At 38.0% G+C, this 231050-nt stretch overlaps 36 protein-coding genes, 1 long non-coding RNA gene and 1 pseudogene across 59 annotated transcripts; 23 read left to right on the forward strand and 15 right to left on the reverse strand.

The window, feature by feature from the left end:
• The first annotated feature begins 2527 nt into the window (after positions 1-2527).
• On the forward strand, positions 2528-5248 carry LOC140793114 (cytochrome P450 710A11-like). Its single transcript, XM_073144488.1, has one exon. It carries the CDS (start codon positions 3507-3509, stop codon positions 5022-5024), a length of 1518 nt encoding a protein of 505 aa, XP_073000589.1. The 5' UTR covers positions 2528-3506; the 3' UTR covers positions 5025-5248.
• Positions 5249-11773: 6525 nt separating this feature from the next.
• LOC140793056 (uncharacterized) lies at positions 11774-17900 on the reverse strand. Its single transcript, XM_073144401.1, has 8 exons — positions 17699-17900; positions 16879-16922; positions 16164-16248; positions 15878-15947; positions 15225-15564; positions 13975-15012; positions 13326-13475; positions 11774-12614 (listed from the first exon to the last, which is right to left on the reverse strand). Exons 2-8 carry the CDS (start codon positions 16903-16905, stop codon positions 12180-12182), a joined length of 2145 nt encoding a protein of 714 aa, XP_073000502.1. The 5' UTR covers positions 16906-16922; positions 17699-17900; the 3' UTR covers positions 11774-12179.
• A 3323-nt stretch (positions 17901-21223) lies between these two features.
• LOC140791976 (putative callose synthase 8) lies at positions 21224-44427 on the forward strand. Of its 4 annotated transcripts, none has more exons than XM_073142717.1 (41): positions 21224-21628; positions 22312-22412; positions 22774-22844; positions 22956-23037; positions 23141-23251; positions 23439-23558; positions 23701-23793; positions 23876-23967; positions 24103-24229; positions 30049-30186; positions 30267-30343; positions 30440-30515; positions 32826-32927; positions 33012-33129; positions 33885-34213; positions 34401-34453; positions 34531-34591; positions 35432-35513; positions 35601-35650; positions 35760-35846; positions 35970-36104; positions 36198-36292; positions 36360-36444; positions 36524-36684; positions 36809-36932; positions 37045-37139; positions 37219-37366; positions 37463-37614; positions 38408-38514; positions 38629-38727; positions 38832-38900; positions 39089-39272; positions 39344-39455; positions 40324-40443; positions 40514-40629; positions 40728-40811; positions 41036-41148; positions 41221-41450; positions 42721-43569; positions 43697-43882; positions 43958-44427. In XM_073142717.1, the coding sequence occupies exons 1-41, from the start codon at positions 21406-21408 to the stop codon at positions 44186-44188; spliced, it is 5688 nt and encodes a 1895-aa protein (XP_072998818.1). In that variant the 5' UTR covers positions 21224-21405; the 3' UTR covers positions 44189-44427. The 4 variants fall into 4 exon arrangements, with proteins under 4 accessions (XP_072998818.1, XP_072998821.1, XP_072998820.1 ...); XM_073142720.1 differs by having other exon boundaries at positions 34143-34213; XM_073142718.1 differs by having other exon boundaries at positions 21266-21601.
• A 594-nt stretch (positions 44428-45021) lies between these two features.
• LOC140791977 (basic leucine zipper 19-like) lies at positions 45022-46603 on the reverse strand. Its single transcript, XM_073142721.1, has 4 exons — positions 45912-46603; positions 45703-45793; positions 45472-45598; positions 45022-45396 (listed from the first exon to the last, which is right to left on the reverse strand). Exons 1-4 carry the CDS (start codon positions 46397-46399, stop codon positions 45233-45235), a joined length of 870 nt encoding a protein of 289 aa, XP_072998822.1. The 5' UTR covers positions 46400-46603; the 3' UTR covers positions 45022-45232.
• Positions 46604-50777: 4174 nt separating this feature from the next.
• LOC140792608 (probable pre-mRNA-splicing factor ATP-dependent RNA helicase DEAH9) lies at positions 50778-63924 on the forward strand. 3 transcript variants are annotated; one of them, XM_073143700.1, is made up of 23 exons: positions 50778-50963; positions 51078-51222; positions 51777-51851; positions 52546-52635; positions 52808-52887; positions 53232-53301; positions 53393-53478; positions 55454-55523; positions 55661-55756; positions 56176-56281; positions 58257-58303; positions 58425-58508; positions 58591-58644; positions 59011-59111; positions 59800-59902; positions 59976-60140; positions 60822-60911; positions 61010-61081; positions 61508-61606; positions 61696-61782; positions 62149-62202; positions 63053-63132; positions 63624-63924. In XM_073143700.1, the coding sequence occupies exons 1-23, from the start codon at positions 50857-50859 to the stop codon at positions 63769-63771; spliced, it is 2109 nt and encodes a 702-aa protein (XP_072999801.1). In that variant the 5' UTR covers positions 50778-50856; the 3' UTR covers positions 63772-63924. The 3 variants fall into 3 exon arrangements, with proteins under 3 accessions (XP_072999801.1, XP_072999802.1, XP_072999803.1); XM_073143701.1 differs by having other exon boundaries at positions 50779-50963; positions 59812-59902; XM_073143702.1 differs by having other exon boundaries at positions 50811-50963; positions 52550-52635.
• A 4361-nt stretch (positions 63925-68285) lies between these two features.
• Positions 68286-73129, forward strand: LOC140792386 (sodium/calcium exchanger NCL1-like). Its single transcript, XM_073143360.1, has 7 exons — positions 68286-68755; positions 69605-69793; positions 70432-70613; positions 71265-71410; positions 71486-71753; positions 71846-72148; positions 72725-73129. The coding sequence occupies exons 1-7, from the start codon at positions 68335-68337 to the stop codon at positions 72971-72973; spliced, it is 1758 nt and encodes a 585-aa protein (XP_072999461.1). The 5' UTR covers positions 68286-68334; the 3' UTR covers positions 72974-73129.
• A 746-nt stretch (positions 73130-73875) lies between these two features.
• Positions 73876-75950, reverse strand: LOC140792387 (uncharacterized). The gene is made up of 5 exons (XM_073143361.1): positions 75057-75950; positions 74862-74972; positions 74585-74742; positions 74301-74502; positions 73876-74215 (listed from the first exon to the last, which is right to left on the reverse strand). Exons 1-5 carry the CDS (start codon positions 75585-75587, stop codon positions 74078-74080), a joined length of 1140 nt encoding a protein of 379 aa, XP_072999462.1. The 5' UTR covers positions 75588-75950; the 3' UTR covers positions 73876-74077.
• A 3244-nt stretch (positions 75951-79194) lies between these two features.
• Positions 79195-79608, reverse strand: LOC140792129 (RING-H2 finger protein ATL2-like). Its single transcript, XM_073142969.1, has one exon. The coding sequence runs from the start codon at positions 79606-79608 to the stop codon at positions 79195-79197; it is 414 nt and encodes a 137-aa protein (XP_072999070.1).
• Positions 79609-82477: 2869 nt separating this feature from the next.
• LOC140792590 (E3 ubiquitin-protein ligase ATL41-like) lies at positions 82478-83362 on the reverse strand. Its single transcript, XM_073143669.1, has one exon. The coding sequence runs from the start codon at positions 83273-83275 to the stop codon at positions 82589-82591; it is 687 nt and encodes a 228-aa protein (XP_072999770.1). The 5' UTR covers positions 83276-83362; the 3' UTR covers positions 82478-82588.
• Positions 83363-84108: 746 nt separating this feature from the next.
• On the forward strand, positions 84109-87880 carry LOC140792190 (protein IQ-DOMAIN 9-like). 6 transcript variants are annotated; one of them, XM_073143041.1, is made up of 7 exons: positions 84118-84345; positions 84587-84670; positions 84883-84996; positions 85347-85514; positions 85866-86093; positions 86917-87030; positions 87116-87880. In XM_073143041.1, exons 3-7 carry the CDS (start codon positions 84922-84924, stop codon positions 87494-87496), a joined length of 966 nt encoding a protein of 321 aa, XP_072999142.1. In that variant the 5' UTR covers positions 84118-84345; positions 84587-84670; positions 84883-84921; the 3' UTR covers positions 87497-87880. The 6 variants fall into 6 exon arrangements, with proteins under 6 accessions (XP_072999137.1, XP_072999142.1, XP_072999136.1 ...); XM_073143039.1 differs by having other exon boundaries at positions 84257-84443; XM_073143038.1 differs by having other exon boundaries at positions 84320-84443; positions 84550-84670.
• Positions 87881-88826: 946 nt separating this feature from the next.
• On the reverse strand, positions 88827-90293 carry LOC140792554 (transcription factor PCF5-like). The gene is made up of 2 exons (XM_073143622.1): positions 89254-90293; positions 88827-89179 (listed from the first exon to the last, which is right to left on the reverse strand). The coding sequence occupies exon 1, from the start codon at positions 90093-90095 to the stop codon at positions 89304-89306; it is 792 nt and encodes a 263-aa protein (XP_072999723.1). The 5' UTR covers positions 90096-90293; the 3' UTR covers positions 88827-89179; positions 89254-89303.
• Positions 90294-92565: 2272 nt separating this feature from the next.
• Positions 92566-94227, forward strand: LOC140791693 (nudix hydrolase 15, mitochondrial-like). The gene is made up of 4 exons (XM_073142307.1): positions 92566-92969; positions 93048-93190; positions 93690-93809; positions 93898-94227. The coding sequence occupies exons 1-4, from the start codon at positions 92624-92626 to the stop codon at positions 94117-94119; spliced, it is 831 nt and encodes a 276-aa protein (XP_072998408.1). The 5' UTR covers positions 92566-92623; the 3' UTR covers positions 94120-94227.
• Positions 94228-95967: 1740 nt separating this feature from the next.
• Positions 95968-97767, reverse strand: LOC140793040 (magnesium-chelatase subunit ChlI, chloroplastic-like). Its single transcript, XM_073144372.1, has 3 exons — positions 97537-97767; positions 97339-97466; positions 95968-97245 (listed from the first exon to the last, which is right to left on the reverse strand). Exons 1-3 carry the CDS (start codon positions 97643-97645, stop codon positions 96196-96198), a joined length of 1287 nt encoding a protein of 428 aa, XP_073000473.1. The 5' UTR covers positions 97646-97767; the 3' UTR covers positions 95968-96195.
• Positions 97768-98057: 290 nt separating this feature from the next.
• On the forward strand, positions 98058-103070 carry LOC140793083 (protein SEEDLING PLASTID DEVELOPMENT 1). Of its 3 annotated transcripts, XM_073144447.1 has the most exons (10): positions 98059-98544; positions 98631-98845; positions 99322-99472; positions 100210-100401; positions 100612-100774; positions 100876-101120; positions 101820-101996; positions 102085-102207; positions 102353-102526; positions 102686-103070. In XM_073144447.1, exons 1-10 carry the CDS (start codon positions 98389-98391, stop codon positions 102740-102742), a joined length of 1653 nt encoding a protein of 550 aa, XP_073000548.1. In that variant the 5' UTR covers positions 98059-98388; the 3' UTR covers positions 102743-103070. The 3 variants fall into 3 exon arrangements, with proteins under 3 accessions (XP_073000550.1, XP_073000548.1, XP_073000549.1); XM_073144449.1 differs by having other exon boundaries at positions 98058-98544; positions 102353-103070; XM_073144448.1 differs by lacking the exon at positions 102686-103070 and having other exon boundaries at positions 102085-102259; positions 102353-102520.
• Positions 103071-111966: 8896 nt separating this feature from the next.
• Positions 111967-115501, reverse strand: LOC140792182 (small ribosomal subunit protein eS8-like). The gene is made up of 5 exons (XM_073143022.1): positions 115245-115501; positions 115054-115126; positions 114570-114906; positions 112452-112627; positions 111967-112369 (listed from the first exon to the last, which is right to left on the reverse strand). Exons 1-5 carry the CDS (start codon positions 115246-115248, stop codon positions 112282-112284), a joined length of 678 nt encoding a protein of 225 aa, XP_072999123.1. The 5' UTR covers positions 115249-115501; the 3' UTR covers positions 111967-112281.
• A 2037-nt stretch (positions 115502-117538) lies between these two features.
• On the reverse strand, positions 117539-120861 carry LOC140791637 (GDSL esterase/lipase At5g45920). The gene is made up of 5 exons (XM_073142237.1): positions 120563-120861; positions 120233-120457; positions 120079-120146; positions 118666-118824; positions 117539-117889 (listed from the first exon to the last, which is right to left on the reverse strand). Exons 1-5 carry the CDS (start codon positions 120659-120661, stop codon positions 117730-117732), a joined length of 711 nt encoding a protein of 236 aa, XP_072998338.1. The 5' UTR covers positions 120662-120861; the 3' UTR covers positions 117539-117729.
• An 888-nt stretch (positions 120862-121749) lies between these two features.
• On the forward strand, positions 121750-129626 carry LOC140792183 (transcription factor GTE4-like). Of its 6 annotated transcripts, none has more exons than XM_073143023.1 (5): positions 121750-123743; positions 123837-123873; positions 123961-124077; positions 124182-124258; positions 129132-129626. In XM_073143023.1, exons 1-4 carry the CDS (start codon positions 122160-122162, stop codon positions 124241-124243), a joined length of 1800 nt encoding a protein of 599 aa, XP_072999124.1. In that variant the 5' UTR covers positions 121750-122159; the 3' UTR covers positions 124244-124258; positions 129132-129626. The 6 variants fall into 6 exon arrangements, with proteins under 6 accessions (XP_072999124.1, XP_072999125.1, XP_072999126.1 ...); XM_073143024.1 differs by having other exon boundaries at positions 123964-124077; XM_073143025.1 differs by having other exon boundaries at positions 123967-124077.
• A 133-nt stretch (positions 129627-129759) lies between these two features.
• LOC140792186 (uncharacterized) lies at positions 129760-133261 on the forward strand. The gene is made up of 7 exons (XM_073143031.1): positions 129760-130795; positions 130875-131116; positions 131820-131916; positions 132128-132311; positions 132385-132466; positions 132548-132593; positions 132699-133261. Exons 1-7 carry the CDS (start codon positions 130394-130396, stop codon positions 132759-132761), a joined length of 1116 nt encoding a protein of 371 aa, XP_072999132.1. The 5' UTR covers positions 129760-130393; the 3' UTR covers positions 132762-133261.
• Positions 133262-133453: 192 nt separating this feature from the next.
• Positions 133454-137581, forward strand: LOC140792187 (malate dehydrogenase, mitochondrial). The gene is made up of 7 exons (XM_073143032.1): positions 133454-133926; positions 133997-134170; positions 134254-134422; positions 134495-134556; positions 134677-134801; positions 135907-136024; positions 137040-137581. The coding sequence occupies exons 1-7, from the start codon at positions 133711-133713 to the stop codon at positions 137178-137180; spliced, it is 1005 nt and encodes a 334-aa protein (XP_072999133.1). The 5' UTR covers positions 133454-133710; the 3' UTR covers positions 137181-137581.
• Positions 137582-138154: 573 nt separating this feature from the next.
• LOC140792185 (GDSL esterase/lipase At5g45910-like) lies at positions 138155-140608 on the forward strand. Its single transcript, XM_073143029.1, has 5 exons — positions 138155-138493; positions 138614-138829; positions 138916-139064; positions 139146-139422; positions 140141-140608. Exons 1-5 carry the CDS (start codon positions 138232-138234, stop codon positions 140359-140361), a joined length of 1125 nt encoding a protein of 374 aa, XP_072999130.1. The 5' UTR covers positions 138155-138231; the 3' UTR covers positions 140362-140608.
• Positions 140609-146249: 5641 nt separating this feature from the next.
• Positions 146250-149191, forward strand: LOC140791789 (GDSL esterase/lipase At5g45910-like). The gene is made up of 5 exons (XM_073142441.1): positions 146250-146595; positions 146741-146950; positions 147058-147206; positions 147294-147567; positions 148739-149191. Exons 1-5 carry the CDS (start codon positions 146361-146363, stop codon positions 148954-148956), a joined length of 1086 nt encoding a protein of 361 aa, XP_072998542.1. The 5' UTR covers positions 146250-146360; the 3' UTR covers positions 148957-149191.
• Positions 149192-152125: 2934 nt separating this feature from the next.
• Positions 152126-154663, forward strand: LOC140791788 (GDSL esterase/lipase At5g45910-like). Its single transcript, XM_073142440.1, has 5 exons — positions 152126-152541; positions 152611-152826; positions 152904-153052; positions 153136-153409; positions 154221-154663. Exons 1-5 carry the CDS (start codon positions 152304-152306, stop codon positions 154451-154453), a joined length of 1110 nt encoding a protein of 369 aa, XP_072998541.1. The 5' UTR covers positions 152126-152303; the 3' UTR covers positions 154454-154663.
• Positions 154664-157336: 2673 nt separating this feature from the next.
• Positions 157337-158974, forward strand: LOC140792130 (GDSL esterase/lipase At1g28600-like). The gene is made up of 4 exons (XM_073142970.1): positions 157337-157559; positions 157920-158275; positions 158378-158654; positions 158736-158974. The coding sequence occupies exons 1-4, from the start codon at positions 157337-157339 to the stop codon at positions 158972-158974; spliced, it is 1095 nt and encodes a 364-aa protein (XP_072999071.1).
• Positions 158975-161579: 2605 nt separating this feature from the next.
• On the forward strand, positions 161580-163467 carry LOC140792586 (GDSL esterase/lipase At1g28570-like). The gene is made up of 5 exons (XM_073143663.1): positions 161580-161912; positions 162117-162332; positions 162410-162558; positions 162693-162969; positions 163062-163467. The coding sequence occupies exons 1-5, from the start codon at positions 161588-161590 to the stop codon at positions 163316-163318; spliced, it is 1224 nt and encodes a 407-aa protein (XP_072999764.1). The 5' UTR covers positions 161580-161587; the 3' UTR covers positions 163319-163467.
• Positions 163468-165156: 1689 nt separating this feature from the next.
• LOC140791696 (GDSL esterase/lipase At5g45910-like) lies at positions 165157-167364 on the forward strand. Its single transcript, XM_073142309.1, has 5 exons — positions 165157-165516; positions 165619-165831; positions 165928-166076; positions 166150-166426; positions 166934-167364. The coding sequence occupies exons 1-5, from the start codon at positions 165225-165227 to the stop codon at positions 167137-167139; spliced, it is 1137 nt and encodes a 378-aa protein (XP_072998410.1). The 5' UTR covers positions 165157-165224; the 3' UTR covers positions 167140-167364.
• A 5294-nt stretch (positions 167365-172658) lies between these two features.
• Positions 172659-174496, forward strand: LOC140791698 (GDSL esterase/lipase At5g45910-like). 2 transcript variants are annotated; one of them, XM_073142311.1, is made up of 5 exons: positions 172659-173025; positions 173113-173331; positions 173418-173566; positions 173655-173931; positions 174218-174496. In XM_073142311.1, exons 1-5 carry the CDS (start codon positions 172788-172790, stop codon positions 174421-174423), a joined length of 1089 nt encoding a protein of 362 aa, XP_072998412.1. In that variant the 5' UTR covers positions 172659-172787; the 3' UTR covers positions 174424-174496. The 2 variants fall into 2 exon arrangements, with proteins under 2 accessions (XP_072998412.1, XP_072998413.1); XM_073142312.1 differs by having other exon boundaries at positions 172767-173025; positions 174018-174496.
• Positions 174497-179193: 4697 nt separating this feature from the next.
• On the forward strand, positions 179194-179971 carry LOC140791699 (uncharacterized). Its single transcript, XR_012109619.1, has 2 exons — positions 179194-179446; positions 179552-179971. It is a non-coding gene; the product is annotated as an uncharacterized lncRNA (long non-coding RNA).
• A 3506-nt stretch (positions 179972-183477) lies between these two features.
• Positions 183478-185350, forward strand: LOC140791697 (GDSL esterase/lipase At5g45910-like). The gene is made up of 5 exons (XM_073142310.1): positions 183478-183746; positions 183856-184071; positions 184173-184321; positions 184464-184740; positions 184919-185350. Exons 1-5 carry the CDS (start codon positions 183509-183511, stop codon positions 185140-185142), a joined length of 1104 nt encoding a protein of 367 aa, XP_072998411.1. The 5' UTR covers positions 183478-183508; the 3' UTR covers positions 185143-185350.
• Positions 185351-195452: 10102 nt separating this feature from the next.
• Positions 195453-197327, forward strand: LOC140792636 (GDSL esterase/lipase At5g45910-like). The gene is made up of 5 exons (XM_073143743.1): positions 195453-195754; positions 195871-196086; positions 196188-196336; positions 196479-196755; positions 196934-197327. Exons 1-5 carry the CDS (start codon positions 195517-195519, stop codon positions 197155-197157), a joined length of 1104 nt encoding a protein of 367 aa, XP_072999844.1. The 5' UTR covers positions 195453-195516; the 3' UTR covers positions 197158-197327.
• Positions 197328-199053: 1726 nt separating this feature from the next.
• On the forward strand, positions 199054-200356 carry LOC140792618 (GDSL esterase/lipase At5g45910-like). The gene is made up of 3 exons (XM_073143719.1): positions 199054-199356; positions 199532-199808; positions 199965-200356. The coding sequence occupies exons 1-3, from the start codon at positions 199192-199194 to the stop codon at positions 200186-200188; spliced, it is 666 nt and encodes a 221-aa protein (XP_072999820.1). The 5' UTR covers positions 199054-199191; the 3' UTR covers positions 200189-200356.
• Positions 200357-202144: 1788 nt separating this feature from the next.
• On the forward strand, positions 202145-204237 carry LOC140791815 (GDSL esterase/lipase At5g45910-like). 2 transcript variants are annotated; one of them, XM_073142476.1, is made up of 6 exons: positions 202145-202519; positions 202605-202820; positions 202901-203049; positions 203132-203408; positions 203760-203983; positions 204082-204237. In XM_073142476.1, the coding sequence occupies exons 1-5, from the start codon at positions 202285-202287 to the stop codon at positions 203972-203974; spliced, it is 1092 nt and encodes a 363-aa protein (XP_072998577.1). In that variant the 5' UTR covers positions 202145-202284; the 3' UTR covers positions 203975-203983; positions 204082-204237. The 2 variants fall into 2 exon arrangements, with proteins under 2 accessions (XP_072998577.1, XP_072998576.1); XM_073142475.1 differs by having other exon boundaries at positions 203760-204237.
• Positions 204084-205885, reverse strand: LOC140791814 (protein trichome birefringence-like 39). 2 transcript variants are annotated; one of them, XM_073142474.1, is made up of 5 exons: positions 205395-205885; positions 205146-205320; positions 204880-205055; positions 204639-204797; positions 204084-204378 (listed from the first exon to the last, which is right to left on the reverse strand). In XM_073142474.1, exons 1-5 carry the CDS (start codon positions 205688-205690, stop codon positions 204084-204086), a joined length of 1101 nt encoding a protein of 366 aa, XP_072998575.1. In that variant the 5' UTR covers positions 205691-205885. The 2 variants fall into 2 exon arrangements, with proteins under 2 accessions (XP_072998575.1, XP_072998574.1); XM_073142473.1 differs by having other exon boundaries at positions 204084-204384.
• A 541-nt stretch (positions 205886-206426) lies between these two features.
• Positions 206427-208275, forward strand: LOC140792509 (protein trichome birefringence-like 31). 3 transcript variants are annotated; one of them, XM_073143555.1, is made up of 5 exons: positions 206427-206952; positions 207027-207198; positions 207326-207525; positions 207610-207753; positions 207862-208275. In XM_073143555.1, exons 1-5 carry the CDS (start codon positions 206585-206587, stop codon positions 208208-208210), a joined length of 1233 nt encoding a protein of 410 aa, XP_072999656.1. In that variant the 5' UTR covers positions 206427-206584; the 3' UTR covers positions 208211-208275. The 3 variants fall into 3 exon arrangements, with proteins under 3 accessions (XP_072999656.1, XP_072999657.1, XP_072999658.1); XM_073143556.1 differs by having other exon boundaries at positions 207865-208275; XM_073143557.1 differs by having other exon boundaries at positions 206520-206952; positions 207658-207753.
• A 364-nt stretch (positions 208276-208639) lies between these two features.
• On the reverse strand, positions 208640-209971 carry LOC140792131 (fruit bromelain-like). The gene is made up of 2 exons (XM_073142971.1): positions 209554-209971; positions 208640-209226 (listed from the first exon to the last, which is right to left on the reverse strand). The coding sequence occupies exons 1-2, from the start codon at positions 209969-209971 to the stop codon at positions 208640-208642; spliced, it is 1005 nt and encodes a 334-aa protein (XP_072999072.1).
• Positions 209972-213134: 3163 nt separating this feature from the next.
• LOC140792132 (senescence-specific cysteine protease SAG12-like) lies at positions 213135-214486 on the reverse strand. Its single transcript, XM_073142973.1, has 2 exons — positions 214066-214486; positions 213135-213718 (listed from the first exon to the last, which is right to left on the reverse strand). Exons 1-2 carry the CDS (start codon positions 214484-214486, stop codon positions 213135-213137), a joined length of 1005 nt encoding a protein of 334 aa, XP_072999074.1.
• Positions 214487-216261: 1775 nt separating this feature from the next.
• LOC140792133 (fruit bromelain-like) lies at positions 216262-217558 on the reverse strand. Its single transcript, XM_073142974.1, has 2 exons — positions 216998-217558; positions 216262-216923 (listed from the first exon to the last, which is right to left on the reverse strand). Exons 1-2 carry the CDS (start codon positions 217329-217331, stop codon positions 216262-216264), a joined length of 996 nt encoding a protein of 331 aa, XP_072999075.1. The 5' UTR covers positions 217332-217558.
• Positions 217559-219191: 1633 nt separating this feature from the next.
• On the reverse strand, positions 219192-223312 carry LOC140792567 (uncharacterized). Its single transcript, XM_073143640.1, has 7 exons — positions 223206-223312; positions 221848-221947; positions 221340-221679; positions 221176-221262; positions 220974-221102; positions 219862-220043; positions 219192-219709 (listed from the first exon to the last, which is right to left on the reverse strand). The coding sequence occupies exons 2-7, from the start codon at positions 221914-221916 to the stop codon at positions 219530-219532; spliced, it is 987 nt and encodes a 328-aa protein (XP_072999741.1). The 5' UTR covers positions 221917-221947; positions 223206-223312; the 3' UTR covers positions 219192-219529.
• Positions 223313-225971: 2659 nt separating this feature from the next.
• LOC140792568 (protein transport protein SEC13 homolog A-like) lies at positions 225972-228557 on the reverse strand (annotated as a pseudogene).
• Between the last annotated feature and the right edge of the window lie 2493 nt (positions 228558-231050).

Here is a 231050-nt window from a genome sequence, read left to right on the forward strand (position 1 = left end):
GTTGATTTTTATTCATAAATTGTTACAATAAATATTGGTTGTTTAGTAAGAAATACGGAGGTGCTGTAGATTGATGAGATAAGTTAGTTACACTCACTTCTTAGACTCGAATAATTAGCTTAAATAGTAGATTGAAGTGATCTTTTTAAAAAGAATTAATATAAAATAATTCGATGGATAAGGAGAGGAGAGAGAATGATGGGTTTGAGTAGGTTCCCTCTAATCTAATTTTATCTTAAACTAAACTGTTCAATAATTTGTTATAAAAATAAACTTGTACTCAATCCTAATGAGGCAATTTATGAGTTTTAATTATTATTGTGTAGCAACTTAATTTTTGCTTATGTAAGGAGATTACTTTGGTGATCGTTCGCACTTTGTGAAATCTACTGATGATCTTGTTCCCATATGCACTTATTTGGTTTGCATTTGCACCATTACTCGTTAAAGTCTTCTATAATCTATGTATAATAACAGATAGTAATCAGATTAGGCATAGCAGTGGAAAGCAATCCACCATGTAATAGCAGTAGAAGGTAAACTCATTAGGTTATCATTATATTTTCAATCTCGGCACACAAGGATTAATTTACCTTATTGACAAGGATTCTTTAAAATCTTTTGAAGGTAAAGTTAGTAGACAAAGATTTCATTTAAACATCAAGTCCAGTTTGATAGGTAAACTAAGAAGAAAAATAGGGTGACAGTACTTTGATAAAGCTCCACACTTAGGATACACAAGTAAAACATCATAATGATGGAAAACAATGAATCAAACACTATGACACAAATATAATACAAAAAGTAGCACAGTCAAAATAAATTCTAAGCACAACAAATCTGTATGCATGATTGTCAAAGGAGACGAGCGAGGAAGGAGAGAAAGTTTTATTAGGTGATAGAAGAATGAGAAAAGTAGAATGAAGAGAAACAAGACGGAGGAGACCGAGACAGGGAGAGAAGAAGCTCGTCGGAAAAGGTCGGGAAGAAGGGAAAAAAAGTAGGAGAACTTTCAACTGAACCCTAGCAGACCGTAGGGCCGGCGGACTAGTCTTTTGTAGCATTCGTAAAGGATTTGTGTTAAACATCAGGCCCAGTCAACAACCTGTGTGCATCCAATGGAGTCCAAGGTGAGCTATGGGATTAGAAAACTTTGCAAATTTTATTATCAGGTGCAAGTAAACTGCTCCAGGTTTGTGCCAATATTAAACCACATGCCCCTAATCAAAATGAAATTTAATTGTCAGATTAAGGCCATCAACTCCATGTCATCAGCTCTGTATCAGTTGAATAGAAGCTCTTTGTGATGGGCCAATGGTCCCTCGAGTTGCCATTTAATTAGAACATGCATTATTTGCACAGAGGGGCCACCTCTACCAACTTCCATTACTTTCTCGTGATAGTAGTTGGATGCCACGCCAGCTCCAAATCGAAGAATATAATACTGTGGACTAGAAGGAATCCTAGATGTATGGGATCATTGGATCATTTGCATTTGTTCGAGAAAATAAATCAATTTTAATTATATAAATTAAGTTGGTAGAAGGTGTAATCGATCAGAAGAGCTGACGAGCAGCCACTTGAAACTTGTTATTATCTGAGAGAAGCGAGAATTTAATAATAATTACTGAAAATTTATTAAGTGCAGAAAATTATTCGTAATCAAACTTGTACTCCAAATAATACTTGAAAGTATTAGCTAGAATAAGCTTAGACGTCATGTTACATGCCCACGTCACACCACCTAAGCCTTTACGTTTGCTAACATTTTGCATTAATAATATGCGAATTGCGTATTCGTAGGAACAACTAAGAGGAAATGACTAATAAAAACAGAAGACAAATCTAGTGTCTTCTTGAATCCTTTTTTCTCTAAATGTAATATTATTTTAGTATTTATAAATCTAAGTTTTCTCTATACATAGGAGAGAGAATATTCAATACAGCACTTGTGTGACGGTCTTAGTTAAATATTTAAATTTGCTATTAAGAATAGAATTATCTATTGAAATTAAAAGCTAACAAATCGTCTTCTCCACATGGCCAGCAAATGATATGGCATAATTCCAAAATAGTTAATTATATGCATCTTAAGTAAAACCATATTACCAGGCAGAATTTAGTTTAATATTTTTCCCTAATAGTAGAGTTTTTAATTAAGTATGATTAAAAAGAAGAGCTTTAAATATTTATATTACCTTTTCATGATGAAGAATCTAAAAAGCTTAAAACAAAGGTGGCTAAAGAGTTACATTTCAATCTAAGCCTATGTAATGCATGCATGGTTGTAACTTTTCCGTGATTCTAAACTTAGTTATTAATTAGGAATATTAAAATAAATTATCCAAGCAAACACATAGTTGACACTTGACATCGTGCATGACGAATCTATTGGTCAAGGTTGCAAAAGAGGACTTTTCACTCAACCATCCACGGAGATTTAAAAGGTCGTCTCAACATTGGATGACTATATATATATATATATAATATGAGATGGAAACATGCGGTTATTTAGCAGAAAAGTTTTCACTTCTTTTTCTTCCTCTTTTTTTCTTCTTTTTGGTCTACGTTAGCTTCTGCATGACAGTCATATGTGAAGAATAATTATAGAAACTAGCAAAATGCCAATATACTTATTCTTTCAAAACAAACACATACAAATATATAAACTAATTATATGCTAGACATAAGTGTTAACTCTTGCTGATATATAAATTAAAGCATAGATTAGCCGAAGCAAATATACACAGATAAAATTTATACTGAAAAGTATGCTCCTACTATCTCCAAAGTGGTGCTCTTAGATGGGCCATTGAGTAACGTAGTATTCTAGAATGCTTAGTCGTAATATGTCATATAATCCTAAGATTATTTCTCACCCCAACATCCCTCGTGGCCATGGACCGGAGAATTAATCCGAGCCATCGCCAGCTGGCAGCTGCCACATGCAGCAAAAAAAAACATACATCCCAAGCTGCAGATGATTGTCTTCCTACTATCTTGTCCTATTCTTGGCTCTATCTGAAACCAAAACTGCCCATAATTTGTTTGGATTTTAGCCTTAAAGCTGTATACTATCCCCCTCTCAATCTTATTTTCGATCTCTGTTTCATTTGCCCAGGCATTCATCAGCTCTTTCTCTCTCTTTTCACTTTACGAATTTGATCCAATCGAAGCAACAAAATTTCAAGCCGCTTGTGTTTGAACACTGACCGGAGTTTAATGCATTTTGACTCCTCGGGTCCTCTCCTTCATTGGTCAATTTGGTCCCCATCATTAACTGTTGGAATCTAGAAACTACCCTCCTCCTCCTCTTTCGAGGACCCAATTCCAATTCCAATTCCAATTCCAATTCTTCTAGACTTTTTAGCCGTTTCAAACAAGCAAACGGAAAAGCGCGCGTAGGGTAGTTGCTAAAGCAGTTAGCCTATATAAAGGTAAGACGAGGAGGAGGAGGAGGAGGAGGAGAGTAGTCAAGTAATCGAGCAGAGTTGAGGAGTATACCAATGAAGACGATGGTGGGCTTGGCTCCCTACTTGGTTTGCTTCGTGGCTCTCCTCGTGCTTGTAGAGCAAATCTCCTACCTTCGCAAGAAAGGCCCGCTTCCGGGTCCTCGCCTCATCGTCCCCTTCATAGGAAGCGCCTTCGCCATGATCATGAACCCGACTCGGTTCTGGGCTCGGCAGGCCCAGCTGGCCGAGTCGTCCGGGTTCGGCTTCTCCGCCGACTACTTGATCGGCCGCTTCATCGTATTCGTCCGATCCACCGAGCTCTCCCACAAGATCTTCGCCAACGTCCGCCCCGATGCTTTCCACCTCGTCGGCCATCCTTTTGGGAAGAAGCTCTTTGGTGACCATAACCTCATCTATATGTTCGACCAGGAGCACAAGGATCTCCGCCGCCGCATCGCCCCCAATTTTACCGCTCGCGCTCTATCCACCTATACTACTCTCCAGCAGCGCGTTATTCTCGCCCATTTGGGGAAATGGCTGGATAAATCCAATACCTCTGGTGCTATTCCGATTTCTCTGCGGCTCTTATGCCGCGATATGAATCTGGAAACCTCGCAGACTGTCTTCGCCGGGCCTTATCTGTCTCCGAAAGCTCGCGAGTCGTTTAACAAAGATTACAACCTCTTCAATGTCGGCCTCATGGCGGTCCCTTTCGATCTCCCCGGGTTCGCCTTCCGGCGCGCCAGGTTCGCCGTCTCGCGACTTGTGAAGACGCTCGGCGGCTGCGTCGCAGAGAGCAAGGCGCGCATGAGCGCCGGCGAGGAGCCGAACTGCCTCGTCGACTTCTGGATGCAGGAGAGCCTCCGCGAGATCGCGGAGTCGGCAGCCACTGGATCACCGCCTCCGCCGGAGTACTCCGACGAGGAGATCGGCGGCCATCTCTTCGACTTCCTCTTCGCCGCCCAGGACGCGTCCACCTCATCGCTATGCTGGGCCGTGGCACTCCTCGACGCAAACCCCGAGGTCCTCCGCCGGGTCCGCGAGGAGGTCGCCACGATCTGGTCGCCGGAGTCCGGCCAGCCGATCCCGCCGGAGAAGATCAGGGATATGCGGTACACGGAGGCGGTGGCGCGCGAAGTGGTCCGTTTCCGGCCGCCAGCGACGATGGTGCCCCACATCGCCGGCGAGCCTTTCCAGCTGACGGAGTGGTACACGATCCCCAAAGGAACCATCGTCTTCCCCTCCGTCTACGAGTCATCCTTCCAAGGGTTCACCGAACCGGACCGTTTCGATCCGGACCGGTTCAGCGAGCAGAGGCAAGAAGACCGGCTTTTCAAAAGAAACTTCTTAGCCTTCGGATCCGGGGCCCACCAGTGCGTGGGCCAACGCTACGCCATCAACCACCTCATCCTCTTCATCGCGCTCTTTGTCTCCTTGATCGACTTCAAGCGGCATCTAACGGACGGGTGTGATGAGATCACGTACGTGCCCACCATCGTACCCAAAGATGACTGCCAGGTGTACCTCTCCCCTCGCTCTACTTGCTTATCCTCTCTCTCTCAAATTAGTTAAATTATTTTCTTTATTTATTATGTGATCCATTTTATTCATTTCATTGGAGAAAAGAGAGCAGTCTTATTTAGCGTCCGGCCGTAACTTTGTGTCTCTCTAGTCTCTCTTAATTCGTGGTGTTTTGTTTGTCCCCGTCATTGGTTGTTGTAATTAAACTTTATTTATTCAATTTGGCATACGATTTGGTAATGAATGCATAGTGGACCAAATCAAATATTGTTCTACTTCAAGTGTTGGACTTTTAAGTGACTGAAATGCATAAACTTAATATTTTAATTGCATCTCTTCTTAATCACTTTACTTTCTGGTTGTAGAGTAAGAAGAAGATGCACAATAGATATGGTTGTCTTTATATAAAGGCATTCTTTTTCATTGGTTTAGATTATGGAAACGTATATTACTATTGCCTTGGATTTGGAACAAGGTCCAGAGATATCTACCAACTTCATATATTATCCCTATAGACATGCAGTGACTGGTCAATTTAAGAGCAACAATCGTATGAGGGTTGTCTGCTTTATTTTTATTTTTTTTGAAATTTAAGAGAATGGAATTTTTGCTAAAAATAGGCGAATAGATTGCCTTGGAGCAGTCTCATTGTCATTCTTACTTCCGTTTAGTCCTAGCATATGGATAAAGATCACAAGAAGCTCTCCTAGGATAGAACCTTTTTGAGGGTGTATTAATTTACAACTTGATAGCAGTTGAGAACTTCCACTGTAACATCCGTATAGGTGAAGTCCTTCCCTCATGTTCTTCATGCCATTTGTCGGCTTCCTCGTTTGTATCAAGGGTTTAATGATTCTTGACCTAACTCCTCCGGTCCCGTTTTGTGCATGAGAAATTATTTTATTTGTTTTTCCTATTTAGTACCTTGCTTTATTATTGTTTAGCCTGTGTTCAACCAAGTTTAATACTCTCTGTCTCTCATTCTCCTTGTGTATCAATCAAATATTAAATATTTATATAATAATTAGTTTAGGGAAAGAAAAATAAATTTTGCTTTCAATGAAAACGTTTCTTTAGACGTCAAATATATTGGCACCTATTTCTCCAATTAATTTAAAGCTCACCTATTTGATTAATAAAATTTTAAAATAAATCTAATCTGCAATATATATATAACCTAAGCAATTTGTTGAAACTGAAGCAAGATGGGCCTGAGAAAAGGACACAACAAAGGTATTGGGCCATAGCCCATTAACATGGTTCGTCAATTTCAAGTTGATTAAAATTAAAAAAGAATATGTAATCTACTTAAATACTTAAATCCGCTCGGTTGTAAGTCCGAGATTTTAATTTCTTGATATTACATTAATAAAATAATTCCATCTGTGTAACGTATATTACTAATAAGTCCCAGACATTAGGTTAAAATTTATTTTGAGTCTAATCTAAACGTTCAAACTTGAACATATCATTTTTAATTTGAGTCTATTTCGGGCGCTAGCTAATTTTCAGCCATTTGATTAGTAAATTTAAGTCTATTCTAAATCAAGCCTGATTCAAATTTGAACTAAGCTTGAAATGATTCTTGGGTATTCCATACCTTATGAAAATCAAATATATATATATAATTTTTTTACTTTTTAATTTATATTTATATATTAATCGAGTTTTATTCAGATGATTTGTTGGATGCTGAGTGTTTTTTATTGAAGGAAGCTGTACCAAACTTAAATTAAACAACTCAATTGGTGGAGTTGTCAAAATAGATGAGATTGCATAAGTGAGTGGAGAGTTTCTCATCCAATCCCTCAAAACCCTGATGCATATTTATCCTGGTTGGCAGTCTAGTCTGTCATCCTATTCCTCTCTCGCCATGCTAAGCTCCACAAAGCTCTCACTCAGCCTAATACACTCGGTAAGACTTATCATTTTGATAGCCCTACTCCTACGTTATAATAACAATAACGGATTTCGTATCTTAATACCAAACATGATCTAGTGTGCACACCTAAACTGCCCATAAGTAAGTTATATATGTAGACATGGATTTCGGATCCTCTTTTGATCATAATTAATTTATATATAGCTAAGTTATTCATGTAACTCAACTTGCTCAATTTAATCATTACGCCTTGCTTAAATTAAAATAATTTGTGGGGTGGATATGAAAAGAGTTCATGGTTGATGCTTCGACAACCCACGGAATATCCATCTCATACATCACCAACAATTTGACTAAGATTATTTCATTTGGTTTTTTTGCATTTATGCTCTTGGAAAGCTCCTTATTTATATACACTTTTGAATTTTATACTATTATTCACCCTTCAAAACTAACGCTTTTTGTATGGATATCTTCTAGTTAATTTATTTTTTATAACTATACATTAAAATCTGAAACATTTAATAGATGATAAGATAAATTTGTCTTTAATTAAGAGTAGTATATACAAAAACAAAAACATAGTAATAGTTTTTTTTTTACTATTAAGTGGATCAAAATTTAACTGTGAGGCATATGATACATATCAAACTCTGAAGACTATACACATAATTTTTTTTTAAAAAAAACTTAAGCTTATTTCATTTTATAGTTGTCTTGGATCTCGGCCTTGCAACTAAATTCACGTGGAAACGATTCCTTAATATATATATATATATATATATATATATATATACCTATTGAATAATATATTATGCATGAGTTAATTAACACTACCATATTGAAGCAATTGAGTTGGCTTCACATGGCCACTACAATTTCTTCCGCACTATTTTACCTCTAAACTAATCACATACCTACTCAATTATTAAAGCAAAGTAGATGCAAAGCAAGAGATTAATTAAAAAGTGCAACATAAACAAATATACTCTCCAATAAATTGCACATTTAGTTGCACATATACTTCTAATATCTTATTAATTTCAGCAGTGGATTTGCCTCCATTAATGGCCATCTTGAGCTGGAATCCTGTTCTCGGTCCAAGATAATCAAGTGTAGGGTGCCCTAATTTCCAGACAAGCACTTGGTTTCTAGCTTTGACTAACCATCAAGCTAAAACCTTTTTAAAATAAAAAATAAAAAATTTGATATGAGTTCAATTGTTGTCCATTTTATCTATTATTCTAATTTTATTTTTTAAGACGTTTGAGTGGTGGAGGAGAGGTGCCTCGTCAGGATCCATGGCCATCATGGAGAGCCCACTTACAATTATTGGGATTCAGTGGTGGGTTTATTAATTATTTTACCACTTGGACCAAGGGTAAGATATCAAATTCCAAGTATATATTTTAACGTGTTGTTGTGTAGAATGCTTTAAAGTTTAAATATGAGATTAGATGTATTGAGCTTTCAAATCTGGGAGAGTTAGTTAACCGCTTCTAAATATAAGTTGTGATTTATATAAAAATCTTAAATCTTTTAAAAATATTATTAAATATAAATTTTTTTATATAAATTATTGATTTAATCAGCAGTTTATATTTGAAAGGTGCTGAATTATAATGTGAATTATAGAAAAAAAAATTCTAAAACTAGGCAAATTTTTTTAGATTTAATTTTTTTATAGTTGTTAGTTTAGTCAGTAACTTTTAAACACACTTGGTCTTATATTTAAGCTTTAAAGTAAATTAGACGCATGAAAAAATTAGTAGCAAATTTAAAACATATACTGTGAGATAAATAGAATAAAGTTAAATTAATAGATAGAGAAGAGAAAGATAGAAAGACGAAATAAACTTGTTCAGTATGAAAGGTGTGATTAAAATTTTCTCAACAATAGTGGTCGCAAGGGGAGAAGAAATATAAAAAAAACATTGCTTCTAGATGGATATTGTACGTAGGGGAAGTCAACATAACGTGTTTCATGCATGATATATATATATATATATATATCTAATGGTCATGAAGGCAAAGGAATTTTATCTTTTCTTTTTTTACCTCGCAAAACTATGGACTTGACCTGATGGCTGGATTCGAGCTCATTGATGTGAATCGTATTAGAAGCTAAGCAACTTGTTCTTCTCTTTCGTTGCACTTCTCAACTTGCACAGCTTGCTCGATGTTATGCCAGCTCTAGATATTACAATTTATTAATTAATATAAACACTTTTGACCGTAAGATATGTACGTAGGATGTGATTGATCTCCAACTCCTTAAGACCCACAACATAATCATGCATTAAGCCGTCATCTACTCTGGATTCGAGCTGATTGATGTGAATTAATTTTTTGGTTGGAGGCATTAGATGATGCCTGTCTCAATCCCACGACCATTATTATATACAGATAAGGGCAAGATCTAACTAAATCTAATCCCATTAGATATGAAGAATATCCAACATCACCCTGTGATCCATCACCACCCAAAATGTCCTTGGTCTTAGTCTACCCCTAAGCTCGGTCAGAACACGATCAGCCACACAAACCAAATCCACAAGCCACCGAATAGAGAACCTTCCTTGATTAATTTTCCCACTCAACCTCCATGTCTCCATCTCAAATAATATACTCTCCATCACCTCTTTCTCCTTTTTCCATCTATTATTGGAGACCTTAAGCTAACCTAAACAAGCCAACAAAGGGTGGAAATAGGTCTAATAAATAATCATTCTAATAGTTTGACCGTAATAGGGATAAAGGTTAAGAGTGAAAACAAATAGACACGGAATATTTACGTGGTTCCTTTAATTATCTACGTCGTTAGGAGAGATAGAGCTGCTTGTTTTGTTATTCTCAAGTTAGAAGAGTTATGATCGATAGAACATGAGTCACGAACACTAACTCATCTTGGCTTCTTTCCTTTTAGAAATAATGAAAACTTACGATATATGTTTCAATTAAACTAAACTGTAAACTATTCTGGAATCAAGTGTCTCAAACACTAACATGATTATCATATAGAGGTTATATAAATCCAATATCAGGGCGTTAAAACTGTTGAATTTTAATTCAATTCTAATTTAAATCAAAATTTATATGAACAGGATCAGAATCTAGTTCAGACCAGGTTAGGTAGCCAGTTAATCTAAAAACTTAACTTTTAAGTAAACTACTAATAATATATATTATGTCTTTAAACAAACCCACTTGCTCTCTCTCCTCATCCTCCACTGTGTAACCTTGTTGCCATACTAATATACTATGCCACATGCTCTTCTACATCCCTACATTTCCTCTCTCTCTCTCTCTCTCTCTCTGTTGCTTATCTGGGGAGTACGGCCCAAAGTTTGCCACCAAACCCACTTGGGACGTCCTCTTCTCCTTTTTTTTTTAATTTTAATTTCTTCTTCCAGAGAGAGAGACGTTTAAGGACTAGTAAATGGATAAATGCACATGGGCGGAAGTGCTGCACTTCCAAGTTATATCTTCAGATGCTCACGTAGACGTAGACACTCACCTTCACCCCCTACCTTTTATATATAGAGAGAGAGATATATATACCCCTTTCCTTTGAACTCAACTTGCGTCAAAATAACTTCCGACACCATCCATGGCTAGTGATGGGAGCTATGACTTGGATAGGATTGACGTGCCGGAAATCGATAGTAAACTCCTCATGGAGTTGTTAGACGAGACGTGCGCCGACGAGGCCGAAGACAGTAGGCTCGGCGACGTCATGAGCTCGTTCGAGGCCGAGATCGGCTCCGATGGTCCGATGGTGATCGGCGACGGCGAGCATAGTGATGACGGCGGGTTGGAGGATATATTGTCGGATCTCGACGGCTGTGATAGCTCGACGTCGATGACGTACGCTGTAGATGACCCGTTCAATTGGGCGGAGATGGAGGTGGGGCCGAGCTTGCCGGGGGTTGACGTGGGTGGTTGGTTTGCGGAGGGAGAGGGTGGTGAAGGGGGGATGGTTGGGTATGGTGAGATGAGAGAGTATACTGTGTATTACTATGGGGAGTCCGAGTCTTCCATGGAGCAAGTGTATAGTCCATTATGGGAGTGAATCGTCTTGCTTGTTTCTAAGTTCTAATTGGAGTGGAGAGAATATTATTTTAACTTTATTTTCAATTTTAGTACATATGAGTAAATAGATTTAGTTTCTTTTCTCTTCTCTTTTGTGCATTTTATTTGAAACTTCATCCAGTTAAATGATGAAAAAGATATAAATATTCTTATTCTCATTTACTTGCATTCTTTTAGGTTAAGAATATTTATGTCCTTTTGTCTATAAAATTACTTGCAAAATTCATAGTTTTGCAGGAGGGCTTTTTTGTTTGTATACTTATGTCCCTTTTTAAAGTTGATATTTATATGTATATCACTCAACATATGTTATTTCTTAGTTGTTTTTTAATTTTAATCTGAATAATTTAATAGAAAAGGTAAAAATATTCTTAGTTAAGAGAAATGCTTGAGAACTAGAATAGAGATATTTTTATTATTTTATATTTAAATTAATTAAAATTTAATGATTAGGCAACTCCAAGGAAAATTCACAAATAAAAGTTTGAAAAAAATATACATGCAAAAATTATAGGCACTAGATACTTTATAAGGGTATACATACAAATAAAGAACTTGAGTGAATACGTGCAGAAAAACATAGATTTGTTTGATGCTCTTTTACCAGCATATAGATGATGATTTCTGTTTTCTTAACATTAAGTTAGAGCAAGTATAAATACACATTCTCATTGTCATATTGGCAACAATATCGCCTTAATTGTTTTCGTCGATATTGTGAATAAACTATAAGGACTATAAAAGGACAGATGGATTTGCACAGAATATGAAGAAAAACTTTCAATCAACAAACCATCATTCAAGCCGTTCCCATAACATACGTCACTAAGAGCAGAGATCAGGGTTGAATTCATTACACATGAAAGCTGATAAATTTTTACAGAGTGATGTCTCTCCAATCCTATTATGACAGAAACAACATGAAGGTATCATCAGAAGCCTCAAATTGCAGGATTCTGAGATTTTAAGACGTGCCTTCTTACATGTATTGTATATCAAAACTGACATAATATACAAAGCAAAACTCAATTTTAAGGGTTTCCCTTTTGTAAAGTCCAAAAAAAGCTACAAAAATATATCGAGCCACATGTGGAACGCAGTCCTGCAAATGACTAGTGGTGGAGCAAAGTGAAAAGGAATCGCATGGAATTAGATTCTCTTTCAAGAGTCAAAATTTGGCTGGTAAAATAAATTAACCAAAAGAATGCTTCTGTGTCATGTGTAAGATATAATCAGCACTCTATTCGAACAGCACCACTTTCTGATGATATGAACTTGGGTTTCCTAATCACCTGCTCTAAGCACTGGATGATGTCCCCGATCTGGAAATCTTCACAATCCTGAATAACTAGACCACATTCATTACCCTTTCCTACAGCCTCCACATCCTGCTTCTCCCGCTTTAGTGATAAACATGAACCCTCGAACACGACCTCCCCACTCCTTAACAGCCTCATGGTCGAGGATTTGGTAAAACGACCATCAGTGATCCGGCATCCAGCAATCATCACATCTGGACCTTTGGATTTGCTACGGCCTTTGAGCTCAAAGATACTGAGAACCTCAGCCTCACCAGCAATCTGAGTCTCAGAAGTCCCTGGTGCTTTATCCACAATCAGCTTGCCCATTTCCTCCAAGAGGTGGTAAATTACCCGATGCAGGCATATCTAGATAAACAAGGAAAACAACACATCAATATATGTCTACCACTTCCTATACTAGTTAATAGACAATTAAACACAAGATGTGATTTCACAGTTGTAATGGAATCATGCTCACTATGTTAACGAGCTTGTTTATGGAGAAGAAAATCAAATATTTATGGGCACAGTCAGTTACTTCAGTTTACAGTTATACAAAATAATACATGTAAAGAAACTCTCTGTCAAAGCAGAATATAAAGAAGTTAGCCAATTATAAGAAGCTGTACAAAAGGAAAAGGAGGGGAGGGTATCTATACAAATTGGTTCAAATCATCTTGCTTACTGTTATCAGTTATCACATTCATACATGTTGAAATAACTAGAAAAGGAAAGGATAAAATTTAAGATGGATATTGCCTTGACATTTGAGATTCTTATCTCTATCCGGTTCATAAATTTCATTTAATGGTAGTTCTTGTTAGTCCGCAATTTAATTCTTTTCAAAAAGTCTCTAATACTTAAATGCAATAAGAACGATTCTGAATGTAAGACAAATTAGAAATGAGATAACCAAAAAAATAAGTGTAGCTCTGAGATAGCTGTTGTTGATCTTGCTATTAGTCCAACTTTTGTAACTTCTCCTTTTTCTCTGATTTCAGATTCCAGAAACAGTACTGAAGGTTAATTAGCAGTTGCAGAAAGGAAAAAAGTTTTGCAGCAAAAGTACATTAGTACCTTGATGTTGGCCTGATTAGCGGCCAAAGTAATGGCACTTGGTGGACTACGTATGTTAAAACCAACTATGCACGCACTGCAAGCTTGAGCCAGATCAATATCAGATTGAGATATTGGTCCAACACCAACATGAACAATATTCACCAAAACCTGGATAAGATGTGGAAAATGTCAGTGCATCGAAGAGGGGAACTTTTGGTTAGAGAGAGAATGGAACTTGAAATTACATGAGCAGCAATGTGATCAACATGCTCAAAGAACAGAAGGAGAAGACATGCTATGTTTCACAGTTCCATTACAAATTGAAATGCAGTTCCTACTTTACTAGTAGGAAAAGACATAATTTACTCCTATAGATTATTCTATTCATCAAAACTGATTAATTTTCATGACAATCACAAAAACTAAATGCATACATCTCTCCGTGATAGCATCCAATAAATTAAAAAAAAGTAAATTTATGGCGACTTTCCAACAGATGGGAGGGGATCCATTAAGACAATATGGAAAATGCCATTTCAGTACCTCAAAATTAATGAACTTAATGAGCACACTAGATGAACCTTATGGATCAGTTGCACTTCAATAAATACACCAAACACATGGCCCTTAAAGTAAAATCTCGAATGTTTTCTGAATGAATAAGTACCTGTTGACTATTCATACTTCTCAATGCATCTGTAACTGCTTGCACAGTACCTTGCACATCAGCTTTTATAATAATGGGTAATTCAACTCTTTCAGGTGCATCTTCTGAAGCTTTTGGCTCGTCAATCTTCTCTTCACTGATCTTCCGGAGCCTATCTTTCTCCAGCTTCTTCTTTCTCCCTTGGCTAAGCATCCTTGCTCTTTCCTCTGATTCCACAACAACAATATCATCACCAGCCATAGGAAGGCCCCTCAGTCCTTCAATCTCAACAGGCATTGCAGGCCTTGCCAACTCGGTTGTCTTTCCCAGCATATCTCTTATAACCCTTATCCTTCCCCACTCTGCTCCCACAACAATGTATTGCCCGCATGCTACTGTTCCAGATTTGACTATTGCCGTAGCCAAAGGTCCCTTGCCCCTATCAAGTCTTGCTTCTACTACATAAGCTTGGGCAGGTCCATCGATTCTAGCCTTCAGATCCATCATCTCAGCCTGAAGTAGCAAAGCTTCTTCCAACTTATCAAGACCAGTTTTTGTTGAGGCAGAGACTTCAACAACTTGAACATCACCACCCAAATCCTCTAACAATAATCCTTCCGAACCAAGCTGAATTCTCACCCTCTCTGGATCAGCTGCTGGCTTATCACACTTGTTGATAGCTACTACAATTGGAACATTGGCTGCCTTCGCATGGCGCATAGCTTCAAGTGTTTGTGGCATCACACCATCATCTGCTGCTACCACAAGCACAACAATATCCGTAACGGCAGCACCTCTAGCACGCATAGCACTGAATGCAGCATGGCCTGGCGTGTCAAGAAATGTAATAGAGGCTCCTGATTGCATGTCCACAACAAAGGCACCCAGATGCTGGGTAATTCCCCCAGCTTCCTTCGCTGCAACAGATGTTTGGCGCAAAGCATCTAGCAGAGAAGTTTTACCATGATCAACATGCCCCATAACTGTCACAACAGCTGGTCGTGGTTGAAGCACTGCACCTACATCAGAGTGTAACCTTCTGACATTGACCCCTAATTCCTGGCACAGGAGGAAGGATCAAAATGAAGCTTATGGTTGCAGTCCATAAAAGCAGAACGTATAAAAAGGAAGAAACATTTGTTTCACAAATCAGATAGATTCAACGATATGACGTCAATATATATATGACAATTCTTTTTTTTACCCATCTGTAAACATGTTTCCACTATTAGAAAACACTTATCTATATAACTAAAAGTCATGAGAAATACCATTGCAACCAACTCAGCGACGTCGATGCTGATAGGGTCAAATTCTGAGTCAACTTTCTCACCAACATTTATGAGCATGTCTTGTAGTGCATGAATAGATGCACCGGTTCGCTTAGCAAGCTCGAGTATTGTCATGCCTTCAAAAATTTCAACCATTTTATCTGGAGAAGTTTTGACAAATAATTTTGGTTTTGGAGGAATATATGGTGCTTCCACAGGTGCTTGATTCCTATTTTCTCGTTTTACTCGCTTCTCTTTCTCTTTCCGGAGAGCTTTTAAGCCAGGAGCTTCTTCCACTTTCCTTTTCCATGCTAACAGATCAACACTTGCATGAAAATTCCTGTACAAGATAGCACATTATTACCAAACATAAGTGAATCGCATATATCATACGAGATGAACAGTAAACCAGTAAAGTTCTTTAATAAATTACTAATTGAATTACGTAGGGCAGAATGACCATCTAGTTGAGGCCAGTCAATAGAAGTAAACCTTCACGGGGTAATCATATTATGACATCTAAGTTCAGGTGCTCAATACTACTTATCCAGGACTTAGAAGAACAAAGCACAATTTTAGCATGTGAAAAGAAAATGTAAGAAGAAAGATGGAAATATTAGAGAATAAAATCAATAGAAGATCAGTCAGCATACCTAACGATGTAGTGAGTTTCTGAACTTGTATGCTTCGAAGCACCTTCAATTATAGCACTGGGACAAAAATCTGCACCACAATAAGCATCCGTTAATCATAATTGACATGGCAAAAATAGATTTTCCAGAATATCATATTAGGTGATACTATGAGAAAAACAAGACTATATTCTGCCTATTTGCATTTAGGACTGACTGACAGAAAAGGAAGACAGTAGAAAATAGAGTACACCAGGTAGAGAATAGCTGAGTGAAACAATCTATAAGTGGAACCTTTGTGGCTAACCTGCTATCTTTCTGAGTGAATCAGAAAGGCATGTTGCTCTATGATTTGAAAGCAAATACACATTTGCGAAGCTGGTGTGGAGACCCTGCAAAATGTACAATGTAAAATGAGCTTTCCAAAACAAACAAGAATCTTTTGAATGTGTCACCTAAGTTAAAGCTTATGGAAGAGCAAGACGTGCTGCATCAAAATCAGTTCCCACTTGAACATTTCTGTAAGATATTAGATATGCTTCAAATGATTATTGTATAAGTCTGAAGTAATTTGAAAAATAACTCAAGTTCTTATATTCCTTCTTTAAAAAATTAACATACAGAAGTTAAGCATTTAAATATTTTTTTAAAAAATTGGTAGTGGTCCACATTTATCTGTAGGCCGAGCAGTGGAATATGCTTTATATAGTTCAGGTTGAGTTTTAAAAAAAAATCAGAGAATGGAAATGAGAATAGAATTCATACAAGTAAACTTTCCCTGTTGTGTTACTGTGCTAGTACCACATAGGGAGCAGGAGCAGAACTTATCTCTTCTAGACATAATGAACTAAAAAAAAATTAATTGTGAAATTCCTTTTGCCCATTTCAACCTTATCTGATGTAACAACAATTTGGTTTCCAAACAATATCATAGTAAATAAAATTACATAATAAGAAAATAGAAAGGGCATTCTATCAGCATATTAAATTAAAAAGGCTATGTGTCAAAAGAAACATCTAACCTTTTTTCCTAACACCCTCCACGCCATTAATGTGGGCGCACCTTCTGCTCATGGAAAATTAAGAAACAAAATGAACATGAAAACCGAAGTGACAAAAGCTGCAATGTTACTCATCATATGTTAAACGAAAGCAAGACTAAATATAAAGTCACAAGGGGGCGTTCTTTTCAAAGTAAAAAGAGGCAATCATTTATAAAGAATATCTCATTATTATGATCTTAGGATAGGATCTAAGAAATAATCATGGACAATTTAGGTGGTCTCTTTAATATAGCACCTCTAGGCAAGTTGCAGATTCATGAGATAGATTATTCATTATATCATACGGGATTAAGAACACAATGAATCGCACTAACTTAGAAACACTGATATGGTATGCATACTACCCATGAATTAAGGAGACTGTAACATATACATTATATCATAAACCGCCGTAAATGAATGAACTTTCTTGGCAACTACGTTCTGTCAAATAGGGCGGTTTCTGTGGTAACTGCGTCACAAGTTTTAAATCACTTGAAAGTTGAAACCCACCAGGGCTGCAACTCATGAGAAAAAAAAATGAATTCGCCACATTGTTATAACCAAAATTTTGCAAGAATCACGGGGTATATTGGCAATTAACCCAGTTCAAACTATATTCATGAAGTTCCTAGAACACACATCATCCGACGCCAAATACGGTACTGGAACACAAGAACAAGCAAACATAATGCCACTAAAGATAACTTTTCCTCCAGTAAAGTTACGATTCAACAGCAAATCACCACTAAATCATATATCAAGAGTCAAGACCACCTCAAAGATAGGAAATAAATACCGAATGAGGAACTTTGATTAGCTCCTCCACGGGCGGTGAAGACAAAGCGATGTTGAAGCCACCGGTTAGGGTTCCAGTTAGCGTCGGGGGCAGTGAGTACGAAAGCTATTCACGGAGATGGGCGTGCAGAGAGAAGGTAGAGACGTAGAAAGGGCAAGATATTATAGGGAGGGAATTTGGGTTTTCTCTAGCCGAGCCAGACAGGGTTCCATCCGGCAGGATTTAGTTTTGAAACCCGGACCAGATCTTCGGGTTTAGGAACGGATCGAGTCGACCCGGCCCGGTAAGATGTCCAAGGTCGGGGCGGGTCGGGTTTGTACGTTGGAACCCGAATCCGGAATGTTCTACTGGGCTAAGAACGATGAACGGCAGAACGGTCCATTAGCCTGACTCTCCGTAGTAAAACGGGTCGGGCATCAGATTGTGCGGATCGGGTCAGATTTTCTCAGGCCCAGCTTTCAGCATGCTCGTCGCTTTGGTGCAGCTTAACAAAGATAATTATTAGTAATAATAACTGGAGACCATTCAACAGTTATAAACATCTTTTCCGATGACAACCACTCCTAGCATTTCTTAGTTGTAACAGATCGGATACCACTCAACTACTATATGGATTAATATTTTTTTTTGTTTAAATACGAATTTAGATATGGATGTTGGATAGATAATAAATTTTAAAGTTATATCTTAACTAATCATATACGAATAATTTTTAGATATGAATCGAATATAAAATGAATCGATATCTATTAGAAAAAAATTGATGGATGGCATAAAAACTTAAACATATCTGTTCATCTATGTAATGCTATCAATTGGTATATTTTATTATCTATTAAGCAAAAGATGTCAATCCAAACATCCCTTTTGAAGCTCACAAAATACTTCACCATCATCCACCAAAAATTTTAGCATTATGAATTTGAAAATAAAATAGACGCCAAATCACATGATCTAGCGTGATGGATCTGATAATAGAACACCAATACTTAAAACAAAAATATGGAGATCATTGAAAAATTTCAATATTGGAACGACAACAGAGTGCAAGCAATACAGTATACAACTGTCATTAATTTCAAGCTCAAGCAATCCTCTCAGCAGAACAAGCGACCTATAACTATCTCATCAAGCAGACATAAAAAAAAAACATGACTTCAATAGCATAAACCATATGGAATATTAGAAAACAGAATTATGTATGACCAATTCCAAAAACATAAAGCTCGTATGGTTTAAGATTAATAGATTACTAAGTAATAAGTACGACCTAGAAAATAGACAAACGCCTTTCACTAAGTAATAGATCACAAAAACATAAACGCCAGAAACATAATACAGGCTATTCTGAGAGGCGATCAAGAAGAAGCATAATTCAAAGGGACTAAATACTCGATCCTAAAGGATTTGCTCCTAGATCACAAGCTGGAGCAAGCACCACCAGGTCAAGAAAGTATTGGCAAATTACAAGTAGATGTGATCATTGGGTGGACCGGGCTAGAATATTCTAGCATGTGTTATCGTTCATTAACCCATTAAATATTAGGCAGATTGAATATAATAACTTTAACATAATTAATTAAATATAAAAATATTATATTTTTATGGACGAGTTTAATGGGCTTATATAAAGATATTTTAATTATCTTTTATGGAAACATACTTATATATTGATATATAGTTTACTAAACATTCAATACGGGACTAAAAAAATTATAGAAATATACATGTATTATGGATTGAACTATAAATGAGAGTACTGGATCAGGCTTCCGGGCCGGGCCGAGCTGGGCGAGTAAAAGTTTAGCCCATGTTGCCCATTACTGTCTTGAGCTCGAGTTGGGCTCAAGCCTAAATCGGACTCAGGCCGAACTTAGCCCGATTAAAATCAGGTGGGTTCAGGTCAAGTTTTAGTGGGTCGAGCCTAATGATCAAGCATATAAATTTAATGCTTCTAACACGATGGCGTGAAGCCTGACAACAAACTAACGATCATCAGCATATAATAAATTGGGTAAGGGTCTATTGACCACCCCCAGTGCATAATCCCCTAATGCAGCCTCAATAACACTCTGGTTCAAAAGAAAGGTGAGTGTAACCGAGAGCACAAGATGAACAAATAAGGAGACATGGGTCTCCGTGCCAAATCCCCCTCTTAGGATTTAACCACTATGTTAGGATACCATTAATCAATAAAGAGATGGAAGGAGGCTGACATAGCCCTGAACACACACATACACCATTTAAACGGAAACTTCATGAGTAAAATGGTTTTCTAGATAGCTACCCAGCTTAGCCAATCATAAGATTTTCCAAGATCCAATTTAAGAATCATCTTCATCAGTTGATCGGAGACAAGTGAAAGCATGTTATGGTTAACTAAAATATGTTAGCTCTGTGGTTTATGGTTACGAATTTGCTTAAACTAATTCTAGAGTTAATTATGGTTGGAGACCAAACAAATAAAATTAACCTGCAAAAGATTGGAGGACGAAGTAAAGCAAAACAAAACTTCCCGAATAGCCCAACCAGAAATTATTCTTCGTTATTTAGTAAACGCCTTGAATTAAAAGCCAAAAGCCAAAGGCTAAGAAACAAGGAAGAGCCCTGCATATTACCCCAAGATACCCACCCACGCCCTATTCGCAGCCATTACATTAATTTACGTCACGTTCTTCTTCCCTCGTTATCCGAAAATTAATATTTTTATAACGAATGACTACTGCATGTTGGCCATTGGCTGCAAGTAAAGTGGATCTACTACCGTCTACGTGCTTTCAAAAAGATAGGAGCCAAAGGGATAAAGTAGAGTTCTGGCAACTAATAGAACTTTCCCTCTTAAAGCATACTGAGAGAGACCTTGCCAAAATCCTAGTGAGCTCCACTAGTGTCCCTTTTCTTCTTTCATCCAATATCCACATCCTATCTCTCCAATATATTTAATCTTGTCTTTTGGCTTATTCAAATGCTTTATACATCTGCCTTATAATTTATTTAGACACGAAAAGTTAGCATTATCTCTCTATTACTATTGAAAGTGACGAATGAACTCATTATTCTTCTAAAAGAAGGCTTCCTTAGCTGTATCCGTGCAATAATACTATCCCTGTAGAGCTTAACACCGCAAACTGAGTGCGATCGCGCGCACCGACGTAGTTTTGCATTAACCTCAAAAACTGTAAAGGGATTTCTTTTGTTATAACCCCTGCATTTTCGTTTATTCAATTTGACACTTTCTGTGAAGAAGACTAATGGAGGGTCTTTGAATAATAGTTGGTAGAAAGAGGTGTTAATTTATAGAGACAACAAAAAATAAAGGTCTGTATCAGCAATAATGGAAAAAGGAGGGGTTGAATAGTAAAAAAGAAAACCTTTTTTTTTAATATCTTTGAGATGCTGCGACAACATTCACAGCAGGTATATTCATTAGTACGAATTTTACGATTCTACCCTTTCAGCATTTTTTATTAAACAAATCTCCAGTTCAAAAAGCCGTTCCTCTCCTCCAATCTCTCTTCCTCTTCCCTTCTTCAATCCGAGAGCAAGAAGCAAAGAGAAAAAGCAAAAGCAAAAGAACTCCCCACTCATCGCAAAAGCAAAAGAAAAGGCGCTCTCGAGATTTAGTTTAAAAAGAGAGGCATGGGGATTGGTAGAAGAAAACCCCACGAGGCGTATTCTCTCCATTCCGGAGCTCGCACACCTCAACAATGGCGGAGATCGTTCCCGAAGACGCCTCCCAATTTCCGATCCGTGCCTCCTCCACGCCTTCTCCGTGGCATCCGTCGACGTCGACGTCGACGAGCGATCTCGAATACGTGGCGGAGCCATTCGACAGCGAGAAGCTGCCTTCGACGCTCGTGTCCGGGATCCGGCCCTTCCTCCGCGTCGCCAACCAGATCGAGAGTGAGTCGCCTCGCGTGGCCTACATCTGTAAGTGGATTAGATTTGTTGTCATTTCTTTCGATCTTGTTACTAGGGATGGTTCTGGATTCTTCTTTCTAGTTTTAGTAGTGGTATGAGGTAAGATGAGTTATATGGGTTAGTAAAGAGATTTGTATCCTTCGAGATATCAAGATTAGTCTATTAATGTATTTTAATAGGGGTTTGAAGCCAGTAAAATTATTTTTAGATGAAATGCGACTATGCGAGTCTCTGCGGCAACTGGTTTCTCTAATCAAGGACTCGGATCATTGGGCTCAGAAGACCAATCCTAAATATTGGGCAAGAGAACCTAAGATGAGGGATTATGAAAGGAAGAAAAATATATTTCCCATCATAGCCTGTGGACGCTGGTTCCAACTCTTCTTCATCCACTGCATTATAGTCTATAAAGGGTGACAATTGATCAAATTAGATGATAGTATGATACTATGATAGTATGATAGTTGCAAAGTGGTTGCTTGCCTTGGAAAAGAAAATGGTTAATTTGGAAATAAAAAAATTAAGCTTGAAAAATATCTTGAATCATGTGCTTCAATCCTTGATGAAAATAGCTGTTTTGATAACAAAAGTTCTATTAAGATATTTCAGTATGATAATCATGTAATTACCCATGCTATATTTGTTTGGTCTTAGTTCATTTATTCATCTAATGTAAATACTCTCTTCAATAGGTCGCTTCCATGCTTTTGAAAAAGCACACTTGTTGGATCCCCATTCGAGCGGTAGGGGTGTCCGACAATTTAAAACTGCACTTCTTCAGCGACTTGAAAAGGTGCTCATATATTACCATGACAAATTTGCTGTCAAATATATATTCTTTTCTGTGTATTACAGGCTTCTGCAGGTGTTGGGACATATCTTGTTTCAATTACATATTTAGCTATGTGAAGATTCTTGTTGGACATAGCCTTGCTCTCTTACTTTCCTCTTATACATGTATGGACATGGCATAAACAATGACATGTCTGATGTGATTGGGCAAATATAAAACTTGTCTAGCTTTAAGAATATTGTGGAGAATCTTGGGGTTTATGCATCTTCTTGCTTGAGCATGATGTTTGTGGCAATCTTCTTATACCGACTTGTTTTTTATCAATATTTTCTCTGGCTCATGTTTGTTTTGTATCTCATAGGATGACAATATCACTTTCATGAAGCGGAAGGAAAAAAGTGATGCTCGGGAGTTGAAATCATTCTACGACAAGTATGCCTTTTCTACTTGCATCTCTGATGATCATAGTTAGTTACTAGGGCTATTTGCCTGTGCAGTTTTCTGATGTTCCTCTAGCTGTTTCTTATTTTGAGTTGTCTACAGAAAGAAGCTAGCATACACACCTGAAACTGCATCTGTGCTGTTTGAAGTACTGAAGGCAGTTCTAGCTGGAACTGGTCCTGAGGTTACCGAGATATCTTTGTATTTGTTAAATATAAAAAGACCTTTTTGATCTGTAGAGCGTGCAGCTTTCTTTTATACTTATTATTCTTCTGTCAAATTAACAGATTCTTGCTTCTGGTGAGAACAACAAAGAAAATTCAGGTTTATATGGTCCGTACAATATTCTTCCACTTCATCCTAGAGGAGGTCAGCAAGTGATTATGCTTTTTCCGGAGGTTTGATGATTTTTTTTTTGGAATAGCTTTTAATAAATTATCTTATTGTCGATCATTCGTATGCCCAATTTGGTTGTAGTATAAAGTGTACATCTTTGGATATTAAGTTGCTAATTGAAAACCATTGAAGTCACACAAGAATATTTAGTTCCAGAATTTACTTGTAATTTCTAAATATGATAAACAGATCAAAGCTGCAGTTTCTGCTGTTTGTAATGTTCGAGGTCTTCCATTAGCTAATAGTAGTCACAAAACAAGCACGCATGCAGATTTACTTGAATGGCTGGAAAGTTGGTTTGGATTTCAGGTGAACTGCAAACTGCAATCTTGTATATTATGTACATACCAATTTTATATGGATATTAGATATATTTCTTTTTTCTTTTCCTTCATATTGCGTCACTGAGTTAAGAAGTTGATTGAAACTGTAATTATTTTTTTGTTCCTAGAAAGGAAATGTTGCTAATCAGAGGGAGCATATAATTTTACTGCTTGCTAACATACAGAGCAGACTAAATCCAAAGCCTACCTCTATGTCAAAGGTAACACCTATTGGAAGAGTTTTGTCAAGTTATTTCACTTTGACTGAAATCTAAAGCAATCGATTTGAACACTTTTTGTCAGCTTGATGATAGAGTTGTAAATGAACTGATGGGAAAATTATTTAAAAATTACGTGACCTGGTGCAAATTTTTGGGCCGGAAAAGCAACATCTGGTGAGTTTTTTGCCACACATGTCATGTCATGAGTTGTACAAATATATATAGTTCTATAATAGTTGTATGAATGATTACCTCCATAATATGGAGAGTCTTTTATGTTCTAGCTTATTGTGCTTCTTGACCCTGCAGGTTACCATCCGTGAAGCAAGAAGTGCAGCAATACAAAATTTTATATTCTTCTCTTTATCTTCTTATTTGGGGGGAAGCTTCAAACTTAAGACTAATGCCAGAGTGTCTGTGTTACATATTTCATAACGTATGTATACTTTGTATTCTTGTTTGCATGACGTACTTTATTGCAAATTTTCTTTGTTTAAATTTCATATTCTTGCCTCCGAAAATTACTATATTATTTAGAGGCTAGACAAACAAATTTTGTACATTTTATATTGTTAATTATCTCATTTATGATTATAAACCAATCATTGTTGCTCTCATGCTTTTGACATGGAAGATTAAGGTGTAAAATGAGATAGCTTGGCATACTTCCATACTAGGTTTTTGGTTGCACATCGGCCTCAAAGTCACCTCTCGATATGGATGAGCACACATGAATATTAGATCACCAATCGCGAACTCCTGCTCACGATGCTTGCGATCGTAGATCTGCTCCATGCTATTCTGTGCCTCCGCCATGTGGGTCCTCAGCCTCCACAAGGTGGCATCTCTATTCGTCAGCTTGAGGTTCGTCTCTATCCACACTGAAGATGCTATAGGGTCATAGGTTCGTAGAGTTGGTGGTGGCCTACGGTATACTGCGTGAAAGGAAGTCATCTAGATGTTAGTGTGAAAGATAATGTTGTAGGACCATTCTACCTACGGTAGATAATTGAGTCATATACTGGGGCGCTCTCCCACAAAGCATCAAAGGTACTACTCGATGCCCCTGTTCACTACCTTGGTTTAGCCATCAGTTTGTGGGTGGTAGGCTGAACCAATGTCTAACCGGGTCTTCTATAACGTGAAGTACTCCGTTTAAATGTCACTAATGAAGACCTGATCTTTGTTTGAGACTATGGAACATGGCATGTTGTGTAGCTTGCCAACGCGTACAAACACCTCTGCTATGGTCTTTGCTAAAAATAGGTGTGTCAGGACTGAGAAGGGAGTATATTTGCTCAGCCTGTCTACCACCATAAATATGATAGAATACCTCAGTACTACTGATAGCTTCTCAATGAAATCCATAGAGATATCCTTTCAAACTCGCTCTGAGATCGGTAAAGGTTGTAGTAATCTTGCCGTTATGAGGGAGTCAATCTTTACTTGCTGGCACACTTCGCACATCTTTATGTACTTTATCACCGCCTTCTTCATCCCTTTCATATAGCTTTGCGAAAGCCGTTTGTAGGTCCTAAGTATGCCCTCATGCTTGACCTCTAGAATGGAATGGAAATGGTCCATAAGTCTAGCTCACAACTTATCGTCTATGGGCACCTGGATGCTCCCTCTGTTCAGTAGTAGTTCGTCGCGGCCTCGAGCTTGGGGTAGCTCACTAGGTCGTCCGCCAGCTCTTGCAACAACCTCAATACCTCAGGGTCAACTATATCTGCTCTCTAGAGGTCCTCAAGAAATGAAAAACTTAGCATCGATATAGGTGCTAATTCCGCTAGTGGGCAGCCGGGATATTGTATTTGCTGCCTTATTCTCTGTCCCGTTCTTGTACTACATCTCATAGTCATATTCCAATATTTTGGTAATCCATTTCTACTATGCGGGGGTATATGTACGTTGACTTATGAAATAGGGGAGGCTTCACTAATCTGTTTGAATCGTGAACTGTCGTCTAATTAGATATGGCTACTACTTGGTTACCGCATGCAGAATGGCGAGCATCTTACGCTCATAAGTGGATACTTGTTGTGATCTCCCTAATAAGGCATTGCTGAGATAAGTTATAGGTCTTCCTTTCTGCATAAGGACGACACTAATCCCCGCCCAAGAGGTGTCACACTCCACCATGAACTGTTGTGTGCGGGCAATGCTAACATAGAGGTGAAGGTCATGGTGGCCTTTAGTTCTTCGAAGGCCCATGTCGCCTCCTCAGACCACTCAAAGGCATCTGTCCTCAGCAATGATGTGAGCGGGTCTGCTATTTTGTTGTATCCTACCACAAATTGGCAGTAGTAGCTCGTCAAGCCAAGGAAGTTGTGTAGCTCTTAGATAGTGCTCGGTCGCGGCCTACCGATCATGCAAGCAACCTTGCTCGGGTCAATTGCCACCCTCTTGGCTGAAATAATGTGACGGAGGTATTGTATCGAGCGCTCTCCCCATAGGCACTTGCTCTGCTTCACTTCATGAAATGCTTGGCTAACAAGTTCAGCACAACTCGCAAGTGCTCTATGTGGTCCAACCAAGTTCTGCTATACACAAGAATGTTATCAAAGAATACTAACACATACCGCCGAAGGAGTGGTCGGAATATGTCTTTTACTAAACCCTAGAACGTTGTCGATGTGTTCGTCAACCCGAACGGTGTGACTCGAAACTCGTACTACTCGTCATGAGTTCAAAATGCTGTCTTATAAACATCCTCTGCCCGAACTCGAATATGATGGTACCCTGCATGGAGGTCAAGCTTGCTAAATAGGATGTCCCTGTCAGATTGTCCAGCATCTCCTCAATGATCAATATGGGGTATCAGTCCTTGATGGTGATGACATTTAGTGCATTGTAGTTCACGCAGAAACGCTAACTCCAGTCATTCTTCACCAATAGGGCCGGTGAAGAATATGCACTTTGGCTCAGCTCGATGATGACTTCCTCCAACATCTCAGTGATCAGCCTCGAGATCTCTTTTTGTACATGTGGGTATTGGTAGGGCCGAATGTTAGTCGATTGGCCCCTGACACAATCTCAATCCGGTGGTCGACTAGTACTAATAGAAGGCAACCCCTCTAAATGGAAGCTAACAACACATTGACATCTTCTACTGTGTTTTGGTACTCAAAGAATTGCTCAGCTAAAAAAATCCAATCTAACAGGTTATCTTCTTTGAATGTTGGAAAGTCGAGTCGTGTAGTGTGCTCACGGATGCCATTGTCGTGGTTGGTGTCATATGCCATTTCCGTGTCATATGGAGAATTTGCACCCCCTGTTACGATGCCTTTGATCATCCCTATCATGATGTAACACGAAGTCCTTTTGGTTTAGCCAAGAGGCCGCCGCGGCGACGTCCTCTCCTTGATTCTAGTCAGGCCTGTGATCCATTCCCTCCCTTTCCGATTCATAGGTTGCTTGAGGATGGACCCTAGGATCTAGTGGAGGTGGTGGCGGGTCCCTTGGCCTCACTATAGCAGTCCAAGTGAAGGCGGAAGGAGTTGGTAGGTCGGTGACTGGTTCCGCCGTGTTCTCGCTCATGAGGGGGCCCATGGGTAGGCCCAGCGTCTTCCTTTGCTGTGGAGAGTGTGAAGGGAAGCCTTAGGCCTATGGGCTGCAGAAGAAGCAGTTCGTTGTGGCCGGTAGCCGCCCAAGCCTGGGTTGGCTTCGACGAGAAGCTATCTGAGCTGAATGAGTGCAACTGTAGACTTGGCAGTCTGCCGGCTCTCCTACTCGATTCCCCCTTCTCCAAGCTGTAGGTGGCTGGATGTTGAGCTCTCATGCTAGGCGGGTGAGGGAGAAGGGGGCTTGTAGAGAGAGGAGCCACCCATGCCGCTGCTGGGACAACGGTGGTTCTAGCGGCTGGCGCTGATCCTGCCGTTGGCCGTTGAAAATCAACGATTTCAGATCCGCCCTTAATTCTCTCATCTCTTCTTGTGATCTTTCTTCTAGCTCTAGCAACTTTTGGAGAAGAAGGGTAGTGAGAGGCTCTTGCTGGGGAGCTCCTCCCGTCGGCGGCATGCTTAGCGCGCTTGAGAACCCCTCGGCCTCCACCTGAATAGCACTGCTGGTTGAGAGTTCCCCTCAGGTGGTGCCTTTGTCGTTGATCTTGTGGTCGCCATGGGTTGAGGAAGGGCTGTGATACCACTATTGTGGGCTGAGGTGGGAGCTGATGGAGGTGAGCTAGGCTTGCAGGTAAAGCTACCTTTGATATGGGCTGTGGTGAGGGCTGATGGAGGTGACCGAGTGAGGCTCGGTGTGGGGAAGTTTGTGTGTGAGCTGGCTAGTGAAGTTGGGTTGCGGTGGTTGTAGTGTGGCAGGGAGATGGATAGGGCTGTTGTTGTGTAGTGAGTAGGGAAGAAGAAGATAGTGGTGAGAAAGGGGGTTTAGTCGAGAGGAAGCTACAATGCTGTTGTTGGCCTTCGTATGGGCGTTGCCTAGGGGTGAAAACAGATCGGATACGGATCGGATAGTGCTCAACTCATATTTGGATCCATATTTTTAGTCCGGATACGGATTCAGATATTGATATTGGATGGATAGCAAAATTTAAAACTATATCCTAACTAAACAGATACGAATAATTTTCGGATAGAGGATCGAATCTTAAATGAATATTGATTGAATTTAAAATAATTATAATATTTTATTTAGATATAATTAACACAAAATTATTAAGAGTTTTACGACAAATAATTTTTTTGTATGTCAAATTTATAAAATTAGAGAAATTAATCTCTATAAATAATATATAACGTATTATTAGTAACAATATTAATATTTACTATTTAAATAAGCAAACTAAAAACTATAAATCATTTAAAAAAATATGCGGGTAAACGGATATCCGATATCCATATCCGAATTTTTTTTAAAATTTTATCTTGTATCCGAATCCGTATCCAAATTGGATAGAAATTTTTATTCGAATCCGATCTTGAATCGGGTCGGATAGCGGGTCGGGTCGCAGTTAATCCGACCTGTTTTCACCCCTAGCGTTGCCAGTTGTTTAGGAGGGTTGAGAGAGAGAGAGAGAGAGAGAGAGAGAGAGAGGAGGAGGAGGGAGGGAATTACCACACCTCATAATGGCTACCCATACATAGGTGACTTGCCCTCCAAGTAAAAGCTGAAATGAATTAGACTAGACTCAAACCCAACCCACTAAGTAGTGAGATACATTACTCGACTAGACCAAGTGCAGAAATAGAAATAGACTCATGACTAAACCAATTAGACCCTAGACCCCTCCCAAGTTGGTTCACAACAAAACCCTAAAATTAAAGCTATCTAAGATAGTTCCACAACAGAACCCACAAAATTACATTAGTACATACCACAAAGTGTCAACCCGATTGACCACCTAGGTGGGCACTTCAGTTCATATTGCTTAAGTACCTGCCTACCATATAGACAAGGAATGTTGTTGTCTATCTGAAATTTGTGTTCTCGTTGTCAAGAAAAAAATGGAGAATGGAAGGGCACAAATTTTGGGGTTTGAGCACTATTGAAGGTGAGATGCTAAAGATGATTAGTAGCTACTTTGTTATTAAAATTTTGACTTAATCAACCTTTTGTTAGAATGTGATGTCTTCCACTTCCAATGGATTTACACGGGCACAAATTATTTGACGTGATCAGATGTGCCTTGATTGTATTGCCTTCATATGCTTCTCTTGTATGCATACATTGCTGTGAAGTAATATAACAGCAATTATTATTAGTTTATTAGGTATTCCATACTATAGTGCATCTTGTTAGTATGTAAGTTTCCATCTTACTTTACTGGTACCTTTTTTCCCTTTTCTTCTTTAGAAGATGTTTGTAGTTGCATCATCGCACATATTTTTTTCCATATTCTTCATTGGGTTCTATTATTTCTTTTATTAAAACATCCGACTGGAAACACCACTTTTGTAGATCAATGGCATGGTAAGAGGTCATTTTGTAGATCAATAGCATGGTAGTGTTAATCTGGACAGAGAATAAATTTTGTTGAGAAACATAAATAAATAGATGGTTAGGATGCTGAATTGGATTGAGAAAAACTAATACATCGCATAAAGTGAACTTCCAACTTAAGCAAACTGGTATAGCTCCCATCAAATGATGAATCTCACTATTGACACTACTGTGCTTGAGGACTAGGCAAGTTGTGGTGGTACCAAATACTGTATCATAGACCTGTTCTCTTTGGATTCAGTGAATTTTATTCCCATTTCGCTTCTATCCTTTGATAAGTATGACCTCTTATTTCAGATGGCATATGAGTTATATGGAGTGCTGTCTGGTGCTGTTAGCTTAAATACTGGAGAAAAGGTTCTACCAGCATATGGAGGAGAATGTGAATCCTTTCTTAAGAATGTAATTACCCCAATATACGATGTCATATATGAGGTATTTCACTTCTCTATACATCACATTCTTTCTTATTGTCCAAGTACTACTACTATTGTTCTTTTGTTGGTGTTATGAAGGAAGCTCAAAAGAACAGAAATGGGGTTTCTGATCATTCTATGTGGAGAAATTACGATGATCTGAATGAATTTTTCTGGTCAGGAATAACTTTTTATTTATTTAGCTTGCACATATTTTCTCATGTCAAGTTGTGTTGCTCAACTTTACTTTAAATTCTCTTCAACTTGTATAGGTCGAATGATTGTTTCAAGATTGGTTGGCCCATGCGTCTTGACAATGACTTCTTTTGCACATCATCTTCCTCTGAGGTCTTTCTTATCATGTCCCGTTTGCAATTACATATGGTTAACTCTTTTCCTTATGTGTGCTTTTCACTGAGTATCTTCTTCTTACTTTGCTTGGGAGTCCATGACATGTCTATGTGTTTTGCTGTAGTTGTTGCAAATTGGTTTTTGGTGTCCTGAGGTTTTGTTGCTGTTATATTTTATAAAGCTTGTTATCCGTTCATAATTCATTATGTTTTCTTTTTGTAAAATTGGTGACAACTGACAAAGGAACATAAGGCCACAAACTTTCCTCTGAGATCATTCAATAAATGCTAGATTAGTTAGTTCCTAGTAAAATCCGATTTTCTCATTTACTTTCACAGTTTCACTTGTGATGCTTATTGCCTATTGTTCTGACGCCTTGGAATAAAATGTTAAGAGATCACAATCATCAATGTCGATGACACTCATTGTCCCAATAAGATTTTGATGTGCGAGCTTAACTACCTATAGACTATGTGGAAGTATAAAACATATTATGAGGCCAACTGTTACCAAAATGAAGTCTTTTTAGAAACAATATGGTATCAGAGCCAAAGTGAAAGGCACATGCATGAGGAACTAAGGGCTCTTGACAAAAACTGCACATGGGAGTTGGTATTACTACCATCCAAAAAAAAGGCAGTTGGATGCAAGTGGGTTTTCACTGTGAAGCAAAATCCAAACGGGCAGGTTGAGCGCTACAAGGCACTCTTGGTAGTAAAAGAGTACGATCAGACCTATGGTATTGACTATGATAAGACCTTTGCACATGTAGCAAAGATGAGCACCACTCGAACATTGATCTCATTGGCAGTGAATGGTGGGTGGCAACTACACCAACTAGATGTAAAGAATGCATTTCTTTATGGGGACCTTGCGGAAGAGGTGTACATGGATATACCACTAGGATTTGGCACAAACAAGACGGTGGGCAAGGTCTGCAGGTTGAAAAAGTCTCTCTATGGGCTAAAGCAATCTCCACGAGCTTGGTTTGACAGGTTCAAGAGAGCTATAGTAGGTATGCGGTATCAACAGATCAATGCCGACCACACCGTATTCTTTCGACGAAAAAGGGGTCACATTACCATACTTGCAATCTATGTAGATGATATGATCGTCATAGGGAATGATGAGAGGGAGATTACCCAACTCAAGGTGAGACTAGGCAAAGAATTCAAGGTAAAGGATCTTGGAACGCTTCGATACTTCCTTGGGATCGAGATAGCTCAAGAAGCAGAGGGGATTGTTTTCTCCTAAAGGAAGTATACATTGGACGTCCTTACTGAAATAGGAATGTTGGGGTGCAAATCTGCGGTTACACCGATCGACCAAAGGTTCAAACTTAGTGCAGAGGCCGGAGAACCAGTTGATCGCGAGAAATACTAGAGATTGGTAGGCAAATTAATCTATTTGAGTCATACTCGTCTCGATATCTCGTTTGTGGTAAGTGTAGTGAGTCGCTACATGCATGACCCACAGAAAGGTCATATGGACGATGTGTATCAGATCCTGAGGCATTTGAAGAGTGCCCCTGGAAAGGGATTGATTTTCAAGAAGAATGGTCATGTGAGCATTGAAGGCTCTTGGTGACTCGATTGGGTTAGTTGTACCGATGATAGGAGATCCACCTCAGGGTACTGCATCTTCGTAGGAAGCAATTTGGTCTCTTGGAAGAGCAAGAAGCAGTCCTTGGTGGCAAGATCAACAGCAGAGGCAAAGTACAGAGCCATGGCTTTAGGAGTCGCAGAGTTGATGTGGTTGAAAGGTATATTGGTGGAACTTAGGTTGGATCAAGGGGCCAGAATGAAGTTGTGGTGCGACAACAGTCAGCCATAAGCATCGCCAACAACCCATTGCAGCATGACAGAACCAAGCATATTGAAATTGATCAGTTCTTCATCAAAGAGAAGTTGAACAATGGACTCCTGAAACTAGATCATGTCTCAACTAAAGATCAAACAGCAGATTGTCTGACAAAAGGGCTCAACTCGTTGGACCTAACTAGAGGATGTGACAAGATGGGTTTAGTGGATATCTATTGCCCATCTTGAGGGGGAGTGTTGAGATTATTGGTTTTATAGGGGCCTATGAGAGAATAGGCCATCATGTTGTAAGTGTATTTTGTAGGCTATATAAGCCAAGTCATTAGATCAATAAAGTAGGAGAAAAGGGTTTTTTAGAAACAATAGTGTCTATAATATGCATATATATGTGTGTATGTACATATGTACATATTCAGACAGACATGATCTTTTCACATAACTATTTCATAATTCTCATTTTGCCTTTTCCTTTAATATGAATTGACAGCAAGAATGGTTGGGAAAGACAAACTTTGTAGAAATTCGATCATTTTGGCACCTCTTCAGAAGCTTTGATAGGATGTGGACATTTTTTGTACTAGCTCTCCAGGTTAATATCATTTTCTTTGAATGGTTTTATATGTATTCAATCTCTCTCAGTGTGATCCTTAATGAAATTTTTTAGCCTTTTTAGGTGATGATAATCATGGCATGGCACAATTTGGAGATGCCTCTCCAGTTGATTGATCCAGTAATTTTTGAGGATGTTTTGAGCATTTTTATAACTAATGCAGTTCTCAGGCTCATACAAGGTTTGATTCAAAAAAATTTTTCTGACCTGGTCATTTTCTTATTTCTGAGAAATACATCATGTTCTTTCTGTTTAACTAACATAGATAGTAACTACATTTCTCAAGCATTAACTGGGTTTATATGATTCTTTTCAGAAAAAAGAAAAACTATCCAATCTTTCAGAACCTCTTACTATTAGCAGTTGGTGATGACTGTAATGATTCTAATGTCAAAATAGTAACTGAAAAGTGAATTGTGCTTCACTATTTGCTTTATTACTTTACTATGTTGTCTTTTCCTTGGTTTTGTTCAACAGCTGCTATGCCAGTTGACACGAGTCAGCTGTCAGCAACTCAGCATCATTCGATTTTTGTTATTTCAATCTTCTACTATAACTTTTTTAAGTTCACCCTCAAAGGTGATGCTGTTATTAAATCATGCATTAAAAAAGGCATGTCTTTGAACCATGAACTTCTAGCTGGCTTGCAGGTTGTTGTGCGTGATAGATCTGTCTGTATCATTTTATCCAAATCTCGTAGGGCTTGTTTGGTTTGAGGTTAAGCCTGGAACTTGAGTAGTTGGTCTTATTTTTTAGTCTTAATATTTTGAAGAGTGAACTTGATTAGGTATAAAAAAGATAAGAAGATGTTTGGTAACTGAATCAGGTTAGGGGACTCTGAACTAGTTTAGATACCCTCCTTGAACACAAACCAAACGGACTTGTAGTGTATGATAATTATTTTTTGTTTCCTAAAACTTCTCTTTTGTTATACAGTGACTCTTGATATTGCTTTTACTTGGAAAGCAAAGAACACCATGAACTTCAGTCAAAAATTAAGATTTGCAGTGAAACTCATTGTTGCTGCAGCGTGGGCTGTCACTCTTCCAGTCTCCTATGCCAATTCTCGGAAAAGTTCTGTTTGTTCAACAAAATATCCTAATAACAATGCTGGCCTATTTTGCTTGTCCCAGTATATGCTCGTAGTTGCAGTGTATTTAACAAGTAACGTAATTGGGATGGCATTATTTTTAGTTCCTGCAGCTAGCAACTACATCGAGACCTCAAATTGGCGAATTTGTAAAGTTCTATCATGGTGGTGCCAAGTAAGTTCATTTTTAAACACTATTTATTGGGATAATTGATAATTGAAATTGTAAGATTTTATTCTATACAATTAAACGTTTTACTTTAGAAAAGTTCCTTTGCTATGTAAGGAAAAGATGCTTACTAGGCCCATAATTATGAAAAGCTTTAATATGATGTTGGGTTTGATGACAATCTTGAATGCAGAATCAGTTATACGTCGGAAGAGGGACACAAGAAGGCCTAATGTCTTTATTAAAGTAATTATAATGTTACATGATTAATGTTCTGACCTCTGAGTAGTAAGATGCACTAAAATCACATTTTCCTTACACAGGTATACTATATTCTGGGTGATTCTTTTGTCAAGCAAATTCTTATTCGGTTACTATTTTGAGGTAATCAATTGAGTACTTTGCACTGACAACTATGGTAGCTCAATGATGTTACTCTCCACTGCTCATGCTAACAGGAAATTTCCACTAGATTAAAAGAGGAAATTGCTATTAGAAGAAAAAGGAGAATAGTGTTATAGTTTTGTTGTACTTCTCTTTGCTCTAATGGCTGAGCCGCTGAGGGATAATATATTGCATGTACATGTATATAGTTTTTTTTCTTAATGTGAAAGAACCTAAAGAGTTCTATCGTGGCTTTGCTACCTTTTTAACACACCAACTATGGTAAAAACTTAAGCTGTTAGATAATAGTAAATTTTATACTTTATATTCTCATGGTACTCCTCTCTTTAGAGGTTGAGATATTTTGATAAACCAAAGAAATGAATTTATCTAAATGGGTGAGCATTTTATATTTTAAACAATAGATGAGCCTGATAGAATTTGAGTTTAGAATCTCATGGTACTCCTCTCTTTCAAACTTTCAATATAATTGGCCTTTTCTTATTAAGAAAAGACTTATATACGTATACATGTGGTATATTATCTTTCGGTCATAACATATGCTATATATGTCAATAGTGACCATGGAATATTTCCGTTGCTAGATCTGCTTATTTTTAGGAAAAACGATATAAGTGGACCAAGTCACTTTTGTGAATGTGCAATTAAATATGAAATGTTTTATTTACTTGCTATATGATCTTGATTAATATATATAAATGATGTATTATCCTTTTTTTTATTTCTCTATTTGCTCCTTCAGCGGTTCACCTTGAATTTATTATCATTGTTGCTGTTTCTTCTTGACATGTTGACTTCTTGGACATCTAATTCATGCAGATAAAGCCTCTCGTAGAATCCACAAAGCAAATTACCAAAGTTGACGTAAATGGATATGATTGGCAAGAATTGTTTCCACAAGGTTTTTGTGATGTCTTATGTATAGCAGTGAACATATACATCATATGATCTAAGCTATAGTTAACATTCAATTCTTCTTTTGCTTTAGCCAAAAGCAATGCTGGTGCAATTCTTGCGATATGGGCTCCTATTCTTCTTGTGAGGATGTTTTGCTGTATTTAGACTTTAGAGAACATAATTTTTTTTCATGAAACTTTTAATTGTTAAAATCTAATGTGCGCTGCTTGTTTATCTGTGCTTGATACAGGTCTATTTCATGGACACACAGATATGGTATTCAATATTTTGTACAATTTTCGGTGGAATGTATGGCATTATTCATCATATTGGAGAAGTGAGATGCCATGACCTCTTTTTTATTTATATTTTTCATTTTTTGATGTACATGGAAGCTTAAAATAGATGTGTATAATTTGCTCGACATTTGAGGACATGTGCAACTTTTAATTTTATCCAGATAAGGACAATGGGAATGGTGCGAAGTAGATTCCATACATTACCATCCGCCTTTAATGATTCTCTTGTCCCTCATTCAAAACCAAAAGAAAAAAAGAGGACTTTGAGAAGTTTTTTAGAAAACAGAATTTTCAAGGTGAATGCTTCAATTTTGCATTCCGGTAAAGCTTGGTTTATCAGTGGACAAGGTGACTGACTGCCTTTCCACTTTTTACCTTTTCCACTTCAGGATTCAAAGGTTAAAGGAAATGATCTCACTAAGTTTGCTTTAGTTTGGAATCAAATAATCGACAGTTTCCGATCTGAGGACTTAATAAGCAACAGGTATTTAATGTAGTAAATCCTTTTCTCCTGCAAGCAGAAAAGTTACAATTTAACTTGTTGACAACAGAGAGATGGAATTGATGACCATGCCTCTATCATTGGACTTGAGCTGTGGCCCTGCTCGGTGGCCCTTATTCTTACTAGCTACAAAGGTATTTAGCTTTTGCTGCATTTTGGGAAGTCATCAAGACACGCATGCCATCTTATATGTTACTGTCCTTTATATGCCAGTTTTCAACGGCAGTGAACATGGCAGCGGCTTTTGTTGGTAAGTATGAGCAACTCCTCCGAAAAATTAAGAAGGATGACTACATGCTTTGTGCTATTGAAGAGTGTTACAATTCAGTGAAGAGTATCTTCAAGATTCTTGTGATTGGTGACCTAGAGAAAAGGTATCTTCTGCTGTCTCGTTTTGCTACAACATATTCCTGAATTATGGTCATCTATTTTTGAGTTCAAAGTTGGAAGTTTTGTTGTATATTCAGATATTATGATGTTTTATACCTTACTTTTCAGTGTTGTAGGTGACATATTTGATAAAGTTGAAACAAGCATCCAAAATTCAAGCCTACTTGTTGATTTTAAGATGAAGGCATTGCCTAGTTTACGTGATAAGTTTGCCCAGCTTGTTCAATTGCTGGTAAATACAACACTTAGCTGATCAGCCTTTTTTTACCTCATCTCATAAATATGTTGCTGACTTCTAAGTGATTTCTCTTGTACTGTGTGTAATGCGGCTTATCTTCATGAAGTTTGATAATAAACAAGCTCAGAAGGATAAAGTTGTCATTTTGCTTCAAGATATCTTTGAAATTCTGATCAAAGATATGATGATAGATGGTCACAGGTGAGCTATATATAAAACCTAAATCTCTTTTATGTTATATAGTAGTGTCTACAACTAGAAAATTTTGCACTTCTTCCAGAGTTTTGGATGCGATCAGTTACTCCCACATAATGAAGCGCATTGAGGATGATTTATTTGGGGATCACGAATGGGACTTGTTTGCTTCACTTGTTCCCAACTCTGTTATCCGTTTTCCACTTCCAGATAGTGGTTCATTAAAGGAACTGGTAAGACCTTCCTTTGACATCTAATGTTTCCTGAGTTTAGATATCTACGAGATAAGGCTCGTTTTCAGACGATAAGTAGTCACCTTTTTGTGGCAGGTCAAACGTCTTTACTTATTACTTACTGCCAAAGAAACAGCAATGGATATTCCCACTAATATAGAGGCTCGAAGGCGCATCTCATTCCTTGCAACTTCTCTTTTTATGAATATGCCATCTGCTCCTAAAGTTCGCAATATGTTATCATTTAGGTAACATTTTGTGCTTCAGTTATGGCAAATTTTGCAGCCATGGAAGCAACATAGAATCATAGATACATACTTAAAAATTCAGTCCTTGTCAAGAAGCTTTAATGGAAGAGCACATATGGTGTGCCATCATACTAATGTTACAATGAACTGATGAAGACTGGAAATTGCTAAATTAGATCACAAAACAAGCATATTGCTTCAGAGAGATAAGCATTATTGGTTAATGTGTTTGTTGCTCCATGAAATCTAGATTTGGTGATGCCTTTTGTTTCCAAAAAAAAGAAAAGATTCATGAACATCTATATTGACATTTCATTTCTTTTTTAATGTGTAACAAAAAAGATGAACTTCATTTCTCAAACTATCCAGAATTTTGTTATTTTGTTATTTTATATCTTTTGCCTTTTGTGCTCATGTCCTCTTGAAAATCAGTTTTAAGTGAATACTTCTAACTATGATTCAGTGTTTTAATATCCTTCCTGTACTAGCAGAGTAGCAGTTACACTATTCATAAATTCTGAGGAATTTATCAAAGTAAATCATTTTATGCTTCCTGCTAACTTATTTAGTCGTCATGCCTAATATATTGTATGTATTGCCATTAAAATCCTAGTTCAGCATGTTGAATTTTACTTGAAGAATGGATGCAACATACTAAACGAGAAATCTAGAAACTTAACATAAGACACTGATTTATTAGTGCTCCTATCTAGTTATTCTGTTGAGTTTTCATTTTCACATAAGAGAAGGACTTTTAATGATATTTCCTGGTCTTGCTCTGTCCTAAAATTAGTGTGATGACTCCATATTTCATGGAAGAAGTTAATTTTTCAGAGGAGGATCTTCATTCAAGTGAAGATGGAACATCCATCCTTACATATATGCAAAAGATATATCCAGGTATTTGGGATGACTAAATATTTGTCTTCCTCTTGATCTTTTCTGTTTCCTCCTCTTTTTCTTCTTTTTCTTGTAATTTATAGTTTTTCACTTTTCATACCTTGGTTAGTATAGATGAGTGGAAGAATTTTTTGGAAAGACTTGGTCCCAAGGCAACCAGTGAAGAACAACGATATTGGGCTTCTTTCCGGGGACAAACTTTGAGCCGCACTGGTAACTGTGGACTGTTTATGTTGGATTTTTCAAATTCTATTTTCTGAATATTGTAGTCACAAACAGTTTAACTCTGCAACACACTTTTGCTTCTATATGTAAAGTTCGAGGAATGATGTATTATCGGAAGGCATTAAAGCTGCAAGCATTTCTAGACAGGGCTAGTGATCAAGGTAAGTCTGTAACCATATTGCTTATATATGAAATGTGAAATCATCTCTTCAGTCATGATCCTTTCCAATTTCTTAATTCACAAAATTGAAGACAATATAATTTAAATGTTAACTAGGACATTATGTTTCCACTGTACTACTCGCCTATCTGTTGCCACTTCCACTCAATTGTTCTTTCTGATAACCAGAAATATGCAAAGGACACATTGCTATAGAGCGAGGACACAAGAAAAACAGTCAACAACCATTGTCAGCTGAATTAGATGCATTAGCAGATATGAAATTCACATATGTTATCTCTTGCCAAAAGTTTGCAGCTCAAAAATCTTCTGGTGACCCTCGTGCTAAGGATATAATTGATCTAATGATACGGTATGGATATCTAGGTGATGGAATCTATCCACTTTGAAGTGTATTTTGACTGACTTGCCTTCTTGCTAAAGGTATCCATCTTTGCGTATCGCTTATATTGAAGAAAAGGAAGAGATAGTGGGCAGTTCACCTCGTAAGGTTTATTCTTCAGTTCTAATTAAAGCAGAAAACAATCTTGACCAGGTAATGATCTTTCTTTTTGTTGCTTAATATATAACTTCTGATAGTTTACATTTGGTTGCAGCTCACACTTGTCATTGATGGTAAAAACATGAATAGGATGGAAAGTTATTTCTTTCATTAGGACTTAATGGAAAAGCTTGGATATATTTCATTTTTACTGTTCTGTGGTTACTTTTTAATTTAGAATTCTGGTCAAAATGGTATAAATTATATATGCAAATTCCAACAGTGACAGTCAGTTTACCTTGAGTTGATTATTCCAAGTTTGATCATACAAAAGAATTTTAGCTAGTCACTGTCTAAAATCTAAATTCAACTTATTATTTGTTCATTCTTTTGAAATGCTTCTGAGAAACTTCTTATGCAACTTTTTGGTATATCACTGCTAGCTGTGCTAAAGAGAAAAGGTCCTCACCAACATATCTAGATCTTGTAGAGTGGTGCCTCTATATTGGACTTATTAACTTGAAATAGAACGGCTAATAGCCCAACACAGACTAGCAAAGCAGCAAGCGGGCAACAGCTTGAAAAGGACCTTTAGGACATCTCTTTCCAAGGTGGTGGAGAGGCGAAGTGGGCCAAAAAGCTGTATGTAAAATTGACAATTAAATATCACAAAAGTTTTGCACTTCTAAAATTTGCTGTTTCGACTTGTACACTAGCCTACCTCATACTGTGGGAAAAGACTTTGATGATGTAGATAATAATGTATGCATATAGTTTCATGCATGCTTACTACTTTATGAAACCTGTAAGATTTCAAATTGACATGCATATTTATCATTAATTTCATATAATTTGAAGCTATTTTCACTGCTGGAACTTCAGCATATGATTGCTTATAGCTGCTAGACTGCTGGCACTGTAGGAGATATACCGTATTAAGCTACCTGGTGAACCAATCATTGGAGAAGGGAAGCCTGAGAACCAAAACCATGCAATTATTTTCACTCGTGGTGATGCACTTCAGACAATTGATATGAACCAGGTATGCTTATATTTCTTTTCAGTTCATTGCTGGAACTTCAGTGTATAACAGACATATATTTGATTTTCAGGACAATTATCTGGAAGAAGCCTATAAAATGAGAAATGTTCTTGAAGAGTTCCTTAGACGTCATGGCGAGCATGCTCCAACCATTCTTGGGCTTAGAGAACATATATTCACTGGAAGGTTCTGCTTATTCTTCTGGAATATGCTCAAATACTTGTCAATGTTAAAGTTTTTCTTTAGAAGCTGGATGATTCTCATATGGTTGGTACTAATTGCAGTGTTTCATCTCTCGCTGGCTTTATGTCCTACCAAGAAACTAGCTTTGTCACCATTGGACAGAGATTTCTTTCGAATCCTCTCAGGTGGAAGTCTGCTGCATGTTCACTTTTTTTAATTCTGATAAACAGTAATGAGAGTAGAAAGCTACATGCTCATTACGAGGTTTACACGAACAAGATTTCTTGAAGTTCAATGAGCTCTTCATTCTATATTTTATACGTTTTACCTGACCACAAGTCCACAACTGCTGTAAACAAAGCTCAGTAATGGAAACGGAACCATAATTTGGTCATTTTGTTATATGCAGGGTACGATTTCATTATGGCCATCCGGATATTTTTGATAGGTTGTTTCATTTAACAAGAGGCGGCATAAGCAAAGCATCTAAAACTATAAATCTGAGCGAGGATGTCTTTGCTGGTAAAGTAAAGATTCTTTTTGTAAGTTTGATTATAATTTTTGTCAAGAGGCTCTATTTGGATGGCATTGCAGGATATAATTCTACACTACGTCAGGGATGCATAACTTACAACGAGTACATTCAAGTTGGCAAAGGGCGTGATGTTGGTCTCAATCAGATATCAAAGTTTGAAGCTAAAGTAACTAATGGAAATAGTGAACAAGCTCTGAGTCGTGATATCTACAGGCTTGGACGACGTTTTGACTTCTTTCGAATGCTTTCCTGCTATTTCACAACAGTTGGATTTTACTTCAATAACCTAGTATGTAGCAATCTCTTTTCTATACATGCATATTTCACAATAGTCAGTGTCTAAGCTCCTGAAAATGTTCTATATCAAGTCAATGATGTGGACCTTAAATCTACATGGTTGTCTACTGATGGTATATATAGACATGATCATTAGGCCCAATGCGCCCAAATTCGGCCCGAACCCGCCCAGTTTTAATCGGTCTAAGCTCGGTCCGAACCCGATTTAGACCCGAGCCTGAGATGGTAGTAGTCAGCATGGGCTAACCCTTTACCCGCCTGGCCCGGCCTAAATCCCGATCTATTACTCTCGTCTATGGCCTGACCTATAATGCATGCATATTTCTATCATTTTTTTTAGTGACATATTGGATATTTAGTAAATTATATATTAATATAAAAATATTTTTCATGAAAGATAACTAAAATGTCTTCATATAAGCCCATTAAACTCGGCCTAATAAAATATGATATCTTTTATATTTAACCCATTATATAAGATTTATTATACTCAACTCAAGTCTAATATCTAATAGGCTAGTGGGCGTTAACGGGCTAAAATATTCTAGCCCGGCCAGGATAATTGGTAAATTGGGCTGTGAACAAATATTTAAGCTCTGTTGGCCCCAAAAGTCTAGTCTGATTCGTCCGATGATCACATCTAGGTATACTGAAGTTGTTAAAAATTAAAATCATAAAATACTTTGTCAGAGACTTGTGGAATATCAAAATGTAATTGATAGATATACTTAATTCTACACAGATTCTTATTTACATTATCTATAACTAGCAACGATTTCTAGAGAGTTCTAGTGTCTTTCCTCAAGTCTCATCTTATCTTAAAATCCTTAAATACTTTGTCAGAGAATTGTGGAATATCATAATGTACAGACTGTTCAGTCTACTGATAGATATACTTAATTCTATACAGGTTCTTATATACATTATGTATAACTAGCAACAATTTTCTAGAGAGTTCTAGTATATTTCCTCAAGTGTCGTTTTATTCTTAAAATCCTAAATTACTTTGTCAGAGACTTGTGGAATATCAAAATGTACAGACTATTTAGTCCACTGATAGATATACTTAATTCTGTACTGTCTTATATACATTATGTATAACTAGCAATAATTTCTAGAGTTCTAGTATCTTTCCTCAAGTTTCGTTTTATCTTTTATCTTCTATCTTCATTTTCCATGCGTGGTTCCTTGCTAACCAAACTAGGAATTTATCTTTAATTTTAATGTTTTCAGTTGGCTAATTGCTGTAAATTGTTTTGCAGATATCCATTCTTGGGGTTTATGTTTTTCTCTACGGACAGCTATATTTAATTCTTAGTGGATTGGAGAAGGAACTTTTAACTGAAGCTCGGACTCAAAATATGAAATCTCTGGAAACAGCTCTTGCATCCCAATCTTTCCTCCAATTAGGGCTTCTTACAGGGTTACCGATGGTTATGGAACTAGGTCTGGAGAAGGGATTCCGTGCAGCTCTGAATGACTTTATTCTCATGCAGTTGCAGATGGCATCTGTTTTTTTCACATTTTCCCTTGGAACAAAGGCCCACTATTTTGGTCGAACAATTCTCCATGGTGGTGCTAAATATAGACCAACAGGTCGCAAATTTGTGGTTTTCCATGCAAACTTTACTGAAAACTATCAACTGTACTCACGCAGCCACTTTGTCAAGGGATTTGAACTAGTCTTCCTTCTGGTCGTGTATAATCTGTTCAGGAGATCTTATGAGAGCAGAGTGGCATATTTAATTATCACATACTCGTCATGGTTTATGGCATTGACTTGGCTGTTCACACCTTTTCTTTTTAATCCTTCTGGTTTTGGATGGCAGAAAATAGTAGAGGATTGGGAAGACTGGAAGAGGTGGATGAAGAATCAGGGGGGTATTGGAGTACTACCAGATAAGAGCTGGGAATCATGGTGGGACGCAGAACATGCCCATCTCCGACATTCAGGACTGAGTTCTCGAATTTTTGAAGTACTTCTTTCACTACGCTTCTTCATTTATCAGTATGGGCTAGTCTATCACCTAGACATATCTCAGGAGAATAAAACCTTTGTGGTATATATGTTGTCCTGGCTTGTAATTGTTGCCATTGTTGCATTGGTTAAGGTACGTTGATACATTAAAAAGGTTTCATTCTGAACGCAGTTCGTTTCACTAAATGATTGTATAGTTGCAGTGTGCTATATTACCCATATAGTTTCACTATACTGAAAGCTGCACTACTTTTCTGCAGGCTGTAGATGAGGGTCGACGGTGGTTGAGTGCAAAATACCACCTGTTATTCAGATTTTTTAAGCTGCTGATACTTCTGGGAGTAATTGCTTGTATAATTGTTCTTTCAAGCATATGCAGACTCTCCATGATGGACTTGATCATATGCTGTTTTGCATTTATACCAACTGGTTGGGGATTACTATCGGTAAGTTTGAATAAGGTATCATCTGATTTATAATGGATATTCGTTGATGCTTACTGTCATTATTTTTATCTCTAGATTGTGCAGGTTCTGAGACCCAAAATAGAAGAATATGGAATATGGGAGCCTATAAAAGTCATTGCCCATGCTTATGACTATGGAATGGGTTCGGTACTCTTTGCACCTATTGCAGCACTAGCATGGATACCTGTCATCTCGGCCATTCAAACCCGTGTTCTTTTCAACCAGGCTTTTAACCGGCAATTGCAAATTCAGCCAATTCTTGCAGGGAAGAGTAAATATAGGTAATCTGAGGCTTCATGTGGTGCATTCAAGGTGTTGGTCTCTTTGCTGAAATGAAAACAACTAATGAAGTATATCATCGATCTCCGCCCTACTTTAACGTTGCAATCTTTCTGAAAGAGATGTGAAGATTTCACCTATTTATATTGAAAATTTTGCTGGATGGAATCCCCTTTTACCTCTGCAATCATAACTTTAATGATTGTCCAACACGAGATGGAATTAAAGTCTTTAGTTGCTTGTTAGTGTTGGATGGCATCAAGTATGGAGCTCTAGCCTGCTACTTTGGAAATAATATCATCGTCATTGTTTTGAAGGACATTCCACGTAGTAGTCCGAGGAATTATTTTCCCCTTCCACAATTCATAACCCCCAAAACAGCTAAAATTAGGTGCTAACGATCACATCGCATCACCAACAAAAATCAGCACAATCCGAAATCTGAAAAGTCCAACTCGACTTACAAATTTAGAGCTGTATATTAACTTTGTATCTCATCTTTTGCTTCATCTGAAATTTGACGCTTATATCTGAGATACAAATCTCAACAAATAAGAAGCAGTTATTGTATATAAATGTATATAACAGAGCACCTCATTATAAGAAGGAAGCCAAGAACTACAACGAGAAGCTTTAATATTTTTTACCTATTATGCCACCAAACATGTTGTATGAGAGTTTGTCTTATGAGCAACATAAATGACGTGAAACAAAGTTTAGCCTTCTCACTGTTCCTCTGTACCACTTTTATCTTCCCTTACCAAAGAGTCTTTCTTACCAGATAAGCATCTGCATCGCTACCAACCAAGTACCAAAAAAGGAAAAAGAACACTTCAATCGGCACACAAGAACAAAGCCAATCTTGATCCCATGCATCTCAATTACAATTCTTACCACCCACTTACACCCCAATTCCAGACCAAATTACAGATCAAGGCAGCAGAAGAAATAAGAATTAATAAATCAAATTACACAAAGAATACAACCACCGCCACCACTCCCCACCCCCACAATAGATCCTGCGGCCAATGAAGGATTCTTGTGAAGCCATCACGTGGTCGGCCGCAGCCCGTTTGCTCCCTCACAGCCGAGCAGCGCCTTCTCGCCGCGTACAGAAGGATCGGACGTAGGAGAAGCCGTCTTCTTATTAAGGTTTTGTTGGTGGTATACTTGCCTTAGCCTCTCTATCTCCTTCTTTAATGCCTCTTGGTGAGCTGCATAAAATTATTTTCCGTCAATTATATCATCGTCTGTTCGTTACAACTATCGTGTGCAATTGAAGCACTTACCATCCTTAAAGATCTTATCTTGCGCGAGAGCAGCTATCCGTTGCTTAAGATGGCTATTACCCACGGTTAGAAGTGAGCGTTGGTGATCCAGGAATGCAACGCGAGGAGACAACGCGGATACCTCCGTCTTCAATTCGGCATCGAAGAAAACAAACCAATGTTAACAATTTGAGTGATTTATTTAAATTTATGCCGACGAGATTTTTAAGAAGCTTAATAATTTGTTCTCACCTGTAACGACGTTACGCTGCGTTCGAGCTCGGAGATGTACTGCAGCTTCCTCACTCGTGATCTCTGCGCAGATTGTCGATTTGCCAATATCCTAATTAACGAACGACATGAACCCAAGAGACAAAGATTAATTGAGAAGGGAAATTCTAAGCTGAATGCGAGGTCGAGCATTAAAAGTTGGGATTCTTTAGTACTGCAATATTACTCACCTCTTGACCCTCTTTGGATCAACAACTGTTTCAGACCCAGAAGCCGGTTGCTGCGCCGAAGCCGGCGCGGCGGCGACCGTTTCCACCTTGCAATCGCTCTGAGCCTCCGACTCATTCCTCAGCTGCTGCTCCGTCGGCTTCTCATCATTAATACTATTATGGTCCGACGGCGTCGACGGGTTCGACGACGACCCCGGCGCCGGCGCCGCCGCACCCGCCCCCGCCGAAGGCGCTATCTCGTCGGAGAACATCGACATCAGCTGCTCATCGTCGAGGCGATCGAACTCACCGCCTCCGCCGCCGACAATTGGCGCCTCGAGGAAGGCGATCGAGTCGCTCGCCGACCGGCGGTGCGCGCCGCGCTTGGCAGCCGAGAAGTCGAGGAACTCGTCCACCCAAGACGCCTGGGCCATGGATGGGCTCCGCTGGTGGCCAAAGCTTGGCCAATTGGGTGCAATGTTGGGGATCTTCGGAGGCAACTGAGCCATTTTCCTTAAAACAATCCGATATAAAACCAACCAAACCGATGTTATATAGAAACCAACGCTAACATCCTTGGACTAAGATGTGTGGCATGGAACAAAACTGCTTTCCTTGTATCTCCTGATCGGTATCTATCTCTACTCCCAAATAACCAACCCCTCTCCCCTGCTATTCTTGAAATCGAGGTAGTTTGGATGTTTCTTTGTTTCTTTTTTTGTCAATGGGGGGAGTTTTGTTTGTATGAGGGGAGAGGGAGTAGGAGGAGGAGAAGGAGGTCACATGACAAGAAGAGAGGGTACAGCTAGCAACAGCTGGTGGTTAGAGAGAGAGAGAGAGAGAGAGAGAGAGAGAGAGAGAGCAAGCGAGAGAGGGAGTTGGGGCTTAACGGTTACACAGGAAAGTCGCAGGAACAGTTTAATCAACTGGCGGAATCAGCCACCACGTGCTGACGTGACCGTAGCTATTGGGAGGGGGATCTGGTTATATGGCTTTAGATCTACTACTTTAATACTATATATAATTAATCGGAGAATTTGCATGTAACGCCCTATATTTATTTTGTTTGCAGTTCAAACCCTTTATTTTGTGTAAAACGAGTAAAAAAATAGGAATATTTAGCCCTTAACATAGGAGCACGAGTTCAATCTGATTCTCCACCACCAATTGTCTATACTATTTAAAATGTTATTCCAAGCATTATCATTACATTATATAGAGAGAGAAAATAATTCCCTAGAGAATGGATGGGAGCTCTCAGAAAACTATTTTCCCGCCAAGAGCGTCATTTGCTCATTTTACCCCCCAAATTAACTATAACATAGGATGTTTTATGCAAAATTACCTACAAATAAAAACATAAAGCCTAGACTGGAGTAGTGGGAATGGTAGGAGGGGGGGAGAGAAGGATTGTGGATTTAAATTAATGATGTCTTTCCCATGTGCAATCCTCCCAGAAGCTTTTTCTCTCGGTGTCCCCAAACCATGATATGCAATCACATGCACGTCACATGCCTCCATTGCTTGCTCTCCTTCACCACTGTACTCCTACTCTTCTTAATGGCCTCTGTATATATATATATATTTATCCTTATTGCAGCTTCGACCTCCGTGGCCCTTCTGGTGCTCTACTGTTCTGAGAATTAAACAATGTACAGTGAGATGGTTGATACTTTGATGACAAGTTCCTAAGGGAATCAAAGGAGTACCGCCTCGTACTTTAGATGTAATCCAAGTTCTTATAGGTTAATCATCAAACGAATTAGAAGCAATTAGGCAAATTACAGCTCATCTCTTGTGGTTCAGAGGTAACTAAGTCTTTCACAGAGTGCGTAAGTTTGAATTATATGGAATAAGTTGAAATCGAACCAAGTAAACAGGAAGTAAACTGTAATTTATACAAAATTTATTCACATTTTCACTGCAGTAATGGATAAGGCAGTGGATCTAACATTAGACTTCTCCACTAAAATTTCATCAAATGATATTAAGTTATTAACCACAGTTTTCATATATATATATATATATATATATATATGTAATGTTATGGTGGGGAAACTGGTGATGCCACCGTACAGAAGAGAGAAGGCAAGGACGATTAATGGGGTACAACCAGAGAAGGAGACAATGCATGTGGGGATGATGGAAAAAAGACATACCTGGGACTCAATACAGAGCCCAATGGGCAATGGGAGCCACATACACGAGGGTGGCCACACCCTTTCTCGCACTCAATGTGGCCATGACATCCAACTGCATTCATTTTCCTCCCACTCTTAAACCTCGGTTAACTTTGCTAAAAAGTTGATGCACAGCAAGAGAAGTATGGATTGAATCTTAGAATGTGATTAAAAAGTTTAATATCAATGCCTGGATAGCGAATATGGCTGGACACATCTTAAGTTCCCTCTTTTGTAGAAGAGAGTTTTTGTAATGGCAATAGTGTCAGAACTCGATGACGTTCTAAACCCCAATATTAGCCTGGAATGATCTCATCCTTGCCTGATGGAAATCATATAAGAATGCCAGTCTCCGGACCCAAAGCAGATGCGGAAAAAAGTACACAGTAATTTGCATTACAACCAATTCCTGTTCAGATTCAGAAGAATAACTTAACTTATTCTGGTGTTGGATAAGTCTGAGTTCTTCCACAGAGGGGGGGAGGGGGGGAACACAAAGACTGGTCATTCCATGTTGCACGACAGCATCCAATTATAACTCGCACTGTAGTGTGTGGATCTCTACATGTGCAAAGCTCTGCTCCCATATGCTACAGCTGTATATCCAAAACCTCAGCTCATATTTTAGCACAAGTAAGTATGGTCCCTAGAAATACTAACTTCCACCATGTGCAACCTTCAGTCTTTAATAAAATCGATCAGCATCTTGCGACGCCAATGTATCGCATGTGATTAATGAGATTAGTACCACTGTCCTTCATCTCCGCTCAACATACACGTCACCTGTAATAGAGATATTAAGTACTGTGAGATAATTCTTCCACCTTCACTAGTATATCATTCAGCTCAAACTTCAAAGAAGTAACATGAAAGAGATGTTCTAAAACTATTTTGCTAATTTATCTGGTGTTACAACCTAGTATCTCTTCACTTGGTAAGATAAATTTATATCTAAGGTTACACATGAATACATGATAGGTACTGAAGTGAGACAGTAACAGTGTCATATTGAAGCTTGTCTGGACCACTATAGAAACACTTTGTAATATAGGGAGAAAATGCCAGGAGGATAGAAACTTCATTAGTAAATCTGGGAAATTTGGAGACGACACTTGAGAGATCATGAACCACTTGTGGGGCTATTCAAACCAAGTATAAGTAAATTGTAGGAAATACAAGAGATGAAAATATCTAAACAAGGGAAAACGCAAAGATTCTATAAGGTCTTAATTGGCTTGACAGAAAAAAGAAGAAGAAATGACTCAGATCTCCATGAGTTTAGAGGCCCAACCAGTTATACCTAATATGTATCACTTACAAGCCATCATACACCCCAATTCTCTTTATTAAGTCTTTCAGTTATGAAGTATATACCTGCTCAACATGACCAATAAATGAAAGAAAAATCCAAACCTCACTTTCTACTGAAGCCTCATTTCTTTCTGAAAGTAACTAAAATGGTTTACTACCAAATGGTCTTCTACTGAAACAATATTACACTACTTCTAGGGTACTAGTCCTAACAAAAGCTTTTTTGTTTTCACCAAACAGCCTTCTTTAGAATCTCATATTTCAGAGCTCACAAATGCCAGGTACAACATCGCAAGAGCACCATCAGTAAATAATCTTGTTTAAGCCAGTAAGCAAAACGTGACAATATATCACCATTGTGAAGTTCTCAAATCTCCAAGGCAAGTGGCAAGCTGAAGAGGGTAGAGCAGTTCATAGGTAGTGGCCAACTCATGCTACAGTACTGTGAACACAATTTCCAAAAAGAAATAGAGAAAATAGATAGTATTTGGTAGCATTCACATGTAACAGTCATTCTTAGTACAATAAATAGTAGAAAATGACTGTAGACACTTTGAATCCTTCATTGATCAAATGTTTAGGATTGATGTAAGTTTATGGAATTTATAATTAAGAGTATATTTTAAAATATCTTTGTATGAATCTTAGTATCTTGTTCTCTTCTCACTACAATCTATTCTTCTCATCAAATTATTATTTCGCTTCTCTTATCCTGCTTAAAAGATGTCTTCTCTTTCAGATGAAAAAGTTTTGTTTCTTTATTTTGACATTACCAAACAATTGTGAAGCTGGATTGGAACTGTTTCTCTTCTGATTTCCCTTAGATTATGAGTCTATACTATCCCTTAAACGGTGTGCAAGTCAGATTAAGGTCTCTCTAATCCTCCTACATTCTTAATTAAAACCAAAAGCAAGACTAATTTCCAATCTTTCTTCCTACAAAGATTGACAGTGCAAGTGCGAGAAGAGATGGTTATGCACTGTTCGGCCATCAATTGAAGATTACTACGGAAAATTTTGATGCATTTGAGAAAAATAAATAGGACTAAACCATGTGTAATCGCATTGATAAAAGAAAAGAAGTTGCATATAAAGACCACCTTTACCTTTGAATTCAGTAACACTTTGTCAAAACAAATATGATTTCCCAATCAACATCTTCTGCTCGCTCCGGCTCTCCCATTCATCTCAGGCACGAATTGCTCCTCAGTCTCGGAGAGACGAATGTCCACCAGGTTTGGGTGTTTGGTGGGCTTTCTTCCTATTGGAGTTGGATTGCGATTGGTTTTAGGGTCAATGGGCTGTGAATTTGGGCTTTTTCTAATGTTAATGTTTTGATCTTGAAATGAACCCAACTGCGGGTCGAGTAAAAAGCGCCAACGGAGGGTTTATGGGTTTATACTTGTACCTTCGATTCCACCAATCTCCCGTCTCACGGGTGACCGGACGCGCGATTCATTCAAGAAACAATCACCATGTCCAAGTTCTGGAAGCCCGGCTCCGACCGCCCTAAGTCCTGCCTCGTCGACGACGAGGAAGGCGGAGTCCTCTTCGTCTCAGCACCTTCCTCCTCCTCTTCCGGGTACTATTCCTCCCCTCTCTTGCTCTCCTCTAATCTACCAACTCGCACCCCATTTCCCACCGGCAAAACGCTTCTTCTTGCCCTAGTGGATTCAAGATACTTGAATTTGGACAGTTTTGGGTACGCGAGCCTGGAGAGGCAACGGCAGAGGCTGCCGGTGTACAAGTACCGCGACGCGATCCTCTACTTGGTGGAGCACCATGCCACCACCATCATCGTGGGGAGACGGGGGAGCGGAAAGACCACTCAGATCCCTCAGGTGTGCTCCTTGGTTTTTCCTTCTATCCTCCTTCCATTTTGGAGTCTCGTGTTCTTGATGTAGATGCTTTCACGGGGTTCTCTTGTACGTTATTTCCAGCTGTTTTATTTAATCTGTTTTGAGAATTTGAGTAATATATCGAGATGGAACCGAGTTGTATGTTGTTTTAGCTAGTAATCTTTTCTTGTCATAAAATTCTTTGGTTTGAGTTGAGGTTTTCCTGTTCTAGGAATGTCTCAATCTTATCGTTATCTCTATCTGTTTAGTTGCTCTGATATTAGTTGGAGTTATTTTTGGGGCTTCACAGAGGATCTGTTTATCCTCTTGTTTTAGTGAGTGAATATGTGAATAACTTTTGATTTTTTGTCCTCCTTCCGAGAATCATCCGGTTGATATAGTACATTTAGTTATACTGTGAACTGCGGATTTTGTGCAATTTCTTTGCGTATTACCATGAAATAAAAATCTTCCATCTTCATAATTTTATGATGATTTTTGTTGAGGGACAAATGTATTCCTTATGCTGGGTTTGCAACTTTAACTCTTTTCCTCAGTATCTTAAGGAGGCTGGTTGGGCTGAAGGTGGTAGAGTTATAGCTTGCACCCAGCCAAGGCGATTGGCTGTTCAGGTATCAACTGCACCGCACCCTAAAAACTATTCAAATACTTTCAGTTTTGTATTGAATTTTAGGGCTAAAAGGCTGTGGAATTTATTGAGCCTTGTATAATACCTATATGACTAATGTTTAGAGTGTTTTTTCGTAAGTTTATTTTTGTCATTTAATATTGTATGCTCTACTGCTTGTCTGGAGATGCTTGGCACATTTTTTTGTCATTTAATATTGATATCATATTGCCATTTCCTATATATAGATTGATAGAATTTGGTCTGTGCTCCGACTAATGTTCTAGCTGATTCACATCCATGATACTCTCATTCATGATATGTTGATTGATAGGATTTGCTTCTAAGTAGGAGAAGTTGTTCTGCAAGTTGACTTTTGAAAAATTATCTGATTCAGACCTGTAGGCTGTGTAATAGTCTTTGGAAATTGTTTCAGCATGATATACATCAATTGCACAATGAAATTCCGGTTACATGTCGGAGCTCTGCTAATAGTCCTATTACATAGTTATATAGGGACCTGTCAAGTTTCATGTTGTCGATTATCTGGGGATCTGCCAAGTTTCAGCCATTTCATATAATTTAAACATCAGTTAAATAGCCATTTGGTGATCTTGTAGTGTTCTTTGTCTGCCTTTTCCTTATTTCTTGGAGGTTCTTTTTTTTATTTAAATTAATATTTACTAGTGTATTTTAAGTCAGTTGCTTCACGGGTAGCTGAAGAGATGGGCGTCAAGCTTGGAGAAGAAGTTGGATATACAATACGTTTCGATGATCAAACAAATCCTGTAAGAAACATTGTTTGCTCACTTTCTTTGTTGGGGTTATCCTTTTTAGGATGAGGAAGTATGGAAGCTTCTGACTATTTATTGTTAAACTCTATAGCATGGACACAAAATTCTATTTTGGAGTTCTCTTCAATATTTTCCCTTGATTGAAATTTTATGCATAATAATCCAGGGTATAACATTGATCAAGTTTCTCACTGATGGGGTCTTGCTTAGAGAAATGATGGATGATCCACTTCTGACCAAATATAGGTATATCAGGATTGTTCCTTTCTAATTTACGGTTGCTAGTGAAAAGAGTTGTTTTACTGGATTTGCTTTAAATCTCCATTAAACATGTATAATTTATCTGCCTTAATAAGCTTTCTATCCTTGCAGCAATCTGAGAACTTTAGTGTGAAATAATTCTTTCTGTAGCTATAAAGTATCAAAAATTTAGTCAATACCACAACCATGTATGGCTGCCTTCTTTCTAATTTTGCTTACTTTACATGAGTGATCATGGAAATTCAGTACTTTAGCTACTTCAAATTACTTTTTTTATAGAGCTTACAGTTTACATACTCCCCTTTATCTGAACCACATATATCTACTAGTGTCATAATGGTTGATGAGGCTCATGAAAGATCCCTTTCAACAGATATGTTACTAGGCCTGTTGAAAAAGGTACTGCTGTTTTTTTCCTAGTACTTCCTTTCGTTATTGCTCCTCATTACTACATCCTCTGAAAGCTAATACTCTTTCATGAATATGCCAGATCCAACGCCGTAGGTCTGAGTTACGTATAATCATTTCTTCTGCAACAATTGAAGCAAAATCCATGTCAACCTTTTTTAATACTAGGTATTGCCCATATCCAGTAAGAATGGATTTTTTTTTGTCTTCTTTTGACTTGTAAGCTCTATTGGCATCGCCCATATGTGTATATTTATGAGTGTTGTCTTTATACTGTTTATGGATGAATATATATTTAATTGTAAGTATCAAAATAAATGTGGCTGCCCTGCACATGTTCGTGGCAGCATGCACTTGTGTTGACACTCCATTGTGTGCCTACTTTACTTTATACCGAAGAAACCTTGAATAGTCTGATTTATTTTTGAAGCAATTTTTTGTATTTTAGAGCATGCTGATGGTGCTGATCTTTGCCAAATAGGTTATCTGTTATTTACTGAATTGCAACTGATAGTATCAAGACTAATATTTTGTACCTTTTGAGTGGCTGCAAAGTACAAGTGCTAACTAGGATTTAAAGTTGGGAAAGTTGTGAGCCCTTTTACCTGTTGAAGGATGGTATTGTATTAGTGATAGCTTGAAGTAGCGGCCATTGTGTGTTCACAACAACTTTAAAGTCATCTTCTGTAATATTATAGTAAGTTACAAGAGTTGCAAATGTAGCCTAAAAGTTCTAATCAGCACTGTAGTCATGTTTGCACATTTTGGTTTGACACAAGAGCATACATGCAAGGATTGGGATGGTGATATAAAATTTTAATGCATCCACATTTAATTCTTTTATATATTTTTTAATATGCACCATTACTCTATTCATTCACTTCATTTCTCACATTTTCTTAAATCTACACAATTACGCATTAAAGTTTCTTACTTTAACTAGGTCTGCAATAGAATATTCGGAGAACTTTAACATTAGACTACTAGGGTTGTTGTTGTAGGTATTATACTGCAATTGAGGGACGAGTACATTGTTCATTTGGTAGACTCTAAAAATCTGGTGAGTTTTGTTATAAGTTGTTATTGCTGATGCTGTTTAGGATTCATTGAAGAAAGTAAGAGATACGGAAGCTATTGGAACTGAGAAAACTTTGCAACCAGGGGGAAACTAAAGGATGCTCTCTCGTATGTTTTTAGAAGGATAATTTATAACATAGGACTTTTGACTCTGTAAACCTTTTTAACCAGTTGACCTTCTACTAGTATCCTTATATAATTTATGCTAATAAAAACAGTACAAATTCGTATATGGTTATGTTATTTTGATGGTTGATTTCTCTGGTTGGCTGTATGCCTACAAGAAGATTATTTCTTCTAATGGGAAAATCTTGATATTCAATGCTTACTTTCTGAATGTCCAGACAGCTGCATCTAGGAACGGTGGTAAAGAGGGCCAAAACAAGCTCAAACTAATCACTACCATACTAGTTATTTGAAATACATATTTTGGAGCACCTTTTTTTTTTTCTGAGAAACAATCAGGAAATTTAAAAATTAAAAGTCTGAAAGTAAGGGCAAGCACAAGTAAGTACATAGGATATTAGTATCAGATCTTGCAGAGAACTCTTCATATTAGTTTCTTACAATTTCTGCTTGGGTTGCCATTTGTTGTCACTTGTTTCACGTTTGTTCCAGGTGCCTTTTCTCTTCTTTTTTCCCCATTTCATTGTACATTCTGCATGTAACTTTGTTGCAACTGTTTGCAAGACAGGTCTTGTTTTTAAACTTGTTGGAACAGGTGAGGTTCCAACTTTTTAGAGGACTAGGTTGGTGTTGAACCCCTTTTGGTGAAAGTAATTTGCTCTCAAAGTTTGTGCTTCTTCACTTGAGTGTTCCTCAGTGTCATTTTCATAAGTTGTAACTGTATTTAGAAAATTCTGACTTTGGTAGTGATTTACTTTCACCACAATCTGTTCAACCTATTCTCCTAAAAAGTTCAAACCATACCTTAAGTACCCTATATATGATCAACATACTGGTTAAATATTTCATAATGATGCAATGAAACTTTTTTCCAATAGATTTAGCATGATTTTTTCTGCATTTGCCCTCAGGTTTTCAAGTTATTTTCTGTTGCATGCAGAAGGAAGACTCTTGGGCAGTGTACTGGAGATTCTGCACCTAATCAGCTACCAGCCATACTTTCTGTTGAAGTATGTTTATGATGATAATCCTGGGGATAAGTGTTATATCTAACGAAATGGTTTTTTGTCTCAATTTTTTTACGACTTCTGACTTGTTCATTATTGTAGGGGGCGGATGTTAGAGCTAATTAATTTTGATCATACAGGGCAGAGGATACACTGTGGAAATTAATTATGTTGAGGAGCCTGTTGCTGACTACTTGCAAGCTGTCGTTAACACTGTGCTTTTAATTCATGAAAAGGTTGTACCTGCTTACTGGAATTTAGAAGTAATTAACTTGTCTTGACTTAGCAGATATTGTATCATAAGCCTTTGTGGAACCTTGTAAATCAAATGCCATAGAGGATCTACAATTTGAGTTTAGATTATCGCCAGATCCAGTCGTTTTCATTTCTGTATTCTTCCTCTGGCAGAAGACTCTGGGTTTTCAGTTTGCTGTTTTAGATTATAAAGAATAAAAGAAGATTCTTTGTTTAGTAGTGCACCTATCATCATAATTTACATTGGAGTTACTTTTCTCTAAAATCCAGACTGTGTGGGCACCTTTGTTCAATTATAAAGAGTTGAACTTCCATGTCATATTGTAGGATACTAGTGTTTCTGCTTTCATATTCAAAGTTAATGAAAAATTCATCTTGAGTTATATGTTGGTATTTGCAGGAGCCACCTGGCGATATTCTAGTGTTTCTTACAGGTCAAGATGATATTGATGCTGCCGTAAAGTTGATTGTGGAAGAAGCTCAACACCGTGGGGGTCGCTATACGGGTAATTTGGCATCTTGTTTAGGTTTATATGGCACGTCAAACCGAATATGAAATGGTGAATACAACTACAAAAGCACCAGAATGTGACTCCTGCTGAAGGAGGCTCCCACTAATGTAGGGTCTGGGGTGGAAATAATGTGCGCTTCCTTACCTCCAGGAAAGTGAGGTTATATCTGTGACTGGGTCCTGTTTCTTGGGGGGAGCATGTTATTATTGAAGATAACGGTCATTTGTGTCCATTTTTTGTAACAGGATAGACTGACAAAGTGACAAGTAAACATAAAATCCTTGAACTCCACTTATTTTTACCCCTGGCTTACTATGAGCAAGTTAGTTATTACTTATTAGAGCTGACCTGAGAAGCATAACACCTTCCTGGGTATGTCCAGCAGAGTAATGATTGACCTATAACTTTTTTGGCTTCACAATTCCTGAAACACAACTAGGATTGTTAATTATATCAACCTTTGATCCACAAAATGGTAAATCTCATTTTGGCCAGATCTTTTTTCCTCAGTAAGGTTTCTTAATATGGGTCTTATTCTAGTTAATTTGTAGAGTAATGAAAATAAGTAAGTGCTTGTTTAGATGCTCTGAATTTAGATTCCAGGTCTCCAAAAACTAGAGAATTTGGATGGTCATACAAATGACTATAGTAATTATTCATATGGTAATCATTTCAAATTTTAGTGTTTGGTATTATAAAATAGAAATCAATTCTAGAGTAATATTTTTGCTTCTTCCTTTTCCCTATTTCGCAACTCTTCCCTCACTCCCCTACTCCACCCATCCCGCCCACCTTCACACCTCACCATCTAACCTCTACACCAACAAGCTCATTGACTAGCATACTGGCAAGTCTATAAGCTGGTCTTGAAAGCAAGTGAAGTTCTTACTTTGCCCATTCTTCTACGGGCTTGAAAGCAGGTGAAGTTCTTTGCCAATGTTTCTACTTTCACTTGCTTCCATTCGGCACTATTCATTTGGCACCACCCTTTGCTTTCCTCTTCAAGTTGATGTCAATTAATAATAGGAAATGGGGTTGATGCCGTGTCAATCGTACCAAGGAATGGTACATTATGGGTTGTAGAGGTGGAGCCTTTGTATGATTTAATTTGAATTGTTGGGGTTAAAATGTACATGTGATTAGGATGTTGATTGGTCCTCCAGCAACAAATCCTTAGAATTCCACTTTTTTAGAGAAAGAGCCAATCTCCTAACAATGACTCATGAGTTCCATCTCCCACCACTGACATGTGAGCTTGATCCCCCACCTGTGATCCACAAGCTCATCAGAGAGATGGGTTGAGACCTTGCTGGCATTGTACTTGCGACTCGCATGGTCTCCAGCTAGAGAACACTCCAGGGCACCAGTTGATAGTATGGGTGGGGTGGGTTGAGGGGAGAGGTGTTGGTCTTTCGACAATCTCTGTGTAATAATTACAGAGATCAGAGTAGAGTTTGTTGTTACTTTGTTTTGACACCCAAACATGTGTTGGAAATTAGAACTTCCAGATTTTACAGAATTTTAGTCAATTACTCTAGAAATTCTTAGGTTGCAAAACATGCGCATTATTCACATAATCGGTTGGTTCTTATACATGTTTGATAATGCCCATATTGGACATGTATAACATGCCTTTATATTACTGACTTCCAGATTTTACAGAATTTTAGTCAATTACTCTAGAAATTCTTAGGTTGCAAAACATGCGCATTATTCACGTAATCGGTTGGTTCTTATACATGTTTGATAATGTCCATATTGGACATGTATAACATGCCTTTATATTACTGACTTTAGGTGGCATGTACTATGTAGTAAGCTCTGTTATATACGTGGCGCAGTCAACTTATTACTTGCACTTTTTTTAAATTTTTTATTTGTATGTAAATTGGGAATTAGCATTTCGTTCACCATGCTTGAATGAATAAATGGAGTACTAAAACAATATAACTAAATGCTTTATTTCCAGACTTGTTGGTTTTGCCTCTATACTCTGGACTTCCACGCGGAGAGCAGGTAAAGTAGTCTGGGCATAATGTGTGAAATCAACAGATACTTATTAGTTATGTAGTTGACAAAAGTGTCATTTTAGCTTGTATATTAGTAATTTAGTATTTCATTATTTTGTTGTTTTTAGGATCTCATTTTTGCTCCAACATCGAAGGGAAAGAGGAAAGTTGTTATATCGACAAATATTGCTGAAACATCACTGACTTTGGAGGTAATGCTTATTCTGTTCTAATAATTGTAAGTTTGTAACATATATAATGTAGATTTTAATCTATATTACCAATCTTTTGCAGGGAGTGGTATATGTTGTGGATAGTGGATTCTCAAAGCAACGGTTTTATAACCCGGTAATGTTTACATCCTTTATTTTCTTGTTGATGATTGTTTATCAAAATAGATATGTCAACATAATCGGCCATTCTACCATAAGAAGGTGTGATATCAGGCCATTGTAGTTGTCTAATGAAGCACCTTAAGAGGCCTTTCAAATATACATACTAAGAGGGCATGTGCTGTACATTAGAAGATCCACATAACCGACCCAAATAGTTGGGACTGAACTCGAAAAGCTTATGTTGTGGTATTTATTCACATACGTGTTTGTTAAGTTTTTATATTTACGCTTCTTTGTACATGAACTAGCTAAGGCTATAGCTGCTCTCAAACTCTATAGAGTTTCTTGTGATAATATATCAGTCAAATTTTCTTGTTAGATGTCTGATATCGAGAATTTGGTGGTAGCACCTATATCGAAGGCTTCTGCAAGGCAAAGGGCAGGGAGAGCTGGAAGAGTGCGGCCAGGAAAGTGCTTTAGGTATCTTTTGATTAAAGAGCTTAATCATTAGTAACATTTATGAAGTCATTAATGTCGTAAGATGTGATATCTCATACTTTTAGCATGTCTTTGTTTATAGACATACTTTTCCTTATTGTTATAAGTTTAGATATATGAATGTTTTATGATGATTCAATACTATTCTAGTTAGTTATGTAACTTTATCTAGCATTGAGAGAATCTTGGAGCACTTCATCCTGCGGCAGGAGCTTAGTTTTCTAATGGTCAACAAGGCTTCCTCCAGACCCCTTTCATGCTATTTTCCTCATCAAGAAACTTAAGCTAATATCCAGTCATCAGCCATCAGCCATTTTAATTTTTATGGGTTAATATTGTCATGCAGTATTTAATTGAATCACAAAAGTTGCCTCATGTTATTTCTCTTGATTTTTACTGGCCTTCAATACACATTACTCAAGGTGAACTTAGTATGTTAGCTTTATTTATCTTGATTGAAATAATATTTGATTGCAATTATTTGAACTTCTTTGCCTTTTTTGTTTCCTATTCTGTATTTTGCTAACTGTTTTTATGTGAATCAATGTTTTTAAATTTGGAGGTAGGCTTGTCTCACTGTCCTGCAGCTTCCTGAGCTTCCATGAAATGTCCAAAGCCTTAATATTATGGTTATGCTTCATTTTCTGCAATGTTTTTTTTTATTTGCTAGCACTTGTACCAGGCTCTATACGGAAGACTATTATGTCAAGGAAATGCAGCCAGAAGGAATCCCAGAAATGCAAAGATCTAATCTTGTCTCATGTGTAATACAAGTATGTCTGTCTTTACAATTTCTGATTTCCTTTGCTTTAGGCCATTGTAGTGATGCAAGGTTTTATTTTGCAGCTAAAGGCTTTAGGAATAGATAATATTTTGGGTTTTAATTGGCTGGCTTCTCCACCACCAGAGGCTATGGTGCGAGCTCTTGAAGTTCTTTACTCTCTTGGAATCCTTGACGAAGATGGCAAACTTACATCACCTGTTGGTTTTCAAGTTTCTGAGATTCCTTTGGTATGATTTAACCTCATTTCTTTGCTGATATATTTATCTTAAGAATTAAGGTGGTTACCTTTTTTACTTTCAATAGTTTGGCTCCTGATCTATTTGGGAAGTAATACTTTCAATTCAATCTAGGGAAAGTTAAACCTGTTGTATCTTGTGAAGTAACCTAATCCAATTGTAGGATATAGGTGGATACTTCTATACTTCCATATCATATCCCCAGACACATGTCAGACACTTCCTTTGCATATTTTCTCAGAATGGAAATAGAAAAGCCATGTGAATAAAATGAGACTCATTTGAGTCATTTGACTATGATTTTCTGAGAGGAGTTCTCCCTTCAATTGCTTATCTTCCTCTTGGAAACTTTTGGGAGAATAAAAATAAGTCAAATTAGATATCTCCTATTAGATCGGTTAGGTTCTATTATACGTTACTGAAGGCCCATATTAGGATTTCTTGTCACAATCCTTTCGAGCTTTTGATCATTTAGCACTCGATGTTTCTCTTACACTTGTTTTACTTAATTGCATTGTCATGCATCGTTTGATGCAATATATTTTTAGTTCTAAATACTTGCATATACTAGTTCATGACTTCATATGTCATTATTTAATAGCATTCGTTCCACTTTCGTTAAGTGCAACTCTTTGTATTGTCAGAATGTATAAATGAAACCATAATTTTCAGGACCCTATGATATCAAAAATGATCTTATCAGCAAATGATTTTGGGTGTTCAGAGGAGATAATAACTGTAGCAGCAATTCTGTCTGTTCAGGTTAATCTTATTGCATCTTCGAAATACTCTTTTTTTCCATTTAATATTTTCTTACATATAGTTAGCATCATTCTTTACACATATGGCTGCTCCTGTAGTCTATCTGGGTTTCTGTTAGGGGAGTGCAGAAGGAATTTGATGAAGTAAAGCTGCGTTTTGCTGCTGCCGAGGTTTGCAAAAATTAATGGATATATGACCATATCATACTTCAGTTTTTGTTATTTAACATAGTCAACTTTGATATCCTTCACAAGTTGGAGTTGAATCTTAAAATGTAGCACATATTGTTAGATGTTGACCTGTACTACTTTCATTTTTAGTTCTTGATGGAATGTTCAAGCAAGTTAAATGTATGAATCGGTTTTTCTGCTTCATTGAATATCAATTTATTATTTGCTCACTGGAAGAGGACTGCACCATAGCTACTGGCTTGCATTTGCATTTCTTCTGATAAAAATTAAGTTTTCCAACCCCTTTTATCTTCTGCATTTTTCATCTTCATATTTATTTTATTAGGACTTCATGTCTATTCTCATTGTTTTTCTTTTTTTCGTTTTCTGTAACCCCGTTAGTCATGTCTAATTGGTTATGTGCAGGGGGATCATGTTACATACCTGAATGTCTATAAAGGATTTCTTCAATCTGGCACATCATCAAAGTGGTGCTACAAAAACTTCATTAATTACCAATCTATGGTGCATATCATCGTTAACATTATATTTCATGTGTATGTCTTCCTTCTTCAGTCTTCACAGTAAAGTGATGAAACAAATTGCTTGTGCAGAAGAAGGTTGTTGATATCAGGGCGCAACTTGGCAGGCTATTGAAACGGCTTGGTTTAGTCCTTAAATCATGTGAAGGAGACATGCAGGTATTCTACTTGTTTTTCCATGCTTGGACATTTCTTTTTGTCAGTAAATGGCTTTAGGGTATTTACTAATATCAGCACTTCACTATTATAGTTTTCTCTGTTGGTGATCCTTCAATTGTTGCTGTGTAAGATCATCTTGATGGCTTGCATAGCATATTTGATGTCGAGTTTGAATTACTAACTCATATGTCATCTCTCTGTTGTTGTAGCCCCTTTCACGATATATGTGATGTGTGTTTGAATAAGAGCTTAAATATCCTAAATGATGTTAGACTGTTGTGTTATTGTCATGTTTACTGACTACACCATAGTAGTTAATCTTTTGCTTTGTCTGTACTTATGAGATTACTGCTGCATGTCTTACAGATACTGAGGAAGGCCATTATTGCTGGATTTTTTGCTCATGCTTGTCGTTTGGAGGTAAGTTGCCATTTGTATTCTTTGAAATTTTCCTCCTTTTGAAAGTCAGCCTCAGGTGCATACACACACATGTCCAAGAATCTAAGTATTGGGAGACTATCTTGTTTATATACATGTAGCGGTGTGTCCACACACATAGGTCTTTAAATATGTATAATAGAATAAGAAAAGGAGTCTGCATATCAAGCATGATATTTTAGTCTTTCGTGCTTTGGCATGTCAAACCGTTTTTGGCATTATCAATAATTGCCAGGATACCACCTCTTTTACTTTTCTTCTCATGTTACTTGTGTAACTCGGCTTCATTTAACTTGCATTACAATGAGTACCTAGTGCAGTCATGTATGTAGGCTCAAGCTAAGTGATTTTCAGCTCTTCTTTTTTCTGGTAATAGGAGGATAATTTGCATGAAGTTCTATTTTAATATTTTTCGCCTTAAGTTCTTTTATAGTTTCTAGGAAATAGCAACCTTTTCTCTGTATAAGTAGGAACATTGTGGAGCTCTAAATAGACTCCCCTTGAATTGGTGAACTTTATATATCTTCATACTTCAAAATAAACTCCCCTCATATTGCAGAATTTTACAATATCTAGAATTTGTACTATTCACCATCTAGTGCTTCCTTTAGAACCTCATACATAATAACGATTATTTCATGCAAGAATTTTGATGTTAGTTTGCTGAATTGCTTTCCTTACGTTTTTTGTGGCTTCAGATTTATGCGACATCTGTTTTATGTTACTTGCATATAATTGAGATTAAGAACTCTTTCATATGTATTGATTGTTTTTGACAATTTAAGATGGAACTTTTATTTGGCTTTGGTAACTTTGTGCGATACACCTGTAGGAGTACAGTCAGAACGGAATGTACAAAACTATTAGGGGTTCGCAAGAAGTCTACATTCATCCATCTTCCGTGCTCTTCAGGTGGGTTTGACAACTTTTTACGTTCAGTGCAGTTAGGCTCTTTACATTTGTATGTAGTTTTTGTATCCATATCTTATCATTTACTTGTTAAATGAATATGTCACCCTCTCTTTGGGTGAAGTATCCTTTCCTGCAATTAATGTGTTGCAATTTTTAAAATTTAAACAATATTTAGCCTTCAGAAAAGCTAACCTGGACAATTGCTTTCTTTTCATAGTGCTATGTTGATCTCTCATATCAAATGTAAGGAAATGTTATGCAAATTGACTATTAGTTTATTACTGGCTGTGACAATTGCTTTCTTTTCCTGAAGTGGGGTTTTAACTTTCATGTCTTAACTGATCATTTACTCGTTAAATCAAAGTACCATGTTTTCATATCGCAACAGTATCCTAAAATATAACATTGGCATATTATGCCCATCTTTCTTGTCATATTTTGTTTCATCATTGTTTTTTGGTGCATTACCGTCTGATATGAATTATATACAGGGTTAATCCAAAGTGGGTGATTTACCATTCTCTGATGTCAACTGACAAGCACTACATGCGCAATGTCATTGCGATTGATCCATCCTGGCTTACTGAAGCTGCACCACATTTTTATCACCTACGGCAGCCGAATCCTGTCCCCTACTGATAGAGTGATAGTGCAACATGTTAAGTTAATTTTGGCCCTTGACTTATTGTTGTACACTTGCATGCATCGTCGATGCTTTTGGATCAAACTTCTTAAAAACTACAAAATTGATAATTTAAATCAAGTTGCTGTTCAGGATAATGAAATTTTGCAGATGGTGCCTGTATATTATTACCAGAGTTTGATGTTGATATTATTTCGCATCGTGAATGACTTCATGAAAAATGTTTTATTGGTTGATCCATTTTATATGGCAGGGTATGGCATCATTGTTGCCCAACTCAAGATTATTTTAAGTGAAAAGTGCCTTTTGGCAGTATAATTTGGGCATTACAAGTCAACCTAGAGACTTTTCGTTATTCTTAAGTTAATTTTAGTTGGAAATAAATAGACTCCTATCACTACTCCGTTGCTGCTTGTCGTGAAAAGGTACTGTTTCATGTCTAGGCTTCTGTTCAGCGTCATATACTTCCAGAGATACTACTTGAACAGTTTCCAGCTCAATGAAATAAGCTAATTGAATAGGGGCAGTATCTGCGGGCAATTGAACTGGAAATTATCTCAGAGTATCACTAATTCTAATAATATGAGGTTACGGCCCCGGAGGGGGCACAACAAGAAATGGACTCAGTAACAAAAAGAGATGTGTTGCTACTTCACTCTGATTTTATTTTAATAATTAATAGAAATGTGATGTTTACACACGTTCATATGGACATCTTTATTATCAGGAGCAGCAGCAAGAGTTGCTTACGTTAGTCAAAGGAGATAAAAGTCCAGGAGAGAGCTCGAGCCATTCCCTCGTAGTCCTTCCCCTAAAGCTAATTACCAAAATCCTTTCCTTATAACTTTGGCATTTACAAAAGTTCCGGTACAATGCTATGGATCTCCAGGAAGCAATTTTTCTGAGGTTTGAGCAATGTCCATGTGGCATCTAGTTTCCAAAATGATATCTATGGCGTCGTCTCCTGTGAATTGTGATACGGATTGCATTTGCTCCACGCATCGAATCGTAGATTACGTGGTACGCTGCCATTTCCTGACTATTAAAATGGGGCATCCTTGGCTTTATTCAGCTAACTTGCATACACGTGTCAGTCCTACTGTATTTTGTCTTGTGCACCACCAGACCACTACCACTTGGGCAATAGGAAAGTATCTGAATAAGTTTGCAGCATGTGTACCCAGGTGGGCATCTAGACTCTCTCCTGGATAGACATGCCACGTGTGCTCCCCAATATGCTCGGAATTGGATAAAAGTACTCCATCCACGCAATATGAATAAAATTACGGCTAGGGATGCTTTAGATATTTCATGAATTGGGTTTGGTACTTAGGTGGCAAATAATTATTTTATAATTCATAATTTGAAGAGTATGTCAAATTGTTTCTTCTTTTTAAAAACAAAAAAATAGAAATAAAATTATAATTATGTACTAATTAAATCGGCGAGAATTGAATTCGAAAATATTTATGCAACATGGTTTAAAGAAAAGATAGGACCCAATTGCTCAATATTTATGGTTATTATCCTTTTTTTAACATTCACATCAAATAGATGTTTATTTCTTAGTTGATGATAATGATTAAGCAATAGAAGGCTTTCAATTCTGGCTGGCTTTGAACTGCTCACTTGTATATAATAAATCCACCATAGAATTTGTATATTGTTTATCGATTACTTTTGGAAAATTAATAATTTACTGCCCATATAGTACACGTGGACTTAAATAACCTATCAAATATGAGTGGAGCTCATGATTTAGCATTGGAATTTTTATAGTTATACTAGAACTAATTAATATGGTAGTGGTTATATCTCGTTGTTGCTGATCCCAGTGGCATCTCAAGACTATCGAATAGGTGTAGTAGTAAGTATAAACTAATGGTGGATGACATTTGTTTGATGGTCAAATTAATACTATGTGGATCGACATATGGCAGGACACCTCAATGGCTGATGTTTACGGTGGGAATGCATGCTGGATGAGCTTTCTCAATTTTGAAGAGATCCTACTCGATAAATCTGGAAGTTGGATTAGTTGTACATCTCATGAGGTAGCTTCGTTGCTGGATAAGATGTTACAATAACTAGCTTTTGCGGTTCTTTGAAGAGGATAAGATGAGTCACAGAATTGCAAGTGGGAGCACTTCCTATTTGCTTCCTTCACGTAATTCAAGGAATAACACTTTTATCGTGCATGCATTTCTTTCGTTGTAAATCAATATTTATCTATCACAAAGGTATCCGTAGAAGTGCTCCGGAATCATATCCACATTATTGAACTAGTGGGGTGTACGAAAAGTGCATGATATTATATATAAGATAAAGAATAAAGTTAGCCTTTTTGAAAGAAAAAAACTACAAAAGGGCAGGAATAATGCACCAGGATTTTAAGGTAAACCACGATAAATCCAGTTAGTTTATCATCTGCCAGTGACTCTACACGGTCTCAGGGCTTTTAAGGGAAGCTGAAAGGTCCGGTAGGCTTCTACGACTAGAGCTTGCATTTTGTGAAAAAAATCATATGGCATGTAGAACTTCTGCCTTTGAAAGAGCAGCTTATTTCTTGCTTTCCATTGCTGCCACAATATATTATTCGTGGCAACTAGGCTTCTAATCACCCCAGCAGCATCGATAGGCATAGCTTCAGCTCCCGCCAAGAGGAGCAATAGCGAAACCTCGTCCCCATATGAACTTTCCAAAGAAAAACTTGTAATATTGAAGCAATAAGCAACCTTCAGATAAATTGGTCACTCTTCTCCAAGAGGTTGCTCTATGGGTCCTCAGTTTGAAATCGAGATATTAGGATAGAACGTACTGATGACATTACCTAAGAGGAGACCAACATATCTAAACACCTTCACTAGGACACTCTCTTCCCGTTGAGATTAAGAGTAGAGTTGACATAGTAAGGATATTGCAGATCCAAGGATCCTCGAGCACGCCATTTATCAAGAAAGTGAAGACTAGCGATTCAATATATGCCCTGAAACCAAGAAATTCAAGTCTCAGAAAATTCCTTTCTTTTCCAAATTCAACTTAAGAAGTTCAACTTTGACAAGAGAAAAAGAAACGAAGAGAAAACCACTTTGAGGTCGTTCTTAGCATACGATCATCTTTGACATATATATATATATATATATATATATATATATATATATAATAATATTGTCTAGATGCCGTAACAATTGAAATTTTCACCTACTTTGAAGATTTTTAATAAATATGGGACACCAATGCAGGCCGATCCGTGTCTCTTTCGGATGTAGTCAAAAGTAGATCTCTTTTTCGTTAAACAGAATATGATATTTGTCTATATATGTTTCTAATCTTAAATTCCCAAATGGGAAAGCTCATGTCGGTCGATAATCCGGCATCAACTCGGTCGTTGCAACGTGGGCAGGAAAAAGTAATCCAATTATTTAATACTCCAGAAACTGTAAGCACGATTTTTTTTAATAAACAAAAGGAATCAGTATAATTTTTAAATAATTTTGTTTTTACATGCATACCATTTTTCCTGGTAGAAAGAAAATGTATTAAAAAAACCACAAAAATGGCTCGAAAACATGTTAGGTATCTGAGGAGATACTCGTCATGTCCTTATCAGAAATCTAATATAGCAGGGGAACCGAATGATCCCAATAGAAGAGCAAAGCTTTTCTTTTTTTCTTTTTTTTTTCTCCAAATTAGTTAACAAATGGTCATACTAATAAACCTCCCAGTAATCAGTGAGTAACAAAATGTTTTAGAGCAAGAGGCAGTCTACAGTTTTAGAGTTAGAAATTTGTATCAGAGCTAGAGTCATCTCAATAGAAATATTGGTGATCAACACAAATCGCAAAGCTTCCGCCTCGGCATACAAAGGGTCGGTGGCTTGGATACTTGGTGTACATGTAGACATACATACATACTCTATTTACTATTCATCTCTCAGTGAATAATAATACTTGGAAGGTATCCAGTATGTTACTCTCATTTCCACTAATATACTTGTCCAATTAACCCTTGTTTTATTCCCGTTATCCTTGAATTGGTCCCCGTTATCGTCAATTTCCAGCCTAATGACAACACAGTAACAACGGTACGGACACGGATAATGGTCGGCATCGCTACAGATGCATCCACCAATAACTCGATAACGTTGACAATTATTCAGATTTTTCTTATTCACAAATGACAAATCCCTTCGTTGAACCATCCGACAAAGTGCTACTTTATAAAGTCCCATTCAGAAGATAAAAAGGAAAAAAGAAAAAAAGAAAAAGAAAGAAACAACATGGAATCTCAGCCGTCCATTCGCGTGTCGTCCTCCGCCGGTCGATAGATCTTTTCGCGACACGGAAGGCACACGTACAGGGCTCCGCGTAAATATATCCAAACGTTATTATCACGTCACAATCTAATCGAACCTGTGATAGTAATAATCTAATTCCGCGAGGGCCTGTTGGTAAAATCGACTTCTGCGAAACGCCATATTTTATGCTCTTCCCCGCACCAGTCGTATGAGATATCTCTCTCCTCACCTCCCATTTTCCGCTCCTGATTCCTCGCCGTAGATGGCGCGTCGGAGCGAATTCTTCCTCCTTCCGCTCCTCCTTCTCGCCGTCGTCTTCCTCGCCGCCGCCGGCGTTCATGGCCGTCTGGTCTCCCGATTGTTGGCGTCGGACGGTGAGCCGTTGGCCTCCGATGGGATCGACCGCTCTGGATCCGCCCCACTCCTTCAACTTCCCGGAAATGGGAAGTCATTAAGGCTCGTGGGCGCGGAGGAGTGCGAGCAGACGTATGGATTCCTCCCCTGCACGACGACGGTGTTTGGTAACTTGTTCCTTGTGTTGGCTTATGGATTCTTGATGTTTAAGGCGGCTACTTATCTGTCTGCGGGAAGTGAGCTGCTTCTCGAGATCCTGGGACCTGGGATCGTTGGGGGTCTCTTCCTTCCAATTCTTGGCGCTTTACCTGATGCGCTACTCATTCTTGGTAGATTTCCAGCTCTGGTCCATGTTATATTCCTCTGATTCGAATTTATATGACCCACAATTTATCTGGATCTGTATACTGGCTTTAATTAACTTGTTTTTCTCTTTCTTTTTTATTAAAAGATTTGATTTTGGTATGTTTAGTATCTGTGCTTGAATTGAATTCAACACAACGTTTATACGTCATAGAAGCATATTCGTAGAATTTGATATGAAATTACAGTAATTATATAGTAGATCTCAAAGAATAATATATTTTATTAATGATGGCCTCCATGTGACCTGCATAAGGAACATCACACCATACCAAAGATTATGGATGGTTGAAATATGTGCAGAGGAAATATGTTTTCTGTATACATACCTGATTAACAAACTAACACGTTGCACAGGTACGTTAGTCAACATTATTAGGTGTAAATGTTTATGTTAATCTGTTTATAGATGATTCATTTTACATATATCTGAGCCATATATGACTGGAAAAGTGAGTTGTAGTGAGTAATTATCAGGCATATATGTTGTATAGCTAGAAAATAAACTTACAAATTTTGTGACTGAATTTTATACCTAGTGGGCGACGCCTACGTGTTCTGTTGGTATGATCTATATTAGCATTCTATGTTACATGATGATTTTAGAACTATTTAAGGCTGATTCCTAGATCTGAAAATGATGAAATCTTTGAACAGAGAACATTTCGATATGAATTATTCTCCTGTTATGTAGGTATTGACTGATCATTTATCCAGCTGATAGATTATTTTAAGCTCAGTCAAATATTTCACTATACAACAATTGTGCATACTTCCTGGAACACTTTCTAATATGGAATTCTTTTCATTTTCAGTTTCTGGTCTGTCTGGGAGTAAAGAAACTGCTCAAAGTCAAGTCTTGATTGGAATGGGACTGCTTGCGGGCTCAACCGTTATGCTTCTGACACTACTATGGGGATCTTGTATTATCGTTGGCAAGTGCGATATTTCAGAGAACTTAACATCAGTTGATTCACAAGATACAAAAGGATTCAGTCTCTCTGGTACGTTCTCTTCCGTTCCATAGTACTGTCTCTTTTAGAGGAAAGTATCTGATTCTGCATTACCTTTGTGATGTTCAAAATTATGAAACAGTGATAAGAGAAAAGAATTGAAAGTAGTCAAATTTGAAAATGACAAACTAGAGACTAGAATGGAGCTTCAAGTTAAAAAAATGATGCTGTTGATTGTTAAACTGCTGAAAATTATATGAGAGTTGACCAAATTGTAAATAATAAGATTGTTATATTTGATCTAAATCATGCCTCGTCGATATATGATCTCTCTGGCTGAAGGATGACAGGAGAGGAGAAGTAGGTATTGGTGGAATCTTAGAGAAGAGGGAGATGTCAGCATTATTCAATGATGCTTTTGTTGATAGTCAAGATTCAGCTACTTAGATGCTTGTCTAGAAATGTACTCTATACAGATGTTCCTTAATGTTTCTGAATTGAATTGGGTCCATATTCTTGCAATCAATGTAATGTTTCTCATCAAAGGATAAAGTGATGTATTATTTCTTGGTTGGCAAGTTTATGTTAGTGACAAGCTGGCTTGAATACTTTGATTTCTCTGGACTGCATTATGCAAGTAACCTATCCTCTACTATTGATTTCGCTTAATACTTTCTATATCGTTGCAGGGTCTGGTGTTTCAACTGATGTGCAAACTAGCTATGCAGCAAGAATAATGGCCATATCGGTTCTTCCGTTTATTATTGTTCAACTACCAAGAATTTTCAAGTTTCCCTCCGGACAGCGTTTAACTGTTTTGATCTCCCTTATCGTTGCAGCTGCACTTGTGCTTTCCTACTGCCTGTATCAGGTATTCTGATGAAGTCATATAAACTGCAACCCTGGAAGTTATCTTCATGTTATAAATAATTGAGTTCTCAAAATATAATATTTGATCTGTTGTGCTGAATTATATCAAAGGGCAATGACACATTTCAGTTGCATCATACGCCAGGATTTGTCAGGAAACTGGTTTCTAGCTGCTTTTGCCTAAATTTATGTAGTTCCACTAGAGGTGGCCAAAACTTGATACTGTTATTGACTCATATCTTTCTGTTTAGACTTATTGTTATTATAGTATGTGTCGGAGCAAACATTTTATATGCCTATAACTGAAAACAGGATTTCTATTAGTTGAGTGTGCAATTTCTACTGTTTTACTTCTTCACAAGTAAGACAGTAATTTAGCATAAGACAGCCTTTTAGCATCAAGAGCAGTAATATAGCACATCTATGTCTTGGAGTTGATGTTTTCTTCAGTTGCACGAATGTTCTTTTTCTATTATCATTTAATTTCATGATGCATCTTGCAAATATATAGTTTTCATCTCACAGGACTATTGTTCATTCATCTTCTATTGCCAAACTGGTAGAAATTAGACGTATTTTTATTTATATGTTATTACTTTGATAAGCAGCATTTTCCTTTTCTTCACATTGTTCCACATGTATATTGAACCAGGTCTTTCAGCCATGGATTCAGAGGAGAAGACTAGCATTTGCAAAACATAAACATTTAATATCTGGAATTCTAAGACATGCTCAGATGCACACCTTTGGTCGCCTACTTAATGATGATGGGACACCTAACGATTCTGCTATAAAAAAGTAAGTTTTTTCTGCATTATGTATTTTCCTGATTGGACTGCTTTATTTAATTTTTTTCCTATACTTCATTTGCAGATTATTCCATAAGATTGATTTGGATTCAAATGGACAAGTATCACGTGCTGAGTTAAGAGCACTTGTTATCGGAATAGAGTTTGAAGAAGTTGACTTGGATAGTGATGACGCTGTAGAAAAACTAATGCAAGATTTTGATAGATCAGGTAATGATGGCATTGAAGAAGAGGAGTTTGTTGAGGGAATTTCCAAATGGCTTAATGAGGCTAAGCGTACTGTTGGACCTTCTCGTGTTTATTCAAAAGACTTCATCAATGACTTTCATATGGTAATTTACTTCTTGATATATGGCCCTAAACATGCTGTATTATATGCTGATTGAACATCAAAGAATAACAGTTCTTACTTATCCTTATGCAGAAAACCAGGGATGAACATAACATGTTAATTGACAGGAGTGATGAGGTTGTAGAAAGTATTGATAATCCCACCTGGACCTGCTTTGTTGCTCTATTGCTCTTGCTGCTAGGAACTGTAATAGCAGCCATAGTTGCAGACCCACTTGTAGATGCTGTTCACAATTTCTCACTTGCCACAAGTATACCTTCTTTCTTCATTTCCTTCATTGCCATGCCCTTGGCTACTAACTCCAGCGAGGCTGTCACAGCAATTATCTTTGCCAGACGAAAGAAGCAACGGACATCTTCACTAACATTCTCTGAGGTTTGTTCTTAGACTTTGCAAATTGATGCTCTCTGTTGTTCTATAGCTTATTCAATAATTCAATGCACACAGCAGCAGTAGATTAATGCTTTTTAAGGTCCGTTCAGATTTTTCATTCCCATAATCTTTGTGAGAGAGAAACCCTTACAAATAACCATTCAACTTGGGAAGGAGCGAGTGCCATAATCTTTCAGAAAAGAAGCTTATCTCAAAGGGTTTTTTTATACATTTCATCAATGGTGAACATGATTACTTGACATCTGTTTTGTAGCTATATCAGTAGTAAACGAATATGGCTAAAATTTCTAATATCCACATAATATCCATATTGAAATAAGTACGTGAGAAAGAAACATGCCCACCCTATGTCCATTGCCTACCTAATGACCCTTGTATTTATGGAGGTGTAATGCAATGAAAAGTTAAATGGAGAAAAAGGATTTTTTGTACATATCCAACCCGATTAATTAGGCCATATAGTTCTATTCTTCTCCATTGTTCTTTCTGCTGCTGTTGTTTTGTCAGGATTGCCTAAATAAAGATTGCACTTTGAAACTTTTTCCCGATGTACTGCAGATTTATGGTGGAGTAACCATGAACAACACACTCTGCTTGGCTGTTTTCTTGGCCCTTGTCTATTTGAGGCATTTGACGTGGGATTTCTCATCTGAAGTGTTAGTCATTCTCCTCGTTTGCGTCGTGATGGGCCTCTTCACCAGTTTCCGGACCACGTTCCCACTTTGGACTTGTTTTGTAGCCTTCTCGTTGTACCCATTGTCTCTGGTGATTGTCTATGTTCTTGACTATATTTTTGGCTGGTCCTAATTTATAGCTCTAATTACTATACGACTGGCATGGTTTAGATGTTGGTGTGGTGCCTATACAATTTTCCTTATTTTTCCTTTTGGCCGATGAAAGATTTGTTAATGCTGATAACTACTACAGAAATAATGTGCTGCTGATGGTTTGTTTTTTCCTGCCTATCTTTTGTGTCAAGAGTTTATAAGGTTAAAATATTTATTTTAACCTTTGAGTCTGCCTATGCTAATTTGAATGCAGATCTTAGGAATTGCAACATTTGATTTTAATGCTTACTGCTGTAGCATTTAGCATCTTGGGCATGGCTTTCTGTTGATCACTTTATATCTCAAGAAATTATTACTGTCCGAGTGTCTCTTAGCATCTCTTAGCATCTTTTTGCTTACTGTTGTAGCGTTTAGCATCTTGGGCATGGCTTTCTGTTGATCACGTTATACCTCAAGAAATTATTACTTTGTCCGAGTGCCTGTTAGCATCTTTTTGCATATGAACTATTAATTTGGCATTATTAAGCTAGCCAACCTGCTTTGTTTCTGGGATCCTATGTCATGCACCAGTCTAGCTATTTTCCCTGATTTCTGCAGTTAAAACAATTGCTTTCACTTACTACAGATCGTGAAGAGCAGGTTGCAAGGCAAACATCAGGTGCACAGGGATGACAAGGACATTCTACTACCTTCGATTAAATCCCCACGTCTTAAAGCAATTAATCAAATGGTTCGTCCCACGTATTTAGCTTTGGCAGATTGACATGTTCATGCTAAAAACATGACAATGTCCACTGACAGCAATCATATATTTGTAACTAGTTATCAGCTGGTAGGTTCATTTCTTTTCCTCCAATTTATAACCTTTTGAAACTTCCACGATGATCAGGAACTCATTTTTGCAACCACAAGCAAGAAAGAGAAACCATAAAGCATCTCTTCTGAGTTCATTCCTTCATTTATAATCCTTCATTGTCTTTGATGAGCCTGAAGAGGGAAGTAACAAGAATGCTAAGACTACTGAAAACATTTCTTTGGATCTGCTGTCTTCACAATGACCAACATATCTAACCCAGGTTTAACTTTCTTAATCACCGAAACGTAAATCTCACACTCAGATTGTCTAAAGCTTCAAGCTGAGATCAACACCATCTGATATCTCGCCTTCCTGTTCATTTGAAGTTGTTCCGCAGCTACTTGGACCACCAGGCAAGAAGCTATAAAAAGGTTGCGAGGAATTGCCAGCACCATAAATGCTTCCCTATAAACAAAGTATGATACCAGTTTATTGTGTAACACAAGAACGACTAAAATTACAAGCACAGAACCTGAATTCTTGTTGTTACCTGGGATGGAGGAAAGTTAACTCCAATATGATCTTGGATTAGTGGGGGTTGGATGATTTGAGACTGCTTGTTAAATGACAGAGATGATGCAGGTCTGCCCAGGGTAAGAAAGCCACCATCTGATCCTTTATTAGTACTGCAGTTATGGAGATCAGAGGTTCTCCAATCTGCATAGTTTGCACTAGCACTTGAGCTGCCCACTCTAAGCATGCAATTATATAGCATTAGTAAACTACTTGAGTGTTAATTGGAAGTCATATGTGGAACTGGATATATAAAACTACCTGGGAGGAGTTGCCTTGGATTCACATCTAATCAGCTCACTGCCAAATGATAGAGAGTCCTTTGTGTTGGCTGAGCTGGATGACGGAGTAACTTTGCAGGGGAAAGGATTCGAGATACTATCAAGATGAAAGGACCACGGCCTCTTCATGCCAACCATCTACTACACTCTAACCAAACCCATAATTAGCATTGAGGAAAAGAAAAGAAACACTTTGAAGGTCATCATCAATGTGAAACAAATCAAAATTATAAGCATGATAACAGCCTTGCACATACCCTCTCCTCCTCTGTGCAAGAAGGGAACTTGTAGTTGCCGCTGTAATTTTGGTTTGAAGGGGGCTCTATCTGAAGACTAACTCCAGAAGTAGGTGACAAAGACTTGTTTTTCTGCACAAATTGGCAAATTGCAATCTTTACATCAAAATTCCACATACTATAAATCTAAAATAGATGTGATTAATTCTAACAAACCAATGGAGTGGAAGGCATCGGCTGTGGATGCCTCCTCTGCAAGACACCGGAAGGCTGCCGGCCCGAGTTTGGATACTCATTCGGCAAAATAGCATGGAAACCGAGCCTTCTCATCAATGTTTCTGCTTCAATTGTGTTCGGTTCTGCCGCGTTCCACAACATAGGCAAGAACCCATGTCCATTACGACCACCTAAATCGATCCTCGAGTTCTCTAATGGATACGGAGTGTTGAAAAGATCTACAGAGTTCGAGGACGCCGAAATTGGATGCCTCAATGGTGCAGAACTCCGATCAGCAGATAAAGGAAAAAGATTAGGGTGATCTTGTGATGGATTGGAAGGAGGCGAAGAAGAAGAAGAAGAAGAGCCTGCATTCTTCTGCTGCTCTTCTAATCGAAGCTTCTCCAATTGAGCAACTCCGAGCCCACGCTGTGGGATCTTCTTGGGCTTGTTCTTCTTCGAAGACCTACCAATGCAGCCAGCGATGCTGCCATTTCCCAACTTGGGATGCTGCTCTTCGTGTAGACCCATCTAATCTATCAAACAACAAATCCCAAGCACAAGCAATGCTAAAAAGAAAATTCTAAGAGTATCCAATTCTGATACCAATCGAGAGAACAAAAAGATGACATCTCTAACAAACAGCGAGGTTATAGAAACAGTTCGAGCCCTCTAAGTTCCCGAGGTATCGGCAAAATAGGGTACATATTGCGTTGTCTGAGGGGTGTGGGAAATCTAAAAGGGCAGTTGATCGAATCTTTTCCCGTGTCTGATTTATCGCCCAAATCCTCGCTCCACTCCCTCCCTATTCTTGTGGCTAACTCAACGAGCAAGATCTCTCTCTCTCTCTCTCTCTCTCTCTCTCTCTCTCACAATGGTTGTTTCCCCCTCGGATCCAGCGAACCTCTTGCCTTTTTATACTAACTTCTATACTTCCTTTACTTTTCAGAACCCACATTTGCACATAATTACCACCCTCTTAGACTCTCTTCTAACACTAATAAACGAAATGTACTTATCTTATATAAATTAGTGATTCTTAACACACTAACTCCTAATCTATTGGAGATATAATGTTACCTTAAAAATGATTTTCTTATAGTACTTCAGGTGATCATAAGATATGGACGGGCATATAATATAGCTGAAAAGGGGGTGTTTTTAAAGGCCTTTCAAGTGGTCCAGTACTGGATAGCTAACGACGTGTCTGTAACTAAAATCATCTCCACGTCCACTGGAGAGTGGAGAGGGACGAGCATGCGAGTCATGAACATTTCCTAAGCTACCCCCATCCATTGCCATGGGTCATGGCCTCATGGGTGTCATGGGGTCATGGATGACACCTCTATCGTCATGTATGATGTGGAGGCCAACAAGATATAGCGTTAGATCGAGTGACATAGATGGAGATCGAGATGCATCGAAAGGTGGCGTTTTTGCTTGCTAATTAATTAGAGGGAAAGATGGATTTAGAATCTATACACGTCTTTTGCTCTAAAAAGCTCTATCTTGTTAGTCTCTCTCATCTAAAACCTTTTAGCTTTTGCCTTCTAGTAGAAAATTAACTAGACTAAGTTAAAACAACTTAGGTAATTAGCAAAGGATGATCCAAATGGGATTTGGATGAGTCTATAATGTGACATGACAGCTTGCTTGTGTGAGTTTTGAGAAATATCAGTGTGCCCATATTGAATATCTTTACTTCCCGGTGTGTCGTTGTCCTTGAGTTAGGTAGAGGCATGCACCACAATTAGGGGGTGTAATCAAGTCAAATTCTGTTAAACCTTAGTTTAAGCATAAGGTAATGCATTAAGTTTGGATTGATAAATGTTAATTCTAGCATATTTCCAGGTCAAGCTTGAACCATTAGATTTTACCTTATAAATCAAGTCTTATTGAAACTAAATTCAAACCAAAGCTAATGCATCAAGTTTGACTCAGTTCAGATACTAACCTGATTCGAGCCAATTTAATTATTGAAATAGTTATACTTAAACCTCTTAAATTACTATAGTTTATATATGCCTCTTTGAATTTTTTTTAATCTACCTAGACTCAAAGTTTTTTTTTCTAAACAAAAAAAGGTAACCACACGTACTCCTTGAACTAAGAATTCTTTAAATTTAAGGAATCTATGTAGGATAAAAAATAATAATCAAGAGACAATCAAAAGTGGAGAATTTAAAGACCACTTTTTCCCATTTGAGGAGCCCAAACTCGACTTGCATTGAAGACTATCTTTCCCCTAGGTACCTTTGGTCCCCATAGCATCATTTCCTACTCAGGCAGTTTGAAGAAACCCCATCAATGCATTGTTGTACTAATGTGAAAGGTGGAGGCAAAGTCGCTGTGGATGGAAGGCACCTAAGGTTATGGTGTTGCCATTCATGAGCCTGACCCATCTGAATATGAATTACCATAACAAGGCAATGTCATGTGGGCATGCAGCCAAGGGGGCATGCCTTCCATAGGCATAGCAACCCTTTTAAGGGGTAGATCATTCACATGCATGTCATGGTTGATCTCAACATTGTAAGAGGTGATAGGGACCAGGACCAACCCATTAGGGAGAAAGAAACACTACCCATTTCCATTTGAGACCTCACTCCTTCAACACTATGCCAAATGGTGCAGATCAATGAAGATTGGAAGATGAGTAGAATTAGAAAAATATGGGCCAATTGGTTCATCTCTTGGCTAAGAAAAGGGTACAACAAGCCATTTGGTCCATTATTTTGCTCCCAATTTAGATGCCTATGGTCAGACTTAGGAGGGGGACCAGGAGAGGTAGCCTTTTGGCAGACCTCAGAGTGATCACATGGACAAGGCTACTTTCCTCAAACTGCTCATATTTGTATATGAGTTGCTCCAAATGCTAGTGACTTGGAAGCGGGGGTAATAGAAATGGCATCTCCCTTATCTTGCTACTAATATGAGTTTGTTGAGGTAGAAAGAGTGTGAACTTTTTTTTTCAAAAAAAAAAAAAAAAAAACTCCCTGGTAAGTGTTTGTTATTATATCTTCATGGGAAGTGAGTTGGAGAGCACAAAAGACTCAGGAGAGTCCTAAGTTTGCTTAATTTGGCTTTTGCCTTCTTTTGAGGCTCTAATTGAATCCTTTGTAGTTTGTTTGGGCTGGGCAAACTTAGCCCACTCTTCTTAAATGGAATGCCATCAAAATTAGTGGGTCTTCTCCACAATTTTTTCCTGATGTCTTACATCAAATAGCTTGTCAAGTGGGCCAAGCTTATTTATAACACATTAGAAACTATTGCCTTAAAATCTGAAGTCATGTTAACCTAATCTAAGCTCAGCAATTTGCATCATCCTAGTAGATAGTAGCACTTCCCTCAATCCCTTCAGGAAAAGAAAAAAGAAAACAGAGTAACTTGTGATCCGCGCATCAATGCAGGAACTTATCTACCATTTTTTTTTATATAAAAAAAATCCAACATTGTCAACGCCAATATCGAAATAAATAACCTACCAACTCCCCTGAGTCATCCTCCAAACTCGAAGGTAATGAATATTGCACAAGTCAACGTTTCCTTCTGCCCAAATTTTCTCAAATTTGTCCATTAATTATGCCATCTCATTTTTGTGCTTTCTTACTCATTTCCAACCAAACCAGTTTGACTATTCTACTTACAAAGTGGAATCACCTCCCCTTGCCTTTATCCATATGGGTTAAAAGGAAAAGAAGAAGAAGAAGAAGAAAGAGACAGTTTAGCTAAAAGTAATAGGATATGTATCAACAGTTACTAAAGTGCTCAGTCTTCTGCACCCAGAGATGCAGAGCATCATGTTAATAGTGTACATTTCGGTTCAAAGAACCTCCTTCTTGGCGGTAATGTTGCTCATAAGTCATACATAGCTAGTATGTAACTAAGCCACCGTAGATATGAATTTTGGGTATTTTTCTTTAAAAAATTAAGATTACTTAATAAGGTGGGACTCTTCTTGTCATCAAGAGCTAATCCCACCCACCTAAAAGATGGAGCTTTTCTCCTCGCAATCATGGCCTTGGCGATTTACATGAAAATTGAATCAAGTAGATTAAGAACAAATTACAAGGAGACAGTGATCAATAAAAATAAATCACATGCACTCAATAGAGTCAACACTAATCCAGTGACACCTCTACACAGGCGGCAGTGGTTGCGCCGCCACCTCGCCGCCGCCCTCTGCCTTCTTCGCCACCGCCGCCAAATTGACGTCGGCCCGGCAAACCGGGCACGTGGAGTGCGAGTGCAACCACATATCAATACAATCCACATGAAACAAGTGCTTACACACCGGCAGCCGCCTCGCGATCTCCCCACCCTGCACCTGGCCGAGGCAGACCGCGCAATCTCCGCCGCCGCCTTCTTGAGAATTCTCGCAGACGAAGGCCGGCATGGCGGCGATGGCCGCCGGGCCGAGCCCGCGCGCATTTGCGAGCTGATGCTGCGCCGCCGCCATCGCCGCGATGCGGCGGTTGTGCCTCCTGCAGAGGTACCAGATGAGGAGGTAGATGACAAACGTGGCGAGGCCAATGATGAACGACAAAGCCATGAAGACGAGCCTAGCTCTGGTGCTATAGTTGTGTGTGTCTTGTCCTGAGAACGCCCATGAGTTGGATGACATGCTATCTTAATTTCCAAGTAGTAGAGTTCAATTTGGTCTCTAACAAGGTCACTACAGTGTGGAACAAATGAAAAGAAATCTGTGGGCGTGATCGTATACAAATAACCAAAGTTGTTATAGAACCTTTTGTTTTTAGAACTTGTAGACGGAGCGGCGCAATCTCTTGGTTTAAATAGGATTTCCACCGCAATTTGGCAGTATAAGAGTGGACCGGATTGGAATAGCGTGTGTTTTAATTGGATCAGGATAGGACGGCAGAAATAGTATCTTATTGATCACTCGATAAGATTATCTTAAGTTGACCTTTCAAACGGGGGTTGGTGTGCATTGATGTTAAGCAAATTGTACATCCGACTAGGCAAAAACTTCTCCTTGAGTAGTTTGTTGGATTCTGGCATATATCCTCTGCTAGTTGCAAGCTATGTCGCCCTCGACCAATTGTTGGTATGTGACAAAAAAGATCCAAGTATTATAAGAGGACAAATGATTCACTAAATATTATAGCCTTATATTTGTCGAAAATTAGATATTAGCTTCGACAAATTCGTCTTATTCTGCGCCGGTTCATCTCGATTTATTCATTCCCATTGCCAACTCAGAGTTGACCACGATAAAATTGGCTCAAATGGATGGAAGACGTGCAACCAATAGGAAATTAGTCTAACCCCAAAGGACATCCAATTTAGTCAAACCCATACAGATAACTTTTTTGCCTGCTGTCCAGAATACAAACATATTAAAGAACAGAGCCTTGTGAGTTGTGGCAGACTCACCCACAGGCAAAGTAAACCACTACCATACTTGCTTGCACGTTGTCTTCCGAAGAAGAACTCATGCAAAGAGCACTTCTCCGTTGTCTCGCAGCATATCATTTTTTTTTTACATATTTACCCAAGAATTATGTAAAATTATAGAAGTTTGAGAAAAATCCATAGATTCACAAATTACTTACTGTCTCTCTAAATCCTCCACACGACTTTGCACCATCCTCCCTAACCACACCGACGGCGACGACGACGAGGATACCTCCTTCTCCACGTTTGCCGGGATTTGCATAGATGTCGGCGCCATGACCGCACCGCAAGCATATAACTCGGGCGGCGGCACGCAATCCGACGACGCCGGTGCTTCATCGGCTTCCGCCTTTGGCTCGGCATTGGTTCGACAAACAGGGCAAGTGGCATTGGTGTTTAACCACAAATCAATGCATTCTTGGTGAAACAAATGTTTGCAGTTAGGCAAAAGCCTAACAATTTCCTCATCCTCGACCGCACTAAGACATACAGAGCATTCTGCTGACGTCTCTTCTTCTCCACTGCTATTATTGTGGATGGTTTTTTGATAGGCGAAGGATGGCAATGCGGCGATAACCTCGGGGTCGAGACCTTCGATACCGCCCAGCTCGTACGCGACGTTGGTGAGCTGGCGGCGGCGGCGGCGCCTCTGCAAGAGGAGGTAGCGAACGTAGAGGAATAAAACTATGAGGACGAAAAGGAACGCGAGGGAGGTGGCGATGGCCCCGAGCATTGTCGACACGCCGCAGCAGCCGTAGTTTTGGTCGCCGGGCGATCTATAGGTCATGGTGGCGGAGGAGGAGGAGGGATCAAGTTGTTGGCCTTGCAATGTTTCTTTCTTGACATGGTATAATGTTTATGTACCATAAATTGACAAATGTAAGTGGAGGACAAAGTTATTGCTTAGTTTATGAGGTCTAGTGTTGTTTGTAGCATTTTATTTAATCCTAATCCGTGAGAATATTGGTGGATTTGATGAATGGGGCCATAACTTATTAAAAATATGGCAGTTTTTTATATTTTTAACACATTTTATATATTTTGGTTTTTAGAGTTGACTTTAGATGTACAACTGGTATGCCACGCCTGTTTATTCTATGACTTGGTGTTCAAGTTTGGGACACGAATACGACCACAATGAAAAGATAACGCAAACGACTAACATAGCCTAAAGTAAGATAAAAATAAATAGAATAGAAAAAGGTTAAAGTATCTTTAACTTGGTTTATAAATTATAGAATTTTGTACGGTGAGGAGGAAGGATGACGAAATTAGTTAAGATTATGTAATTCTTCTCTCTCGTAGCTTTTCAGCTTCTAAGAAATATCGATAATTTTAAACCCATATAGGTTCTATGAATAAGTCTTTTCTTGCATCTAACATTTTATTTTCTTTCATTTAGTTTCAAATCTAAATGTTGGGCTTGCGTTGAAATCCACCTAGGCTTGATTTACATGCTATGTGCACACATATTAATAAAATTTAGATAGATAGATAGATAGATAGATAAATAGATAGATATACACCCCATTGTTAAACCTAACTATTCTTGGGTTTATTAAATTGGCTCGAAATTGCAGCTCTATAGCCTATCAATTTTTCCAACATTTTTTTGTTCAAGTTCAGCTCTAATTAATATTTTGGCTCCAAATTTCTATGGATTCTAAAGTGATGGGCAAGTAGGTTTGTTGTTTTCGATGGCGTAGACTCATCACTAATAATTGTCCATAATTTGCTATTCAAATGTAATTTAATCTTTTTTATTTATTTATTTTGCATCAGTTAGATATTTTCTTCTCGTTTCTAAAATGGCTCAAGGGTTCCGCAAATTAATCTTTAGTTTTGCTTGACTTTTGTGACAATAACATGTGTCATTATCATAGCAGTGTCGTGTTAGGCTATTCGCTTGATGACGGATACATAGATTGGATCCATCCAATATAAACTAATCGACCGCGATTTAATGCTATAAACTATAATAAAATGGGTTATAGATCGAGTCATTAAACACCTCAATTATCTCTTAAAATTTCCTTCATTTCTTATTTACATGTAATTTATTACTAAAGATGATGAAACAATTAACGAATATAAACCAGAGTAGTAGCTGACTATCAAACTCCTACGTACTGCCTCTCCAGATCATCTTCTCCTCCGACATCGGCCGGTTGGATCCTCCTCCCCGACCAATCCCTACTAAGAATCCTCCGAAACGATGAGCCCAACCGCGACGACGTGGTTCCGACCTCCTTCGAGCTCGACGCGCCTCCCGAGTCCACCTCAGGCGGCAATGCTGACGTTTCGCTCACCTCCACCTTCTCGACCACCATCGCCGGCTCGGCGTCGGTCCGACACACCGGGCAAGTCGAGTTCTCGTGAAGCCACTTGTCAATACACCCGACATGGAACACATGCTTGCAGTTGGGCAATTGCCTCACCTTCTCCTCATCCTCCAACACACTCAAGCAAACGACGCACTCCTTTGAGCTCTCCTCCTCTTCTTTAACGTCACTTGTTGTGGTGCCTTTTTGATAGGCAAAGGTGGGTAGGGAAGCTATGATTGCGGGGTCAAGCCCGGGTCTTGGGTTCTGTAGGCTTCCAGCGAGGAAGATGTTGATTGTATTGATGCCAACGATGTCACGGCGGCGGCGGCGGCGGCGGAGGATGTAGCCGACGTAGAAGTGGAGGATGACAACCGCGAGGGCGACAAAAAGGAGGGCTAACGCGATGGAGAGCACGATCCGGCTGTCTATCTGTGAGTGGTGATCGAGGACGCCATTACCAGATTCGTTGGTTGACATGGAGGTTTTGGAGTTAGACTCTCTCTTTCTCTGTCTCTCACTATTGCTTGTGAGAGAGATGATGATAACTGGCTATCTACTTTGTTAGGACTTAGAAGACAAGATTATATATACATATATTTATATTTGATTATGTATGAATGTTATAGCGTGAGGGAGTATGAAACTACGAATAGTTGACTGAAGGTTTATTGGCTAATGCATTGGCGACGAGGCTTTGGAATCACGGCATGATGGAGATTATAATCTGGGTTGAGGTCTAATTGTCAATGAGTGATAAAGAATATAGGGGGGGAAAAGTCAAAACTCGAAACGTATGAAGGTACGTGGAAGTTCCGGGACGATCGGGACACGAGGCTAGTGATTGGAAAGGAAAAAAGGATTCTGATTGGGGTGCGTTTGTAACGGCGTTAGGCGTTAACAAGAAACATGCTTTAAAATAAAATGAGCCCATTAAGTCTCAGCCCAGGCCCAAATCCAAGCAGGTTTCGGTTGTTGTCCAAATATATTTGTGAATTGGATGCCTCATGGTCATGGAGGATGCAATGTCGGCAATATATTCCGGTACGACAAGGACCAATATATTAATAGCCTCTATCCTATCTTTATCTTGGAAGATGAGTTTATACTTGTATTTCTTGCATTGATCACACAGAAAGGGTGTCGTTAATCATATGAAATCTAAAATAATCACATGGTGTCATTTTTATTTTCTCATACTAATCAGCAACACCAAACTTTGGGCATGATCTAATTATAAAGTAATGAGAGGATAGGCGATGCACCAACCAATCAGCATCAGATACATACAATACCCTGTGCGTTAGTTCTCCGGTCGCTTTACACATTGCTGGGGGGGGTGAGGAAAAAAACAAAAAAGCAGCAACCACCCTCCTCGACAATGATTTGAGATCTTCTTCTCACCTTTTGATCCTTTTTGAGGCATTTGGATTTGGGCAAGGAATCCATGCCATCCGGGCTATGGCCCTCTCAATCAAAGCCAACCTCTTCCTTTTCCACCTTCCCCGAACGCCCCCCTCTCTCACTACAAATATACATTGCTTCTTCAGGTAAGCTTCACTTTCTTTTTTGCCACAGTGGCCATATCTTGCTCTTGTGAAAGCCACTACTAGTCTTGTTTGCACGTTTTACGCTACCTTCTTCCCAGGTACTTGTGGTTTTAGTTCACGCACACAATTTACTTGTAGTTTTGCCTAAGAGGTGATTGATATGTAAGCTGATGAAGTGAATTATGTAATGGTTTCATCGACAAGTTCTTGATTTCTGTTCTTTGTGCAATTCTGTTGGGAGACGCGTGGCTGTTGATTGTCAGGCTTTTGATGGCTATTGATTTGGTATTGGAAGATTGGGCCTTGCTGCAGACTGTCAATCCATGTATACTTTTTAAGTAAATTAAATATATAATGTTAATTCTTGGGAATTAATTGACCGTTTATCTGAAATTAGCAATTAAGAAGATAATTTTGCACACTTTTAGCATGCTTTCGGCCCTTATTGTTCCTCCATATGTTTTTGTATCTGTTTAAATTGCCTGAAATGGTCAATTTGCTCATTAATGTTTTCTGACAAACAAAGGATGTTTCCAGGGTTTGAGTTTGCTCTGTAGAGTATATCCCAAATAAAAAATGGGTTCCAGAGATTGGTTTAGGACGATTGTCAGCAAGAAAAAGGCAAAAAAAGACCACTCAAAGCTAGGAAAGGTAATTCATTTTCATAGTTAATTGGTCATATTTTGATCGCATTCTTACTCTTGCAATTATATTGTTTCAAAGTTTGTCGGGAATAAAAAAATATCCAAAATATTTTGAAAAGGGGAAGAATAACACTCTTACTTTAAGCAGTTAATCACATTTATCCATCAAGGCAGATGTATGACTACTTGAAATTTATTTGTTTTGTGATTTGAATTAGAATTGTGCTTGTTAATTTTCCATTATTGGCTTCGAATTTGCAGTTTCATAGCTACATTCTTCCTGAATCATTACTAGCACCAGAAGCTATCACAAGTGATTCTTTCTGTGTGTGATCAACAATTTCTTTTTTGTCACAGGAGCCTTGTAGCAAAGAATCTAATGAATCCAAATGGCGAAGTCGAGCACATAAAAAGTTCTACAAGTCATATGCTAGTGCTGCTTCAAATGGAAATCCTGGATATTCTCACATGACTATTGAGGACTTTGCAGCCACTCGGATTCAAACTGCATTTCGACGGTTCAAGGTACAGTTCATGATAAGTTTCGTCATGCACTGAATGACTGAATACTAGTACATTATAAGAATGTTCAAGATAAGGTTGCCAGCTTCCATGGATAAAGTTGCTATGCTTTTTCTTAGCGAGGAAGGAGGAAGGCTTAATATACTACTGACTGAAAGAATTTGAGTGGAGAATAATTTCATTCACACGTTGAAGATTGCCTATTATGCTTAACACTGACATGGTCAAGATTCCCTTTGCATGTAGTCATTTCTTTTGTTTTCATAAAAGATGATAGATGTTTGAAATTCTGCAATTTTCCTATATGAGTAACTTTCACGTTGACCTGGCTGAGTAATTAATATTTATGTGCAGGCAAGGAAGGCTCTCCGGTGTTTGAAAGGGGTAAAAAGATTGCATGTCCTTACCCAAGATTACTCCGTTAAGAAGCAGGCATCTATGACATTGAGCCACATTCAGTCCTGGAGCAGAATACAAGGAGAAATTAGGAGTCGTCGTGCCTTTATGGTGACAGAAGAACGCAACAGGCAGAAGAAACAAGAGAATCAATTGAAACTTGAGGCTGAGCTTCATGGCTTAGAGGTAAGGGATATAACAACATGGCATCATTTCATTTTGTCGCCAATGTGATTGTGCTATTATTTTCATGAGAGTTATATTAGAATGCAAATTTGCTACAATGTAATGTAGCTTATAGTATGTAGTTCAGATGCTGTTTCCTACAGTTCGTGAAGCTACACATGGTGATTGTGGCTAGAAAGATGAGTGAAGTTTTTTTGCTTATGGTTAATGTTCCAAAAGACTGTCTTAGGTGATGCTTTTGGATGCATGCATAACTTCATCTATTTCCATTTGATGGTTTGAGTTAATGTCCCTTTGCATTTGATGTTTTAACCAATTTTCTCTTACCTCTCTCTCTCTCCCCCACATTTACTATTGTTCACCTTTTTATTTCTAGATTTTCATGTTTGACTTCACCCAGATATCTGGTTGCCCAACTAGTAGTCACACTAGCAGGCTTCTAGCTGACAGTCTTTATGGACATTGCTAGATTTTGCTGGTTCTTTATAGTTCTCATCCTATTGCTTTTGATCTAGTTTGCATTTGCCAATATTTGCTCTAGCACAGGCGAGGGTTATGTGTTGCAGATTGCAAATTCCGTTCGTCAAGTTGGTTCTGCATGTCTATCTCACATGATCTTATCACTCTGCTCTCATATATTAATCCTCTAAAGAGTTCAGTAACATCAACAGATCACAGAACTCTAAATCTGCAGTAAAGTTAGTGCTCCTTAATTTATATGACCTGCATATCCACATGGCTATGAGTTAGCATGCGCTCAACAATTCAAAATTTCAGTCCTGTTAACCATAAACTGAAGTTTTACTTGGAGATTTTCTGGCAGGTTGAATGGTGCGGTGGCTCCGAAACTATTGAGGAAATAATTGAGAGAATACAACATAGGGAAGAAGCAGCGGTCAAGCGCGAGAGAGCAATGGCATATGCATTTTCTCATCAGGTGTGTTTTTGAAGCCTATTAACAAACTTTAGTAGTCAATAGAAAAAGTTGCCAAGGGTTTTGCTTCACATATTACTGCTTGCAGTGGAGAGCCAGCCCTGGAATTAATCTAGGACCATTCATCTATGAAGATGGGAAACGTAACTGGGGATGGAGTTGGACAGAACGGTGGATTGCTGCTCGACCATGGGAACCCAGGATTCCTGCTAACTCCATGAGCCCTAAAAAGGCCCAAACAGGAACAGCAAGCAAAGTACTCAGAGACACAAACCAATCAGCTTTGAATTTGCCAAGCACAGTTAAACCTACCCTTGGTGATGGAAAAGGCTCTACAAAGAGATCAGCTCTGCCAACTAATGGAAAAGTAGTTGCTGGAGAACCAAAACTAAAGGTAGCTAGTTCCAAGCTGAAGAAGAAAGAATTGAGAGGTGAACCAGGAGCAGCAGTTGCTCTCGCAGACAAGTAAACTTATTGCCTGAGTTCTTCTGGTTATGTCAATTGGCTTGACTTTATCATGCAACAAGTAGAACCAATCTCAGTCTTGCAGAAATGCATCCCGTCAGGACAGACATTGAATGGTGGCTTAACTTATTGTTGTTACTTTCACCATTCAGTGGAAGCAATAAAAGCCATTCTCATTTATATGTCAATTCATTGAATGTAAATATGCATGTGCCTTCATTTGAAGGCTATCTTAGACTGATTCTGAGTACAAGAGGGTTGTGGTGTTTTTTGTGGTCGATTGGTATGGTGTCCTGGCTGATTGGGACAGGTCACACTGATTGGTTGGCCAATGGATCTTGTGGAATAAGATTGTGTAAACTGGAATAAATTTTTAATCGTCCTAAAATAGCTCTCCAATTCTTCTGTGATTTTTGACGTTTTCGTCAATGATGAAGTATTTGTAAGTGAAATAAATTTCAATTTACAGCTTCAGCATTCGTAATATTTTGTGAAAATGATGTAGCAGAATAATTACTATGTTTTCTCTAGATTTTAACCTTCTGTCTAGATAAACTCACAGGTTGGACATTGAATTTGATGTCCCCTCGGATACTTGTGCCTGCAATCCGTCACCAACCAATACTCAACCGACAGATCTCATTAATCGTTTTGGCAGGAAAACTCATTGAATGTAAAGTCGCTCTATAGAAGCACTGATGCCAAAAAGTTGCAATATGAAGTGCAAGACAAGTGGGGTACCGTTCAAGTATGGCAAACTGATGTCATAAGGCTTATTGTAGGCAATCTAATGAATGAACTTGGAGTAAGTATCTTTTTGCTTCTAAAAATATATAATGGACACAACAAGATTCCAAACCTTATTTTTGTTACATGTAGATAGGGTCTTTAAAGCTAATTAAAAAGACAATGATTTTCTGTCGTAAATTAGAATGTTTTATCATATAAAAGTATTTTTCAGTTAGATATGGACCTCTGAATTTATTTCTTATTATATAACTTTATATATAAAAAGAAACAAAAACTTTATTAAATTAAATTTTTTACAACTAAAGAGCAAAATAAAAATATACAAATATAGCATCTATCATTTCTAAATAATTTTTAAAGTCATTGAGTGTTGTAAAAGCTAGGTAACCTATCAAAAGCGAAAGTGAACTAAATCTATCATCTTCATATGTGATCCGGATGTGCAATCATCAAAGTAAAAAACAGAATCCATTAGTTATGATTTTAGAAAAAAGTTGAAACATCACATTATCATGACAAGTTTTTTTTTTTATCAAAGACACAAGAAATAATACTGTAAAAAAATTAAGAAAAAAACTATCCCATTTCTAATCAGAGAATGACTCTTTTATCTCATTGTCAACATGAAAACAACACCTTGCTTACATGCCACAAACCCACAAACTTTAGCAGTTCATCTCTTACACTTCCACATTGCTTCCTATTCAACACATATTTATTTTCTTACCAGTCTGGTCAATTTCTTGGGACCAGAATCCAGAAATTTGCCATAGCTAAAACACAGAGCAACGTAGAAAGAACAACTACAGCAACCGAGACTAATCATAAAACAAAAACAAATCAAAGAGCATCTAAATCCCTTTGGAACAACACTGACAAGAGGAGGAAAGGGGAACCAACCGACCAATGGAACAGGGGACATAGCGCTGTCTCAAACCTACAAGAAACAGTTTAACACATTTGAGAAGTGATAACAATGAAACAGGTATAAGTATTTGAACTGCGAATTACCAGGCGAGGTAGGAATAAGAACTTGTCTGTTCTCCTCTTCCACTCCATCATCAATGGTGAGAAGCAGACGGCGGCTCGTCTCCTCCGCCGCCGTGATCATTTTCGCCCTGAATCCGAGCCGGGATGAACCCGGAGAAACCGGCGCCGGATGCGAACCCAATTGCCGAAACCGAGGAATGCAGCTCGTGGTGGATGGGTTCCATCCAAGCAAAAGAGAAAGGCGAGTTACTGGACTGAAGGGGCCCCCTCTGAGTAGTAAAAACCTGGCCTTGGCCTAGAGGTGACAGATTGACCACATTGTCCTCCTCCGGCCAGGGATGAGGACTATCTTCGTTAAAGATTGGATCTTGGAAGGATTGGAGGGAGAGGCGAAGGTGTTGGTAATCTTGGAAGCCGATGGCATTTGAGTCTATTGGCGGCGGGATGAAGCTTGTAGCGGTGGTGGTTCCACCGCTGCCGAAGTCGAAGGAGGCAGAGGCGAGCTTAACAGGGGAATTGGGGTTGGAATTGGTCGGGAGGCTATCAATTGCAGCCTTAGCGTTCTCGATAAGCCAATCGGCGGCTTTGCTGGGCCGGTCGTAGCCGAGGCGGTCCTGAACGTCGTAGAATTGGATGGCGGTATGCGCGGCGAGCCGGACGCGGCGGTCGCGGAAGCCCTTCGCCGTGCAAACCTTGCTATGCCGATCCTTTCGCCCCGTCGACCTCACAATGCGCCCTCCTCCCTCCACTTCCACTATCTCCCCCCCGCCGCCGCCGACGAACCGGGAATTAGGCCTCGCCGCCGCCTTATTCTTCTGCTTGCAGTACTGGTGGTGGTAGACATGCATGTCATGCTCTGCCATACTATTTGGGCAAAGAGAGCATTTTGGTAATTAAGGAGGTTTGGGAGCAGTGGAGGAGGAGGAGGAGGAGCTGTGGGGTTGGGGAGGACCGACAAGGGTCAGAGATTAAAAGATCCTGAGTGATCTCAACGACCCATCCAAAGCAAAGGCCCCCAGGCTTAACAACAAGCAAGCCTCACTTCTTGATAGGGAGATAACAAGAGCTAGATATTACACTTCCTGCTCTTATCTCACTTCTCCTTTGACCCTTCGGATAGTGACTCTCTCCATTACCACTTTGCCAAAAGAGAGTTCCCCTTTCCCCACACCAATGGGTGTTGCAGGATTATTTATTATTGAGATACCATAATTATTATACTTCATTGGAGTTACTATATAAGTTACATTATTTAGGTAAGTTTGGAAAGAGAGGTGGTGTTTTGCAATAAGATAAAAATATAGGTGATTATCTGTTAAATTAAAAACATGGAAAGAGAAAGAAAGTAGAGGGATACGAAGGCAAGTGGATAGAATAATTGTAGTAGTGTGGACCTAGATGAGTCGGATCGGTTTATTGCTAGGATAATGACTCTACAATAGTGTCGTGCCTCGGAATCCCCATTATGCCTTCAATATATCATCTCCTTCCAAACCTATCAGATTTTGTTCTTGAAACATAGCAATCAGCTTGGATTCCCAATCTCCTCAGTAATATTGAAGATAGGGACTCTCTTTCTTCTTCTTCTTCTTCTTCTCCCATTACTCCCAGCCCTAGACTTCAAACCTATCTCTATCTCTCATTTATATTTTCTCTACGCCCATTTCCATCTTCTCACAAATTACATCCAAAGTATCTACCATCCATTGAAACAGCAGCATAGCAGTGGGAGGAGCAGATGCCAGAGCTACATCCAACAGCTACTTCTGAGAAGCTGATGTACTTGGTCTCTTTCACAGCAAACAAATTAATTTATTTGGCCACTGAGCCAATTAATCCATCTCGGTTGGCCTCTTCTTGTTTACTTTACTACACGACACGCCTACATAAGCCATCCGTACCATCACTCTCTTTATAGAAAGCCAAACTCAGTAGATCTCACATGGGTGAGGAGCTAGGACTGATCTGAAGATCCACAATGATTGGGTCACCTTGCCATTTAATGCAAAGCAATGCGACTAACGTCCATTTGCATTCTTGCTATCAGGAATACTCACATGTGACATGAACTAGAAACTCATAAGTAAAATACTTAGAAGAAGAATGGTGGACATCATCAAGGGAACCTAAGAGTCATTCAATCGTTAGATGTAGTTCAAAAAGTTTGCAGGAAAGAGACAACGAAGGTCGATTGCGCTGTTCAATTAGTATACAGCAAACCCATCATATGCATTTAACCAAGTTTCAAGCAACCTCATAAATACGTGAACAAGGGACCACCCATACATGACTCTTATTTCCAGAAGAGATGTTTTCTAGTTTGGTTTTAGGATGGATATCTATCTCAATCGTTCTCTTCCTAGTTACTGCTATATATATATTTTGGCTTTCGAGTATGGTTGAAAAGTATAACAGTCTCTATCAATAGATGCCGGTGGCCGTCTAATCATTTAGGCCTAGACGATGGCCTTAATAGTGTACTATTGGGCCGTCAAAAGCCCAATAATAGGAGGATTCATTTAGTAACGTAACGAATGTCCCGAATGTGTCCTAGGGTTCCCCTATAGAGCTCTCGTGAATTTTTGTTTCCCTTATTTATTTTTTATTATTATTATTATTAGTAGTAGTAGTAGTAGTATCTTCTGTCACCAAAGTAATAATGTCACAAGTTAAAACTATATATTTTTTTCTTTACCTCTATCTTTTATGATTTCTTATTATCAACAATTAATTATCTCGACAAAAAAAAGGAAAAACTCTACAAATCAAATTGTTACCTTCGGCTATTTGTATGAAAAAAAAACACCCTTAAACTTTAATAAATTTGACTCATATGTTCACATATAAACTATATATACTATGTTATAAACATATATGAATCTAATTGAAAAATAGAGGCATTCAATTTCTAAGAGCTCCATTTTGTTGTTGGTAGCTATATTCTCGTTGGTAGTAGTCATTGCTGAAAACAGTGGCAATGTGGGAGACGTTGCTCTACATCCAACAATAGAATGTTTTCAATTTGTGGCTAAGAAATCGATTCCATCATTCTCCTCAGTCAAAAGCCACCTAGGTCCATTGATTCCATTCCATTATAGATGACGAATAATTTTAATAATTATAAAGTTACTCATACCTACTCACAAGCCAATTAAGTTGCCGATTAACTTACAAAGAAGAAAACGAGCTTAGACTTCACATATGTATTTGGTCTCCATCTTAGTAGAGACTTTTGTAATCCCCAGATTATTTTATAAATTTATGACTATTTTCACTATTATTAAAACTTAAAAAATATTTGATGCAAATATCCAGCATACTTTCCCTTTCGGCTTTCGGCTTTCGGCGTTAACTCTAACTTACCAAACCCATAACAGTAAACCAATCACGAATGCCCATGAGAGCAGCTCTCGGGAAACTCTCCATGGCATCTCCCACCCCTAACCGAGTGCTCACCAACACGAGCCAAAGACTCGCCAATCTCGCCCGGCAACTCCGCCTCTACAAACCCCCTCCCTCGTCCTCCGACTCGGAGGAGTCCGAGGACACGGCCATCGACGCTCGCGGCAAGGTCTTCTCCTCCCTGGCCGTGCCCGAGTCGGCCGCGACTCAACTGGCCCAACCCGAGCGGTTCCGACCCAAGAAGGCTTCCGTCCTTGTATGCCTCTTCGAGGAACAACTCGGCGATCTCCGTGTCATATTAACCAAGCGCTCTTCCAACCTATCCACCCATTCTGGTTTCTAATCACCTTGTCCTCGATTTACCCCTCTTTTTTCCCCTCCGATATTATCTATGTATAAGTTTGCGATTGCAGGAGAGGTGTCCTTGCCCGGGGGGAAGGCGGAGGAGGGAGATGCGGATGAGCAGGAGACCGCGTTGCGGGAAGCGAGAGAAGAGATCGGGCTCGATCCGTCTTTGGTTTCGGTCGTAACGGTTCTTGAACCGTTCTTATCCAAGGTATTGTTTATTGCAATCCTTATCGGGATCTCAATTCACCGGTATGCACATTGAGAGGAGTTTTTGACCAAACTAGTACTGTTCTAAATTTAATTTTATCCAAGTAGATTATCTTTAAACTTATTACCAATTCTTTCACCAGCTGTATTTTACTATAGCCCTAATAAAAATGCTGAACTAATTAATATTTTATCTCTAAACAAAAATATTAATTATTTCAGCGTTTTTATTTTGCCCTAAAATACTAATTAATTTAGCGGTTTATATATATAAATTATTTTAACTAAATTTTTCGGCAGTTAAAAAAAATTATCTAAGAAAAAAAGTGCTGAACTATCTATATCGTTTAGTATTTTTAAAAATTATTAGGACTACAGAAGATTTAAGAAAAAAGGGATAGTTTGGTCAAAAACTCCGTTGCAAGGAATATCTGATGAGTTATTATAGTTTATTCACTATTCTTTGCATCATTCAACGTAATTTGTCATCTATCTTGCAGCATCTTCTCAGAGTTGCGCCTGTAGTTGCCATTCTCCAGGATAAGAATTTATTCAAGCCAGTTTTGAATGCAGACGAGGTGGAAGAAATATTTGACGCACCTTTGGAGATGTTCCTAAAGGTACTTCTTCTATCAGAGTCCAAGTGTTTATTTATCACTATTTTAATATATATATATATATATATATATATTTTTTTTTTTTTTGCAGGATGAGAACCGGAGATGGGAAGAGAGAGAATGGAAGGGAGTTAAATACATAATTCATTACTTCGATTTTCTGATAGATAAGAGAAAGTTTGTCATATGGGGTTTAACCGCGGGCATCTTAATCCGAGCTGCTTCTACTGTATACCAGCGACCACCTTCGTTTTCCATGGAATATTCCAGATTTAAGATTCCAAAATCTCTTAATGGGAATAATTCGATGTAATAGATCAAAATCCATTTCGTGTTAAGCATATTAAACGGATGAATTGCTTTGTAAATTTGGAACTGGTTGAGATCTATTATAAAGTTGTAAAACGATGCCTTATCTTTATCCTTACTTATCCAACCATACAAACAATTAACTCTGAATTTTGAAATCCAATCAAAAGAAACTCTCCATGCTTATGCTGGAGAACTAAGCCCCAGTTCACTTATGAAATAGGCATAGATTTTTTTCGACCTAGTAAGTAAACAACAACTTACTATATTCTAGTATATTAATTTAATATTCTATTTTAACTTATTTCATACAACTTTTATAAACCAATTTATTAATAACTTAATATTACTATTTGCCTTTTGAGAATTAATATTACTTATTTCATACACTTGATCCATGACTTCTTACAACTATGGCTTCCTTCAAGAAGCCTAATGTCGAGCTCTCTCATCCGTTGCATATATACTACGAGTAGCAAGAGTACACTCTCTCATCTCTCCGATCAAGCAACAAGACATAACTAAGGTGATCTTTTCTGATCAACTCGTAATCAACGAGGAGCAAAGCACCGGAAGTTGACAGTCTCACCTTTTGCACTATCTTCTAATATCCATATGTTCCACTAGTAGATATGCTATCGTGATCTCCCACAAGCACGCCGCTCCATTATTTTCTATTTTTTTTCTTATGTTTTTCATATATGAGAATACTTTTTTTATGAGATATATTTTCTTTTATGTAAATACGGATTTATATTATGTAATGCAAATTTATAATTATGCTTGCATAAATTTTTGGGTAGTTAGTGCAGGCTTATAGTTTACAGGGCAAACTTATATTATATAGTGTAGATTTATAACTATGTTCTCATAAATTTTTGAGTAGTCAGTGCATGCTTATAATATACGGTGTGGATTTATTTTATATAGTACATATTTATAACTATGCTCATATAAATTTTTGAGTATACTGGCTTATAGTATACCGTGCATACTTATTTATATAGTGTAGATTTATACTATGCAACCTGGATTTATAAGTATATAAATATGAGTTCGCACTAGTGGTCAGTGCGAACTTAGAGTATAATGCAGAGAAAAAGGGAAATGCGAGAAAATATTTGTTAAATACAGTATAATGCGGTTTATAAAAAGTCCATAGTAGAATAGTATTTTGTACTACTATTTTAACATATATTTACGAATATTTTGTCATTTGATTTAAAAAAAATTATCAATTCCCAATTCAATTTTATTATTCTTTAATATTTTAATATTAACTTTATGTCATATTAAATATAATTATTACTACTTAATACTAGTATTTAACTAAGCACTAGAATAGTTTATACTAAAATTAACTATCTTTTTTTGACATTAAAAATTAGAATAGTTATGCTTATTTTATCCTTATTCATCGAATGAACACAGGCTAAATGGTTCCAATGGATCCACTCAGGCTCCTCATCCAAGAACTAGTTAGGTTACAGTTTGTGCCAAAAGATAAATCTTTGCTTCTACGAAGTAGCGATTGTTGGATTCAGATACTTCCAATTTCCATCGGATATCCATAATAAAGCAGTCCCCAATTGTTGACAGGATATAATATGGTTTCAGTATTGTTTGATAAGCTATGGGTCAACCTCATGACTTGTTTCTATAAAATTCTGAACTACAAAGAAATTTATCTGTGCTCTGTAAAGATAGGATAGCTTTCTAATCCATCATAACTTGCAAATAAACTACGTTTTGTTTAACATGGCAAATTGAAACAGAAAGAAGAGGTATCCTCCTCTAACATCAGTCAGTATTGAAAAACATGCGCAAGAATGGATAAAATGAGAATTGAGAATGCATCACAACGGAACATGAATGCCAATTAACACTAGTGCTCTAAAAGATCTACACAACTTCTATGAGTAGAAAAATGACATAGAGAGATTGTACCGGCAAATCCTCTTGACTCATATAATTTGCACTTTGACACAAAAATGCTTAATATTTCTGGAACATGGAAAGGAAAATTTAGCCAGAAAGGGAAAGCTCTACCACAACGAGCAACTTACCTTGCCTATCTTGCTTAGCTAAAGACCTCATAGAACTTCTCTATCACAAGCAATCCGGAGTCGATGGATTCCAATGGGTCCTTCCTGAGCCGATGCCTCAAGCAATTTGGTATGACAGTCGCTATGTCCTCTGCCGTCACTTGATCCCTTCCCTTCAGTGCAGCCAAAGCCTTTGCAGCCCTATTAGTTACAATATCTCCTCTCAATCCATCCACATTCAGCTCTGCACAGACCTTCGATATCTTCACGCGAAGTTCGTGATCGATCTGAACTGCAGCAAGAGTGCTCCGAGCAGAGCCAATCTGCTGCTGGAGCTTCTCCTGCTCAGCATTATACGACTCCCTGAAACCCTTGGGGTCCCTGTCGAACCGAGCCCTCTCTTCCACAATCTTAACCCTGAGCTCTGCGTCCCTCACTGTCCCCACCTGAGCATGCATTCCAAACCTATCAAGGAGCTGTGGCCTAAGCTCACCTTCCTCCGGGTTCCCTGAACCAATGAGGATAAACCGCGCAGGGTGGGAAATTGAGATCCCCTCTCTCTCCACTGTGTTCCAACCGGATGCGGCGGAATCCAAGAGCACATCCACCAAGTGATCATCCAACAGATTGACTTCATCGACATAGAGGATTCCCCTGTTGGCCTTCGCGAGCAATCCGGGCTCAAATGCCTTGACGCCCTCAGTAAGAGCCTTCTCGATGTCAATTGTGCCACAGACCCGGTCCTCCGTGGCTCCAAGAGGAAGGTCCACCATTGTAATCTTGGTGGCTGTGACCGGGATCTCCTCGCCACTCATGATGCGCTCCCTCACCTCGGCACCCATGGACTCGGGGTCCTCAGGGTCGGAATTGAAGGGATCGCCGATGACCACCTTGATTTCAGGGAGCAAGTCCACGAGGGAACGGACTGTGGTGGATTTTCCGGTGCCCCGATCACCCATTATCATGACGCCGCCGATCTTAGGGTCGATGACATTAAGGAGAAGGCATAGTTTCATCTCATCTTGTCCCACAATGGCCGAGAAAGGGTATACAGGCCGCTGGCTCTCCTTCGCGAGCCTCGGCGCCTAAAAGTAAATTAATGGCTTATAGAAGTGGAGTTCTTGATAAAAACTTGCAATAGATAAGAAATATAAGAGCAAAATAATAGTACATATTACCATTTCGACGGAATTCCTCTCAGGGGCGGCGACATTGGAGACGACGACACGGCGGGCTTCTCTGCTGAACCCAACTCCGATTCCCTTGTTCAAGCCACTTGCATGACGAATTCGAGCTGGATAAGAGGCTAAGAAAGCAAATAACAGTAAGAAAAAGATGTTAATAGAAGTTCGCTTTGGGGATTAAATTGAACTTACCGCGAAGCGAAACGGGACGAAGGAGAGAGGATGTAACAGATCGAGGCCTGGAAGCCAAAAGGGCAGGAGAGGAACCGGAGGTGGAGGAGTTTGTTATGAGAGTAGCCATGGGAGGAGGTAGTGGTCTCTTTGGTGCGAGTGAGAAGTGACGAAGGTTGGGGTTGGGTGGAGGAGGAGGGCAGGGGATAAGGAGATGAAGCAATCGGATTGGGTTTTGGGAATATATATATAGACTATAGTTAGCCTTTTTCATTTGGAGCTCTATTGTCACAACTCACAACTGCAAGCCAGTACCTTGGAGTGGCACGTGACAATCTCTAATTGGAGTATAATGTATTAATTATTTTTTTTAAGATATAACGTATTAATTCAACTCTCAGAAATGCAATAAATATTTCTCTTTTCCTTTCAATAATTGGTTGTAGATGGGCCTAAATAGCCTTATGTTGCAATATGGGGGCTATAATCTAGCCCACTTAGAAGATCCTATATCCTCTATGGGCTGAATGAGAAAGTGATGATTACTTTTCTTCTCCTTCCCTCCACTCGTGTCCGCTGGTTTACTCCGACACCTTGGCATCGAGTCGAGAGCTCTTTTCCGATGCTTCAACTCCACCTCTCTCTCTTCTCCCACCCTCAAAATCCACTGCCCCACCGTTACCCGCCCCTCCCACGTGTCCCCCCGTTTCGCTTCCACGTATCCCCCGTTTCCCCAGCGCAACCACTCCTCTCCTCCCCCTCATATCTTCCTCTGCTTTACTTTGCTCCGCCGCCTCCTCGCCGTCCAATGACCAACCCGATGCAGGATTCACCGACGAGCTCCGACGTCTTCTCGTCCTCCTCCCCGGCGAGATGCAGCGGCAAGTCGAGTCCCACCCCGATCTCCTTGACCTCGTTGAGATCGTCATGGATTTGGGCCGCCGACCCCTCGCCCGCTTCCCCTCCGGCGACGTATTCCTCTCCGATCGCCCCATCTCATTCGACGATCTCCACCGCGCCGTCTCACAGGTCAGTTTCCCAAACCGTAAGCCTTAGCTAGTAATGATTCAAGAACTGCCATTAGCGAATTAGGCTATTGTTATTACTTTTGGTAGGTGGGTGGCTTTGCAGCGGATAACCGTGCGGGGATTAGCGGGACTTTGCATAGGATTAGCGCTATAAGGAACCGGCGTGGTGTAATAATTGGGCTCACCTGCCGGGTGGGAAGGGTAGTGGCGGGAAGTGGCAACTTGTTGCGTGATTTGGTAAAGGATGGGGAATCTCTGTTGCTTATCGGTCCTCCAGGAGTTGGGAAGACTACAATTATAAGGTTAGTTCAATAGTTCTGCATCTTGCAATAGCTTTGGTTTTCCTTAAAAGTGGGTTTCATTGGTTATGGTGTCATTGATTAATATGTACTTCTCTTTTTCTTATTTTATTGTACTGGATGCTACAAGTTATGATGGTATAAAGGTGAATCTTGGAGTCCAACTTGAGCTAAAGTGAGAAGTCTTGCAGCTTTACTCATAAAGTACAGATTTATGCAGTTTCAAAATCTGGACTGCTAAAAAATGGGTAACCCTGTTATATATAAAAATTAAATGAGATGCAATCTCACGTCTAACTATAGTCTGTACCATCAACAGCCATGTGGAGAAATTAACATCTGCGTTATATACAGTCTCATGTTAATAACACTTAGAGGTTTAACTAATACTTCAAATTTGCTACAATTATTTATTGTTTCTGAATAATCTATCAAGATTTGTGATGCCTCCTGGTATCTTGTATATTCCAATATTACAGAGAGATAGCTCGGATGCTAGCGGATGATTATAAGAAACGAGTCTTGATTGTAGATACCTCCAATGAGATAGGTGGTGATGGTGATATTCCTCATCCTGGTATAGGGCGTTCTCGTAGGTTGCAAGTACCAAATCCCAACATGCAGCATAAGGTTTATCTTCTTCTAAACTCCTTCCTCAAGTTTTTCTTTTGGAGACACAACCTGTACTAAAAGTCCTTAAATGACCAGCCACCAAATTGAAAATCATCAACATCTGTTTTGCAGTAATCAATAATCATTCGCTTGTATTCCTGGTTTTAGATTAGCATTATCAGTCTATGGTACTTGGGAGAACAAGAAATAACTTAAATTCTCATATATGATAATTTAAGCTCTACTATGATTTCTTTGAAGAGAATCTAAAACTGAGAAGGTAATGAAATTGACCTTTTCTTGAAATATTCATTATGGTATGAACATGCTCTCAATGACCAGCATCCATTAGACAAATGCTGGTAACTGATCCAGATGGTGTGAGCATCAATATCATGTGCATCAGCAGATATATTATTACCTGTCTAGTTGAGTGCAATTCTGTTTGGGACATTCGAATAATAGGTCCTTTATGGAGGAAGAATGTCAAAATCTTGCACCAAATTCAAGCTTCAGCAAATATTCCTAAAGGCTGACTTTTTTATGTTATTAATCATTAAGTGTGAATCTATACAATAATTCTAGCTTTTCATATTGTGAATATATTCTACTTGGAAAAGGAATAGAAAAGAAGTAAAAGTTTTTATAGTTAAAGAATAGTTTCTATAAACAGGGAGCTGACCTGGCTGTCTTGTTGTTTTCATGGTACTAGTCCTGCTATTTAAACACTATTCCACTATCTACTATCTAAACAGGTGTTAATTGAAGCAGTGGAAAATCATATGCCTCAAGTAATTGTAATTGATGAAATTGGGACCGAACTTGAAGCAATGGCTGCTAGTACTATTGCACAGCGTGGTATCCAGCTTGTTGCTACTGCTCATGGAGTAACAATAGAGAATCTGATCAAGAATCCTTCACTAGATATGCTTGTTGGAGGTATACAGGTATGACTGCTGACAATTGCCACACATGCATTATATATTCTTAGCAGTAGAAATCATAAGAGCACCTCAGATGCAAATAGTTGGCGTATTTATTATTTAGTGTCGAATGTTCTATTTCAAGTACATGTTTTTGTAGTTTTTTTTGTACATAATGATATTTGTGAACTGGTGCTGTTTTCCTAAATTGGCATTTTCATGTTTGTGTTTAAGAGTGTTATCCTAAGTGACGGTGAGGCTACTTGGAGAGGGGTCCGAAAGACTGTTCTGGAGCGAAAGGGACCATCAGTATTCACATGTGGTGCAGAAATAATTTCTAAGACTGAATTACGAGTCCACCGTGGATTGGAGGCCACAGTGGATGCTCTTCTTGCAGGTATTCCAACTTTTTATTTCATCATATATGTTAATTGGTCATGTTACTTTTGACAAATATCTTGCGTACTATATATCTACAAGTAGTGTTTGTTGGTACAGGTAGGTATCCAAACTTTGAAGTCCGCAAGTTATATAAAGAGGGTGCGAAGCATGACTTGCATCATATAAAAGTGAACCCTTGGAACGATCTTCCTTATGAGGATGGCAAAGCAGTCATTCAGGATAATGCAGTGAGGGATGATAGAAGGATCTGCGATAGTGCATTTGATCTAGAATTTTCAGCAAAGCAAACAGAGAGATCTCATGAACCAGAAACAAGAACCTTTGCTCTCCATACTTATGGGGTAATATTTTTCACATAGTTATTCTATTCTGAAAATCTTTTCATCTGTCCTTTTGGTAGTTTGAATCCTTGTACCTGTAGGATTGCTGTGCCACCTTGTTTCTTTCTATAGGGCTGCATTTATGTCACATAATTTAGCCTAAGCAGGTGTTACCCCTGATGATGGGCTTGAGTTGCTTCGTTGCAAACTCTTGCTCATTTGAACATGCTATTTACATCATATTTCTTATTCTTGGAAGAACATTGTGAGCTTGGATATTACTCACTTGTTTCTGTAGTGACTATGATCAATCTCAGTAAGCATCTCAGACATTCTTGCATCTTTTGAAAGTCAATTTTGTGAGAGATTATTTGTGCAGCTGGTCGAAACCTTCACACTTATATGTACTTATATCAAAGTGATTCTTGACCCAAATGGTATCACAGTGATTCCCTTCCTGATCTGCCTTCTTTTCATATCAAATGATGCAACGGGTGATAAATGGAGGAGGCAGATGCTGAGGAATCATTGATGCCTCAGAGGAACTAGGATGATGAGAGACTATGATTGTGGATTTCTTTTCCTGTCATGATTGTCATAATTGATTCAAGCTTTTTAGTTTGGTCTTTTCTGTTTTTAATATGCTCTTAATTAATGTCCTTAAGATGTTATAATTAGTGTCAACTTAGTTGAAACTTATAGGTTGAGCAGTTATTCTAGATCACGGAGACAAGCATGTTGCAAGCAATTATGCACCTGGGAATGGATGAGATGATTAGGATCACTGATAATCTTGGTGAGGCTGGCGGTTTGCTTGCTCTGCAATCCAAGCTCAAGAAGAACCCTAAAATTCAAGCAGTTGCTGAATCTTACAATATACCAATTTTTGTCACAAAGGTAGAATTGCACATATACACTTTCAAATTTCAAGGTGAGATAGCTTTACTTTGTTACTTGTAATTATTGAATTTTTTCCCCGTTCTAGACAAGCTCTTTGGTGCAAATCACAAAAGCATTACGCTCCCTTGTAAATGAGTGGATGAACAGATCAAAAGCTTTTGAGGGAAAAGAGAAAATTTGTTCCTCAGAAAAGACTGATGCTTTAGAGGTGGCATTCCTATACCGTTCTTGTAAAACATTTCATTATTTTCCTTATTGCGGTAAATTTATTTTTTCAAGCACTAGTATCATGAAATTGCTTTTCTACGTTTAGGACTTCCATACTAAAATAAGTATGTTGGTCACTGTTGCAGGAGGCAAGATTGGCTATTGAACAAATAGTGATTCCAAGAGGAGAGTGTGTCCAGCTTCTTCCGAGGCCGTTGCATCTTGTTCATGCTCAAATAGAGCTAGCCAAAAATTTCAAACTTAATTGGGAGATTGTGGGCCAGGAACCAAGCATTTGTCTCCAAATTCTTCCACTTCAGGTTGGAATTGAATATAAAAATCTTGTCGACCAAGTAGCTGATGTTAATAGGGGATTTCAGGATTTGAGCATCTCTGGGTGTGTGGGTTCACAAAATGGTGTGGCTAGATTACCTTTGCTCCCGGAGTAAACCTGCTTTGCCAATCTACGTGTGTACCAGGTAGACAGGGAGACGGAGAACAATTATTGCATTGCAGCTGGCTACCAGAGTATCTAACTTCAGTTTCATCTGGAGTTGATTTTGTATCATATCACATGCCTGGCCGATAATTCTGCAGATAATGATGGCTGATTTCTATATGAGCAGCCTTTGTAAAGTCTTAATTGTTTTTTGATCCCACCGTGGACCACATTTCTGAAGTTATCTGTACTTGTGGTGCCACTACCACTAAAGATGAGAACTTGTCCCTATCTTACATGTTTAACTAGAAAATGTATTATGTTGATCAAAATCCTGTTGATTTGATACTTGTCAAACTCAGCTAACATCAGTGTGATTGTTCTATTGGAAGCTTCCAACGAATTAGTATACTCTCTTGTGATTATCCTTTATATGTCCTCTATATACTTGTGTTGTTTGGACATTGATAGTAACTGGATTCAAGTCCATATGTTTATTTGTTAATTTGGTGTGCTACTATCAATCAATTTTTTTGTTTTTTTTTTCTGATTTCCCTTTTATGACATGATCCTACTCTTAAAGATGCAAAGGCTGCTTTAAAACTAGGAGATGGATATGGTATAATTAACTGAACCTACACAGGGTTGCTGAATCAGTAAGCTCTCAGGGCTGTTAGTAGTACTGCAGTACAACCACACCCAAAGAAAGATTTACCTTGTTCTAATAATTATGTATTTTCTATTATCTAATGCATTTCTACTTGTATGCTCTATAATTTGGTTTGCGGCGAACATGATAATTTGCGCTCCCCTTCTTTAAGAATCGTTGAGATTTGACTCATTCGTGTCTTTTGCCTTCATCCAGCATTGAATCCACTGATGCATTCTATTCTTTTTATTAGCCTTGATGACTATTTGTCATCCTTGAAATCTCCATTTTTTTATTTCCTTGTGGGCGGTAAAGTCTAAAAAGAAATATTAGACTAGAATAATCTCAGTTGGTTGAATTCACTGGATAGATTCAGTGCACATAAGATCTAGTGTGCTGTGAATCAAACAAAGCATTCTTTCCCACCATAGTCGGCAGTTGTAATGTCCACTGGACCCCCTGTTACAATTATTTCCATCTTTTGCTTTCATCTTTCTTTCGTGATAACGATAGTGTCTAATCTCTGTGCCTGAGAAATTGAGGTCCGTGGTTGCCGACAAAGGACAAACCACCAGCTATTCCCTCTGAATAGTTAGTAATATTGGAGCATGTACATTCTTATAGCATGATGATCTATTTCGTGACAGCATATCGCACAACTCACTCTCCTTTTCAATTAATGCAACACTGGATAACAACCGGACAAGAATATCACTGCACTTGGTCATCTTGCTTATTCGCTGCTCCAAAATTTGGCCACCAATAGTCTCACCAATATCTGGAGTCCATGGTGTAAATGAATAAAGTTACATGAATCGATCTTTGAACCATGCTAGATCCTAAGTTACTTTACGTTACGTTACGCCGCGGCTACCCTCTTCTCTGTTGGGGCTTATATATTAAAGTGCTTTACCCCACAGTATTAATTGCCGTTGTATCAAAACTACGGGAAGTGGGAATGCATCAGCTATCAAAAAGGGAATAAGATAATGGTAATGCCTTCCGCAATGGGAAAGCATAGAGGAATTCTCCCAACGCACACAAACTATTTACTTATTGCAACCCAAAAAGGAATGTTTGCTCATTGACAAAAAAATAAGATGACTAGACTTGCACAGTTGCACAGATAGCCTTGAATTGGACTTGGTCTAATCCAGCTGAAATCAAGCAGAAGCCACACAAAGAAGCATCAAATTTACGGGAAATTTTTTAGAATCCCAACAATAACAAGTCGATTGCTACAAAGTCAGCAGCCATGTTTATCTCCCAACAAGATGTGTGGATTTGGATCCGTAAATGGTTTCTCCTGAGTGTTAATTAACAAAGTAATAATGGCTACTAAAACAAGCTCATAACTAATATATATCTCAACTGCAAGCCGCAAAGTTAACGGCAATTATGACATCCAACATAAGACGGTCGCACAAGCTAGCTTCCACTAAGTAAGGTATTAGTATAATCCACTTGCCCACAAAGGAGAAAAGACTATAAATTTGCTGTGATAGCTGACCTCCCTGGATAGTATCAAGCTAAGTTTGACAAAGAAGGAAGAAAGAATGGGAAGTCGAAGACTAATTCTCTGTCTATGTATCCTCCTCATTCTCTCCTCTATTCGGAGCTCCAATTCGCGTCCATTACATCGAAGTGGATTAGAAGAGAAGGATAACGGATCCACCTCGGGCACCACGGCGAAGCCGCGGCTGGAAGAGATTGCAGAGGTTGCATTCAATGAATCGAAGAGGCAGAGCCCAGGAGGACCTGACCCTCAGCATCATTAACTCTAAATATCGATTATGATCAAGTTATTATCCAGTGTCAACGTGACAAATAATATATATATATATATATATATATAGCGAGTTTTTAACTTTTCATAGCACATGTTTAAGATTTTATTTTACTTATATAATTGATAAATTATGTTTTAAACATAAATATATATATGAGCTTTAGCACAAGATGTTTAACAAAGAATATTAAAAAATATTCTTTTTAAAGTTCCGATTTAGTGGTTAGAATTATTCAAAAGTGGTTAGAACCGATAACAACAGACTTTTCTTATACAAGTGTTAAAAGAATAGTTCTAATAATTTGCGGTCAAACAAATTTCGAGATGTCTGAACCAATTGACAAAAGTTAGAAGATCTTAAAATCAGTTTACATAAAGTTGAGGATAGTTTGGGGTTATCTAAGAACGGATAACTTAATCCTAGTTCATATCTTTGGCTTTGTTTAAGTTTTCGCTTTTAAGTTTTGAAGAGAATATGATTGGCGTCTTTGGAGAGTGCTGAAAAGTAAAATTTTATATTAGGTTGGATAGAAAATTTGTAACCCATATTCACTAAATATTTGGATATAGTTTGAACCGAGTAGAATCTAATATTGACCCATTTCCACTTGTACTAAAATTGCTATCCGAATTTAGACAAAAAAATTTATCCGCAAAGTAGACTAGTTGGAACACCACGGCGACCTACCGTGTTGCAATGTTTGCATAAAGTCCATCTTGATTCAGCAGAGTTGGTGAAGATATTGAAAGGCGAGTAGGTGGTTCTCGGAGAATCATGGGAATTATAGTTGATTGTTGGGACTTGATGAGTGAGTTCAATAGTGTAGAGTTTAGCCACACTTTTAGAGAGGGTAATAGAGCCGTTGATTGGATAAGTAAATATGAGAGGAAAATTATTGATTGTGTAAGATGAGGCTGGTGAAACCTCGCTGCCGGAGGATTTTGAGACTATTTTTCGGCAGGACTGGGAGGTTTATAATGGGCTCTGGTTGTAAGTTTTAGCCGAGCTCCAACTCTTTGTATCAAAATAAATAAATAAATAAAATTTGTCTTGTTAGAAAGATTGAATGCTTTTGCCAGAACGACCTCCATTATCCCATTCAAGAACGGCACTGGCTATAACATTTTTATTCACTTTTCGGACCACTTGTGCTATAACTATCACATAACACGTACAAACTGCCCCTTATACTATTGACCTACAAAGAGTGGTGGAGATTATTATAGTTTAGATAGTTCAAGAGGTAAATGTTGAGGTGCATGTAGTGTTGTAGTTCAAAAGAAACGATCACGCTTGAGATGGGTTCTAGATGGTGACAAAAATACGCGCTTCTACCACCTAACTGCTATGTTCAGACGTAGGAGGAACCGTATCTCGGGCATTCTAGACTCGACAGAGGTGTGGATGGAGGATCCGGAGGTGATACTCAATGCTTTCAAAATCACTATAGGGAGCTTTGGGGACCACAGGTGCAACTCAATGAGGAGTTTGATAGGTGGGAGGAGATCAAAAGACATGCAGATCATTGATGACATGGAAATAGAGCAGCTTACTGCACCCATCACTGAGGAGGAAATCAAAGAGGCAATGTGGAGCTTGCCGCGCGACAAGGTGCCAGGCCCGAATAGTCTCCAAGTAGAGGTGTACATCAAGTTCTGGAATATCATGGGCAAACAGTTGTGTGAAGCGATGGCCAAATTCTTTGAGCAGGGCTTTCTTCCCTCACAGTGGGGGAAAACGTATATAACATTAATCTTGAAGGAGTTTCCAGTCTCAGTTAAGAACTATCGACCCATCGCTTTCTGCGATGTGGTGTACAAAGTTATATCGAGAATATTGGTTAGCCGGTTGAAACCGTTGCTGCCTAAGTTAGTCGGGGTAGAACAAGCGACTTTTGTCACCAGTCGATCAATCCAAGATAACACCCTAGCTGCACAAGAAATAGTTCACTCCATGGTGAATAACCGTCAAAGCCCTCTGTTGAAGATGATTAAGATGGACATGAAGAAGGCATACGATCGGGTGTCGTGGAAGGCGGTGCTTTGAATGCTTGAGTTGATGAAGTATCCATCTAAATGGAGAAAGTGGATCGACGCCTACCTGCACTCTCCCAGCTTCGGCATCCTCATCAATGGCAGCCTGACGGAGTGGATTGAGCCTCATCAGGGGCTAAGGCAAAGGCGACCCTATTTCTCCTTATCTCTTCATTCTCTGCTCGCAGCTCTTAACTACAATCCTCAACACAAAGGTTATGGATGGGCAGCTTGAAGGGTATAGGTATGTCGGAGGCCATGTCTCTCACCTACTTTAGGCGAATGATTTGTTGTTGGTAGCTAGAGTGAACCTAGCTAACGTGGAGGTGCTTACTGAGGCCATGGAGCTATATACGATACTTACCAACTAGAAGATTAGCAAAGATAAGTCAGCGGCGTTCCTACCGCCTTGGCTTGAAGAAGAGACGAAGAACTGTTTAAGAACTCGATTAAACCTTGAACTGGCTACTATGCCTTTTACCTATTTAGGTATCAAAATCTCTAGTCATCTTATTCTAGTTATTGGGCTTCGGGATCTTATAGAGGGAGTTTGCTAGAAACTAGCTTGTTGGAAACGCAACACACACTCTCTCTCTAGCAGGGAGAATATCTCTTGTCAAGTTCACGCTCTCATTCATTCCCTACTACTGGATGGGTTCCACCTGTATCCCGAACTCAGTTTTGGATGAGATCGAGAAGATTGCTAGGTCCTTCATTTGGGAGAAGAGTGCAGATCAATGTGGGTTGCACCTCATTAGCTGGGAAATGGTAACAAGCCCAAAGGAGGAAGGCGACTGGGGAGTTTGCTGCCTTCGCACGGCGAAACGCGCTTTTCTCGGCAAGCACATCTTGAGCGTGCTTAGAGGTCGGGACACTCCTTGGGTGGGCATGGTCCAGTCAAAATATGGTTCTCTAGATCCTTGGAATGCTAAGCCAAGCCCATCCTGTTCCTTGCTTTGGAGAGCGCTGTGCCAGACCGCTTCTATGCTGAAGGCAAGATTTCAACAATGTACTGGCAATATAGAAGACACCAAGTTGTTAAGGGAGACCTGGTGTTCGTGTCGATCCCGTTGAGTCTTCAATCTTGCATAGTTAATGTAGAAAACTTCCATGTGAATTCAAAGGTGGCTGAGATCATGCAAAGTGGTATGTGGGACATGCATAAATTGAGGAGTGGTTTTAGCAACACAGTGGAAGAAGTAGAGGACAGCTAGGTGTGGGCCCATGCTCCATGTGGAGAGGCCAGGTTCAGTTCCATATATGCATTCCTAGGCTCGCGGAGGGGAGCTAGCGAGGTTGGGCAACGTTATGGAAGCTACCAGTTGCCCCTAGGGTGTGAGCCTTTATATGGAAGACCTTTTGGAATCGAGTACCAACTAGAGAGCTCCTATACAAGATTAAATATGGATCGAATGACCCATACAGCATGTGCGAGCACTTCGACAAGACCACAACCCACCTATTTTTCTGCTGCAGGTTTGCCTTGGAAGTGTGGGAGGAGATAGCTGATCTTCTAAACTTTAAAGGAGACCTAGGGGCAAGGTTGGACCGTGACTGGATTCTGGCGGCTTGGATGAAAGAAGAGTTAAGGAATACTCAAGTTAAGGCTATCATAGCAGCAGGGATTTGGGGTATATGGAAAGCGAGAAATGCTAAAGTTTTTCAAAATGGCAGCATGTCAGCCAAGGATGTGGCTAGAAGGGCTTGATTTCTAGTAAAGGAATATCTATAGCAAAGAGTGGAAAAGAGAATATACACAATAGTAAGAGCTCTAGTTAGGTGGAAGCCTCCACCAGCTGGTTAGATTAAGATCAACACAGATGGATCCTTCAAGGAAGGTGACAGTCAAGGTGGTGCGGATTTTGTCACTAGGGATGCGAATGGGATGCTTCTCCTAGCTGCAGCGGAACCAACCATCAAAGAATCCCCAATCTATTGTGAAGTATGGGCTGTTCCTATGGGTTTGCAGGTCGCTCGAGGCAGATGGAACTAGATCATGATGGAGTTGGATACTGAGGCTCTGATCAAAGTGCTTGAAGGCGAGAAACCCGGTCCGTGGAGAATTAGGGGTTTCGTGGACACATGCTGGACTTTAATATCTAGTTTTTCAAATGTTAAATTTGTTCATACCTATAAGGAAGGGAATCAAGTGGCGGACTGGGTAGCCAATTTTGGTAGAAAGGCAACCCAGTATGTTTGTTAGGGAGGGGATAACCCTATCTCATCTCATCTTGAGGTTTTGATCAATTCGGACAGAAATGGTATCACCAGGACCACCAATATAAACTTTAGCTGATTTCAACTCCTTAAATCAAAAAACAAAAAAAAGTTATAAAAGATCGCACACTTGGAGCCCTTGTTTTGGGAGAAGGTTTGACATGTCAATGGAAGATTACAAACCCTCTGCATTAGTATATGTTTTAATTTCTTATTATATTTTTAATTATCTAAAATTCAATCTATATTATCTTAGATATATTATAAATTCTAAAATTCAATCCATTACAAACCCTCCTCGATCTCCACCACCCTGAGCTACTCCAACCTAGTTATGGTATTAATTAAAAGGGACCATAACAGGGTCTCTCCCTCTATATCCTTCATATGGACTAACAACTATAAGAAATTGTTGATCTTGATTTTGTGAGAAAAAAAAATCCTTCTCACATTGTGGTTGCACCATGCAGCCGGAAAATTATCTGACCCCAATAGTTATTGGTTTGAATTTTATAAGGCTTATTGGGATATATTGCATCACAAAATTGGATTATCCTTGAGGCTTTTCCAGCTTCAAGGCATCCAACCTGCTTAGTAGACTCAAACCCTTGTTGCTTTAATTATCAAGCATACCCACAATATGTAATGTGTCTATAGACTTACCTCTGACAAGATAGCCTTTGTTACTAATAGATGCATAGCGAATAACACGATCTGAATCTAAGAGATCATGCTTCTATGGAGAGAAGATAGGGGGCAACTCCTTATTTGCTTATTAATTATGACATGAAAAAAAGTTTATGATCGCCCTTATTATAAAGTTATCACTGAGGTTATGCATACTATTTGGTTTCTTAATTATTAGATTTCATAGTATTTATGATTGTATCTCTTCTTCACATTTGCCTTCTAGGATTAATAGATCTATTTCGTCTTAGATTAGGATTAGTTATGGTATTTGTCAAAAGGCACTCTCTCCACTTGTTTATTTATCTTGTGCTTTAAAAAAAAATTTGTCTTTTCCTTTTAAACGAGCAATTGATGCTTAGCAATCTTGATGGTTTTGAGGCTCTGCCATGGCAGGCAGAGCAATGCTCTTCCTAAGCCGAGATTTCTATAGATGAATATCCCAAAGGCATCTGGTTTATCCTCTCATTTGGGGTCCATTAATTAGATTTTTTGGTATATTTTTTAATAATGGTAGGATCTATAAATATAATCTTCTAAAAATCAAACAACTATTATAATATTATTACAATGGAAAAAAAAAAATGAAAAGATGCTTGATAGCTTCATAGTTTAAAAGTTTTAGATAAGATGAATTCTTGTTAATGGATAAAACTAGTAGAACTAATTATTAATGCATTTAATTAGATAATTAGGTAATTATTAAAAGTCATATTGTTTTAATTTTGTGATAACTAATGATTATGTATTTCTAAAGAGAATACACTTAATATGAATAAAAGTTGATGAGCTTTTTATGGAACTAGCACTCAAGATTTACATTTTATTGGCACTGTCTTTTGATATATAAACTTAGTGGTGTTGGATTTGTGAGTAAGAAATTGGACTCCAGTTGTGCTCCAACAGAGCCTCCATAGCTAGTTTCAAATTTCGAGCTACACCAAAAAAATGGAGCCCAATTTTATTTTTTTTTAATTTTTTTTATAAATTCCAATTTTGCCCAATAAGTATTTCATTTAACGATTTTAATTTTATTTGTATTCTTTATTACATAATCTAATTAGTTAAATTGAGTATATAATTAGTTTTACTAATTAGTTTTTAACAAAAATAGTACCGTCTCATCGAGACCTTTAAAATGGGTCTAATATTAAATTATTTTTGAGTAAATTTAATTTTTTTAATTTTTTATTATTATAAAATAAATATTTTTATTATTATTTAAAATCGATGTGTCCTAAAATATAATTACTTAAAATTATTTTTCAATATAAATACTAAATATTAAAATATATCAAACATGAAATACATCAAACCGGTGGCTATGGAGATGACTTAGCAAACTATTAAATATTTATTATTTTTATTATCAAATATTAATTACTATTTATTTTGTGTAATATAATTTTATATTTTTAGTTAATGACGTGTAATGCTTATTTTGATATTTATTTCGTGTAATATATTTAATCCAAAGTTTAATAGGCTCAGTGATAGGGGTAAAAAAAAGTTTAAAAAGATATACTGATTTTCATTCAAACTGGAAGGTGAAATTTATTTGACAGAACAAAACTTTTATTAAACAAGGAATTTATTATGTTTTTGAACGAACCTAAGGTGCATATTGGTCAGCTTCTAACGAACCCGGTGCACTTTGTAAATGGTGAAAATCAAAGTTTTAAACGGCAAAGTAAATTCATTGCAAGTTCTTACGTGCTAATACAGATCATGGAAAAAAAAATGACCAGCTCTACACTGGTTATTTCTCATAAGAAATCTAAACAACACTTTCCATTCTTTACAAACTGCATGTAATTTTCAAATGCAATGAGGTGCTTCTCATAATGGCACTTGCACAATAAGCCTAAATTTTTAGGACAGGAATAATTCGAGAAGAGTTTATGCAAAACTACTAAGCTCTGTTGTTGAACTGCAGCAAACAATGTCAATTGTATTGTATGACAATTGCATACATAATAATTTATTGTATGATCTACCAAAACTTCTCTCCCTACATAGAATAGCGAAATGTGCTCAACATCTTCTTACCCTAAACAGAGCATTGTCTAGAAAAGCTCAAAAGTGACAATCCAATCGGAGAACATAACTGAGCTAGTGTTCTTACAATGAGAAAAGATAAAATGCATTTTCAAAATCTTTGAGAGACGTATAACTTGGTTCTCAACTTCCAATCTTAGAAAAAAATTATAGATCAGACAACTTTGAACATGACGACAACTTTAACTTGTCCCAAGTTCACTCAAGCAGCAGCACCCGAACCACCTTTGCCTTTCTTCCTCTGAATCTTTTTCATATAAAACTCCAACTCCTTACCTTCCAAGATATATCTGTTCGGCAATATCAGAAGAGAAATACAGCAGTCAGTGTGAAATTAACACAAGGGAAAAAGAAAATAGCCATTTTGCTTACCCATCAGATCTTCCACATTGACCCGGACGAGAAGAAATGCAAGCCAACAATCTCCCCGTACCAAACTGCTCTTCAACATGAGAATCAAGATTACGACCCTGCTGGCGCTTCTCCAACTTCCTTGTAACATGGTTGCTCTTCTTTGCTTCATCTACAGTACCATCACCTTCCTGCCCCTGTACAAACAAAGTAAGAAGTAGCTATCACCTAGGATGTGCTTCAATGCATACCAAACAACAAAAATTAAATAAAGGTATTTCCACATAAGTTTAATTAAAGGCAGTTTAGTATGCCAGTACGAACACTGCCTATGTTTCCTACATGCATATGTTATAGTCGCTTGAGGCTGTTACTTGATGAAGTTCTGCTTTAACAGAGTTAGGCAAGAAGCCTATGATACAAGAAACACTGCCTATGTTTCCTCCAGTAAAATATCTTCTCAATGCTTCTTCTAGATCCAGATAAGTATCTTTTGATTTCAAACATTAGTAGAATACAAATGATTGCATTGATTTCAAACATCCTTAGGATAAACTTGCTTGAAAAAAATGGAACAAACATTCATATTTTAAAATCATGTCCTTCAATTGTGATTGTACCTCCATCAAAATTTCTACTCTTTTACAAACTATCAAAAAAGTATTCATAATGTAAGACCGGGCCAACTTAAATAGCAACTGAATGGAGTAAATTAGAACAATGGCCAAACAACAGAAGTGAGGTTATTTTTTTGCATCACTTCCTAATTAACAACTTATTGTTCTTTCTTCTTCCACTAATGGGAAGCTAATTAAGAGATATATCATAAAAGAAAAAATATTTTGGATACTAAATGAAAGAAACAAAAGGGAAAAACCAAAAAAAGAAGAGACCGGTTAATAAAAATGGAATTTTATTATCAAAACTAAACACTTCCTTAAAGGATTCTTAACAAGTAGAAGCTACCAAAAAATGAACCTATGCCTAACACAAAAAGAAACTAATACTAGCAGTTCAATGTCAATTATGAAGCAACAAGTTAAAAATAAGGTTCGAAAAATCGGGATCGGGATCAGGATCGGCCTTCCACAAAAACGATATGTATTGGCCAGATCGGCTTGGCCGTATCAGTTGCCCGGATCGAATTGGATTTTTTTAATTACAAAAAATTCTAAATTTTTTTTTAAAATGCAAGAAAAGTTTAAAAATTTAGAAAACATGACAAAAAAAAAGAAAATAATAATTATTTACATATGAGCCCTAAAAATTAAACAAAAGTACTAATTGACATTGTAGCTGCTGGTCTCTCCCCCTCTCTCTCTGTAGCTACTGGTTGTTGCTGTCAGCAGTAGCTGACAGCTGCTGCTACAGGGCCAAAACTAGCCAATCGACTTGTTTCAGCCTGGATCGGGATCGGCTATAGTTGATCCCGATCTGTTTCAGCCGAAACTGGGAACTATGATAAACATGAATACAACTTGTTTATTAGACAAGTTATATGGGTCATAAATAAGTTATTGAATAGCACAAATTATTCAAATTTATATAAGTTATTTGAGTTATAAACTAACTTCTTCGAGTTATAAAATGAGTTTTTTGTATTATAAATAGATTAGTAAGTTAGAGTTAGTCAGATTTTAAATGGGTTAGTCAAATCATAATGGAGTTGAGTCATAAAACATGTTATCAAATCATAAACGAGTTATCGAGTCATAAACAGATTGGTACGTCAGGTCATAAGCAATTGAGGTAAAAAACATGAACATGACCATTTTAATAATCGAGTTAAATAGATTGTCTCATTTGCGACTCAAACATGATTAGACTAAATGCAAACCTATTTAAAAGTTGAGATATTATATTGAGTTACTGGATCGGGTCAACTTTTGACCCCCCTAGTAGCAACTACTTATCAATCTTTAGCCACAACAATGCATAACACCTCATCAAATATTAAGAGAATGTGTTCAATTCCAACTAATAAAATAGCGTACAATTATACTAGAAGACAAGGTAAAGTTGAACTACACTTAAAAAAATAAATCTAAGAAAAAATAGACAATAGTTATGAGACAGGTTATATGCAATAAATGCATCCAAAATTTGGGAAAATATCGCAAGGAATCAAGCATGAGGTACCTCAGTAGCATCCTTCTTGGTGACAGCAGGACCCTTCTTCTTCCTACTAATCTCAACGCCATAGTGCTGGAGATACCACTGCTTGAAAGGTGCAGCATCCACCTGCACAATGGCATTCTTCACAAGAGTCTGCGTCCTCACAAGCTCATTGTTCGAGGCATTGTACACCACATCAAGGATACGGGTTTTGCGGGTCACAGCTTCGCTTCCCCAGGAGTAGTTCCCAGTGTCCAACCTGAGGGCTCTCCATTTCACGTTGCCTCCTCTAACCCTGACCCTCCTAACAGTCTTGTTGCTCGACAGCTTCGTGTTCGCCGGCTGCCGACCCATCTCATACCTTCCATAAACAAGCCCCAAAATCCAAATCAATCAACATCACCATAGCAAAGTTTCAAACTTTCTAATAAAAAACAGCTACGTAGATCGCAATTTTCATATTCTACGATCGGATCTAGGGTTTAGGGACAGATAAATGAAGGCTTACTTCCTCTTCTTCCTCCAGGCCTTCTTCTTCCCTCCGGTGGCCCGCCTCTTGTGCATGGAGTCCCGAGAGATACCTGCGCGCGAAATAAGAGGACGCCATTGGAGTCTGTTCCGACAAAGAATCGAAGGGATCTATAGGTTTTAATCCGATAAACGGGTGATCGAAGGGGGAGAAACGAGGGTTTTGCTTACCCATTGTGGCAGACAAGCGGCGGCGAGGCGGGTAGGTATTTCTCTTCTCTGTTGCTCTCCCTCGCGCGCTCCCCTCCTGAGAAAATACAAAACAAAAAAACCCTAATCCTAAATATTATAGTTAGGCCGACTAGGAGCCTTTGTATCGAGAGAAGGGTATTATATATCATCCGGTAATTATGAACCCTCCACGTCACCGTGCCCCAAGATCCGACCAAGTCCATTGATACTTAGGATGGATCTGGGCTAGGGCTGTCAAAAGTGGGCTCGGCTCGATTAGATACTTATCTACATATATATATATATATATATTAGATTATATGTTCACATAGATTATTAGAATTTTTATATTAATTATTTATTTGTATCACTGTATATTTGTATGAGCTAATTTTACCTTATAGCATTTATATTTTTTAAATATTTGGCTTTTCAGATTTTTTTATTATTAATATCGGCCTTCAATCCGTTAAACTTAAATAAGCGCATCAAGCTATGAGTCCGACCCACTCAAGCTCGGTTTTGTTTACACTCCCTAGATCTAGCCCATGGGGATAGCCAAGAAGAGCTCCATCTATAAAAAAAAAATTTGAGGGTTTTCTTTTGCGTGTGAACTTTCAAAAAAAATTTAGTGACTTATATGGCACCCTCTAAAACTGACATTTCGTATAACCTTTTATATGTTAATATGTATAAATAACCTCGTAGTTGCATTTTAAGTTAAGTCTTATATGATTTAATTAAATATGACAAAATTATCCTTAACTAAGTGAAATACTTAAAATTTAGAATAAAGATATTTTTATCTTTTTTAATTAAAACTTTAAGAAATATTCACACAAAAAGAAAGAATTTTAAAGATTATATATAAAAAAAATGGTGTGTTTTCAAAAGTATAAATACAAATATCAATTCTAGAAGAGCATACAAATAAATAAGAGATTCTTAAAGATATATATGCGAAAAAATATCTTACTTTTTTTTTAGTTGTTTATTAGTTTGAAATTTCCCTATTATTTGGATAAATTTATCTTTGTGAAAATTATTTATTACAGCTCGAACTACTGTGTTATAACTACTTTAGGCTATGTTCACTACTAGAACTTATTGAATTAGAGTATGGCACATATTTCCTTTTCTTCACTTTGTGAACTTGAGTAAATAACGAATGATCATATTTCTATTTTGGTCAGCTGGTTAGGAGTTTATGAAATTTTGTGATTGTTTTAGCGAAAGTTCCTAGCTAGAATTTATGGGAAAGCGAATTGTTGAACCAAATTGTGGTAATAAGGTTAGGGGTGTCAAGTTTGTCGAGTAGCTCGGGCTTGGTTCGAGCTCCAGTCGAGAGAGGCTCGAAATCAATATCGAGCTGAGCCTGAGCTGAAGCTGGCTTGCTCAGGCTCGGCTCGATCGGCTCAGTATAAAACTAAATTAGAAAATCCTAATCCCTAAATCTAAGTCCCATATCTCCTCCTCGCCTCCTACCCCAAATCTAATTTCCCCATTCTCGTCCCCTCGAACTGCCGCCGTCTCTTTCTCTTCCTCCTTCGGCACTCGATAGTTTCAAACTTCTGCAGTCGACACTCGTGCTAGTCATCTCCTTGAGCTGCCGCGGTGCCGCCTCGTCAAGTTGCCACAGACCCGCGGCAGTCATCTCCTCTAAGCTCCGCCTCACCTTCCTTCTCCAAGCCGCCGCCGCAGCGTCGTCCTCCTCCCACGGCAGTCGTCTCCTCTAAGCTCCGCCTCACCTTCCTTCTCTAAGCTCGGCTTGGGTTCAAATTGGCTCGGTCCAGCACGACTTGAATGAGGCTTGATAATAGGCTTATTACAAGCTCAGGCTCGGCTCGAGCTGAGGCAAGTCGAGCCTGAGCCTAATAAAGAAGCTTGAAATTAATTTTGAGCCGAGCTTGAGCAACAGCCAGCTCGCTCAGGCTTAGCTCGTTTACACGCCTAAATAGGGCCAAAATAATCCCAAATTTCTCAAACTGTTGCATCACATAGTTGTCTTCCTGAAATCAAGAAAGAAATTTGTCCTGAGAACTCCATATAAAAGAGTTAAAAAAATTGCCCTATTTCGGATTTTCCTATCTATGATCTTCTTAATCTTCTTCTCAATTGTTTCGTTGGCACATGCAAATCGTACACTATGTTAGTAATGAGTCCAAAACGTCACTAGATTAACGTTGAAAAGTTGCATAAGCAAGTTCCAGCTCATGGAAAGGACGGCATTTGATGTGTGGAAATTGTTAATGAAACAAATATATGAGATGATAAAAGCATCAAGATAGGACATATTATGGAAGATTAAGTGCTTGATCTTTTTACTCAAAAAGAGACGTTGAGTCTTCAGGAAAGCCCCTGCATTGCTACAAAAGACTGTTGCAAGACATGTTTTGATCTATCACTGGCATAACATACTGAGTTTTCGAAAGTGCAAAGCACATGACAAAGACCTTATCAAAAATTCCAAAATAAGACACTCCTTTCAGTTGCTGAAAGATTTCAAGGGATCATTACGGTCAAGGTCAGAGAAGAGGGGTAGATCAGCAGGCAGGGTCTTGAGGCTCAAGCCTACATCTTCCAGAGTCTTCACCACCTCCTCATACAGAATTTTATTCCCAGAGGCAGTGAAGTGTAGACCATCCCTGCAACCATTGTAATTAGAGTGTATAAATTCTCGGATTATCTCCGATAAAATGAAATGATGATCTGTTCAGTGTTAAAAGGACAGAATGCAATGAGCTGAGTGCTGGACTAGCATTATTATAGTAATTGAAAAAGTTCAATTGAAGTGACTTAAGGAACAATCAAACTGGTAATTACGTAATCAATGGGCAGTGCCCTATTCTAGTTTAGCAACAGCACGTTCCCATGAAAAAGAGACTAAAGCAACTCTATGTTGATCAGGAGGAGATGTTTGGTTGACATGTAATTTCCCTTCACTTGCTTCACTTATTCTTTGCCTGAGGTACTGTTTTTTCTCAGATCTTGTGGTTTGGGAAAGTTTCATCCTTCTCTTTTATTAGAATTACATTTTCTACTAATTCTCATAGCTACACTATCAAGAACAAAGTCTAGATGCCAAATGATTAGAAAATTGTTATAGCTGATCAAAGCAAGAATTTACTCTCAAGGCCGAAAGTTTGGTAGTAGGCTAGTAGCGTGGCACATGTCATAATAGGAACACACAGTCACAGACACACTGGACAAGATTTGGTGCAGAGAGAGCCTTTAAAAGTTGGCATGCAAAGCTATAGCATAGGTCAGTACATACCATTATGGTGGCAACCACTAAATCACAACACATTAACTCGTTATCTTTAAGTGCAAAGTAACTCTGTGGACCACAAAATTCCGCTCCATCTAGCAGACATTAATCAGATGAAGAATTCAAATGTAACGACATAGAAATCAGGCATACCTTAATAAGGATTTCTCCCAATCAGGAAACTGCTGCATCTTTGACCAGACATCAATAACTGGAATGCCAGATTCATTAGCGACAGCTATGCACGCCTTAGCAAAAACACCAGCAGACTCATTAGTCCTTTCCGGAAGAGAGCCATCGCCATATGGATCCCTGCAAAAGAGTTGAAGAAGTAAAATTCTTCAAACACCTTATATTCATAAAAAAGATATCAACAAGGAAGATGTTTCCGTTCCCTGGGGAGGATGTGATCCACATGTACAACCTCCCTCTTCATGTTTACTTTTCATGGAAGGTGTTTCAGTGAAACAATTACAAGTTCTCTTAATAGCCCGACTTTGTAGTCGTTCATTACTTTTGGTTAATGATGTTCCTAATGCCATTTGGGTGGACCGATGGACATTTTAAAACAGAAGACAAGTGTCCATAAGGTTTCCATGTTGGAGCAGTCCTACGGAATAAAGTGCTGAATCGACTTTAAAAAATTATTAAACCAAGTTAATAAGCAAGTATAAGATGGTGGCTACCTTTTTCCCTACATCAGCTTGCTTCCACTAAGAACCCTGCTATGAGCTTATTGAAGCAGAAGACCATGAAAAGAAGAGAAGATTCTTATTCTCCAGTGCCATCAGTATTTTGCTATTGAACCAAGCTTATAATTGAAAATAGAAGACGGAAATCATATCTCACTATAAACAGCAGATTAAATTGGATATCATCCAATTCACTCCAAACAACAATAATTATTTTGACTGAGATCGACCGAATCTTTTTGTTACTACACTCAACCGGATTTAAGCCCAATTGCACATGCTAATATCGAGACAAATTGTGGATTGGCAACTTTTAGTGCAAAGGCTAATTGGGTTATTCTTTGTTATTGCCTATAGCAATTAATAAAGTCTTACAACATCAAATGGTCCTAGGAAAGCCAGTCTAGTGTTTGACTGGAACAATAACCAGCAATAAAAACCAGGACAAAAGAATCAGAAGTAGCTCCTCCCTGAACACAGAAGTACTGAAATTACTTACTGATCCTAATACCCAGCAGTAATGGAGCTACCACAGCGTCAGTGGTCTAATACCTACACGAATCTCAATGGCTGACAAGATTGCTAGCATAAAGACATCGCTGTCCAGCGAAAAGGGTAGTCTGGTACTTCTAGATTCCCCATCACTAGATTCTTCCAAACGAATGGGATTAGATTCTGTACATGGTGGACCAGCCGAAACGACCCATCTAAACCTTTATTCCAGAAAGTACATCGCTTTCTCTTGTTAAAATTCTCTCCAGTGCGTCAATTTCACTGGACAGATCCAGAGCCGTTTCGATCCTGGAGCTGTCCAGTGAACCAAGGAACTGGAGAGGATAAAATCTCGAAGGAATAAACTAGTATAGAATTTTACCTCAGCCTTCCATCTTCGTCAATTGGTGGAGGCGTTATTAGTATAACCACGGTTGAGGGCCACCGCTTCTGAGAGAGCCAAACCACAACAAGGAAACAATAAAAGGAGGCTATGTATGCAACATACTACTTCTGAAAGAGCGACGTCGGAATACCTTGAGAAAGGAGCAAATGTCTCGAAGATTCTGCTGGTACTCCTCGATTGGCACGTGCTGGAATCCGCTGCAGCGATCGGGAAGCGAGGCGTCGTTGGCTCCGAAGAATACAGTCACCGCCGCCGGTGGATTCTCGTCTTCGACGATGCCAGCCACGACTTTCTCCATCACCTTCAACACCCACCTGGTATTATAACCGCTGTAGCCGCGGAGAACCACATCCGCCTGATTCAAAAGCAAAGCGCACCGAGATCTGAACACCGAAAGAAAACCAAATAGAAGAGAAATAAAAACTCAAACATGAATCGGATCGGAGACATTAGAGCTCACCGTGCGAGAGAAATGGTGGGCGAGAGCGGCGCCCCATCCTCCTTCCCCAAAAGACTCCTCCGTGATGGAGTCGCCGAACAGAACTAGCTTTGGCCTCATCTCCTGTGAAGAGAGAGAGAGAGAGAGAGAGAGCGAGAGATGAGATTTATTTGATGCGTTTGATCCCTCTTAAGCTTTTGCAAAAGTACCCCCCACACGCTTGGACTAGGGATTTGCTTGCTACTTCTTTTTTGTCGCCTTTTACCAAAACTACCCCTCAACCGGACTGGTACAATGAGTTGGTTCCTCCCATGCGCCCCGTTCCACTTACCAATGGAGCCCATTTAATCATTAGGCGGATTTTACGTAAACCACCCTATAACAAGTAGATTTACGTTTCGGGTGTTACGTAGAAATAAATATCCGTAACCGGTGAGGAAGAGAGAGAGAGGGGCCTAGGAATTACTTTTTGAGGGGTTATGATTGCGCCTGCGGATGTCAGGATTACTTTTATAAGGGGGCTAGTGGTGGACATCAAACGAAGCGGACTACTGTCTACTGTTCGTCGTCACCGGTAACGTTTCCCAGTTGTCCTTATGCTACATCCGTTTGTCTTGTTATCCATTGAGATACGGACAACTCGGGGTGAGTAGAGGAGGGGGAACCTGGTCACGTGAGTGGCCCAGGAGAAAGGATTATGGAGGTACGTGTCGAACTGGAAGTGGAGGGATGTGGTGTTGGGTAATTGGAAGGAGGGAGGGACACGTCGGCAGTAGATTCGATGACCGAGAGGAGCAGCGGTTGAGGACAGTGGAATGCTTTGCATTGGGGTTCGGATGGATTGGGTTAGGCGTCCGGCTTTATGCAGGACTCGTACGGACTCACGTGGCCGCAGACGGATAGGAGCGTCCGACTATAATTTCTAGGGGCGGCGATCGTTGTCTTCAAGAGGATTTATGCAACGAGCCCACAAGCTCCAAAAGGTTGCAAGGCCGGGCCCAAAAAGGATACAAAGCCGTGTTAGTCTGGCCTTTAAATTTATGGGCCAGGCCGTTCCAGGCTTTTTCAAACCACTAATTCAACTATTAGAATCAAGAAATGTTTAGTTCCATAATCCATTAGACTTTGCTTTGATCGGATTCGACCCGTTAATAGATCCGACTTAACTCCGATTTATTTCCACCCGGTGTCCAGTTCCGTGAGCGGTACGTTGGATCTCGGATTCTAATCCCCAGTCCAATTCAAAAAAACCGAAATGAGCAACTTGATCGCCATTCTTTCGTGCAACGGCTAGGATTGCACGTGTGCCGCACCGTATTCCGGATCCTATCTATCCTATTCCTCGCCCGTGTAGTGACGACACCGGGAGGCGAAACGAAGCCACCGACTGATTCGTCTCATCGGAGGTGCAAAACGATAACCCTTTGCACGAAAACCCTTCGCTCTCTTCCTCTCCTCCCTTTTCCATCCCTCCCACACTTTTTGACCACCACACCGCATGACCAACCAATTGATTCCTTCCATCTCTAGGGTTTCCACCAAAACCCTAAACTCCTTTTCCCCCAAATTGCACTTTTCTAGGGTTTGTTAACATCTTCTCCTTCGATCTCTTACATGCATGGCGTCGGGGCCTCCTCTCGGGGGCGGCACCGGCGGCGAAGGCTCAAAGCACCGGTGGGCGGAGAGCAAGGTCTACACTCGCAAATCTTTCAACAAGACACCTAAGATTTCTCAAAATCCATCCCAGCCCCCGCAGTCTTCCGCCCAGAACCCCGCAGATGATGTGAATTCGTCGCAGCCCACTCTCCCGCCTCAGCCTGCTGTCCCGTTAGCAACCGCCGCCGCCTCTGACGACGATTCCTCGAGCCTCAACCGCCCTCCTGCCGTCAGCGGCGTCGCCGGAGGTAACGTTATCCTCCCCAACGGCAGCTCCCGGAGCGTCACCATTAGTCTGGCGTCGCGCTCCCGGCAGGAGGTGCGCGACCTCCGTCGCAAGCTCACTGCCGAGCTCGAGCAGGTTCGCGCGTTATGGAAAAAGCTCGAGGCCCGAGAACTCCAGATGGCGTCAGCAGCCGCCGCCTCCGCTGCTCCGGCTGCTGGATACACCCACTCCCAGCTCTCGGCCACCGATCCGAAGACTCCCGTCCCTTCCGCCGCTACCCCCGCTGCTGCTCCCTTCCGTAGACAGCTCAGCGTCTCCGTCGCCGGCGTCGAGAGCAACCCAACGGAGTCGGTAGAGAAGGAGAAGCGCACCCCGAAGGCCAACCAGTACTATCGGAACTCGGATTTCGTCCTTGGGAAGGAGAAGTTCCCACCGCTGGAGTCCCACGGAAGCAAGAAGTCCAAAGCCAACGGCGGTAAGAAGGAGGCGGAGTATGGTTCAGAGAAGAAGGCTAACACACAGGCCTTCAAGAGCTGTGCTTCGCTGTTGTCGAAGTTGATGAAACATAAGCATGGGTGGGTGTTTAACACCCCCGTCGACGTGAAAGCGCTTGGTCTGCATGATTATCACATCATTATCAAGAACCCGATGGACCTCGGTACAGTGAAGGCCCGGCTTAGCAAGAATTGGTACAAGTCGCCAAGGGAGTTTGCGGAGGATGTTAGACTCACTTTTCGCAATGCCATGACTTACAATCCTAAAGGGCAAGATGTTCACATAATGGCTGAGCAGCTTTCTCAGATATTTGAGGAGCGGTGGCCAGCTATAGAGGCAGAGCTGGCCTACCTTTCCCATCCTTCCACTACCAAGAAGGTGCCACCACCGACAGATATGAGGACCCTTGAGAGGTCAGATTCTACAGTGCACCCCGTGGTGGCGGATTCAAAGCCGAAACAAGTGAGTTATATTCCACACATTGGCCGGCCACCGGCATTGAAGAAACCAAAGGCGAAGGATCCACATAAGAGGGATATGACATTTGAGGAGAAGCAGAGGTTGAGCAATAACCTCCAGAACCTACCTCCAGAGAAGCTTGACAATATTGTGCAGATTATCAAGAGGAGAAACTTGTCTCTCAGCCAGCATGATGATGAAATTGAAGTGGATATAGATAGTGTTGATGTGGAGACTCTTTGGGAGCTTGATAGATTTGTGACCAATTACAAGAAAAGCCTGAGCAAGAACAAGAGGAAGGCTGAGCTTGCCATTTTAGCAAGGCGAGAGGCTGAAGAAAATGCTCGACAGGTGGTGCACGAGAGGGTATCTACTGTCATATCTTGACTCTCTTATTTAACATATGAGTATTTTATTGTTGGGGCATTCTACTAATTTTTTTTTTCTTTTTTGCTATAGATTCCGGAGCCTGTTGTTGCAGAAAAGCCCAAAGAAAGTATGACCTGTAACTATTTTGTGCGTCTACTTGTGCATGTTAATTAAAATTTTAATCTCATATCATTTAAATTGGAAATCGGTGTAGTAGCAGATGAGAAGTATGTTGCGACTTCATCACCAGCTCAAGGAGAGAGGCGAGAAAATGCTAGTAGATCAAGTAGTTCAAGCAGCTCTAGTAGTGACTCCGGTTCCTCCTCTAGCGGTAAGATTTTCCTTCTTTTGAATGATCTGCAAGGCTTTAATAAATTTCAGACTTTGATAAGGGGTTACATGGAGCTCCTAATTTATTTGAGAAGCATTACACAGATTCTGATAGTGATAGTTCGTCTGCTTATGGATCGGATGCTGCACATTCACCTAGAACATGAACAACTGCATTACAGGTAGGTTTCCACATTAAGTGCAATCATTGTGAATTGCTTATGTTTAGTTGTTTACGTTCCTCTACTTCTGGTGTAATAACTAATTCTAGTCATTTTGGACAGTTGCTACTTTTTTATTGCTTCAATTTTTTTCAGAAAAAGAATTTGTTCTTATCAATTTTCACAAATATATCATGTTACTTTTTGAGCTCCTCTTAGTGGAGCATATAATTAATATCTGTGATTACATAGTTAGTTCTTGCCATTCTTTGTAGCACATAGCCACATACATTGTGGACTCACTTTTACAAGATATGCTTAGTCTCCATCCTCTTTACTTTGCTGCAATTTAGTTATAAGTGATGAGCTGTTCAGAAAGGAATGGTATCTGTGGCCATTATTATCTTTAATACTAGTCGATGCCTTGATGGCTGATATTATTATAGTACTAACAGAGTTTTTCGCGCTGAATGAGATATTGGACATAATTTCTTTTTCATTGTGGATTAAATGATTTGTTTTGTATATTTTGGTGTCTGTGTGGCCTATGCACCTGCTGCCACATAAGCATCTGCAGTCTTTTGGCTCTTTTCGTCACTTCCTCATAGGACCAAGACATGCCAAACTGAAAAGTGGTTCGTGTGCTTTTATCATCATTATCAACTAAAATCCTTCTCTATTTAACATTGGCCTAAATGCATGACTTATATTCATTTTTGAGATTGTGTATTTATTTTAGACTTCCTACATATTTTTGTTTGCAATTGAAAATTCAAATTTTATAAATCTGGAATGCCTATATTATTGTATATTTACGAATAATGTTGCATATGACTTATCTATGCCCTTGATCTCCCTTATTGCTCTCATGTAGTATTCTTAGGAACACGGAAATGTAATGAAATAAGATGATTGATATATGATTAAAGATCATGAAAACAAGTCTATGTAAAGGGAATTATTGTATGGAAACCTATGAAAAGAATTCTTAAATGTGGTATATGCAGTCTCTTGGTTTTGCTCATACCACAACCGTCTTATTAGCCTTGCTAAAGAAAAGGAAATAAAGTAAATGGTTAAATATTTTTCAAAAGAAGTCTTTTTTGAGTGGAAAACGTAGTCAAAGTTGACAGAAAGAAAATTCCCCATAAGAAGATCAAGTGGTTGATAAATTGTTAAATTTATGAAGCAAGTCTTTTTAACTACATATGTAAAAGGTATCCATGGAAGGAAGGCCATCCTGAAAGAGCACTAGAAATATAATGTATCAAGTACATTTTCCAGTTAGTCTTGTTAGGCTACTGTCCCCTTTTATATCTCCTAGGGTCCTACAAAATGTGAACAGCTTTCTGTGCCCTTAGTTGATTTTTTGTCCTAGAACCAATCTGATGTGTTATAATGATTTGAGAGAGTGAAATATGATGGCTTGAATGCACTTGAGAAGAGTGAAGTGTGATGGGGTATACGTACATTATGAAGAATTCTTATTTGCTGTTCAAGAGAGACCCCATAAAGTTTTCCTTACTTGATATGCTCTACCAGAAGCTTGATTCCAAATTTGACAATCTTCCTCCACTGTTGACCGTTTGACTAAGCCTAGGCTATTATTTTGGAATTTGGAAGGTCTAGTATTGGCAACTTGCAACTGCAGTCTCACCTTCCTCAAAAGTCCTTGCATATTGAAAATTGGTTGTTGCAATCTCATCTGTAACTTGGAAGCATGATCAAAAGGATTACATGAATCTGCACAACTATTATACAGGGCTATATTATTATTCCCAATTAACAAGTTTGTAATTATCAAGCATAGATGCACAATAAAATTGATAGTGAGACTAGAAGTGCGAATGAGTTTCATAAGTTGATCAACACTTTTTTGTTGATTACTCAACAACAAACTTAGGCTACCATGTTCAGGATGTGAAATGCGGTAATAGTTCGAGATGTGCTGTACTCTTGATACGCACTTTTGCATCAACCAAATGGCCATTTTGTGGAGTTATATCTCACTGAGTTGTTTTTCTACTATGAGAGACAGCTGCTTAGTATGGGTACCTTTCATTTTCTGTAATTTGAAAAAAAATATTCTAAGTAAAAATGTAATCTGACTTAGACATGTCTCTGTGTCCAACTGAGACTCATACAAATATGGGAATCTTTTTGCATGCTTTAGATTTTTTAATTTTAGTTGGTGGTTTAGTTGTAAAATAAAAAGTCACCAGGGATTAGAATGAGACCTTCTGACAATTTGTCAGATGAAGATACTTATGCTCTTCTACTGCAGATTATGAAGCAGTGATGCAGTGCATTGCTTTTTTCCACCTGATATAGTTGTTATTGGATCAAATCTTAAGGTATAAATGCAAAGAGCTTGTAGATCAATAAAGTGCATTTATTGGCTTTGACACATTTGACCTCAAGAGTGCTTTATATGGTTTGAGTTCATTGATGATAGTTGATACACACTTAGTAAGTTTCATGACAGTAATTAGTTTTTACGTTTTAGTAGCAGGCTTTATTGCTGGATGCATTGTCATTTTAGGACTGCTATTTTGGAACAAATATGGCTATTCAGATGGAAATATAAAATATATGGATTGTGAAATGACTTTATTGCAATGATACGAACATGATTTAGATAGAAATGGTAACATGTGAAATGACTTTATTAAAATTATGTGAACATGCCATATGGCTGATTGGAGGTCATGATTGTGGTCTTCACTGGTGGTGGGCCAGTGAATGAACATGAATTAGAATCTGATGATTTGTATGCCTTTTCAGAAGATTGATGTTTTCAGAGAATCATTTTATAAGTGTGAAGTTTGGATGATAATCTTGAAAAACAAGCAGTCTTCTATAACTCTTGATATTTCCAGATTACAAATGGATAGGCTATGCACTAAGGTGCTAATATGTTGGACCTATAATTAATCCATTTTTGCTTCTATCTTTTTTGCATCTTTGGTGTTCCTTTTGCAGATATGTTTATGCAAATTGGTACCCATCTGGATAGCACCATCCAGTTTCAGATCATATCTTTATCCAGATGCCAATCTGGTTAGCCCGTCGTTATTGCATGGTGGGTATTACTTTGGTAAATTGATCAAATTGGAGATTTTTTTGGAGACTCAATTAACGAAAAGAATGAATCATAGACTCGCATGATGGAATTCAATATGTGAACAAAAAGAACTGTTGTTGGGTTATGAATATTGGATATGATGGAAATGAACATGGCACTGCTATACAATTGGTGCCGTGTAGTATTAACTCTGAAATTGTTATTTTGGCTAACATGATTTAAGAGGTACTATCAAAGATATAGATATGAAGGATTTCATTGAGAAAATTCTAATAGAGTATTGCCTTTCTAGTATGAGGTAGTTTACACTAGATTACTGTTAATAATCTAAAGGAATTTGTTCAAGATTACTTTTAATAATGGCAGATTTTTGGAAGGTCGGATGGATGAGGAAATGTAGCTTGGGAATCATTTTGAGAATGCATGGAATGAGAATTTTAGGATGGCAAGAATATGGAAGAAACAGTTGGTGGCAAATAAAATATTAAGACAATGAATGCTGAGGGACAAATTTGACCTCAAGAGTGCTTTATATGGTTGGAGTTCATTGATGATAGTTGCTACACACTTAGTAAGTTTCATGACAGTAATTAGTTTTTATGTTTTAGTAGCAGCCTTTATTGCTGGATGCACTGTCGTTTTAGGACTTCTATTTTGGAACAGATAAGGGCTATTCAGATGGAAATATAAAAAATGGGGATTGGGAAATGACCTTATTGCAATGATATGAACATGATTCAGATAGAAATGGTAACATGTGAAATGACCTTACTGAAATTATGTGAACATGTCATATGGCTGATTGGTGGCAAATAAAATATTAAGACAATAAATTTTGAGGGATAGATTAGAGTGGAGAAGGTTATGGTATTTACTCAATGAAGTGCTTGTATAGATTTTTAAACAATGATGATATTTTTTTCTCTGTCATAGATTCTTACAATGCTATTAACAGTGTCAGCCTTTCCTTGACTAGTATGTTATAACCAGATGTTAACTAAAAATAACAAGAGAAGGAATTTTGTAACCTCACCATCCTTTATGACATTGGTTAAGTCACATACTGTAATGCAGCAACTTATCATGTTGCAAAAGAAACCCTTTTTCTGTAACATCGCTCACAGTATATCCTAGGGGTTACAGATGTGAATATATGGGCTCAGTTGCTAATCAATGTTACTCCATGGATGGTTACTTCTGGCTTCTGAAGTACAAGGAAAGCACTTGGATATCAGTCATGCTATATAAATGGATTGACCGACTTGTTTGATAATATTGCAATTTGGTTTTATGTTGGGTAGAATTTCGAAAATAGAGTATGAGAAATAGGATTTGGATTTCACTCTTTGGGACAAAGCTATGAAGACCCATTGTGCACTGATATGGAAGATTAATAGGTCACAACTAAGATGTGGATTGTGATCCTGTTAGGTTAACGTACATTGGTTATCTTTTTTTCCGTTAGAAGATGCAATGTAGCATTTGGTTTTATTATTGTTCTGCTGAGAACATTCTGATATTCCAATGTTATTAGTTACCCATTCTCTGAGGTGAGTTCATCTCATGTACACATTTTTAGCTTTCTTAATAAGATGGGCTGATTACTCACCTAGAGAGGTCGAACTCGTCTGAAGCTAACTAGCTAGTGTAGAACTTAGCAGAGTGATGTGATGGACGTCACTAGCATTGTTGTGCTTGCTACAGTTCTGACAGTTAATTACTTAATTTAACTTTTATCTACAGCTAGCAATTCTATTTAATAATTAGGATGTCAATTCATTCCTCCATTCTTTTTCCCTTTCCTTGCAGATCTCAGAGGCATATCATTAACGGGTGTGGACTGACTGATGGAATTTTGTTATCACCTTGTCGTGGTTGTGCCTTGCTAGCTTGCACATATGCTTTCCCGATGAAAATTCTCTGTTTTATAGTCTGGTTCAAATCTATTTAAGAGATGCAGGACTCTAGGTAGTCTCCTGGCTGTAGCTGTTAGACGCCATGGTAAGACAAACAAACATTGTGGAGGGATATGTACTTGTCGTATTCGCAGTTTCATTCAGTTGCAGTTGTGTATGTATTGTAGGATGTGACCTATAGTTTACTTTCAGTCTAGTTGGAGGTGAAGTGCCAATGTAAATGTAGTTCTACATAGTTCGTCTTAGATTGACCGCATTGATGGACAAAGGACCCCTGAACTGGTGGCGTGAAATCCATTGTATCTGGTGGATTTCTATTGAGTTAAAAACATGGAACTGCTTTTGGCTATCTGGCTAATAATTGAGACAGTTTCTTGTTGGTCTGCTACTTTGTGAATCCTTTTATAGTTTGCTATGGGCTTGCCGCTTGCATGAGTCACGCAGATGATATATATTAATTGCTGTTGTGCATGAGTCACTCTAATGATGTACACTGGTACATATGTTAAAATTTACATTACTTCAAAGTGTTTCTGCTGTTGGAAACGAATCCGTTAACAGCTGTTTATTTGCAATTGAGAATCATCTTAAACAAATTGGAAATGCTTGATTGGTAACAGAATCATCTTGATGTCTTGGCGCCTTCTTTTATGGTCCTCGTTTATGTTCTTACTTCCGTTCTGGTTATCTTTACTTTTTCATTGATATACTTGGAAGTTGGAAGTATTGTAAGTCCAGGCATTCTTACAGAAACATTACATGCAACTGCTCTTCCTTTCTACCAAAGTGAAAAGTGAAAACAGAGCCCAGAAACTAGAAAGAGAGTTTGCATCTTGTCAGTTTTAGTTTATTTTCTTTTACCCTTCTTTTTAGGGGTGTACTTGGTAGATTCCTATGGACCGATGTGTGCGTTGACTGTTGAGCCAGTCCTATCGGTTTTTCAGGTAAGAAATTTTTTTGTCTTTTTTAATCTCAATAAATGTATTCATACCAAATGGTTTTTAGTTAAATAAAAAGTTATATGATACTCATAAATGTATTCTCACTTCTTAAAAAAAGGAAAGAGATAAGATGTCTTTTAGTTTTGTTCATGACCGAGGAAATCATGATATATAAGCGACCTTTCCCGTTCCTCGCGCAACCAGACCTAACATCATGTTAACACTACGTTGGGCACAATTATTGTTAGGTCCTCATCTTCACATCTCCACCGCTAAATCCTTCTCCATCACAACTAACTCCCTTTCCTCTACTTCTGCCCCTCGCCCATGGCCCGGCCTCCATTCCTGGCGCCTTGCTCCAACCAACGAGCTCCGCACTTGGGGCCCTCTCGGGCCCACTCCCCTCCCGGACCCACCGGATGGCGAGGATTTCCGTGACCCCACCTCCTCCGCCTCCTCTCTTGCAGAGCTCGCCGCCTTGGTCCTCTCCACCCCTGACCCCCTGGCAAAGTCCCGCCTCTCCCACCTCGCCTTCTCCCGGTGGCTTCGACACCGGCTGCCTATCGGCGTCGCCGCGCCGCCCAAATCACCCGCGCGACCCAAAAAACCTTGTCTTGTAACTTTCTTTTTCCGTCCTATTCTTCTTTTGTCTTTGGGAAATTTCGTCGAACAGGTAGCGGGCGTTGGCTTTGCAGGTGTCGCCGAAGGAGGTGCCTGTACACAAGGCATCGGGGCTGCCGCTTAATGCGTACATGCTTCACAATTTGGCTCATGTAGAGCTGAATGCGATCGATCTGGCGTGGGACACCGTGGCGAGATTCTCCCCGCTTCACGAGGTGCTCGAGGATGAATTCTTAACGGATTTCGCACGTGTGGCCGACGACGAGAGCAGACATTTTGCGTGGTGTTCACAGAGGCTCGCGGAGCTTGGCTTCAGGTAAAACTTTTACTCTTTGTGTTATTTATGAGTGTTTTTGTATCTGCATTGGAGTTGTGATTTGGTACTGCATGATACTTGTGTGGTTCTGTAAATATTATTTAGCTTGTTCTTATGCAAAGATATATTACTTTCTGGATTGCCTATATTACTCTGCTTAACACCTTACAATGAACATAATCATGCTTATGTAAATATTATAGAATGATCATTAATAGCAGTGCCAAAAGGGCTTGGGAAGTTTTCAGCTACACATGGTGTACAAATGATAGACCACTGTGATATTAGTGCATTGGAATAACAATGTTGGAAGTAAAGACGTTTGCCGTATCTATTGCAAGTCTAGTATGGCTATTCATGCCTGTATAATAGTCTTTTTCATGAGGTTTTGGAATTGTAAATCTTCTCAGCAATAGAGTTAGGTATGCTTCTATATGCAGCCTTTCTTCGTTTTGGAGGTAAAACTGGACAAACTTTGGAACAAAATGTTTTAATCTCATGTATCAGTTAGTGGAAGCAAAGTATATCAATTTAGATTTTGGTAAAATGTTATTGAAACTCTCTTGTAGAATGCTAAAATAAATAATAATACCTATGTTATTGTATGGTTTTGGGAAAGACATCATCTTTTCAAGTCCCGTGGTTATGTGTGATCATATGAAGTCCAGCAACTATAAATTGATTTGATAATTAATATCAACAGCTATGGAGATATGCCTGCTCATAATTTGCTTTGGAGAGAGTGCGAAAAATCCTCTGGAGATGTTTCTGCACGTTTGGCAGTGATTCCGTTGGTTCAGGTGCTTCCTTACTTTCAGAGGCTGGTTGAATACATATTTTCTTGTTAGCATGAACATCTAGAAGATAATTAGCTTCTTCTCCTTTTTTTCCTAACTTAAGCTCCAACTTTGAGGTTTTTATGTTTCTTCTTACCCTTGTTTCTCTGTTGTACTTTCATCTGATTAGAGAAACATACTAAGTTTGAATAATTTGATTACTGAACTTTGTTAGGAAGCTAGAGGGCTTGATGCTGGGCCTAGACTAGTCCAGAAGTTGGATGGCTTTGGGGATCACAGATCATCAGATATTGTTGCTAAGATTGCTGAGGAGGAAGTTGCACATGTTGCAGTAGGCGTATTTTGGTTTGTCCAAGTGTGTCAAAAGATGGGCCGAGTTCCTTGTGCCACTTTTAAGGGTAATAGCTCTACTTAATGGTTCCTTATAACAGACTATAATGATCAATTTACTTCCTCTTTATGATCCTTTAGAGTTGTTGGAGGAGTACGATGTCCAGTTGAAGGGCCCATTCAACTTTTCAGCTCGTGATGAAGCCGGTATACCCCGTGAATGGTAAGGGAATTGTAAATGTACAACAATGACAAGGTTACAAGAAATTCTAATGGCTCAAAAGGATTTTTCTCTTCGGTGCAGGTATGATTGTACATGTAAACAGAGGGTCACAAATGAGCTTTCAGAGGTGAGAGCTGGCAGCTAGGTTCTTGATAGTTTTTCATTGGATCCATTTTTTCCTCTTTCTGCTTTCAGTAACTGGATGTGGTTTATAACCCACTCCCATTCTCAGGTGCATGATAGGCTGGCTGCCATTGTTGCCATGGAGAAAGAGAACTCACAGTTGAATGGCTAAACCTTATGGCATCTCAAATTCTCTATGCCAATAGAGCCGACTTTCCTAAGGATCATTTCATCTGACATTGTTTTTCTTCTTCTTTCAAATATCTCGTTTACCTTCATCGTTTGAGTAGTTTAAAGTTTGACTTAGAAAGTGCTGGTTTCATTTTTCTTGTAATATCCATCTCGTTTCTCCTAACAGCGAGACGTGATGATGGATGATGAAAAGTTTGGTTGCCATCCTCTGGGTTAAGATCGGAAACCTCCGTAGTTGAGGCTTTATAGCAGCACAGCTACGAGACCGAAGTATGTTAATGTGAGAACTACCTCGTGACTTACATGTAAACTTACCAGGTACATGTGATGCAATGCAGCCATCGGAGGGGTACTTCCTTTGGTGGATTTGTACTAACAAACTCATTTTGCAGTACAAGTAGCATGTCTGCATCCCGTAATCTCGTTCACTGTAAAAAGGATTTGTTTTAAATATTCAATCTTTATTTTTCCGGTGCACAAGTTGTCGGTCAAATGAATCATATGGCTCTTTCTACTGCCCCATCAGAAAACTTGTCCATTGGTACTTAGGCTCTTCTATACTAAAACAATTAAATTATTAATCAACTATAAAATGAATATATTAATTTGAGTGGACTTAGGTAAAAGAAATTCCCAGCTGATATGAATGAAGCCATATAATTATGAGCCCACATCCCAATCCAGGTGCCGAATGTTATATCCGAAGCCCGGCCGATAACTCTGCGTCGGATCCGGATCCGGATCCAAATGCGACTGCTCACTCCCATCCATCCTCTCTCACGTGATTCTCGACAAACCTAAGATAAATCCCACTGCTCACTACTAATCCTCTTTCCACCTATTCGCATTTCCGCCTCCACTCTCGTCGCCTCACCATTCTTCTCCACTTCTCTCCTCTCTTCCACAAAAAAAAAATCTTTAGGGCAAAGATGAGGCCATCCTTAATCCGATCCATCCGCTCCTTCTCCTCCTCTTCCTCCTCCCCCGAACGCAAGGTCGCCGTCCTCGGCGCGGCGGGCGGCATCGGCCAACCTCTTTCCCTCCTCATGAAGCTTAACCCTCTCGTCTCCTCCCTCTCACTCTACGATATCGCCGGAACCCCAGGTGTCGCTGCCGACGTCAGCCATATCAACACCCGCGCGCAGGTTTTCCCTCTTCTCTCTCCCACGAGATTCCTCACCTAGAGTTTCCGATGTGACTCTCCGCTCCCTCCAGGTCGCGGGGTTCGTCGGCGAGGAACAGCTCGGGAAAGCCCTAGAGGGCTCCGACGTTGTCATCATCCCCGCCGGGGTGCCTCGGAAGCCGGGCATGACGCGAGACGATCTCTTCAACATCAATGCTGGGATCGTGAAGTCTCTCTGTGTCGCCATAGCCAAATACTGCCCTAACGTATGCTTTTTTTCCCTCGATTATTTGGTTGTTTAAGTTGAGGTTTTGATCTGAGGATCTGAATGGTTTTCTATTGGGATTAGGCGCTCGTCAACATGATTAGTAATCCGGTGAATTCTACGGTGCCGATTGCGTCGGAGGTATTCAAGAAGGCGGGGACATATGATGAAAAGAAGCTGTTTGGGGTCACGACTCTCGATGTCGTTAGGGCGAAGACATTCTATGCCGGGAAGGCGAAGGTTCCAGTTGAGGGTAAAGATCTCACTTTGCTTCAAAGAATTAGAAATTTACAGTCGTAGTAGAATAAGGAAGGATATTTTGCAGAGGTTAATGTTCCGGTTGTGGGTGGGCATGCTGGGATAACTATTCTGCCTCTGTTTTCCCAGGTGAAATCGTCTCTTCTTATTTAATTTCCGTTCGACCTGTTTGATTCTTTTCGTTGTTAGTTTAGCACGTTGTTATCTTCTGGCGGCGCACAGTTTGTGATGTGAGTGGAAAATTGTCAGGCAACTCCAGCAAGTAATGCTCTGGCAGATGAGGATCTTAAGGCTCTCACTAAGAGGACACAAGATGGAGGGACTGAGGTAGTGGAAGCAAAGGCTGGAAAAGGCTCTGCAACCTTGTCTATGGCGTAAGTCGCAAGAGCCTATTAACGGACTATGATGGACTTTTGTTCAGGATCCGATCTCTCATCTTAAGACACAATTTGCCTTATCTACATATTTGTACAAAGATTTAGTTTTTTTTTCTGTCAATTTGATGCTTGTTTTGCTTTCCTTTTACACAGATAATATCCCATGCTTGAGTTAAAGTATTTAACACTGGAAGTGGAAGTGGGAGTTTATTAATTATTGATGATTTGTTATGTAGCTGACATTGAATATTTTCTGCATATTAGACAGCCAAGTTTAGATAATTACACCAAGAATGAAGTTATACATATCTTCTTCTATTTCTTTTTGTGAATTTAGGATTTTGGGGTTGTGCAAGGGGCAGATGGGGATTTGAACTCAATTAGTGCAACATAACCAACCACCCTGGATAATGTCTGACATAATTCCCTGAGCTTGAAAAGTAGATCAGGTTGTTTCAAGTTCTTGATGAGTCTAAATCACCCAAATTAGCTAAAAATATTGAGAGGACGAAGGACTAGAAATCAACGGGGAGATTGAGTCAGGAAGCTTGAGTTGAGTAATTGAGTTACTTTGACTAACCTTTGCTTTTGAAAGACAATTCATTCTGTAGCTTTGGTTCATTGTGAGATATGGAACTTTGATGTAAAAATACTTGATCTATCTCTTTCCTCTCAATTTTGTGTTCCTTTTCATGGTGAACTCTGATCTTATTGTATCGCATTTCATGTAATTTTGCTGCTTCTTGTTTAGATTACTTTTCATTTTTTGTGAAGACATCACACGCCATTTCCTCCTTCTTATATTCATGTGTCTTCATATATAGCACAATATCTGGATAGGCATTTGCAGACTGTCTTAGAGATCTGACTTCTTATCTACAAAATTTCCCATGTACTTCTACACTTTTCTGAATATGTATTCTACAGTTTCTACAGTTCTTTTGCTAGTGCTTCTATGTTAGTGGGCTGTCCTTTTGTGTTCTACTTTCTCAGTCCAGGGATATACAATAATCAAGTTGGTGATGTTTTGTCTTATTTTTGATGATTCAGCTATAATTAGCAAAGCATGTCTTTTTAACTATGATCTTGTTACCCTGTGCAGTTATGCTGGTGCCATCTTTGCTGATGCATGTTTGAAGGGTCTTAATGGGGTTCCAGACATTGTGGAATGTTCTTTTGTGCAATCAACTATTACTGAGCTACCTTTCTTTGCCTCCAAGGTGATTTTGTTGAGCTTTTGTATAATTTTGTTCCTTTAATAATAGAGCTCCTTTGGTCGATTTTATATTGATTCTATTTGCCTTAAAAAAATTCTGTCATTAGTTCTGCTTAATTTTACTTAGTAGCTTGTTCTTATTCTTTATTATTGTTTAGATTTATCCAGTGAAATGGATTAACTGTTCCACTACATGACCTTTATGACTTATTGGTGACAGTTAGACACTCTCCACTTAGTGTGCTCTGTGATTTCTTGTTGAAGGAATCATTTTTGTTAATGCGAAAATTTATTTGCTACAACCTGTGATCAGCACATGTATGCTATCCGCACATATCTTATACCTTGACTCCATGTTTCAAATTCTAGACATCCCTACATGCCACAGTATAATCAAGAAAAAGTCTGGCCCAAACCAATTGAACCTGTATCATAGCATCCCAAATAAAATATCTGCTCTAGGTCATACTTGTTAGTCGATAATTCCATCAAGTTTTGATGTCTGACTTGCAACTCTGATATATATTTAATGAGTCCATGAATAGGTCAGCTTGACTGTGGGTCTTTGGTCCACGATTGCTAATATCAGATGCATCTTTGTGCGTAAGCATTTAGTTTCTGTTATCTCTTTGGTATTTGCACCTCTTGCAAATTCAGGGTCTCTGCTGTGTTCTGTTGATTCTTTTGGAGGGGCTTTAGCAATTCATGAGTACATCTAAAATAGGAGGTTATGTTGTTTTTCCATCATCGTGGTGCTTGAACCTATAAACTTGGCTATCTCTAATCCTACTACAATTGGTCTCAAATTTTGAAAGGGAAACAAACTTACAGGTGCTGCCTTTCTGTCTGTAATTAAGGCTGATCTTTCTTTAGTTTAGTAGATAAGATGATTGCCCTGTGCTTTGTTGCACTTTGCAATACCTATATCAAATGAACATTTGCTTCCTTTCTTCCCCATGTGTCCTGTCTGTTTTCGCTATGATCTCATAGAGTAGTCTACTTCGTTGTATATTCTGCAGGTAAGGCTGGGAAAGAATGGTGTGGAGGAAGTACTTGGATTGGGATCTCTCTCTGACTATGAGAAGCAAGGTCTCGAGAGTCTAAAACCTGAGCTCAAATCCTCCATTGAGAAGGGGATTAAATTTGCCCAAGGAAACTAGAAGTATCCAAAAGATTTTCAGGTCTGCCGTCGAAGTTTTGCATAATGTACTCGACTGAGGATTATTGTCATCGAGACAGTTGTATTTGGCATCGACTTTTAGGTTAAAAGCAGACAGCACTCTTATATACACGCCAATAAGTCAGACAAGTCGGGCGACACGCTCTCGACTCTTCTAAACGTTTTGTACCAGGCCTCGTGGCCTTTCCAACGGTTCAGTTTAACAAGTTCTGGGAACTGCTCGGAAAGTTATTTTTATTTTCGTTTGAGTTGGTTGACCTTGGATTCTTCCTGTTTTAAGTGAACTTGTTAATCTGGATGTATTGTTATCTATACTTTTTCACACCAAACTCCATATTCAAAATAAAGCTGATCGGATATCTGGACTGTTTTCCTCTCTTAGTTGAATGCGTCTTTGATTAACCATTCGTCCTCAAAATGATAATCCTCGAGTAGATTTGTGTTGAAACCTGGTCGGTGTGCCTGCCCCGAATAAAGTCAGATTCTATTCCAGCTGGTTCTGCACTACACCTACTGCATTATTTGTCACTGTGAATATTTATCCGAGCCCACTGCAAGACGGGACAAAGCATATCTCTCTTGTCGGCAAGTTTCCAATCACTTATTGCCTCGTAGTTCTATAAACCGAATCTATAGTAACAACTAGTAAATGCCAGCTTCAAATTCCCATGCTTAAATTTGACCTCAAAAATCAAATCCTGCTCGGCAAAATAATTTTGAGTTGCGTATGCCATCTACCTCGGTCTCAATTTTCACTCTTTTGGAGCATTCGCTTAATGATAGTAATGGCTTAACTACCTCCTGTCCCTCGGTGCTTTTAATTGACAGTCTACGTTCATGGGGGGTTGATCTGGCCATGTGATCCCAGAGAAAAACACATATTCCCACATCCACTAAAAGTTATTTAACTGCTGATAGAAACGTGAAAAAGGAACGGATCGAATATACATAAGTCTATGCAATAGGGAAAAGAATCTCTATAAAGCGGCAATTCCCACATCACAACCAGCAGAGAGGACTAGCGACAGCATATGGCTTCTATCTCTTTCCCTTTTCTTGACATCATCTACTCAGCATTCTTCTTCCTCCTCTTCTCATTCTTCCATCTATCCAGTGCCTCTCAACACTACACTGCAATATTTAGCTTTGGGGACTCCCTCTCTGATGCCGGTAACCTTCTTGTGAATGGAACCCCTCCCGAGCTCACCACTGCGAGGAGTCCTTATGGCATGACCTTCTTCCGCCGCCCCACCGGCCGCTGCTCCAATGGCCGTCTCATCGTCGACTTCCTCGGTATAACTTTATTCACCATCTCACATGCATTATCCTGCAAGAATAAGAGCAGGGATAAATAGACAGATAGACAGATAGGGAGATTATTCGTATCTACATTTCTTCGTTATTTTCTTGTAGCTGAGGAATTTGGACTCCCATTGCCTCCGCCATCTCAAGTTCGCAAGCATAACTTCCACAAAGGAGCAAACTTTGCGATCACTGGTGCTAGTGCGCTTGATTTCTCCTTCTTCAAATCTAAAGGCCTGGTGGATAAAATATGGAATAGTGGATCCTTAAGTACACAGCTACAGTGGTTTGAGTCCTTGAAGCCTTCTCTCTGCCGCACAGAGCAAGGTAAGTTTATTCGTTTTAGCCCTCACCGTTATCACTAATTACATTTCTTAGCTTACAGTATATGTAGAAATGAATAATTAATGCAGCTTGCAAGGACTACTTTGGAAAGTCCCTCTTTGTAGTAGGAGAATTCGGAGGAAATGACTACAATGCCCCTCTATTCTCGGGTCGGAAAATGTCCGAAGTGAAGACTTACGTGCCCCACGTTATAGCATCCATATCGAGGGGTATTGAGGTAACTACACAATGAAACGAAAAACTAATTGTAGCTCAAATTTCATCTTCTAAAATTTTCTTCTCTTATTTATTTATCCAGAGATTAATTAGCCATGGGGCTAAGGATTTGGTGGTGCCCGGAGTTCTACCAATAGGATGCTTCCCATTGTATCTTACACTATACGGGACTAAGAATAGAGCGGATTATAACCCAAGAACTGGGTGTTTAAGGAGGTTTAATGCCTTGGCATTCCGCCATAATATGTTATTACGCCAAGAACTTGAGAAGCTACAAAGAAGGCATCCAGGGACGAGGATTATGTATGGGGATTATTACACGCCTACCATGAGATTCGTGTTGAGTCCTACAAGATTTGGTGAGCTCCCTTTTTAATTTGCTTTAATTAATTATACAACTTTTCCTTATCAATGATGAGATATAAAGGTCAGTTGGCTCCATGGAGAGGAACGATTAGGATCCGATAAAATCTTTATCCGATCCGAACCATATATGAACAGTGGTGCAATTAATAAATTAAGTGGAGTTTGATGGAGACGATCGAGCTCTAAATCTCTAATGGAGAGATATAGAGATGAGTACTCAAACGTGGGTCTTAATGAGCTGCCCATTAAAAATTATTATCACTTTTCACGTATACCGTGCTGATAGTTTACCCTTAGCTTCTTTATTTTTCCCTCTATAAATAGTCGAGAGTAAGATATTGATAGTCGAGCGGTCAAAGTACCAGATAAGAAAATTTATATGTAAATGGACAATAACTGGTCTTAGTTTAATTAACACTTTAAAATAGGATATAAATAGCAATAGACTACAAGATGATGGGACTCACGAGTTGCCCACATGTTCCATCGATCGTGCATGTCTCCGTCCACTGGTGACTATTTTCTAGTACCACCTCTGAACCAATGTCTTATTCTATGGATACACAGATCTATCTATGTCCTATATCTTAATATTCTCGGATAAACGGGTTTATTCTGGCGTCTTACCACTTGGGCAACCTTGTTTTTGTCTAGATATATACATTGGATAGTGAGTAATGTATAATAAAAGTCTTTCTTTCTTGGTTTCAGGATTTAGCAATGGGCCTCTAAAAGCTTGTTGTGGAGCAGGAGGAGAGGGTTCGTATAACTTTAACCTGAAAGCCAAGTGCGGTGAACGAGGGGCAAGAGTTTGCCGGAATCCATCCACTTATGTGAGTTGGGATGGTATCCACTTAACGGAAGCTGCTTACCGTTCTATTGCTCGAAGCTGGCTCAAAGGTCCATATGCCGACCCACCCATTCTGAGATAAAGTTAGGCATTTGCATGCAGTGAATTCATTGTTGGAGTTGTTGATTCTTTTGTGCAGATCGATAGACATTAACGCTTTTAATCCTGTTTACATGTTCATCTACATAAAGTGTTAGTTCTGATGGGACTGCTCTATGATGGCAATGCATTTTATTTAATTTATTGCTCTGGTTGTAAAGCGTTGGTAGTGTCTTTAATTAGACTTTGCTCGGAATTTAATGCAGCAGTAAGAAGCAAGAGTTGTGTTACATGAGTGGCGTTATTTAGATTTATTTTAATATCTTAGAGTATTTTATTATAATTTTCTTAAGAATAAAGCTGAATCAAGAAGCCCTCTAGATACATGTAATATTAAAAGCGTTGCCATCTCATCTTCCCGCTGCTCTGACAAGAGTTGCCGTCAGAAGACTGCATTCTGATGATCCTCGGACTGCTTTTATAGGGTTCGTCCATAGAAACTATGTTGTTTCAAGATCTGTGTTGATCAAGGTCGCCTCCGGATTCGGTACTGACAGATAATCTAATCAACTTCGATGATTTTTTTGACCCTACTTCCAAATTGGCCGGGATTGGAATCGTGATTAGGGATCATGATTGCAATCTTCTGGGTGTCTACACAAAACCAGTCATTGCCTCCTCCCCACCGGAAGTCGAGGCTCTCGCCCTTAGAGAAGGCATGTTCCTTGCTTCTCAACAACAACTCCCTAACGCTATCTTTGAAGGGGACTCTAAATTGGTGATCTCAAACATTCAGAACCTGGGTGACCCACCTTGGGTCATTCACTCAATCTCAAACATTCACAAGCTTTCGGGCTTGTATTGTTTTCAACTCCTTCCGGGAATGCAGTTGTCCTACGGACTGGGTTGCTCGACGGGGTAGGCTAGGACAGTCTCTCTTTTTTGGTAGAACCTCCTCCTTATCTCCTGATCTCTCTAATTGTATCTCTTTTGACGCGTCCAAAGTTTTTTTCTCTTCGGATGAGTAAATCGTGAGGAAGCTACAGTTAGCTGGTGAATCTATGTGATTTGAGTATTGTCTCAATTAAATCTTGCCATTTAGTATTATTTATTTCTGTCAGCCTGTAATGGGGCTTTTCAAAATCTCTCCTACGTTCTGTGCATCTATGGATGAGAGAGATGATAAACTTGCAAGAAATCAGATCGACCCTACACTGTTGCTATAACTAATAAGTCTTAATGGATTCCAACATTGCATGTGGTGTCAGGTATGGAACTGCAACATATTATATAATAATGGAAGTCATATATATCGCCTTCGTCTTCTTACATACGACGTATTCAACATGGGAACAACTTGGCCATAACAAGTAGCTCATGTTTCTTTTCTTTTCTCCTCTCCTCTCCTGGGATTGCAACAGGAATACAAGAGGTAGACATGTCAGAGCACATTACACTGTAGAAGAAAGAAAGATTCATAACCCAATGAGATTATTTGAAGAATTTTTTTATACACGTAACATCAATCTAAGGTCCAGTTGCTTTCCAATTGTATCTTTATTCCGTTGAACAGCAAGTAGTTCATTAATTGGTGGACTTAAAAGATAGAAGAAATGAAGTGCTCCACAAGCTAAAGTAGGAAAGTAGCAGGAAGGAGCAAAGTGGAAGGCAGAGAAAAGGGGCTTCGCCCAACAAGAATGCACCAGGAAATTAGTACGAGCGAGATCGCGACGAGCTAACCAACTGAGCCATACAACCAAAACAATTAAACCAAGGGAGGGGGGAGGGTGATCTCTCTCTCTCTCTCTTCCCCTCTCTCCCTCTCTCCCTCTCTCCGAATTAAAACCTCATCCACGGGGAGTCTGTTTGAACTCATCTTTCTTGATTTTGACAGTTTCACAGAAAGAGCTAGCTTATGTCATGCATGTGTACGTACACACCAGCTCAGAAGAACAAGCGAAATGCTGCTAGCTATTTCATAGAAAATAACAAGTATTTAATTTCCTCAACGAAATTAATCTCTCTTCGTCTGCTCAAAAGAAGAAGAAAATAACGTTCTGAATGATTAGAGTTTGACGCCCAATAAATTTGGTTCTGCTCGAATCTTGTAAGCACTTCCCCTCCAAGTAGTAGCGTCCAGATCGAAGTGAGCGTCTCTCGGAGATAAGGGCGAATTAAGAAGTGGGGGCCTCCTTTTCTGCACAACTTGACTTACGGAACCTTATCCTGACTCTACCGAACCGAAATGGGCCCTCTTTGCATAATTAAATTTTGCAAGTTGATCCTTTTATTATATATTTACACCTAATCAGGGCTCAGAATAGTATTTAACCACATCCTACATTGCACTGCTGTCTGCTGGCTTGGAAAACTATAGATATATGTAATTCACTACAACAGAAAAACAAGTACATATTCTAGAAGGATTAAGGAATCTCAATACTTCTACAAGACCCCCAAACCACAGAAACCCTTATCCTTTCAACAACTTAGCCTGGTGGCTACTTTGACGCCTATCAGTCTCTCTCTCTCTCTCTATATATATATATAAGATAAAAGTTATTATTTGTAGGTGCGACCAAAGTTGACCTGACGTGACATTTAAATAGATTTAAGTTTAGTCTAATTAAGTTTAGATCATATATGAGTTATATTCTTGTTTATTGAAAGAGTTAATTTTGGCATGTATAATCTATTTATCATCCGAATAACTTATTTATAATATATAAAAAATTACTTATTATCCGAAAAAATCCATTTGCAACCTGAGTAACTTATATAAATTCAAATAATTTATGTCACTCAATAACTCATTTATAACCTAATATAATTTGTTTAATAAACATGTCGTATTTGTGTATGCATTACTATGACCTAACCCAAATTGATCCAACTCGAACCTAGCTAACCTAACCCAATTGCTACTCTTAATTATTTAATATTATGCTATGAATACTTAATGGTAAGTAATATTAAGAATAATTTTACGTAGACCCCCTAAATATCATCATTATTTGCACCCCTTAAACTATTAAAAATATCTCAAATACCTCACCCGATTAGTTTTCTCTTTATCTTTTTTATTTATAAGTTGTCACATGCAAGTCATACAAATAGCAACGGAGGTGCAAGTGAGTGTAATGGTGGTGAGATATAGTAAGATATAGTATAAGAAAGGAAGAGATGAAGACACGAAGAAGCAACGGAGGATAAAAAAGGTAATAAATTTTTAAACACTAATACGACCCATTTATTAAACGAGTCATTGAGTGTCGCAAAATATTTAATTTTTATAATTTATTAGAGTTATAAGTGACTTTTTTTAAATTATAAACAAATTAGCTAAGTCATAAATGGGTTATCGTGTCCTAATTAGATTGGCAGGTCGACTCATAAAATAGGATAATCTAATTGAGGTAATAAATACGAGCATCCTATGTTTAATAATCAAATTATTCCGGTTGAGTTTATGAACTAAATTCGATTAGATTAAATTCGAACTCGTTTAAAGCCAGATTATCACATCAAACTTATTCAATTTTTTTAAACCATTATAGCCGTATCAATACTCTTATCCGTGTTTTCTTTAAAAATGCTACTATCCATTTTGGAGCTACTCTTACTTTTTAGTCGGCTTTCATTGACTTGATGAGGAGTAGACGTGTCGTCCACTTACCTTGACTCAATGAGGATAAAGTATATGGCATCCAACTTTAATTGGTAAAGGACGAGAAGCAGAGTACCCAACTTTCTCTATAGTTTTTTTTTGTTTTACCAAACCTGTTATCCTTTAAATTTTATTTACCAAACTAAATTACCATTTAAATTAATATTAAAAATATTTACTTTTATAAAAAAATACTTGTAAAATATTGAATTTTATCACCAATTTATCTTATAAATTTAATATTCTACTAAATAAACTTATGATATAGATGCTGAACTAATAATAATATATTTTTTTAGTATTAAATTTATAGTGTGTTTTAGTTTTGTTTGCTTGCACTTGGAAATCGGCAATGGATATACTTTGAAAAAAAGTTGTTATATTTTTAGCATTCTATCGTATCATATGGGCGGCCAAAAGATAAAGAGGGATTAAAGAAAGCTCCTTATAAGGATTACAAAATTATCATCTTGTAAAGCGATTTGTTAGGCCTTATATGCCAATGTGCTAACAAGCAAACGACCATGATAGACAAGACTGCGGTCACAAAAGAAAAAGAAAAGGAGAAGGAGAAGACTACTTTATAGAGAACTTAATTTGGTTTTGATGCAAGAAAAATATTATCTTACCCCTTGTTTCTTTTTAACCTATTACTACTACATTAATAGGAGTTGATGTAAATGGATCAAAAAGATAAAAAAAAAAGAAAAAGAAAGAAAGAGAGGAGAGATTTAATCACGAATAAGAACAGAGGTCTTCCTCTTTTTCACAAACGTCAAACGTGTGGACACTGGCATATGTTGATCAATTTAAAACTTGAAGTGTTTAATAATAAGAGATAAAAAGGAAAGCAATTAAGATAATTTTATCTTTTGACGTTTAATAAGTTATATATACTTAGCCAATTAATTTATATCCGGGAAAGAATAATCTTAGAAAGTTGATTGAAAGCTAGCTTTCGCCTGGCAACCCAACAGCACAACATCCAACGACTCGGAAAATTCCAGTCCAACCAATCAAACTATTGAGTCCCCCTAAGATTGCTTAGTAAGCTATCCAAAATTAGCCCCACTAATTAATTCAATGTCTTTCTTGCACTCTTAATCTTCGCATCGTTACTTAATTAATTAACCAATCTTATCATTAAGGGTTAATCACACTTAAACATTAGTAAAGAAGACTACAAAATGGAGGTCATCGTTTTCAACGTGATGTGAACTGGCAACTGACATTAATATAGAAGACGACATTAATATGGATGGAAGATGACGATTGTAATTCCAACCTACACGCAGATGGATGTGGAAATAAATAAGGACTGCTCGTCTAACATGCTTTGGTGCTATCAATTGATCAATGATAACGAATAGACTATCATAAAACGTGTGTATTCGATTAAAAAATGAGAGCAAATCGTTTGAGGATTGGATTAGAATATTCGATGTTTCAACACAGATCAATATGGAATAAGATAATGTTCTTTCTTTTTATATATTTCTAAATAAAAAAACTTATATTTGATTAAAATAGCTTAATACAATAAGCACATGAAAAAATGAGAAAAAAATTATTATTATAGCACCCAAGTTAAAACGATGTCACTAGAATTTGAAGTCAAAAATATCTCTATAATATAAGCCCGGTAACTATATGAATGCAATGTTACGCATCGTTTGATTAGTGCATAAATTTTATTTATTTGTAAATTAACTTTCTTTAACTTTCTCTTTCTCTCTAAAACGTTTAAACACATGCCACCCACCTATTTAGCATGATCACCGTACTTTCCTTCATAAATCTAAATTAGGATAATTTTGTCAGTGGGATAACTACGTTTATGAGCTCTTTAGTTATTAATTAGATGTAATCTAAGATATATAAGTGCGTGCGATTCTTCCCTAGCTAATAAATTTCAGATCTATGTGCCCACGGGCAAAATAAGGGCATCGATTAAAACAACTACTCCCTTTGACTCTTGAAACAAAGGAGTCTTCCAAGCAGGAGTAGCTGACGTGTAGCTATCTTTACTAATTAGAAAAGAGAGAACAAACGTGACGGCCTTCAATTCAACCTGTGAGTCTAGCTGTTCTCCATGTGATTATGAGTACCTAATCCTCCCGAAAAGAGATCTAATCGATCGAACGCAGACCATATATATCTTTTCCCGAGCAGTGAATTAATTTAACGGTCGATCGATTGATGGTAGCTGCTGCTACGCGAAAGGGAAAATTATAAAGCTAAGTAAAGATGAAGGTAACAAAAATGACTTGCCAACCGATCGATAACTATCACTATATATATATAGACTTCGTTGGTCTCTCTCTTTCTCATATCTGACATCTTAAATTAAATCATCCATCCACCTCTCTATCAAAATGAAGCTCCCTATCCTTCTACTCTTCCTCCTCTCCTTCTCCTTCCAATATTCCTCCTATGCTCAATCTTACAACGCATTATATAGCTTCGGCGATTCGATCTCCGACACCGGAAACCTCTGCGTTAACGGGAACCCTTCATGGCTTACGACGGCGCAACCCCCCTACGGCGAGACCTTCTTCGGCCGCCCTACCGGCCGATGCTCCGACGGCCGTGTCATCGTAGATTTCCTAGGTATACATATATCACTGACAATTAATTAACGTAAATATTCACGCAAGGTTAGCTAGCTATATATATATATATATATGCACGTTAATATTAATGGAAACAGTTATCTATAATGGCGTTAAGTATCTGTTCATGGCTAATGATGTAGCTGAGACATTTGGATTGCCATTACCACCGCCATCTAAGGCAACTGGCAAAGATTTCAGCAAAGGTGCAAATATGGCCATTATTGGAGCCACAACACTCGACGCCTCCTTCTTCCAGTCTATTGGAGTTGGTGACAAAATATGGAACAGTGGCCCATTAGATACACAAATCCAATGGTTTGAACAACTAATGCCAAGTATTTGCTCCCAAGGTATACATCAACTGTTACATATATTGACTTACCAACTTATTAGAATAATTTCTTATAAATGACAAAAGAATATATATATTTATATAAACATATATACTTTAATGCAGATTGCAAGAACTACTTAAGCAAGTCGCTATTCGTAGTTGGAGAATTTGGAGGAAATGACTACAATCCTTCCTTGTTCTCGGGCAAGAGCCCAAGTGAAGTTAGCACATATGTGCCTAAAGTTATTAACGCCATTTCTAAAGGTGTAGAGGTACGTGTTATACCTAATATTAACCTTAATCAGTTAATCACTGTACCTACATGATTAACTTTATCCGTCATTTTATTCGGATTACAGAAAATAATCGGACTTGGAGCGGTTGATATCGTCGTTCCTGGGGTTCTACCAATTGGATGCTTTCCGATATATTTGACCTTATTCCAAAGTTCTAATCAAGGTGATACTGATCAAGCTGGATGCATGAAAAGTTTCAACGATCTGTCTTCCTACCACAACTCGCTGCTACGTCAAGCACTGGCCAATCTCCAGAGCAAGTACTCCTGGACAAGGATAATGTATGCTGATTTCTACGACCAGTACTACCAAATGGCCCAATCTCCTCAAAGCTTCGGTACGTTTCCCTTGGTTAGGACAATAATTTATTCGCGTTTATAAGGATTAGTTAACTTTATTCTAGAAAGTTATACTGCCATATAATTTTATTAGTGGAATTGGATGTGAAAGAGACTTGGGTGGAGTCGATTAATTGATTAACTTCCCTAATAGTAGTTTAGGCTAGTGGATTCTTAATCACGCACCAACTCTGGTGCAAATAATGGAGACAAGGGGACCATGATGGGGGGTCTAAGTCAGCTAGAATAAATGCGTAGTATTAATCTAGGTCGATAATTGGTTGAATAATTGGAGCATCAAAGTATCATACATATATATATATATATAGTGTAGATTTATGGTAGAATAAAGGCCACGTCCAAAAACTCAACTCATCATGGTATTCCTTCTTAAGCTTTTGGTTACTTTTTCGATAAAATTATCAAATATACTTGGACGTGAGTTTTCTTAACTGACAGTTACTGTATAAATTACTCTAATAGTTTTCATCACTACTTAGTTGTCATGTCTTCTCCTTTCATTTAGTAGATATTATTGTCCACAGTGTTCATTGTCGATAGTGACTATTTTTTGTTTGGTTTGATAGAAGAGCCGTATACAACTAGTCTTATTATTTAAAACATCGTGATTATAACCCTGATACATGAAATGAGACAATTGCTAAATTAGTAAACCTTTGACAGTGAAACTTCTGAAAAGGTTATTCCTCGTCACTTTGTCACAGCATTTTTAGTGTTATAATGCAACAAGGAAAGACATGAAGATAATAACCAAATCCCCGTTGATATATGTCAAAATTGACCTCCACTCACATATAAACAGAAGGGCCATAAATATATGAAAAGATGTATCATGATGGCCTCATTTAGAAGATTCTTTCATACAAGCTGTTAATCGCCTTCTCGATTGCGAAAAAGACATCCATTACTTCTACTCCCAGATGAAGGGGTTGTCAGAATTCGGCTTATATATATTTCTAGACTACAAGATTATATAAAATTTTATCATTTGATTCTGTATTTATATTATAAGATTAATTTTCTTAATGGACAATTACTAGAAAGATAAGTAAATTTTTTTAAGATTAATGTAGAAGTAATAGGGTGTATTCTCTATTCTGTCGGCTATTGTTAGGTCAAAATTAACTCGACCTATTTATTTTGCGGCAGGATTAACATATGGTTTCAAAGTTTGCTGTGGGGCAAGTGGGCAGGGCTCATACAACTACAACAATCAAGCGAGATGTGGGATGTCAGGCTCAAGCTCATGCTCTGATCCCTCTCAATACTTGAGCTGGGATGGCATTCACCTGACAGAGGCTGCTTATAAATCCATAGCCAATGGATGGCTCAAAGGTCCCTACTGTAACCCACCCATCTTGCACTAGAGCTACGATTGCCAAGCCAATGAAGTGATTGTGTTATAGATAGCGTAGTGGTTGAAAGAGCTCTGGAATAAGAGTTAACTGTGAGTAGAAGGCACCAGCAATGGGAATTCTGGGTGCCGAAGTGTTGCAAGTGTTGATTATAATTTATGTGACTACTAGGTATTGTTTCGAGTGTGACATTTGGATTTCTTTCGTGAATAAAGTTCAATTATTTTTTGTTTTGTTTCTGAAATAATGAATCAGTTGGGAGTTATAGGTACTAAAATAGAGCTGTCTGTCCATGAACAGGCAATTCTGATTACAACTCTACTCTTCTAATTTTTCTTATCCAACATTTTTATGATTGGACGAATCACACCCTACGACTATAATTCTTGTGATGCATTCTTACTTATTATCTTTCAGTCAGATAGTTCCGAGAGTTAATTGTATGAGGTAAAGTCTAAAATAGAGGAACTCAAAATACAAATATTGAAAGCACCGGGGGCTGCTTCAGACTCTGGGTTTGACTTAGCTCCTCGCTCAAGTTGGGCCGACTTTATTTGCCCTGTCTCAAGCCCGTGGTTGCTACCTTAATTTTCTAATCCTGTACAGTGATATACCTAGTATTATCTTAGGCATTGTTTGCTTTAAGTTCAAAGGTCCAACTAAACTAGTTCAGAGACTCATCTTAACGTTGGTCAGTAATCAAATAAATTTTTTAATTTTTTTTATACCTAATTAAGTTTATTTTTCAAAAAATTAAGGTTAAAAAGTAAGACTAACCTATCGAGTTTGAAGCTTAACCTTAAACCAAACATTAGATATAAAAAAGAAAAAAAGATGTTTGGTTACTGATCTAGATTAAAAGATGCTTGTGTCCTTAAACTCAAAGCAAATAAGGCTTTATTTATTTGATGTATTTTTGCAATTATTTTTTATGAGTACTAAAAGTTTAATTTTAAAAAAAAAAGGACACGAGCTGTTGGCGTGTCTTGGATATTTTTTTTCATGTATATTTATCCCAATGTCCACAATGTAATTGAATTTATGACTTGTGTCATAGAGTAACAAAACTCAATCATTGAAGTAAAGAAATGCTTATCAAATAAGTAACTTTTAGAAGGGTATACCTAAACAAACAGTACCCAATCTTTTTTATCACTGGAAACCCCAACCTACAAGAATGTGCCTTCAAACTTAAAGAACTAGCGAACAATTGTGCTACCTACCCTAGATTGCAGCACAAAGTACGCATAACTCTATCCACCATTAGTTAGAATATCTATCCAAAAAGGTGCACAACCATCCATCTTATCCCTGGCATTATTCAACAAAGGCAACTCCTCATGTTTGACTGCAGCTAGCTGTTCGTTATCACCATTAATTTGATAACCTCCAGCAGCCCACAAGGCCACGTTTTATCCATCTCATCACCGTTATTCCCATAATAATCTCCACCTTATCCTTAATCCCACTAGAAAACTATCCTCCCCATTACCTGAAGCATTGCTAGCTATATATACATTTCACCTTTTGGCTACCTGCTGAACTACTAATACAATCGAAGTTATTCTTTGTGGGTAGTAGAAATTAACTAAGAAAGCACACAGGACAGTACTACTAATTAAGAGTCTTAATTAACTTGATGCAAACTTAGTGGAAGATTCAACTCCCAGACTCTTTATCTATTTATTGACCTCCCTAAGTAGATAAGAAATAGTGATAAGTTTAAGCAATTCATGTGGGAATTAGAAGATTAGATACCACTCAATCTTCATAATTAACAAGTTCATCAAAGAAATTAAGTTGCATAATTATTTATGTGTTTGCTTCTTAGAGTATTAAAACCACCAAGTCAAAGTGTACAATGACAATTGCATACTACCAAACAAAGGGTTTGGTAAGTAAATAGATTGAGCAACCTACCAAGACCTTTGTAGGGCATACTTGACAGCAAAGAAATTGAGACACTAAAGCTATCATTTAATGTTGTGGATCAACTATTATTAAATATTTTTCATGAGCTATTTACCAAACTATAGTCATTATATATGAATTATTTTTTCCACATCAAAACAAATATTTTGGCAATCACCAAACCATGCACCGACGGCTACTGCAAACATGGGTATAATGCATGGCCTTAGCTGTTGAGCATGTGAGTTTCAAATAAAACTCCACCTACGTTTGCTTGCATTCTTAGTTGAATTAAAAATAGATCAAAAGTGCTACATCCGTCCATATAATATGCAACTCCTAAGATTCAAATCATTTTGGTTTCATATTTATCGTAGATACCTTTGTTTACGTGTGATTCTGCTTTATGGTGGATAATCTTTTATAGATTACAGACTATAAGGACATATTCTTAATCAATAAAATTAAGAGATTTCTAAGATGAAAAATTAATATTTAATTTTTATATTTGAGAATAAAGAAGAATGAATCGGTACTGAATAAATTTTGAACTTGATTATAATTGACATATCGACGTACATCTCTATTTAACATATGTTGATAAGGACCTTTTAACGTTGATATAGTCTCTTGATGAAGGTCAACCTCCCTTTGGAAGAGTTAATAGTAATTGTAAATGTTTTATTATATTCTTCAGTTGGGTTTAGATAACTATTGGTATCTAATTAATGTTATTTCTGGAAACCAATAGAAGCATCACATTTTTCTCTCAACATTAAAATTAATCGCTAAACCAACTTATATCCTCATAAAAGTATAAGTAGGAATGTTATATATATATTCCATCCTTATTAATCATCCACATATTCGTAATCGTGCAGTCAAATTTGTTCTAAAAAATTTAAAACCAATTTACTTCGTAAAATGACACCATATATATTATAATTCAAAAACATAATAATATATAAAATTATTTAATATTAAAATAATTATACTTAGATTCAGACTGTTACTAATTTTTATAAACACTCGTATCTTTAGTAAACATCGACCTTCTAAATTAAAAAATATTTCTCACCTGATAATGTAAAATATTAAATAACTATTTTATTCTTAATTATTTTTTCTTCTAAAATAAAGTAAAATAATTTTTAGAATTAATTCGCATGACGTTCAATATTATTTAAAAATAAATTTAATAAATAGCTAACAAAAGGAGGGCATTTCAGAGTATTTCTTTTTTATATAGTAAGTAGTTAAAGAGATTTTTGTGAACATGATCAACCGTTCGGAGGTTAAAAGTGTAATTAACCTTTTAATATTCTTCTTCTCTTCCGGACAACAAACAAAAAGGAAAAGAAGAGGAGAAGCCCAACTAGTCTTGTAGACTAGAAGAACCCCAGTGGTCAAACACCTTCCCTTCTCTCCTCCTCTTCCCCCTTCCTACCATGAAGCTCCCCTTCGTCATCTCCCTCCTTTTTCTCTCCCTCCTCCCTCCGCCCTCCTCCTCAGCTCAGCAATACGCCGCTATCTTCAACTTCGGCGACTCCCTCGTCGACGCCGGCAACCTCTGCGTCGACGGCATCCCTTCCTTCCTTGCCACCGCCAGGCATCCCTATGGCATGACCTTCTTCGGCTACCCCACCGGCCGCTGCTCCGACGGCCGATTGGTCATCGATTTCATCGGTATATATCATCATCTTAACCTCTTGCTTCTCTATTTTATTCTCCGCTAGATCTAATTTGTTGTTACAGCACAAGAGCTGGGTCTTCCATTGCTTCCTCCGTCCAAGGCCAAAAATGCCACCTTTTCGAGAGGAGCAAACTTCGCCATCACCGGCGCCACCGCTCTCGACATCGGATTCTTCGAAGCAAGAGGTCTTGGCAAGACGATTTGGAACTCCGGATCCTTGCACGAGCAGATAAAATGGTTCGAGGAGATGAAGCCCTCCCTTTGCGGCTCTCCCCAAGGTTTTTTTTTGCTTGTTTTAATTTAGGTAAAGCCTCCGTCTTTTGAACTATTCTAAGCTTTTCGAATCTGGTCGCAGATTGCAAGGAATTCTTTGGCAGATCTCTCTTCATCGTCGGCGAATTTGGAGGAAATGACTACAATTCCCCCTTGTTTGCCGGCAGAGAAATGAAGGAAGCACATGAGATTATGCCGGATGTTATCGAGTCGATCTCAAAAGGGATAGAGGTATTATGATAACCTCAATTAGTCAATCAAAGATGAATTTTTTTCCCCCTCCTTCTTCATCGAAATCTTTATATGGGGAGCAGAAATTGATCAGTGAGGGAGCTGTGGATCTTGTGGTGCCTGGGGTTTTGCCTATCGGGTGCTTTCCAGTCTACCTGTCTCTGTTCAAGAACCAAAAAGATGGCTACGGATCAAGGAGTGGATGCCTTAGAAATTTCAATACCTTGGCTTGGGTACACAATTCGATGCTTAGACGTGCGATTGAGAAGCTCCGGATCAAGCACCCCGATGTGAGGATCATGTATGCCGATTACTATACTCCGGTCGTCCAATTCATACTCCATTCCCAAAAATTCGGTGAGTATTTAGATCTCTCCTTCTTGCACTTGGTGGATAAGCTACGATTACTCTTCTATTTGTTTGATCATTTGCCCCAAACAATCACTTGGTATGCTTGGATATAAATAACACATATTTTATTTCTAGTTTTCTTGTTTACTTGCATGCACATATCGGGTGTCTGCAATTTCGCCTTTCTATTTTTTCATGATTGATCATTTGCCCCAGTTGGCCACCTGGTTTGTAAACGGTCTTAGGAGGCTGTAATGATATCATACTTTACGAGGGTCTTGCCTGGAAAGGTTCATTGAGAATAAATTAATGTTCTGTTCGACCAAAGATCCAATCTTTCGGACCTAGCTCTAAATTTGAAAAATGGTGTAATCCTTAATTGACGAATGATATCCGAAACTGATATAATCTTGTGGGAAAATGTTTATGATGATAGGGTGTTAGTTATTGTGAATAGTTGCTCTTTCGAATGGACTCATTGGAAAATGCATTATTGAATGCGTAGACCTCTGAGGAGTGAGGGCTATTCTTTTATTTTGGCATCCTTTAGTACTTAATATTAGAACAGTTAGCTGTATCTGGCATCAATGATCAACTCATCTTCTAATGTTCTTTGGTTCATAAATTTTTTGAAACTAACAGGAAAAAGCCTCACAAAAATGGCATTCCCCAATCTTTGACATTTTTCATGCATTGTCACTATTGAAATTTACCTCCTGTCAAAGAACCAAAAGCAAACCATAAATTGAGTTCCTTTACATTAACTTGAAAAAATAATGATGGAAATGACAAGGTTTATTGTTCATTCTTATCACAGGGTTTTTGTCTCAGCTTCCAAGAGCTTGTTGTGGATCAACTGGACGAGGCTCATATAACTTCAACATGACATCCAAATGTGGTGAGCCAGGAGCTTCTGCTTGCGAGGATCCATCGACCCATTGGAGCTGGGATGGGATTCACTTGACTGAAGCTGCTTACGGCCACATCGCCAAAGGTTGGCTCTATGGTCCTTTTGCTGATCCACCCATCATTAAGCCGCAGCGTCGCTAGAGCTGTTGCATTAATTGGATCTACCAAATAAGTTAATATAGCAATCAGTCAATCGTAACAGAAAATACATGAGGTTGGCATTACGGATGCTTCGGTGGTTCAAGTTATTTCATTCAGTCAGCTCGATATTTCTTTATTCATTTGCTACGCTCGTATTGTCTCGCATTATAAGAAATTAAGGTATTCAAGAGCTCGATATTTCTTTATTCATTTTCTGCCACTCCTTTTTTGTGTGCTATGGTCTTTGTCTTTTAGGAAGATGCATAAATGATAGAAACCAATGCTGTTTTTGGCTTAAATTTGGAAAGGGTTGAACACTCGAAATCTTGTGTATCGCCAGTTTGCCATAATATAAATCTCTACTAGTATCCATGAATATATGACACATCATCGAATCATTTAAATCTTATATTTTATTAATAATTTATAAATATTTAATATTTTTGCATATTATTGTCTTGAATGATCAGTAGCTTTTTACTTATATAGCATCTTGTGAATTTCTCATTTAATATGACCATTAATTTTGCTATTAAGTAATTTATTATAATCTATTGCCATTTCATTTGGTCTTGTTTTATGAATTTATATTGCTTCTGCTTCCTCCAACCGTGTGCTTACAGCAACCAACAGGACAGCACTTGTTTCTATATATTTAACAGCATAAAGCCGGAATCTCAAATCGGCCACCTGTTTGTTTGGCTAATTGTTATGCATTAATTCGATAGTAATAGTTACTAAAATTCTTATTTTAGTTATAATAAATAAAAATTATTATTCTTATTTCAACTCTATTCCATTCACACATCTATGAAACTGAAACTATAGATTATATAGCTTCTTGGTTTTATAAGTTGCACTTCCTAACTTGTGGATGAAATGCTATCTCTGGCTCTCGGGAAAGGAAAAGAAGAAAATGACAACCAACATCTTACTTTTATGAACTGGAAGATGCCACCATTGATTTCGATAAGAACATATATTTTTTTTTGAAGTAATGATAAGAACATTATATCTGGTCAAGAATAATCCTTAAAGTTAAGTGATATGATTTTTAAGTCTAATAATACCCTCTAAAAGATGATGAAGAAAAGAAGAAAAAAGAAAAAGAAAAAAAAGAGGGTCGAGCATTTCTAATGTTTGCCTTAGAAATAAAAGTAACCAGGCTTTGTCCCAAGTATGCCTCTAAACCTATGAGGCCATGAGTTATTAGATTTGGGGCCCCAAAATTTGAAGTATTTGGTCTTATGGTGGTCTCAGTTGGATACCAAAGAATAACAACAATTAAAGAGAACAATAAGCTTACTTGGTCTTGATTGTTTATATTTTTAAGAAAACGAAAGACCATACAAGATAATAATGAGACCAAAATCCGAGTTTGAAACTCTTGTGTCTAACTCTCTGAATGATATATAAAAACTAATTTTTTATTTATAAATCTCATGAAACATACTTGATTAATTTCCAATATCTAAGATGAGCCAATGTGCAGCATCATAGCATCTCTTGTAAATATTCCTTCTGGCAAATAACTTAGCGATATCATCAATGAGCTCATTGGGGACTTTCAAGATTATAATTATGATTAATTTTTAAAAAGACATTTATGAAATATTCATGATGAGTGGCTGTTAAATTTAGTATTTAGCAAAAATTACTATACGTGTGCACATAAATGGAGTGGATGAGTCTAAAGAGATGCAGTATGGGTATAAAATTATTTCACTAATGATCGTTCTCTCAAGGTATAATAATCCTTATTATAAATATTAGATCCCTTCCCTTAACTTTATATATTTGAATGATCAAAATCCTTTTTTTTTTCAATTTAATTAGGGCATTTCCCCATTTCTTCTTAAAAAAAATTCTCTTACATTTTAGATGTTAAATATGTCCACTAATATTTTTTTTTTAAAAAAAAAGATCTATCAAAAACACTCCTTCTGTTGCATTTTACCTAATTTTGTTTAAAAGAAAAACACCGTGCTATTAATCTTAATTACTGCAGGGTTTACTAATTAAAAGGGCTCTGTAAGGTCTGCCGCGGAGGAGGTGGGCCATACAACTGCAACCTTAAAGCATTTTGTGGTGTGCCAGGTGTTAAGTGCACGTAGTAATCCATCAAAACTTACGTTATTTGCATGGAATGGCGTTTCTTCTTATTTTCCATAGCTAAATAAATATTTGTTATTCTACCCTGAGGATTTCGTTTATTTATTAGGAAGAATAATTTTTACATTAATAGATGGATTATTTTTTAAGAAAAGGTTTGTATGCAAATATTTTATCATTCAAATATTAATTTATCAACTATAGTCTATTAGATAAAATAAAAAGAAAATAGTGTGATGATTTTTTAACACGAGTCACACACTAGATTAAAAAACTTAAGGGTTAATCCATCATAAAAAGAAATATTTAACATAAGATATTGCTAGCATAAAAAATATGGCATAAAATCTACCTTATAAGTGAATAGAGTAATAGAAGATGCTAGAAAATGCATACAAGGTAAAAGTTCTTCCAAGGCAACTCACAAAACGCAGTTACTGTTATATGATTTTACTTAGATTTTTTTCTACAGAACTAACACACTTATTTGCTTGAAAACAGTTCAAATTCCTACTTGTGAAATTTTTTTCAGTATCGGTAGAGGAATAAATCCTAAGCCTAGAAACATGGCATTAACGTCTTTTCCAGTTATGTTTTTTTTTTAATGATCCCAAAATGGATTCTTAGGATGGATGATTGATCCCGTTATAGCAAGTACTTCACGTCTGCACTGGAAGGTTTTGATGGCAGAGTTGCCGATGGAGACATATAAATATGAATCTTATTCGTTCATGGTCTCATGCGTCTATCCACCTCTAGTTAATCGAGCAAATGAAAGGGCTCTTATTCCTATCCCTGTTCCTCTTCCTCTCTAAGTTCTTCTCTCTCGCCAACGCTAAGTACAACGCCATCTTTAGCTTTGGGGACTCGTATACTGATACCGGTAACTTCGCGGTCTTAACCAACTCACCTGGCTCGCCTCCTTATGGCATGACCTACTTTGGCCACCCGGCCGGCAGAAGCTCCGATGGCCGTTTGGTTATAGATTTTATTGGTATTATTAAATTTCCGGTACCATCTTATTTAATTAAATTATTAGATAATCATAATTTTAATTTTTTGAAAGAATTATATCTTACTATCTTGTGATTAAATATAAATTTGCTTCATCATCTTATAGTTAGAATAGTTAAAATAATTGAGTTGGCTCAGACTTGGCTTGAAAAGTTTTGATAAGACTCAAAATAATATATAATAATATGAGTACTATTTTTTAGATTATATTATACTTCTGTTATATCTTAAATTTTGTTTAAATAAATTATTATGTATTCTGATATTATAGAGTTTTAATAATTGTACTGTATCTTTTCTAAATACACGGAGCTCACCGGTATAATGTTTTGTTATGTAGCTCAAGCATTTGGGCTACCATTGGTTCCACCCTACTTAGCTAAGAGCAATAATTACAACCAAGGAGCAAACTTCGCTGTTTTTGGAGCGACAGCACTTGGCTCTCAGAATAATACGTCGACGAAGGCACAACAGCAGGGCACTTCATTGGATGTCCAATTTCAGTGGTTCGAGGAGTTGAAGCCTTCGCTTTGCAACACACCTCAAGCTTGCAAGGATTTGTTCGCTCAATCCCTCTTTTTGGTTGGAGAGATCGGTGGGAACGATCACAACTTCATGTTGATGGCCGGAAAAACTGTGCAAGAAGTGGCAAGCATCGTCCCTAAAATCATCGCAGCCATTTCTGCCGTCGCCGAGGTAGCCCTACTATAGTTTAATCTGAGGAATAAAAAAGAGAAGTAGAATAAATTGACACTATCCAAGTACGTACCTACTTGCTTGCTATTCTTTTTTATCCAGAAACTTATCAACGAAGGTGCGACTACTTTGGTGGTGCCGGGGATCTTGCCTACCGGATGCGTGCCGGTCATCCTAACACGATTCCCGAGCCAAAACAAAGACGACTACGAGCCTAACACCGGATGCCTAAAGAATTACAACGGATTGAGCAGCCTCCACGACGCATTGCTTCGCAATGCAGTGACTGATCTACGGGCCAAGTATCCACAAGCCAGGATCATCTTCGCCGAATACTATCGCGCAGTTATCGATTTCCTAAGCAATCCAGCAAACTTTGGTACGTACATTCATACACATATTGTATGTATATATACATCACATGAATGTTGTGTATGATTATAATTTGTGTTGATGTTAGGATTCACCGGAGGATCTCTTAAGGTTTGCTGTGGAGGAGGTGGGCCATACAACTACAACTTTAGTGCTTCTTGTGGTGGTCCTGGTGCCAGTGCATGTAGTGACCCATCGACCTACGTGAATTGGGATGGAGTCCATATGACCGAAGCTGCTTTCAAACAAGTTGCCACGGGTTGGCTCAACGGGCCTTATGCCGATCCACCCTTATCAAGCGTTCCGAGTTATCAACTCGCTCATTGAGTCACTGACGAAAAATAGAATTGTAGCTAATAAAATACTTGTTCTTTTACAAGGAATTGAATTAATGATATTTAGAGTTGTCTCTCTTACGGTAAATTTATTGATTACATTATCTGAGATGGATGTGACAAAAATAGCATTAACACCGGCATCAACTACTTACTTATAAAAGTGGGCAACTTGATTTGAAATTAATTTTAAATTTATATATAGTAATTAGGTTTGAATTAATATAATTTTGGTTTGAACTAATTTTAAGATCGAGCAAGCTGATCAATAAATAATTTCAAACTTAATTGAACTTGAAATAGATCCAATAGTGAATGTTATATCACAATAAAGAAAAGAAAATTATTAATATAATAGGTAGGTAATTAAGCAATGAAAATGATATCTAGATCAGAATACTCTATATGAAGCTTATTCTTGCACCATATAGTAGAGAGAAAATTCAATAACTCTTCGATGGCGTAGTTAGCTGTCAAGTGCATAATTAATTGTCAGTATTTAATCATGCATATCCACCACACTTTGTTTCATCCCCTTCAAATCTATCACACACTTATCCCCTTGCTCTGTCTTTCTGCACGCTCTGCTCCAATTCATCAAGGCACACATTTTCTTATCCTGGTATTCTCCTCACCATAAAAATTATTGGTATATTCTCTATTTAAACCAAGCTGGGATCTCAAATAATGAAGGATATATGCTATAAAATTATAACAATTAAGATTGCATTAATCAAAATTATAACAACTGCCACTAAATACACTGCTTCTCATGTGGGTGGCATTCTTTTAAAAATTTAGATGTGTATTTTGTTTAAAATTAGAGCGTACAATTTGCATAGGTGGTACATATATATTACATAGACGATACATAACATTTTCTTAGAAATATCGATGCGTATCTTGTTTAAAATTGGTTCTTATATTTTACATAAGCAATACGTATAAATTACATATGTTTTGTATACGTTTTAGAAATACTTTACATGGGTAATGTACATAATTTTTTACTAGGTTTACTAATATGTTGGTGTTAAATCTTAAAATATATGCAATCTTCTACTAGCGAATTATTTTCTTGGTGTTTGGCGAACAAACCTAATGATAATATTTTTATCTTAAATTTTATTTCTTTAATATTTGGTCCTTATATACAACTATATATTTTAATACTTGAAAGTTTTTCTTTCGGTTTACAGAGGTGATGAACAAGATTTTTTTTATCATTATAAATGCGTCCCTTGCTTAATTTTGAAGTGCACATTTTGTATAGGCAGTATGTATACTTTATATAGGTGATGCATAAGGCTTTTTTACTATTATCAATATATATTTTGTCTAATTTTAAAGCACACATTTTGTATAGGCATTGTACATAATTTATATAGGTCATGCGTAAGACCTTTTTACTATTATCAAAGCATATTTTATCTAATATTGTGGTACACATTTTGTATAGGTGATGCGCAATATTTAAATATGTGATGTTTAAGACTTTTATACCAATTTTAATCAAAGACACATTAGAAAAATTAAAGTAGTGAAAAACATTATCAAAATGATATACAAATATTGACAATATTTACATAGATGTGCACCTATTTTGAGCAAGATAAAATAGTCACCAAAATATTAATTTAATTTAAAAAACTTCAAATTACCGAAGAACAAAATGAGAAAGATGAATAGTGAACAAAATGAGTGAGATATTAAATAAAGGAACTATCGTTTAAAATTATCAAATGAGACCATTTAGAGGAGAAAGAGTATTTAAATTGTTATTGATAAAAATAGACGACGGAAGAAAAATGAGAGAAAGAAAATAACAAACGAATAAGAAGAACATTGAAGAAAGTAGTTATTTAGAAAATCACGTTAAGAAAAATCACACATAAGTCTTTTTTTTAGTTTGTTAGGCATAAATTAGTAAATATAATAATTTGGCGGGTATTAGTTCTGCTATTTTAGGACATGACAGTTTTTTAAAAATTTATTAGGGCTAACTCAGTTAAAAAAAACTCCATATTACCTATTATTGACAATTCGACAATGACTGGACTTTTTAGTGAAAATCTCTCCCCATCATGGATCCTCTTATTTAATTAAGTCCCTCCTTGCACTAAACGTCTACAGTAAACCCCCATTAAATAATACACTATTCATGACAACCCATGAAATTAATTCTGAAGGAAACCACTCAGCATCCAAACGTGGTTCACATATTTTATCAAAGTCCAACATCAAGTCTTCAACCACGGACCCTCGATCCACCATGCTACCGTAGTATTTCATGTGACCATGTGTTGCAAAAACGTTAAGATACACCTACAAAGATTTAAAATCATTTTCAATTTTAGATAATAGATAAATTTTGTCAACTACTTTTTTTTTTTTTTTAGTTGGAAAGGTATAAACTATTACCTTCAAAAGGGTGCAAATGCAAAACCTCCGGGTATTAGAAAATATCTGGAGTGTCCCTCAGCTGCTGAGATTGCCAATATTTACCCATGGACGGTTTTTTCCTTCTTTTTATATTGCACCAGCGAGATATTGATGGTTGGCCCCGTTTTTAGCAAGTGAAGATTTTTTTCACCGCACAGTGCCCATGGAGACTTTTATATTAATAGGAACCTCATTCTTGTCTCCGTGTATCTTATCCAGCTCTATTCCTCCTCTAATCGAGCAAATGGAGCAACTCTTATCCCTAATCTTTGTCGTCTTCCTCTCTACCCACTTCTGTATTGCCAACTCTAGATACAACGCCATCTTTAGCTTCGGGAACTCGTATACAGATACGGGTAATATTGCAATCTTGGCCCAATCCCTTGGCTTATCCCCTGTAGCAATGAACTTTCTTCCTTATGGCATGACCTTCTTTGGCCACCCTACTGGCCGCAGCTCTGATGGACGTTTGGTTATAGACTTTATCGGTATTATTAACTTACTATCTACTCTAAATTTTTTTTTATAAGATATATATATGTTAAATACATAATATATATTGCTGGTATGTTGTCTACAGCTTAAATTTTTTAAGTTATCTAACATTATAAAATCAAAAAGAAGATTTCCCGGACTATCTTACTTATTAACTCCTCTTATATATGAATATTTTATGATATATGCTCTTGTAGCTGAGGAATTTGGCCTCCCTTTGCTTCCACCTTACTTAGCTCATAGCAATAATTATCAGCAAGGAGCAAACTTTGCTGTTGTGGGAGCCACGGCACTTGATCCTGAATTTTACCAGGAAAATAATATGACGAGCATACGTCCGCTCAACGTTTCATTGCGTGTTCAACTTGGGTGGTTCGACGAGTTGAAGCCTTCACTTTGCAAAACAGCTGAAGGTCTGAATAGTGATTCGATCTTTTCTTGTTCTATGTTTTGATTTCCTGAGAGCAACTAGTAGTAAGTATGTTTGCAGATTGCAGGGATTATTTCGGTCAGTCCCTCTTTTTTATTGGCGAAATTGGGGGGAACGATCATATCTATATGTTGAATACGGGAATGAGTGTGGAAGAAGTGGCATCCTACGTCCCTAAAATGATTGAAACCATTTCTATGGCCACCGAGGTACATTAAATGGAATTTTACCTACGTAACAACTAATATGAATGCACGCCTTAATTTGAGGAATTTAATTAATTAATTGCTCTTATCTCCATGTGCCTGCTAAATATAATTAACTATCCTGCTACGTGATGCAGAGACTTATCAAAGAAGGGGCAATAACTTTGGTGGTACCGGGGATTATGCCATCGGGATGCGTGCCAGCGATTCTAACTCTCTTCCAGAGCCAAAACAAAGAAGACTACGATCCTAGAACCGGTTGCCTAAAGAAGTATAACCTTTTGAGCAGATACCATGATGTATTGCTCCGCAATGCAGTGGTGCGGCTGAGTGTCAAGTATCCACAGGCCAGGATCATCTTCGCCGAGTACGCTCGTCCAATCATCCAATTCGCTAGATCTCCAGCAAAATATGGTACTGAACAATTATTTCTATTATCCTCTTCTTTTCCAAGCTTAATTTGTCCTCTATATCACATCATTTTATGTTAAATCTTGATACTGTAGGATTTACCGGAGGAGCTCTTAGAGCTTGCTGTGGCGAAGGTGAGCCATACAACTTCAACTTTAGTGCTCTTTGTGGTGTGTCAGATGTTACTGCATGTAATAATCCATCAACCTACGTGAGTTGGGACGGCGTCCACATGACCGAAGCTGCTTACAAGTATATTGCCGGTGGTTGGCTCAGAGGCCCTTATGCCGATCCACCGATATCAAGTGTTCTACCTAATGGATTCCCTCATAGAGTCACTGCTAAGAAATAGAATATTGTTACCTTCCCAGAGCTAATAAAGGGCTTGTTCCATCGGTTACATCGTATCTTCGAAAGCATATGTATTAGAAGATACGTGTACTTGCAAATGCTGCATCTAAATATATAAATCTCTTGATTTGTTCATCGTATTATGTGAAACTATTTTTCTTGAAACATCTCTTTGGTTTCATACTTAATTTATTAGGGTGAATGTTAAAAGTCTATTTGGTGGCTAGGATAATAATGTAATAGACACAAATTTTTGATCGATCAAATGCTATATTCCTAAAAAGAACCTGGGTTAGTAAAAATAGCAAGTGTCAGAAATATCATGCATTTAATATGAATTCTTATTAACTTTAAGCTAAATTATAAGTGGGGTCCACACATTATTAATAATAAATTAATAATAAAATTAATTTAGCTCAAAGAATAATTTATTATTATAAATTTACTTATTTAAATTCACGAAAAAAGTGAATGAAAATTAGTTTTAAAGTAGGTATCGTGACAATGAAAAAATAAAAAGAAATAAGTTTAATATCATATTGAATTTTTAAGAAATATTAGTATGACATATAAGTCAAACTTCTTATAAACTTTAAGCTCAAAGAAAAAAAAAAAAACTATTTCGTAGGTACGTGATTGATCGAATTTCTTATAACTTTTGAAATCAGAATGTTAGCCAACACCAAGTCCTACCAAGCATTTTTAAAAAGCTCTTCTTTCATGTTATTCTTCGTTCCAATTTGTCAAGCCTATTCTAATACGTGGCCCAAAACGGCCGAAGATCAGATTAGGCCTAAGCCAAATTTTGGTCCGCCTTTACCTTACCTTATAGGAGCATATCATAGATGCATTCTTTTTTTCTTCTTTTTAAATCGATACAAATGGATCTTATTCGTCCCAAAGTTTAGCCTATAGTGCACATATAAGTTGTACCTCTTTGGAGCTTGATGCGTGCTATTTCTTACTGTGTGAGTAGTATGGTACGGAAGGCAATAAAGTTTACACTAAGGTGGGGTTCAAATCCCTTCATGAAAGTGGGCTAGAAGTTCTGGCTCCCCAAATTTAGCATAATTCATAGGATTATCGATCTTCTTGATCTCCTTGTCATTTTTACTCGTGATGCTTCTGATATTTCTTTCTGTTGAGACGATTTCTGTAATCCTAGATCTGTGGCCATTTTCACTAAATGAATTTAAACTTTAATTAACAAAAAAAAAAGTAGGCTCGATGTTAGAATCATATAATTGTGCAATCTTTTTCTCTTGAATAGTGGGTAATGGTACGGGAGGGCAATACTTCTATGTTTTAGGAAGACGTCGCTGTAGGGGTTTTATTCATAATGGGGATATAAGTCTCCCTTTTTTAGGTAAAAGTCCATAAAGCAAATAATTTTATTAATTTCAGTGAAGTTGGCAAAAGCTTAATAAACAATACAGAGGGAGTACCGGAGTAGATCCAACTATGGCTCATTAATAAATCTAATAACTTTAGTAATCATCTACAGCTAAAAAAAATGTATAAGAAGGCTAAAAGACGCAGAGATGATTTTATAAGACATAGCTCAGATTATATTGTAGACGCAAATGACGTCGTGATCATTGTTGTTGAGTATTACATATGAAAATTTAATATCACATTGAAAAGAGAGGAAAACCGAAAAATGTTTATATAGATCTTCAGACTTTGATTTACTTAATAGGTTAAATTTTGGGATGAATTGAGTTCTAAGATCAGTGTCTGACACTGTTTTTGTTAGGCTGCGACTATCCTATCTCCCAACAACTACAGTTGGTATAGACAACTCTTCCAGACGGTGAGAAAAATCATTCTGCTAGAAGTTCTTTTCAGAAAAGCCGACGAGTGAGAATTGTGCTACAAGTCTAGATGGGGGCACCTAACACGAGAAAATGCTTACAAATTCACCAACGCAACAGCGTTTTCTCCATTACTGTGTCCATCGATCAATGAAGCTCTCAATCTATTCCATCTTCCTCATCCTCTCGTGCTTCAATATTTCTCGCTGCATTTCCCAAAGAATAAGCTCCATATTTAGCTTTGGTGATTCATTAGCTGACACGGGCAATCTTATCACATATAGTTCTTTTGCTCAGGCTACCACTGGAAGACTCCCTTATGGCATCACCTTCGGCCACCCCACTGGTCGCTGCTCTGATGGACGTTTGATCATAGATTTCATTGGTATGCCAAAATTCTCCTTTATCAAATGACAATTAGAAGAAAAAAAATTATGTTCTGTCCCTCAAGAAGTTGTAAATAACTCTCGTGATTTTGGAAATTTAGCGGAGAGATTTGGACTCCCTTCGCTTCCACCATACTTATCCGGCAACCAAACCTTTGACAAAGGTGCAAACTTTGCTGTCTCTGGTGCCACTGCACTTGACAGTTCCTTCTTCAAACAAAGAGGTCTTAACTCCTCCAATTCGAACGCTTCCTTGAGCAGCGAGCTTGAATGGTTCAAGGAATTGAAGCCTTCACTTTGCAAAACAACCCAAGGTAAATAGATTGTTAATTATTTCGTTATCTAGGCTAGCTATTTCTTCCTCGTGGGAGTTGATCATCATATACGTAACATTTATATATTGGTGGTAGAGTGCAAAGACTACTTTAGCAAGTCCCTCTTTGTAGTTGGAGAGGTTGGGGTGAACGATTACATGATCCAATTGAGTGCCGGAAGAAGCTTGGAAGAAGTAAAACTATGCGTGCCTACACTCATCAAGGCAATCTCTAGTGCCACTGAGGTACGCCACAAAGTTTACAGCAAACTTTCCGTAACTTTGTCAAGCACTTAATCGAATCATTAGCTGTTTGCAGAGATTAATTGAGCAAGGAGCCACGGAACTTTTGGTAGCAGGGATTCATCCCTTTGGTTGTTCACCTTATTTCTTGACGATGGAAATAGGAGCTAAGAAAGAAGACTATGATCCCAGGACTGGATGCCTCAAGAATCTAAATAATTTGGCTAAGTATCAGAACGCATTGCTGCGGAAGGCACTGTTGCTGCTCCAGAATAAGTACAAGGAAACGCGAATAGCTTATGCCGATTACTATGGAGCAATTATCCGACTTGCACACTCGCCGAAACACTTCGGTAATTAAGTTCCAGCTATTTTCGTAAAACAAGCATTTATAGGAAAATTTGTATATAGCACCATACTTTATAACGTAATTACAATTGATATTTTATATTTTAATTATTTATTAATTAAGTCTTATGATTTATTAAATATGTGCAAAAAAAATCCTGAGTTAAATTTAGACTAACTACGTGAGAAATTCTGTTAAATAAAGATATTTTATTTCTAAAATAACTAAAATACTCTTATTTCTAAAATTACTTAAATGCTCTTAGTATGAATTTGTTGAGAATATTTTCATAACTTTTTTAGTATAATTAGCTTAACTGAAAGATTTAATTAAATTTAATTAACTGATCTAATGACAAGATGTATTATACACATATTCTCTAAATCATAGTTCTCTGTTTACTTGATACCTTATAGTAGGCACAAGAAATAAGGCAACCATAGCTCTAATGGGTCTTAGTGTTTAATTAATTACAACATAATAATATCTTCTTGACTCTAATATAATGCAGGATTTAGCAATGGAGCTCTTAAAGCTTGCTGTGGAAAAGATGGACCATATAACTTCAACTTAACCGCCTTCTGCACCCTGCCTGGTTCAAAAGCATGCAAAGATCCCTCGACTTACGTGAATTGGGATGGTATCCACTTGACTGAAGCTGCTTACCGCCAAGTTGCCATTGGTTTATTCAGAGGTCCACTAGTCCACCTATATTAGTTAATTGCTCTTCATTACCGAGATACCTAAAAGGCGAGGGTTTTTATGACAGATTGCCCACTCGCTCTGTTCTTCGGTCCTTTGTATGGGATACATAGAATAATAAGTGGAATATTCATCCATTTTTATATAATATTTTTTCTATTTTCTGAAGCACTCTTGTCTTTTTTATTTTATTTAAAGTCTGATACAATATTTCAGATTTAATTACAAGAGTTTTAGATTTATCGTGTCTTGAATGTGATATTAGCATTTGAGAAATTTGCTTTGGTTATATTTTATGGGCAACAATGTCTTAAACGATTAACTTACTTCAATGCTTAAGTTACCATAATTGTTAATTAGCTTATATTTATCTATCCAGCACCATATTATATGGTGTGACTTCAATTTTTCTGTATTTATAAAAAGTCGAACATAAGTTTTTATTAATAATTTCCGCTACTTACTAGTTGGTCTTCATATAATCTTTATTAACAACTATCCATAAACCTACGAAATATTTCTTTTTTTTTTAAAAGTCCTAATTAAGATGTCAGGCATTCCCATTGTTTCCTTGACTAGAATAGCAGCCGTGAACATGAGGATGTAGAGATAGGTCTTTAGCTTCACAGATGATAGGGTGGATTTGCTAGTCACTTTCTCTCCTAATCTAATCATCGACTTTAGAGTGACAAGCGAGTCACTACAAATCTTGGCAGATTTATTTCCACTTATCCTGACAGTTTCTTGCAGGCCCATCAGCAGGGTTAGCTAGTAAGTACTTCACTGAAGAGAGCTTGACGCGAAACTTTAAACCAAACTACTGCCATCTACGATCTGGAGGAACCAAAGTGCATGAATAGACCCACTCTCCCCTTCGAGCTAGCATCTATCCACACACAAATTTAGTGAGCCATCAAGAAAAAAAAAAACCATCGGGTTCTTCCACGACCCCAGTCAGCTACGAAACAGCTTCTTCCATGACCTTACACATTATAGTAGTAGTTTATAAAGAAACACCATAATAGTACAGTTATTTTAACACAAGTATAACAAATAAAACATAGCTATATCGATTTAGGACTTATGCCACGTAGGAAAGACTCCAAAAAGAATAGGAATATGGTTGCCATCATTTATGATCGTGAAAAAAATAGTAAATTTACGTGAATATTTAGGTGTACTCTAATATTAATTGAAAAAAACGTAAAAAATGCTTTAAGAGAGAAAATTTATTACACACTATCGATAATAATATATAGAAAATAATTCGTAAAATAAACAATTGCAATCACTAAACCTTTTACGTGGAAAAGCCTCAAACTGGGTAAAAAATTACGGATTCAAACTCGGATCAAAACCAATTACTAAAATATGTAGCAGTTAACAAGAAGCTTATAGATTAATCTTACTAACCTTGCTCATTAGATCTTGCGATACACTGTTCTTGTGATAGATTTTCAAACCTTAGTGACCCTCGAGATTGATTATTCTATTTCAGTGACCCTTGAGATATAATTTTTTAAAATCTGATGTAGATGTATAGAGTTGAGAACGATTTAGCACAATCTGTCTAAAGTAGAAAATTAATCTCTAATGGCCTCCAAGAGAGCCTATCTAAAAGATAATCTTTAAATTCATATTTACAATCTTACCTAAGATTTGATTAAACTCTTTTATATATCTCTTAAAGATAAAATAACTACCTCCTAAAAAGATAAGATGAAACACCCTAACCTCCAAATACACGTGTAAACCGCGTGGGTAAATCCTCCCACGCGGTACATCACATGACCTGTCAGTACAAGGATTTCACAAGGCATACAACCACATAAATTCACCATAAAACTCAACTAAAGGAGTCCGGATACAAGTTCCACAGGCCACAACAAGCCTTCCAAATATACATCCAAAATATTATGTTAAAGTCCAAGAAGATACAACGTCATCATCATACCCTCGCAGGGGCTTAATACAACTACGTACGTACTAAAAAGAAAGGAAGCGGCTACTCCTCGCTACCCGCACCTGCGTCCCCTAGCTCGAAATAATATGCCACGAGGGGTGAGCTTACGGCCAAATGAGTAGGATTCATACAATCTAAAATAATGACATCACGGGTGTATATCCAATGTATGCCTAAATTTGCTAACGATAACGACATGCTTATTTAAAATGACTTACCACAATTTACTAAGTCAATGCGGTTGATAAAGATTACCAATCACTATCTTGGAACATGCTAGTTTACCAAACATATTATGATCCGTTCACACAGATATAAAGTTTGAGACAATCTCTTATTCGTACACATCTCAATTATAGGTTTACATGTTATGCATAGCAATAAAATATCAGTTTAGTCACCTCATGTCTACCAAAGCAATAATCATACTCATCATCGCTCACCGAGTTATTCACCACACAGGGTAAATACTCTTAAGACACAATCATCCATCACATAATCATCCATCACATAATCATCCATCATATAATCATCCATCACATAATCATCCATCATATAATCATCCATCATCTATACATCGAGGGGGGATATATACACATCTAGCGGTAATGTCACCTACACGTGTATGGCGACACTACATGTGACCGGTTGTCTGTGGCCATCAGACTCAGGACCCCGGTCGTCAGCCCATATCTCACTCTCTCTAAATCATCACCGCCCTCGGCGGGAGAATCAGGAGCCCTCGGCTCATCAACGAACGCCCTAACCCCGCGTCGTCGGGTGCCGCTAGAGTTATATCCCCGCCTCACAATCATATTCTTCTATCATTATAATCTAGTCCTGACTATGCAGTATAACTACCTGAATGCCACACAGGCTTCCCAACCTCAGGTGTAGGCCGCTAATAGTATAGACATATATGATACACTCTGCCCTTAACCCTGGGCTGAGTGAGTAGGGGTACTGCCTAGTCAGAGTTCGACTACTAATGATAGGTGGAAGTGGTGCGGTGTTTATGCGTGTACAAAGCATGTTATAGTCATCATGATCATTACAGTCCATATCCACAAAGAATCATACATCTATGCAACGGTATACCATACATGACACATGTAAAGCATTATCATACACATTATCTTTCTCATGATACTATACTTGAACAGTTATAAATAGCTACATATGCAAAAGATATAACAGGAGTACCAACTGCATGCATTAATACTGACATTTCCTACTGTATCATGTTATTCTAGATTTGTATAACTCTACTCGCCTGGGGGGTCTCCACGGTAAGGTAAAACTCGTCAGCTAGTCCGGGATCCCAAAATCTTCCTCACGCGGTGTCAATCCTATTAATTCACGCAAGTAAAGTCATTAGCGAACTAATAGAATTAATTATCTTATTAGCACATTTATGTTTGGTACGAGTCAAGGGTATCCTAGGAAATCTTATATTATCCCAAAATTAAGGATCAGGCTAATCAAATTAGGTGAAAATGGTAAACAGAGTTATAGGGTCCAAATGGACCCATATGGGCTAGGCTAGAGGCAATAGGTAGACTCAAACCTAACCTAATAGGCAAAGGGCCAAGGTGGGCCGCAATTGACCGCCCCCACAAGTTTGGCCGAAGTGGGCCAGGTCCAACCACAGCCCACCAAGGGGCTCGGTGGGCTGCGTCGACCGCAGCCCACCCAGAGGCTCGGTGGGTCTGCGTCGACCGCAGCCCACCCAGGGATCAGTGGGCTGCGGTATGACCGCAGCCCACCAAGGGGGGGGGAAGGGCACGGGGGGTTTAACAAAACCCCCCCTCCCACCCACCTACCCTCCCTCGGTATTCCCCAACCGAGGGAGGAGACGAAGGGGAGGTGGAGAGGCTGATGGGCTGCGGCGGCGCGGCACGAGGCCGGCGGCGCAGCGCGGAGACAGCGGCGGCACGGCACGGGCGGCGGCGCGCAGCCATGGGGAGCAGCGGCGCGCAGCAGAGAGACAGCGGCGGCACGGCACAAGGCGGCGCCGCGCGCGGCGGCGGCGGCAAGGGTTCGGCACGGCACGAGGCCGAGGAGGGAAGGAGAAAGGGAAGAAATGAAGGAGGTTTACCGGAGGGGGGGGAGTCGGCGAGTCGGCGGCTGTCGGCGGCTATCGGCGACCACGAGGGAGGGAGAGAGAAGAAGAAGAGAGGCTGCGGTGAGGGAAGGAAGGGATAAGGGAGATGGGGGAATGGTGGCGTGCACGGCAAGGAAGGGAAGAGAAGAAGAAAGGAAAGAGGGAGGGTGGCAGGGTGGCAGGCCGACGCACGTGCTCGGCACGTGCGTCGGTCAGGGAAATTTTTTTTTTTAATTTTTTTTTAATTTTTTTTTTATTTTTTATGGGGTGTTACATAAGATAAGTACATCTTAGAGATAAAGTCAAATTTAAGTCAAATATGATCTCATGTAATCTTATGTTTTGCAAAATTTTTGTAGTGTGTTCGAACGCCAATCATGCCCGTTCGAATGGTCTGAATTGAATTCCCAATACATTTGAACTGCTGAAAATATAGGTCTCTGTATTTCTCAGTAGTTTATGAGCCGTTGTGTATTTTTTTCATACTATTTCAATGATACTTTAATTTTAAAATTAATATTTTTCTTTAATATTCTTCATTAAATATTTTATAACTCGTGCATAGATTCATACACAAAATCTAGACACGATACATAAATATAAATTATATTTTAAAATATAATTTATTAATTATACAATTATAAATAAAATCATATCAGAAAGTGCAAGTGGAATGAATAATAATATGTGGTTGGCGTGTGAGAGAGATAAAATGGGGAAAGTATACTTGGGACCGTGGCTGAAAAAAGAAACAATTGGGCCAGGAGAAAACAAGAGGAATTGTTTTAAAGAAACGCGAACTTAGACATGATAACAGGGCGGGCCGGGTCGGGTTCGGGTCGGGCTTTTCGGGCCAAGTGGGCTTAAGTCTTTGTTCACGGCCCGACCCATTAATCCCTCGGGCCGGGCCGGGCTAGAATAGTCTAGCCCCGTTACCGCCCGTTGGCCCGTGAGAGATCGGGCCGGGCCAGCCCAACCCACCAATCACTCAGCCCAACCCATATTTCAGCTATTTTAAAAAAAAATTTAACTATTAGTTTATTTTTTTTAAAATATTTATATTCCTCTATTTAAAAAAAATTAAAAAAAAATTAAAAAAAATTAAAAAAAATTAAAATTTTTTAAAAGTCTGCTTAAAATAATGCAAAATGGTATAATACTAAAATATTTTTTTACTGTAGTAATGGTAAATTACTGTAGCAAATGGGCAAAGCACTGTAGCAGACGGGCGGGCTTAGTTGCGAGCTAAACGGGCGGGCTTTCGGGCCGGGTCGGGCGGGCAAAGGGCTGGCCCGTGCCGCCCATGGGTAGTTCGGGCTCGGGCCGGGCCGGGCTTAGCCCGATCCAAACCAGGCCGGGTCGGGCCGAGCATGGGCGGACTGGGCCATTTGATCATGTCTACGCGAATGTCAGGAAGATTATCACGCCACCGACGTGATTAAGATGCATGCGTGACCGCATACTATTGATTTGCACATCATGCAGACTCCTCTCCCCGATTCATCCATTTAATAAGGCCAAGATCTTACGCAGTTATTATATAGTATATGATTCGACCTCAAATATTTCACAGAAAGGAATAATCATTTGCTAATAATGAAGCTCTCTCTCTTGCTTTTGCTCCTCCTCGTCCTCTCATGCTTCAACACTTCCAACTGCATCCCTCACAGATTGACCTCTATATTTAGCTTTGGCAACTCCTTCGCCGACACCGGCAACTTCGACAATCTCGTCCCTCCGACGCAACGCACTGCCTCCCGCCTCCCTTACGGCGTCACCTTCGGCTACCCCACCGGCCGCTTCTCTGATGGACGTTTGATCATAGACTTCATTGGTATCAATTCAATGTTATCCACACTTACTAAATATTTCTTGAGTACTCTCTCTTTTAACAATTTATAACTCTATGCTATGCATTAAGCTGAGGCTTTCGGAGTCCCTTTGCTTCCGCCATTCTTCTCCACCACAAAAAGCTTTCGCCGAGGCGCGAATTTCGCCGTCGCTGGCGCCACCACACTCGACATCCCATTCTTCCAACGAAGAGGTCTTTTACTTAACACCTCCACTCTCAATATTTCCTTGAGCTACCAGCTTCGATGGTTCGAGGAGTTGAAGCCTTCACTTTGCAAAACAATCCAAGGTGATCAATTATTATATACGTATTCACAAGTGAAAGCACGCAACTATATACATAGTATTTATTCCTAGGATTTTGTGCGCTTGCAGAGTGCAGAGACTACTTTAGCAAGTCGCTCTTTGTACTCGGAGAGTTTGGAGTGAACGATCTAAATTTTCCAGTTTATGCTGGAAAAAGCTTGGACGAGATTAGATCCTACGTGCCCGAAGTTATCAAGGCCATTCGTCGTGCTACTGAGGTCTATATATATTTGGTCATGCGTAGTTTGTCATTTAACATACGATAACAGTCAAAAGACTAGCTATTCCACATATGTTTAACTGCAGAGACTAATCAAACAAGGAGCCGTGAATCTTTTGGTGCCGGGGATACCACCCATTGGTTGCTTTCCGTTTCTCCTGTCTACAAAAGGAAGTGCTAAGAAAGAAGACTATGACCCAAGGACTGGATGCCTCAGGAAGTTGAACGATTTAGCCAGGTACCATAACCGATTGCTGAAAAAGGCATTGTTGCAGCTCCAGAATAAGCACAAGAAGAGGCGACTAATGTATGCAGATTATTATGGTGCAGTTATCGGAATCGCCCACTCACCCGAACACTTTGGTGAGATACCTGATCTAACTCGCGTTGACTAACTTGGGTAACCAAATCAAGTTATGCTATAATTTCTTCTTTTTTTTACTTCCCAGAATACATGAGAGTACTGAGGAATCATATATACTAAATCTGCCCATGTTTGACGATGGAAGTGATTGCGTGCTATTAATGAAGATTGAAGACTATATAATAAAATAATCCACTTCATAATACGATTACTTATTAACTAAACAAAATACAGCTCTTGATTAATTTCCACTTTTTTCTTGACTCTATCGTATAATTAATGCAGGCTTTAGCAATGGGGCTCTTAGAGCTTGCTGTGGAAAAGATGGCCCATATAACGTCAACGCTAATGCCACGTGTGGCCAACCGGGCTCAACAGCATGCAAAGACCCTTCCACTTATGTGAGTTGGGATGGTATTCACTTCACCCAAGCTGCTTACCACTGTATTGCCACAGATATATTGGAAGGTCCACTGGGATGCCTACATTAAATTAGGTGGTCTCCATTGCAAAATAAATAATATGTGGACTTCTTTTATTTAATAAAATTCTCTTATTTGCCTCTCTATATTCTTAAAATCTATATTTGCATATATACATGTTTAAGACTTCTCGAATTCAGATATATTAAGACATTATTAAATTATAGAAAAAAATAGGTTTTCTCTCATTTTCATCGTGACTGATACTTTTCTATGCCAACAATTAAATTGTCACTTTTAAACAGAAATGTTCACTGAATCAAAAAGAAAAAAACAGTAAAGTGGTTGCGTTAGCATGGGACGTAGACATTGTCGTGCTAAAATGAAAATGGGTGGATGCTAACGTAAGTGATTTTTAATTCCTCCAAATAATATTAATGTGATAGCAATAGATTTAGGTAATAAAATATTAGCAAAATTACAATAATATCAAATGAGAAGTTCACAATCAAGATGCTAAATATATAAATATTTTAATGCCCAATTAAATCACTCAAAAATAAATACAAATCACAAAAAAGAAAAAAAAAAGTTGAGATTTAACATAGTTTGACGATGATGCCCAATTAAATCACCGAATAAGGACTCGAAAATAAATGCAAATCACAAAAAAGAAAAAAAAATGAAAGTTGAGATTTTATATGGTTTGACGATGAGTCTACATCCACGAGCGGTACAGAGTTTTAATCCACTAATCCAATGCAAATAGAGATGTAAATACAAAATGTTTTTTCTCTCCAATCTCTCTCAAATATAATAGAGGAGTGCTCTCTCACACATTTTCTATCTTACAACTTGTTCCCCACCCAATCTTAAAATTCAATTTATCTATTTATAGAGCTAGCTTGAGGTTGAAGAATACCCATGAGTTATTCGAACGGATATATGGCGTTCAAAACGCTCGTGCACAACTGGTAACACATTCCGTAGGCCATTCAAACGGATGGATGGCCTTCGAACGTGTGTGCACCGCTGCAAACACGCCTAACAAAACTGTTCGAATAAATGGACAATGTTCGAACGCCTTTTTGACATTGTGACTTTCAAATTCTCGATTATCAAATGTCTGAACGTCGAATTCGAAACTTAGCCTCAAAAGCTTAATTAGTCAAAATCTTCTCCCTACTGGTCAATGGATTAAAAAGAATGGTCACAGTAAATAAGAATTACCTAGTCAATTATGCAAGATTTAAAATAAATAAATAAAAATATGCAGGATTTAGCAGTGGTCTTGATTAGAGTTTGCTGTGGAAAAGAAGGGGTTAGGGGCCCATATAACTACTGTTCTCACTGTACTAATCATTTAATTTGGTGGCCTCCTACAGAATAAATAAAACATCTAGAAGAGAGTATGGCCTATGTAATATTGATAATATACAGTAGTTCAAGATCTTGACATTGAATGTTATTTTCGCTTACCAACTAGTCTGATAACATAATCCAAATTAACAACCACCAAGTGTTAATTAGTATAAACAATTAATTTGATTTTTTTTAATATAGTACAAACTGTCTGTTTCACGGTATTAATTTTAGGTTTTCTCTCATTTATCTTGTTCGGCGTGATTCTTTCAAGCAAAACTATTCACTGAATCTGCTTAGACAATTAAGTGATTGTGTCAGTGATAGATGTAGACTTAGACTTTGGATGGCAATATTAATCGGAGAAATAATTAGCTCACAAATAATTTGTCCAATTCTTCAAACAACCATTCGGTAGACTAAAAGAATTTATCAAGAGTATATGTTCGATTCCTCTGTGAAATTTGGATTTGATACTTAATAAAAGTAGGAAAAACCTAATCGATCAGCGGTGGCAAGTCGATTTTCTGGTTAATTGTTTTTCCAAAACATAGGAGAAGAATGAAAGGTTGGAATATAGACGGTGTATTTAATTGTGTGAGTTGTGAAGGAGTTGAATGAGTACCAAATAATAATAATAATAATAATATAAGGTAATTAAACTAATAATAATAGTAGTTTGGTTGAGACTTGAGAGGTCACATATCAGAAGGACATGCAATAAATACACGTGTTCTATGGTAAAATTAAAGATATCTAGCTAGTAGTACAATAAGACTAAATTATTTTAAATATTTGTGTAGAGTAATCCTAAATAAGATAAATGAGCGAGAGGAGGCAATAGCCTCTTTATAATTAATTAGTTTTAATTAAAATTTAATATTAGGTAAATCTAACTAAAATTAATTAGCGGTGTGTGGAGAAGTAATGTGCACTCCTCTCACCTCTTTATAAAATTGAGGTCCATCATAATATTTAAAATTTGTTTACTCCACAATGGCTTTAAAAGTTATTAAATCTTAAATTTATATTAGAGAAACTTCTAAAGAAATTTGGCAAGTTTAGAACTCGGCGAGTTTTGAAAGGTTAATAAGCCTGGACGAGATTAGATCGATCCTACGTGCCCCAAGTTGTCAAGGCCATTCGTCTTGCTACTGACGTCTATATTTGATCCATAGTTAATTTGTGCAATTTAATACAAAATTTATACTTGCAGAGACTGAGTTGCTTGCCAGTATTCGTATCTATGAAAAGTAAATAGTACAAAGAAAGAAGACTAGGACCCAAGGACTGGAAGCCTCTGCAAATTGAACGATTTGACTGTGTGGCACAACCAGATTGCTACGGGTGGAACTGTTACAGCTCCAGAATAAGTACAAGAATAAGCGAATAATGTATGGAGATTTTTATGATGCAGCTACACGAATGGTCCACTCCCAGACACTTTGGTGAGTGAGACAACTTCATTCCTTTTTCTCCAAAGTTTGTACCATGACTGTATATCCCACACTGACGCCACCCAATTCGCCTGCAAAACTTATACATGTATAGCAATGAATTAATTAGCTTAGCTAAGTTGAATTAATCTCCACATATATACTTTCTTCTGAACTCTGTGTATTAATATATTATATAATATATTTGCAGGATTTAGCAATGGGGGCTTAAGAGCTTGCTGTGGAAAAGAAGGCCCATATAACTTCAATTTCTGTGCCTGGTGCCGCCAATCTGACTCGACGACATGCAAAGATCCCTCCACTTATGTGAATTGGGATGGTGCTCGATCACTACACTGATTACGCTGCTTATCAATACATTGCTACTGCTATGCTGAAACGCCACGGGGACATCTAAGCTAATTAAGGTCCTGGTCTCCATTCCCAAATAAATAAATAAATGATCTACTAGAAGTATGCATATTATTCTGATCTATTGGCTCATTAATGTTGAAATTTAATAAACTTTTTTTTTTTATGGAAAGCTCATAGGCAGATAATTACATTATATTCAGTTTAATTATACAAGCCTGATATGCAAAGAGAAAGAATAGATATTTTGAAGAGCTCCTCTACCAGCATTATAAGAAAAATAAGCATCAAACTAAGGGCAAACATATTCCGAGTGATAAACACCCAAAAATATCCAAACATTGGCTAGCATTAGATTCTCCTCAATCAAGAAGGTATCAGGAAGCATTGTAGCTATAACAAACAAATCTCTAACAAATACGACATACAATGACATGGTAGTAGCCTAGCTGAAACCCAAACCACGCAACACCAAACAAACTCAAATCGTGGCTAGCCAAGACCTAGGCCAACACAAAAGCACCGACCAAGCACCATCAAGATCCAGAAGGGCTCAACGAGGTGTCAACTAAAGAGCGGCTGGCTAGAATAGCGGCAAGAGGAGCAGCTCGGTGCAAAGGAGATTTGGCAAGGAGGAGTAGCATTACTCTTGACAGCAACGACAGTTAGGAAAGCAACAACACCACCATAGCTAGATCCCTTAGCGATAGGAGCAACCGCATAAGGCGACAAATAGGAGAGGAGGACGACAAATAGGAGAGGAGGATGACAACTGATGGGAAGGGGACAACGACACTGAGGATAAGGGAGAAGCTAAAGAGGGGAAAAGACAAAAGAAAGAATAAAAGAGGCGAGGAAGGGGTTAAAAAAAGAAGGGAGCGGCTAGGAGAGTGGAGAGGAAGAAAGCCTAGAGAGAGAAAAACCCTTCTCAACAAGGGAGAGAAGGCTCCTATGCCAAACTCTAGTAGAGCTAGGGCTGGCTTAGGAGAAGAAAATAATATATATACATATAATAAACTTGTTCAATTCCTAGACCTAGACATGATCATTAGGACTGACCTGCCCAAATTCGGCCCGAGCTAGATTTAGGTCTGACTCGAGCCTAAGATGATAATGGGTGGCATGGGCTAAAAGTCCAATCCACTACTCTCATCTATAACACGATCCATAATACATGTATATTTCTATATTTTTTTTGGTTCTACATTGAATATTTATAAAGTATATATCTATATATAAGCATGTTTTTATAAAAGATAACTAAAATATCTTCATATAAGCCCATTAAACTCGGCCCAATAAAATATAATATTTTTTTATATTTAACCTATTATGTTAGACCCATTATACCCAATCAAAGTATAATATCTAATGAGCTATTGGACAGTAACGAACTAGAATATTCTAACTTGGCCCGAACTCAGTTTGACCCAGTGATTGGTTAGTCGGACCATCAACAAATATTTAAACCCAACTGACCTGAAAGTCTAGTTAAAATCTGACCCGGCCCGCTCAATGAGCACATTATATAGACCTCTACTCTTTTGTGTCACGGTGAGTGTCAATTTGTGCCAGGAGGTCATAGATTCGACGGGTCCATTCGTCTGCCCACCGACATTAATTTCTCCTCTAGTACACTTATATGGGGCAGCTTGTATTCCTAGTTGCCATGGCCCGGTCGTCTTCATCTCTAATTGCTTCTCTCTTAATTGCCAACTCTAACTACAGTGCCATCTTTAGTTTCTTCGGGGACTCCTATATATGTCGATGCGTGTAATTTTGCTAAGTTTGCCAATCACTCCCCTCAGTCACCGGACTCGATCCGTATGTTAATGAACTCACCTCCTTTTGGCATGACTTTTCTTGGCCTGCCGCTTCTCCAATGGACGCTTCATCATCGACTTCATTGGTACCCAGGCGAGGTGGGGGAAAACAGAAATTTCAAATCCTAGTAGAAAATTCTATTTAATCTCTTATCAGAAACTATAACTACTCTACTCTGTTTTTTGGCTTTGTAATGCATGCAGCCGAGGCTTTTAGGAGTCCCGTTGCTTCCGCCATTCTTCTCGGCCGCCGAAAGCTTCCGCCAAGGTGAAATTTCGCCGTCATCGCCTCCAACGCATTCGCCATTCTACTATTTATTCCTAGAACTCGGTACGTTTGCAGAGTGCCGAGACTACTTTAGCAAGTCACTCTTTGTGCTCGCTCGCTCGGAGAGTTTGCTGGTGAAACTTCGCAATTTATGAACCTGGGCGAAATTAGATGCGTCGTCCCCGAAGTTGTCAACCCCCTTTGTCTTGCCACTGGGGTACATATTTAATCGATACGTTATTTGTAATCAAATTTAATTGCAGAGGCTAATCAAACAAGGAGCTAGCGCTAAATATTTTGGTGCCGGGGATGGGGATTCCACCTGCCAAAATATTATGGCATCCTTCTTGACTCTATTTAAATAAATTTTATGCTGCAGGATGTAACAATGGGCTTAATTAGATTAGAAAAGAAGGCCCATTTGTTCAAGATCTTGACATTGAGAGTATTTCACTTACTAGCAACCAGTATGATACCCGCAACCAATTTAACAACCACTAACTGTTAGTAGTATATATATATATTATCGGCTCTCTTGAAGATTTACATAATAATTCTGAATTTACAAAAAGGAAATCATTTATGCAGAATGAGAAAAAAAATAATTTTGCCACTAACTTGTTGAATGCTTCACCGAATCCATCCATATCAATTAGCTAGTGCTCTGCATTAATAATCCAATTACGGCAGATATTATGCAAATTAATTATCTGATAATGGCCATGTTGATCTCATTTTGTGCAATTTATTAATAGCATTTCTTTTTTCTCTTTCTTTTATTCAACTCCAATTCTAAAACTACTGCCATCTAAGGATGCCACGTCCATTAAAATGACGTCGTGGCCAACGAGTACATTCTAAACTATCTTCATTATTCTTATGATTATTTCCACCATTGTTATACTATTAAGCTAATTTATAAATTTCATGTGGCATCATGGGAGCTCGGTCATATGTCATTTTTCTTGTGAAAAATTGGACAATGAAGTTGAGAAATCTCCAACGAGGCAAGGAAGGCTAAGATTGCTGTCACGTCCTCATAAAATAAAAGTTAGTTGAAGTGTCCTTGCGGCATAGGTTTTAATTACTTTGCACTTGTCGTTGTGGTCAAACTTTTTGCAACGACTCGTCCCTTCTATTTCTATTTGAACATCTAATGAACTGTCGCATTAAACATTCGCGTTTACATCGAAAGTTTCTTATTTAAAAATAAAACAAAAGATCTTATTGTTATTATTATTTTCAACTGATAGTGGAATAAATCTAATAGATCAGCTGACTTGTAAATTATTAACTTGCATTCTTTTTTTTTAAATCTTGTATTATGCAAACATAATTTGATAAAATATAGAGTGTAATTTAGAAATAATGGAGGTCTGCTAGGGTTTGACACAGGACTTTTCTCCATCCCTCTAAAGAGGTTTGCCCCCTTGCCCGATGCCGGTGAGGCTTTTCCCACTCCCCTCCCTTTGCCAACGGGCTAGGGGAGGGAAGGGGAGAAAACCCCCATTCTCTTATCTCTTTTTTTTTTTTTCTCTTTTACCTCTCCCCTTCCCCAAAAGCTCGGGATCTCTTCCTTCTCCCCATTATGTCAATGCCAATCAACTTCATTGTTTTTCCCGTCACCACAACCCATTTCGCTGTGGCTTCCCTCCGCCGCTCTTCTTCTTCTCTCCCTTGCCAGATCCGAGCATAGCCGCCACCTTCTCGTCGAATCCGAGCTTATTGCATCCCTACCCTTTGCCACCTCCCTTATAAGGCTCGGATTTACCCAAAACCCCTTCGCCACTATTGCTCTTCATCGCTGTCGCCAGGCTCTACTCTTCTTCTCCTCCCCTCCCTTGTCGATTCCAAACTGGTCTCCACCTTTCCGTCAGTGCTTTGCCCGTTCGGTTGTTGGTATTGTAGTGCTGTTGCCGCTGATTCTCCCTCACTCTTGGTGTCCTTTACCTAATAGGATTCACTATTTTGTCGGGGAGATGAGGCCCTCTGGGTGGGAAGAGGGTCTAGGACCTGTTCGCAATACTAGGCTGTGCAGCTAGCGTCTGTGTATATTAGGCTATAGTTGTTATAATTTTTGGTGATCCTCGGTTGTATAACCTTGTTATGCTCTGCAATAATATTAGGGGGTTGTTAGTATTCTTCTTTTAATTAATGTTTTCAAGTGGGTGATCTCTGATCCTTCTGCTTGCAGCTAAGGTCGTGTCTTAGATTGTTGGATTGATGGAACCTCTAGTTATTAGGCTGATAATACTGAACACGAGACTCTTTGCTCCTAGAAATCTCTCGAGCCGTTCTACATTTTATTTTGTGTTATGCCCTCGAGCTTGATCATCTGAACTGAATTATCGTAATGTCTATTTTAAACCAAGTGTGGAGCTTTTGTCAAAGAGCCGTCACTTTATCTCCCTTACTTTTTATGTATTAGCATTTTCATTGTAATCCTTGCTAGTTAATGAATTATTCTACGTATGTGCTTCTCCTAAAAAAAATGAAAATGCAAAAGGAAAAAGTAAATCATAAAACGTGTAAAGTATGACCATAAAATAAAGTTTTGTAACATATAATATAATTCAAACAGTACACGATCTCAATTTAAAATTAGCATTCTAATTATAAAAAACCATATGGCCATGAGAGTAATAGGCTAATAGCCCTTGGAAATTTTGCATAAAAGCTCGGGTTTTATGGTTTTTTCTGAAAAGTTCAAAACAAGTATGATAGGGCATAGTCTATTGCAACACCACTATTACGTTTTTAGTGTTGGTAATTGTGTATAAAATATTTTAAGTATTTTTATTCATGTACATAAGCACTTATAAAAGTATAGAAAGTATTTTGATTGAAAAATTACAAGATCAAAGGAGAAAAGTTTTCGAGTTCACATCGCGTTTACAATGCGTTCGAACGCGAGCACTGGCGTTCGCACAGACAGGAGATAGGTGTTTTTAGCGCGTTCGAACACGAGCATATGCATTCGCACAGATAAAGAGTGGCATTCACAGCGCGTTCGAACGCGAACACATGTGTTCGCACAGATAGAAGGTGATGTTTTTGCGCGCGTTCAAACGCAGTCAAGAGCCATTTGAACGCACCTTGCTACGTTTACAGCGCGTTCACACATATAGAACAATGTACTTGCCTGTTCGAACACAACCTGTGAAAATTAAGCCGCCGCGTTCGAACGCATTTGGGCCCGTTCGAACGCACCTAAGATCAAGTCAGGTTGTTTGAACACACTCGGGCCACATTCGAATGCATTTACGAAGTTTATAATTTTTGAACTTTCGTGAGTTTGGATAAGACTTGAATTTAGCTATATCTTCGAGATCATATATAAATATTATGATGTCCTACCTCTAGTGAGGTTGGTGAAGAGAGAAATCGACGAGATCATGCACACTCAATCTAACCTCTCGATCACGTCACCCATTTTTTGAGAACTTTTTCAATCATTTCACAGCAAAAATAAATTAGTAGAAGTCAGAGGCTGGAGCCATAAGCGCCTCAATAGTCCTACTCTTTAATTAGTAGAAGACTAGAAGTTATCTATCCAAAGGAAATATAAAGCGAACAAAGGAAACAAATTTATTTTATTTTTCAAAAAACAGTGAGGGGAATGATGAAGTCAACTTCGAGAAGTTTATATATACGCTGCATGCAAGTAGTCTTTTTTTTTCTAACAATTAATGACCATTAAAAGGAGAGAGGCACGTTATTATCTCAAAGTCAAAGTAAGCATGCTTGTTCCTTAGTCTCCAAGGTGCGGATATTTAAAAAATAATAATAGAAAAAAAAGAAAGAATTCATATACATGGAGTCCTATTTAAGGAGGCCATACATGAATCAAGCAATAGATCCATCCTCTTCCGCCTCTCTTTCTTTCTCTTATAATGAAGCTTTTATCCTTAGTCCTCCTCTCAGCATTTTTCAATGAAGCCTACTCTATCCATAAATATTACACATCAATATTTAGCTTCGGCGATTCGTACGCCGACACCGGAAACTTTGTAATCTTAGGAAGCCCAATTTTACCGGTCATCTCTATAAACCTACCTCCATATGGAGAGACATTTTTCGGGCATCCTACTGGCCGCGGCTCTGATGGCCGTTTGGTTATCGACTTCATTGGTAATTTTGACTATCCATTCCCACTAAATTACCACAAAAAAATTCACTAATTGATTTATAACATTTTTGTTTTTTTTTTGGGTACTTACATTTATATCTCAACATGTAGCTGAGGCTTTGGGGCTACCATTTGTTCCACCGTCCTTAGCACAAGATCAAGACTTCAGCCAAGGAGCGAATTTTGCAGTTTTTGGTGCGACAGCGCTCGACCTTGCATTCTTCATGCAAAACAACATCACAAGCGTTCCTCCCATTAATAGTTCATTGAATGTGCAACTTGAGTGGTTCGAGAAGTTGAAGCCTTCCTTGTGCAACACAACTGAAGGTCGTAACCTGTACAATTCATCAACTTGCTTGCAATATAAATACACTTAACTTTCGAGGACTCATTCTTATTTGTTTACTAATGCATTGATCGAAATGCAGTGTGCAAGGAATATTTCAAGAAGTCTCTCTTTTTCGTCGGAGAGATCGGTGGGAACGACTACAACTATGTACTGCAAGCTAATCGGAGCTTGGCGGAAGCCAGATCTTATGTGCCTCACGTCATAAACACCATCTCAATGGCCATTGAGGTACCAACTATGGAATATTTCAAATAGCCCCCTCTTCCTCAAAAATGTTTTTTTTTCTCGAGGATATTTTGCTAATATTTACTAAAAGTTCCAAAGGTCTGACATGTTTTGATCATGGCTGATATTCTACGATGGAATGCAGAAGCTGATCCAAGAAGGGGCAGTGCATCTAGTAGTACCAGGGAATGTACCCACTGGATGCATCCCTATTCTGTTAACGGTGTATCAAAGCTCCAACGAGGAAGACTACGATCCTCGTACTGGATGCTTGAAGGATCTCAACGCTTTGGGATCCTACCACAACTCGATGCTTCGCGAGGCAGTCCAGAAGCTGCGGTGCAAGTATCCGCATGCAACCATCATTAACGCAGATTACTACGCCCCTTACATCAAATTTGCAACCAAACCAAAGCGATTTGGTGAGTTACAGATCTGCATTTAGGCAAGACTTTGGATTCATTAATTAATTGCGAAAAGTTATTGGAAAAACACTTAAGATTGACCACAACATCTATCAAGAATAGTAAGTACACTTGTCGCATATAGCAACCTATCTGCTGCCTAATTAATTGCGGCTATTCTTAATTACTATTACAGGATTTAGCAATGGGGCACTCAGGGTTTGCTGTGGAGGAGGTGGCCCCTATAACTACAATATGAGTGCAGTTTGTGCTCTTCCAGGCTCAAGTGCATGCCAAGATCCATCCACTTATGTTAATTGGGATGGGATTCACTTAACTGAAGCTTCTCATCGTTACATTGCCAATAGTTGGCTCAAAGGGCCTTACGCCAGCCCACCTATTTTGAGTGGAATCCACTAAAAGTTTGGTACATTTGCAGAAATGTTAAATGATTTATATTTGTTTCTAGCGAAAAAATTAGAAGAACGAGCCAGATGTCAACACTGAGAAGATTACTAAGTCTTGGCTCGTTGTTCGATCGTTCCCTTTCTACTTCTTTGTGTGAATAGGACATGAACTACTAGAAGTTCGTAAACCAATGAATAAATTTCTTTCTTTCGTTTTCTTCTACTACAGAATTCATTATCGCCAGTGCTGTAGAACGTCAAATCTATTGCAACAACATATTTAGCATGTGCAGTCCTCTAATATTCCTTTCTAGTTCTTCGTGGTGCCAGTGGGCTTGTCTCATCGTTCTAATTCCTCTCTCTTTTATGTATACGTTTGTGGGCTTGAATCAAAGTATCATCCCTCTAATTCTTCTCTTTTGATCAGACTTTACGCTGTGCATTGACGTTTGATTTAATAAACTTATTTGCCGACCAGCCTTTTATACAAATAGAAAAAGAACAACATAACCAGCAACTCTTTAATTCATGCTTGAATTGAAGAATTTTATATGATCTTAGTGGACCCACTCTTAGATAGTTCTAATGAATTGATTGATCGAGAGAGAGAGAGAACTCTTTTAAAATGGTGTTGTGCAAATCTACCAAATGGGTGAAGGAAGCGGAAGCAAGACCTTCACCCCAAGTATCTCAAATGGGAATAGTGAAAGAGAACACAATGCAAAGCTTGAAAATACTCCAATAAAGATGTTAATGGTGTTAGAAAAGCCCTAAGCAAGTTCTAATCACGGATTAACACCCTAATATATGCAAGCACCAACAAAGACAACAATGGAGACAATAGAGAGAGAGAGAGACAAGATTTACGTGGTTCGGCGATGTGCCTACGTCCACGGGCGGAGCAATCTTCTTCACTATGCAAATCCCTCATTTACAAAAGAGTTTAGCAACTCTAATCACTCTCAATACAATGGTGGCTCAACCCTCATTAATGTTCTTCCAACTACCAAGCCCTAAAACCCCACTTTAGTATTTATAGTCGTTTCGATTTGGGGATTTTCGAGTCGCGTTCGAACGCCCTCGCGGCGCGTTCAAACGCACCCAATGTTAATACAGCAAAACTCAAGGGCGTTCGAACGCGGGAGGGTGCCGTTCGAACGCCCGCGAAAGTCTGCTCTCGGGTTGGCTCGCGTTCGAACGCGGGGCGGGGCCGTTCGAACGCCCGCGAAAGTCTGCTCTTGGGTTGGCTCGCGTTCGACGCGCGGTGGGGCCGTTCGAACGCCCGCAAAGTCTGCTCTCGGGTTGGCTCGCGTTCGAACGCGGGCGGGGCCGTTCGAACGCCCGCATCACAACTGCTCTCTCTGTGCTGGAGCCCGCGTTCGAACGCCCTCAGGGCGCGTTCGAACGCGCGGCACAGAAATGCTGATACATGCTGAATTTTTCTGAAAACTGAATTTGAGCCAATTTTTAACAATTCTCCACCTTGGCGAAGAACTCAAAACTTCAGCAAATCACTCTCCACCATTCCAAAATGACTTAATCATCCAAAAGGTGCTCCGCCTGCAAATTTGCGTCCTAAGACGCCAAACCAAACTTGGTCAATAGTGAGTGACATTAATCAAATCCAAACAATGTTGGAATTTGATTTTGGTCACTACTTTTGTCAACATATCAGCCGGATTATCAGCAGTTCCAATCTTGCAAAGCGAAATATCCTTTTCTTCCAAAATTTCTCTCACAAAATCGAAACGAACATCAATATGCTTTGTCCTTGTGTGATGAACTTGATTCTTGGCCAAACAAATTGCACTTTGGCTATCACAATGTACCTCCACCTTCTCTTGGTATACACCCAAGTCATCCGTCAGACCAAGCAACCAAATAGCCTCCTTCACTGCCTCTGTCACTGCCATATACTCAGCCTCTGTGGTAGATAGAGCAACAGTCGACTGTAAGGTAGACCTCCAACTCACCGGCCCTCTAGCAAGTGTGAAAACATATCCCGTAGTGGATCTACGCTTATCCAAATCACCTGCATAGTCCGAATCAACATATCCAGTAAGCAGTAGACCAAGTCTATCTTCTTTTACAAATTTTAGTCCAACACCCACTGTACCATGAATATATCTCAGAATCCATTTCACAGCCTGCCAATGCCCTTTCCCTGGAGCATGCATATATCTACTAACAATGCTAATAGCTTGTGAAATATCTGGCCTAGTGCACACCATAGCATACATTAAGCTTCCAACAGCACTTGCATATGGTACCTTCGACATAGACTCTCTCTCGGCATCTGAATCGGGTGACATAGCTGCACTGAGCCTAAAATGAGGTGCCAACGGTGTACTCACTGATTTTGTGTTGCTATCAACTCCAAACCGCTGCAATACCTTCTTCAAATACTGCTCCTGAGTCAAGCATACTGTCCCCAATTTTCTGTCTCTCCTAATCTCCATGCCAAGTATTTTCCTTACTTCTCCTAGATCCTTCATTTCAAACTCCTTACTCAATTGGAGCTTCAATTTATCAATCTCCACCTTGCTCTTAGATGCTATCAACATATCATCAACATATAAGAGCAAATAGATAAAGGATCCATCTTGAAGCTTCCGAAAGTACACGCAATGATCATAGTGGCTTCGCTTGTACTTGTGCCTCCGTATAAACTGATCAAACCGTTTATACCACTGCCTGGGAGACTGCTTCAAGCCATACAGGGATTTCTTCAATTTGCAAACCAAGCCTTCTTTTCCACTGATTTTGAACCCTTCCGGCTGTGTCATATAGATGTCCTCCTCTAAATCACCATGCAAGAAAGCGGTCTTCACGTCCATCTGGGCTAGCTCAAGATCAAACCGAGCTACTAAGGCTAGCGCGAATCGAATAGAGGAGTGTTTCACCACCGGCGAAAACACTTCATTATAATCAATCCCCTCCTTTTGAACATACCCTTTTGCCACCAATCTAGCCTTGAATCTAACTCCGCCTTTTGATTTAGGATCATCCTTCTTGGCATATATCCACTTGCACCCAATAGCCTTCTTCCCCTTAGGGAGCTCCACCAAATCCCAAGTTTTATTTTTCTCAAGGGCCTTCATTTCATCATCCATCGCCCCTTTCCAATTTACTCTTTCGGTGTTCTTCATAGCTTCTTTGAAGGAAGCGGGAAAGTCTTCATCAATTACCGGAAGAGCATAGGCCAACATATCAGAATAGCGCGCCGGCTTTCTGATTTCTCTTCTTGGCCTTCTAACCGCTATAGAGTCTTGATCCTCGCTTCGGCTCCACACTTTGTCATCCTCTTGCAAATTTGGGTCTTCCTCTTCATTTGCCCCTTCAAAGATGTGTCCTGTGGTGGACTTGAATCGCCTCAAACTCCACTCGCCGTTGAAAATCTTCAAAGACTGTCATCAACCGAGCTATCTCCCGTTGACTTTGCTTCAAAGATGGATGATTCATCAAATGTAATATCCCCGCTGATTACCAATTTCCTCAATTCTGGCCTCCAAACCCGAAATCCTTTCACTCCGGTGCTAAAGCCCAAGAAGATGCCCTTCTTGGCTCTAGGATCCAATTTGCTTTCCCGACATGATAGTATGCAGGGACAACCAAAAATGTAAGGAATTATAATCAAACGGGTTTGCCGCACCATACCTCCAATGGGCTCTTTCCATTGTTTGCGGATGAAGGTAGCCGGTTGATGAGATGACATGCATAGTTGACTGCCTCAGCCCAAAACTCCTTGCCCAATCCAGCATTGGACAACATACACCGAACCTTCTCCAATAAGGTCCAGTTTAGACGCTCTGCCACGCCATTTTGCTGAGGTGTCTCTCTAACAGTAAAATGCCTTTCAATTCCTTCTTCCTTGCATAACCTCATGAACGGATCTGAAGTGTACTCTCCACCGTTATCTGATCTGAGCTTCTTGATTTTCTTGCCAGTCTGATTCTCTATCATCTTCTTCCAATTCTGAAAAATTTCAAGCACTTGGTTCTTATGGTGCATGGTGTACACCCAAGATCTTCTAGAATAGTCATCAATAAAGGTGACAAACCAGTGCTTTCCGCCCAACGAGGCCTTCCGGGTAGGCCCCCAAACATCTGTGTGAATGTAATCCAAGATCCCCTTGGTCCGGTGTACTGCAGTAGCAAATTTAACTCTAGTTTGTTTGCCCAAAACACAGTGTTTGCAAAATTCCAACTTGAGGCTCTTCACACCCTTTAGCAAACCACGACTTGATAGACTTTGCAAGGCTTTCTGTCCTGGGTGCCCCAACCTCATGTGCCATAATCTAGAAGAGTCAGCCTCACTAACAGTGTTACTTGAGGCGGCCGCTACTCTTCCCAAATCAGTAGAGCCTTGTAAGAAGTACAAGTTGCTTCTTCTTACGCCCTTCATCACCACTAGTGCTCCTAAAGTCACCTTCAATGCTCCACCCTTCAAAGTAACGGTGAAGCCCTTTGATTCCAAGACCCCAAGAGAGATGAGGTTCTTTTTCAAATCCGGTATGTACCGAACTTCTGTTAGCTCTTTGACGGATCCATCGTGGAGCTTCAAGTGAATAGTGCCAATGCCTTCAGCTATACAAGGGCTATCATTGCCCATAAACACAACTCCACCTGAGATCTTCTCAAAAGTGGAGAACCAACTCCTGTTTGGACACATATGGTATGTGCAACCGGAGTCCAAGATCCATTCATCAGTGCTACATGCAAGAGCCGAGCCTACCAAGGCGCTTTCCGAGTCCTCATCATCCGAATGTGCCACATTTGCCTTTTGGGGTTTCTTGTCCTTGTTCTTCAAAACTGGACAATCCTTCTTCCAATGCCCTTTATTGCGGCAATAGGAACATTGGTCTTTGGCAATTGACTTTCTATCTGAGGATGCACCCCTTGACTTTGAGAAGGATTTGCCTCTCTTCCCAAATTTTCTGTTTTCAGATCTACCCCTCACCATCAATGCATCTGAAGATGACTCATGAGTAGCTTGCTTGTCCAATTTCCGGTACTCATTGTTAATTAATGCATTTGCAACATCTTCATAATGGATTGAGTCTTTTCCATACAGTAGGGTAGTAGTGAGGTGGTCATAGGTGTCCGGAAAAGAATTCAACAATACCAATGCCTTGTCCTCATCTGAAATTTCAACATCCAAGTTTTGTAAATCAGCAAGCAACTTGTTGAAACCATTCAAGTGCTCCGCCATTGGCGTTCCTATCTTGTATTGAAATCTGAAAAACTTCTTCTTCAAATAGAGCCGGTTCTCAATGCTCTTGGTCATGTATTTGTCCTCCAGTTTCTTCCACAAGCCCTTCGCCGAATTTTCCCTCATCACAAAATACTTTTGATCCTTTGCTAGACAAAGCCGAATGGAGCTACAAGCTTGCCGGTTCATTTTTTCCCAATCCTTTTCGGAGATGTCTTCGGGCTTCTCCTCCAAGGTAATGTCTAACTATTGTTGGAACAACACATCCATAACTTCACATTGCCACATTCCAAAATTGTTGGTGCCATCAAACTTCTCAACTTCAAACTTTGCATTTGAGATAAGTTTGCCCGATCTTGATGATTCACCCATTTTGCCAAAATTTCTTCAACTCCTCACTATTCCCAACTTCAATAGCCTAGGTTTGAAACCAATAGCTCTGATACCAATTTGTTGTGCAAATCTACCAAATGGGTGAAGGAAGCGGAAGCAAGACCTTCACCCCAAGTATCTCAAATGGGAATAGTGAAAGAGAACACAATGCAAAGCTTGAAAATACTCCAATAAGGATGTTAATGGTGTTAGAAAAGCCCTAAGCAAGTTCTAATCACGGATTAACACCCTAATATATGCAAGCACCAACAAAGACAACAATGGAGACAATAGAGAGAGAGAGAGACAAGATTTACGTGGTTCGGCGATGTGCCTACGTCCACGGGCAGAGCAATCTTCTTCACTATGCAAATCCCTCACTTACAAAAGAGTTTAGCAACTCTAATCACTCTCAATACAATGGTGGCTCAACCCTCATTAATGTTCTTCCAACTACCAAGCCCTAAAACCCCACTTTAGTATTTATAGTCAGGTTCAGATTTGGGGATTTTCAGAGTCGCGTTCGAACGCCCTCGCGGCGCGTTCAAACGCACCCAATGTTAATACAGCAAAACTCAAGGGGCGTTCGAACGCAGGAGGGGTGCCGTTCGAACGCCTGCAGAAAGTCTGCTCTCGGGTTGGCTCGCGTTCGAACGCGGCTGGGGCCGTTCGAACGCCTGCAGAAAGTCTGCTCTCGGGTTGGCTCGCGTTCGAACGCGGCTGGGGTCGTTCGAACGCCTGCAGAAAGTCTGCTCTCGGGTTGGCTCGCGTTCGAACGCGGCTGGGGCCGTTCGAACGCCTGCAGAAAGTCTGCTCTCGGGTTGGCTCGCGTTCGAACGCGGCTGGGGCCGTTCAAACGCCTGCATCACAACTGCTCTCTGTCTGGAGCCCGCGTTCGAACGCCCTCAGGGCGCGTTCGAACGCGCGGCACAGAAATGCTGATACATGCTGAATTTTTCTGAAAACTGAATTTGAGCCAATTTTTAACAAATGGGCCACAACAAATTTACATTATACTCACAAAAACGTACATGGCATCTTCTAAACTACTAATTGTTGTCATAAAATTGAGAGACTAAGATCATAAGGCATTCAATTAATCTTCCAAGAGTCAAACCGCAAGCGTGTCTGCTTCCATTTCTCCAAGATGGCTAAATGACAGGAACACCAAGAAAGGGGACATGCATCTTATAGTATTATCTCCTCTGTCTTCCTCGTCTCGTTTGCTTTGTTCTAGTGGTGAAGCTTTTCATATCCTTCTTCCTCCTTTTCTTTTTGTCATGCTTCAATCAAGCAAATTTTGCAGTTGTGGGTGCCACAGCACTAGATCGATATCACAGACCTTCCTCAAATTAATAGTCCCGAGTATACAACTTGGATAATTCCAGTGGTTGAAGCCTTCAGTTTGCAACACAACTATTTCAACTTGTTAGTAAATACTGTAACAAAAACTATATGAATGCAGAGTGCAAAGACTATTTCAAGACGTCTTTCTTTCTAGTTGGATTGTTCGGTGGAAACTATTACAACTTCTGGGAAGAGTTTGGAGGAAGTGAGACCCTATGTGCCTAACAAAATTATTAAGGCCAACTTTTTTTGACTGTCAAAGCTTATTACTTAACAGCTTAAACTTTTAAGTCAACTGATTATCTGATATGGTATCTGATAGTTATTAGAGGCTAACCAAACTAGGGGCATCAAATATATTGGAACATGGAAATTACCTATTGGATGCACTTCGGTGATTTTCCCATTCAACTTTCCTCTAGGTTTTAGTGTCATTTTAAGAAGCTTAGGATTGCAAGTGCAGGTTTTAATATGTTCTAGGTCGACCTATAGAAGTCTGATAAGTCCTTGGTTACATTAATTTCATGTAGTTGGAGCACTTGGCAGTTCATTAGAGTTAATGATCATTAAATACTTCCTTTAAGAGGTGTATAAATCTTATTGTGGAGATATTTCTATAGCAGCTTAAATCAAATCTCTGACCTCCATAGTCATTTTCTAATAATTAAGTTCCTATATCACTTTGTATTGTTGAAGATTATAAAAGTCCATGGAGGAAATTTAGCCAGCAACAACACGGTTGCTCATAATTTGTCTAATATTGCCTTTCTGAGTTTATTATATATGAACTAGACTGATCCACAGTTGAATTAGCTTTATATTATCTTTGATGGATAAAACACTCCTCTATAAACCCTTTAATTAAAAAAAACATCCTAGGATAAATTTTCAATTATTGTTTGCCACCAGTCACCAAAGATTGCAAGCTTGTATTTATTGGCACCTAACAATATACTTGCACAGAAAACATTATTAATTACTAAAGAAGAGTGAAGGAAAAAGGGGTTTAGTTGTTGATTTCTTTTTTCTTTTTAAAAATCAGTTCACATCTAGTATTCATTTGGAAGTTAATTAGAAACTAAATCCATTGGTAGATCAGTAAAGACTATAGTTTTACAATCCTGAGAAGACACACTGATAAGCCTATAAGCCATCTTAGGGTAATTTGAAATTCATCGTTTACATTCAAGTATCATCGTGTTTATAGACCAGTCTATTTTGTGTATACACCCGTTCATTGCATTAACCACACATAGAATATCCAATGTTGATTTTACCCCCTTAACAATTCTTCTCTCTTACCTCTCAAACTACTCCAATGAAGCTTTCAGCTCTTATATTCTTAGTCTTCTCCTCCTTGTAACTTTGCCAATGTACTCTCCAAAACTACACCTCAAAATTTAGCTTTGGAGATTCTTTAGCAGATACAGATAACCTAGTCTCAATTGGGTCCATCTTTCTCTTCCATTGCTGGTTTTCCTTACGGTATTGGTCCTTTTTCTAATGGACACATGATGATAGACTTCATTGTTAAGATAAATTGTACATTTTGGGTGTTTGATAAGAGAGAAAATATGAGAGAGATTTTTACAAGAGGAGATGTCTCTGTAAGAAATCATTCATCTGTTATATTTGAAAGAGATTATTAGATGCTTCAAAATTTTTTGTATTTGTGTCTCTACTAAACGGATGCTTAAAAATATTGTATTTACATCTCTAGTAGTGGATTGAGGATTCGAATTGCTCGTGGACATAGGTAAGTTGCCAAATCACGTAAATTTCGTTTCTTATTTTTTTTTTATCTTTGTGGTTTGCATAGAATTTGGTTTCCTTATCTGTAATTATTTTGAGTGATTAGAAGTTCTCTATATCTAACATTTTGATTGTGAATTTTTCTTTACAATTATTTACCCAAATACATTATTAATCTATTTTGTTTTTGTTGCGGGTGTTTGGCTTCCACTGCCCTCCACCCTTTCAGATTACTTACACGACAAGTAGCTAGTATCAAAGCCAATAACAACAGTCAATTCCAGTGAAATATGCATATATCACAATGTCATCAACTATAATTAAAAATATCTTATTGCAAATTTTCATTTGTACATGCTCCTCATTTATCCGGAGATTGATCAAAAATGGTGCTATGCGTATGATGGTGCCGGAAAATTTACCAATCGTACGAAATGGAGGCCTAAAGAGGCTCAATAATTTGCTTCTGTTTAATAAAAACTCCTTAAACTCAGTTTTTTTTTTAAAACCCCTAAAATAATCATTCAAAACAGGAGACTAGACCAGCGGAAAGTCTATTACAGCACCACAAATTAAAAGAAAAAACCAAAACTCCTCTAGTAGTTGGAAGTAAAATAAGTCAATATTTAAAAAACTATCATTTAATTTTTTTTTTTCTTTTTAAACTGATCAAAAGAGAATTAAGTTGGGAATAATATATCACGGATAATTTCACTTTCAAACAAACACAACTTCGTTGCTTTTTAATGGATCACGCGTATCAACTTGGTGGAATAGAGCAGGTACCACCTGCTTGACATGCTCTACTTGGATTAGGAAGAGAGAATTCGACAAAATCATGCACACTCGATCTAACCTCTCGATCACGTCACCCATTTTTTGAGAACTTTTTCAATCATTTCACAGCAAAAATAATAGTAATAACAATATGGAGTTGACCGTCGGTCTGAAGGGTATATAAAAATAGAATAGCAAATAGAAACTTTGCCAAAGTGAGTCTCCTAAGAAAGTTATAAATCCATGGTAACATGATCTATTACAGTTTATTATATATATATATATATATATATATATATATATTATACTTGTTTTTTTTTATAGGGCCGTGTGTCAATTTCTTCTTTACTCCCAGGATTTCCTCATATCAAGAAGGTCTCCTATACTAGAAAAGTATTTGCCCAAACGAACTTGCCATTATAAATGCATTCGAATACTCATAAGTCAACGTTCAACGTATTTTACGAGTGATCACATCAGCAGAGTAAATGGATGACCGGAGACTGGAGCCATATGCGCCTCAATAGTCGTATTCTTTAATTAGTAGAAGTTGTTATCTATCCAAAGGAAACATAAAAGAGAAAAAAAGGAAAAGAATTTAAAAAGTAAACAAGTGAAGGGAATGATGAAGTCAACTTCCAGAAGTTTATACATACACTGCATGCAAGTAGTCTTTCATTTTAACAATTAATGACCATTAAAAGGAGAGGGGCACGTCATTATCTCAAAGTCAGAGTAAGCATGCTTGTTCCTTGGTCTCTAAGATGCGGATATTAAAACAAAAAGAGAGAAAGAATTCATATATATGGAATCCTATTTAAGGGGGGCCATGCATGAATCTAGCAATACGTTGCATTCCTCTTCCTCCTCTCTCTCTCTCTCTCTCTCTCTCTCTCTCTCTCTCTCTCTCTCTCACTCCCCCTTTATAATGAAGCTTCTATCCTTATTCCTCCTCTCAGCATTATTCAATGAAGCCTACTCTATCCATCAATATTACACCTCAATTTTTAGCTTCGGCGATTCGTACGCCGACACTGGAAACTTTGTAATCTTAGGAAGCCCAATTTTACCGATCATCCCTATAAACCTACCACCTTATGGAGAGACATTTTTCGGGCATCCTACGGGCCGTTCCTCCAATGGCCGCTTGGTTATCGACTTCATTGGTAACTATCAATTCCCACTAAATTACCACTAAATTACCAGGAAGAAAATTTATGAATTAATTTTCGTAATTTTTTTTTTCTTTTTGGGGTACTTACGTTTGTATTTCAACATGTAGCTGAGGCTTTGGGGCTACCATTTGTTCCACCGTCCTTGGCACAAGATCAAAACTTCAGCCAAGGAGCAAACTTTGCAGTTTTTGGTGCCACAGCACTAGATCTTGTCTTCTTCATTCAAAACAACATCACAAGCGTTCCTCCCATTAATAGTTCATTGAATGTGCAACTTGAATGGTTCGAGAAGTTGAAGCCTTCCTTGTGCAACACAACTGAAGGTCGTAACCTGTACAATTCATCAACTTGCTTGCAATATAAATACACTTAACTTTCGAGGACTCATTCTTATTTGTTTACTAATGCATTGATCGAAATGCAGAGTGCAAGGAATATTTCAAGAAGTCTCTCTTTTTCGTCGGAGAGATCGGTGGGAACGACTACAACTATGTACTGCAAGCTAATCGGAGCTTGGCGGAAGCCAGATCTTATGTGCCTCACGTCATAAACACCATCTCAATGGCCATCGAGGTACCAACTAGGGAATATTTCAAATAGCCCCCTCTTCCTCAAAAATGTTTTTTTTTCTCGAGGATATTTTGCTAATATTTACTAAAAGTTCCAAAGGTCTGACATGTTTTGATCATGGCTGATATTCTACGATGGAATGCAGAAGCTGATCCAAGAAGGGGCAGTGCATCTAGTAGTACCAGGGAATGTACCCACTGGATGCATCCCTATTCTGTTAACGGTGTATCAAAGCTCCAACGAGGGAGACTACGATCCTCGTACTGGATGCTTGAAGGATCTCAACGCTTTGGGATCCTACCACAACTCGATGCTTCGCGAGGCAGTCCAGAAGCTGCGGTGCAAGTATCCGCATGCAACCATCATTAACGCAGATTACTACGCCCCTTACATCAAATTTGCAACCAAACCAAAGCGATTTGGTGAGTTACAGATCTGCATTTAGGCAAGACTTTGGATTCATTAATTAATTGCGAAAAGTTATTGGAAAAACACTTAAGATTGACCACAACATCTATCAAGAATAGTAAGTACACTTGTCGCATATAGCAACCTATCTGCTGCCTAATTAATTGCGGCTATTCTTAATTACTATTACAGGATTTAGCAATGGGGCACTCAGGGTTTGCTGTGGAGGAGGTGGCCCCTATAACTACAATATGAGTGCAGTTTGTGCTCTTCCAGGCTCAAGTGCATGCCAAGATCCATCCACTTATGTGAATTGGGATGGGATTCACTTAACTGAAGCTTCTCATCGTTACATTGCCAATAGTTGGCTCAAAGGCCCTTACGCCAGCCCACCTATTTTGAGTCGAATCCACTGAAAGTTTGGTACATTTGCAGAAATATTAAACGATTTATATTTGTTTCTAGCAAAAAATTAGAAGAACGAGCCAGATGTCAACACTGAGAAGATTACTAAGTCTTTGGCTCGTTGTTCGATTGTTCCCTTTCTACTTCTTTGTGTGAATAGGACATGAACTACTAGAAGTTCGTGCACCAATGAATAAATTTCTTTCTTTCGTTCTCTTCAACTACAGAATTCAGTATCCCCGGTGCTGTTGAACGTCAAATCTATTGCAACAACATATTTAGCATGTGCAGTTCTCTAAATAATTATCTATTTTGAAGCCTAAAGCTCAATTATGCACAGTTTTAGAAAAATATTCAAAAGATATTCTACATATGAGTAAATATTACGAAACCACTTAGAGAATATCGAAGACATCCTGATCTACAAATTCCTTATCCAAGGTTTCTCTAAATTTGGACTCTATCTATGGCATAACGAAGAATCAATCAGAGAAAAATAAGGAATGTTGATTTAGCTAAGTCATGTTTATCTCTTATGTAAGCACTTAAGACAAATTTAGTTAAGACATGTAAGCCACTAAGGCAAGTTCAATTAATTGATGTACGCCTTTAAAGCAAGTTCTAATTCGAGTGGTACAAGCCTTTAGGGCTAGTTTGAGTGGGATTCACCACCTCTATATATATAAAGGGCTAGGCTTCTTTATTAAAAAATATAAGTAAATCCAAGTAATGAGAATTAATTGACTTTAGTTATTTTCTTATTATCACAATTATCGTTTTATCGTAGCCGTTAAATCGTCTTTACCTTTTTAGGAGTAGATTGTAACCCTAAAACTTTTCAACCTTCAAACCCTAGCAACTATCTTTATCCAACAACCACCCTACTATATGACCATCCACCACCACTCTTGGCCTTTCGCTACCCTCCGACGATCGCTACAACGTCGGATATTTACTATTCTGTCTCATTTTGATTTTACTCCACTGTTTTAATTATATCTTTTCATTCAGATATTTGATTTACGTGAAAATAAAGCCATTAGAAATCTTTCTCATGAGGTTACCACTATCTAAATTTTTATAATTATCCTATAGATGGATCGTTCCAGAACTGATTTGCAACATATTGTCTATCCAAACGAAATAGAAAGAGAGAAAAGAAAAGGAAATTGAAAAAAAAAAAACAGAGAAAAAGAAGGGAAGGATGAAGTCTTATACATACACTTCGTGCAACTATTAATGATCATTAAAATTACTGTATCAAGTCAAATAAGCTAGCGTGTTTCTTTTTTCCGCGATGTCGATATTAATTAAAACGAAATAATTTAAAAAAATTATAAATATGAAATCCGTATTTAATGGAGTTTCGTGCAATAATACCTTTCCATCCTCTTCCTTCTCTCTTCTCTTATGATGAAGCTTCTATCCTTATTCCTCCTCTTAGCATTACTCAATGAAGAATACTCTATTCATCAATATTACACCTCAATTTTTAGCTTCGGCAATTCTTACGCCGACACCGGAAACTTTGTAATCTTAGGAAGCCCAATTTTACGAGTCTTCCCTGTAAACCAACCTCCTTATGGAGAGACATTTTTCGGGCGTCCAACAGGCCGCAGCTCCGATGGCCGCTTGGTTATCGACTTCATTGGTAATTTCGACTATCAATTCCTACTAAATTACCACAATTTTTTTTTATGAATTAATATGTAACATTTTTGTTTTTTTTTGGACACTTACGTTTATATCTAAATATGTAGCTGAGACTTTGGGGCTACCATTTGTTCCACCGTCCTTAGCCCAAGACCAAAACTTCAGCCAGGGAGCGAACTTTGCAGTTTTTGGTGCCACAGCACTAGATCTTGCATTCTTCATGGAGAAGAACATCACAAGCGTTCCTCCCATTAATACCTCCTTGAATGTGCAGCTTGAATGGTTCGAGAAGTTGAAGCCTTCCTTATGCAACACAACTGAAAGTCGTAATCATCAACTAGTTTACAATATAAATAAACTTAACTTTCGAAGCTTCATTGTTATTTGTATACATGGATCGAAAAGCAGAGTGCGAAGAATATTTCCAGAAGTCCCTCTTTTTCGTCGGAGAGTTCGGTGGGAACGATTACAACTATTTACGGCAAGCCAAGAGGAGCTTGGCGGAAGCCAGATCTTATGTGCCTCAAATCATAAACACCATCTCAATGGCCATTGAGGTACCAACTAGGGACTATTACAAAATAACACCCTGTTTTCATACTCTGTGTAACCCACCCCCTCCTCCTCCCTTAAAAAAATGTTTTTATCCTCGAGGATATTTTAGTAAAATTAACTAAAAGTTCCAATGTTCTGACATGTTGATCATGGCTTATCTTCTACGATGGGATGCAGAGGCTGATCCAAGAAGGGGCAGTGCATCTTGTAGTACCAGGGATTGTACCTTCTGGATGCATCCCATCTGTCTTAACGGTGTTTCAAAGCTCGAACGAGGGAGACTACGATCCTCGTACTGGATGCTTGAAGGCTTTTAACGCTTTGGCATCCTACCACAACTCGATGCTTCGCAACGCAGTCCAGAAGCTGCGGTGCAAGTTTCCGCATGCAACCATCATTAACGCAGATTTATACGCCCCTTACATCAAATTTGCAACCAAACCAAAGCGATTTGGTGAGTTACAGATCTGCACGTAGACGAGACTTTGGATTCGTTTATTAATTGCGTACTGTTATTGGAAAGACACTTAAGATTGACAACAACATCAAGAATAGCAAGCTTATCTGCCGCCTAATTAATTGGGTCGACTATTCTTAATTATTATTGCAGGATTTAGCAATGGGGCACTTAGGGTTTGCTGCGGAGGAGGTGGCCCATATAACTACAATAGGAGTGCAGTTTGTGCTCTTCCAGGTTCAAGTGCATGCCAAGATCCATCCACTTATGTGAATTGGGATGGGATTCACTTAACTGAAGCTTCTCATCGTTACATTGCCAATAGTTGGCTCAAAGGCCCTTACGCCAGCCCACCTATTTTGAGTGGAATCCACTGAAAGTTTGGTACATTTGCAGAAATGTTAAATGATTTATATTTGTTTCTAGCAAAAAAATTAGAAGAACGAGCCAGATGTCAACCCTGAGAAGATTACTAAGTCTTTGGCTCGTTGTTCGATTGTTCCCTTTCTACTTCTTTGTGTGAATAGGACATGAACTACTGGAAGTTCATGCACCAATGAATAAACTTCTTCTTTCGTTTTCTTCTACTACAGAATTCATTATCGCCCGTGCTGTAGAACGTCAAATCTATTGCAACAACATATTTAGCATGTGCAGTCCTCTAATATTCCTTCCTAGTTCTTCGTGGTGCCAGTGGGCTTGAATCATCCTTCTAATTTCTCTCTCTTTTATGTATACGTTTGTGGGCTTTGAATCAAAGTATCATCCCTCTAATTCTTTTCTTTTGATCAGACTTTACGCTGTGCATTGACGTTTGATTTAATAAAATTATTTGCCGACCAGCCTTTTATACAAATAGAAAAAGAACAAAACAACTATTTAATTCATGATTGAATTGAAGACTTTTAAAAGATCTTAGTGGACCCACTCTTAGATAGTTTTAAAGGATTGATTTCGAGAGAGAGAGAGAGAGAGAGAGAGAGAGAGAGAGAGAGAAACTCTTTTAAAATGGGTCACAGACTCACAACAAATTTATATTATACGCAAAAAGTCCTACAAGGTATCTTCTAAGCAACTAATTGTTGACATTATAATTGAGAGACTAAGATTATAAGGCATTCAATTAATCTTCCAACAGTCAAATCGCAAGCGTGTCTGCTTCCATTTCTCCGGGATGACTAAATGACAGGAACACCAAAAAAGGGACATGCATCTTATAGTATTATCTCCTTTGTTTTCTTCGTCTCGTCTGCTTTGTTCTAATGGAGAAGCTCTTAATATCCTTCTTCCTCCTTTTCTTTTTGTCATGCTTCAATCAAGCAAACTTTGTGGCCGTGGGTGCCACAGGACTAGATCAATATCACAGACCTTCCTCCAATTAATTGTCCCGAGTATACAACTTGGATAATTCCAGAAGTTGAGGCCTTCAATTTGCAACACAACTATTTCAACTTGTTAGTAATACTGTAACAAAAACTATATGAATGCAGAGTGCAAAGACTATTTCAAGACTGTCTTTCTTTATAGTTGGATAGTTCGGTGGAAATTATTACAACTTCTGGAAAGAGTTTGGAGGAAGTGAAATCCTATGTGCCTAACAAAATTATTAAGGCCATCTTTTGGACTATCAAAGCTTATTACTTAACAACTTAGACTTTTTAAGTCAACGGATTATCTAATCTGGTATCTGATAGTTATTAGAGGCTAATCAAACTAGGGGCATCAAATATATTGGAACATGGAAATTACCTATTGGATGCACTTTGGTGAGTTTCCCATTCAATCTTCCTCTAGGTTTTAGTGTTATTTTAAGAAGCTTAGTATTGCAAGTGCAGGTTTTAATTTGTTCTAGGTCGACTTTTAAATTAAGTCTGATAAGTCCTTGATTACATTAATTTCATGTAGTTGGAGCACTTGGCAGTTCATTAGAGTTAATGATCATTAATTACTTCCCTTAAGAGGTGTAATAAATCTTATTGTGGAGATATTTCTATAGCAGCTTAAACCAAATCTCTGACCTCCATAGTCATTTTCTAAAAATTAAGTCCCTATATCACTTTGTATTGTTGAAGATTATAAAAGTCCAAGGAGGAAATTTCGCCAGCAACAACACGGGTGCTTATAATTTATCTAAATTGCCTTTCTGAGTTTATTATATATGAACTAGACTGATCCACAGTTGTATTAGCTTTAAATTATCTTTGATGAATAAAACACTCCTCTGCAAACCCTTCAATATAAAAAACCCCAATGAGAAATTTTCAATTATTGTTTGCCAACAGTCACCAAATATTGCAAGCTTGTATTTATTGGCACCTAACAACATCATACTTGCACAGAAAATATTAATTACTGACAGTTGGGGAGAGTAAAAATGTAAAGAAGAGTGAAGGAAAAAGAGGGCCTAGTTGTTGATAAAGAGAACCTGTTTACCCCTTAGCATTTCTTCCCTCTGCTTTCTCAAACTACTCCAATGAAGCTCTCCGCTCTCATCTTCTTAGTCTTCTCCTCCTTGCAACTTTGCCAATCTACTCTCCAAAACTACACCTCAATATTTAGCTTTGGAGATTCTTTAGCAGATACAGGTAACCTACTCTCAATTGGGTCCATCTCCTTCTCTTCCATTGCTCGTTTCCCTTACGGGATGACCTATTTTGGTCACCCAACTGGTCGTTGTTCTGATGGACGCTTGATCATAGACTTCATTGGTAAGACTAAATTGTACATTGTTCTACTCCACCTTATAAATCTTAAGCAGTTTTGTTATTAATAAGCTATATTCTTTCCATGCAGCTGAGGCATTTGGGCTCCCAATGCTACCACCATACTTAGCTCATGGAGAAAGCTTTCGCCAAGGTGCAAATTTTGCTGTCGCTGGGGCGACGGCATTAGATTCTGACTTCTTCCAAGAGATTGGGTTAGCGAGATTTCTTTGGAGTAATCTGAGCTTGAGCACCCAACTAGGGTGGTTTGAGGAGTTGAAGCCTTCTCTTTGCAACTCAACTCAAGGTTATCTTATAACTCCTATATGGCTACACAAATAAGTCTCTTTTGCATGATCAAATTTCTCCTAACTTTAGTCCATGTAGACTGCAGTCGCTACTTCAGTAAGTCTTTATTTCTAGTTGGAGAGATTGGAGGAAATGACTACAACTATGGTTTCTTTGTGGGCAAGACCTTAGAGGAAATGAAGTCCCACGTTCCAAAAGTAGTTGAAGCCATTGTCAATTCCACTGAAGTATGCATATATCACAATGTCGTCAACTATAATTACAAATATTTAATTGCAAATTTCCATTACTCACTCGTCATTTATCCAGAGATTGATCAATAATGGTGCTATGCATCTGATGGTGCCGGGAAATCTACCAGTAGGTTGCTCGCCGGCGTACCTCACCGCCTTCAGTAGTAGTAATAAAAAGGACTACGATCGACGAAATGGATGCCTAAAGAGGCTCAATAATTTTGCAAAGTTCCACAATGCAGTCCTTCGCCAGGGACTAAGAAGGCTTCAGAGAAAGTACCCAAGAACAAGGATTATTTATGCTGATTTCTACGGAGCTGCAATTCCATTTGTGCATGCTCCAAAACACTTCGGTAAGTTTTTATTTTTTTCCTCTTTGAATTCATTCGCTAATTCTAGATAGTAAAGAGCTGGGTAAATCATATATCCATGATTAGATTTCACCACTCTTCAATGGACTCACGAGAAACCTTAGCTCTTAAAAGAAAAAGGAAAAGAAAAAAAACTACCACGCATCATGTCATAGTGCATGACTTCATCTCTATCAACCACCGTGCATTTATCACACTACTTTTATTAATGGCTGTACCTTGTAAATATTAAACCGATAGCTACTGAAATTAAAATGTAATAAAGCGTTATTTAGTATAATGGACCACTAGACTAATTCACTTAACAAATGTTTACTTCTAATTTGTACCCAGGATTCACCCATGGTGCTCTAACAACATGTTGCGGTGGTGGAGGCCCTTATAATTTCAATCCCAGTGCCATGTGTGGCCACAATGGCTCAAACGTTTGCTCAAATCCTTCCTCTTATGTGGACTGGGATGGCATACACTTAACTGAAGCAGCCTACCATTCTATTGCAATTAATCTTCTCAAAGGCCCCTACACGAGCCCCTCGCTCATGTCCTAGTTTTAATTTGTGAGTTAAATTACTTTCAATCTAACAGTTACATGGGTGAAAAAAGTGAAAGAAGATTATTACACCATGTAATGTCTAATAACTCTTCTTTTCATCAGTGTCACTGTACTAATGCAGAGTAGAACAGAGTGTTCCAGGTGTCAGGTAATCCAGCAATGCACCAATGCGTGCAGTCATTCTGGTAGCCGATTCCGCTGTACTTTGAAGGATGAGCATCTATTCTTAATTGAGAGAGTAAGGTTATATCAAGTAAATACACTGGCTTTGATATCTTTCTTATTACATCCTTCACAATGGCTAGCTGTGGAGGTGGGTCTGCAGGGTATATTGATGTGTTCAATGGTTTTGTTTGCCCTAAACAACTCTCTTCACTTGTCCCACCCCATTCTTGTCCACTGCACCTTAAAAAAAATTACAAAAAAAAGAAGAAGAAAGCATAAAACTATAAATTGTAAGATAAAATAATTTAGCAAGTAAATACTTTTATTCCTATTTGCATGCATTCATTTTTCGATTAAAAAATATTTATATCTTTTCGTATATGAAATTTTGGAAAGACAATTGCCCAAAATAAGAGACTTCACTTCAGAGGAAAATATATGCCAAAAAAAAAAAAAATCCAATAGTTTAAGTTACCATTAATGAGGGGACTTACTTGTAATGGTTGGGGGCAATTCCTTGGTAGAAAATTTTGGTAGTATTTGCATTCACACTTGCATCAACCCATTTGGCCCAAGTTTGCAATCCTTTTGTGAAAGCCACCGTACGATCCATGTCTTTAAGTGTCGTATTGCCGTATTGCATGTAATCCCATCTATAATTACCACACCAATTCGATTAGTTAATTAAGAAAAATTAATGAAACCTTTTGCAAACTCTTAGCGGAGAGTACTCACGGTTGGGCTGGTCCATCGCGAAGCCACCAATTCCATGAGTTGAATACGAGCACATCTGACCGAGTCCATACGTGCCCACCTTGGATTGAATCGAGTTTGAGTACACGACCAATTGGCTTGCGAACGATGTCCACTAGGTAATACGAGAGGTAGTACATTATAGTCACGTTGTACTCCTGCAATATCTTAATTAATCAATAATCTAAACTTGGTTTATTTCTAAGAATAAAAATTAGAGAAATTTATCTTAATACGACACATTTAACCTCAAATTTGGTGATTCTGGCGACTTCCTCGGTCTGCGATGAGCTTATCTTTGAATCGGGCATGGTGGAATGAAGCAGGCAAAGAAATGAGTCATGCTGGTTCAAGCTCAACGAGTCACCTACAAACATAATCCTCTTCCCCTTCCATCTCTTGAGGAACTCCACACCGTCAAATCTATTCACTAATCCGGATTAGTGGCACTAAACTAGATATAAAACAAAGATTAGGCCATTGTTATAACAACCGACCTTGGTAATTCGAATGCATCAGGCTTCCATCTATACTTGAGATAGAGTTTATCGGATCTACCGTACTTAAGGCAATCGAATCCTGGGTCAAGAAATGGGCATTTGGCCGAGTCGTAGAGTGGATATGACTCGTCGTAGACCCAACTCCCATGAAACGGGTCAGACTCGGAGAAGGCCTCTGAAAAATTAATTAGAGTGAAGAGAAGAAGATGAGCTAAAGTTCTAGTGCTCTTGGATCTCATGGTGATGAGAAACAGAGGGAGGAACGGTGGAGAAGAGAGGCGAATTCTTACCATATAAATCTGGAGAAATAGGGTATAGAAAGAAGGTAGAAAAGTAGAAAATTTTGATATAGTAAAAAAATATTAGGCAATGAAGGCGCTGACCGTATAAATCTGGAGAGAATCCAAGTCATTTGGTCTCGGAATAAATGTAGCAGAAATACTTGGAATCTGGAAAGATATGGTATGGATTCTCTCCAAACCGAAGAGGAAGAAGAAAACCTGAATAAGCGGTAAGTATATAAGCGTGCCAAGGAATTTAATGTCTTTTGGTATATTATTTAGAAATTTAGGGGGTAAAGTAAAATACTTAACCGTAATAAGCACATAATTTAGTGGGAGAAATTAAAAAAAAAAAAAAAAGATCCTAATACTTGGCAGGCAGTCACTGCCTCACTTGATACTCCAAAACCACGGATTGCAAATCACCATTTCTGCTAGAAATTTCTGCAGCCCGGGCTGCAGAGGATCCTATCAGTTGATTCAAGCCCAATATCGGAGCCCAATCCAGAAACAAAATAATCCGCGCTATCTTTTATAGATCATCAATAAGGGAATTAAATTTATGATCATTGTTATAAGATTATAGGATTCAACCGTTGAGCTATGATAGTAAGCTTTGACCAACTTATATATTCCAAGCCTCCAACTATCATCCGCAAGGAAATTTATGTCCTTTCATATGGATGCAACCTTCCAACAAGTTAATTTGGCATAATTATATATCTCTTCCTTGGTTCAAAAGTTAGATACTCCAACAACTAATAAAAGTCACAAGGTGGTTGCAATTGCATCAGTGCTTGTTAGCTAGACACTTCAAATGCAAGCATCCATTCCACAGTACACAACCACTGATAGCAATTAAAGAAAGCTACCAGTTTTTATAGAATTCCTTCTTCCTGATCTCCAATGAAGCCATCGGCCATTGATCGCCATCTACTTACTCTCTTCCCCTTCATTTTGGCTTCTCTTATTGTGATAGGGGTCACAAGAATAGCCATAGAGACATCCTGCAGCTGGTGTCATGTCCTTTATAGACTATTTCTACCAATCTCATCTTCCACAGGAGAAACTTTTGAAGAATTCACCAATGTTTCTGTTCATGGTTGCAACTTATTTGAGGGGAATTGGGTGTTGGATAAGAATAATCCTCGCCCTCTTTACACTGAAGACAGTTGCCCTTACTTGACCAGGCAAGTAACTTGTAGGAGAAATGGACGCCCAGATTCTCTCTATCAGAAGTGGAGGTGGAAACCCAATTCCTGTGAGCTACCGAGGTAACTACATTTAATTGTAATGCTATTCTAGACTTCTAGGTAAGTTTATCATTAATTACTTTTATTTTGTTAAGATTTGATGCAGTGAAGTTGCTTACGATTCTACGGAACAAAAGGCTAATGTTCATCGGGGATTCAATCCAGAGGACCCAGTGGGAGTCAATGGTGTGCCTCATCCAATCTGGTGTTGCGGATAACAAAAAGTTCTTGCACAAAGACCCTCCGAGAAAAATCTTTGTAGCAGAGGTACAAATTCATGAAGGAAACTTTTAAAATAAAACCCGACATTTTCCTCCCAGGCTTTAAATTATTATTAGTATTATTATTATTTTTTTTTAAATTTTAACTTCGCATATATACTTGTTATGATTAGGAATTCAATGCATCGATAGAGTTCTACTGGGCTCCGTTTCTCGTGGAGTCAAATGCAGATCATGCAACGAAACATAGGGTCCAGAAGAGGATGGTCAGGTTGGATTCCATCGCAAAACACAGCCATAATTGGGAGGGAGTTGATGTCATGGTGTTCGATAGTTATATTTGGTGGATGAATAAGCCTCTCATTAATGCAACGTTAGTAGTGCCTCTTTGTCATCTCACTAGCTATATAAATATTATATACTATTCGAACAACTTATCAAACTTAATTTAAAGCAGAATTGGGTCAGTTGGCATTCATGAGTACGATGTTCCTACGGCATATAGGTTGGCTCTTCGTGCATGGGCTCAGTGGATCGACTCCACCATGAATCCTCATAAGCAAAAGGCCTTCTTTATGAGCTTATCCCCAACTCATCTATGGTATATATATATACATATATATATTTATGTATAATCTCTCATAATTCTCAGTATTCACTATTCACCCTACATTTACATACTCTAAGTGGTAATATATATTCTATGAAGGAGCTCGGAATGGAGATATGGAAGCAAAGGAAACTGCTTCAATGAGTCGTACCCAATCCAAGGACCATTCTGGGGAGCAGGATCCAGTCACGAGATGATGGATATTGTTAAAGAAACAATACTAAATATGCAAGTTAATGTTACTCTCCTGAACATAACGCAACTATCGGAGTTCCGTAAAGATGGGCACACTTCTATTTACACAGAACGTAGAGGTAAACTGTTGACTAGCAAGCAGAAGTCTGAGCCCGTTCTTTATGGAGATTGCATCCATTGGTGCCTACCTGGTGTTCCAGATACATGGAATGAGTTATTGTATGCTTATTTACTATACAGAAATTTAAGTTAGTGGCTGAAAGTATTCATTTATGTGGCAACTGGCATATCTTTTAATTTTTTTTGTTTAAGTGCAAACACAGTGACTGATTTGTTGGGTAATTTCTTGTGACCAATTTTCTTTTTCTCAATTTACGGCTAACTAAATGAAAGTGGGAATTATATCACTGCTATATCAAGTTTATCATCCATGAAACAAAATAAAATGATACACCATCATATTCATAATGATATTAATATTTTCAAACCATTTCAGACACATTACATTTCCCAACTCTCCCCCCCTCACACCATTTATTTCTCCCGGCTCTCAACTCGCCAGATTACATCTTATGCAATACAATTTCTAAACAAACACATTTGAGAAAGGAAAAAGAAAGAAACGGAGGCAGACGTACGAGATGTGAGATATGAGAAAAGTTGCCATATGTTTCTTTTTCTCTCACAGGGTAGGAAAAGAAGCGGCCATAGCAATACCACATAATCCTTCTGGTGCACCTATATCCTTCTTCATCAGTATGTATCCATTATTGCCCCATCCTGTGCCCCATGAGTTCTTCACTATCCAATACTTAGTTCTCCTCTTGTTAATGCCATAACCAACAACTGTGACGGCATGGTTCAGGCTAGTCCCGCAGTAGCCTTTAAACACACCGGAGCGGTAGAATTGGAAATCATAACCACTAGCATCGATCGCGACTGATACTGGTTGCCTTGCAACAGCTATCATTAGTGCCCTTTCATTATTTTGGGGCACACCTTGATAACCTCTGATATATGCAACACGATTAAATAACTTCCTGATGTTGCAAGTGCCTTGATATCCTTGGTAAGTATAGTCTGATTCAGTATCGATGCCTCTGTTTTGCATGACAAAGTTGAATGCATTGTCCGGCCACCCACCATTACATCCATAATCAAGGAAATCACAGTCCACTAGTTCTTGCTCTGATAGACTTATCAGGCGACCCCTCTTAATTTTAAATATTCCTTCAATTGCTGCTACCGCAGAGAATGCCCAACATGATCCTGCATAGTATATAAGCAAGTATCAGTTGATGCATGATTCTTTTAATTTGTTTCGATATAAAGATAGGTAAAAAAAAGATCAGTATAAAGATAGGCAATTACATTTAAGTGTATAGTTTGACAGCAGGGCTATTTTATACTGTGAGTGAGTGATATAACAAAGACTATTAATGTACTCTTCTTCTAACTATTTCATGTTACAAGAAAATAATTGATATGCTAACCATCACAACTAATTCTTGATAAAGTCGAATAAGGTTGACTATATATATAGTACTACAAATGCACAATATTGTTAGCTAGAGAGATAAATATTTGCTTAATTACCACAATTTCCTTGGTTCTTAACGTCCGTTACTGCACCCCTTTGCCTCCAATCCACCCAACGAGGCCACGTTAAATTCTCGTGCATAAATGGCGTCGATGGTGTTGTAGTATTTGTGATCTTAAGCCCGCCGTGAGTCGCCATGAACTCCTCGTTGGTGAGATCGGCGAACTGGTTTACAGTGAGAGTGTAGCTTTGCCTTGGTTTATTATTTGAAGTTTCTATGTACTTCAAATTTCTCTTAAACACTTCAAATCGACGCTCCTTCTCCTCAGCATTCACGTAGACTCGCTTATATTCTGCCATCCATTGCTCGTGCTTTGCTTTCATGGCATCGTCGGGGGTGTCAGAGACTACTTGGCTTGCGAATGAAGCGCAAATAAGTAGGAAAATAGCTAAGAAATGGAACAAAGAAGCCATGGAATTAATTCTCAATTCTCTTTTCTTTGAGAGAGCTAGCAGTACTAGTTAAGACTAGAAGATGTTTTTGTTGGTGATATGTGATTTGTAAGATTGAATGGGTTTATATAGAAGTTTATAGTGAGACTACTGCAATGGATTTCAGCGGGTATTAATCTTCCAGAACAAGTTATCGTTGTATTTTCAGAGTGTATTACACCTGTAAACTTGATTATTATTTTATTGTAATACACCTTCGATTCTAATAGTCTTTGATGCAGCTGGCTTGCAGTTGAGATTGGGATTACGTAGTTATGCTTGTACATATAATGTATCAATGTCTTCTAATCCGACTCCAAATAAATCCCTGTATTACTTACCCTTACAATCAAGTCCAGCTCGTTTATTTATTCGAAGGTGGCAAGTAAGCCGGCAAATATACAAATGCTCATTCTTGCTAGATCAATCATGGCCGTCCAAATTTCTTATGTGTGTATATATATATATATATATATGACTATATAGGATCTAATCTCTAGGTAGTTGATTACAAAGCATTAGAAAACAACACCATATGGGATCCAAGGAAGCATATAGAAATCATTTTCAAGGAGTTTAGAAAAATCTATTAGTAGTATGGTGTCAAGTTTTATAATCGATTGATGTATAATTAATATACAAATTAATTAGTGGATAAATTGCAGATTTTATTTTGTCAATATATATATATATATATACACGTAGTTTTTGAAAAATATATAGGACCTTTTCTCTAAGTAATTGATTACAGAGTTTCACAACCAGACCTTGGAAGTCGTCTAATCTTGGTAATTAAGAAGAAGAGTTACTAATTGTCAAATAAGTTGGATAACATAGAAGTACACACAATTCTTTGGCATACGGCTGTACATACGGTTTGGAAGAAAAAATAAAAACAAGAAAGAAAAGGAAAATAAATAAAAAAGAAGGAAAATGGAACGGAAAATATAAAAGACAAGATATATATATATATATTAGTGAATTTAAGTTAGGTCCGGTGTTGAGGCTGGTCAATCGTGCCAGGCAGTTGGGTAGTCAGAACAGTATGGGTCAGCTTCTACTGGGCCGGGCCGATTTGAATCAAGTTTCTGGGCAATGGAAAGGCATGGATTTTCTCTAATTCCGCTACTCTTATGAAGGTTGTAACTGATCAAGGTGATTGGACGATTCATCCCTTAGTTGATGAATACTCAAGATTAGGGGTGGCAAATATTGGATTCGATATATTACCTGATTTTTAAACGGATTTGAGTTTAGTTTAATTGAGTTCGAATCATAAATGGTTCGACTCGTTTAATCCAATTATTAAACAGGTCGTATACATGTTTAGCATATCAAACTGTTTAACCCGTTTATGACTCGACCCATCAATCGTAATTTATTTATGACATGACAACTCATTTATAACACAAAAGAATCTATTTATAGCTTGAAAATTTTTATTTATAATCTTAAAAACATATAAATTGTAGTAACTTGTGTCGCCTGATAAACCATTTTAATTAAGCTAAGCTTGTCTCAAACCAAGTTTGGACCCGACTTGAGCTTGAAATGGTAAAGGGCGGCATGAGCTAGGCCTTTGCCGCCCAGCCCAACTCGCTATGCTTGCTTGAGTTTCGACTCACTACACCCGCTCCAGTCCCGATCCATTATGCATGCCTATTACTATATATGGTTTTTAGTCCCATAATATATATTTGGTTTATTAGATGCCACTATATAATTATGTCTATATAAAATAACTAAAGTATATTTATAGGAGGCTCGTTACATTTGACCCATTACAATATGATATTATTTATTAACATGTCCCATTATACTTAGCCCAAACCCAATATCTTACGATTCAGTGGACAATAACGGATTATAATATTTTACCCCTGCCCAAACTTGGGCCAACCAAACTAATTAGTTGGTTAGGCTACGAACAAATACTTAAGTCGATTAGCCCGGCCTGACGATCACCTTTGTTTTAGGTTCAAACCATATGACAAGTTAGGTTTGGTTGAGTTGAAATTATATACATATAAGGAGAGAAGAAAAGAGAGGAAAGATATTTTAAAAAAATTAAAATATTAGTAGATTTACTAGAAACACAAGATATTTTATTTTTATTATCATTCGCACTATATCGTATAGATATTTATCATCCGATCTTGTATTTTACTTTTAATATCTAAAAATGTCATGAATTCATTTTTTAATAAAATTTATTATATAAATGAGTTAAATTAATTATAGATGTAAAAATAATCTCAATACCCTCGGGAAAGTTTTTTAAGGTTAAGTTAAAAATAAAATAAAAATTAGATTTTTGGGTCAAAATGAAAGATATTTAGTTTTTTTTTTAACTTTAAAGTAACGAAATATTACTTTTTCATCAGCTCTATCAGGTTAAAAGTAATTCAAAATATTTTTGAGATATTAAAATAAAAAATATAGGGATTAAATAGTAAATATTTATAAAATAGTAAGTCAAGATATTCGAGTTTCTTGGGCAAGTTAGCCTTGAGCCGAATCATCATCCCTATGTACGAAAATAATGTTGTGTTCTAATGACTTGGTTCGGCCTCAAAGTAAGCTTACTAAGCAAATCCTATTAGTAAGTCTTTAATCGTGTCACTACATTTAAATTCTCCCTCTTATATAGTGTTGTTATTTTTCTAAAAGAGAAATAGGAACATAATATGTCTCAATTACACCGATGTCGTTGCGGTTTAAACCCAACAACTCTTATACAATACGAGAAATCAATTTTGTAAAGTAAAAGGATTTGTTGGCTAATTTCTTTGTAACCACCTTCTTCTTCTGTTCTCAATTTAGGTCTAACTAAATGAAGGAAGACATTATATTATTGAAACAAAAAAAAAAAAAAATTGATATACCTTCATATTCATAAATATATAAGTTTTTATTTCAAACCATTTCACACATAGTACATTTCGCAACTCGATCTTCCATGCATCCTCACACCATTTATTTCTCCTGGCTCTCGATCAACTCCCCAGACCACATCTTAAGCAATACATTTTCCAACATACCACACTTGAGAATTAGAAAACAAAAACAAAACAAAACACAAGGACGGCACACAAGGTGTGAGATACAAGAAAAGTAGGCATATATACTTCTTTTTTGTTTTTCCTCACACTGTAGGAAAAGAGGCAGCCATAGCAATACCACATAATCCTTCTGGTTTCCGTATGTCCTTCTGCATCCGTATATATCCATTCTCGCCCCATCCTGTGCCCCAGGAGTTCTTCACTATCCAGTAATTAGAACCCCTGTCTTTGTTATAACCAACAACTGTAACAGCATGATTCAGACTAGTCCCACAATAGCCTGTAAACACGCCGGAGTGGTAGAATTGGAAATCATAACTACTAGCATCGATTGCTACTGAAATTGGTTGCCCTGCAACGGCCTTCATTAACGCCATTTCATTGTTCTTAGGCACATTCTTATAACCTCGAATGCGTACAACGCGATTAAATAACTTCCTGATGTCGCAAGTGCCTTGATGTCCTTGATAAGGATAGTCTGATCCAGTATCGATGCCTCCGTTTTGCATGAGAAAGTTGAACGCGTTGTTCATCCACCCACCATTACATCCATAGTCAAGGAAATCACAATCCACTAGCTCCTGCTCTGATAAACTTATCAGGGGGCCCCTCTTGATTTTATTTATTCCTTCAATCGCTGCTACCGCAGAGAATGCCCAACAAGAACCTATACATATATTTTTTTAAAACAAAAAAAAGAAAGAATTTGGATCGCATTAGCATGAGTTACATATGGAAGCAGATATTAGTGGATGCATGGTTTTCTTAATCTGTATCTTTGTGGGAAAGATATGAAAGGAAGAAGGAGACATTTTTGTCCATGCATGTATTAACTTGGTTAAATTTTTAAGATTATTTTTATCAGAATTTCCTAATAACATATTAATAAATGAGGGATTAATGATACATTTAAATAGTGATACAAAGCTATAATTAAGGAGGTCAAGATATAATTAACTAGCTAAAGAAATCACTATAGATCATCTCAATTAAATTATTTGCATGCTTACGTACCACAATTTCCTTGGTTCTTAACGTCAGTCACTGCACCCCTTTGCCTCCAATCAACCCAACGAGGCCACTTCAAATTCTCGTACATAAATGGCGTCGATGATGTTGTAGTATTTGTCGTCATTTTAAGTCCGCCGTGAGTCGCCATGAACTCCTCGTTGGTGAGATCGGCAAACTGGTTTACGTTGAGTTTGTAGCTTTGCGTCGGTTTATTGTTTGAACCTTCTATGTACCTCACATTTCTCTTAAACACTTCAAATCGAAGCTGCTTCTCCTCCGCATTCACGTAGACTCGCTTATATTCTGCCATCCATTGCTCATGCTTCGCTTTCATGGCATCGTCGGAGGTGTCAGAGGCTACTTGACTTGCGAACGATGCGCAAACAAGTAGGAAAAGAGCTAAGAAATGGAACGAACAAGCCATTAATTATGGATTCTTCTTCCCTGGGAGAGAACTAATTAATTAAGACTGGAAGATGTTTTGTTGGTGATCTGGAGGTTGTGAAATTGGATGGGTTTATATAGAGTTTGATAATGAGAACTCTACACTGGATTTGTACGAGTGCCAAGTCTAAAAAGATTAATCCGTGGTCTGTTTAAATTGTACTTAATTGCAATAGACCTTCTATTAGTCTTCGATGCAGCTGGGTCGCAGTTGAGATTGCAATTACGTAGTTATGCTTGCATGTCTAAAGTAATAATGTCTTCTAATCCAAATCCATATATCTCCCTGTATTAGTTTGCTCTCTACGTAGTTTTTTTTTTATAAAATATATCGGACCTGTTCTCTATGAGTTGATTACAAAATTTTACACATTAGACCTTAGAAAACAACACCTTAATGGGATCCAGGGAAGCATAAAGAAATTATTTTGAAGGAGTACGTAAAAATCTATGAGTAGTTATGGTGTCAAGTTTTAGATCAATGGACGGATAGTTAATAAAATAATAATTAGGAAACAGATAATTAATGCGTGCAAAGTAAGGGAATGCCTTCTATGCTGTATTGCTGTAGAACGTTCGGAGATAAGAATTAATTAAGAACAAGAGAAGTAACACGGAGCACGTACATGGATGGAGAGGAAGTAAATGAGGCAAGATTAGGTCCAAGTACGTATATACGGGCTGAGTCACATTTAATTGTTTATGTTTAAATGTGTTTTAAAACGAATTAGAAGGTCGTAACAAACTATCCAAGCACGAAAATGACTTATTAAAATTTAAAAATATAACGAAGATTATTCGTTTTAAAACCTAGACCCGATTCATAAGGTCTAAACTCAACTTCATCTTCCAAAACCAAAATATTCAAATTCAAATATATTGAACATTTCAATATATTCACGATAAATTTTTGGGTGTTATTCACTTTTGATTCAAGATAAATTTGTCTGTTGTTTTCCTCCTCTGCTTACTTATTGCTTACTCATTCTTCAAATAGCCTATATGGAGCTAAGATTTTTTTTATTAAAAGAGCAAAATTATCTAAGCCATTTTATTTTATTTTTTCTTCCAAAAAAAGATGATGAATCAAAAGTTGCTATGTGCCTCTTTGTGGCCGCTATTGTTGTGACTATCATCCTGTTAGCTTTTTTTTTTTAATTTTTTTAATTGTCTATTATTTTTTATTTAATCTGTCATGTGGTATTGCTATACAAGTTTATGCATTTCGGGCCTTTATTTTATAAAAAGACTCTAACCCTATTGGGCATGGGATTTTGCTTTTATTGAAGATTTTCATGCTCATTAAACCTCTTGCTATTTTTTTTTTTTTACTATAGTACTATAGTGCTGCCAACAAAATAAAGATTTATTTATTTTTTTATATAAATAAATAAAAAATATATTTAATATGTAAAGAAGATATAAAAATAATTACCTTGCTATGTGCATTAATCACTATTACTATTCCTTTGGATGCAATTGTAATAACTTGTTTTATCTGAAAAAAAAAAAATTAATCCATACATTTTAAAGATTTCTATTTAAAAACCTACTAACTTAAAGTAAACCCATGCGATTTTATAGAAATACAATAGGTCTAATGAACAAAATTTTGTCTAAGATCTTAAACTACGTCGTAAACACAACTCACAGTCAGTATATTTGACGAACTCTTAAATTCCTCAAACACCCCCACACTAGCTTCAAACGTCAACTCCCCACGGTGATCAATTGATATATTACATAGCAATCGCTCTATAACAGAGCAAACACTTGCATTGCGATCCAAAAAGCTGTGTGATAAGTAGTAGTTGTTGTGGAAGAGCCACGGTTGGGCTTCTTCTCCGGATCAGCGATGCTTGGGTAATATGCTTCCATTGCAATGGCACAAATCCCACGAGGATCCACGACGCCCTTCTGCATCAGTATGTATCCTTCTTCTCCCCATGACGTTCCCCATGAGTTCTTCACTATCCAATAGTCCGGCCCGTAACCCACAACGGTGACCGCGTGGTCGATGTTCGTCCCGCAAGGGCCATCGTAGATGCCACTGCTGTAGAACTGGAGATTCCTGGCGTCGATGCCGACCGACACCGGCTGGTTTGCGACGGCCTGCGTCAGCGATGCTTCGTCGTTTCTCGGCACTGGGTCGTAGCTTGATATAATTGCTTCGTGATCCTTTAGCCTGCTACTCCGGCAAACGCCTTGAAACCCCATGTACGGGTAATTATTCTCGGTTGTAATGCCTCCATTCTCGACGACAAATTCAAAGGCATGGCCGAAGTGCCCACCATCGCATCCTTGCGCCTCGGTGACGCAGTCAATTAGCTCCTGTTCGGATAAAGACAGCAGAGTTCCATTCTTTATTTGGAATATCCCTTCTATTGCGGCTACCGCGGAGAAGGCCCAACAAGACCCTGCGTTCCATTAAATTGCATCAATCCTAAGATTAATTGAGCTTCAAACAGAGTCCCAGATTAAATTCACTTACCGCATACCCCTTGGTTCTTAATTTGAGTGACTGCACCTTTAACTCTCCAATCAATACTGTTAGGAGGCGGTACCGAAGAGCTCGAGTATTTGAATGGCAATGGCGACTCCGTTATGTTTGGCCGCACGAGTTTAAGGTAAGTGGCCTTGAACTCCTCTTTTGTCAGGTCGGCAAATTGGTTTAAACCGAGGGTGTAGCTCCTCCCTGATATATTATTTGACGCTTCTATGTACTTTGCGTTGTTCTTAAATATCTCAAAACGGTGCAGCTTCTCCTCATCGTTCAAGTACGCTCGACCATATTTAATCATCCATTCCTCGTACCACCTCGCCATCGTCTTATCGTCCGTATTGCCATCGGAGGCCACCGGGCGAGAGCACAGCCCATGAATAAGTACGAATATAAGAGTTAACAAATGGAATGAAGAATCCAGGATTGATTGATGGATGCTCCTCTGTAAGCAGCCTGCAACTTGGATGAGAAGTTATATCTTTCTTGAAACTTTAAACTAATAAAGCTTCTACTCGTATTTATAAAGAGGTTTCTAGCTGCTACTAACGCAAGAGTTTATATTGTTGGATATATATATATAGCACATAGATTTGGTTCGTGATGTAAGGATTCATTCATCTTGCTTCCCAACGATCAATTTCGTGGTGTGCAAGTGGGTATAACATGTAGATACAAATAAAAATACTCATAATTTAGTAGAGTTGAGAAGTTGATTTCTATGTTAATTAAACGATGACACCGGCCTGTTTGTTCTACCGGTAGTACAGCGTATGATAAAATACTTAACACTTATAATCGATATTTGACATTCTTAAAAAAATCGTTTATACGGTTGGAGATGATATTATACGTGGCAGATAGCCTCTAGATTACTTCTACGAAATTTTCTAACCTCAGTAATTAAGCCGAAGACACAATAGTGGTCAAATATTATTTGGAAGCCGCAGAATTTTTGTACTTATCAAAGATATTTAATCTATTTTTTGAAAGAAAAAAAAAGATATTAAGAGGAAAACTAACAAAAATACAAGGAGTATAACTTTGTGGAAGAAAAAAAAATAAAACTAATAACACCTCTTTTTTTTTTGTGTGTGTGTTTGTAACACCTACTGTAATTATGGTCAAAACATCTTTGAGACACAGTATAACCCAGCCCACACTAACCAAATTTGCTAAACTACCCTAAAAAATTGAAATCTGTGATAATGACTTAATTTAACACGCTAATGATATTAAAAATAAATATAGAAACTTTGTCAAAAGAGCGTACAATTAAAGCAACGGGAGTATAATTAAGCTTGTATAATCCTTTGGAACTTGTTCCTAAGGAAGGCCCTCTCTAGCGAGCTGGTGGTGGTAGGGTTGGGTGTATCTTGTCTGTGTTTTTTTGGTCTACTTTTCGTTGGATTGTTAGATCGCTACAGAATTACAAGCTGATGCTCTTTGCAATATTTTTGATGCTTGATCTTGATGTATTATTTTAATTAGTATTCAATTTATTATATCTAAATGTGCAACTTGTGTCAAAGAATCATCACTCTTATTGTGATAGCGTGGATGCTAATGAATTTCACTACACAAGGCTTTCCCTAAAAAGAGAGTTTAAAGGGCTTCAAATACAAAAAAACAAATGGAAGAATGCTAAGTGCCTTCCTCAAACCTTAATAGAACGTTAATTAACACAAGTAAAATCACAATAAAGTTTTAAAAAGGTATACGGCTTAACTCTTTATTTCAAAATCTAGACCTTAACACGTATGACTCGAACTCTCTTATGCCTCAGTAAAACAAAACCCACAGCAGTACTTGGAAAGATTTAGGTACTTATGTAGACAATGTATTTGGTGAACTCGATCTCTTTCTACTCACGCTGATCAAGCGATATATTTAGTACACAGCACAATAGCAATCACTCTGTAAAAGACTGAATACTTGCAGTGAAACACATAAAGCTCTGGGAAGCACAAAAGTATGCACACATAAGAGAAAACATTAATACTGTTGAGAAATATCACGGTAAGATTGGGGATAATAAGGAAAAAAAAAACATGTACGAGTTAACCACAAATGGCGGAGGTAGAATTTGCAACAAAAATTGGAAAAAGAATACGTACAGGCGTACAGGGAACTGAACAATCAAAGGAACAGAGGTACGAAATGCATGAGCAGGCTTCACAAGCAATGAAACTAAGAAAAGCCATACACATAGACTAAAATCAGAATTCACTTTCAAGCAAGAAAAACCATTGGCAAGAAACATAAACCTAACAAAAACTTCAGCTAAATACTTGATATGATGCATAATCATAATATAGTAGAACACTAATAGATCTTTCATCATCACGCTATGTAGTTAATTTCTCAGCAGACGGATTGAGTGATAGAAGGCGCTGTGGCCTGTTATTTCATAGATTGCACCACATGGCCAAATTGGAGCATCACCATTACTCCTCTTTGGGGATCGGCAACAACAGAGCTTAGTTGGCAGGAAAAGTTATTCACATAGGACGTGTCGACAATTTACAACAGCTCCCAATCTGACTCCAAGGAATCATGCGAAACCGTTATCTTGGAAGGTGATGAAGGGGTTATTTCTTGTAACTCTTGTGTTCCCATATGAATACCATGATACACATCATGAGCACGCTCATTCTCCTTCCGACGTATTAATTTTGAGAGAAAGGAAGACTGTAGTTTTATCTGTAAGAAGTGATATCAGTTGACAACTCAAGTGGAAAATTTTACGTGCAGTTCAACTGTTCAAGGAAAGTTCAACATCATAAAAATAGGTTTCTGAAAATAAGAATGGACATACATTTTAAAAATAGTTTCCAAAGGTCTAGGATTATTACCTTATACGGCCTCTTCTTGCATTCATGATATGAAGCCAAGGCAAGATCATAATCTTCATCATCATCCCAACAACCCTGATCTAGATCCCCAAATTCTCCTTTGATTTCTGTTTTCAAATTGATCTTATCAATGCTATTAAACATGTTGTCTCTCATGAAGTTATATGAGATTTCAGGAAAAGCTGCATTAGTGAGACTGTGCTTATTAGGAATTTAGAAAGTACAAAAGGTATAACTTTGATAAATCAATGAATAAAAATATTCCTTGGTACATACACTTGCACAAATTAATTCAATTCTTCTTATATATTTCAAACATCACTAGCTGATCAGATAATCAAGTTATAAAATAAAAAGCAAAACGAAGAAAACTCGCTTGATTAATTGAGAAAAGGTTGATAATTACTTCAAGAAGATGTCTGAAAATGTGGAGATTAGCAACCTACTGATGTTTGCTGCAATAAACTGCAAAACCCTAGAATCCTAAAATTGAAAGATTAGTTGTGGTAGACCAGGGAAGGAAGGTTAACCACATGAGCTGCTCAACAATGATATGAAGCTAGTGCAGAAAATTAAATATGTAAGAAATCCAGATCATCTATCCTGTGTGTCAGAGAGAGAGAGAGAGAGAGAGAGAGAGAGTTATTATATTGCTAAACTCATAAACCTTCACATGATTTGCACGCTGAATCTCTTACTAGAAGATGGGAGCCAACCAACAGGCTATGCCTGTTTGTAGTTTCCAGAACTAATGAAGTACTAAACCTTTCTGAAGAAAAAAAATCTATCATTCTAAAGGAGAATGTAAGACATGCTCCTGAATGAATGAAGAAAATATTTCTCGAGAAAGAATTATAATGACATGTAATTGATAGAACTATGAAAGAAAGAACACCGCTTATGAAGTTAAATGAAATCCGTTGTACTCGTTCTAACTTCTATCTCAGATTTAGACTCAAAAGTTTCAAATCTAGGGATTAAATCCTCTATGGAGCATTCCCAGTTAGATGGAAGCTAAAAAAAGGAAAAGAAATTCAAAGGAAATTAATGAACTAATATATGCAAAACCTTTTGAAGCAAACGAAAGAAAAATATTTAAATGAAGTACAAACCAAGTTGTTGTGGTTGCACGAGGAACTCTAAATTGCAGGGTTTAGTTTGCTCCTCATCTTCATCCCTGGACTTCATATGAGACACCGACTCTTGAGGTGTAGAGGTTTCTGACATTAAATTAATGAGGCCTATAAATGAAATAGCAACAAGAAGCTTAAATATATGTTGAATAGCACAAAATCTTGAGAGCACAATCCATACCATATGTGTTATTTGGGGAGGTACACTCCAATGACTTCAACTCAACAATCAGTTTATTTTGGTGGATCCCAGATAGGACTTCGTTTCCTAAACAAAGAAAAAGTGAGTAGCGAAATTGTAATTTCAAGCATCATCAAAATCTGATTCATCCTAGAAATTATAACCTGGATCTGTGGTTGAAACTGATATTTTTGAGTGGTCAGAAAAAATGCTCCTAAGATCCAAATCATCTTGGGCTACACTGGGGGACGTGAATGGAATCAACTCTTCCAAAGGACAAGCAGTTGACTCCATTCCAATGCAAGTTAGCAAAGTTTCATTATGGATATTCTCATCAAAACCATCCTCAGATATTTCACAGAAGTCGGCAACAGATTCGTCCAATGATAAATCATCAACCAGCACTCCATTAGCACTGGTAGGAGTGCCAAACCATTCAGCTGCAATCTCATCAAGAAGGTTTCTCATATTTTCACCAAGATCATCGAAACATTTGCTAGGGATCTATCCAAGATAAAAGGAGTTCCTTAGAAATGTAAAAGAGGACATGTCATCAAACAAACAGTGTCTAAAACCTTAAAAGAGGTTAAAGTGCTTAGAATGCCATCTGCAATTCCAAAAGAAAGTCTTTGGAAGACAACTTTCATGATGTTTATGACAAGTAATACATACCTGAACAACTTCATCAACTGAACACACTTTTCCCCACATGTTCCCCAATTCTTCAAATGTAAATCCCATGTCAAATCTTCCAAGAAAGAAAGAGGATCCACTGTGATTCAATGTATTAATATCCTAGGTCAAAATCCCAAGTCTTATATCCCGTGAACAGTATTTTATAACTAGCTTAATGTTAAATTCAAGATAAGGAACATACAGAGATAAACATGCTAAGTGAGGGAAAGCAGTAATTTTTTTTAACAGTGAATAAACATCTTCTAATAAAATCTCAAAGTCATCCCCATGCATCTTTCGAAGTGTTTAAGACTTAAAAAATAATAATTTAAATCAATATCATAGCAATCTGGTTAGTTTCACTTGCTGTCTGCTTTGACAAATATATGAAGTAGATAATAATCAGAAAATGGCAAAATGCAGTAAGAAAAATGATACAAGGTTCTTAAGCAAATATTGAGAAATCATAACTGAGAGGCAAACTAAACTCTTGGACAAGCAACCATGTATAGTATCATCTCTAATCACAAATAGAACACATGATTTTTTTCTCTGCTTCGTGCTATTGGGAATTCTTGATATATCAACAAAGGTTCACATTATAAATATGAAAAAGCAAAGACTTTATGAATTTCGAGAATCATGTTAACACACCAACTACTCTAAAAAAATTTAAGTTGCTAGATAACGATAATTTTTATATTTTATATTCTATATTCTAACTCTTTCTCATTCTTCCGCCGAAGACATTTTGATGGGCATGATAGGATTTGAAACAAGAGTTAAAAGAATAATAAAAAAAGAAAAAGAGAGAGAGAGAGAAAGAAATCTGCAGGGATGTCTGAAACACCCAACAACTCCGAACCTGCAAATGAAAACCTAAAATATATTCCTAGTACAGAATTTAACAAGAGAGGAAGGAAACAGTGAACACGAACACATTCCTACAAAAGTGAACTATCAACGATACAATTATTTAACACAATTAACACATTCTAAAAAGACACAATTAAGCATTCTAAAAAGACACAGCTTTACAGCAATTGGACGAAATAGTAACACAATTAAGCATCTCCTGAAATTTCCTTTGTGGGTTTTGCTCATCCGATCATTTCTGATTAGTACTTAAGATCATCTACGTCTTCGCCTCTCTCCTTACGATATCATACATCTATATAATCCGAACAAAGAGATGCCTACTTTTTGAGAGATTAATATCCATACCAGAGAAATCAAATATCACAACTCCGAAAACCCACTTCATCTCTACAAAAAGCTACCGATTACAAGGTAGAAAAGTAAGAAAGTCTTAAAGGGAGGTGAAAAAACTAGAGAATAGGAAGCATGTGATGTACCCAGTAACAAAAGCAAAGGAAAGCTCGTCAAAGACTTTGCAGGAGAGATCAAAAAATAATTCCACAAGGACAGAGGAGACGTACCCAAAGGACTCGTCGAACTCCACTAAGACTAAGAATAAGACCCAAGCTAACAATCTGAGGTAAACGAACAAATAAAGGTCTCTTTTTACATTTACATCCTTCTAAAATCTCCTATTTACATATACATACCCATCAAAAGTTTCTACTTATTTGTATAATTCTTAAAACCTATAGTTGTTTTCACATAAATGCCCTTCAGAGCTAATAAAAATATAAACTTTACTTCATTTAATAGGACATGATAATAGCGTAATAAACATTGTTATGTACAAATAGTGGATAAATCTAAAAGATAGAGTGCGGGTATAATAATTATTTTTATTCTGGCAATAATAAGGGAATTAATATTTATAAAACTTAAAACTTTTTTTATTATGACCCTTTACCTCTTAATGACCTATTCTGGAGGAGAAAATAATCAATCATATCTAGTTTAGTTTTTTGGGGCATAATAATAATAATTAACAATGATATATGATCTAAAGACAAAAGAGTTAACATACAAATAAAAATTTCAATTACTCTGTAAGTAACAAAATTGGTCCCACAGAATCATAGATATTGATTCCCCAATTGTTATAATATCTTATCAGTTCTTTCACTCAATGGTAAGTTGGTAACAAGATAAAATATCCTTAAGCTCCAATCACCAAATAGATTTTAAGTTATACATTAAAACGTATTAATCGTAAAAAAGAAAAGTAAATAAGAGATTTTTGAAGGGCAAAGGGCAGAGTCAAGAAGAAAGGAAAGAAACCTCAGACGTGGAACTTGGAAATTGGGGAGAATGTGGGGCCCACTTATTATTCTTCGTCGTTGAGTCACGTGGTGGAGTAGTACTGAGCTTACTAATAAGACGAAAGAAACTCTCTAATTCCATGATGCATAATTAATTAATTACGTTACTAATCTAATTGAACCTAGACGTCCTCTTCAATAGCTTCCGTGAGGAATCTGACCAGGGTTTAGCCTTTTTTAGGGTTTATGCATAATAAGAAGGGGAAAGAAGTATTCTAATGTTAAAGCTTTAAATAGCTCATTAAAATAATTGATTCGACGACAATTGATATTATTATCTAGAGAGCAATAGGAACTTCAAAGAAATGAAAGAAAAAAAATAAAGATCTAAATTAGAAGAATGTGCCCCCCCTTGGCATGAATCTCTTAAATTACGCCTTTTGGGAATGGGTAGGTTTTGGTTAACATCACTTTGCATCATCTGATTCCATAAACCTCCATGAGTGGACCATAAGATAAATTTAAGTTGTATGGATAGTGCAGCAAGCCTTTTAGGCCGAAGATATTGCGTTGGGGAAAAGAGAGCCAATCTTTTCTTTCTCCTCCTTTTTTCCTTTATGAAGAAAAGAAAGGCCAACTGAATTAAAATATCTTAGCAGCCATGAAACGAGAACAGTGGGTTTGTGGGCAAGCAATTGTGAGTTAGAACTCAAGCAAGTCACTTTTTTTTTTAATCGAAAAGCTGTGTTTAACTCTCTAGCTTTAATTAATTATCTGCAGCAATAAAGTGCCTGTTATAAGATAGAATAACAAATTAAATACATGGGGTCAAAGTGGCAGAGAAAGGAATTGGAACATGAATAGAGTATTTGATCACCTACCCTTCCAACACAATCATATACTTTGTGTGTAAGTACCACTTCTGTGACAGAGTATCACACAACTAGAGAACTTTCAGGCCATCAGTGATGCTTCAAATTTGTCACTTCAAAAAGTCCGTAGAAATATTAAGAACGAAAGCAGAGATGAACGCCAAGATTTTAACGTGGAAAAACCTAAACGGGAAAAAACCACGGATTCAAACTCGGATCAAAACCAATCACTAGAATAGTAGCAGTTACAAGACTGACTCTCAAAACAACTCGTCGATCCAAACGACTTTGTTCCTCTCAGTCTTGCTCGCTAGAACCCATGATTCATCGCTTCTCGTGATTGAAGTCCAATCTCAGTAACCCTCGAGATTGATCTTTCATCTAGATAGCCCTTAAGACGAAAGATTAACTTTTGTAGATGAGTGAAACCATATTAGTTGAAGAACCGATGTAGCCTCAAGAAGTCTCCTTCAATAATGCTTCTTCAACCACCCTAGAGATAGGGTTTCATAATCCTTATATATGATCTCCAAGATAGAGCCAAATCCAAATCTTATCCGTACTCATGAAAGTACAAGATAGAGCCAAATCCAAATCTTATCCGCACTCATGATCTTCAAGATATAGCCAAATCCAAATCTTATCCTTACTCATGAAAGTACAAGATAGAGCCAAATCCAAATCTTATCCGCACTCATGATCTTCCAATATTCTTAAACGTTGTTGGTGCGTTCGAACGGGCTCGAGTGCGTTCGAACGCGACAGCTTGAATTCTTCAGGTTGCGTTCGAACGCGTTTGTGAACGCAGCTCTCGGTCTGTGTGAACGCAGTACCCGCGTTCGAACACATTTGTGAACGCGGCTCTCTGTCTGTGTGAACGCAGATTTCGCGTTCGAACTCGTTTGTGAACGCACCGCGTTCGAACGCGTTTGTGAACGCGGCTCTCTGTCTATGTGAACGCAGATTTCGCGTTCGAACGCGTTTGTGAACGCGGTGTGAACTCGACGGCTTTTCTCCAATAATCTTGCAATTCTTCAAACCAGAGATATTCTAGACTTGTGTAAAGCTCATATACATGAAAAAATATACTTAGAATATTTTGTACACAATTGCCAACAAATAAAAACCTAACAAGGGCGAAGATTTCGATCTCACCTTCATCAGACAAAAATCAAGTACTATGAATCATTTAAGCTGGTGCATCTATTTCTATTTCTTGTCAAAATTTGTCTCTTTCCACAATGTCACATTATTATTTTTATCAGCCACCGCCGGTATATTACCTGTCAAAGACCATGACACTCTCCACACAGGAATTCTGAAATCACTGAGAACCCTACCTTACCACTGATCACCTTCTTTTGCCACCGTCTAGATAATCACTGTTCCATCCTGAGAGGCACTAGCAATAATAGACATAGGAAGTCCTAAGTTTGGTGCCCAAGCTACATCTCGCACCCATACAGTATGCATCTGAAGAGCAGGAAAGCAATCCATCTTCCAGCTTCCGTTGTAGAGCTTCCACACTTTAACAGTGTTGTCACAACCACCAGATGAGAGCTTCTGGACATAATGAAACCGTCCTGCACCAACAAGGGTGCCAGGGGCCATAGAAGGAGCCCATGAGACTGAGGTCACTCCAACTGGATGTGCCTGATCAATTCGCGTGGTATCCCAGCCTCCACAGATTGAGCAGTGAGAACTGAAATGTTTCCATCAGAAGACCCACATGCCAAGCATAGGCCGATCTCATGAGGTGCCCAGGCAATGGAGTTGACAGAAGATTTGTGCTCCGTAAAAATGTGAGCTTGAACCCACTCATCAGGCTTGCTCCCTTCCTTCCATATGACCATGCGACCATCATAGCTACAAGAGGCAAGCATAGGGCCAAATTTGGGATGGGCCCATACAACCTGCCAAACTGGGCCCTAGTGCCCGCCCGCTCAAGGTGGCAAGCTGCTGATGTGAGGAGTCACTGATGCCTATAATCTTGATAGTGTTATCAGAGGATGCTGTTGCCAACCGTGTCCCATAGTAATCCATGGACACATCATGGACAACATCCTGATGGCCTGACTCTATTTTCTGGGGAAGCATTTTACCTATGCAGTGTATTGCTGTTGTTGGCACCTACTTATCTGCATCATAATATAAAAGGGCATCAGTTCAGAGGATAGCTGAAGCCAAATCTGCTGCAGTAATAGACCTACTTAAAAATGACAGTATATGGAGTTTATACACTTTGAAATACATAAAAGGTGCTAAATTTAAGGCATTCCTTAAATTCACATTACTTCATTAATAGCTATATCATTTGATACTCCTAGCATTTTAACTTCCTTGAATGCAGCTTTTCCATGTTATCTTTCTTTCTTAGTCCAGTTTTCAGTGGTAAAAAAATTCCCACCGTGAAGCAGAAATTCCTTGTCATTCCAAAGCAATAGTTGAATAAACTGAAAGATTAAACAAGATAATCTTAAAAAAAACAAACAAACAAAATCAGAGGCATCTTAACATGCAGGGCAAGACACAGCAGCTTGTACCCATAGTTACATATTATGAAAGAACTTATTGTGGAAAGAATTGTCCAACTGAGTAACCACAAGTTTAAATACCTAAGTAACATTTCGGGTGCAATGCTATAAGCTGTTACGAGGAATATCAGTGACAAACACAGTAGCCAAAATTACAACAGCTAGCTAAGAGCAAAAAAGCAAGCAAACTAAGCAAGTCAAGAAACAGTCACAATCTAGTAATGCAATGATCGAGTATCTCAACAAGATAGCTGGTTCCTAATAGAATAAAAGATTGCCCCTTCTTGTAGATCACAGAACTTCTTGCCTTCAGAAAGCCCAAGCAAGTATTCTAATGTCTATCGGCAAAAGGAAGTGCATTCTCTATCCGCAGGTAGAAAAGAAAGAAACTAAAACCGTATCTCAAACAATTGCAAAGGAACAGATCTCTTGAGCTCCTCACCTCACATTAACTATACCAATAGATGATTGAAAAATAATTAACACAGGAACAAAGAACAATGGTACCATCAACATAGAGTGCATTTGGTGCAAGAATATAGTAAGCATTGCAGGTAATTGGACTGTTTAGTTACAATGGAGCCTTTTAAGTATAATGTTACTTCTCTACTTAATAGCATAGTGATCAGGATTCAACTTAAAAAAGGGTCTTTGGTCCCTCTCTGGAACCAAACAACGCTTACCATTTCTTCAAAATTTCTATTCCACCTCTTTTCTCTTACCCAATTTCTTGAACAATTATACTAAATTTTATCGATAAAATAATTTTAATCAATACCTCAAGATGCTTCAAAATTTTGACAAACAAAAAACCCAACAGAGGTAGAAGACAGTGTCATGCAATCATTTACACTAAGCTATAGATACTAAACTAAGATTAAACTTAACACAAATTTACAATCGCTCCGACCAAGAAGTGGTCATGGTGGAGCTCAATCGAACATAGTTAGAATTCTACATACAAATTTAAAAACCTAAAAAGAAGATATGGACTGGAATCCGCATACAGGGAGAAGAAGAAAGGTGATCAGAAAACCAAGATCTGGATAACGGAGCACGGCGGAGATATCATGACCAATTAAGAAATATGGAGAGATTTGAAGCGGAGAAGAATTTCTTTTACCTTCTTCCGAGGTATAGCTCGCATTACTGTTACCACCGTAAATTTCGGCGTGGGAATGTTACACGATCGAAGGGTAAACAGGTAATTTTTCAATCTTTTCTGGGTCACTATATAATTAGATCCGAACTCCAGGATCCGACCCGATAACCGAATCTTGTTACATATTTTATTAAACTGATATTAATTTTGATATTTAAACTATAGTGATATAAAAAGTAAAATAATTTTGGTCCAAAATACATATATTTATAAAAGTATTGTGTATTGAACCCAAAATAATATTATAGAATGTAATGGGTTCGAAACTTCCCAGAAACTTCATATGAATGCTTAATTACTTAAATCGTACCTCTCTCTCTTGATAATGTTTAATAACAGTTGACGTGACATGGGATGCACTTCAAGAATATTAAATATTTGATTATACTTAATGTATCTAGATAACATATCTTATGTCACTAAGTGTGAATTAAGATAAATAATTCATGTATATCAAAAGAACCATGGTTTAAAATATAGCCAAGTTCTTTTGCTGATGGAAAAAAAAAAAAACTCCACAGTAGATTGTAGTACTCTCATGGTATCAACAAGCACAAAGGAAAATTTATCCAATAGATTCATATAGAGATTAATCTCTCTTCCAAAGATATATTGGCCCAGATGCATTGGGCCTAACAATGATCTTAACAATAACATAATCATATATAAGAACCTAGATATGCAAAATCTAGGAGAAATACTATGCTCTACTTTTCTAAGGGAGGATTAGATAAATAAATCCCTAATACTTCTCTAATTCAATTTGGATCCACTTGCCCATTTTCACCTAGAACTCTCATTAATTATTTTTTTTCTTGTTCACACTGACTCTCTTCTAAACATTGACAAAAAATTAAAAAAAAATCCTCAACTTCTCTTTCTTTTTCTTTTCTTTTTCTTTTCTTTTTCAATAAAGGTAAAACAATTTTCAAAACTGGGAAGATTAAAGTGTTATAAAAGATCTCTGTTTTCTATTATAATAACACATATACATAGAAGAAAACAAACACTACTATTGCAATGAGATGCTACAAGAGAAACGATATCTCAATGTCTGACTTCCTTATTCAATCATATGCGCTAATAAAAAAAGGAATAAAAAGCCTATGACTGCGGCTTTGCTTGTCCATTTCTTGTGGCATTAATCAAAGTTGAAGAATACTATCACAAATTCTACATACATAGGCAGGACCAGAAAGCGATTAATATTTGTAAGTAATATATCTATGTGACTCTCCAAATGCCAGGTAGCCATGGAGCTTAAACAGCCACAAAAACTATCTATCATTCAAGTCTTAGATACTTCTTATTGGTCCATCCAAGGATTAGTTACTTAGAAAAAGGGTATTCTTCTATTGCTGCTTGTATAATATCACCCAGTAATGCCCTCTATCATAGACTAATCAATTTGGCTAGAAAGTTTCTTGTCAAAATCTTCATTAGAATATGTTAAGATGTTGATAGAATTCCTACCTTTTTTATTTTTATTTTACTCATTCATGTTGAGAGATGGGGGCCTTATTGTGGCCAAGGTAGTAAAAGATATCAGAAGACTTTGTTTGAGAGCTTAAAAGTTAAAACCCCACTTGCTAATTATTGGACCAAGTGTTTTTTTTTAATCTTAAATAAGAACTAATAAGGGGGTTGATTAGTTGAGCTAAACTTTGTCACCCGAGATAATCCCAATATATTATAATTCATGCCATGCAACATCAAGAAAGCATGAGTGGCACACAGTTTTTGGCCCCCCTAATCTGCTGGTTTCTTAACTATAATCTTAGAAAGTTAGGTCATTCATGCTAATTGGAAAGTTTATTATGTTCTAACTATGCTTTATTTTATTATTGTGAAATAACTTACAGTCCTACTTCTTATCTCTAGCAAGTGAATATAGATAGAGTAATATGATGAGAACTGAAGTCTAAACAAAAAACAAATAAAAGAACAAGTATGAATTTTCTTCTTATATATTTAAGTATTGCATCAGATAAGAGATCAATGAGTTCTAGGGGAAGATTATTGGCCTCAAGTTAGGTCATAATTTATAATGAGAGGAGGAGGCTTTTCATAGGAAAAATAAATTATGATGGCATAGAGTGATAGAGCCAAATGAAAGAGAGTAAAATAATGGTCCACCCTCTCATTTCTCATTTGGACGGCTAACCAATATCCTTTATCTTCTTAGTCCCCACAGAGTAAAGTCCTTCAGACTAACTAAAATTAAAATGAAAAAGTCCTTTAGACAATAATAAATTTAAAGAAAGGACTCAAATAAAAATGCACCACTTCAACAGATTTTAGAGTAGTTTACTCTATAACTTGTTTCTAATTTTTCTTTATAAAAATATATTTTACACTCCAAATTTTAATAAATTTAGAGTGTATTTGATTGTAGAATTGAATACAAGGGAGTCATCCTACGCTTATCTCAAGCGATTACTAATTCCATATTATT

This window comes from Typha latifolia, chromosome 7 (genome assembly GCF_019914945.1).
Source record: "Typha latifolia isolate L0001 chromosome 7, TyphaL0001v2, whole genome shotgun sequence".
NCBI classification, from domain to species: domain Eukaryota; kingdom Viridiplantae; phylum Streptophyta; class Magnoliopsida; order Poales; family Typhaceae; genus Typha; species Typha latifolia.

What these genes read in the sequence shown, in the direction of transcription:
- LOC140792618 (XM_073143719.1), top strand. Translation starts at nt 199,192, where the DNA reads ATGGATCGAAAAGCAGAGTGCGAAGAATATTTCCAGAAGTCCCTCTTT. An exon ending in CCATCTCAATGGCCATTGAG is followed by an intron (nt 199,357 to 199,531) that starts GTACCAACTAGG and finishes GATGGGATGCAG; the next exon opens with AGGCTGATCCAAGAAGGGGC. An exon ending in AACCAAACCAAAGCGATTTG is followed by an intron (nt 199,809 to 199,964) that starts GTGAGTTACAGA and finishes TTATTATTGCAG; the next exon opens with GATTTAGCAATGGGGCACTT.
- LOC140792386 (XM_073143360.1), top strand. Translation starts at nt 68,335, where the DNA reads ATGGCGCGTCGGAGCGAATTCTTCCTCCTTCCGCTCCTCCTTCTCGCC. An exon ending in TTTCCTACTGCCTGTATCAG is followed by an intron (nt 70,614 to 71,264) that starts GTATTCTGATGA and finishes ATATTGAACCAG; the next exon opens with GTCTTTCAGCCATGGATTCA. An exon ending in TCATCAATGACTTTCATATG is followed by an intron (nt 71,754 to 71,845) that starts GTAATTTACTTC and finishes ATCCTTATGCAG; the next exon opens with AAAACCAGGGATGAACATAA.
- LOC140792187 (XM_073143032.1), top strand. Translation starts at nt 133,711, where the DNA reads ATGAGGCCATCCTTAATCCGATCCATCCGCTCCTTCTCCTCCTCTTCC. An exon ending in TAGCCAAATACTGCCCTAAC is followed by an intron (nt 134,171 to 134,253) that starts GTATGCTTTTTT and finishes TATTGGGATTAG; the next exon opens with GCGCTCGTCAACATGATTAG. An exon ending in TACCTTTCTTTGCCTCCAAG is followed by an intron (nt 136,025 to 137,039) that starts GTGATTTTGTTG and finishes TATATTCTGCAG; the next exon opens with GTAAGGCTGGGAAAGAATGG.
- LOC140792190 (XM_073143036.1), top strand. Translation starts at nt 84,922, where the DNA reads ATGGGTTCCAGAGATTGGTTTAGGACGATTGTCAGCAAGAAAAAGGCA. An exon ending in ACCACTCAAAGCTAGGAAAG is followed by an intron (nt 84,997 to 85,346) that starts GTAATTCATTTT and finishes TTTTTGTCACAG; the next exon opens with GAGCCTTGTAGCAAAGAATC. An exon ending in CTGAGCTTCATGGCTTAGAG is followed by an intron (nt 86,094 to 86,916) that starts GTAAGGGATATA and finishes ATTTTCTGGCAG; the next exon opens with GTTGAATGGTGCGGTGGCTC.
- LOC140791789 (XM_073142441.1), top strand. Translation starts at nt 146,361, where the DNA reads ATGAAGCTCCCTATCCTTCTACTCTTCCTCCTCTCCTTCTCCTTCCAA. An exon ending in GCCAAGTATTTGCTCCCAAG is followed by an intron (nt 146,951 to 147,057) that starts GTATACATCAAC and finishes ACTTTAATGCAG; the next exon opens with ATTGCAAGAACTACTTAAGC. An exon ending in CCATTTCTAAAGGTGTAGAG is followed by an intron (nt 147,207 to 147,293) that starts GTACGTGTTATA and finishes TTCGGATTACAG; the next exon opens with AAAATAATCGGACTTGGAGC.
- LOC140793083 (XM_073144449.1), top strand. Translation starts at nt 98,389, where the DNA reads ATGCAGCGGCAAGTCGAGTCCCACCCCGATCTCCTTGACCTCGTTGAG. An exon ending in ATCCCAACATGCAGCATAAG is followed by an intron (nt 99,473 to 100,209) that starts GTTTATCTTCTT and finishes CTATCTAAACAG; the next exon opens with GTGTTAATTGAAGCAGTGGA. An exon ending in TTGCTCTCCATACTTATGGG is followed by an intron (nt 101,121 to 101,819) that starts GTAATATTTTTC and finishes CAGTTATTCTAG; the next exon opens with ATCACGGAGACAAGCATGTT.
- LOC140791788 (XM_073142440.1), top strand. Translation starts at nt 152,304, where the DNA reads ATGAAGCTCCCCTTCGTCATCTCCCTCCTTTTTCTCTCCCTCCTCCCT. An exon ending in ATTGGTCATCGATTTCATCG is followed by an intron (nt 152,542 to 152,610) that starts GTATATATCATC and finishes TTGTTGTTACAG; the next exon opens with CACAAGAGCTGGGTCTTCCA. An exon ending in ACTCCATTCCCAAAAATTCG is followed by an intron (nt 153,410 to 154,220) that starts GTGAGTATTTAG and finishes TTCTTATCACAG; the next exon opens with GGTTTTTGTCTCAGCTTCCA.
- LOC140791693 (XM_073142307.1), top strand. Translation starts at nt 92,624, where the DNA reads ATGCCCATGAGAGCAGCTCTCGGGAAACTCTCCATGGCATCTCCCACC. An exon ending in CAACCTATCCACCCATTCTG is followed by an intron (nt 92,970 to 93,047) that starts GTTTCTAATCAC and finishes TTGCGATTGCAG; the next exon opens with GAGAGGTGTCCTTGCCCGGG. An exon ending in TTGAACCGTTCTTATCCAAG is followed by an intron (nt 93,191 to 93,689) that starts GTATTGTTTATT and finishes TCTATCTTGCAG; the next exon opens with CATCTTCTCAGAGTTGCGCC.
- LOC140792186 (XM_073143031.1), top strand. Translation starts at nt 130,394, where the DNA reads ATGTTAACACTACGTTGGGCACAATTATTGTTAGGTCCTCATCTTCAC. An exon ending in TCCTTGTGCCACTTTTAAGG is followed by an intron (nt 132,312 to 132,384) that starts GTAATAGCTCTA and finishes ATGATCCTTTAG; the next exon opens with AGTTGTTGGAGGAGTACGAT. An exon ending in GCCGGTATACCCCGTGAATG is followed by an intron (nt 132,467 to 132,547) that starts GTAAGGGAATTG and finishes TCTTCGGTGCAG; the next exon opens with GTATGATTGTACATGTAAAC.
- LOC140792554 (XM_073143622.1), bottom strand. Translation starts at nt 90,095, where the DNA reads ATGGCAGAGCATGACATGCATGTCTACCACCACCAGTACTGCAAGCAG.
- LOC140792182 (XM_073143022.1), bottom strand. An exon ending in GCCTGGAGGAAGAAGAGGAA is followed by an intron (nt 114,907 to 115,053) that starts GTAAGCCTTCAT and finishes TGTTTATGGAAG; the next exon opens with GTATGAGATGGGTCGGCAGC. An exon ending in CCAAGAAGGATGCTACTGAG is followed by an intron (nt 112,628 to 114,569) that starts GTACCTCATGCT and finishes TTGTTTGTACAG; the next exon opens with GGGCAGGAAGGTGATGGTAC.
- LOC140792130 (XM_073142970.1), top strand. Translation starts at nt 157,337, where the DNA reads ATGAAAGGGCTCTTATTCCTATCCCTGTTCCTCTTCCTCTCTAAGTTC. An exon ending in TTTGGTTATAGATTTTATTG is followed by an intron (nt 157,560 to 157,919) that starts GTATTATTAAAT and finishes TTTGTTATGTAG; the next exon opens with CTCAAGCATTTGGGCTACCA. An exon ending in CCATTTCTGCCGTCGCCGAG is followed by an intron (nt 158,276 to 158,377) that starts GTAGCCCTACTA and finishes TTTTTTATCCAG; the next exon opens with AAACTTATCAACGAAGGTGC.
- LOC140792185 (XM_073143029.1), top strand. Translation starts at nt 138,232, where the DNA reads ATGGCTTCTATCTCTTTCCCTTTTCTTGACATCATCTACTCAGCATTC. An exon ending in CCATATCGAGGGGTATTGAG is followed by an intron (nt 139,065 to 139,145) that starts GTAACTACACAA and finishes TTATTTATCCAG; the next exon opens with AGATTAATTAGCCATGGGGC. An exon ending in GTTGAGTCCTACAAGATTTG is followed by an intron (nt 139,423 to 140,140) that starts GTGAGCTCCCTT and finishes TCTTGGTTTCAG; the next exon opens with GATTTAGCAATGGGCCTCTA.
- LOC140793056 (XM_073144401.1), bottom strand. Translation starts at nt 16,905, where the DNA reads ATGGCGTGGAGGGTGTTAGGAAAAAAG. An exon ending in GAAACTCACTACATCGTTAG is followed by an intron (nt 15,565 to 15,877) that starts GTATGCTGACTG and finishes TATCTTGTACAG; the next exon opens with GAATTTTCATGCAAGTGTTG. An exon ending in CTAATCAGGCCAACATCAAG is followed by an intron (nt 12,615 to 13,325) that starts GTACTAATGTAC and finishes TTGTTTATCTAG; the next exon opens with ATATGCCTGCATCGGGTAAT.
- LOC140791815 (XM_073142475.1), top strand. Translation starts at nt 202,285, where the DNA reads ATGAAGCTCTCCGCTCTCATCTTCTTAGTCTTCTCCTCCTTGCAACTT. An exon ending in TCTTTGCAACTCAACTCAAG is followed by an intron (nt 202,821 to 202,900) that starts GTTATCTTATAA and finishes TAGTCCATGTAG; the next exon opens with ACTGCAGTCGCTACTTCAGT. An exon ending in GCATGCTCCAAAACACTTCG is followed by an intron (nt 203,409 to 203,759) that starts GTAAGTTTTTAT and finishes ATTTGTACCCAG; the next exon opens with GATTCACCCATGGTGCTCTA.
- LOC140791696 (XM_073142309.1), top strand. Translation starts at nt 165,225, where the DNA reads ATGCTTACAAATTCACCAACGCAACAGCGTTTTCTCCATTACTGTGTC. An exon ending in TTTGATCATAGATTTCATTG is followed by an intron (nt 165,517 to 165,618) that starts GTATGCCAAAAT and finishes TTGGAAATTTAG; the next exon opens with CGGAGAGATTTGGACTCCCT. An exon ending in CAATCTCTAGTGCCACTGAG is followed by an intron (nt 166,077 to 166,149) that starts GTACGCCACAAA and finishes AGCTGTTTGCAG; the next exon opens with AGATTAATTGAGCAAGGAGC.
- LOC140792567 (XM_073143640.1), bottom strand. Translation starts at nt 221,916, where the DNA reads ATGGGATTTACATTTGAAGAATTGGGGAACATGTGGGGAAAAGTGTGT. An exon ending in AGTTTCAACCACAGATCCAG is followed by an intron (nt 221,263 to 221,339) that starts GTTATAATTTCT and finishes TTCTTTGTTTAG; the next exon opens with GAAACGAAGTCCTATCTGGG. An exon ending in CGTGCAACCACAACAACTTG is followed by an intron (nt 220,044 to 220,973) that starts GTTTGTACTTCA and finishes TCACTAATGCAG; the next exon opens with CTTTTCCTGAAATCTCATAT.
- LOC140791976 (XM_073142717.1), top strand. Translation starts at nt 21,406, where the DNA reads ATGGCGGAGATCGTTCCCGAAGACGCCTCCCAATTTCCGATCCGTGCC. An exon ending in TGTGTTACATATTTCATAAC is followed by an intron (nt 24,230 to 30,048) that starts GTATGTATACTT and finishes CTCTTATTTCAG; the next exon opens with ATGGCATATGAGTTATATGG. An exon ending in AGACAGGGCTAGTGATCAAG is followed by an intron (nt 38,901 to 39,088) that starts GTAAGTCTGTAA and finishes TCTGATAACCAG; the next exon opens with AAATATGCAAAGGACACATT.
- LOC140791697 (XM_073142310.1), top strand. Translation starts at nt 183,509, where the DNA reads ATGAAGCTTTTATCCTTAGTCCTCCTCTCAGCATTTTTCAATGAAGCC. An exon ending in CTTGTGCAACACAACTGAAG is followed by an intron (nt 184,072 to 184,172) that starts GTCGTAACCTGT and finishes ATCGAAATGCAG; the next exon opens with TGTGCAAGGAATATTTCAAG. An exon ending in CCATCTCAATGGCCATTGAG is followed by an intron (nt 184,322 to 184,463) that starts GTACCAACTATG and finishes GATGGAATGCAG; the next exon opens with AAGCTGATCCAAGAAGGGGC.
- LOC140791814 (XM_073142473.1), bottom strand. Translation starts at nt 205,690, where the DNA reads ATGGTAAGAATTCGCCTCTCTTCTCCACCGTTCCTCCCTCTGTTTCTC. An exon ending in GATGCATTCGAATTACCAAG is followed by an intron (nt 205,321 to 205,394) that starts GTCGGTTGTTAT and finishes ATTAGTGAATAG; the next exon opens with ATTTGACGGTGTGGAGTTCC. An exon ending in CGCGATGGACCAGCCCAACC is followed by an intron (nt 204,798 to 204,879) that starts GTGAGTACTCTC and finishes TGGTAATTATAG; the next exon opens with ATGGGATTACATGCAATACG.
- LOC140793040 (XM_073144372.1), bottom strand. Translation starts at nt 97,645, where the DNA reads ATGGCTACTCTCATAACAAACTCCTCCACCTCCGGTTCCTCTCCTGCC. An exon ending in TCGTCCCGTTTCGCTTCGCG is followed by an intron (nt 97,467 to 97,536) that starts GTAAGTTCAATT and finishes TTGCTTTCTTAG; the next exon opens with CCTCTTATCCAGCTCGAATT. An exon ending in AGAGGAATTCCGTCGAAATG is followed by an intron (nt 97,246 to 97,338) that starts GTAATATGTACT and finishes ATTTACTTTTAG; the next exon opens with GCGCCGAGGCTCGCGAAGGA.
- LOC140792608 (XM_073143700.1), top strand. Translation starts at nt 50,857, where the DNA reads ATGTCCAAGTTCTGGAAGCCCGGCTCCGACCGCCCTAAGTCCTGCCTC. An exon ending in CCTTCCTCCTCCTCTTCCGG is followed by an intron (nt 50,964 to 51,077) that starts GTACTATTCCTC and finishes GAATTTGGACAG; the next exon opens with TTTTGGGTACGCGAGCCTGG. An exon ending in TCATTAATTACCAATCTATG is followed by an intron (nt 61,607 to 61,695) that starts GTGCATATCATC and finishes TTGCTTGTGCAG; the next exon opens with AAGAAGGTTGTTGATATCAG.
- LOC140793114 (XM_073144488.1), top strand. Translation starts at nt 3,507, where the DNA reads ATGAAGACGATGGTGGGCTTGGCTCCCTACTTGGTTTGCTTCGTGGCT.
- LOC140791698 (XM_073142311.1), top strand. Translation starts at nt 172,788, where the DNA reads ATGAAGCTCTCTCTCTTGCTTTTGCTCCTCCTCGTCCTCTCATGCTTC. An exon ending in TTTGATCATAGACTTCATTG is followed by an intron (nt 173,026 to 173,112) that starts GTATCAATTCAA and finishes CTATGCATTAAG; the next exon opens with CTGAGGCTTTCGGAGTCCCT. An exon ending in CCATTCGTCGTGCTACTGAG is followed by an intron (nt 173,567 to 173,654) that starts GTCTATATATAT and finishes GTTTAACTGCAG; the next exon opens with AGACTAATCAAACAAGGAGC.
- LOC140792183 (XM_073143023.1), top strand. Translation starts at nt 122,160, where the DNA reads ATGGCGTCGGGGCCTCCTCTCGGGGGCGGCACCGGCGGCGAAGGCTCA. An exon ending in GACAGGTGGTGCACGAGAGG is followed by an intron (nt 123,744 to 123,836) that starts GTATCTACTGTC and finishes TTTTTGCTATAG; the next exon opens with ATTCCGGAGCCTGTTGTTGC. An exon ending in CTCCGGTTCCTCCTCTAGCG is followed by an intron (nt 124,078 to 124,181) that starts GTAAGATTTTCC and finishes AGCATTACACAG; the next exon opens with ATTCTGATAGTGATAGTTCG.
- LOC140792636 (XM_073143743.1), top strand. Translation starts at nt 195,517, where the DNA reads ATGAAGCTTCTATCCTTATTCCTCCTCTCAGCATTATTCAATGAAGCC. An exon ending in CTTGGTTATCGACTTCATTG is followed by an intron (nt 195,755 to 195,870) that starts GTAACTATCAAT and finishes TTCAACATGTAG; the next exon opens with CTGAGGCTTTGGGGCTACCA. An exon ending in AACCAAACCAAAGCGATTTG is followed by an intron (nt 196,756 to 196,933) that starts GTGAGTTACAGA and finishes TTACTATTACAG; the next exon opens with GATTTAGCAATGGGGCACTC.
- LOC140792590 (XM_073143669.1), bottom strand. Translation starts at nt 83,275, where the DNA reads ATGTCAACCAACGAATCTGGTAATGGCGTCCTCGATCACCACTCACAG.
- LOC140791637 (XM_073142237.1), bottom strand. Translation starts at nt 120,661, where the DNA reads ATGAGGCCAAAGCTAGTTCTGTTCGGCGACTCCATCACGGAGGAGTCT. An exon ending in ACATTTGCTCCTTTCTCAAG is followed by an intron (nt 120,147 to 120,232) that starts GTATTCCGACGT and finishes TGGCTCTCTCAG; the next exon opens with AAGCGGTGGCCCTCAACCGT. An exon ending in GACGAAGATGGAAGGCTGAG is followed by an intron (nt 118,825 to 120,078) that starts GTAAAATTCTAT and finishes ACTCTTTTGCAG; the next exon opens with GGATCCATATGGCGATGGCT.
- LOC140791977 (XM_073142721.1), bottom strand. Translation starts at nt 46,399, where the DNA reads ATGGCTCAGTTGCCTCCGAAGATCCCCAACATTGCACCCAATTGGCCA. An exon ending in GATCCAAAGAGGGTCAAGAG is followed by an intron (nt 45,794 to 45,911) that starts GTGAGTAATATT and finishes TTCGTTAATTAG; the next exon opens with GATATTGGCAAATCGACAAT. An exon ending in AGATAAGATCTTTAAGGATG is followed by an intron (nt 45,397 to 45,471) that starts GTAAGTGCTTCA and finishes AATTTTATGCAG; the next exon opens with CTCACCAAGAGGCATTAAAG.
- LOC140792387 (XM_073143361.1), bottom strand. Translation starts at nt 75,587, where the DNA reads ATGGGTCTACACGAAGAGCAGCATCCCAAGTTGGGAAATGGCAGCATC. An exon ending in CGATGCCTTCCACTCCATTG is followed by an intron (nt 74,973 to 75,056) that starts GTTTGTTAGAAT and finishes CAATTTGTGCAG; the next exon opens with AAAAACAAGTCTTTGTCACC. An exon ending in TCCAAGGCAACTCCTCCCAG is followed by an intron (nt 74,503 to 74,584) that starts GTAGTTTTATAT and finishes TTGCATGCTTAG; the next exon opens with AGTGGGCAGCTCAAGTGCTA.
- LOC140792129 (XM_073142969.1), bottom strand. Translation starts at nt 79,608, where the DNA reads ATGGCTTTGTCGTTCATCATTGGCCTCGCCACGTTTGTCATCTACCTC.
- LOC140792132 (XM_073142973.1), bottom strand. Translation starts at nt 214,486, where the DNA reads ATGGCTTGTTCGTTCCATTTCTTAGCTCTTTTCCTACTTGTTTGCGCA. An exon ending in TAAGAACCAAGGAAATTGTG is followed by an intron (nt 213,719 to 214,065) that starts GTACGTAAGCAT and finishes ATATATGTATAG; the next exon opens with GTTCTTGTTGGGCATTCTCT.
- LOC140792131 (XM_073142971.1), bottom strand. Translation starts at nt 209,971, where the DNA reads ATGGCTTCTTTGTTCCATTTCTTAGCTATTTTCCTACTTATTTGCGCT. An exon ending in TAAGAACCAAGGAAATTGTG is followed by an intron (nt 209,227 to 209,553) that starts GTAATTAAGCAA and finishes TATACTATGCAG; the next exon opens with GATCATGTTGGGCATTCTCT.
- LOC140792133 (XM_073142974.1), bottom strand. Translation starts at nt 217,331, where the DNA reads ATGGCGAGGTGGTACGAGGAATGGATGATTAAATATGGTCGAGCGTAC. An exon ending in TAAGAACCAAGGGGTATGCG is followed by an intron (nt 216,924 to 216,997) that starts GTAAGTGAATTT and finishes AATGGAACGCAG; the next exon opens with GGTCTTGTTGGGCCTTCTCC.
- LOC140792586 (XM_073143663.1), top strand. Translation starts at nt 161,588, where the DNA reads ATGGAGACTTTTATATTAATAGGAACCTCATTCTTGTCTCCGTGTATC. An exon ending in ACTTTGCAAAACAGCTGAAG is followed by an intron (nt 162,333 to 162,409) that starts GTCTGAATAGTG and finishes GTATGTTTGCAG; the next exon opens with ATTGCAGGGATTATTTCGGT. An exon ending in CCATTTCTATGGCCACCGAG is followed by an intron (nt 162,559 to 162,692) that starts GTACATTAAATG and finishes TACGTGATGCAG; the next exon opens with AGACTTATCAAAGAAGGGGC.
- LOC140792509 (XM_073143555.1), top strand. Translation starts at nt 206,585, where the DNA reads ATGAAGCCATCGGCCATTGATCGCCATCTACTTACTCTCTTCCCCTTC. An exon ending in AATTCCTGTGAGCTACCGAG is followed by an intron (nt 206,953 to 207,026) that starts GTAACTACATTT and finishes TATTTTGTTAAG; the next exon opens with ATTTGATGCAGTGAAGTTGC. An exon ending in GAAAAATCTTTGTAGCAGAG is followed by an intron (nt 207,199 to 207,325) that starts GTACAAATTCAT and finishes TGTTATGATTAG; the next exon opens with GAATTCAATGCATCGATAGA.